This window comes from Cololabis saira, chromosome 24 (genome assembly GCF_033807715.1).
Source record: "Cololabis saira isolate AMF1-May2022 chromosome 24, fColSai1.1, whole genome shotgun sequence".
In the NCBI taxonomy this organism is placed as follows: domain Eukaryota; kingdom Metazoa; phylum Chordata; class Actinopteri; order Beloniformes; family Belonidae; genus Cololabis; species Cololabis saira.
The window spans coordinates 15192424-15480781 of record NC_084610.1 but is presented as its reverse complement, the minus strand read 5'-3'; the positions used below and the strand labels follow the sequence as shown (position 1 = coordinate 15480781).

At 42.3% G+C, this 288358-nt stretch overlaps 4 protein-coding genes across 12 annotated transcripts; 1 reads left to right on the top strand and 3 right to left on the bottom strand.

Moving 5' to 3' along the window:
- Positions 1-5766: 5766 nt before the first annotated feature.
- Positions 5767-19878, bottom strand: rnd3a (Rho family GTPase 3a). Its single transcript, XM_061715493.1, has 5 exons — positions 19619-19878; positions 19438-19525; positions 10771-10880; positions 7490-7624; positions 5767-6679 (listed from the first exon to the last, which is right to left on the bottom strand). The coding sequence occupies exons 1-5, from the start codon at positions 19763-19765 to the stop codon at positions 6431-6433; spliced, it is 729 nt and encodes a 242-aa protein (XP_061571477.1). The 5' UTR covers positions 19766-19878; the 3' UTR covers positions 5767-6430.
- A 38391-nt stretch (positions 19879-58269) lies between these two features.
- Positions 58270-62477, bottom strand: LOC133424992 (uncharacterized). The gene is made up of 3 exons (XM_061715621.1): positions 62277-62477; positions 59952-60046; positions 58270-59196 (listed from the first exon to the last, which is right to left on the bottom strand). The coding sequence occupies exons 1-3, from the start codon at positions 62455-62457 to the stop codon at positions 58270-58272; spliced, it is 1203 nt and encodes a 400-aa protein (XP_061571605.1). The 5' UTR covers positions 62458-62477.
- Positions 62478-63937: 1460 nt separating this feature from the next.
- Positions 63938-118212, bottom strand: LOC133424895 (R3H domain-containing protein 1-like). 9 transcript variants are annotated; one of them, XM_061715466.1, is made up of 27 exons: positions 118103-118212; positions 110740-110884; positions 106788-106989; positions 102790-102807; positions 102182-102271; positions 95967-96090; positions 94047-94125; positions 93343-93402; positions 92894-93034; positions 91966-92074; positions 91677-91772; positions 91333-91358; positions 90370-90423; positions 89473-89705; positions 85851-86123; positions 85324-85478; positions 84508-84633; positions 83123-83452; positions 82196-82319; positions 77653-77810; positions 77254-77387; positions 74428-74531; positions 71987-72168; positions 69166-69310; positions 68991-69085; positions 67094-67178; positions 63938-65231 (listed from the first exon to the last, which is right to left on the bottom strand). In XM_061715466.1, the coding sequence occupies exons 3-27, from the start codon at positions 106947-106949 to the stop codon at positions 65209-65211; spliced, it is 3126 nt and encodes a 1041-aa protein (XP_061571450.1). In that variant the 5' UTR covers positions 106950-106989; positions 110740-110884; positions 118103-118212; the 3' UTR covers positions 63938-65208. The 9 variants fall into 9 exon arrangements, 8 of the variants coding, with proteins under 8 accessions (XP_061571450.1, XP_061571448.1, XP_061571451.1 ...); XM_061715464.1 differs by lacking the exon at positions 118103-118212 and adding an exon at positions 114988-115166; XM_061715467.1 differs by lacking the exon at positions 118103-118212 and adding an exon at positions 114988-115166 and having other exon boundaries at positions 77254-77384.
- An 815-nt stretch (positions 118213-119027) lies between these two features.
- On the top strand, positions 119028-260904 carry zranb3 (zinc finger, RAN-binding domain containing 3). The gene is made up of 23 exons (XM_061715461.1): positions 119028-119079; positions 123439-123557; positions 144815-144833; positions 145098-145276; positions 150632-150863; positions 157347-157432; positions 162030-162201; positions 170917-171051; positions 176010-176129; positions 181455-181574; positions 181984-182163; positions 185315-185488; positions 186907-187369; positions 205216-205437; positions 216557-216714; positions 225925-226029; positions 231374-231516; positions 243570-243710; positions 247570-247716; positions 249023-249215; positions 256849-256980; positions 258959-259080; positions 260490-260904. The coding sequence occupies exons 2-22, from the start codon at positions 123439-123441 to the stop codon at positions 259055-259057; spliced, it is 3339 nt and encodes a 1112-aa protein (XP_061571445.1). The 5' UTR covers positions 119028-119079; the 3' UTR covers positions 259058-259080; positions 260490-260904.
- The last annotated feature ends 27454 nt before the right edge of the window (positions 260905-288358 follow it).

The window sequence follows — 288358 nt, the reverse complement described above, 5'->3', positions numbered from 1 at the left end:
TAAACTTGAATCATTTTCTAACGTTTACTATCTGAAGGAAAAAAATCAGTCCGACAGCGAGGAGGAGAACATTTGTGCGTCTCTCATCGCTGGCGTTTATTTCTCACCTGACGAGCCTGTTTTTCCCGCGACTGACAGCCTAATACGTCTGGGTTCTGCTGCGTGTGATGAAGTCACCGGGTGATTTATGGGCTTGCTGTGTGAGGAAAAGCAGTTTCCATGCCGGGCGGCCCCCGGGGGATCCGGCGCGGCCTCCGCGGCGGAGGCTGCCTCGAGTGATGCTGCAGCTCTACGAGCAGGCAGACTCACAAAGAGCTTCTTGTTACAGTCAGCCACTACAAAACCTACTTTTCACTGAGATGTCAGCAAAGTCAAGGACCCCCGTTCAGCTCGGTTCTCTGAAGGAGATGTTGTGGCACTGAGGCGCTGGAGAAACCCATGTTGACATTGATGAGTAAATGCCGGGCTTTTTGCTGGGCTGTTTACTGAAGCATACTCTTAAATTAAATACTTAACTGCTGTACTCTACTGCCCTTATTTTTTAACAACTTCTGATTTTTATTATTTTATCTCTTTTCTTATCATTTTATTTCATTTTATTTGTTATTTAAGCGTACTCTTAAATTAAATACTTAAGTTAATAAGACGTGTACCTGCTGTACTCTTAACAAGGCAAGACAAGTTTATTTGTAAAGCACAATTCAACACAAGGTAATTCAAATTGCTTTACATCAACATTAAAAGCAGCAAGACACAATTAAACAGTAAATAACAAATAAAATGAAATAAAATGATAAGAAAAGAGGTAAAATAATAAAAAGCACAAGTTGTTAAAAAGTAAGGGCAGTAGAGTACAGCAGGTACATCTCATTCTTACAATGGCAAGAATTACGTTTCTATGCGGTCAAAACGTAAAAGACTGGGTCAAATAAAGTATTACAAAAGTAATCTGTGCCGATTCGTGCGGTGAATTAAACCAATTTGACAATTCTACATCACAAGACTGCATTCAGGGCTTATCCATCCATCCATCCATCATCTATACCCGCTTTATCCTTTGCAGGGTCACGGGGGTCTGGGCTTATCCATAACTCTATAACAAAAAGTAATTAATTTAAGAGTACGCTTAAAAAACAAATAAAATTAAAGCTGCAAGCAGCGATGAACGGGCCATCGCACCCTTGTGCACGTTCAGGCTGCAGTGGAAGCTTGTATGACTTTGCATGTAGATTCTTCAGGCCTGGACATTTAGCGGATGACACCACCCACGACTCTCTATATCAAACCATTCAAAAGTTATGGTAGAAAGTAGGAACTATCAGATATCGACCAATCAGATGAAGGGGCGGGGCTAATTTGCACCAATTATGCTTAAGTACTCAATACCGAGTCCGATGACACCACCCACGACTTTATATCAAACCATTCAAAAGTTATGGCAGAAAGTAGGAACTATGAAATATGGACCAATCAGATGAAGGGGGGGAGCGCTTTTTTGCATCTATCGTCACCACGGTTACGCTTTTGACTGAGAAAAGTAATGCCCATCGTTGCAGGATCGAGACGCACATTTTGACGTATAACACACCTGGGTGCACGTTACGGTTCGGGCGAAGAAGCGGCCGAAGAAATTGCATAAATTGTGCCAAAATTACACGATTAATTCAAAATGGCCGACTTCCTGTTCGGTTTCGGCCATGGCGCCAAGAGACTTTTCTTTAAGTTGCGACACGATACAGGTGTGTACCGATTTTCGTGCATGTACGTCAAACTGTATTGTGGGGCTTGAGGCACAAAGTTTTCTAGGGGGCGCTGTTGAGCCATTAGGCCACGCCCATTAATGCAAACCATTAAATATCAAATTTTTCGCCAGGCCTAGCTTGCGTGCAAAATTTGGTGACTTTTTGGGCACGTAAAGGGGGGCAAAAAGGCCCTCATTTCGTCAGAAGAGGGAAAAAAAAGTTAAGGAAAATTCCTACAGATACAATACGGCCTTCGCAGTCAGTGCTTGGGCCCTAATGAAATAAAATAAGAAAAGAGATAAAATAATAAAAAGCACAACTTGTACTCTTTATTATTTTACCTCTTTATTTTACCTCTTTTATCATTTTATTTGTTATTTGCTGTTTAATTGTGTCTTGCCGCTTTTAATGTTGATGTAAAGCACTTTGAATTAGCTTGTGTTGAATTGTGCTATACAAATAAACTTGCCTTGACTTTTTATAACCCATTTAAGTATTTTCCTTCTTTTTCTTCCAGATGTTAGCTGATGTTCCTCGAGCGAGCTGAATGAAACGCGTTGATTGATGCTATGACATCAGTTTGTATTAAGTCACTTTGAATGCTTTGTAGCAGCAGCCGGGGTGAGACCCCACACCAGGACCCACAGGAAACCCCAACACCCAGCACCCCATTCCCAGACACACCCAGGGCCCCGGGGCCCCCCAGGGCCCCCACAGCAAAAGGGGACTGAAAGGTGTCCTTTAGTGGCAAATTAGATTTTTATGATCCATTTCTTCTCTTTTAAACTGATTGTTTTCATATGAAAATAAGAGCCTATAATTATGTATTTCTAGTTTAACAGAAATCAGACCTTGTGTTTTGATTTAACTGAATTCCTGACGGTAAGCAGCGTTTTTATTTCTAATTTATAATGCATTCTTTTCTTTGAAATCATTTTTCCGTTAAGCTGATGTAATTTGCCAGGAATCTCCAGTTTTTTTTCCCCCGTCATCACCCAAAGGACATTATCCAATAAACTTTGCGGTTCTGTCGACATTCATTTGGGCAGATTGGAGGTTGTTTATTTTTACGGTTTTCTGCTAATAGCAGGGTCCTCCTGGGTCTTTGAGAGCTCAGAAAAGGCAACAGATGGTGAAACCAGGAACATACCTCGACCCTGGAATCCAGTCTGGGGATGTTTTCCTCGACCATCACCGTCCCTCAGATCAGCGGGGTCGTGTTTTATCTTTCAAGAGCTTCACGGACGGCGGACTTCTTAATGATGCTTCAAACTGTCGCCCCACATTCACATCCATCAGACAGATACAAGCATCAAAAACACGTCTGATACTATAAATAACGTCAAAAGCTGTGATTTATCGGCCCTTTTAAGGGCGCCGACAAAACCTGTCGCTATTTTGGAATATTGTAAAGTAACTTGCTCCGTGACAGAGCGAGATGCATGCTGGGACATGGAGTTTTTGTGGTGTGAAAACTTTGGTTCAACGCTTATGCTGCGTTCCATTTACCTCGGAAGTCGGAACTGGGAACTGGGAATGACGTCAAAGCCGAGTTATCAGCGTTCCAGTTAAAAAGTAGGAAAACAAGATTATAGTTCGCATATACCATATGTAAAATGTAAATTACACTATAGCAGCATATATATGCCGAACAATACTTGTATACGACTGATTTAGTGTGACCAAAACTAGAATGAAGTGCTACGCATTTTTACAGAGCTCTCTTCTACTGTTTACAACCGGGGCAGCCATCTTGGAATGTGAACTCGGAGGTGGTGAAGACTCTCCCACTTTCCCAGTGGGAAATCCCTCTTCAAAGGGCGTTCCAGTTGAAAAATCCAACTGGGAACTGGGAAATCCCCACTTCCTAGGACAAATGGAACGCGGCATTATTGTGCACTTTGAGAAAAAAGTCAAAAATGTCTAAATGTCGAGAATAATGTTGAAATACAGTTTCGAGAAAAAAGGCGAAATGTCTTGAATAAAGTCGAAATTTCACCTTTTTCTTCAACATTTCAACTTTCACGAAATGTTGACTTTTTTACCTCAACGTTGACTCAAAATTTTTACTTTATTCTGGAAATTTTATTAACATTAATCTTGACATTTCGACTTTTTCTTCAAAATGTCAAGATTAATGTTGAAATACAATTTCAAGAATAAAGTCGAAATTCCGTGAATACATTTTTTTTTTCAACATTTCAACTTCACGAAATTTTGACTTTTCCTCAACATTTCGACTTTTTTCTCGAAATTGTACTTCAACATTAATCGACATTTTGAATTTTTTCTCGATGTGCATAATGGAAAAAAAAAAGAGTCTTCTATCCTCTAAAATATTTTTATTTTTCTCCTGCCTGGCCCCAATACTGTTCCTTAGCAGCCTGATCACGTCGACCCCCGATAATATAACTGTAAAACAATCAAATGTCATGTTGGGGGTTGTAAGGGATTGTGGGACAGACCCCCACCCCCACTTCAGCTAAAGGAGACGCCTGAGGAAGCTGTGAATCTCCTTTCCTCAGCATTTAGAAAATTTAACCAGCTCTCATCACTGCTGTCACTTAAATACTTCCAGGTCATTTCACTCCCTTTATTTACCTCTGAACAAATAAAAAGACCATTTTCATGGGCTTCTGGCGTGCAGGGGTGGTGCTCTAATGGTCTGTAAATGTAAAGCGAGAGCAGCCACTGCCACTATAAGTAAACCTTTATACCAAAGATTTAACTCCAGCATTTACACCTCATTGATTTTCTTTTTGGTTTTACTGAAACACCCTGAAAAAGATTGGATGAAAACCGTCGCCAGCATCTTCCTCCCTCAACCCCAAACAGAAAACAACCCAAAAGCTTTGATTTCATTTGCTTTTATTCTAAAGGGAAAATATATATAACTCAATAAATATTTGGGGAACACCATTGGCAAAGACATTTTGAAGATGACATCAACATTCAAAAAGACATGAGCGTACACACAAAAGGGTCAAGGGATCAGAAACTTGGGGAGGAGCCGGGGCGGCGCGTCCTGCCAAATGCGGCGCCTCCGGCGCGGGAACGAGCTAATCGATAAAAGTGCATCGATGATTTTGAAATCTGAACAGCTTAATTGCACCATCGTTGGAAGCTAATCCAAAACAATAATAAAAAAGCAACAGTTTTTTCAAGACTTCATAAAAAGTCAATTTTCTTTCGCTTATTTTTTTAAATCAACACCCATTTTTTTTTGTTTTACATCGTGACATTACAGGCGTCGCTGCGTTTTAGAGATGAGCCCAAAAAGGTGACGAGACTCCAACACTGAAAGAACCCAAAACACATTTCAAACCATGTAGAAAAGAAGACAAACTAAAATACAATCATCCTTTTTCAGTCCGGGGCGAGTGGAGGCGGGAGTCGGCACGGCGGGACTCAAGTGTGCGTTTGAAAGAAGCGGTGAGGGCGGACCGCAGCCCCCCCTACTCGTTTAGTTCCTGACAGATGTGGGAAGAAGCTCCCAGCTCTAATCTCCGTCGGGGTTCGGTAGAACCAGCTCCCCGCGGGTCGAGCCTGGAGTTCAACCGCGGTCCAAACCCCCCCGAGAGCAGCAGCTCCACTTCCACGGCCCGGTTTTTTGCTGAGCGTCTCCCAAACCAGTCCTGGTGCCGCTGCCTTAATGAGGACTTTCACCCGACAGCAACGGGACTTTCGTGGCAAGGGAAAGAAAAAAAAAAACAAAACAGGAGTACAAAGGTAAATCGCAGCCCGAGAGCAAAGACGCTGCTGTTCAGGATGTCCCAGTTTCACAGTTAGTCAAGTTCTCACTTCCTGAGAAGCGGAAACTTAAGCTCATTTACAAGATTCCTTCACAGAAACACGTGAGCTGAAAGAACCCGACTAATAAGCCTCGTAGGCCCCGCGTTTGTTATCGGCTTCATGGATTAATTACTCCAAGATGCTGCCTCAATCGCTGTTCGGGCTGCAGTGCATTATGGGTAACGGGTCACTGCGGCTGGAATATAGTCGGACTACAGGGCTGCTATGAGGGCTGCCATTGAGAAACGGACGGGGAAGTAACAGCATTTATTTTAAAACGACGTATTTCAGCAGAGTAGAAGGTGGGCGGAGCCTAGCGGCCAGCAGGACTCATTGGTCGGGTTCTTTAAGAGGACGTGTTGGGAAGGATCTGGGTGCAGACTGAAGACCTGGACCGTCTCCAGGCTGCAGCCAGGTTGCATCATGAACCACCTTCAGAGAAACCACCCCCCTCCCCGTCAGATGCTACGATGAAACGAGGACGTTAGCGACGCCCTCCTCTGCAGACGGACAGTTACGGGAGCGATGCTCAAGCAGTCCCACAGTGATGAGTCTTCAACAAGTCCCCTGGACAGGAAGTGTGTGATCCAATCCCCCCCGTGTCCCCTCCATCACCACCGGCATGTCCGGCGATGCCGTCACTCCCGCCGGCTTCCTGCCGGGGAGGAAAGCCTCGAGTGCATCCGCCGCGTAGCTTCCCGGAGCGGAGGCCCCGCCCACCGACGGCTTCCTCCGGCGGGGCTCGGGCAGGGGGGGCCACATCCAGAATATTCCAGTAACAAGTACATCAAGTGAAGCTTCCACCCGTCCTCCAGAGGGAGGAGGGCTCTCCTGCACGCGGGCGTCGCCCCGCGGCGCCCCGCCCGCTCCGTCCTCGGTCTCCCCGGCCTGACCAGTCACATGACCGAGCAGCTCTTGGCTTTGTCCTTGCGCAGGTCCGAGGCCACGGCCGCCAGGTCGGGCCGGCCCGGCATGTGTGAGATCCGCTTGTTGGCGCGCGTCGTCTTGCTGCGCTTCACGTTCTTGCTGCTCTTGTTGATGCAGGCCAGCGTGGCCACGTGGAAGATGTCCCGGACGCTGTTCTCCGACTGCTGGGCCGAGCACTCGATGTACGGAGCCGAGATCTGCTTGGCCATGCTGGAGCCCTGGGGGGAGGAGAGGTCCGACATGTTAACGATGATTCACTCGTACGGATCAGTTCATCATTCACGTAGGGTTGTTGTTGGTAGCCTGTTTCAATTTTAGTTTTAGTCTAGTCTTTGAGTCAAGCTATCATTTTAGTTTTTATTAGTTACATTCATTCTCCTTTTAGTCGTGTCAAGTTTCAGTTTCAACTAAAAGTCTGAGCATTTTAGTCTTTTTTTAGTCAGAATTTAGTCTCGTTTTAGTCAAAGATTGTATTTAGCCGAACCCATTTTACAATTCAAACAAGTAGGCCTGTGTTGGGGAAAAAAAAAAAAAAAATTGATTTTCCTCAATCGATTCTCATTAATTCCTAAAAATCGATAAATGTGTCTAAAAGATTGATTTTTATTTTCGTTACGTTACAACTTTTGATATTTTTTGTTTATGCCCAAAAAAGGAATGTTTTGTTGGATACGAGAATAAGTTGTCCCATGGTTTTGCCTTTAAATACGTTTAAACGGTATGAAAATATAAAAGTTTTTACTTATAATTGCATAAATTGGTAAATTGGGAATGTGGGAAAAAATAAAAAGGATTTCACACGTCTGTTTGCTGTCCTGGAGTTTTTATTTTGTAATCTACATTTTAGTCTCGCTTTTATTCGTCAACGATATTGCATTATATATTTAATTATCGCTATCGTCACATGACCAGCATTTTCGTCTCTTTTTGCTCAGGTGATAAAGGTTTGTTGATGACGACATTTAGTCCCCGTTAGTCCTCAGACTGAACTTTCCTTCACGGCCTCACTGAGCACCACAGATAAATACCTGGTCATAGGAGACGGGCGTCTGCCGGTGGTTGGAGAGCTCCACCAGCGTGCTGAGGTCGGTGCGCAGGTCGGACTTGCAGCCGACCAGCAGCATCTTGGTGTTGGGACAGAACTCCTGGATCTCCCCTTTCCACTGAAAACAAACAAAGAAACAAAGTTAACGTGAGCCTCATCTGCTGCTTCTTGTAAATGACCTTCACCTTCAGGTTGTTTCACTGATCAAATCAGTGATGAATGCACTGATGCAGAGCAGAGCCCCCCCCCCCACCCCTGACCTCAGTACCAGAGGTTGGAGCTGGCACTTCCTGCAGCCCCGAGTGCTTTGAACCCTGGAAAGGAGCTGCAATAATCCCGCGTTTCCTGCCTGACAACAATAACCGCTCTGTGATCGACGGCGTTTCTCCCGGGGCTTTAAACTCAGGCTAATGTTCTCCGGGGTCGGCCGGCTGGCCGGGGATCAAGTTCATTCACGTGCTGGCGTGGCGGAGGGGGTTGCTCAATGTGTCTGCAAAGAACACATCGGCTCACCTGCAGCGTGCAGTGGGAGGAGCCGGCTCACCCGCCTGTTGCACCGGTTGTTTACCCAGCTGTACCTGCAGACCTGAGTTACAGCTGCCAGATGAGTCACCGCCGAGGTTCAGTATCAGTCACGTTCTCGGGGGGGTAGTTTTACATCCGGCTTTCTCATTTCGAGCCGGAGAAATAGCGGTGCACCGGCGGACCTTGACGCCTGACCTCAATTATCCAAAGTGAGCGTGCTGGCAGGAGAAGCCACCCGTGTACTCCGGACCTGCTCGTCACTCCAGGAGCATCAGATCGTGTCTGATCGCCTCTGCAGCAAATGGGGGTGTTGCTGCACCGGAACTCAAGTTTATCAGGCGTTCCTTCTGCCAAGATGTAAAAATTGGAATGCAGGCGAGAGATAAAATTGCTGCAAATGCTCCTAGTGGCAAGTAAAAAAGCAATTACCAGGAGACGGTCAACTCCGACCCCACCTACTCTAGATGACTGGATTGGTATTACCGTAGATATTTAAGGATGGAAAAGCTGACCTTCCAACTAAAAACACAATGGGACATATTTTACAAAATTTGGAATAACTGCATCGTATTTATCACCCCCATGAGAGCAGATTTTATTTGATTTCACTGATATTATGTTGCAACTCAGTGATTTAACCCTTGACTGGGTTTTATGATTAATTCCACAACAGCAGCAGCAGCAGGTGACCCTCTGATATCTGTTCATAGTTCATGTAAACAGTCAAACTAAGTTGTATTGTATCAGAGTCCTTTCCAAGTGAATGTGGGAGCCCTAGCCGGCTCTGCTTATTCAAAACGTCTTTCTGATGCCAAAGGAGGAGGATTCACCTCCCATTGTTGTTTTCCCTCCACAAGTGCTGTGAAACTGGGTTCTATAAAAGCTCAGAGGAAAAAACCTGCAAACTTAGTCTATACCAGGGGTCGGCAACCCAAAATGTTGAAAGAGCCATATTGGACCAAAAACCCAAAAAAACAAATATGTTTGGAGCCGCAAAAAATGAAAAGTCTTGTATAAGCCTTAGAATGACGGCAACACATGCTGCATGTATCTATATTAGTTAGAACTGGGGGAAGATTTTTTTTTTTTATTATGCACTCGAAATGTCGACAAAAAAGTCGAAATGTCGACAAAAAAGTCGAAATGTCAAAATTAATGTTGAAGTACAATCTCGAGAAAAAAGTTGAGAAAAAAGTCGAAATGTTGAGGAAAAAAAGTCAAAATGTCGAGAAAAAAAGTCAAAATGTCGAGAAAAAAAGTCAAAATGTCGAGATTAAAAAGGAAAGGCAAAAAGGAGAAAAAAAGAAAAAAAGGAAAAAAAGGGGAAAAAAGAAAAAAAAAAGTAAAAAAGGAAGAAAAACGTCAAACATTTTTGAAAAAGCTCCAGGGAGCCACTAGGGCGGGGCTAAAGAGCCGCGGGTTGCCGACCCCTGGTCTATACTACTCTTGGACCAGTATACCTTGATGTCTAGTAATGTTCATTTTCAGGACTTAAACAAAACTGGAAGGACACTCATTTTCATTTACTTGAATATTGCTGTACCGTTTTATCTACTTGTCCTGTCCAAATAACGAAACAATTATGAAAAAATCAAATAAAAAAATGTAAAATTAATTTTAGATAATGGCACTTTTCCCACTAGTACCTACCAGAGTTATTATCGTTCACGAAAACGAACGAAATAACGAAAACTAAAATTGAAAAAACAATTTCGTTAACTGAACTAAATGAAAACGAAAATTAAAAGACAAAAACGATAACTGAAACTATATTGCGTGTTTAGAAAACTGACTAAAACGAACTGAAATTATAGATATAATTTCCTCCGTTTTCATCCCTGTCAATATAAGCCTCTTGGTATGATCAATTTATTCCGCTCTGGCTGTTCATCTCCAACTGGCAGCTACGGCACCTTAACGCCTCACGGTCCGTGACATCAAAACTAAAACTAAAACTAATAAAAACTAAACTAAAACTAAGCATTTTTGAAAATATAAAAAATAAAAACTAGCAAACCCACACTAAAAACAAATTAAAACTAACTGAATTGAAGGAGAAAAAGTCAAAACGAAATAAAACTAAAAAGAAAAATTCAAAACTATTATAACCCTGGTACCTACTCAGCTCGCCTCCACTCGGTTTGGCGCTTTCCCACTAGGGGTCTAACGTACCGAGGCGAGTAGTTACTTTTTCTGTATTTATTCTGCCAAGGTTCTAAGCGGCTGCATCTGACGTCATCACACTACTCCCGCCCCAGCGGCCGGACTGTTATGGAAAAGAAACCAGGCCAAGTTGAGTCGACCGAGCTGAGACTAGTAGAGCCGAGTAGTTACCAGTGGAAAAGTACCATAACAGAGCGGGAGCAGCTTCCCAGAGGAGCACGTACTGGGTGTGTCGCGTTGCAGCAGAACAATGAGCTACACGTCTCCATTATCCCCGTTTCCAGCACCGTCAGAGGAATGCACCGGGGTTGGATGTGGGATGTGGGAGCCGGCCAGCGCCGCCACAGCCATCCCGACGCGACCGCCGCGCAGCTCCGTGTGAGCTCCTGCTGACTCGGCAACATTTCCAGACCTCTAAAACGCGTCAACGCCAACCACCTTGCAGGCGCGCCGCAGCTTCAAAAGCCCTGCACGCTCCGTTGGGACCGAGACCGCAGGAGCGTCGGAGCAAGAGACTCTCGGCCTTTTTAAAAGTCGGAGACAGTAACTGCATGGGTGGGAAAGAACAGAACAAACCTTTTTCAGCACGCTGTCGAGGGTTTCGGGCCGGCTGATGTCGAAGCAGATGAGGACGGCGTCCGAGTCGGGGTAGGAGAGGGGCCTGACGTTGTCGTAGTACGGAGAGCCTGCAGGAAGAGGACAGACTTCATCAGTGACACTAGAGCATTGTAACCATGGCAACCAGACTTTGGAAACAAATGCTGCATTAGTAGAAAAAAAGAAAATGTGCTGACTTCAACAAGATGATCTGCAGAGGGGAAAAAATAAGAAAAAAAAAAGGAATCTCAAGAAACAGAACTTCAGAGCGAGGAAATGCCTCCCTCCTCAAATTGAAACCATGTGCGAGGGAGACGCCCTCCTCTCCGCCGGGTTGAGACATCTCCGGAGAGGAAGGGGGGAGGAAGGAGGAGAGGAGGCAAGCCAGGGGTGACCACACACACAACCAGCGGCCTAGAAATCTGGAGAATGTCATCTGCGGTAACTGAAAGGTCCCGGTGGGAGGTCCTCTCCTCTCCAAACACCGGCGCAGAGAGGACGCAGGAATGCACCGTCTCTCCCAGACACCGTTACGTTTCCTTGTCTAAACAGTCTGCGCTGGAAACGACGCAGCGTTCAACAAAAGCTCCCCGGGCCGGGCCTGGACGCAGAGCGGCACAGGCCCGGGTCCGCCTGCAGGACATCTGCACCGGCACGCAGCTCCAGTTTCTGACAGTTTTTGTTTGTTCTGGCTCCACTGTTAAGTTATGCAGGGGGGGAAGAGAGAGAAAACGGTCTTAAAACACACCAAAACTCCAGTAACACGTTAATTTGATTCTGTAAAACATTTGTGCATCAGCTTGTGGCGTTCATCTGGGTCAAAACAAACAAAACCACCCACAAAAGATGCAGTATGACGATACACATCAAGCTATTTCTGCAGCCGTGGACGAGCGTCACATCTAATTCAATTCAATCTTATCTATATAGCGTCTATTACAACAGAAGTTGTCTCTAGGCGCTTTCCAGAGACCAGAACATAAACCCCTGAGCAATTATCTCACAGCAGAACCTGGATCTGCCTGATCTGGGGCAAAACCTCCACACCAGCGAGCACTCGTAGGCTATGACCCGGTACCGAGACGCAGGACGGCGTCATAGGCGTAAACATTCATGCAAACTACTGGCTTTTAAGTCAACAGACGAACAGAGTTCATGTGAACCACATCTTTATTCCAATGGCAGATACTGCTGAAACGGTGGAAGCAGAGTGCTCTGTAGTATTTAACGGTCGTACGATCAATACCTGCGCTAACTCGCAACACCTTTGTAGCCACAACTCCAAATTAGATCACGTTTTTTTCTTTGTTTTTTTAAAAAGGAGTCACTAGGAGACTGGCCATCTTGACGTGGGACAGCTGATCTATACACAGGATCAAAGACGTCTCCAAGATTCTCATGTTCTGCTGCGTTTCATTTGCAAAAGCAGCGTTTAAACATTCCTGTGGTTTCTTTAGCAGAAAGCGACGTGTCATTAATCATCCCCCGTAGTCCTCAGGACCTCGTGCCGAGGTCTCTTAAACGTGTAAACCAGCTCAAACATCTGCTTCAGGAGAATCCAGGTACATCGGTGACAGAACATCTGCTGGTTCCAGGATATTTTTAGTCTGGTGTCGTGCTCGGCTCCAGCGCTGCATTCCCTTCAGGGTGGAGCAAATCTGTGTGTCTAAACAGTTATTACAGTTTCTTTCAGGCAGGGCTTTAATTTTCCACTTTTTCCCCTCGAGATTATTGTGCAAAGTTTCTAGGTAGATGATTTGTGCACCCCCCCCGGGGTGGAGGAACACCAGTCCTCTGATATTATTTACCATTATTCCTGGCCGGCTTGCCATAAATCAAACATTACTGCGTTGTTTCAAAGGGTTTCTGGCCTTTTACGCTCTTACTGCTGGAATAAATGTCATTTAACGACAGACATATCCGAGCTGCTGGGGGCAGAGTGTGGAGTCATGCTGGTTAGTCTGCACATCTCAGTGAAACTACACCAAGACCGGACGTTAAGTGCATATTCAGACCATTACCGAGGGAAACATGCAAATGCTTTTCAGGGGACTTTTAATGGGGAACATCTTCTTGGTCTGCAGTTTCTAGCAGAGCCGTGACTCCGTAGCAGCTGCGCCCGAGACCAGCCGCTGCGTCGAGGTCATCTTCCTGCCAAGCGGAAAGATAAGAGGAAATCCCTGCGCTAAAACACACAAAGACCTGGCGACCGTCATCTAATTAGTTCCTGTCATTGTTCTCCCACAGGATCTCTAAATCTGGAGAGAAGACACAACCCCGTCCCGCGTCCTTTAGCACGCCGCCAGCTCCCGCTGTCTTACATTTCCATCCGCCGGCAGCAGAGCGGCACTGATGAAATGCAAGCGAGCATCCACCGCTGTCCTGATTAGGCGTCTGGGATAAAAATCACCGCGACGGATTTACATGAAACGACTCGGAAAATACACCCCGGTCTGTTCCTGCCGTGACTCGCGCCGGCTGAATCTCCAGATGTTTCCAAACTGCCAAAAATGTGATGCTCGCCTTTCTGGAATACAGTTCTTCCCATTTTCCAGGATGTTTCAGGCATCTGCAAACGTCACGGATGGAAAAAACTAAAATAAATTCACCTCGTCTCGGCACATGAGTGGAATGTGGCTCAGTTTGAAGATACTGCAACAGGTCTGCCGCTGTAATGCATAGCAAACATGGCTGAGCAGAGCAGAGGGGAAGGTACGGGGGAGGGGGGGGCAATCCAGCCTTCGGGGGCTCTGTGGAAACAACAAACGTAGCAGGCGTGCACAGCCGTGCACAGCCGTCCTGCGGCATGAGCGCAAACACAACTTCTGTCGTACAAACAGAGTCAAGGCCGGGAAGCAATTTCTACTAAAGTCAACTCATATCTGCAGCTGTTGCTGTGGCAACGCAGACATCCGTGGAGGTAAACACTGCTGCCATTGTGCTGATACCGTGCTAAACGTACGATATGAAGGAGTACGAGTTCATCACCAGAACAAGACGTATCTAAAATAAAGAAAGTCTGGAGAGGTTTGCAGGATACTGCAACACCATGAACTCAGATTAGAGGACAATTACCCAGCATTCCCCATCGGTGCATTTGCTGCACCTCTGAAGGGGGTCGTATGAAGTAACACCAGTTTCAAAAGAGGCCCCTCCTGCAGAAGTCATTTGTCATAATTCAGCTGTGGGAATGCAACATTTAATTGCTGCCATCTGTCTCTAATCATTTCCCTTCGGATTCGTGGAAACGCAACGTCTCAATATTGGTTTCTGACAAATAGGAGGAAAAGACAAACATCCTTCATGGAGGGGAATGTGCCAAGCTTCACTCCAACGACACCGGGAGGCGTTGGTGACGGCCCTGCAATCACATTAACGGCAATGTGTGAAGTGCGTCCACGAGGAAAAACACGTGGACGCACTAAAGGACGGTCACATGCTTCTCACCGGCCAAGTGGCTGGAGGGAGCACGGAGTGTGATGTGCAACATTACAGGCTCCTTCCATGACATTAGCAGACAGGAAGCCTGGTAATCTCTCCCAGGATTCCCTCGTCCTTCACTCGACGCGCCGCATCCCCCGCCCCGCTGCCGGCCGGCAAATTCCTCTGTGATTTAATTTCCCCCCTGGAAACGAGGTGAGGGCTTTGGTGATCCGTGCCACTCCTTTCAGTGGCTGAGGATCGCGGCCTGCTGGGTACAATAGGGGTCTTTGTGGAGGAGGAAGTAGAAACCTTTAGTCTGAGGAATGCCAGACATGCGGCTCCAATTCACTGAGCCCAGAAATGTGATCCGACGCAACAATGGCTGCCGAGAGAGGGCTGGAGGAGGCAGAGCGTGTGAGCAGTTTAGGAGCTTACCGAGGGGCAGGGGGAAGAAAAAGGTCCTGCAGCTAAGCTGTCGCACGCAGGGCAGCAGATGCAACGTCCCAGAAACTTTAGGGGAAACCGATCCGAGCCGCTCCACCTCAACTGTCGTTGGGTCGTCTGTTAAAACTGGTTTAGGTGACGGAGTGGGGTCCAGCAGCTGTTTGGGGGGAGGAAAGGTTCCCAGGGACAAATATTCCCACAAGAAATCCAGCAGGTCTTCCACCAGAGTCCAGCCCTCGGTGATGAATCCATGCGTTGATTGACGGGATGTTACACGCAGCTCTCTCAAAGCCGTCGTCATCAGTGCTTTCAAACAAACGATGGATCATGTGTTTTACCTCAAACAACCACAGGTTAGCTCATTGTTGGTCAGGTTTTACCGTTTCTGCCAGATGTAACGAGAGGTTTTCAAAATAAAGAGTCATGCTAACATGCCGCATGGCACAGCCGGCCAAATTAGCAACCAGATGACTAACAGGGGGTGGGTCACATGATCAATAGTCATTTCAACAGAGACCAACACCCCCCAAGTTGATGATTTCCTGAGGTTTTATTGTGCAAAATCACCACAGATACTTAGTACAACAGCTCCTCCTTCAACCACCAACCTACAAATCTGTTCATAGCAGCCGTTTGAGTTCAAAGTGAGGAGTTGAGTTAACACCCCGAAAAACAAAAGGTGATGTCCTTTTTTAGGATATTAAGCAACACCACCTTCCTTCTACGGTTAGAGCCGTTTGTGGGTTCTTTGTGCATTTAGTCCCAGCAGGTTCAGACTTCCCAAGTGCAGGCTGGACCGGGAGGTTCTTATTGTCCATTAGGAATGGGTGATATTTTACCGTTCACGATATACCGTCAAAAAAATTCCTCACGATAAGAATTTGTATCTCTTGGTAAAAACGATAAATTCCCATTGATGAAGTTTTTGTGTAAAGCTGATTTATGGTTCTGTGGTTAAATCCACGCACAACGTACGTGAAGGAAGGAAGGAAGGGAAAACAAGGAAAGAAGAAAGGAAGGGAAAACAAGGAAAGAAGAAAGGAAGGGAAAACAAGGAAAGAAGAAAGGAAGGGAAAACAAGGAAAGAAGAAAGGAAGGGAAAACAAGGAAAGAAGAAAGGAAGGGAAAACAAGGAAAGGGAGAAAAGAGGAAAGAAATGAGAAAGAAATGAGAAAGAAAGAAATGAGAAAGAAAGAAAGAAATGAGAAAGAAAGAAAGAAAGAAAGAAAGAAAGAAAGAAAGAAAGAAAGAAAGAAAGAAAGAAAGAAAGAAAGAAAGAAAGAAAGAAAGAAAGAAAGAAAGAAAGAAAGAAAGAAAGAAAGAAAGAAAGAAAGAAAGAAAGAAAGAAAGAAAGAAAGAAAGAAAGAAAGAAAGAAAAAATAATAAATTCCCGTTGATGACATTTTTGTGTAACAAACATGGCGGATCTGAGAGCGAGATAGATTTATAGTTGAAAAGGTGGAGTTGAATTGGTATTTTTTTTTATCGTTATCGGGATAAATGCCAGAAGTTATCGTGATACATTTTTTAGTCCATACCGCCCATCCCTATTGTCCATCAACAAAAGCCTCCAGGACCTGAAAGTTCTGGGACATTTACCTCTACTACGATGAGAACGGCCTGGGCGCGGGACAGGTGGCACCTCACCGCGCTCCCGTCCTGTTTGCCGTTCAAACAAACTCCTCCGCGCCTCATTCAGCCGCCCAGACAGACGGAGACAGACGGACTAACCGCTTCCTGCGCCGGTGAAAGGAGCGGGACGCATCAAAGACCGCCGAGCCCCGGCAGGCCCGCCGCCGTCGCCAAGAAAGGCCAGCTCAGACGAGCAGGGCGGGGGCTGGGCAGAACCGGCAGGCGTTTACCTTAATGATCCTAATTACCCCCCCCTTGCACCGGCAACCCCCCCCCCAGGCTGCTCATTACCACTCATCACTGCAGAACAAAGACCACCTCCACACGTAGGTGCGTTTGGTGAGCAGTCTTCACCACCGCCACCGGCCTTTGTCTGAGCACATGCTTGATCCCCCCCCCCAACTCGGGGGATCAGGGATCGATCCGATCGGCCCTGGCCGAGGGGGGGTCTACAAAGAGACCAGCCGAGCTGAAAGCCGTATCAATCAGTCCCTGGGTGTGTGCAGGGTGGGGGTTTAGGGCCGAGGGTGGGGGGTGGGGATCCGAGCCTCCATCTGAATATCCACCGATCTAATGGGAAACAACCCCCCCCTTTTACGAAGCAGATAGAGAAAGGAAAACGGCTCGCTGCAGCCGGCCGACAACAAACCTCACCCTGGTTTTCATTTCTTCTCACTTCAACAAACATGAACCTAAAGCTGCCCCCCACCCTTCATGTTCATCTGCTAACAGCGGTCAGGGGAGTCTAGGACGACACCCGGCCTGGAACACGGTTCTGTTCTGCCCCCACCACCACCACCAGATAAACGGTTCAGGCTGGTCCCAACGTTTGAGAAAGTTATTCAGACATCGCTCAGGAATTCCAGGCCGGAGACCCACAACAGCTGGCAGCCGGCTTATCCCCGCCCCCCCCGCCTCAATCACACCTCACTGCTCTGCTATTCACTGCTCCTTTGGCCCGGGCCAGAGGAGGATGAGGAGGGGGGGGGGGTCCTCCTATACGGGCCTACATCGTTGCCTGGCAATGGAACGGGCCTGTTGCGTCTGTATGGACCATATGGTGGCGGTGGGCCTGTGCAGAGGCTGATACGCTGCTGACACTGACCCCCCCTCTCCCTCCTCCTCGGACTGGGTTTGTTTACACACGTAAAGCACAAAAACACATAAAAAAGCAGCTGCTTTGGACCTGAAGTCCAACAAGCAGCGCCAGAACAGCCTCGGTTGCACAACCGGCCAGAGAAAACACAGGCAGCCGGTTTCACAATGTGAGGAGTGTGGAGCACGAGCACAGAACCAGGTTCTGGTCCCGGCCTGCCTTGGTTATGCTAGTTCAGAGGTACAAGTTCTGGTTCTAGTGGGGGTTTTTTCTTGTGAAAAGGGTTGGCGTCATAAGCTGAGAACCCATTTACACAGAGCAAAAACGGTGGTGTTTTAATGCGTTTTGGCCGTTCGTTTACACGAAAACGAAGCTCAAAGTCACCAAAAACAACCATTTCTGAAAACTCCGGCCAAAGTGGAGATTTGCAAAACCTCCGTCTTCACGTTTGCTTGTAAACAGGGAAACAGACATTTAGACTTTAGAACGTCACATTATGCGACAGAAACGTCACCAGCGTCATGAGTGCGACCTGTGTTTACAATTTGTTTGGCCACCGTCAATATTTTCTTGTATTTTACCTGTTTTATATTCTAAAGTCACACATAAAAGTAACTCCACTTCTCTGTGACTCCAAACGAAAGACTCTTGTTCATCTTGGAAGTAACTGGAAGTTACTCGTGTCATTTGTTGACGTTTTTTTCCAGGATTCTGATTGGCTAGCATGACTTTATGCTTCTCGTTACACTGCCCCCTGTAGGTCTGGCTGCTCATAGCACCTTAACAGCGTATTTATGCGGGTTCGTGTAAATGATGGTATTTTTCAAAACGTAGAGGGGGAAATATCTGTTTTTGTAAATACCTGGCTATGTGTAAACGTGGCCTTAGGCTTCAGTCTACACCTTTTGGTCCTTGGTTTTTAGTTAAAGGAGCTTGAGGCAAGAATAAGAAATGAGACTCATTAGCGCCACGACGGCCGTTGGGGGTACTGCAGCCAACCGTGAAGCTGGCACGGGAGAACGCACATGCAGCGTCATGTGACGTCACATCCACAGGACAGCGCGGGAAATTCGGGCCCGAATTGCAGCACATTTTGCAGCACACAGCCTGTTCAAGGCAACGGAGAGATACACTAGAGGTAGGGCTGTGCGATTAATCGATTTTAAATCTAAATCGGATTTATTAATCAAGACGATGTTAAAAAAAGGAAAATCGATTTTCCTTTTTTGCAGCTGCATTACAGACAGAGCTCGTCTAGTCATCTTTGTTTGGTCAAGAAAACTGTAAATGTTGTCACTTTACTAAACTCGAGGATTTACAGTATCTTTCAATTGCACTTCATTCCCAATAGGGAAATTTGTTTACTATTTTTTTTTTAAATAAAAGATAAAATATTTGAAACAATTTATTCCATTGTCTTTTGTAGTTTTACCAAAAAAGTCAAAATCGAAAATCGGGTTTTCGGAGGAAAAAAAAAAAAAAAATCTGGATTTTATTTTTGTCCAAAATCACCCAGCCCTAACTAGAGGGATCATTCTTTTTGGTTTGGAACACTTCATCTGACATGATTACTAGAAAACTTAAAATGTATACGCATTTTTTTAATAAATCCTGCCTCAAGCTCCTTTAAAAATGTGTGTGTAATTATATATATATATATTTTATATTACACTGATGATTTACGCCTGTACTTTGGGTAATTTGTGTTGTGGAAATTGAAAGGACCAATAAACTAAACAGGTTCTAGTCTGGAAGGTTAGGAGTGGTAGGAGCAACCAACTTTAGAGCGCGCACACACACACACACACACACACACACACACACACACACACACACACACACACACACACACACACACACACACACACACACACACACACACACACACACACACACACACACACACACACACACACACACACACACACACACACACACACACACACACACACACACACACACACACACACACATGACCAGCTCAGAGACATGTCCACACATGTCCCCACTCACACACTCACACTAACATGTCCACACACACTCACACCTACCCGAGGTGTCCCACAGACTGAGCTCGATCCTCTGCGTGTCGATCTCAAAACTGGCCGTGTAGTTCTCGAACACCGTGGGCACGTAGCTCTGCAAGACACGGACAGGACAGGGTCAGGGGTCAGCGGGTCACCATCACTGGGTCAGGGGGGGTCTGGTCCCGGTCCAGGTCCAGGGTCTCACCTCGGGGAAGCAGTCCTTGGCGAACACGTGCAGCAGCGCGGTCTTGCCCACCTGGCTGTCCCCCACCACCACGATCTTGCACGTCACGCTGGTGCTGGGCTCCATGCCGGCGTCCGCGGGCTTCGGGACCGCTCGTCGGTCCTTCATGGGCGTGTCCGTGGGTCCGGGTCCGGGGCGTCTCCTCAGCAGCGCGGAGAGACACGAGCACGAGGGGGTCCGGGGCTCCGTGTGTCCGTGCTGGCTGCTCGTCGTCCCCGCCAGCTCTAGCAGCTCTGAGCCGCCGCGGCCAACGCAGAGTATTTATACCGCGGAGCCAGCCAATCAGCGACGCCGCTGCGCTGCGTAAGGCTGCGTGCGCGCCCCCGCGGCAGCGGGGTCGGCGCCGTCCAGCCCCGGGCAGGGCGCCCCCTTCAGGTTAAACACTGGCAGGTACACAGGCAACTACATACACTAACATCTGGGAGGTGAAAATACATCTCTTTAAAAATGTATATTAGTGAGAGGACTTTATATCGGAGACAAATCTTGCTTAAAGCTTGCCATAACTGCTAGTTATAGTTTGCATTTTGCTTACAAATTTCAGTATCTAAGCTGCCTTTGATTTATGGAGCTAGAACAGTCTCATAATTCGCAAATGCACACACCGTTTCACAAATGCACAGGACAAAATTCACAAATGCACACACTGATTCTTTATTCCACCAACTAGAAATATTAATCACTTTTCTAAGCAAACGGCGCTAACACAGTTCAAACAGCAGGTGTATCCGCCCCTTTAATCTGATTGGTTTACGAATAAGTCGTGTTTTATTCACTGCTCTGCGTCCCCCACATGGGGTGCGCTCATATGATTGGCTGAAACAAAGGAAGATATCTGATTGGTTGCAGATCCTTCCGTGTTAAAAAAAACGTATTTGTGGATTGAGTCACATCAGGGGGGTCTCAAAAATCACACGCAAATCCAGCGCAGCTCACAGACAAAAACACGTTTGTAAATTAGGTTTTACTTGTGTGTGCATCAAAAATACATTTGTAGCCTATATCTTGTCCTACGCACGTGTAAATTGTTCTGTGCATTTGTGAAATTTGTCCTGTGCATGTGTGAAACGGTGTGTGCATTTGCGAATTATGAGACTGTTCTAGCTCCATATTGATTGGCTGTAATTTTATATATATAGGGGGGGGGTTCCACCGGACTAGCCATGTGGCAATAATGGCGCTTTTAAATTAGTCCCTACTCAGTGCGACTCGACTCGCCACGCCTCACCTTGTCCTCGTTTCTTTTTAGACACCCAGATGAGAAGTAGGAGGTTGGAGTGAAGCTGCTGTGACGTATTTGATTGTGTGATCTAAACGAAGAAGACAACAACACTAAAGATGTAGAACCTGGAGGAGATGATAGATGTGCTGCTGGGTCTGTGGCTTTTGTTCGATATCAAGTTAAAAAATGAGAGAGAGAGAGAAGCTTCAAGCGGCAACGCTTTTTAATTTTTTTTAGTTTGTCTTGGTGCTGCTGAAAAGTCAGCTGGAGCCGCGAGCAGCTATGAAGAGACAGAGCTCCTGGTGGATCTGGTCGTTCCTTATCGCTGTCTAGATCCCTTTTTGATTCTCTCCTAAGCCACCAGGTTTATGAACATCTGCACCTCAGACTTGGATCACCAAACAGATGTTTGCGCTGCCATTGCCTGTTGAATAAAATCGCTGCAAGCCGCTATTGCGCTGATTCCCGATTCCTGACTCAGGCGTCTGACTCCAACCCCCCGACCAATCGGTGACGTGTAGTGTGATGACGTCAGATCCAGGGCCGACTCAGGGGCTTAAAACCTCGGCAGAATAGATACAGAAAAAGTATCTACTCGGCACACCTCCACCCGCCTCCACCCGTACTGTAAAAGCGCAAAACGGGGGCGAGGCGAGTCGAGTCGCGCTGAGTAGGTACTAGTGGAAAAGCGCCAATAAAAGGAACTTGACATGTTAGTAATGGGAATTTATACAGTATATTGGAAAAACTGGCCGAAAAGTTTAACCTCTAACTTTGTTAATATCTATGCTAGTTATCATTAGCATTTATTTTAATTTAAAAAAATATATATTTTTGAGTAAAACAGCTATGTTAAAGCTGCTTTCATCAGTATTTTACAATGAACAATGGATCGTGTGAATAGTTTAAACTCAAAAGTGACCAAACCCACATGGGAATATCTCTCCCCATTCCATTTAATTGCTTTACGTTATTGATTTAGTTTAAACGTTTTGTTCAGGTTCACCTTTTCTGCCAAATGTAACAATGTTTTCAAAATAAGAGTCACGATAAGCTCACCAAATTCTTTCAGTTTCAGATTATAGCTTCATTCAGAGTAAATGTAATAATCTTAACAAGTGCACTTCCCTCTTCTTATCAGAGTTTCCAAACACGTTTTAACCGTTTTATATAACTGTTCATATTTGGACTATTTTATTCAATATTTCATCAGCATTTCATGTTGGATCTGATTCCGTGGAAGTTAATTTTGACATATTAATTTAGTTAAAATGTATATTTTTGCTAACTGTATACTGTAGTTAAGGTAAAAAAAAAAGTATTAAACACTTTAATAAAATCAAATGAACTGTTAACCGTATGACCATAGCACGACCACAAACATCAGTGTTCATACTTTACTTTGGTCCAAAACCACACGGACGATTACGCCAAGGACAAACCAAGGACAAACAGGCCCACAGCATCAAACTCCCACCTCCGTGCTCCCCTGTGGGACTGAAGGCTTCTTCCTGTCTTTGGCAAAGAAGAGCAGCACCTTTGTGCCCAAACAGCCCTGAACTTTGCAGAGATGCTACGCACATCTGCTTTAGACGCGATGAAATGTTCGGAAATCAACATTACTTCTCCCCAACCCTTCAAGTGGATCTCTCCACAAATGCATTTATAGAAACATGGCACTGCCTCTGCCGTTCAGATGGAAGAAGAGGTGGAGGAGAGCTGTGACGGATGCTGATTAAAGTTGGCTGCTCACATTCGTCCTCCGCTCATTCCTTTCCAGGAAAAAACTGCTGATTTATCTTTCCACTCTCTGGAACCCGTCCCTTTCAAGTCGTGAGGAGGGGAAACGAGGTGACGTGTGACCCGCAGGAAGAGTCCTGGAGAAACAGAATCTCTAAAACCATTTATCACCCTCACTTTAATGAGCATTGTGGCAGTTTGGCTAACTTTAAAAAGCTTGGGTTCCCCAGCGCTGTGTTTAATGCATTTTTTAACATTATTATAACATTTTTTTCATCTTTTTCATCCATAGTTTCTGCAGTTTTTTTAACCAGTCCAACCAAGAAAATACATCTACGTATTCAGCTGGAATAAGATTTAATTAGCGGTGCCAACGGTGACATAATAAATCCTGTGTATCTCGCCTTCTAGCTGTAGCGTTGGTTGCGAACGTGAAGCACTAAACGATTGCGCTGATTTAGCAGAGAGGGAAACGAACTTGTAAACCATATCCTCTTTACCCTACACAATTAGCTTGCAGCGGATTTACATAAAACAATAAAACCCCCAGTGAACAGACGACGATAATCTCCGGTGTGCATTTTAGTTCCCAGCCAGGCTTCCCCTCGTTATCTGCGCCCCACACAGACATCACATAACTCATGACAGGGAGACGGTGGGGGAAATGGCCAAAACGAGACCCAAGTTTCCAAATGGGAGCCATAATGCGCTGCATTTGCATTTTGCAGTCTTCTCCAGAGTGTGAATAGGAACCCTTCTGGTCTGCAGGCCTCACGTTGCTGCCTTCAAGCGATTTTCTCCGACATGAAATCACTAGATTTTCACAAAAATGGGGAAAAGCAGCAGCGGCCTGCATCAGGTCTGCCTTCTGCGGCAGTGATTGGACTTTCAGAGTCGCTGGCAGCGTTTTTACAGTGAGACAGCTCCACCCTGCAGGCTGTATGGTGGGAGTCCCGTCTGTTGTGTGGGAGCTTTGCCTCCAGGCTGAAGCTCTGCCGGGGAGGGAAGGGGCGAGGGCGGTGGTGGTGGTGGTGGTGGGGGGTTACTCTCTGCAGCTCCACTACTTGGCTGCTACCTCTGTACCATATGCATTTGACCTCATTAAAATTCTGTCAGAACTAAAAGATCGCAGAGATTGTACCTGCATACGCTGCAAAATAGTCCTTTCCATATTCAGAAAGCGCCTTTGAAGTTTTTCTGTTTCCTTTCCTCACCAAAAGCGCCTGAAATGAGTTGTTTACATCGGGCCCCGGTGCCGTCTGAGATGATGCTCAGTCTGAATGGGAGTGTGAAGCGTGTTGACAGTTTCACTTGGCTGCTTTCATGCGTTCGGTCCAAAGAGAGGGAGAGAGAGAGAAAGAGAGAGAGCGAGAAACAAGAGCTGTCAGTCTGCAACATTGAAAAGTTTCTTTATCCATTTGAACATTTCTTTGTAATCTATTAAATCAATCATGATAACATAAGCAAACCACACAGAAAATGAGTTCCCATGCACTGGAGTGTTTGTTGTAGAGTTAAATGTAAATGTAAATGTAAATGTAAATGTACTTTATTTATATAGCCCTTTACAGCCACATCTAGGTGAGCCAAAGTGCTTTACAGAATAAAACATACAGAAATACAATATACAATCGTAAGACAGAGCAAAAAAATAAATATGATAAAAGATAAAGAGTAAAAATTGTCACCATAATACTGAGTATTAAAAGCCATTTTAAATAAATAGGTTTTAAGGCTTGATTTAAAAAGGCCCAGGTCAGAAAACTGTGGTTGTGGAGCTTAACATCCTAAATAAACTCCTCTGACAATCAACTGCAAAGCACCAACCAAAGACACACACGCAGCCGTAAAGTAGGTCCGCTGTTAACGGGGCTCACGGCTGAAAACTGAACTCCCCAGAATAGAAATGAGGGTGCCACCTGTTTCCAGTCACATGCTGCCGTCAGGCATCCTGCAGATCCTGTACATTTCCATTCCTTATAACACATCCGTGCACTGATTTTCATGCAGTCCGGTCGCATTGACGTGAACCCCAACCTGAGGAGCCAAGCAAGCCCGTATCATGACGCTACCTCCGCCGTGCTCCACCACTGATCCCCTCCTAGTCTGATTGTAACTCTTAAAAGTTCCTCTTTTACCAAATTCTTTATTTCAAATAAACGGTAACCTTAAAATGTCAATCAAAGTAGCTCTAAACCCCGCCTCCAAACTCCCCCCGTTAACTGGACTCCCACCCAGCACACTGCATTCAACAAAGGCACGAGACGTTGCGTCTTAAGTATCATGTGTTTGTTTTATTTTTGTGACTTAGATAAAGATCAGATCACATTTTATGGGAAATGAATACAGAAAACAAAGGATTTCCGGAGGGTTTGTAGATAAACATAATACTGAGTGCTTCAGGGAGGATCTTGAGGTATCCTTGGATGAAACTGCAGTCAGGTCTTCCTCCCCGTGGGAGTGTCTGCTGCTGGTGGACGGCCACCTAGAACCTTCCTCATGTGTCACATGTCATAACACCTAACGGAGAGACTCTTCCTTTCTATAAACACACTTGACTAATGATGTTTTTATGGAGCTACGACGGAGTATTAGGGCCAAACCAAGACAAAAAAATATTAGAGAATATTATAATAATATAATTATAATATCATAATATTATGAGAATAAAGTCGTAACATTACGAGAATAAAGTCGTAATATTATGAGAATAAAGTCGTAATATTATGAGAATAAAGTCGTAATATTACGAGAATAAAGTTGTAATATTATGAGAATAAAGCCGTAATATTACGAGAATAAAGTCGTAATATTGCGAGAATAAAGTCGTAACATTACGAGAATAAAGTCGTAATTTATGAGAATAAAGTCGTAATTTATGAGAATAAAGTCGTAATATTATGAGAATAAAGTCGTAACATTACGAGAATAAAGTCGTAACATTACGAGAATAAAGTCGTAATTTATGAGAATAAAGTCGTAATTTATGAGAATAAAATCGTAATATTATGAGAATAAAGTTGTAATATTATGAGAATATAATTTATGAGAACTCTAACAGGAAGAGCATCTTCTCCCTGTGTTAAAATGAGGAATATTGAGCATCTTGTGAAGTTCTATTTATATATTTATAATATATTTAATATTACGACTTTATTCTCGTAATATTATGACTTTATTCTCATATTATTATGACTTTATTTTTTATTTTTTGTCTTAGTTTGGCCCTAATACTCCGTCATATGCAGCAAACATGCACAGCAAGTGAATCTTTGAGCAAAGAAACAGTTTTACATTAAATCTGAGTTCAACAGTGCTGTAGTGCACGACGAGGTGGACACCAACCCACCTGGAGTCTTCTGCTAAAACACGACAACAACAGCTGCTAAATGAGCAGCCAGGTTTTACTGCCATTAATCATCTGAATTATTCATGCTGTGAATCCCCGGAGAAGCAACACTGTAGTTTCCCCCAATAAAACTCTTATCAGGCGAGCACATATCTTGGTGCCTGGAGAAGGCTGGATCTGTCCCACGCACCCGTGCACATCATCCCTCCTGTTGTTGCTTTCAACCAAGCGGATTTTCCATCTCGCCGCGATCATTACCGATCACCATGACCGTCCTGGAAATCAGGATTCAGGCAAGGCAAGGCAAGTTTATTTGTATAGCACAATTCAACACAAGGTAATTCAAAGTGCTTTACATCAACATTAAAAGAGGCAAGACACAATTAAACAGTCAATAAATAAAATGATAAGAAAAGAGGTCAAATAATAAAAAGCACAAGTTGTTAAAAAGTAAGGACAGCAAGAATTACGTTTCTATACGGTCAAAACGTACAAAGACCGGGTCAAATACAGTATTACAAAAGTAATCTGTAACAATTCGTACGGTGAATTAAACCAATTTGACAATTCTATGCCACAATGTCTGTTTCCAGGTCTTATTTCACACAACTGATGAGAATTACGTTTCTATACGGTCAAAACCTACAAAGACCGGTCAAATACAGTTACCAGTTACAAGTTACAAGTTGACTTTATTAATACCCGTAGGTAGATTTGTTTTGCAGTAGTAGTAGAAAGCATCTCACACACAATGCTCACTGAACAGGATAAAAGTAAATGTTGCCCACAAGGCAAAGAACAATGAATACACTGTAAGAAAAGCCTGTAGAAATTACCGTAAAAAACTGTGAAATAGCAACAGTGAAGGACCGTAAATGTTACAGATGAAAATCTTTGTTGACATTGTGTCAGACTTTGTCTGTCTAACTTGTAATAACTCATTTAAGGAAGACAATACTCAAAGAATTCAATGATAGTATGTAGATGTTTATTTCACAACAAAACACCGCTATTAATACTACAAAATATATTACACAACACACAATCTTTTAATAAAATAAGCAGAAAAAATCTGTCAAATTACTGTCTTATAATGAGGCTTTTACCAATTAATAATACCTTTATTTTGATGTTTTCCAGTGAAATTTAATGGGATTAGATGTAAAATAAGCAATGGCTGCACATAAATTGTACAGGAGAAAATAGCTTTAATGAAGGTATAGTCATGCTAATTTGGCTGAAAATGGATGTTGAATTGACCAGTTTTGTACGTAAATTGTATGATGTTATTTTGTAAAGGATTACAGTTTAAAATTGTAAAATTTACAGGTTGTTCTGTAATGTGTTTTACAATCTGCTGTATCTTTTACAGTATTAGTCTGGCAACCACAGCTGCCAGTTTTTTTCCGTAAAAACAACGTTTTTTTTCTTACAGTGTAGAGGTAAAAACCAAGGTCAGGGTTTCTAATAAATTGAAATAAATAAGTTAAAAGCAGGATAGTAGTAGGACAGTAGCCTATTACAAAAGTAATCTGTAACAATTCGTATGGTGAATTAAACCAATTTGACAATTCTAGGCCACAATTTCTGTTTCCAGGTCTTATTTCACACAACTGACGAGAATTACGTTTCTATACGATCAAAACGTACAAAGACTGGGTCAAATACAGTATAATACATTCAAAAAGAGAAAAAGAGATGGTCACAAAAAGAGCTGGTCCCAGAGTGAGTGAGAGTGAGTCACGGATGAGTGTGACCCGGGTGCCAGCAGGTCGGCGGTGCTGGAGGTGTGGGAGCAGCGCGGGTCACCGGTTCTGACCCCGTCCCCCCCTGGCGGCGAGCCGCCCCACGGTAATCCCTGTCTGTGTGCATCCAGTCAGCGGAGCGCTGACATTTACCGCCGGGGCCAACGCAGCCCACGTCCGGGGTTTCCTCGACGGTCGGTCCCCGTGACCGGGACACGGAGGGCAGAGCCCTCGCAGCAGCAGATGTGGCTTCGCTATTCATCCAATATGTGTCTCTTACAAGTCAGAATCTGATGGAAAAACAGCTAATAATACAACATAACAAAACAAGAAACAAAACAATATAATCATCCTTCAAATCCATTATTCCTTCAGTTAAAACTGTTGACATTTCTTGAATTCGTGGACCACAGAATTCTGCAAATTATGTGGAAAGCTCATAAGAAAATTTTGCCAATCAATATACAGAAAAAAAATGAAAAAAGAGAAAATAAGTATAACTTAAAAGGAACAGAGATCTTAAACATTTTTTAAAAAAAATTCGGGACAAAATTAATGGAACGTTGTGTTTCTGTAAAAGGTATCAGATTATTAGTCCATGGGCCGCTCCAGATATCAGAACCATTTAAGGTGACAAAACTTGCTTATAATTTTTGAAAATATCTGTCTGTAGATGATATTTTGGTTTGGCTTAGATTCATGTACAGGATATCTGTCAATGTTTTACAATATTGTGTTTGGTATCATTTTAAAGGGGACCTTTTAAGCGTTCATTCGAGCTAAGATGTGAATCTTTCTGACAAACATAGAGTTCACTGCAGCTCTTTAAACTATAAACAACACTCATTTTTACACAGGTTTTACACAAATCTTTTATCCCTGTGTCATCTTGGAACAACAGAGACACAAAATACAAAAACTGGAATACTCACAAGAGCATAAAGATTCAGAAAATGTATAATATACCCCTACTATATCATTGTTACAGGTCATTGTGAGCCTTAAACTAGAAGAGCATCATTAGGCTCCTATGAAACTATAACTAGGCTGATGTCATAAACTGGTCTTTATCATGCAAATACAGGACATAAAGGACAATGAGATAAGGAACCAGCTTAGTTTTATAAACAACATTATAAACGTAAAAATATTGTAAACAAAATTAACATCGTTATTAATGGGAATATGTCAAGATCTGATTATAGTTAGGCTATCAAGTTCTGTGTGTACTTAAGATAGTGTCAAGAAGGGAGTACAGAATGATCACATAATGTCACTCAAACTATGATACAGCTGCCACTCAGGAAGGTTATCATACCAAAATATAATCTACAGACATAGATATTTTCAAAAATCATAAGCAAGTTTTGTCACCTTGGGTGGTTCTGACAGTGACAAGTGACATTTTGGGCTCTGGCCCATGGACTATGGAACAATCTGGATACAGAAGATAAAGAATGCAAATCAAACATTACATTTAAAAGAATAATAAAAGCCAGTTTGATGAAGAAATATCATGATAATTGTTAAGTTGGGTGGATTTTCTCTTTTTTTTCTCTCTCTCTTTTTAGCACCACTGTCATATTATTTTTCTTTGAATCAAAAAAGAATACGACTATCTGTGTTTGACGACAGCTATTTGTGTTCTTTTATAACTTTGTTGTAGTTTTTTTTTTGTTTTAGTTTATTGGAAAATAACAGTGTTTGTACAGACTCACCTGGCACTTTAAAACCTCAATTTGTACATTTCCGGTCTACATTTTATTTTACTGTTTATACTTTTTATTGTTTATACATTTCATTTCATTTTATCTCGTACATATTGCTTTTATAATTGTATTGTATTGCACCAATCACCATAACAAATTCCTTGTGTGAAAACTTGGCAATAAACCCTTTTCTGATTCGGATTCTGATTCTGATTCTGAAAGTGTTTTCTTTTAAAATAGCGTAATTTGTATTAATTTGTATAATTACATTAATTGAAATTACATTTCTTAGGAAAAAGGGACAGATAAAATAAGCTTAGTCTTCTTTCTGTTCCCTTTCATTCAAGGAAAGAGAAATTATATTTAACTGTTTTGTTTTTCTTGAATGAATGAATGAAATAAAGAATAAAAATGAAAAATGAAATGAAGAGCCTGACCCAGTTTGTAAACTGCTGTCTACTTCCCCTCATCTCTGATGAAACTCTGCAGAATAAAAGACATTTTGTTAAATTCAGGATGTCACTGCATCGTGCCTGGGCTCCAGGCCTGATCTCAGGCGGGGGGGGGGGGGTGTTATTTCACACCAGCTGAGCGGTGACTGACCCTGGATGGCATGTGCGTGCGCGACTGTTGCCGTCTATGAGCTCATGTGAATAATTGTCATTCTTGTGTGAGATTATTTTTCCTGTGTGAAGAACAAATGGTCGGAGCACAAACCTAACGTAATCCAGGTCACCAAGACACCGCCCTCCGTCAGGCTCCAGCCTCGGCACTTACAGGAGTATTAATGTCCACTTCTTCTCTCCTTTAAGGTTTTCAGCTGTTCACAAGGCAGATCCATTAGCCGCCACAAAGCCACAGCCATTTAAACTGGTTTCATATGAACATCCTAGAAAGCAGATTAGAGAGATAAATCATTAAAACACCAGGAAAACACTCCACCGGTTAATAAAAGAAAATAAAAAACAAGCAAGCTAGTTGGAACACCCCCTCCTAAACTCGGTTAGTTAGCACAAGCTGGCTACCTTAGCGTAGCTCATGCTAACCCAGTATGTTTACTACGGTTATATCAGACTCATCCTGACCAACTTTGGCCAGTCGTCTCAAATCCAGATGTTGTTTTGGTAGCGGCAACTGAGAGCTAGATCGGCGAGGACTTGACCTGTGGTCTGGCTACGTAATCGCTCTTTCACATCCTGACTCAGACGTCTGACTCCAACCCCCCGACCAATCGGTGGCCTGTAGTTTGATGACGTCAGATACAGCCGACTCAGCCGCTTAGAACCTCGGCAGAGTAGTTACAGAATATATTTACTCGGCACCCTAGTGAAAAAGAACCAAACCGAGTGGAGGCGAGTCGAGTTGGGCTGAGTAGGTACTAGTGGAAAAGTGCCATAAATGAGCGGGAAAGTTTATAGCAACACTGCTCTGACGTGTTTCAGAAAGGTCATAGCAGATTAGCATCGTCCCGGTCCGAGCTCTCCGGGCCAACCCTCAGCTCGTCACAGTCATGACCCTGCACTAGAATACGGAGGGAGGTGACCCAGGACGGCCCCTAGTGGTCATGGGAGGAACTTCATGTTTTCAAAACTGGTACCAGACTGGATGTAGCCTCGTGATATTCCAGACCAGTCAAGTCTCCCGTTTTAGCCGGGAAACTACCGCATTTTACCCCTCTTTCCCGCCGTCCTGCCGTATTAGTATTTTCCCGTAAATTTCCAGTTTAATAATATAATCATTTTTTAAATTGCAAACTGAATTGTCAGTAACCTCACGAGAACTGCCCCTAGCTGTAGCCTGGGTGGCAGTTCTCGCGAGGCTAGTAGCGACAACAGGAGCAAACTCGGGACAACAAATCAGAGAGATGGATGGATGTAACCAGAGACAAGACATTTCTGCCCAAAAAAAGCAGAGACTTCGTGTAAATATCTCTAAAAATGGAAAACCGAATTTACTTTCCTAAAGAGGAGCAGGATGGGGCTCAGTTACCCGTTCTGAAATATGTAACTAACATGTTAGCGTCTCTCACGAGGGAAGGAACGTGCGTCTGTGTCATCACTCATTAATGCCAGAGAGACACGTGTGAAAATGACAAATTAAAAGAAAATGTAAATGTTTCACTTGAAGACAATTAATGTGTATATAAACTGCAAATATTTAAAATAAATAAGTGTGGTTTAATTCCCCCTTGTGTGTTCATTAAGGCTCTGTTAGAGCCATTTGTCATGTATAGAAGGTGATTAATAATTTAGATTGTATTGTAGAATATTTGAGTGTGGAGTGTGAAGTGTATTTCATAAATATGCAGTTTAATATCAGTTCGCAAGGTGTTTGCCTAATAATATTAATAACTGCAGCTTTCTCATTGGTTGCATATATCTCACGTGATGTACGTGTATTATTGTTTTTTTTTGTGAAGCTATGTAACCGAGAGAGCACACTAGTTTTTGACCGTGCTTACACAAGAATATTGTTTTTCATATTATCCCAGTTTTTTGTTTTTGTTGTTGAAAGAAAAGTTTTTTCACTAAACTTTTGAAAGAAGAACACGGACTGTGACTTTTATTTGAAGTACGCGTCAACTACATGCTCGGAACCATAGCTTAGTGTGCTTTTACCGGGAATTAGACGGAGCCACACTAACAGGCTCTATTATAGGAATTACAGACATAGGAATGTCCACAGCATTTCAGTGTCAACAAAGGTCGGCCATAATTAGGGCCCGAGCACTGAAAGTGCGAGGACCCTATTGTATCTGTGATGTTTATTATTATTATTATTATTCTCGCCGTAAATAAATTGCCTTTTTGGAGGCCTTAAAATGCTGGAAAACTCACCAAATTTTGCACACGCTTCCAGAGTCGCGTAAAATTACGTATTTTATGGGCGACAGGCATGGGTCCACAAGAATGGGCTCTATAGCGCCACCTATTTTATGTTTTTTGACGAGCCCCACAATATGGTTTGACTTACAGCAATGACCTTTATGTGAGTATTATATTAGACAAAGAGCTACAAAAAAGTCTTTTGGACCCATGGTCTAAGTTACACAGGAAGTCCGGCATTTTGAACAGAAAATGTCATTTTTCATGAATTCTGATCATTTCCAGGCCTCGTACTTTAACGAACTCCTCCTAGAGATTTTATCGAATTGGCTCACAACTTGGTTTGTACAATCTAGACACATGGCCGACGCTAAATTGCGAAGCTTTTAAGTTTGTACCAGAGGGCGTGACCGTAGTGATTCGGCGAAGTTTGAGGTCATTTTTAAGCTTCGCCATCAAACATCAATTGGCTGTAATTCAGCAATACATGATTTGATGTGGTCGAAAACGTATGTGCATGATTGTAGGCTGAGCCTGAAGACATCTATGGTGGAATATTCAGGATCGGTTGTAGCGCCACCTGTTGGCACCAGGAATTGTCATGTCTTCTAGTTTGCATCTGTGCTCCAAACAGTGGCGAAACTACCATATATGCAGACAATGCAACTGCATAGGGGCCTGCACGTGTCCAGGGCCCGCACGCGCAGGACCTGGGGACGTGCAGACTTTTTTTTTTTTTTTTTTTTTTTTTTTTTTTTTTTTTTTTACATCAATGTTATGGGCTGGTTATAAAGATATATCTACTTTAAATAAAAATTTTAATTCATAGATGATCTCGGATGATGCAGTGTGTAGTGCGCATGTGTAACCCATATTTGCGTAGAGGAAGAGTTGGCGAGTGAGGAGAGGAAAGGAGTTAAGGCTGATTTATGGTTCCGCGTTACACCAACGCAGATTACGGCGTAGGGTACGCGGCGACGCGCACCGTGCGGCGCGCGTCGCCGCGTACCCTACGCCGCGGAACCATAATTCAGGCTTGAGAGTTGAACTGTTGTCAGGAATTAATTAATGACTTTGCCCAGCGGAAGGCCCGGAAAGTCAAACTCTAATTGTAAGTAATGACCCATTATTATTAATTTTTGTTATAGTGATAGTGTATCACTAGTTTGTTTGTGTTTATGCGTGTTTATGATGTTTTTATTTGTGGTGTGCCGCCGTGCCACCAAATTTCAATCTGTGCGCTGTGTGGGTTTATTCTCAGCTGTTGGCACTGCCGGTGTTCCGTCTCACACCGGCGCACTGTGTGCGTTATGCTGTTGGTTATATGTGCTATACATATGGGATTTTTTTAAAACATATCTATCTGCGCTGTGGTTGTGTTAAGGGTTAAAGCTGTCAGTAGTGCCCGTTGTCATTTGAATGGTGATGCATCTGCTGTGAGATTGCGTCAATCACAGCGTGTCTGTTTTGCATTGTGATGGGCAGGGCCCGGTTTAATGATCTTGCATCGGGGCCCGGTGCTGAGTTGTTTCGCCACTGGCTCCAAACGAGATCAGTTTCTTGATCTCAAAGTTGGTGAGATAATAGGTAAGGCATTGACGATGAGTGACAGAGAAAACTGTAAGTTTGTGTCAAAGGGCGTTGCCGTTAGAGGTTGTCAAATTTCGGGGTCTCGCCATGAACATAAAAGTTGTTGTAACTTAAACATAATTGGTCAGAATCAACCCAAAATCAATTCATGTAATCAGGCTTCCATTCTGAACAAGTGGATATGACAATCTTGGATGAACTCCATAGCGCCACCTTTTGGTCAGGTATACATTTTTCATCAAATTATGTGCTATAATTGCTGTTTCGTTCATCCAATCTTAATGTAATCGACACATATGATTGTCAGTAGGTCCCTTGTTGACCGTGTCGCGTATCGTGGTCGTAATTTGAAAGGAATTGGCATTTTTATGTCACTCTGTATTTCTGGTAAAATATTAATTAAAAATCAGAGATTTTGTGTAAGGAAAATTAAATGGCAGTTTCAGATAGCTTACAACAGGACTAAAAAATCATACACTGGAACATATTATTTTTGAAGAACTCCGTCACTCTAAAAATTAAAAAAATGAACTAATAACATAAAAAGCTATGTCTTTGTCACAAAATGTCAAAATTGACATCCGACTTCATAGATATGTTGTTTACTATAATGAGAAAAATATCATGTTAATTCCATAAGTCAAAGATACATGAGTGATTTTTAAATAATATTTATGTGTGATCAGGCTGCCTGACATGTTGATCTCTCAGTCTCTCAGCTCCAGCAGCTCCAGCAGAGTGGAGAGGGGAGGGGCTGAGCTCCCGCCGGGCGAAGGTGTTTGGAATGCGTGCGCAGCTCCCCCGGGGGCGGGGGGATGGGGGTGGGGGTGGGTGGAGGGGGTTGGGGGGGTGGAGTTTGGAATGCGCGCGCAGCTCCCGCGGGGGGAGGGGCTGGTGTTCAGCGCGGCCGCCATCTTGGTCAAGGCGCCGCATTGACTGCCCATCCATGTGACTGCCTGAGAACATCGGGCGTGGCCGCCATCTTGGATCGGTTTTTTTTTTTTTTTACTTTATTTAAAAGAATTATCACAAAACAGTATACACGAACAGTATACAAATAAAAAACAGAACATGTGCCAGGGGTGATGTTTGTTATTCAAGAAGATTAAACATATAACACAAGTCTACGGTTTTAAAAGCCTTTTCATTTGTTGATTTTAGGATTAATTTCAAGTAAAGTTCCATTTCTTTCTGGAAAACAAAAAAACAAGGGGTTTTCTTTGAAAATGTACTCTTATGAATATGGAATTTGGCAAGAAATAAAAACAGATTTATCAAAAAGTAACATTTTCCTTCTTTTTTAGAGAAACAATGGAAACCAAAAACAACATTTTCCCAATATAAATTAAAATCTATACCAAAGGAGTCAATAATAAATTTGCTAATATCTGCCCATAGTTTTTTCGAATGAGAGCAAAGCCAAAATAAATGGACAACTGTTTCTGGATGTAAATTACAGAAGGAACCATTTGTATTAATGTCCTTTTTAAATTTCTGCATGTAATGGTTAGCAGGATCATATTTATGTATGATTTTGTAAGAGACCTCCTTAACCTTATTTGTGATTAAAAACTTGTTAGGAAGCATCCAAGTTTTTTTCCAATCAATATGATCTGTGAAACGATTCCAATAAACAGTAATATTAGGGGTAGCAACAATATCTTTTTTAAATAAGGCACGTACCCTTTTATTATTATTCTTTTGGGTCAGTGAAAAACATATTTTACCTATTGGGGAGTCAGTTGAGAATGGGACAGACACATTTCTAGACGAGGAAGTACAACTGTTTTTAAAAAGCATTAAGGTGCCTGATGGAATAGCATTGGCGACAACTGAGAATTCTTCAGGAGTTACTTGAAGACTATGTCGTGATGAAAAGTCTCCGTAAGACAGCACAACTCCTTCCTCATTTAGCAGCGGACTCACCAGCCAGATCCGGTTCTGAAACCAGGTTTAAAAAAAAAGGGATTTATTTCTAACTAGGATATCTCTATTGTTCCAAATAATATAACGGTGGGGTGAAAAGTTATGCTTATAGATAAGAGTCCATGCAAGGAGGACCTGTTTATGAAATACAGATAACTTAACTGGAATTTTTTCTACATTATAATTACAAGACAGTATGAAATGAAGGCCTCCAAAACGAGAGAAAATATGGTGGGGTATAAAATTCCAGATTGAGGTGGGATTCTTCATAAAATTTTTCGCCCAATTAATTTTAAATGTATTGTTTAAAGTTTTAAAATCCAGGAAATTAAGCCCTCCAGATTCATAAGTATTCATGACTATACTTTTTCTAATGTAATGTATATGATTTTTCCATAGGAAATTAAAAAGCATCTGGTTAACAGTTTTACTAATTTTATTATCTAAATGTAGTGATAAGCAGCATAAGTTAGTCGAGAAATTCCTTGGATCGGTATCGCTTTGACTCCAGTGCGTTCACTTCTATTGTGGAAGGAGGTGTCTGCATAAGTAAAATAACTATAACTTGCTTAATTTTCAACCGATTTTCACGCAGTTTTCTTTGTTACAAACGGCAGACATGTAGCTACGATACAGGATGCTTGATGTACGTTAAATATGCAGGCTTTCATGCTAAAATACGTTCTGCAGGTAGTCACACTACTGGTTATGCTATTCAGGTATACACACACACACACGCACACGCACACATATATATATATATATATATATATATATATATATATATATATATGTATATATATATATACATACACAAACACACACACACAATATACACAAAACAAAATACAGTATAGCATATTAATGAATGTATTAATATATTTGAATAACAGACATAACAAACTTAAAAACAAAAAACATAATGGATGACAGCATACAATTGTCATAATGGAGCAAAAAGAAGAAACATTTGGAAGGAGTGTGTGTGTGAGGAATTGTATTTTAGTGTTATAAATGAAATTATATAATAATGCAATCGCTATGATATATAATTTTACAATATAATACAGTCAAAAATATATGAAATGAAGCAACATACAATATAATAATACAATATGCTATATTACTGGGTACGCTAATATGATATAAAAACATGTAATATAATATGGTATAATAGATTAATATAATATCATACATTCTGGACCATGAGATACAGCTGTACTGTATGATCGTCGTTCATTTGAGTGATCTGATTTTAACTACTATCCTCTCATCTGTACCGCCATGATTTTCTCTGTATGTGTGTCTCTGTCTTTCTGTCTTTCTTTCTTTCTTTCTTTCTTTCTTTCTTTCTTTCTTTCTTTCTTTCTTTCTTTCTTTCTTTCTTTCTTTCTTTCTTTCTTTCTTTCTTTCTTTCTTTCTTTCTTTCTTTCTTATTCTTCTGACGAAAGGAGGTCCTTTTTTCCCCCTAAACGGCCCAAAAAGTCATCAAATTTTGCACCAAGCCAGGCCTGGCGATAAATTTGATTTTTATGGTTTGCATTAATGGGCGTGGCCTAATGGCTCAACAGCGCCCCCTAGAAAACCTTTCTCTGCCATAACTTTTGAAAGGTTTGACATAAAGAGTTTTGGGTGGTGTCATGGGACTCGGCATTGAGTCCTTGACCATAATTGGTGAAAATTAGCCCAGTCCCTTTTTCTGATTGGTTGTCCCTATTTCCTGCTATAACTTTTGAATGTTTTGACATAGAGTCGTGGGTGGTGTCATGGGGCTCTGTAATGAGTCCTTGAGCTTCTTTGGCCTTAATTAGCCCCGCCCCTTCTTCTGATTGGTCGTCCCTTTTTACTGCTATAACTTTTGAATGGTTTGACATAGGAAGTCGTAAGTGTCATTTCTGATATGCTCATGGGGGGCGGTGGCCGTGAGTGCGAGGGCCCGTTCATCGCTGCTTGCAGCTTTAATTGTAGTCTGTAATTGGTTGACAGGTAGTTATTTTAGATTTCTCGTAAATCTTTCTTAAAATGTAAGATACTGGACTTCGGTTGGACTCGTGGGACAGCGGCGGAAAATTTCCCGTAATTTTAAATCCAAAACTTGACAGGTACATGATTTACACACACATCACCATACAAACATGATCAAACCCAGTGGAGCGTTAACCTCTGACACAGATTCTTTCAAAATTAGTTTAATAAACTTTAAACATTGTTTGAGATGACCACCGCCTACAACGGGCTGCGTCTTGGACGGGAAACTGGATGAGCTCAGGAACATTTCCCAAATTCCTTTTGATATTAAAGATGTCTCCAGAAATGGTTTTCCTCCTCCGTCAGCGTTCCTTTTGCTCGTCAACTCCCCTCCGACGATCATCCAGCATCACTCACCGCTGCTTATCGATCGTTGGGTAATTACAGCGACTCTGTCACGTCTCCCGTGTTGAGTGTGTGAGTTGGGGAGATTTACGGGTGTAATTTGTGGTTCTTGTTGAACCGTCCGGGGGACTTCTCCGAACGCTGTTGTCGCTGATTACATCATATTGAATGAAACACAAGCTAAAATCTCTCATCAAACAGGTGAACCAGGGGTCGGCAACCCAAAATGTTTAAAGAGCCATATTGGACCAAAAACACAAAAAACAAATATGTCTGGAGCCGCAAAAAATGAAAAGTCTTGTATAAGCCTTAGAATGAAGGCAACACATGCTGCATGTTTCTATATTAGTTATAACTGGGGGAAGATTTTTTTTTCATTATGCATTTCGAGAAAAAAGTCGAAATGTTGAGAAAAAAGTCGAAATTTCGAGAAAAAAAAGTCGAAATGTCGAGAAAAAAGTCGAAATTTCGAGAAAAAAAAGTCGAAATGTCGAGATTAATGTTGAAGTACAATTTTGAGAAAAAAGTCAAAATGCTGAGAAAAAAGTCAAAATGTCGAGGAAAAAGTCGAAATTAAAAAGGAAAGGAAAAGGGAAGAAAAAAAGAGAAAAAAGAAGAAAAAATAAAAAAAGAAGAAAAAAAGGAAAAAAAGAAGAAAAAAAGAGAAAAAAAGGAAAAAAAGAGAAAAAAAGGAAAAAAAAGAGAAAAAAGGAAAAAAAGAAGAAAAAAAAGAAGAAAAAAAGGAAAAAAAAAGGTCAAACATTTCTAAAAAAGCTCCAAGGAGCCACTAGGGCGGCGCTAAAGAGCCGCATGCGGCTCTAAAGTCGCGGGTTGCCGACCCCTGAGGTGAACTAGCGGTGAAGAAATGCTCGGGCGGGAAGTTTCCTGTCAATGAAGCGATCATAACTGACTGGAATTAAGCCAACATGTAAATGTCCATGCCCCACCCCCCTTTTGGCTTCACAACACATGGCATTTTCCTCCAATAAACAATTAGCTTCATATCCTGAATTCTGAATGCAGCGTGGAGCAGTGAGGGTACGCCGCACACACTGGGACGGGCTGTCAAACAGATGGGCGCACAAACACACACACGCACGCACGCACGCACGCACGCACGCACGCACACACACACACACACACGCGGTACAGTAGTGTCCCCTCAGTCATTACGTCTGTTCAGCTCGGATTCCCGCGCTGATGTAATGAGGCGGCGAGCGCTAGTCGGCCCGCGCATGTGCTTCACTTCCGTCCAGGGATGACCTGATTCTTCAGGGAAGTTGGAGCGTCGTGCACGTGTGCGGGGGTTAATGGTGCGTGATATCATGTCTTCATTAGCATAAACCTCATGATGAGTAAATAATCATATCTGTCACACGCGACTGGAAGGAAGGATGAGTTTGTCGAACGATGACAGCGACTAAATCATTCAGAGAAGAGAACATATCTATAAATGAGGGCTGGAGGTAGAGTTGTTTCTGTCAGCCTGTTTCAATTCTAGTTTTAGTCTAGTCTTTGGGTCAAGCTATCATTTTAGTTTTTATTAGTTTTAGTCACGTTCATTCTCCTTTTAGTCGTGTCAAGTTTCAGTCAACTAAAAGTCTGAGCATTTTAATCTTATTTTAGTCAGAATTGTCCATTTTAGTCTCGTTTTTGTCAAAGATTGTATTTAGCCAAACATTATTTTACAATTCAAACAAGGTTATCTTATTATTATATTATTGTTATAGACTTATAGACTCAAGAATACATTCATTCCAGATACAGAAGACTCTCATTTGAGTTTACAACATATTTATTTTTCCGCATTTCTCGCCATCTTTTTCTTTTTCCACGACACATTGGGTTTTCTTTTCCACGTCTATGTAGGAAAGTGTATCCAAAGATTGTCGCTTCTTCTTCTCCAGCCCCAGAGAAGATCCCCGCGTTTCTCTATGTAACTTTGTTTTTAATGGACGTGAACCTAGAGCTCTGCGTTAAGGCTGAGGTATGGTTCTGCGTCACACCGACGCAGAGCACACGCCGCAGCCGTGACGCCGTGCTGAACCCTTCTGACTTCTCCGTCTCTCCATTTGGTCGCGGTGCAGTACCCCCCGCGGCCACTAGTTAGCGATCTTTTTCTGAATGGTTTATCCGACTTTTTCCGGTCACAGTAAATCAAAGAAATAAGGACAACTATTGTGCAAAAAACAAAAACAAAAAAAATCACACATAAACGAAGAAAAGAGCCCTGGAAGTTCACTACTGATTCAAACCGGAAACTGGAAATGCTTCGCTTTCAAACGAACCAATCACAGCCCTCTCCGTCTGCGAGTGGACGGCGTCTCCTCGACGCGTAGTTACAATTTTCGGGAGGTGCACGTCAGTGACGGCGCAGGTGACGGCGTGTCCTCTGCGTCGATCCAAACCACACGCCGTAGGCACGGCGCCATTTTGACGCAGAAGCATAACTGAGCCTTTAACGGCATCAGCCTCTAACTCTGCAGCTGCATCTTCTGGATCTGATTCCCCGCTGCAGCCACTGGGATTGAGGACGTGACGTCACCCAGCAGCAGAACTAAACCAGAGAAACTACTGAAAACATTAACGATCTTCGGTAGAACATTTCGTCTCGTTTTGGAAGATGAAGACACATTTAAGCATTTTAGAGTTTTTATTTTGTAATCTACATTTTAGTCTCGTTTTTATTCCTCAACAATATTGCATTATATATTTAATTATCGTTATCGTCACATGACCAGCATTTTCGTTGCGTCTCGTCTCGTTTTCCTCAGGTGATAAAGGTTCGTTGACGACAATATTTAGTCATAATTTTCGTTGACGAAAGCAACTTTAGCTGGAGGTGCATGTGTGGACCTTACCTTGGGCGGTATTAATGCTCGCCCCATCCCTGTACACCAGCTGCTATGAACAACGCTGAAAAGACTGGATTGGAAAGGGTGCTTTGGTCGTTTATCCCCGGGATACCTTGACCAAAATATGCTTCAGACCCTTTATGAAGACCCCAGGAAACTTTAGAGAGCAGGTAGAGACGAGGAGGGAAGCTGACCTGCACACGCAGCATCTCATCACGGACCTGAACAGCATGTGGAAGGCAAGGCAAGGAAAGTTTATTCGTATAGCACAATTCAACACAAGGTCATTCAAAGTGCTTTACATCAACATCAAAGTGAAGTTCATAATTACATGACATATTTAGGGAGAGAGTTACAGTATGTTTCACTCAGATTTAGCTGGCTGGTCCCTTTTACCGCCCGTGAAGCGAGCCACAGGAACCCGTTATGTCTTCAGATGTTTTATTATTTTACTGTTAGATCAAATGCTGACAACATTACATCACAACAAAGCAGTTCACACTAAAAAAATACTTTTTTTTTTGTGTCACTTTCAATTTAGTGAGATGTTTGGAGAAGCGTTCACACAAGGGGACCTATGTTCTGGCAGCCAGCGGGTCTGGATCCCCACCAGCGGCGTAGCTCTCCTTGATCCCCGGAAATGTGCGGCTCTGCTGGGATGTGGCTTCCTTTATGGTGCAGGACCCACCGCAGCGACGGGGGGGGGGCAGTCCAGAGGGTTCAGCATCCGTGTGAGGGGCAGATGAGGCGGAGAGGGAAGCAGCCGCTGGTGTCGGAGAGCTTTTCATCACCGGAGGGAGATGAGAGGATCCATGTGTGTGGCGGCGATTGGAATGATGGGACGGAAACTTCCCCTGAGATCTGAAACGACAAGAGACTGAAGACAGGAAGAAGAGACGAAGAAGAGAGACTGAAGGGAGGAAGAAGAGACGAAGAAGAGAGACTGAAGGGAGGAAGAAGAGACGAAGAAGAGAGACTGAAGGGAGGAAGAAGAGAGGCGTTAATATTAATCAGCGGTGGCTCATTTTGACATGGGGGTTTAAAGGAGCTTGAGGCTCCTTTTAAGAAATGAGACTCTCTAGCGCCACCCTTCACCACGACGGCCGTCGGGGGTACTGCAGCCAACAGTGAAGCCGGCACGGGAGAACGGGGAGAACGTGCATGCAGCGTCATGTGACGTCACATCCGCAGCCCAGCGCGGGAAATTCGGGCCCACAATTGCAGCACATTTTGCAGCACACAGCCTGTTCAAGGCAAAGGAGCGATACGCTAGAGGGCTCATTCTTTTGAGTTTGGAACGCTTCACCTGACCTTATTACTAGAAAACTTAAAACGTATACAAATTTTTTTCATAAATCCTGCCTCAAGCTCCTTTAAGTCTAGTTTTACAACTAAACACACTTCCAGTTACAGGCTTCAAAATAAAATACCTACAAATGTATTTTGTGGTTAAAAATATTCCTTGATACATAAATTATCAGATTTCCTAATTTTACATATTAAAATATGTGGTATATATCTGAGAATGTTTATACATCCTTGTCTCTTGAATTTATTCATAAAACGTTTTTACACCGTTTCCGGTAGCTAATGTAACGATGCAGTCTTGACGCGGAAAAAAACTTAAAACGTATACGAATTTCTTTCATAAATCCTGCCTCAATCCTGCCTCATGCTCCTTTAAGGGGCTTTTAGGTGGTAGAATGTGTCCTCAGGGTGGCACATGGAGGGTCGTCAGCTGGCACCATCCTGCTGTTACACCACATACATGTAGGTTACCAGGGTAACACATTAGGATGGAGGTACTGGTTGTATTTGTGGTGGGAGGAGTGTCACGGTTTTGTCACTTCCTGTTTTATTTTGAAACCTGTGTCTTTGTGTTTGAGTTCTGTCTTGACTTCCCTTGTTCCCGTCTGCCCTGATTGTCTGCACCTGTGTCTTGTTAACCCTTGTGTATATCTGGTCTTGTCTTTCTCTTACTCCCTGCTGGTCCGTACTGTTTTGTTCCTCCATGTTTCAGCTCAGGTTTTTGTACTTTGTCACGTTCATTTTCTGGTTTTTGTATCCTGCTCAGCTTTTGTTTGTTTAACGTAATAAATCACTGTTTTTGGAACTCCTGCCTCCTGGTCTCTTGCATCTGGGTCCTACTCCACCATTTCCTGACAAGGAGAACAACGAACACGGGAATAAACACCCGTTTAGAAGATAAAAAGGAGAAAGTCCCTGGACAACACGCTAGCTATTTTAGCTCGAAAATGGCGGCATTGCCAGTGTCACACAGTGAGCTAACCTCACTTTAGCTACGTAGCGCTTTCAGCTGCTCGACTTCTGAGCCGTGAATAAGGAACAGCGTTATTTTAAAGATCACAGACGGCTGCGACCGAATCTGAGTCTGAGCAGCCGCCAACCAGCTAGCTAGACCGATCCAGCAGGGAACTGCCAATCCGCCAGCTAGCAGATTCACGGCAGCAGCAGCGGGATGTAACACCTGCATGCTGCGAGCAGGAGCGGCGCTGGAAGGCCGAGCCCTCGACTCATTACAGGCCCAACAGAAACAGGTTTCCAGTGTCACACAACTGCTAGATTTCTCCCTGACCACATGTTCAGGGATCTGTCCCCTGCACCGCACATTACAGTTACTCATGAATTATGAATGGGTGCAGCAACAAGCTTTTCCGAGTGCAGGTAGATGTACAGTAGTCCTCATGCCCTCTTTCTCCCTCCACACCATCTCATCACAGAGACGTGTGTCTCAGCGACCCGTTGAACCCCGACGACTTCCAGAGGTCCCAACTAGGCCTGTGTTGAAAGGATTGATTTTCCGATTCTCATATTAATCATTTTCACTCATATTCATCATTTTCATAAAATGCTAAAAACCAAATTCTCATAAATGGGAAAAAATCAAACCGATTTCCTATGTCCTCTGTTTGCTGCCCTGGATCTGTTTGGTAATTCTGACCCACACGATGTTTCTAAAAGCAGTTCTATCAGCATTCTGGGAGGTGATTGGTCCTTACAGCATCATTAGCTGCCAATACTTGCTGTTGAATCTCAATATAATACTAGTATTAATATGTTGCATAACTACAGTCATATAATTCATGCAACAGCTCAAAAAACAGTTTTAATAACAACAACCCAAATCAATATCCGAATCGAATCGAATCAAATCATGATAATCGATTTTGAATCTTAGAAATCGGAATCGAATTGATTCTTACCATTTGAATCAATCCTCAGCCCTATTTCAGGGGTCGTTGTCTGACCATGGAAGGATTGCATGCAGCCGCCGACGTCTGGACATCCCAGATAGCAGTGAGCCGTTGGGTGTGAGCTGATGCTGGTCGGGTCTGGGGGGGTCGGGGGGAGCAGTCTGGGAAATAGTTGAGAGGGTTACGCCGAGGCTCTGGGACGGTGGGGTTTAAGGTTTTCTGGAGACGGGGGTTCACGCCAACATTTCTTTGATGTGCTGAGGTTCCATCCGGCCTCCGCGGCCCGCCGTTATGGGGGGGGGCTGGTTGGTGGAGCAGGGTGTGTTTGATTTAGGACATAAAACTGAGGTTACACATGGAGCCTGCACCGGCTAATGTACAAGGCGGTTCAGTGCCTAAATCATGTGAACACACACCTTTGTTGATACCGCCCCAGGAAATCCCGGTTCAGGTCCCAGAACAACCATGAATCATGATGTTGGCCAGGGGAGGGTCCTCATTAGTTCCCATGAAGCTAAGCAGCAATGTTTCTCTCGTTTGGCATCTACCTGCAGACCCAGACCCGGAGCTCGATGCTCCGAGGTTCATCACATGCACCTGCAGATGGTTTAAACGAGACCCCGGGGGGTCGGAGCATGGCAGGACCGCTGGCAGCTAAATTACATGAGAGGTTTGAAGATAAAGGGTCAAATCAAAGCGGGGTACGGTGACATATGGGTAAAGTTGCTTTCGAAAATTATGACTAAATATAGTCGTCAACGAACCTTTATCACCCGAGGAAAATGAGGCGAGACGCAACTAAAATGCTAGTCACGTGACGATAACGATAATTAAATATATAATACAATATCGTAGAAGAATTAAAAACGAGACTAAAATGTAGATTACAAAATAAAACTCTGCTAAAATGTGTCTTCATTTTCGTTGACCAAAATGGGACGAAATGTTCTACCAAAGATCCTTAATGTCCATGTTTTCAGTAATTTCCTCTGGTTTAGTTTTGCTGCTGGGTGACGTTAGTCCTCAATAAAAAGATAAAAATAAATATGTTGTAAACTCAAATTAGAGTCTTCTGTATCTGGAATGAATGTATTCTTGAGTCTATAGGTTAATAATAATATAATAATAAGATAACCTTGTTTGAATTGTAAAATGGGTTTGGCTGAATACAATCTTTGCTCAGACTTTTAGTCGACTGAAACTTGACACGACTAAAAAGAGAATGAACGTGACATAAACTAATAAAAACTAAAATGATTGTTTGACCCAAAGACTAAAATTAAAATTGAAAACAGGCTGAAAACAACTCTCCATATGGCTGGTCTCTCTACGACTGGATCATTTCCACAGAACATAACGGATCCAATCATCGGTACATTTAAAACCTAATTGTTAATTAGGGTCAGTCAACACAACAACGCAACAGAAGGTCAACAGCACAACTGTGTGCAAAGTGTCGTCCCACCCTCCGCTGCAGCAATTACTGCAATCAAACGGCTTCTGCCAACCAATTTGTCTGCTGCATCTGCTTCGGGGGGTTTTGGCTCCTGCTTGCCGATCTGAGCGGGTCAGGGAGGCGTTTGGCAGGAACTGGCTATCGGGGCTTCGTAGCTCCGTATTCAGGTCCACTCCTCCACTCGGCCAATCCAGGATGTGAATCCCCTCCTTTCCTCCCTCCTGCCATCCTTTCTTTGTTTTGCTACAGTGCTTCAGGTCACCGTTGTGCTCAGTGACCCATTTTTTGGGGGGGTTTTGGGACGAATCGTGACATAAAGTGTGACTGAAAAGCGTGCAAACAAGACTCAAATGTTTCCTCGAACACAGGATTGAAAAACCAGCAGAAATGCCATCCGTTTTACTCCACATGGCAAAGCTCTCCATCATCTTTCAAACACACCTGAAACGTAATATGAGGGAGGCCGTCAGGAATTCCTTGTAAAACTATAAGACATCCCACTGAGCACATGTGACATATTTGCAGAGCGCGGAGAGAGTTGGTGGGCCGAGGGTGCAGCTCCGAGGGGGAAATGTCACTTGTCTACCCGGTTTTTCAGTCTGTTTCCACTTATAACGCTCCCATAAAAGCCAATAATGCTGTGCAGATGTAGACGTTTTGCCGTGAGCCAATAATATAGAAGGCCCAGAATGCCGGGAATGCCTTTGATCTCGGCTTTATAACACAGGCGGCCGCTTTGATGATTCTGCTGACATTTCCAGGAGACTTTAAAGACTCGAACGGGGCTAATCAAATCAGCGTGCTCTCGTACGGCTCAAGGTTAGGTAGCTGGATCCGGTCGGCCTCACGGGTTGCTATAGAGCAGAGATGGAGGGACACTTTATCTGAACACGTGCATGTGAATAAAACGCTCTCTTCTAATTGTTAGAGACTAAGACGTGGTGAGATTACAGCACATGTTTTCTAATTCATTTGCTTCGAATCCTTCTGCAGGCGCTGATTAACCCCCTAATAAGCCAATCTCATTTGAATTACTTATTTTGTTACTTTAAAATAATCCCTTTGTGCCTTAAAATTGCTTAGATGTAAGTCTACCTTCGCCTCAGTTAACATTTTGGGATCTGTGATTATGCATGCCCACCCCCCCCCTCATGCCTCGCCTGCAGCCATCCCAGATATTCCTCTGCAGACGCGCCGAGGCCAGCCTTCTCATTTAAAACTGTTGCATACGCACAAAGATGCCACCTGGGGAATTGGTGGGGTGCGTGAAGTCGGTTTGCAGCCTGTTCTGATAGACGTTGCTATTCCTTCACTGGTGTCCATCTTTGCAGGAACAAGTCCATTCTCATCTGCAGCTTAGCCGTCATGTGCTCCGTAACATAGATTTGTTTCAGTCTCATCTTCCACTGACTTGACCGTATAAAAATGTAATTCTCGTCAGTTGTGTGAAATAAGACCTGGAAACAGACATTGTGGCATAGATTTGTCAAATTGGTTTAATTCACCGTACGAATTGTTACAGATTACTTTTGTAATACTGTATTTGACCCGGTCTTTGTACGTTTTGACCGTATAGAAACGTAATTCTTGCCATTTTAAGAATGAGATGTACCTGCTGTACTCTACTGCCCTTACTTTTTAACAACTTGTGGTTTTTATTATTTTACCTGTTTTCTTATCATTTTATTTGTTATTTACTGTTTAATTGTGTCTTGCCGCTTTTAATGTTGATGTAAAGCACTTTGAATTACCTTGTGTTGAATTGTGCTATACCAGGGATCAGCAACCCGCGGCTCTAGAGTCGCATGCGGCTCTTTAGCGCTGCCCTAGCGGCTCCTGGAGCTTTTTCAAAAAGGTTTGACCTTTTTTTTTCTTCTTTTTTTTCTTTTTTCCCTTTTTTTCTTCTTTTTTTCCTTTTTCTTCTTCTTTTTTTCCTTTTTTTTCTCTTTTTTTCTTGCTTTTTCCTTTCCTTTTTAATCTCGACATTTCAACTTTTTTCTCGACATTTTGACTTTTTTCTCGACATTTCGACTTTTTTCTCAAGATTGTATTTCAACATTAATCTCGACATTTCGACTTTCCTCTCGAAATTATGAATTTTTGCTTGACATTTCAACTTTTTTCTCGAAATTTCGACTTTTTTCTCAAGAGTGTATTTCAACATTAATCTCAACATTTCAACTTTTTTCTCGAAATTATGACTTTTTTCTTGAAGTGCATAATAAAAAAAAAAATCTCCCCCAGTTATAACTAATATAGATACATGCAGCATGTTTTGTCTTCATTCTAAGGCTTATACAAGACTTTTCATTTTTTGCGGCTCCAGACATATTTGTTTTTTGTGTTTTTGGTCCAATACGGCTCTTTCAACATTTTGGGTTGCCGACCCCTGTGCTATACAAATAAACTTTCCTTGCCTTGAGTTCTTGTTGGTGAGAGTGTCTTCTTCCAATTTACAGTTAGTCTTTCGTGCAATCATCAAAAGTATACGTAGCATATATCTCCCTGCTTGTTACATTGCCCGGGAATACTCCCAGTACAAATAGCATAGGATCCATAGGGATTACAGTGTTCAATATCTATTCAACCTCCTCCTTTACATCTCTCCAAAACCTTTCCAGTACTGGACAGTCCCAGAAGACGTGAATGATCACCAATCAACCCACAGTTCCCCCAACAAAGTGGAGATACTGGATGTTTATAAAATGTTGAGACGACTAGTGGGGTCCTAAAAAAATCTGACTTTTGTTTTCCAGTCGAATTCTTTCCATTATGTTGATACCTGAATGGTAATTCAAACACATGTCCTCCCAGATTCCGTCCTCTATTATCACATTAATTTCAAGCTCCCATTTCTCCTTTACATCAAGTGTATTATTAGACATATCACAGGATATATTACCATAAATATGTGAGACATGATTCTTAGTTGGTAGGCGTTTCTCAATATTTGTGGGGTCTCTTCTAATCTGATGTTGCTGAGTTCTGCACGTACCATGTGTACAACCCTGCTGGGCGGGTCCACTGGGGTTCTGAAGGCTCCTTCTCTCTCAGTTGTTGCCACAACGCACCATAAAGAGCTCAACCCCTCCGCTGTGCCTCCTCCCATCCAACTTTCCTCCGGTCGTCCCTCTTCCTCGTCTTGCAGGTCAGCAGACCGACGAGGCTCTGCCAGGTTCCAGCTTCCTTCAACGAGTCGGCGCCAACACTTTCTTCACTTCTTTCAATAAAACTGTTCCATTGCACAACTTTTCTTTCTAGTTAAACACATTTGAACTTCTCTTTTTTTTAAGCTGGCTTTAGCCATTTTTTTCATGAGTTTTTCCATGTTTTTAGTTGTTATAATCTAAACCTTTGCTACTGAGGCTACACTCACAACCTCCTCATCATTACTGGAGATAATAAAGTAAAGGAAGTGTGTAGATTAAGAAAATGCACCTCTATAAATGAGGACGAGGGCTTGTGTTCTGGAGCCGTGTGCGTTTCATACCGCTGGAAAAGCGGTTGACATTTCTCCAGGGATCCTTTTAATGCCAGACAGTCTCTGTTTTTGCCGTGCACATTCCCGTGGGGGCAGGGTTTTGTCTGATGGCAGGCATGCACGACTCAAATAATCAATCTTCTCATCCTTGATCTTCTCATATATAGCAGGCAAGTCTTTTCAATCTCGGGGAGCTGAATGTCAGCAGTAAATGCTGCGATTGCTGTGTGTGTCCTGCTTTAGTGGGTTGATCTGCTTCAATACGGTGTTTTCTGTTGTTGATAGAAGTGACGCATGCTAACAGCTTTCTGCTGCAAATGCATGCTGTCATTTTCACATTAAAGTGTGATGAAAGACACTTTACTGAACATACGGCAGCTTCCATAGTTCAATTCACATGCAGCTTCTACATGCTAGCCTTTTATTTGGACTTCTTTCGTTGTCTCAATTTATATATATATATATATATATATATATATATATATATATGCAGGCAAAGTGGGTAGACTGACTGAACAATTGTCAGTAAATGTCAGACGGCCACAACAGGCGGTGCGCCTGCTTTTAGCGTGTTTGTGTTGGGCTTTTCTGGCTGATCTGCGACGCCACATGTGTGTGAATGTCTGAGTGATGGGTACAGGGCTGTAATTTCAAGACGTCTGCAATGACATAAAAAGCTTTGTCTGTCTATGTTTTGTCTAGTTTATAATTTAACCAGAAATTCAAGACAATGGTGATCCGAGCAGCTTCCTCTTCTGCATTTGTTGGTGATGGTGAAGTCACTTGACGGCCGACGCTGGCTTAATAACGATGGCTGCTTTGCAAATTACGGATGTGGAAGTGATAACGGCTACCGATAGGCCGGGACAATCAATTGTATTAGAAATACATGTATCGCTTTATATAAAGTTGTCTGATGCGGTACAAAAAAATGACATCCCCCTCTCTCTTTTTTATTTTTGCTCTAAAGTTGGACCCACCTTAGTCCAGTTACCAAACATTAGCTATTTAGCTTGGCTTTACCTTTAGGAACTGTTTACAAACTCCCCCAGGGGTCAACTTTCTGGTATGCACGACTCTAACAAGGCAGATGTAGATTAACTGTGTTTACACAACAACTCACCTATTAAGACTTTACAAATGTAAATGTATATTTAGCTCAGTTTGCCATTTACGCATAACGGATCTTTTCTGACGTTTTGTCAGCTTCGTCTTTGCCATCTGGCTCAACTACCGACTGACCCAGACAAACCTAAAACAGTTAGATAACAGAGGTGGGTAGAAGGAGCAGAGGAATTCACATAATCAATTATACAGAGATTCATTTTACGTAATGTCCTCTCTGGAAAGTTATGTAAATCTTTCAATTATAAAAGGGGATTTCTTGGATTTTCATTTTGACGGTTGCAAATGGTAAAAAGTTATTTTTTGGGGGTTCAATTCATTGCAAATGTAATTTGACTCTCCGTAATGATAACATCCAGTGACCCTTCACAATGTCGTAAATTTGATCCTCCCCAGGCCTATAATGGTCAATGCAGCGTGAGTAATGGCACACGTGATAAGATGATGGAGCTGCTTCAATTTTAAAAATGTCCCTGCTATTAAATCACACAAGCGCTTCATCAGCCCTATTTTGGGACACTTCCTCATACATCCATGTGCCGTTTAAAACGAGACGGGGCCTAACAAACATCTGACGCCGTGCGTTGCCACCTGAGAAATGAGCCTCTCTCTGATGCCTGACATCTTTTGTCAAGTTAATGGAGCTGAAAGATGAGGGAAGGCACTGAGAAGCTCTCCCACCAGCAATCCTGATGTTTCAGACCAGCTGCAGATGATCATAACGGATAATGAACCGGTTCGCCATCAAAACTGAGTCATTTCAAGATCAAGTTAACAGTTTTTGTTTTGTTTCCTGAATGGTGCATTACTGAATGGGACTGATGCTGACTGGCTCTGTCCTGTGAGGAGTTATTGATAGTTACCATCTGCTGCTAAAATGACCTACCGGTACTTTGTATCCATAGTGTCCATCAGTGTTCAAGTTTTTGTCCTTTATGCTCTTCCAGATTAGGTTAAATACATGTGGGAACTATTATCTACTGTAGCTATTATCAGTACTCGAGTTGTAAAAAGAAATCAGGGGGGATGGTGGATTTTATCATATGGGGACAGATAATTTGTGCTGATTACAAATAATATAATATATTACAAATAATAGCACTGACCAAAACACCTGCAGAAATACTGCAGGAATGACATAGCAGCAGTTAAATGCAGCCTTCTGTAAGCTTTAAATATCCACTGGGCTTACATCAAATAATATGTAAAAATAAAAATAAAAAACAGTTTTCTGAACTTATCAATATGCCTCTTTCCTTCACAGGATAAGTAAAATGGATCACTGCAAAAACTCAAAATCTTAACAAGACTATTTGTCTTATTTCTAGTTAAAATGTGTCATTTTAGTAAAAAAATCTCATTACACTTAAAACAAGACTCATCATTGGAAAAAACAACAATTTTCACCTGTTTCAAGTAGATTTTCACTTAAAATTAGCTAAGGAAAAAAAAGGGGGTCTCCCGCACACTGTAAGGTCAAATGCAAAAAACTTTATAGGGTAAACAAAAAAGCAACGTTTCGGTCCACAGGACCTTTCTCAAGCAGAGATTTTTACTTAGATTTTTACTTTTCACTTAAAATTAGCTGACAAATCTGCCAGTGGAAGATTTTTTTGATTGTAATAAGAAGATAAATCTTGTTCCACTGGCAGATTTTTCTACTTACCGTATTTCAAGTGAAAATTTACTTGAAACAGGTGAAAATTGTCAAATAAGTTATTTTTGATGACTCTAAATGTTGAAATAGCAGTAAAACCATATTGATTGATGAAATGACATAAGGGATGGAAAGGGGGGATGGAAGTTTTACAGTTGGGATGATTTTGACCGTTTTTATTTCAAGGAGGGGATGATTTTGACCGTTTTTATTTCAAGAGGGGGATGATTTTGACCGTTTTTATTTCAAGGGGGGGATGATTTTGACCGTTTTTATTTCAGGGGGGGATGCCATCCCCCCTCATCCCCCCTCAACTCGAGTACTGGCTATTATGCTATCAGACAAGTGTAATGTAAATCCACTGACAACAGTCATTTCTTTGGAATTAACTACGGACCTGTTTACACCTGGGGTTAACACCCGTCCTAGTTGCGTTGTGTTTTCTTTTAGGAGTTGTTTACACCTGGTATTAACATCTGTCCTAATTGTGTTGTGTTTACACTGCTTAAAGAAACGTGGCCACATGTAGCCAAGACAACCTCAGATGCAGCTTGAACGATCAGATCTCAACGCTTCCTTAAATGCATCCTGCGTTCACATCTGCTCTGAAGGTCGTTCTCACATATGCAGTACGAAATATTTGTGTATATTTTGGCTTGAGTCCGCAGGTGCACAAAAGGCCACGAGACAAAAGTCAGTGCTGCGATTCGTCAGTTTGTTGGAATTTTGTCGTAATTGTTTCATCGTTTTAAAAATATGTCTCCGTTAAACCAACTGGAAGGTTAAGAACAAAAGGGAAATGACAACGTTGAACCTAATAGTATGTCATCCAGCTGAAAAGCAGTTGTTTTCTGTTTTTCTCCATGTGAGTCCGCCAGAGGCCTTCCGGCATAAGCCTGCGCTGTTCCTCGTCTTCAAATGAGAGTAAAATCATCGTTCTAAATTGAGAAAGGTTCTCAGGGGGCATCTGTGTGTTGAGCATTGCAGCCCGCGGTGACAAGGTCTAACAGGCAATCAAGTATCCTCTTCACACCCCACTAACTGCAAGCCTTTGAAAACAGTCAGATGAGACACTGATAATTATACAGACGCATCCGGGATGAGATCGTCAGTGAGACTAAGCAGTGGGGGAGTTGAGGTGGTGTGCAGTAGCCGAAGGACAATTCCGTGCATTTCTTTTTCCAAAATCAAATCTATCAACCTGTTGAGTAATTGTAGTGTTTACACTTTACATGGGTACCAACTGAAAGTCTGGCCGTGACGCTAATAGGGTGATAAGGGGCAGGTGTGCAGGAAGGAGCCGTATCAGTTGACTATCAGGAAGAGGAAACTTGCTGGGAGAAATGAGGCGTGAACAATATGCGGTGAGAATTGTGAAAAGTGTGCAGCATGTGTGAAGGATTGAACCAAAACAAAACCTAATATAGGATTTCTGCACTGGATAACTACAGTAACAAAAACATGTCCTCAGTGAGCGGGTCAGACTCGCAGGGTAGATAACCATCTTTGTTGCAGCCATTATATACAGGACTGTCTCAGAAAATTAGAATATTGTGATTTTCTGTAATGCAATTACAAAAACAAAAATGTCATACATTCTGGATTCATTACAAATCAACTGAAATATTTAAAGCCTTTTATTATTTTAATATTGCTGATCATGGCTTACAGTTTAAGAAAACTCAAATATCCTATCTCAAAAAATGTGAATATTCTGGGAATCTTAATCTTAAACTGTAAACCATAATCAGCAATATTAAAATAATAAAAGGCTTGCAATATTTCAGTTGATTTGTAATGAATCCAGAATGTATGACATTTTTGTTTTTTTAATTGCATTACAGAAAATAAAGAACTTTATCACAATATTCTAATTTTCTGAGACAGTCCTGTATATATGTTTGATTATTGATTGTTTGTCGTTTATTTGTTGTTGTCGTTTGTTGAACGCTAGGTGGTGTACGGGTGCAAGAGGGAATTAAGGTGAGCTCACGGGTGCAGGTGAGATTGATTGCAGGTGATTGAGACCGGGATGAGCCCACAGTTTGTGACAGTGTAGCCATGCACACGTTTTTTGATTTTATTTTGGAATAAACACTGTTAAAATGAGACGGAAGTCGTGTGTATTTAGTTCACGCGTCCAGCTTTTATGTCCCAGTATAGCAATCCCTTAGGGAGTTTTTGAGTAGCAATAGTCATCACAATCTTTATTTCCACTGAAGTCCAGATTTGCAGGTCTGCAGGAAAGAGAGGTGGCTGCCACCTAGTGTTTGGTAGTGTAATTACAGCGCGACATAAACAACAACAGACAAGTATAAACTACAGCGTAGGTCCCATATGTGCGTAGTCGCTCTGTAGAACCATAAATCGCTGTGTCGGGTTCCAGCAGACTATGTTGTTAGTTAGATGTAGGAGCCTAAACTCCACTTTGATTGACAGTCGTGACTAGGCCTGTGTTGACAAAAAAACGATTTTCCGATTCTAAATTGATTCTCATATTAATTCCTAAAAATCGATTCATATGTCTAAAGATCGATTTTTTTTCATCATTACATTACAACTTTTGGTATTTTTTTGTTTATGCCCAGAAAAGGAATCCCTTTTTGAACATAAGAATAACTATAAATATATTTTAAAGGTATTAAAACATTAAAGTTTTCAGTTATAATTGCATAAATTCTCTGTATTTCATTACTTTATATACTGTCTTGGGGTTACATTTGCATAAAATGCTAAAAACTACATTCTCAAAAATTAAAACCAAAATAAACCAAAAATGGAAAACATTTTAACGGAATGTGGGAAAAATTAAAAGCGATTTCATACATCTGTTTGCTGCTCTGGATCTGTTTGGTAATTCTGCCACATGATATTTCTGAAAGCAGTTCTATCAGCATTCTTGGAGGTGATTGGTCCTTACAGCATCATTAGCTGCCAATACCTGCTGTTGAATCTTAATATAATACTAATATTAATATGTTGCATAACTACAGTCATATAATTCATGCAACAGCTCAAAAAACTGTTTTAAAAACACTAACCCAAATTGATATCGGAATCGAATCAAATCAAATCTTAATAAATTCTGAATCCTAAGAATTGGAATCGATTCTTGACATTTGAATCGATCCCCAACCCTACTTGAAACCCAAAGTGCACAGACTTGAGTTGAGGCGGTGCTAGTTGTTGATCTGACTCGTCACGGAGAAATAGAAATGCACCATTTGGTCAGCTGGTGACTGGAATCAGCTGATTTCTGTCGGATCCCTTCTGACTGGAATCAGCCCATATTGGTTGTTGTTGATATCTGTATGTCCCTCACATATATATTTCCTTTATTTCTTAATTAATTCTTTGGTGGGGAAAGAGGCTTCGCCTACAGACACTTCACATCCTTAAGCATACATATTTGACTACAAAACTAGCTTCATGCTGGATTTGAAAAGGCTTGAAAACAGTGATTGCAGGAATAAGCTCGATTCTGAATCTTAAGAATCAGAATCAAATCGATTCTTGACATTTGAATCGATACCCAGCCCTGGTCGTGACATTTGCTTACGTCTGTGTGAGACTACTAGCCAGTTAGCTTCAACAGGGGTTGGGAAGACGGAAGTTTTATTTTCAGTTTCAATTGAAACTAGAATATTTTCATCACTGATGTTTTTACAATCTGATTCTAGTCCGGATTTAACGGGCCTCTCCCCGTTTTCCACTACGTTTAGAGGCTCTGAGGGGAAGGTGTCGGTATTTTAATCCAACACATTCCTTTCATGCAAAACTAAACAAAAGGCCAACTAAGCTAATCAATTCGGAACGACGACACAATCGTGTGTAATTGGGGTAAAGTGCACTTTGTCGCGTCTACTGAAGCCAATCAAACACCAGTCCTCATCCCGTCGGCTTCGGCACTGAAACCATTTTCTCGGTCGGTTGCCCCGCTCTCTCCAGCTTGATTTTTCCATCAAAGCCCCCTAACAAACGCAGCATTTACACGCGCCGCACCCAGAGTGTGTTTGGAGGGGGTGCAGCTCATATCCTGCTCCACTTTCCTCCTCCCGGCAGGGTGATGATCTGTAAAGGGAATCATTAGGACTTAATTTGTGACGGCGACGCGCGTCCACACATGGCCCGGAGAAGGCTATCCATCAGCGGCAGCCCCATTCATCACCGGGGAGGAGGCTTCCTCCTCTGACCTCTGACCTCCAGACCTCCACACACACACACACACACACACACACACACACACACACACACACACACACACACTACACTATTGGTTTTGTTGCGATACAGCATTCACAGATAGGTTGGAAGACAGTACTCCCAAGGTACACCACTCTCACGTCACATCTCTCTCTGTTCTTTCTTGCTTTTTTGCAGAATTTATCATTTGTTTTATAGTTTTTTGACATGTTTTCTTTCTCTCTTTGAAACTGTCTCCAGTTATTTTGCATGTTTGTGGGTGTTCCTCATATTTTTCCATGTTTCCACTAGTGTTGTGTCATTTGTGAAGTGTATTGTGACTTCTCTTGTCCCTGTTGTCGTGTATCTGAGCTACTAATAAGGCAGCCCCCCCACCCGAGGGTGCAGGCCAGGGATCCACTCATGGGATCCAATTACAGCTTGATCCTCGCTGGATCTGGTCCCCGACGGACACCTTGATGAGCGTCCTTGGGAAAGATGCCTCCAGTTCTGGCACGCTGCCGTGTTCAAAGATGCTGTTAGCTAATTCCTCCTCGTGCACGATGAGGGGGGTGAAGAGAGCCGGCGTGATGGACGTTGGGATATTCCCCCTCACTGCTCGTTGACCCTCCTCTATAACCCACCGCGGTAACGGCGGCCCCCGCCCAGGTGATGGGTGCCCCCCTCCTCGTCTTTGATGGAGGGTTTGGCTGCTGAAGCAATCTCACCGTCCTTGGAGATGTTTTTATTGTATGTGAGAGCTTCCCCTCACAATGCCCCTTCGCTGCTGCGGTGCAGCCTCCCGGCTACGTTCCTATGGTAACGAGTCAGACCGTGTGTGTCTGGGAGATGCACGATTGTGTCCGTGTTTATTGTGATTTTCTTTTTACATCATGAATCAATTACGGCGGACAGAGAGCCAGCTCATCTGAATATTAAAACCAGCTTCAGCACAACTCCACTGAACATCCGCTACGGACCAGATGCAACCCAAAGGGGGGGGGGCGGTGGTTGGGGGGGGACGGGACATCCATCTGAGATCATTTGTCTTCAATCTGCACCCTGCTCGCCCAGAACCCGGCATCATAATTGCTTCACTGGGCGGAGTCATGGCAACGAGTTCCCACGTGGAGGGAAGGGCTATACTGCCCCCTGCTGGCCACCGCTGGTACAATCTGATGGCTGCAGCCGTGTTTCCATGTTTATATCCACAGATTCCTTCACATTCTTCTGCACAGACCTCCATTTATCAAATTAAAACCTGAGCAAAGCATTCCATGAGAGGCTCTGCTTAAACCTTTTCTAGATTGTGGAATCCTTTCCTGAAACACATTAAAGATAATATCCAATTGTCTGCGGTCCCATAATCATTGAATCCTGCCTACCAATTTAGAAAAACCACCATGCTTCATTTCTTCTGATCTCCATGCATCATGTGGGACAGTGCCTACTTTTATTAGTAACTAAGTGTCTTTTCTTTTCTTTTTCTTGTTCGTTTTGTTGTTATCATACTCTGACTTTACATTTTGCTGAGGGTATCACTTCCTTTATTGTACATACCATGTTTTATATTGTAGTTCTGCCTCTACCTAGATGACCATAGTCTTGATTTTTGTCTTTGTACCTGTCTTTATGAAAAATTGAAAATCTTAATAAACAAAGTAAAAAAAAAAAAAAATTTAAACCTGAGCAGCAGAAACGTGACAAGAATCAGATGAGACTGGGTGGCAGCTGGGATGTTTTTCATCTTAATTAAGCCAATCCTCTATAATAAATGTGTGTGTGTGTGTGTGTGTGGACACAAAAAAAAGCAAAAGTACACAAGGATCATAATAATTTGCAGGTGTATTTCTGGAGAGAAATATATGAAACAAATACATTTAAATTATTAACTTATCAGGTATAAAATAACAATGTGAATGTTCTCCAGCTCCAACTGTAACTGTAATTAAACACTTTAAACACTAATAAACTACATTAATAACAGATTAAGTGCAACGTCAGGACAGGGAAGGGTTTCCGGCACTAGTGCGCCCCCATGTGGTCAGAGATTGTAAATGACTTCTATCATCTATACACGTATTAACCAGCACTTCACCCCCAGAGGGCCGAGCCCCCGTCTGCTTCTCCTTCTGGGGGAATACAGGCCTGGATCTGCAGCTTCAACAGGACTTTCCCCTCATGTTTTCTTCCACCATCATGGTGAACAGGAGACTGGCCCCCGAGGGGCCGACCACCTGGATGCAGGAGTCCTCCAGCACGTAGAGCACGTTGTCGTAGCGCAGCTCGGCCTCTTCGCAGATCTGCACCAGTTCCTGCCGGCTGGGCCACGCCGCCGGGTCGTAGGAGACCCGGTGACACCGGAGCTGCGACTGCCAGTCGGCCATCAGAGTCTTCAGCTTCTCCCCGCGGCGGGTCCCCGACTCCGACACCGTTAACAGCATCAGGTCGCCTCCCTCGGGGACCTCACCCTCCAGGACCCCGTCCAGGTCCCGCTGGTGGAACCGCTGGACGTACCTGAAGGTGTTCAGGTCCACCCAGATGTCCTCGGAGTCAGGGGGACGCTGCCGCGCACCGGTCCTGGAGCTGCTCCTGCTGGGGCGGGAACTCGACCGGCCCAGACCAGAAAGACTCCCTCCTGATGTGTCTTCCAGCAGGACCGGGTCCAGACGTGAGGAGACCAATGCAGCCCCGGCTTCTCCCTCCACCTCCCTGTGACGCGGCTCTGACGGCACAGTTCTGTGTTTTGTGGGCGGTTCAAGTCTGCGTGGAGCTTTCAGCGCCGCCTCTTCGTCCCGGCTGTCCTTCTGGCACCGGGCCGTGTTTGGACTTGTCCGCGACAGCGAACCGGCCCGGGAACGAGGGCGACCCGGGGTCTCTCCGCGCTCGGCGGTCTGGGCCCTGCGGACCAGGTCCTCCCTCAGGGCCTGGACGGCAGCGAACGGGCCCTCGATGGTGGCCGTCCTCCGCTGGGGCGACCACTGGAAGCGGATGGACCTGTGAGACGACTGCAGGGCCCGGATCAGGGAGTCGGGGTCGCCGCCCAGCGCCGAGAGATCCAGGGTGGCGCGGGGGACGTACAAGAACACCTGCAGAACAAGGAGGGACAGAAACAAGACGTGCAGCCTCCGTCACGTAAAGGTGCTTTCATCAACGAAAATTAGGACTAAATGTCGTCGTCAACGAACCTTTATCACCTGAGGAAAACGAGACGCAACAAAAATGCTGGTCATGTGACGATAACGATAATTAAATATATAATGCAATATCGTACATGAATAAAAACGAGACTAAAATGTAGATTACAAAATAAAAACTCTGCTAAAATGTGTCTTCATTTTCGTTGACCAAAACGAGACGAAATGTTCTAACAAAGATCCTTAATGTCCATGTTTTCAGTAGTTTCCTCTGGTTTAGTCTTTAAACCAGTTTAGTCTTTCGGTCTTTGGATACACTTTCCTACATAGACATGGAAAAGAAAACCGAATGTGTCATCGAAAAAGAAAAAGATGGGGAGAAATGCAGAAAAATAAATATGATGTAAACTCAAATTAGAGTGTTCTGTATCTGGAATGAATGTATTCTTGAGTTTATAAAGTAACAATAATATAATAATAAGATAACCTTGTTTGAATTGTAAAATGGGTTTGGATAAATACAATCTTTGACTAAAACTAGATTAAAATGGATAATTCTGACTAAAATAAGACTAAAATGCTCAGACTTTTAGTCGACTGAAACTTGACACGACTAAAAGGAGAATGAACGTGACTAAACTAATAAAAACTAAAATGATAGCTTGACCCAAAGACTAGACTAAAAGTAAACACACAAAAACACTCACCTCCCTCCCGAAGGGGAACACGGTGAGACTGTAGCTCTGAGGAAACTCCTCGTCCTGCAGGACCTGCCGCTCCGCCTTCACCACCCGGGCTGCATCTGCCAAGAGTTTGCACTGTTCTCCACCCGGGTCACCATGAGCATGCCCCCCCGAACCCACAACCCCCCCGACAGAGCCGAGCTCTGCTGACCATCCACCCTCCGGCTGCCGGCCTTTCCATGACAACACATGATGGATGATGGTGTGCGAGTGGTTCCCATGGGAACCAATTACGGAGCGGAGCAGGAAATGTGGGTGACAGTGACAGAACATGTGGCGCCGGGCCTTCAAGTCATTTCATTTCCATCTGCGCGAGCTGGCCTCCGTTTGTACCTCATGTATTACCGGTGCAGAGAAAATTAACGGGGTGCTCCGCGCAGGAGAGCCATGAATAATGTATGACGGCCGCGCCGAGCTACAAGAAATTAGAATATTAACAGCATTACGTTGTAGAATTAAGTCAAAGTGCTCAACAGACAAAATGTGGTATGACGAACATTTAAATATGTTTCCAGATGTTCTCTTCCCTCATTCAGGACAAAAACCTCAGAATTATGCCAGGATATAACTTGAGCAGGGGCTAGCAAGGCCAGCTGTAGCCACTTCTACAACTTCATGCTTTACTGACATCTGATTATCTTTTTGGTTGTGATACTTGGAATGAAGATATTTGCACAGATTTGATCAGAATGACTAAAGTATTAATAATAATAATTAGCATCATAGGTTAGCATGAGCAAAGCTGAAATAACTAACTTTGACTGACACAATGTGGGCGTGTCCCTGCAGGACCTATTCGTTCTGTCCATTTGCAAAACAGAACCAAGCAGACTACGTGGACTGAACTAAAAACAGTTAAAATCATCCCCCCTGTAAAACTGCCATCCCTTTCCATCCCTTATGTCATTTCATCAATGAATGTGGTTTTACTGCTATTTCAACATTTAGAGTCATCACCAGAAAAATAACTTATTTGACAATTTTCACCTGTTTCAAGTAAATTTTCACTTGAAATAAGTAGGAAAATCTGCCAGTGGGACAAGATTTATCTTCTCATTACAAGCAAAAAAATCTTGTTCCACTGGCAGATTTTTCTACTTATTATTATGAAAATCTACTTGAAACAGGTGAAAATTGTTGTTTTTTCCAGTGATGAGTCTTGTTTTAAATGTAATGAGATTTTTTTTTACTAAAATGAGACATTTTAACTAGAAATAAGACAAATACTCTTGTTAAGATTTTGAGTTTTTGCAGTGATCCATGTTACTTATCCTGTGAAGGACAGAGTCATATTGATAAGTTCAGAAAACTGTTTTTTATTGTTGTGTTTTGATGTATTTGATGTAAGCCCAGTGGATATTTAAAGCTTACAAAAGGCTGCATTTAACTGCTGCTATGTCATTCCTGCAGTATTTCTGCAGGTGTTTTGGTCACTGATATTATTGTTAATATATTATATTATTTGTAATCAGAACAAATTAAATGTCCCTATATGATAAAATCCACCATCCCCCCTGATTTCTTTTTTTTTACAACTCGAGTAGGCTACTGGTTTTAACCCCCAAACCAGCCTAACTTTCTGTATTATGGTACATGTTATTGATTGGACGCTGCAGCTGATCGGACTGTCACAACATCACTGCAGTTTCATGACGGAGTGAAGACAGATTTACAGATTAAACTCATGTTTCACTCCCAGGTTTCATATTTGATTTATTTTCCGTTTCAACATTTAAAAAAATCTAAATTATTTTGTTAATTTTCAATCTGATGAATAAAAGAACCAGAAACAACTTTCTTCATTTATTACTGCGCATGTGCAATCCCCCCATTTGTCCAATCCTTGTTTTCAGTATCCTTGGAAACGAATAGGAAATAGAGAAAAGAGTTTTCCACTCGCTGTTTTAATTCCCAATTTCGATTTTCAAACACATCAATGAAATCGGATAGCGGATAATGGATAACAATCCGTTTTCCGTAATTTATTATCAAAACAAAACTCGGAAATTCCAACTTCCGAGGACAAATGGAACGCGGCATTATGCCGCGTTCCATTTGTCCGCAGAAGTCGGAATTTCCCAGTTCCCAGTCGGAATTTTCAACTGGAACGCCCCACGAAGTGGGATTTCCTACTGGGAAAGTGGGAGAAGCTTCACCACCCCCGAGTTACCATTCAAAGATGGCTGCCATTCCCAGTTCCCAGTTCCGATTTCCAAGGTAAATGGAACGCGGCAAAGGGCGGGAAACACCGCCCCCCGTTACTCCGTTAGCTCCTAGCCCCGTCTTTACCTTCCTCCCGGGTGAACGTGACGAAGGCGACCCCGCTCACATCGGTGGGGAACGTGACGGCGTCCACGTCCCCGCCGCGGCTCCGCCGGCCGCTCTGGAAGTGGATGGTGAGCTTGTCGGCCATCCTGCCGGGCAGCACGTCGGGCACGCCGGACACCACCACCGTCCTGCGGCCGTCCATCCCGGTGTGGCCGCTACTCACAACCCCCTGCTCAAAACTGACCCAACTTTCACTTTCCCCACAGGCAGCCGCGTGGTTCAGGTGCAGTGGCGGCGGCCGACCGCCGGGTGTCGCTGTTTCCCCGCTACCCGACACGGCCAGGTCATGGATGTATTATAGAACGGTCCAGGTCCATTAGTTTGCAACTATAATAAAATAAAGTATAAATAAATATAAAGCCTGAATAATAATAATAATAAATGTATATATATATATATATATATATATATATATATATATATATATATATATATATATATATATATATATATATATATATATATATAATAATAAAGTATAAATAAATATAAAGCCTGATTTATTTCTGGAAAAAAATTGAAGAATTTTTGACACACAAACTAATAATGTAATTAAATTAGAAGCTAAAGATATCTTACTATATTACGAAAACCAAAATCACAAAATTCAACAACTGGTCTTCTTGTTGCTAAGTTTCACATTCATAAGGCAAAATTCTCCAAATCCTGTCCATCCTTAGTTCCCTTTAAAGTTGATTTCAAAATGTATTTTGAGACAATACAATTGGTTAATAACAAAACATGTAATACCACTGTCAACTTCATAAAATAAATGTTTACGGATATCTGAATGTATTGCCTTCCTTTTATTATTTAGTGTAATTGTTGATGTCAAAAACTACTTGCACTTTATTGTAGTTTTTTTTGTGAAGAGAACAATTTTATATTTTTTGGACTATAATGATGCCTATGTATGTTTGTTTTTTATATTATTGAATGATGCCTGCCATTTATTTTATTATCGTCGTATTTTCTGGAATTGAAATAAAGATTCATAAAAAAAAAGCCTGACTTATGGTTCCGCGTTAAATCGACGCAGCCTACGCAGTACGGTACGGCGTAGGGTACGTGGCGACGCGCACGGTGTAACGCGGAACCATAAATCAGCCTTAAATTTTTATCAGAGGTGTATAATCCAGGTGCCATAAAGTAAAAATTCAGTCAAGCAGTTGTTCCAACCATCACTAAACCAGCTCCTCTGCAGGTAGATGGTAGGTTATTAGTGAAAACCACTGTTCTAAATGTACAGGCTGATCCAGAAACATGGCAGGGTTTTTACTTTATGGCACCTGGATTATACACCTCTTGAATGTGCTTTAATTTATTAATTTTTTTTACAAAATCAAAAATAGTTTTGAATCAATCTTAAATTAAAACCAATTTTGAAATGGGGTCAGTCTCCAAGTCATAATTTTCTTTACATTAAGCTGATATTTGCTCATTAAAACATATCTGTGGATCAGCAAGTACATTTGAAACAGGTGTTTTCACGAACCACCTACCATCTACCTGCAGAGGAGCTGGTTTAGTGATGGTTGGAACAACTGCTGGACAGGATTTTTACTTTATGGCACCTGGATTACACACCTCTGGTTTTTATTTGGCAAAAAGTTGTCAACACGTGTGGTGCAAACATTTATTAGTCAAACAACCAAACAAAAAGAAATAAAAAGTAAAGAGGGGAAAAAGCCACACCATACACAGAACACCTCTCATGATTCACACAGAAATCCAAACAAATGAAGCCAAGAGTGATAAACTCGATTGCATTTTTCTTGTGCATATAAACATTTTAATTTAATATATAAAACAAAGTGGCCTGGCCGAGTGCAACAAACAGGTATGAGGGGTAAATAAAAGAAAATCCAGGCCCTGTCTGACACCAAATCTCCACCTTGATCATTATTTTCAGTGCAAATGCAACATTCACTGTGTTTGACGGTGACTTAAATAATTCAGGTAGTATTTCCGTTATTCAGTGTTTCTTATTGTACAGGCTCATATTGTACAAGTGCAGCTGCGGTTGTTATTGAGAGTTGTACGACAGGAGAACACTTGTTACCCAACATGATGTAAATGCTACCCAGGTTCATGAGCCCGTCACCCAAGCTGATGCACGTCTCCATCAGTTGTAGGAACTTAAAACACTTTATTTAGATGAACGCTCAACTTAAATGTTAACTTTTCAAAAGAGGGCAAAAAAAAAAACCAACAAACAAACATCGTAGAGCCAGAGAGGAGTACGTGATGAGTACATTTTGCTGGATGTGGTGGAGATACGAGTCTACAACCTGCTATCACGACGACCACGGTGGACCTTCTCGGCTGGAACAAAAACCCCAGAAGCCTTCAGAACTCACTTTAGAGCCAAAAAAATTGTAGGACTGAGCAGGGTCTTGAAGTGATCTCAAAAAGCCTGCATTTCACAAATGACGAGTTCGTGCTCAGTTCTTCTCCCCGCACAAACCTGGTGGCCAGAAAAAAAAAAAAAAGTACAACAAAATAAAAGTAAACATTCATTCTTCATAGATTTGATAGTTTAATTTGGACAGAATCTGGGAGACAGTCCAGAGTGAGGCAGCAGAGGCAGGTGCTTGGGTGTGTTCGTGCGGCGCTCCTCAGACGCCGTCGTCTTAGCAGCTTTGAGCTGGTCTCGTCCGGGTCACACAGCTCTCCCTAGCTAGTTCGGAGGGGGCGGGGCCTGCGGTGGGAGGGGTGTCTGGAGGGGGTGGGGCAACGATGGGCCGTGATGGAGCCAGTGATGGAGCCAGTGATGGAGCCAGGTGTCCGGCGGAGGCGTCTCTGATACACCACCGGGGACGATCAAGCCGCCCTGTCTGCAGAACCGTGGTGGGAGCTGGTGGGAGCCGAGCCGCTGATCCCCTCCGGAGGATTAGACGTGTCCAGAACCGCTCACTGCAGACAGACAGACAGATCTGAGCCGTGGAGCCGCTACATCAACACCTGTCACGGGTGAGAACAGTCAGACCTGTGCCGTTGGGAGGCTGAGATAAACCGCTGTCAGCATCACAGCTCTGAGCTGGAAGGGCGCTGAAACCCGTCTCAAACTAAAGGCAGCGTTCAGTTATTCTGCTCCTCACCGGTGGAACAAACTTCCTGTAGACCTGAGGTCTGCTCCAACTGTCAGCTCCTTTAAATCAGGGTTAAAAACATTACTGTTTACTCTAAATTGCTGTACTTTCCTGCCCTTACTTTTTAAAAACTTGTGCTTTTTATTATTTTACCTCTTTTCTTATCATTTTATTTGTTATTTAAGCGTACTCCTACATTCTTATGATTTCTGAAATCCGCGCAAAGTTACACTAGTGATGGATAAGCCCTGAATGCAGGCATTGTGATGTGGAATTGTCAAATTGGTTTAATTCACCGCACGAATCGGCACAGATTACTTTTATAATACTGTATTTGACCCAGTCTTTGTATGTTTTGACCGTATAGAAACGTAATTCTTGCCGTTTTGTCCGTATAGAAACGTAATTCTTGCCATTGTAAGAATGAGATGCGTACCTGCTGTACTTTACTCTTACTTTTTAACAACTTGTGCTTTTTATTATTTTACCTCTTTTCTTATCATTTTATTTCATTTTATTTGTTATTTACTGTTTAATTGTGTCTTGCCGCTTTTAATGTTGATGTAAATCACTTTGAATTACCTTGTGTTGAATTGTGCTATACAAATAAACTTGCCTAGAGTCTAACTTGGCGTTTTGTCACATTTCCATACAGGCAGTGAAAGAGACACACCAGCCGACTGTCCTGCTGGAGTTGGTGAACAAACACCTGAATTATGCAGAAACCTCAGCAAGTGCAGAAAGAAATGAGAAATACGGCAGGATATTTGAGATAATCAGCACATTCCCGCCGACGCGATACTGCCGGGGCGGCAGGTTCCACTGCCAGGTGTGAAATCTGCCTCGTCTGTTGTTTATTCTGCTTACTTTCACAGGCAGATGCTTGTTCCACAACAACAGAGCGCCGCGAGGAATATCTGACAGCTAATGGGCGATGCTCCTCCACTTAATCTGCTACACCGGCTATCCAGCACCTGGGTTCAGCGCGAGCCGACACTCCTGACTAGGGATGGGAATTGATACGATTTTTAGGATTCCAATTCCATTTTCGATTCTGCTTAATGATTCGGTTCTTTATCGATCCCCTTATTGATTTTTCATTTGGGGAAAAAAAGGACAACAATGAGGCAAATGGCACTGATATGATGGCAGTGTTTGTTGGTTAACTAGTTAGCTGCAGTATTGTTAGTGGAGGACATGCTAACGTTGCTGCTGGGTTGAGAATTACTGACGTTGGTCCGGAGCGGATCGAAAACGTGACATTTATTGATTGTTAATGGTTGCTGTTTGCACAAATGTTTTAGGATGTTGATAGTATTTTTTTTCCCTTCGACGATATAACCACTTGGCAGGTATTGCAAGTCTCCCTGTTGTCCTCTTTTTTACTGAAATGTAACCAGACTTTTGAGCGTTTGTATTGCTTGGGCTCCATGTTTACAATTGACTGCTGGCTTACGCACGTTGCTTAGCAACGTGTGTGCTGACGTCACTCATGCCCCACTGGAATCGAAAAGGTAATCGTTTGCAAAATTTACAAACGATTCCAAGGAATTGGAACACTGGGGACCGGTTCTGAACAAGAACCGGTTCTTGATTCCCATCCCTGCTCCTGACTGACATGTAGTTCCTGGCGCCCGTCACTTAGGACGCGCCGCTATGCCCCAGCCCCCCCCGACACCCCGTTACCTGCTTCACCTACACTGAGATCTGAAGACAAGGGTTTCCTGCTGGCCTTCTTCCCGTGGCCGCTTCGCCAAACTCCCAGTGGACCCTGTGGAGAGGGGGGGGGGGCGGTCAGGCCAGAAGCTGGGATGGATTCAGAAACAGAGGAGATCCAGTGGCGGCTGGTGCTAAACATTTTTTTTTACCGTGGCATACAACGGGGTATAACGTAGGGCTGGGCGATATATCGAGATTTTTATATATATCGATATATTTTCAAACACGATATGGTTCGACACAATATCGTTTATATCGATTATTTAAAAAAAACCTTTTTTCTTTCTTTTTTTTTTTTTTTTTAGGATTTTGATACTTATTTTGTGACAAATTGAATTCAATTTTTTATTTGTTATTTGCACAACTGTCAACCTCAGTGGAAAAGTCTGCCTGTTACTGTCTACATTGTATTAATTGCACAGTGTATTTTAATTTAATTGTTATGCAGGAAAGGGATATTTGTTTTATTTTATTCAAGAAGCATTTTTATTCTATATATGCAGGCAGTTTATTTTTATTTCATTTGTTTTATACATTTTGATATTGTGCAGACCTCTGTTAATAAAGGTACCTGTGTGACATTTGGCACGAGGCTTTGTATTAAAACTGACTGTTTTTTTAAGGGTTTGCCTCAGAAAAAAATGAAGCTAACAGAGATGCTAACAGAGATGCTAACAGAGATGCTATGCTATAATGCTTTGGGGGAAACCCCAATTATGGCACAGAAAAAATATCGATATATATCGAGTATCGCCATTCAGCTAGAAAATATCGAGATATGACTTTTGGTCCATATCGCCCAGCCCTAGTATAACGGTACACTGAAGTCACTGTTAGGTACAATCTTGGTACAATGGGGAAAAAAAGAAAGGTAGAAATAATATTTTGGTCCTTTAATTCTGAAAAATCCAACAATGGCTTATTGGTGATAAGTTTTAGTGAAGTAGTTCGGTTCTGCTGCAGTGGAAAAAGAAAACTGAACATAAAGTAGGGTTTTATCATTTAAACACTGTTATTTTGTATTGTTTTATTCTTCCTGGTTTGGGTTCAGTTTATTTTTACACATTAGAGAGAAGAAAAACATTAACATTTCCATTGTTCTGACTGGAATTTATATTATTTGAAAAGATAACGTTCCTTTCTTTCAGATATTTGATCAACAAATATTTCAAAAGCAAGATAAAAGATAAAAACAACATATGAGTACGTCACGATACTGATTGCGGATTCGTTACTGTTAACTGAGTTTCTTTGTGGCATAGAATTGTCAAATTGGTTTAATTCACCGTACGAATTGTTACAGATTATTTTTGTAATACTGTACTTGACCGTAAAGAAACGTAATTCTTGCCTTTGTAAGAAGGCGATGTACCTGCTGTACTCTACTGCCCTTACTCTTTAACAACTTGTGCTTTTCATTATTTTACCTCTTTTCTTATCATTTTATTTCATTTTATTTGTTATTTACTGTTTAATTGTGTCTTGCCACTTTTAATGTCGATGTAAAGCACTTTGAATTACCTTGTGTTGAATTGTGCTATACAAATAAACTTGCCTTGCCTTATTTTACGAATCTAATTCAAACCAATTAAAAGTGCTTATCACATGTTGGAGAGCTTACACTGGATTCTGTTTGACCGGCGCCCCTTACTTCCGGAAGTAAATAAAATAAAATACATTTTCGAACCAAATAAATATTTAAACAACATATAATTACTATTGACAGTCACCCACAAACTGAAATAACACCTTCTTTTAATAATGATATGCATCTTACAGCATGTTTTTTATTTTATTCTTCTTCTCTTGACTTGATGGGGGCTGACCAGCCGCCACTGCTGAGATCTCTGAGTGCGGCCCGTACCTGGTGTTTGGCGAGGCCCACGGTCTGGATCAGTGGAGGTCTGATGGAGGGTTTGTACTGAAGAGGCTGGCCGAGTAGAGAGTAGTGTGGTTCACCTGAACACCAGCGAAACAAGCCGTCAGTGACATCAAACACAAACCCGGAAGTGCTAATGGCGGCGCGGCGCGGTTCTGACCTGGTCCACTGTGGTAGAAGGCTGTAGGGAGCTGTGGGTGATGGGACAACACAGGGATGGGCAGGCCTGATGGGAGGCCCTTGATGCTGGGAGGGCACGGCTGGCAGGGCCCGGGGGTGAGCGCAGGAGACAAGGGCAGGCTGCTCTACACACAACATGCCAGCGGTGCAGGGCGGCGGGAACACGGGGAACACAAACACTTTCATTCAATAAGGAAACAAGAAAAAGTGCCGACTACTAGAGCCCAGTGGGACTGGTTTCTTCATCCCGCTGCATTTCTGACCATCACCGCCCGCACCCAAAGAGTTTGTATCCACTCCCTCCCTCTGAGAATTCATGCCCGCACAATAATAGAGATGCATTGTAGGGCTGGGGATCGATTCAAACGTCAAGAATCAATTCGATTCCGAAGATTCAGAATCGATTATCAAGATTTGATTTGATCCGATTCCGACATTGATTTGGGTTAGTGTTATTAAAACTGTTTTTTGAGCTGTTGCATGAATTATATGACTGTAGTTATGCAACATATTAATACTAGTATTATATTGAGATTAAACAGCAAGTATTGGCAGCTAATGATGCTGTAAGGACCAATCACCTCCCAGAATGCTGATAGAACTGCTTTCAGAAACATCATGTGTCAAAATTATCAAACAGATCCAGGGCAGCAAAAAGTGGACGTATGAAATCTGTTTTATTTCGTCCCACATTCCGTCTTAATTATTTCCATTTTCGGTCTATTTGGTTTTTAAATTTTTGAGAATTTGGTTTTTAGCATTTCATGCCAAGACAGTATATAAAGTAATGAAATATAGACAATTTATGCAATTTATTAACTGAAAACGTTAATGTTTTCATACATTTAAACATATTTAAACGCAAAAACATGGCACCAGTTATTCTCGTGTCCGTTGTAATGTAATGATGGGGAAAAAAAAAAAGAAAAATCAATCTAGACATGATTGATTTTTAGGAATCAGAGAATCGATTTAGAATTGGAAAATCATTTTTTTTTAACACAGGCCTAGTCACGACTGTCAATCAGTTTTTAGGCTCCTACATCTAACTTACACCATTGCTGTGGAGGAAGAGGATACTGCTGACCGACTGCGTCCCAATCCCGCGTCTTTCTTCCAAGATGCGCCACAGACACTAAACGCAGTTTCTCCAAAAATCTGACTTGTCTTGCTTTGCCTTTGTTTTGTAAAGACCTTGTTTGAGATTCTTTTCCACTTCATTGATTTCCATCTTGTCGCTAGGCTACATCCCGATCCCGCCGTTTTTTTTAGCCGGCCGCAGCAAAGTTCAAACCACCCGCTCCCGCCAGATTTGTGTTGGGTCCCAATGCAGCCCTCTACCGACTACTTCCACAGAGCCATTCTGCCGCTCGAGTCAGCGCTCTAATGTAGCGTCTCATCCACATTAGTCCCACTAATGTACCATTACGCCCTGACGCCAAGGACTATTCTCTCCTCATTTCCAGGTTTGGGCTGCGCCGGCTTCATTTGCAGAGCCTATTTACGGCGACATTTAACCTGCAGAGCGGCGGAGAGGCTGAGTCTGGCTCAAGGCAGCAATTCTCCAATCAATGTCAGACTCACACAGCCCCACTAAATTAGCTTTTAAATTGCTTTCTTGTGAGCGTCGTCACTTTCACACATGTAGCTCATCGTCCTAAGAGGCAGACATCAGCTTCAATAAATTACATCTGAAAATTGTTTGGAAGCTGCTCTTGTCAGGTGGAGCCAGCAGGGCAACGCAGCCAATTAAAGGTGGTCAGAAGGTTTGAATAGGCCTGTGTTGAAAAAAAATGGATTTTCCCGATTCTAAATCGATTCACATATTAATTCCTAAAAATCGATTTGTATGTCTAAAGATCGATATTTTTTTTCATCATTACATTACTTTTGTTTATGCCTAAAAAAGGAATGTTTTGTTGGACAAGAATAACTACTGCCATGTTTTTGCCTTTAAATATGTTTAAAGGTATGAAAACATTAAAGTTTTCAGTTATAATTGCATAAATTGTCTATATTTCATTACTTTATTTACTGTCTTGGGGTTACATTTGCATAAAATGCTAAAAACCAAAATCTCAAAAATTAAAAACCGAAATAGAAATAAAATGGAAAAAATAAAACCGATTTCATATGGAAGAGTATCAGGGCCATGCAGGAGAAAAATAAAAATATTTTAGAGGAAGAAGATTTTTTTTTTTCATTATGCACTTTGAGGAAAAAAGTCGAAATGTCGAGAATAATGTTGAAGTACAATTTCGAGAAAAAAGTAGAAATGTTGAGAAAAAAGTCAAAATTTTGTGAATAAAGAGGCGACATTTTGACTTTATTCTTGAAATTATATTTCAACATTAATCTCGATATTTCGACTTGAAACGACTGTCTTGAAGTGCACAATAACAAAAAATCTTCTCTAATACTCTTCTGTAGTTTGCTGCCCTGGATCTGTTTGATAATTCTGCCACACGATGTTTCTGAAAGCAGTTCTATCAGCATTCTAGGAGGTGATTGGTCCTTACAGCATCATTAGCTGCCAATACTTGCTGTTGAATCTCAATATAATACTAGTATTAATATGTTGCATAACTACAGTCATATCATTCATGCAACAGCTCAAAAAACTGTTTTAAAAACACTAACCCAAATCAATATCGGAATCAAATCTTGATAATCGATTCTGGATCTTAAGAATCAAATCGATTCTTGACGTTTGAATGGATGCCCAGCCCTGGGTTTGAAGGTGATAAATATCCTCCCGTCCCAGTTCTTGTGCTGACGGCTGCAGCGGCGAGTGTTTGTACCTGGCTGCTGTCTGCAGGCGCGGGCAGCTCTGCGTGCCTGCGGCCCCGCGGGGGGTCGGGGCCCGGCTGCTTGTGGCCGGGGTTCTTCCTCTGGCAGGGGGAGGGGGCGCGGGGCTGCTGGCAGGGGGGCGCCGTCATCTGGAGCATCACCATGCCGCCGCCGGGCGCCGTGGGTAACAACCCTGCGCGCAACACAAATGGGTTCATGCAACACTGTTGTTGACAAGAGGCAGAGCGGCGCGGCACCAAATGTGGGGAAATTATTTATTTAAATCATCACGGCGTCTCATTATTCATGTAGCGCAGTGAATGTTTGGCCCCCGAGCTTCTTCTGCACTCGTTCAGCTGCACACCTCATCAGTCCACTCCATAACGGGACGATCTTATCACTCATCAACGCCACGAATGGAACATATTTTACTTTAATTAACCTCTGTTTACTTCCAGCTTAAACAAAACCATTTAGTAAACTTTGCCCATTGTTGACTTGTAAAATAATTCCTCACAAATGTAACAAGGACGATGGATATTTGGGCTTAATCTGCAGATTATTTTCAGCCCCAGTTCAGCCAATTAAAAGTGTTTACTGGTCACGCTGTAGGTGAGGACGTAGCGAGACCTTCAGCTGACCTCATTACCGCCGGGCTGCCGATGATGCCTCCCGCCACTGCGCTCCCACAGTAATCAGACATGAATAATAAAAGTCATTAGTGGGGAGGCTGCTCCACCTGGGCCTCGGCAGCCCATCACACCCAAGATGCAAGAAGAGATGGAATATGGAGAGCCGTTTTTAACCAGAGGTCCTTTCTTCTTCCCATCTAATCAAGCATGCCCAGCTTAAACGGAAAAGAAATAAATCTGCTACAGCACACACTAAAAGATTATTTTTCTTTTTAAATAGAAAAACACTGTCAGCCCCTCTGTGCAGCAGTACCACTTCTGACCACACGGGGGAAAATAGATCTGTGTTGACAAAGGACCACGATGCTCCAAGACATCTTGTAATACCGTATTGGCCCGAATATAAGAAGGTGTTTTTTGCATTGAAAATAAGACTGAAAAAGTGGGGGTCGTCGGGGTCTAGACATTATACCCATTCACAACGCTAGATATCTTTAAAGCGAATGCTGAACTTAACTCCCCAGGCCAAAGCGAACCCCTGTCATGAAGAAGAAAAATAGCAGTAGCACAAAGAAGAAAAATAGCGGTAAGAAAGAAAAGAGAAGAAAATAAGAGAAGAGATAACAGAAAATGGAGAAACGTAGCGACAATCTGGAGAAAAATGGGTGGAAGATCGGCCAGGACAACCGGCAGCTGAGGAGAAGTTATGATGCAAACTAAATGATTTGAATGAGGCAAAATAACATGCCTTTTCTCTCAAATATGTTGTTATAATCATTTGTTTCAGATGTACTGTAATTATTTTCTGTATAAAAATATAATTTGGTGTTCAAAGTATTTTTTCAAACTTGAGTCTTGAAAAAGAGGGGGTCGTCTTATATTCAGGGTCGTCTTATATCCGGGCCATGACGGTACTGCTTTGTCCCACTAGGTGATCCACCTCTGATTTCTGCCCCCATGTGGTCAGAAGTGGTATTGCTGCAGTGACTAGCAGTTGATATGAAAGGACCTCTTGACAAGACAAAACCAAAAATCTCCCTTTCGTTAAGTAATTACTCTTCGTTTAAAAAGCTGCTGCACTTTTTGCTCGTTTAAAAAAAAAAAAAAAAAAAAGAAGCTGGTTACGGTTTAGAAAAGTTAGCAACAGCGTATAGTGAGGAGCATCTGGATGGTTTATTTATCTGGTCATGTGAGAGAAGAGGGCCAGTAAGTTGAACCTATGTGGTGCTCTGCAGTCAGATTCATTATTTAGGACAATAATACTACAAATATACAAGTGGGCTGCAAAATATTTACTTAATACACTTAAGTGAACCATATCAATGCAACTCTACACAGAGCCCATATTTCTGCTGAAACAACCTTTAATATCATCCACCCCCGACCATGAACCAGTCAATCATGTAAGATATATTTCTACTAAAGTAGGAGTAATTTACTTGGAGCGTTTCTAACTGAAGAAAACTGATTTCAGTTCACCCTGCATCTGCGTGCATCGCTCCCCACCCTCCAGCCGCTCCTGTCATCAGCCTGCCTCGCTCTTTCATTTCTAAATTAGCAGGTAAACATCTGAATACAGGCTGCTGCTGCGGAAAGGCAAAGTAAACTCATGTCATTATGGGATGTTGTGGTCATGGAGGAATGCCTCCTCCTGCTGCTGACAGTGAGAGATGGGAGAGGTAAAGCCTGTCAGCGCTGGCAGTGACGGGGCATCTCCAGGGCACCTGATGTCAGGAGGAGAGGATTCTCACTCCGCTGCCTGATCCGGCTGCAGAAAGCTCAGAGTTTGAAGGCTTTGACTGCCGGCTGGGGCTGCGTACCTGTATACTGCTGGCCCGGGTGCTGCTGGGAGACGCAGGGGGGGGAAGTCTGAGGGAACTGGAGCTGCTCCATCATATGGGCGGGCAGGAAACTTACTGTTGAACTGTGAAGACACAGAATGCACAAATCAAACCCTTGAAGCTCAGTGGATTCCAGCTGAAGCTAAACTCAGACGAGCGTCTGCAGACGAACACTTTAGGCAAGACAAGTTTATTCGTATAGCACAATTCAACACAAGGTAATTCAAAGTGCTTTACATCAACATTAAAAGCGGCAAGACACAATTAAACAGTAAATAACAAATAAAATGATAAGAGGTAAAATAATAAAAAGCACAAGTTGTTAAAAAGTAAGGGCAGTAGAGTACAGCAGGTTCACATCTCATTCTTACAATGTCAAGAATTACGTTTCTATACGGTCAAAACGTACAAAGACCGGGTCAAATACAGTATTACAAAAGTAATCTGTGCCGATTTGTGCGGTGATTCGTGCAGACCAATTTGACAATTCTACATCACAATGCCTGCATTCAGGGCTTATCCATCACTAGTGTAACTTTGCGCGGTTTTCAAAAATCACAAGTATTTAATTTAAGAGTACGCTTTTAAACCAGTGATTCTCAACTGATGGGTTGGGACCCAGAAGTGAGAGTTTTCACTGGGCCCCTGACTCAGATGGTCAAGTTCTCAGGTAAACCTACATCATTTTCAGCCTTTTTGGATCTACTTCCCTATTTTTTCCATGTATTTGCAGGAAAACATCACCTGAGTCTGTTAAAAGTGGCTGTTGAGATATTTTGATGTCACATCAGCTTCCTGTTTGAAGCTTGATTAATGACTGAATAACTTCACTCTTACTGTATTTGTGCATTTTATTAGTGGATGCTAAGCTAAAGCCATATATTTTGGGAAATATTTTTCAGTTGCACTTTTTTATTTCACGTTTGTACGTGAAAACACTGTTATTTCTCTACAATCTGAGGCTTAAGCTACACTACCTTTTATGGAAGAGTATTAGGGCCAGGCAGGAGAAAAATAAAAATAATATTTTAGAAGAAGATTTTTTTTCATTATGCACCCTAGAAAAGTGTCGAAATGTCGAGAAAAAAGTCGAAATGTTGAGAAAAATGTCAAAATTTTGTGAATAAAGTTGAAATGTTGAGAAAAAAGTTGAAATGTAGAGAATGTTGAAGTACTATTTCGGGAAAAAAGTTGAAATGTTGAGAAAAGGTGAAATTTCGACTTCATTGTCGAAATTGTATTTGAAGATTAATCTAGACATTTCTACTTTTATCTCAACATTTCGATTTTTTTCCCGAAGTGCACAATAAAAAAAAATCTTCCCCTCAAATATTTTTTCTCCTGCATGGCCCTAATACTCTTCCGTAATCTTTTCAATGAATTTGAGGACTAGAAACTTGTCTTGGGCCCCAAAGCCGGACTAGTTGTTGAACCACTGCTTTAAACAATCAAAAATAAACCTTTTATAGACAGATGCGCCCAGACAGGAGCTGAGAGATCTAGGTGGGTATGAAACTTCAAGTCCACCTGGGAAGTGGTTGCCGTGAGCAACCGCCTGCGGGACTCGTCTCCAGCTGGTGGAAAAGCGGCTGCAGGTGGACGGTTGGCCCTTGTGGGAGAAGACCGAGCCGTTCCGGCGCTGCGGCATAAATCAGCTCTGCGACTAAAGCAGCCTGGTTTTCCAGCTGGGACGACGGCAAAGTGACCTCTCTTCTCACGCGGGACTCTGCATTGTTCTTCTGCAGGTGATCACGGCGGTTTTTCACCTCTGCTTGTCAGGAACACGCGCAGCGGTCCCAGCGGCGCTCTGCTCACCGTTATCCAGACTGATTGGGTCGGTGCAGGTAAAAACTAATTACATGTTTTGTTTTCTGTGAACTAGTTCTATCAATCAGTTGTAATGAGAGGTGCTCTGATGACGGGAGGCAGCTCAGGCCCCGGTGAGGGGGGTGTTGGCCTCGACATTCATCAGCTCCACAAGCATCGGGGGTAAGAACCCACCGGTGATCAAACATGACCTCAGCTCTGAACGGACCGGCGCATCGGAAGTGTCGAGAGGCGCTTTGAGGAGCCAGAAACGACATCCAGCACTCGCAAAGAGGATTCTTTTACATCTCCAGCTAGGATAATCATTTAATCGATACGTAATAAAAGCTACGATAAGATTGGAAAAGAACATTAGTACAGGATCAACACAAATGAGAGTGAGGAAACCTCAGATATAATAAATAAATATATATTTAATTAGATTTCTTTCTTCTCTTTTACAAACAATTCTTATTAAAGATATCAATGCTAACTTAATGCTTCTCATCCACATGAGTGTTTATCTTCTGTGTGGAAAACAAACTTTAATAGACGGTTTATTAGATGAAGAAAAATCAGCTTTGGTTTTAAAATATCCACAAATGCAAAAAAAGGAAACCCAAGACGTGAGAAACTCAATCGTCTCCTCGCCAGGCCCATAAATCCGGCGGGGGCGGGGCCATAATTGTGATCATTACGGAGGAAACTGCCTGGATAATGGTCTCACTTTTTACGCACATATTGGACACGACTCATAAATTAAAGGTCAAAATTGAATTTCTGCACAGATACAAATGGTTTCTGCTCCGTCAGACGGAGAGCCGTTATTCAGTTGACTTTTCCACGTCTCCTCCTGCATCAACCCCCCCACCCCTCCTCTACACTCATCTATACAGAGCAATTTCCCTGAATGGTTTGAAATGTAAATATCTAGGAAGGGAGCTAGAATGAGCTAATAGATCAGAGCGAGTGTAACGGGGGAGGACGGAGGGGTCCTACCTCATGGTGGTGTGTTGGTTGGGGGGCAGCAGGCTGTAGCAGGGCTGCATGCCAGCCACAGCCATCGGGCCCTGGCCCGGCTGGCAGGACACCAGCAGCGGCTGCTGGTACGTCTGCTGCGGAACAGAAACCTGCTGCAGAGAAAACAGAGCCGCACAGATAAACACATTTAGCATTTTCCACAAGTCCTGAGTCAACACTGCTGTTTTTCATTACCGTCATGAATCTTTTATTTTTTTCCCTGCACCACAGCATGAATAAAAAGCCACATCGGCCTCCTCCGAGGGCGACATTTCATTCACAACCAGCACTCAAAGCTGCTTTTTCATTTTGGCAGCGCTAATATTAATCTGCCGGTCGTGGGGAGAGGCTCGCAGAGGCGTCCCGCCGTCAAAGTACCTGATAAGACTGCATCGGAGGGTACTGGACCATCATGCCTTGCATCTGGTTGGCCATATTGCTTTGCTGGTTGCCAGAGAGAGCGAGGCTGGGTCCTGGCTGCACGCCCACTACGGTCTGGTAGCTGGACGCGGGGTTTGGCATCACGGCTTGGTGCACTGAGGCGAGAGGAGAGAGGCACAAGGCTGTGACTGACTGAGCAGCGAGTCCTGACTCAAAAACGCCTCACGTCGCTCACAAAAAACCATCAGTGTAGGCCTGTGTTTAAAAAATATCGATTTTCCAATTCTAAATCAATTCTCATATTCATTCCTAAAAATCGATTTATATGTCTAAAGATTTTTTCATCATTACAACTTTTGGTATTTTTCTTTTTTTTTATGCCCAAAAAAGGAATGTTTTGTTGGACACGAGAATAACTGGTGCCATGTTTTTGCCTTTAAATATGTTTAAAAGTATGAAAACATGAACGTTTTCAGTTATAATTGCATAAATTGTCTATATTTCATTACTTTATATACTGTCTTGGGGTCACATTTGCTTAAAATGCTAAAAACCTAATTCTCAAAAATTAAAAACCGAAAAAGTTGCATAACTACAGTCATATAATTCATGCAACAGCTGAAAAAACGGTTTTAATAACACTAACCCAAATCAATATCGGAATCGAATCGATTCTTGACATTTGAATGGATCCCCACCCCTGAATCAGTGCTGGTAACTTTATTTATTTCATCATTTTAACAAACATTCCACAGAGAAATGGAAAAACGTCACAATTAACTCCTCATATCTGATTTAGCCAACAGTTACGTGAACCTGCAAAAGAGAGAAACTTGTACAAGACCTCTCATTTCAATCATACTTATTAAAAACCCATTTGAACGGCAGCACAAAAGTCATACACATTTCCCAAATTGCCTAAAATGGCGGCGGCTGTCGGGTAAATCAGACTTAAATGTCAAGGTGACAAAAAGAGACATTTGAAAGTACTTTCCCTTGTGACACACACACACACACAGACACACACACATACACACACACAGAAATCCAAGGGACAAAGGGAGAGGACGTCCTTTTGTGAAGGTGTCTCCACAGTCTGCCGCTCGGAGAGAAAAGTACAAGCAGACAATGAAGGCGCTCGGCGAGGAACCAGCAGGCTGAACTATTTTTATCCTCCTCCGCCCCCCACCTTCACTCACAACCCGAGCATGAAATGACCGCCGCACCCAACGCGGCAGGTGAGGGGAGGCTTTGGCTTCTTTGCATTCGCCGCAGCGAAGTAACGACCGGCGTGTTTGAGAGACCACCGCGAGTCCCGGGCGTCCTGACGCCATCAGCAATCAGAGGCTGGTTCCTCGTCAGTGATTGGCCTCGTACTGATTTGTGCTGTTTTTTTTTCTCCGTGGGTGGTGAGTAAGGGGCTGAAAAAGAGACCGGTTCACTGTGAGATTCATAGAGGCCTCTCAGACAGCGTCCCGGCCCCGCATCCCGCCTCTCAGGCTCCTGGCCGTTCAGTTCCTCTGCTGCAGAAATCACAGCAAATATTCAAGCTGGAGACAACAATCAGACTGCAGCTGGTTGGAGTTCGACTGATGGTGGAGTTAGTCACATGTTCCTTCCGGCGGTGGTCAAGTTTCTACGTGCTTCCTTTTAAAAAAGTACAGTGAAACTTACGGAAGAGTATTAGGGCCATGCAGGAGAAAAATATTTGAGAGGGGAATATTTTTTTTTCTTGTGCACTTCGAGAAAAAAGTCTAAATGTTGAGAAAAAAGTTGAAATTAATGTTGAAATACAATTTTGTGAATAAAGTGGAAATGTCTCCTCTGGCCCATCAAATCCAGTTAGGAGAGCGACTGACAGCTCTGCAGCAGAAGCCGTAACTAATTAACTAACTTACATCCTTGGAGTGCAACGTTAAGGGTACGTTTCTGAAGTTATGCAACTGTATATGTGTGATATGTGTATTCTGAACCTTGTTGTTACCAACCTATCATAATTCAAGTAGTCAACAATAAAGCATATGAGGCTCTTTTACTTTTTTCTCAACATTTCGACTTTTGTCTCGACATTTCAACTTTTTTCTCGACATTTCAACATTTCTCGTTTTCTCCAAGTGCATATTGAAAAAAAAATCTTCCTCCTCTAAAATATTTTTATTTTTCTCCTGCCTGGCCCTAATACTCTTCCGTAGAACCTAGAAGACAAATATCCTCCGAGATGTTTCCCAGGAAGCCCGTGACTGAAGAGGTGACTGACGCAACCGGCTGGAAACTCGACACGTTCTTCGGTGGAGACTGGCGACGCTTTTCATTGTTAACGTATTTATCACCTTCACAGGACTTTATTTCCACATTTCGTTAGTTAATACAAAAGCACAGAGGAAATTAGGCTCTGCAGCCACTTTTTTGCAGCTTCTGTTAGAAATAATTGCTGTTCTTCGCCTTTGTAGGTCAGCTTCATTTGTCCGCTGCGTATTCCCCCGTTCCCCAGCAGGGAAGCCACATTTGCAGGCTTCAGATGACAGAATAGTGCCGCGGCCGCTTCCAGAGACATATGTGCAGCCGTGTGTGTTGCCTGCTCCAGTACAAGTCACAACTGGCGATATTCCATCCCGTTAAGCCACAAGAGTTTCGGCACAGTGAGAGAAAACGGCATGCAGGAGCTAACAATCTCAGCTCCTGTGGTGATGGAGGGACGAGAGAAGAAGAAAAAGAAAGAATAATCTGCTGGAAAACTCCCGGGGAGACGCTTGAACCCGTGAAAACAAACAGACGCTGAAGAAAGGAGAAAGCGAGGGAGGGATCTCCGTCCTTCACTGGTGCCGTCGGACGGCTCCCGCGTGAAGAAACAAAGACGAGGCCAACGAGCGAATGTGAGCCGAGAGCTCGGAGTGAGGGTCTGCTCAGACTCCTGACGGAGCAGACAGGCTGAGCGTCTCCCTTTACGGCGGGAAGCGAGTGACATGGAGCAGCTTACTCATTAAAAGCATCCTTTGATTTGTCTTTAGATCTGCGCCACCGTTTCAGAGCTCGACTCGAATAATTAGCAGCTTCGCTTTAGAGCAGAAAACTGGAGGAGAAGAGGAACCTGCTGTGCTCTGGCTTCCAACTGTGCAACCTTAAACTGCACGTCAAATACACCATTTTAAAATGAGATGCTTTGTGCACCTGCATTCAAAATAAATAAATAAGTCGGAGCTGAAAAGTCTTTTCCAACTGCTGGGGATACAAATAAATACACAGGTAAGAAATCTGTCACAAGAAGAGGTTAAAAGTAGAACCACCCACTATTGAAGAATGGATTGATACTGTCCGTGAAATTGACATCATGGAAAAGTTGTCATTTTCCCTCAGAATACAAAAAGAAAAGTTCTATCGGATTTGGTGTAAATGGACTGAGTACATGAAGCCTGTAAGATGTGACTTCACTTGAATCTGTTTTTTGTGATGACCTGCTCTCTACACCTGATACCAATCTAATACTGGACTTTATTTCTTTTTCATCTTACAAAGCTGTGACGATAACAAGAAAAGAGCTCCCCCAGTTCTGTTGTTCCTGTTACACAAACTTATTTAAAATCTTCAGTTTCAAAGTTTATTTAGACGGGACAATGCATATTAATGTACACTACATTAAGCAGTGTAAATACACCGGGTTTAGCAGAAATGCTAGTTTCCACCCGCAGTCGCCACAAACAGCCAGACACACTCACACTCACACCTACGGGCAATTTAGAATGATCAATTTACCTAGCATGCATGTTTTTGGACTGTGTTCCAAATTCCAAATCTTGGAAAAGCATCATGATCAAAGACACAGACTTTTGTTTTTTTCATTTTGGATCCACCAGGTGGTTGAACTTTGGAGAAAGACATTGCAATGGTCCAAAGAGTGAAAAAAAATTAAAAAAAATAAATAGTGTAATCCCTCGCTATAACGCGGTTCACCTTTCACGTCTCGCTGCTTCACGGATTTGCATTGTGCATCGTGTTCTGCATTCTGATCGGCTAAACAGTCTCGCCGCTTCTTTACTTCCTTTGTCAATAATGTTGGTTGCTTAGCAACAAGCTGAGAACGGCCAATGAGTTTTCAGCAGCAGCTCGAGAACGGGACCCTTTGATGAATCGTTCTGTTCTCAGATATAATCCATGGTGGTATGTCGGTTTATAAGAATCTTTTTGGCCCAGAAGAAAACAGAGAACTACGACCCATAACTATGTTCTTCTCTGAAAAAACACACCTGCACCGCGGGCTTTAGAAGAAAAAGACGCTACAGAGCGAGTCAGGATGCAGCATCAGTCAGAAGAGCAGTCACAATTTGTCCGACTGTACTTATTGTATTTTATTTCATAATCATTTTTCATTTTCTCCCATTCAAATCCAATAACTCGGTCGCGGTGGGGCGGGGCTGATCTACGCAATTTGAAGCCTTGTATAATAATTGTAAAAAAAAAAAAAAAGGTTGCTACTTCGCGGATTTCACCTATCAAGGGTTCTTTTTGGAACGTAACCCCTGCGAAAAATGACTGTTTACTGTACCTTGTTGCTGGGGCAGGTTTTGGCTCTGCGGGCAGTTGTATGGCAGTGGGTTGACGGGCCGGTAGTGCTGCTGCTGGCCGGAGCAGTGTGGATGATGGGCCGAGGAACAGTAGCATGCGGACATCTGTTGGGGACACAAACACCACCGTGAGACACAGTGAGACACCGGCCGGGACACGGCGTGATGGCAACAGCATTCATCTGCAGCCGGGCATCCCGGTAGAGCCCTGCGCGTTTGCTTCATCCCGCTCCTGCCGAATTTCTGACCATTACCACCCGCGCCCGCAAAACTCTGAGAATTCATGCTGCACAATAATAGAGATCCATTGATTTTGTGTCTTCTCCCGTCCCACAAGAGAAATATCCAGACAAATCTATTTGATTTAATGTTAACATGATCATTGTGGAGCTTGATGGATGATTGACAGTTCATAGGTCACCTGACAGAAAGTTAGATGCATCCTTGTCATCATCGCACAAGCTATTTCACCTTTCGCACGCATCAATTATGTGATTGAGGTTATAGCAACGAGAGAAGCTGTGAGTGGCTCAAATAACACTAATAAATAACACAAAATAAACAAATTTAATGAATGAAACTAATTAATTTAACAAATGAATCGCTTGGCCATTACAATGCTGTGGAGGAAGAGAATGCTGCTGACCGACTGCGTCCCAATCCCGCGTCTTTCTTCCAAGATGCTCCACAGACACTAAATGCAGTTTCTCCAAATATCTGACTTCTTTGCTTTGTCTTTGTTTTGTAAAGACCTTGTTTAAGGTTCTTTTCCACGTCATTGATTTCCATCTTGTCGCTAGGCTACATCCCCACCTGCAGTGTTTTTTTTTAGCCGCCCGCAGCAAAGTTCAAACCGCCCGCTCCCGCCAGATTTAATCCCAATGCCTCCCTCTACACGGGGCCCCTACCTGCTGGACAGGCTGCTGGATGTACGTGTGCTGCTGCAGAAGGGGCTGGTTGAGGCTGTGTCCGGGGTAAGCAGCGGCGCCCGTGTTGGGGCTGTGGTACGCGTGGGTGGGGCCCGGCGCGGGCCCCTGCAGCAGCCCCTGGGGTCCCGACGGCCCTGCTACCACGTAGCTGGCGACCTGATGTGGGGGGCCCCCGTGCATGACCATGGGGGAATGGTGGTGGTTGTACACGGAGGGGTAATGGCGGCCGTCTGGAGCCGGGGCTCCGCTGTCGTTGGGGGGCTGCTGCGCCAGAGTCATGTGACTGAACTGGGCGTTGAGGGCTTCAGGCTGCAGAGAGAATCGAGTTGGATTCTTAGAAAGGAGGTAAATATAATGCAGGGACCAGCACACATACAAATATAGAGCACGGGGACATCAACCATCAGAACCTGGGTCACGTCATTTAAATAACTCAATCTGCTCAATTTTGACCACCAGAGACAGATTCTAAACCAACTTCTAAATCTCAGACCTCAACTGAACACATCTGTCTGGTCAGAAGTTAATTATTCATCCGGATAACCATTCCTCACCAGTCCAGGTCATTTCTGACATGTTGTTGGAAAAGTTGTGTTTTTAGTCATAGATTATTCAGCGCTAACATCTGGTGATGAATTAAATATTAATGGAACTTTCCACAAGCATAATTAGTCACAGAGGCATGTCTTTCACTAAAACCAGGTCAGAAATGAGGTTAAGCGAATGCATGATCCACATATGTGGGGAAGGGCTCCTGCTGGATTTGGATGCACCTTTCTACCACAGAACCAGAACAGTTATTGGGGGAATAAGATCTATTTTGAAGTTTCGAAAGGTGAGACGATAATGTGCTTGAAGCTATGCTAGTGACCATAAAAAAAAAAAAGGACAACCTGGTAAAGTGATTCTTGCAAAACAAAAAAATCCTAGAAAAGAATCACAAACTGAAGAGTATTAGGGCCAGGCAGGAGAAAAATAAAAATAATATTTTAGAGTGAATTAAGTTGAAATGTTGAGAAAAAAGGCGAAACTTTGACTTTATTCACAAAATTTCGACTTTTTTCTTGGAATTGTATTTCAACATTAATCTCGACATTTCGACTTTTTTCTTGACATTGACTTTTTTTCTCGAAGTGCACAATAAAAAAAATCTTCCCCTCAAATATTTTTTCTCCTGCATGGCTCTAATACTCTTCCCTACAAACTGACCTGGTTTACCTTTTGTCTGCAAATTGAATGAATCTACTTAAAGGTGTTATGACTGAGCACATGAACAAACTTTGTGTGATCCAGGTCTGACAGGAGACGGAGAGAGAGGGTAGAAGAATGCATTTATTTTAAAAAGGAAGAAAGGAGTTCTGTACCACTGCGTATTGTTGGTTAGGACAGACGGGCAGGAACTGAGAAGGAGGGAGAGGAGGAGGAAGAGAGTAAGAAACCGTTTGGTTGTGGACAGGCTCAGAGGACGCCTGGAGAGGAGGGCAGATCGGCTGAGAAGGAAGGGAAGGGAAGAAGAGAAGGACAGAAGATGAGACTGGACAAAGGAGGATGGTAGGATCGCAGGAGCTGTGATTGACCGCTCACTAAGCCACGCCCTATTTACTTTCAGATGCTGTATAGTAAACCTTCTCATTGAAATCCTGTCAATGATCACGCTTTTATTTCTGAGAATCACATCGTTCAGTCCAGTTCTTCAACTTTTGTTTAGTTTTGACCCGGTCTTTGTACGTTTTGACCATATAGAAACGTAATTCTTGCCATTGTAAGAATGAGATGTACCTGCTGTACTCTACTGCCCTTACTTTTTAACAACTTGTGCTTTTTATTATTTTACCTCTTTTCTTATCATTTTATTTGTTATTTACTGTTTAATTGTGTCTTGCTGCTTTTAATGTTGATGTAAAGCACTTTGAATTACCTTGTGTTGAATTGTGCTATACAAATAAACTTGCCTTGCCTTAGTTTTGTAACTAGCTTTTGAAAACTCTGCTCCTGTGCTGTGATTGGACAATCTCTGTCAGGGGAGGGGCCTAGTGTTGACAGTCAATCAAATCAGCTCCCACAAGAAAACTGTTAAACAAAACATTAGGAAATGTACTGTATCGATTATATTCATTTATTAGTAATGTTTTTAATAGTTAGACATCAGTTAATAGACTTGGAAAAAGCCGTCCACTGACCTGGGAGTGAAGGTGACTGGATGGCTGTTGCTGGGACGCAGCAGGGATGGGCTGTGGTGGGGTTTTCCCCTGCTGCTGGATCCTGCCGAGAGGCGGTCCGATGCTGCCTGGGTTATAAACTACTGTGCTGCCATCGGGATGGATGAAAGGCTTTCCTGTCAAAATTCAAGTCGCGAGAGATTTAATGAGTCGCGTGCAAATACGGAGCTTCATGTGAAAAAGGAGACGTGTGAACGATGCTCCACCTGACAGCAGGGGACACATCCAGCTCTGATCTATGTGAGCCGAGTCAACATGAACTAACCGCCTTGGCAGCCTCCGACACTCAGTTTGCAGCCTAAAAGCGCACCACTGTAGGGCTCATGATGCATATTTACACATCGCTCCCATCTGTTCTCTGAATTTTGATCAGCCGGTTTTAGTCTGACAGAGTGCATCCGCAGGCCAAACGCATTTCTGCCCCCAAGTCATGAATTTTAACTGAAATCCAAAAGATGGCAACACGTACCATGCTGACATTGACCCACCTGTGTGTGGATTGACCAGAACGCTGCCAGGTGGAATCCCTGAGGCTTCTAGCGGCAACACATAATAGTTTGTCGCGTCTGTAGCTGAAGCTGGCGGCTGTGAGGGGACACTCTTGGTCATCTCGGGGTGGCCGGGCCCCCGGGGGTCGCTGGCCGGGTGGAGTAGCGGTGCGCCGTGGATGTTGGGCCGGGAGGAGGCTGAAACTGAAAGGGGCAGCTGAGGGCGGGAGAGCGAGCTGGACGAGGAGCCGACACTGCTGCACGATTCTGAACCTGAGGAGAGATTCAAATCCTAGATCACATCAATATCATAAAGACTGTTGGCACTTTTCCACTAGTACCTACTCAGCCAGACTCGCCTCGGTTTGGTTCTTTTCCACCAGGGCTCTAACGTGCCGAGTAGATACTTTTCTGTAACTACTCTGCCGAGGTTCTAATGGCGCTTTTCGACTAGTACCTACTCAACCCAACTCGCCTCGGTACGGCTCGTCCCGGCTCCACCTGCTTTGGCCTCGTTTGTTTTTCCATAGCCAGGTGAGAAGTGGGCGGGTTGGGGTGAAGCTGCTGTGACGTACTCGATTACGCAACCCCTTTGTTTGTGTCGGTGCAGATGAGAAAGAGCTCCTGATGGATCTGGTGGTTCTTTATCGCCCGTCTAGATCCCTTTTTAATTCTCTCCTCAGCCACCAGGTTTATGAACATCTGCACCTCAGAGTTGGATCATGAAACAGACGTTTGCGCTGTATAATAAAATCGCCGCGAGCCGCTCTCGCGCCGACTCCGCGCTTCCTGATTCAAACGTCTGACGGCCCCGCCCCCCAACCAATCGGTTGCCTGTAGTGTGATGACGTCAGATCCAGGGCCGACTCAGCACGCTTAAAACCTCGGCAGAATAGATACAGAAAAAGTATCTGCTTGGCACGGCTCCACCGGCCTCGGCCCCTAGTGGAAAAGCGTAAGACGGGGGCGTGGCGAGTAGAAGCGCGCTGAGTAGGTACTAGTGGGAAAGCGCCATAAGCGGCTGAGTCGGCTGTATCTGACGTCATCACACTACAGACCACCCGATTGGTCGGGGAGTTGGAGTCAGACGTCTGAGTCAGGATGTGGAAATCAGAGAAAGCTACTTCTTGTTCAGTTTATTCGACCAGCAATGGCAGCGCAAAAGTCTGTTTCATGATCCAACTCTGAGGTACAGATGTTCATAAACCTGGTGGCTGAGGAGAGAATTAAAAAGGGATCTAGACGGGCGATAAGGAACGACCAGATCTACCAGGAGCTCTGTCACTTCATAGCTGCTCACGGCTCCAGCTGACTTTTCAGCAGTGCCGAGACAAACTAAATAAAATTAAAAAGCGTCGCCGCTTGAATCTTCTCTCTCTCTCATTTTTTAACTTGGTATCGAACACAAGCCACAGATCCAGCAGCACATCTATCATCTCCTCCAGGTTCTACATCTTTAGTGTTGTTGTCTTCTTCATTTAGATCACACAATCAAATACGTCACAGCAGCTTCGCTCCTACTTCTGCTCCAGGTGCTGAATTGTTATGGAAAAGAAACCAGGCCGAGCTGAGATGAGTAGAGGCGAGTAGGTGCTGGTGGAAAAGCGCCATATCACCTACATTCTGATGTTCCCTGGAAACCCGTAGGACTATTCCTCATTTAAAATATTCCTTCCTGCTTGTCAGGTTCACGTGGGTACAAAGAGCTCAAGATGATAAAGCAGTAGACTCCTTGTAGCTGTGCAGGAGGCAGCAGCAACTGCTACATCTGAGCTGTCACATCTCTGTGTATAATTAATGCATCTCGTGCAGAATTGTAGGCGTGCAAAGAAAGCCTCGCTTTTTGTGGAAGGAACTGATGATGCAATCTCTTACTCTCTTGCATCAATATTTAAGTGTTCAGATAAAGCAGAGGGTGGAATTCTAAGAGCCATTATTCTCAGAGTATTTGTATGCTGTTGAAATATTTCTGAAGGGGGTTATCGGTGAATAAAGCAACAACCAAACATAACGTGGAAGTTAAGCTCTTGACTCCGTTCTTTGTTTTCCACCACTGTTTTCAGAAGAAAACAAAAACGGGAAAATCCTGTAATAATTATATCAAACAAGCTCAAAGATAAATCTTCCATTTCAAGAGACGCAAAGGAATTTAGCCTTCAACATAAATCAAATCCTGTTTTCTCTCAAAGGTTGCGTTGCAGCTGAAGCTCGTGTCTGGCTGAGGAGAACAAAAGCAGGAGAAGCCAGTTTTATTTTTACTCCTGAAATCTAACAGGAGAGGCAGCAGCCTGCTTGTTCCTACTCAGACTTCTGCAACCTTTCTGGAAGAACAGAAAAGGAAGACTTTGACAGGCTTCACGGTTCAACGTTCGACGACGGTGAGGAAAACAAGCCCGGAATGCGGCACATTAAATCGTAGCCAATCGAGTTACAGATGTATTGTGGAGTAAGCACTCGCAGCTGAGGAGTGGCCCTAACTTCATCTCTGAGACATGCGTGGCACTTCCCAGCGCTCAGATTTATACATTATTCAGGAACTCCTCACCGCTGGCTTTTATTCTTCTGCTGCTGCAACACTTTTTTAGAGCTTCTTCCATTACTAGGTTGCTGTACATCAATTCATTTTGACAGTTGTCCAGCTGTAAGGACACACACACCCATAAACAACTGCAGAACATCAAACGGGAGCTGAGAGGACCCCTGACCTCCCATTTCTTCCTAATCATTTTCCCTCCTTGAGGTTTGAGTGTTTATTTTTCCTTTTAAAGAGCGCGTAGATGGATCTTTTTAATATGAGTTTTATTATGGCGCTTTTCCACTAGTACCTACTCAGCCCGACTCAGCCCGCCTCGGTTCTGCGCTTTTCCACTAGGGGTTTAACGTGCAGAGTAGATACTTTTCTGTATCTATTCTGCAGAGGTTCTAAGCGGCTGAGTCGGCTGTATCTGACCTCATCACACTACAGGCCACTGATTGGTCGGGGGGTTGGAGTCAGACGTCTGAGTCAGGATGTGACATCAGTGAAAGAGCAACTGACGGCGGCTTCTTGTTAATTTTATTCGACAAGCGCAAAAGTCTGTTTCATGATCCAACTCTGAGGTGCAGATGTTCATAAACCTGGTGGCTGAAGAGAGAATTAAAAAGGGATCTACACGGGCGATAAGGAACGACCAGATCCACCAGGAGATCTGTCACTTCATAGCTGCTCGCGGCTCCAGCTGACTTTTCAGCAGCGCAGAGACAAACTAAAGAAATTAAAAAGCGTTGCCGCTTGAAGCTTCTCTCACTCTCATTTTTTAACTTGGTATCGAACACAAGCCACAGACCCAGCAGCACATCTATCATCTCCTCCAGGTTCTACATCTTTAGTGTTCTGGTCTTCTTCGTTTAGATCATACAATCAAATACGTCACAGCAGCTTCACTCCAACCCGCCTACTTCTGCTCCAGGTGCTGAATTGTAGTGGAAAAGAAACCAGACCAAGTTGAGTCGAGCCGAGTAGGTGCTAGTGGAAAAGTGGACACACTGAGGACGGTGTCTCGGGCGCCGACATCAACCAGCAACCCGACGTGGACTGCAGATGTTGGTACAGCTACTGGCTGGTATGTTGCCCCCTGCTTGCCTGTCTTGGAGAGTCTCCCGGTGCTCTTGCTGCTGGCCGTGCTGTCCCCTCGGATGAGGCCGGGCGAGATGCCGCTGAAGCTGCTGGCCTTGGTGATGGGGGGCCGCGGGGCCAGCCGGTTGGAGCTGTCCGAGCTGTCGGTGCTGCTCCACGGCCGGGGCTCGCCGTGGCGCGCCAGCGTTTCCGTCTCAGAGCTACTCTGCCGGCTGGCGCCAGACTGACCTGCCCGTAACCTGAGAACATTGATTATTTTACTATAGAACGCAAAATTCAAGGCAAGGCAAGTTTATTTGTATAGCACATTCAACACAAGGTAATTCAAAGTGCTTTACATCAACATTAAAAGCGGCAAGACACAATTAAACAGTAAATAACATGAAAAGAAAAGTAAAATAATTAAAAAGCACAAGTTGTTAAAAAGTAAGGGCAGTAGAGTACAGCAGGTACATCTCATTCTTAAAATGGCAAGAATTACGTTTCTATACGGTCAAAACATACAAAGACCGGGTCAAATACAGTATTACAAAAGTAATCTGTAACAATTCGTACGGTGAATTAAACCAATTTGACAATTCAAGAAGATTTTTTTGCTGTGGAACAGGAAAAGAGCCAGTGAGTGTTTACACATGTTGGCTTTAAAGGGAAAAATGCTTCCTCAGTCACATGAAGAGTTCAAACATCAGACAGCAACACTGATAATCTCTCTTTTTGGTGAAAGGGAGGAAGACTTCTCCGTGGTCTAATTGACCATCCCATGAGGAAGCCTCGGCAGAACATCCCATTTACCAGGAGCAAAAACAAGCCCTCCCATCAGCCCTGCTGTTCCCGGGCGGCTGATTTGGAAAGACTGTGGTTGCAGATGAATAAAATGTGACGGGGGGGAGGGGTTGGACCCACCTGAACATTTGCCGCCTCTGTTGAGTGCTCATGCATGCATCTTCATCCTGCACACTGAAAGGAGGGGAGAGGTTTAACAGAACTGGAGGAGGCTAAATAAGATGTCACCTCTGACTGATGACAGAAACACAACAAGAGTGAGTTTTTATTTGCAGGGAACACTTTCTAGAGAACTTTAGTGACAAATCGGCTGCTTCACTTTGCTTTAATCAGCCAACAGTATAATTTGTGTGTGATGCTGTAGGCCTGTGTTGAAAAAAAAAAGAAGATTTTTCCGATTCTAAATCGATTCTCATTAATTCTTAAGAATCGATTTGTATGTCTAAAGATCGATTTTTTTTTCATCATTACATTACAACTTTTGGTATTTTTGTGTTTAAGCCCAAAAAAGGATGTTTTGTTGGACACAATGTTTTTGCCTTTAAATATGTCTAAAGGTATGAAAACATTCAAGTTTTCAGTTATAATTACATAAATTGTCTATATTTCATTACTTTATATACTGTCTTGGGGTTACATTTGCATAAAATGCTAAATACCAAATTCTAAAAAATTTAAAACACGAAAAAGACCGAAAATGGAAAAAATAGAAACGGAATGTGGGAAAAAATAAAAGCGATTTCATCCATCTCTGTTTGCTGCCCTGGATCTGTTTGATAATTCTGACCCACACGATGTTTCTGAAAGCAGTTCTATCAGCATTCTGGGAGGTGATTGGTCCTTACAGCATCATTAGCTGCCAATACTTGCTGTTGAATCTTAATATAGTACTAGTATTAATATGTTGCAGAACTACATAGTCATATAATTCATGCAACAGCTCAAAAAACTTTTAATAACACTAACCCAAATCGATATCGGAATCGAATCTTGATAATCGATTCTGATTCTTGACATTTGAATCGATCCCCAGCCCTGTGACGCTGATATTAAGAAAAAGCTTAGTGGCCGTGTGTCTCTCACCTCCTATCCAGTATGAAGTGATCTCCCTGTGGATGAAACAACAAATTATACTTTATTATAGGGCTTATTGTTCAGTTTGAAGGTTTTAGAGATTGTAGAAAAATCATTGACGTGCTTCGAAATGAACGTTTTGGTGAATTTGTCAATTAACGTTAAATGTTAAGATGCATCAGATTCAGCGATGATGGAGCTCCACATCAGAGATTCATAAAGCCAACATTACTAATTGGAAGCGAGAAATCTACCGAATTTGCACATGAATAGACATGACACAAAGATTTGTCAAACATTATTGCCCCCACACCCCCCCCCACCACCACTACGCCTACACAAGAAGCTCTCACATCATGTGCAAAAATCCTTTCTCTGGCTCGCTGATACTCCTCCTCCCTCTCCTCCATCGATTTGCTCCTCTTGTCAGCTTTCAAACGCATTCGAATCTGGCAAGGACACACACACACACGAAAACACACACACACTTCTTTAGCAGCTATGTCAGGGACGCCAGATTGTCCCACTCTTACAAAACACGTCAGAAATGAAAGCGACAGATTGGTGAAGAGAAAAAAAAAAGAAAAATGAAGAGGGGGGAAGGGTCTTTAGAAAAAAAGAAAAAGAAAAGAAAAACCCTACCGTGCTGTCGTCGCGATCAAAGCTGGAGTTGTCTCGTTTGAGAATGTAACGTTTCTGAAAATCGTCCGCCCTGTCATCCTTGATGTGCTCGGAGAATTTCTGATCGGGTCTGCCGGAGGGGGGGGCACAGGACTTTAGTGGCAGCTTCATTTAATGCAGATGTTCACAGCAACATATGTTTATTAAACCATCCCCTCTTTCAAGTGATCGAAACTGTACTGCAAAAGCTCAGTGTGAATGTTGTTAAGGGGGGTCAAATAGTCATGAGACCATCGTCCCTCGTAGGCCTGTGTTGAAAAACAATTGATTGTCCGATTCTCAAATGAATTCTTAAAAATCAATTTGTATGGCTAAAGATCGATTATTTATTTATTTTTATTCATCATTGCATTACAACTTTTGGTATTTTTTTTGTTTATGCCCAAAAAAGGAACGTTTTGTTGGACACGAGAATAACTGGTGCCATGTTTTGGCCTCTAAATATGTTTAAAGGTATGAAAACAGTAAAGTTTTCAGTTATAATTGCATAAATTGTCTATATTTCATTACTTTATATACTGTCTTGGGGTTACATTTGCATAAAATGCTAAAAACCAAATTCTCAAAAATTAAAAACCGAAAAAACGGAATGAGGGAAAAAATAAAAGCGATTTCATCCGGCCTCTGTTTGCTGCCCTGGATCTGTTTGATAATTCTGACCCACACAATGTTTCTGAAAGCAGTTCTATCAGCATTCTGGGAGGTGATTGGTCCTTACTGCATCATTATATAACATCATCATTTTATAACACTAAACCAAATCGATATAGGGATCGAATAGAATCAAATCTTGATAATCGATTCTGAATCTTAAGAATCCTTCTTGACATTTGAATCGATCCCCAACCCTGGTCCCTCGGACGTCTGGAAACAAAGAAAACAGACTCACATTCTAGTGTTGGTGGTCTTGTTGATCACCACCGACTTCCCACTGGGGTCCACGTTGTGGTCCATGCCAAAGTAGGCCGCCACTCGGTGTAGCAGCATCCGATGGTAGGACGTCATGGGGGGGAACTTTCTCTTTTGGCTTCTTCAAGGAGACGCAGAAAAAGCAGAGAGAGAGGTGAGGATAACAGTTTGGTCATCCCTCACTGTAGCCGTTTAACTCCTGCCTCCTTGTATTTGTCAGCAGCAGATGAACAGATGGCTCGTCTTAATTATGTTGCATCAAATTCACCTCTTATTCCTTGGAGCTCAGATTATTTTACAGAATACGACAGACCTGTATTTGAACCTAGCGAGGACTTGTGAATCAATCAAGTCTTCCATATCTGATCAAATGTGTTTAATTGAAAGCAGGCATGTGAATGCAGGACAGCGTCCTCATGAATGTCTTACTCATTATTGCTGATAAAATCCAAGATGTCTTGTTCCAACTTGAGCAGCATGATTCGATCCCTGAAGAAAGAAAGAAAAAAAAAAAGAAAAGCCGATGATCAATGTTCATGTTATATTTACCCCTTTTCTAAAAAAAAAAAAAAAATCGCCTCCCTCTTGGCAGAAGACAGTATCTTCTTACACCGAATCTGAATAAAATGGGTCTGTGATCAACAGATCTCATGATCATGAAAGTGCAATCGTTCCTGTCGGCACGGACCATGAAGTGTGCAGTGGTGCGTTTCTGTTCAGGCACCGTCCTCTGGAAACATTTCCCCCATCTATTCTCATTGTGATGAACACATTTTAGGCCAAAGTGTGTGTGTGTGTGTGTGTGTGTGTGTGTGTGTGTGTGTGTGTGTGTGTGTGCCCCAGACAATTAATATAAATACATTAAAAAGTAGCTATTAGCTCAAAATGACTCTGGACTCGCTGAACTAACTCTACATGTCTCTGCTAAAGACTATGACCAAAACCTAAGATCTAATTTAATGTGCTTTGAACAACTGATGAATTAGATTTTGTTTCGGATGTCTTGCTTTCTTCCACTGCCAGCCATCTGCTGCACATCTCTGGCTTCATGTCAGTCAAGTTGAGCGAGGGAGGAAAAGAAAAACAGTCTGTCTGAGCAAAGCCCCCCAGGCAGGAGGAGGCGTGGAGCTCACCTGGGATTGCTCTTCAGTGTGTTGACCAGGAATTCGTGGAGGTCTATGCCAGTTGAGTCCGTGTAGTCTTGACTGGAATCTAACCAAGGAGAACAAACATTACAGATCATGTTTCAGCCTCCACACTTAGAACATATAAAAATAATAAAGTGGCCAGAACGCTGCAAGGTCATTGTACCCTATTGGGGGGAAATTCACAAACATTAATAATATATTTGGAGTCAAAATTCCATACCGGTTTGATACTCTATATATGGGTGACATCCACCTTTACTCATTCTGCTTTGTGTGTAATTTTCTGTATGTAATATTTAAGATGTTCCATGTAAATATTTTACAAAGAAATTCTGGGAAGAGCCAGGAGGCAAATTGGACATCAAGTAAGTTAACATAACATTGGCATGACATTTTGTAGTACTTCTGAAGTGACTTTGTAATACTGTATTTGACCCGGTCTTTGTACGTTTTGACCGTATAGAAACGTAATTCTCCTCAGTTGTGTGAAATAAGACCTGGAAACAGGCATTGTGGCATAGAATTGTCAAATTGTTTTAATTCACCGTACGAATTGTTACAGATTACTTTTGTAATACTGTATTTGACCTGGTCTTTGTACGTTTTGACCGTATAGAAATGTAATTCGTACCATTGTAAGAATGAGATGTACCCGTGTACTCTACTGCCCTTACTTTTGAACAACTTGTGCTTTTTATTATTTTACCTCTTTTTTTAATCATTTTATTTCATTTTATTTGTTATTTATGTTTTAATTAAGTCTTGCCGCTTTTAATGTTGATGTAAAGCACTTTGAATTACCTTGTGTTGAATTGTGCTATACAAATAAACTTGCCTTGCCTTTGACGCTATGTAAATCTGCATCTGTGAAATAAAGGCTTTTCCAAATAAAAGATAAAAAAAATAAATAAATAAAAAGTGGCCAGAACGCAGAGTTTGCAGAGAAGAAGCGTGTTCCTGTGCGGCGTCGGCGTGACGGCACCCGCCTGTGCGAGTCGGGGGACGCCAGAGCTGCCTCCCCACTGTGGATGTCTGATTTCTATAATTGGAGGCCGCTTCATCAGTGGTGTTGCTCCACAGAGGAAAGCAGACACCTTTATACGCCGTCGGGAATCCGTGTAATTGCTTCGCACCTTGAGCTTTTGGCAATTAACTGAATCACGCCAATTATCAGCCCATAATGAGATATCATTTAAAATGGAGAAGTGCTTTTGGACAAACTCGGGGACAGGCGAGCTGGAAAAGAAATGTTTAGGACCGGATGTCCCTTGTGACGCTGTAAAGGACGTAATTGTTAGACGGCGGTAATTTTCTTCAATGACACGGACCGTGTGACAAGTACCATTAACGCCTTTGGCTTCATTTCAGCTCTTAGCTTTCGTCACCACGCATGCTAATGTGTTCTTTACTTGGTCCCTATAAATAAAATCCAATTTCTTAGATTGCAAAAGCACGTGAATATCTGCAGCTTATTTGTGAAGGTAAGCAATGTTTATAAATGAGGCCTCAGGTGTTCATGATGTAAAGAAAGCTGAGGTGTTTTCAGAAATATTTCAGTGCGAGAGAGAAGTGATGGAAAGCCTTTCTCTGACATCCATCTCATCACGTCTTCATGTAAGTTCACGTCAGGCCGATGCTCCATGCTGTGATTTTATGCAAAGTGATCTAAATCTGGTCCTCCGTCTGTGGCCCCCTCCATCTCATTTCAAGAAATTTGATTTATTCCCTGTGCAATCTCCCTGATAAACATAAATATACCACCGCGTCAAGCACCGTCTTAGCTGAGGAACTTTACAAGACGATGAAATATATAAGACTGATAGAGTCATGACCAAATTTCATATTCAAATCTGTAAACAAACCTTTTGAAATTGCATTTCACGCAGGTCGGATTTCATTCCTCACCTCTTGATAACATTTTTCTGGGAGCTTTCTCCGGTTTGTCCACCTTGTCGCAGCTGCTCTCCTTCTCAGCTTGGTCCTTTGCTCCACGTTCTTCATTTTCCAAAGCTGGGGGAAGGAATCCATCCTGACCGGGGAGGGGGGAAGAAAAACAAGACTGAAGAGCTGACGTTCCCAGGAGCTGTGCGTTAGAAATAATTCTAGCTGATGTTACAAGATGGATTAGGTGTGCTGACAAATTTGATTTAACCCTCCACGGAGAAACTGGGTAACATCAACATTTTACAAGCGTGGAACGGCGGAGCTGAACTGTGACCCGACTTCTGCGTGACAGACAGACGAGACTAATTTAAAAAGGAGGTATTAAATATGAGGCATTTAAGTCCACAATCTTGCCTCAGGTCCTGGGTTAATTAGACAATGTGCATGTGCAATAGAGGCCACTGCAAGACACTTAATAAACTCTCTTGGTTTATCACCGAGGCCCGTTTTCTTGCCAGTGATAATGCGCCTGCGTCCATGAATTCCAAATCACTATGGCAATTAATCTTCCAGATTAGCTTGTTTTTATTAAACCATCTGAATAAAACATGAATCCCAGCCTAAAATTAAACAACACAGCACATTTAATTCCATAAAACTCAACAGAATGAGGGGTTAGCTGTAATCCCCTGCCAACTGTAGGAACTTTTAAACCTGGCCGTGTTGCAGGTTGGCAGGAAAAGGGAGGATCTCTGGGTGAAATCTATTTAAGATGGTATCAGTTGTGCTTCCTGGACGCTGAACTCGGAGCGGCTCCATGTTGAAAGAAAAGCCGAGTCGCGGTAAGGGGATGCCACTGCACTCCGGCTGGATATTGATTCAAATGTCAAGAATCGATTCGATTCCGATTCTTAATATTCAGAATCGATTAACACCTTTTGATTCGATCTGATTCAATTTGATCCAATATTGATGTGGGTTAGTGTTATTAAAAATGTTTTTTGAGCTGTTGCCTGAATGACTGTAAAATAACTAGTGAAATAATAATTTCACAATAATTATTGTGAAATAACTAAGAAATAAATAACTCAAATAAATAGATCTTTCAATATCCATTTAAAGTGCAAAAAAAGAAATCCCAACAGCTCATTCAGTAAACAAATCATTTTAGCTTGTCTAATTCATTCTGTCACCAGACACAGCTTGCCATGATGCACCCGGCATTTTTCAGGAGTGTCATGACAAACTGTGTCCGATAACAGAGAAACCAAAGAAGCTATAGTAAATATAGATAATATGAACTTCATTGAACTAATATAACATTTAGACATTTAAGCTGAAATATCCAGCAGTTTTCAAAACCAGCACTTTGTTAACGCTGCAGCTGCTCTTCGTCGCCATGTTCATTGTTTGATAGTTTCACACCATGTGCATGTGTGAATTAAATGACGTGACTACTGGGATTAAAGTTCACCGGGCGAAAATGTAATGTAGGGAAAAAAAAAAAAAAAAAAAAGATCTTTAGACATACAAATCGATTTTTAGGAATTAATATGAGAATCGATTTAGAATCGGAAAATCGATTTTTTTCAACACAGGCCTACACTGCACTGTCAGTGGATTACGCAGAAGTCTGGGAAGCTAACATCAGAGTTTGTGAGGAAGGGGAAAACAGAAAAAGAGAAAGTGACCTAGCGATAGGAGGGCAGCTGAAATCCAGAAAAAAAAAATCATGGGTTTGATCTGTGTAACAGCTGTGGAGCAAGATAATGATACGCTGCGCCTTCCCTGGTTTTAAGATGTTCAGAAAGTGTGTGAAAATGTAAAATGCAAATGAGAAACGTGACTGACTAATTGCCACTGCGAGACTGCGAGAGAGGAAAATGAGTCAAGGACTGAGCTGCGTAAGTGACAGCAAGTCGGTGTGCGTGATCGTCAAAGCAAAGGATTTTTCTTTCTCCTTCAGGCGAGAAGCGCTGATGTTTGCTACTTAATGCCACCCTCGGCATCGCGTGGAAACCGCCCCGCTTGATGTGCAGCTGTTGCGAGCTGCCTCATTTGTTTCCTGACATCCATTTACCTCAAGATAAAGGAAAAACAGTGTGAAAATGATGGTCTTGTGAATATGTAATGAACATGCTGTCAGTCTAAAACAAAAACGGTAGGGCGAGCATTCAGAGCGCCCCGACTACGGGCCATAGATTGAATTGACAGCCAGGCCTACAATGCGACGGCAGATGTAGTTTCTCAGGACGGCAGCCTATAGGTCCACGCAGCCCTTTGTTAATCCTTAATATCCGACAGTGGAAATGTGAAATGGTGAACAATAAGCAGGTTTAGATGTGATGATCATAAAAGGCTCGACTGAGCATCAGTGTGTATGCAGCTGGGACCGTGTACTCCACTAATGTGCCCGCCCCCTCTTCTTTTATTGTGTTACCCCTCCCCTCCTCGGTTAGTTTGCCGCAGAAGGAGTTTCGACTCCGGGGCCAATAAAAGGAGCAGGGGGAAATATCAGGAGTATTCAATTAGAGCGCTCCACAGCTCTCTGTAGCTGACGTGTGGAAATTGTAATTTCCCCGACATGATTGATGGCAGTAATACAGGACGTCGTGTGAGTGCCGACGACGGGGGACCGTTGTGGGAATAACACTGCCCTCTGGTTATGGTGCTGACTGGCTGAAACGCCTGGAACAGATTCACCTGAGTGTGTGTGTGCGTGTGTGTGAAAGCATGCCAAGAGTTGTGCCGAGTGGCATATAATAGAGAAAGTTTGATGGGGGGGGGCTTTGCCCAGAGACACAGAATAAAAGAAGCGTCGATCTAGCAAGGAAGTGCTCTGCACTTTCTGTTTTGATGATGAAATGTTTTCATCTGGCAGCCATGGCCAGGTATTTAATCACAGCTGTCAAACAACTGCCGCTAATCGAGCATCGTAGCTTTATCTGCTCGGTGTAATGAGTTGAAGTGCTTTAAGGTCAGGACAAGTGCCGGTGGCCTAACGAATTACAGGCATGACGGAACCACCTCCATCATATCGGGTTTTGATGACATTGGATCAGTTGATTATTATGGTCTTTAAAAAGAAAACTATTACATTATTACGTTAGCCAACTGGCGCAAAGATACGATAAAAACATTAGCATAATCTTCAGAAAACATAGTACCATTAAAAGGGATACAATTCTAAATGCTTCTCCATCCTCTTTGACTGCAAGTACATCTAACGAAGAGCTTTTCAGTGCGGGTCTACTGGCTTTAGATCAAACTATATGCAAAACAGAAATACACTACTTGTTTACAAGGACACAGGAAGGTTTCAAGGACATGACAGACACACTTTCCCGACCTATAGAGGGAATGCACATGACGTCACAGATGCGACTTCACAGCGGGTTACGCCCACCGAGTGGCAGAAAGACTGAGTGGCAGCGAAACTTTCAGTTTGAGCAACTGGAAAACATCTAAAATGGGAAAGAGCTGTTGTGGGATCGACTGTACTCACAGATTTAGCAAGAAATCTGAGTTATCGTTTTACAGGCTGCCAAAAAATAAGCTTAAGAGAGACAAATGGATCGCTGCAATTCGCAGAAACAACTGGATTCCAAGCACCGAAACGTGGATTTGCGGTTCCCATTTTGTATCAGAGAATGTTGGATTTTCGGGTAGCTAACTGTAAAAGGGTCAAATCATAAAGTTCGGTGTCCTCATCACTTTAACTTCGCCAACAAATCCTGCCTTGAAGTAGGACCAAGCATCAAGACTTTTGTATGCCTTCAAGCTTTGCTTCGTGTATTTCCCCGGCATTTAAATTAAGTACATATAAATATCAGGAGACTGGATTCATATTAATGTCCATGGACCACTGGTTCTTGGGGTAACTGTACGGGTCACTGTCAAGTCCAACTTCCCTTAATTTAAGCCCATAATCGGCTGTTATCCCGTCTTCTCCACTAGTTGCAGCCATTTTTGCTGATATTTTGCCACTCAGTGTGAGTAATAGGGCTGGGGATCGATTCAAATATCAAGAACCGATTTGATTCTGATTCTTGATTCAGAATCGATTATCACGATCTGATTCGATATTGATTTGGGTTACTGTTAATAAAACTGTTTTTTCAGCTGTTGCATGAATTATATGACTGTCTAGTTATGCAACATATTAATACTAGTATTATATTGAGATTCAACAGCAAGTATTGCAGCTAATGATGCTGTAAGGACCAATCACCTCCCAGAATGCTGATAGAACTGCTTTCAGAAACATCATGTGGCAGAATTATCAAACAGATCCAGGGCAGCAAACAGAGGACGAAAGAAATCGCTTTTATTTTTTCCCCATTTATGAGAATTTGTTTTTTAACATTTATGCAAATGTAACCCCAAGACAAAGAAATATAGACAATTTATGCAATTATAACTGAAAACTTTAATGTTTTCATACCTTTAAACATATTTAAAGGCAAAAACATGGCACCAGTTATTCTCGTGTCCAACAAAATATTCCTTTTTTGGGCATAAACAAAAAAGTACCAAAAGTTGTAATGTAATGATGAAAAAAATAAAAAATAAATAAAAAAATAAAAATTTACATCGATCTTTAGACATATGAATCGATTTTTAGGAATTAATATGAGAATCGATTTAAAATCGGAGAATCGATTTTTTCAACACAGGCCTAGTGAGTAAGGGTCCAGTGGGAAAGTGACGTCAATGCATACCCTCTATTGAGATGTCTGTCATGTCCCTGGCTGGAATACCGCAGGAGCACCCGTCTCTGCCATGTCTTTACGCTTCTTTCATTACATCCGGTTTAAAAAGGGGTGGAGTCAGCCATTTTGCTCCACCCTCCTCCTGTGATGGGTGTTCCCATTTTGAAATTGGTGTTGCAGCTTGATGTTAAGATGGGCAGCAACACAAAGCTACATGTGCTGTGGATCCGGGCGACCGAAATGGAAAAGCTGGATAATGTCCCGGTATCATTAAAATGTTAAAATCATCAGCATTCGGTGGCTACAAACGCGTAGACGAGGTTCTAATTTGGTCACTTCAGATTCACAAATACAGGCTCTCAAGCAATGAAATAAGTATATAGAAAAAACAGCGCGCTAATGCTTCCATGCGCAACGCTAACCACCAACAGTTAGAGTGTTGGTTGTGCTGTGAGCATATAGACCTTTGGAAGATTGTATCTACGAACTGGTTTGCGTGCAGATAGCCGTGCCAGCCATCCTAATATTTCTTTACGTCAACACGTACAACGATATTATTGGTGTGGTTCCTTTGGGGGCGGTATCAATGCATGAAATACACACCTATGGACGCCATTGGATAGTACAGAAGAGTATTAGGGCCAGTCGAAATGTCGAGAAAAAAGTTCAAATGTCGAGAAATACAATTTCGAGAAAAAAGGCAAAATTTCGACTTTTTTCTCGAAATTGTATTTTCAACATTAATCTCGACATTTCGACTTTTTTCTCGAAGTGCACAATAAAAAAAAAATCTTCCCCTTCCAAATATTTTTTCTCCTGCATGGCCCTAATACTCTTCCGTAGGATAGAAATACAACCAATCAGAGAAACAACATATGACATGTGCAGAGCGGTGACCAGACTAGAATCAACAGGACATCGTAATGGTGTGAGGTGAAAAAGAAACACTGATGAAGAACTGTTCTGGAGAAAAAACGTGTTGATCCAAGGGCGTTATTAGCAATTTTGCATCTATCTTCATTGTTTTGACAACTGGATCGTGAATGGGTATGGATTACCAGGCTAGGGTTTGGTCCCCACTCGAGCTGGAAGGAGTTGCAGGTTTATGCAGGCTGGGCAGGGTAAGGGCAGTATGGACGAGGGCTATTCTGATAGTCGATTAGCTTGGATTCTGAAGCTCATAATTATTAAATTGCTCTTATTTAAGTCCAAGCTTTTAAATTTTGCCAAGGTTGTTTAAATGATGTTCTAATTAAAAATAAGATTCAAATCCAATGCCTGGTAACATTAGTAGGCCAGGTAATATTTGACCAGTCAACAAACATTACATTAATTGCTGTTGATCAAAATGTTAATTAAGATAGGAAAAAGGAGCCTTTGTTAATGCTCCGCCTCTGACCATAACAACCTTTACTGTATTAATGGTAATATTCTGGCCTTTAATAAACGATGTTCAACACAGCAGAGAATGACAAAGGGCACATCTCACACACACATTTACTCGGGTGGTACAGGGAGATTTACCTGAGGTGCTGCTGAAGGCTCGGGACTAGGACAGGGAAAGGATTCTTCACACACTGCCAGGCTCCGTACGAGCTTTAGCCTAGTGTTGGACTATGGGGTGGGAGGAGGATGCAGGCAGGTGGGCAGTTAGAAACCATGCACACATAAACGCATCAATATCACGCATTGCAGTGACAAGCCAAAATAAAACAAGAGTATGATCCATACTTGCAGGCAAACCATACAGACTCAATAATCCCTCCTCAACAAGCATTTATTTTTCTCATTTCCACTAAAAATTGTAGATACCAAGCTTATTTTTTTTTTTTAATAACTTGATCATTAAAAACTAAATTAAAAAGAATCCTGGAGGGAACATCAACGCAGTAATCTCAAAGGAAATATTCTACGTAGTCACGGTTTCAGGCATCAGTCTCTGCTGTCACTCCTGACATGGGAAAACGTTGCAGTGAATTTATTTCAGACATCTGCAGCGGCGCGTACAGTGACGTCTTGTTTGATAAGAAACACGGGTACGACTTCCAATTCGGTAGGAAAACGGCGGCATCCCAGTGCACATGAGACAGGTTGAGCATGTGTGTACGACATGCAAGTCGAGCGGCCCATACCTTGGAGTACTTCACAGGCTGTCCAGGGGTCGGAGAGGTGCGAGGGGGGAAGTGCAAAAGAAAAAAAGAAATAAATATATGGAAAAAAGATCAAAGCAGACCACGATGTCTGAGGGGGAAAAGGGTCTGTACTTTTTAAAAGTGGAGAATTGTGAATTTTAAATGGTCTAGCCTACATGTTGTGCATGTGCGTTACGTGCTCTGTAAAAAAGAGACAAGCAAAATAAATAACCTTGGGTAACGCCAGCCTGTTTGGCTTTGCCTGAACTGAACAAGATTCAGAGAACAAAGTCAGATTTGATGGTGTTGCTCTCCTTTGAGAGGAAAAAAAAAAGAGAACATTTCCTGTCTTTTTAAATCTAAAATCCTCAAGTAAACATTCACCGCTTCCCCGGAGCATCAATTCATTTTTGCGGAGCATATGCTACTGAGCCAGTTGCACTGTGGGGACCCTTCCTCTCACAAACACACCCTGAATTACACGCAGTGGAGGGAAGAAAAAAGAAAAAGGGAATAAAAGGCCAGACGTTTGGCTGAGAGAGATTCGGGTCAGTTCTGCGCGTTGTTCCCAGGTCCATTTAGCTGTCATCTGAAGCACACACTGAAGGTGAAATGCAGGAAAAACGGGGAGAGGCCGGCCACCCAGCAGTGTGCGAGAGACTGCTGTGTCTCTGAGCTTTATGCACCAGTGGCTCCGTGTGTGCGTGTGTGTGTGTGTGTGTGTGTGTGTATAAACAGAAGGTCTCACAGTAGCATCCAGCAGCAGAGGAGGGGAAGGCAGGGAGGGGGAGACCTGGCAGGAACCATTTCAGTCTAAATTGTAACAGAGCCCAGTGCTCTGCTTCCTAATCCCAACATGCGAGCACACAAACACGTGCACACGGAGAGCTCTGTCCTTCCAACCTGTCCTCTAAAATTCAAAAGGACAACCCCTCCCCTTCATCACCGAGCTTCAGGGCCAAATAACACTTACAAAAAAAGTGAAATGGGCTGCGGTTTGCCCATCGCCGATGCCTGTGACCCGCCGCGCCCCTTTCTATATCAGGTAATATAGATGTGGCGGAGAGCTGGGGAGGGCTGGGAATATGAACGCACCGCCACACCAGCTAATTGAGCAGTGTGGGGCCGGAGGGGAATGAACAATGCCGGCAGGAGATAAAGGAATGGGAAAAGGGGAGAGGAAAGGGCTGAAGTCAGCAGAAGTAGGGCGGCCACCAGCCACCTGTCCTGCCGCAGAGGACAGAGCAGGAGAGCTGGAGGCAGATGGCGGCAAAGTCACCCGCTCCTTCCTCCTCTCCTTACCCTCTACTGGAATGCTTGTCTCCCTTACCTCCATCTCCGTCCAGGTTCCTATCTCCTCTATTTGTCCCAGTGTTGACGGCGAACACGCCGTGACAGAATCAGACTCACCTCTGCTACAGAAAATTACGCGCTGTAAGGTCAGAGGAGTCATTGCCGACGGCATATCTTGGTATTCACGCGACTAGAAAATAATTATGTCAGGATGAGTTTTTATAGAAAGCGCTGGAATGAGATGTAACCCAAATTTGTTCCGGTCACAGAGAACACGCGGGCTGTTAAATGGAGGTGAGAGATGAGGGTCTTCATGAAAGCCCCCCCAATCACAAACACTCGGCGGAGCGCTTGATATTTTATCAGCAGCAAACTATCCAGGCATCACAGTGGAAGACGGGACTCTGTGGCCTGATTTCCCTTCAAGACACAAGTCATTGGCAACGTTTACATGATGTTTTTTAAATTCGGAATTAATTATTCCGAATTAAATAATTCAAAATTATAACTATTTTCCTTCGAGTTTACATGGAAATAGTAATTCCGAATTGAGGTTTACATGGAAAACACATTTGATCGGCTTTATCCAATTCCGCTTAAGGTCTGGGGGTTGGGAAGGTTCTGATTGGATAGGGGGGGCGGACCGGAAGTTACGTCTACCGGAAATTACGACTACCGGAAGAAAAAACAAACTTAGCCGCTACAACTTTGAAAAGCTCAAATTTTTACGTTTCTTGCCATCTGTTCTTTTAATTATTTCCAGGTCCTCCAAGCTATTTATTAAATAAATGGTCTCTGCTCTTGACCACCGTTTACTGCGTGCTGCCATCTTGAAACTTTGTTTGGAAAACAAGCCCAGCTCGGAATATAAGCGTCATGGCGACAGACGGGCGAGAGAACGAGCAGCACAGAAAGACCAGAATTAATTTAAAGCGGAATGAGTGTAAACATGATCGCTGAATTATTCCATTTCGGATTTAAAATCGGAATAAACCAGCCACTTACTTCGGAATTAAGTTTAATTCGGAATGGCCATTTTCATTCGGAATTAGGTGTTTACATGGTCATTTTTACTAATTTTAAATTGGATTTAATTTTAATTCTGAATTAAAGAAGAATTAAACTTCCCATGTAAACACACTGATTCTGTTCTGTTAAATACAAAGAAGCCTGATTAGTTTAGCCTGAGATAGAAATTAAAAAGCAGCCTGTGGTTTCCACCTCATTGCCAGGCTACCAGAGAAACATCCAGCAACACTTCCCTTGAACCTGCCACTTGTTTTGCCCCACCCCCCCCCCCCCACTTTGATCTGCGCACGGACAGGAAAACACTCGTTAACCCTTGACGCTACTAATATATACACCAGCAGGGCTGCAAACTTCCAGACATTTCAAAAGGTGGAAACTCTTCACGGGGAGATTCATTACAATATACAATCTACAAAAATTGATGAGAATAAACAGGAGGTTTATTAAAATGCAGGCAAGCCAACGCCAGGGAACTTCAATGCAGTTGAAAAAAACACTGTTTAGCATAATCTTGCTTTAAACAATCAGATTTTATGCTAATTTATTTTAATTTCTATCTTCATGATGCACAGATCATTTCTGGATTTCTGCACAAAACTTTTTTTCAGTTTTCAGTGAATATAATTAATCGCTGATATCAAATTTTAAGCAAGTCACCAGTAAATCATTCTGTTGACGAGTCCTCAAATTCTTCATAATTTGCGTTCTGCATTTGACTTCCGTGTGTTTCTTTGTGCTCATACTCCACTTCATGTTCCTTCCTGCTCTCTAATCCATCCCTTTTGAACTACCGTTCCACCCAAGTCTCCCTCCCTGCTCCACCTGCGTCTTCTCCGCGCCGCCCCGCTGCTCCGCGCCATGCTGGTGTCATTCTGTTCCTCAGGGTAACACACATTCAGGAAGTCGGTAGATAAGCCAGGATTTGAGGTCCGATTATCTGCCTGCCTGACTCCCTCGCTTGCCTCCAACCACGAGGCCAGATTGGCCTGAATCCTATTTTTAGGCTGCGGCCGAAAGAATACAATCCCTCTTTCCATTCCTGAATTCTTCTTTGAGATTGTTTTCGATATTTATCGTCCTTTTCCCAGAGCGCTAATCAGTCGGACCAGTTTCTCCAAGGAAACCAAATTAACGAGTGCAAGTTTCCTGCAGTCCCAAAAGCACAATGTTCCAGCGACACACACCTAATTAATTAGCAGTTTATCTGAAAGTAATCTAAGCTGTTCTTGATCCCATATTTTTAATTGCTTTAATGTCTTTTATTGAAACTAGAAAAGGTCTGGGAGAGAATCCCTGCAAATCCATATCGCATGAATGTCATTGCAATCGACCTCAGAGTCAAGTTCAACATACCGTTTCAGACCGTGCAGATAACGTTTCTTAAAAGAACAGCTTTTCCTGCTGAAGCAGCACTGAGAACCATTTTAAACGGTGCACGTGACAAGAGACCCCCGGGGCGGTTGGTGTTTGACATTGACTGCTTCTCCATTTTCATGGAAATGAGTGCAGAGACGGAGCTGAAATGTTTGGTGAGCCTGTCAAGCGTCCTCAGCTTTCTTGAGGTCCCAGCAGACACTGCAGAGCAGTCATTTAATTTATGAAACCCCAGTCAGTGTCACACATCCAAGAGGTGTTAGTGAGTAAAAACCTCCTGAAACTCGGGTGCAGCTCTTTACCTGTATGTCCTTCTTATTGTTGCCGCCGTGTTCGTCTCTGCTGCTCTGGCTCTGGTGGTCAGAGTCTTCGGACTTGGTGGCGTTGTCTTTTGCAGGTGACACTGTGTCGGCAGCTTCGGAAACTTTCATTGTTTCAGTGTCCACGATATCGGACATTCTCATTGCAAAGTCTTACAGGGAGGTGGTGGCAAATACAGAGAACCTGAAAGACAGGAAGGTGCCCGTTAGCACTTTATTTCTGCAGACGGATTCCTTATTACCCGCGCTGAGATGTACCATATACTGGAGAAAGAAAGCCCTTAATTGACCTGCAAAGTATTCAAGACTTTTGTGAGCTTGCAGTCAGTTAGAGAATCAGTCCTGAACATCTCCAAACTATGCCTTTGCAGCAGAAGCACAGTGCTCCGGGTGAATTAGTGTGCTATAATGTCAGCTATATGCAACCTGTAAGTGCATCTAAAGTGCAGCGCTTGAGGCTCCAGAACAGGCTGGCAAAGCTGCAGGTAGACGATCAAAACGGGAGAGAAAAATGCCAGTGAAGGCTTCGCTTGATTGAGCTTAATTTCACCAAATAGGTCCACTCTGGAGGGAAAATAAATAAAATAGAAGATGATTTCAATTTTACCCCAATCAAAACACTCTGATCGAAAAATCGACTTTCCAGAGACTTCTCTGAAATTAGTTGTTTTGGCTTGCCAGGTTACCATAGCAGCTCTTCAACAACAACCAGAGGTCAAAAATGGTCAGAACTGACTAATTTAAAACCAATATAGATGTGAAACAAGCCAATAATACATCTTCAAGAGAATTTATTTTCCCCAACAAAAATTACAAATATATTTGTGCATAGGTGAAAAAAATAACCTACGAGCAAGCAAGCACTAACATTCGTTATAAGACATAAAGTACATTTAAAAAAAGATATGACATTTTAGCAGTGCCATCCAAACTGCATGCTTAAATTTGAAAGTAAAATACTCAAAGTACCACCATAACTAAATCCATCCATTAGGTACATTTATCAGAAAAGTTCAGGAACAGTAACATGATTAATAATAACTGTGCTAGAGCAAATGGCGTGTCTCTCTAATGAAATAGAATAATATAACCTATAAAGTGATAAATAAAACTTACTTGTTCACACTGGACCAGGCTCGTTCTCCAGACTCACTGAGGTCTGTATCTTTGTTCTAGAGGTACTTACCTTCTACAGTAGGAAGTGTTTACTTTGGTTCTAAGAGAGTGACAGCATGAAGGTGCGCGTTTATCAAGCATGGCTTTCCCACAACCCTGACAAATGCTCATCATTGTCGGAGGTTGGGCCTGTTAGTGCAGGATAAACATGCGCTGCTAACATTATTTATGGCTTGAGGTCTGAATGGACTTCTGACATAATTAGAGACGCCTGTGTTTGACAACCAGGAACGTCTCTGGTGACAAAGGTCCGTCCATTCAACGGCGGGAACAAAGAGGAGAGGAGGCAGTTGGTGGCACCAACTCGGTCTGTGGTCATCAGTCACTACGTTTTTCTGCGCTGCCTCGCAGCTCTGCAGCTGTTCGAATTGAGACAATGGACATGACTGGGTCGTGAGAGAAAAATGGATTTAGGTCGTTTATCTTGGCTGCAGAATGTGTGAAGGAGGTGGAACAACTGGGAACTCCTCAGAAAGAAACCATTTATTTGGCATGAAACTTGTTAAGTGTTAAATCTTTAATTCAATATCAGCCAAATTGCTGGAATGATTAAACCATTTTAGATCATATTAATATATAACAAATAGCTTAGTTTTTGTTCCCTTCTTGTGCAGTCATCCAAGAACTACAGCCACCGGCACAGTTGTCTGAACAGCATGCAGATTCTCTCCAAAGAGAGGAAGGGAAAAGAAAAAGAAAGGATGGATTCCAATAATTTTCTAATTTGAAATCTTTTGCTGAATTCGGCAGCGATTTTATCCAACGGCCTCTGACTGGAGCAGGGGACGCCTCGCACCTACGGTCCACTGCCGGACATATCTGTGTAATGCCGTGACCTCCCTTTGTTGAAGTCATGGTGCGAGTTCATCCTGCTGATACATTCTTATTATGCAGGCCCCATGCAGGGCAACATCCACACACAGATGCACAAGAAGGGAGGGCCGACATCTGCTACATGAGAGCCAGGATTAATAGGTTAATTAGAAATAGGCTCTTCAAATTCACTTTGCACATCAGAACTGAATCCGCACATGACAGCACTTACTCCTTGACTGGCCATGTGTGTTCCCGCCTTCAACCAATCAGCGGGGCCGCAACCCATTTGGCTGTCAGTGATCAGAGCCATTTTCCTATCTGATTGCTGAGCAGCAAAGCGGCTGGCAAAGATTTGATTGTTTATCTCTGTCCCAAAAGAGCTGAGACTGCAAGCGGTGGCCACCGTCTTCAAAAAAGGTGGCACCCAATTTCTCCGTGTTAGCGGCAGCACGACAAGCGCGGCTCTGCGGAGCTTCCCTGCCAGGCAAATGGACTGGAACCAAGTGCAGGCAACGCGAGGAGGTTAGCCAGAGTTGACCGAGCACTTGTAAGTCAGACCCTGATTTTCAACAACCTGTCAGAGGTTTGATAAAAGCAACACCAGCTGCTGCAAAGGAAAACAGCTTAATACTCCAGAGTGCTGAGCATGTCTTTGAATATTTAGTGCCCGTTGTTGACATTTTGATGAGTGAAGTCTCTTGAGTTGCTCTATTGAAGACTTTGCAATATTTCGACAGATATTTTCAAGAGCTAGCCTTGTGATGGATAACAATTTTGTTTCTCGCCAAATCATTCACTCTTTCAAATGCATTTTATCATGGGACCAGAGCCTTGCACTAAATTTGGCCTCAGGACTTTGATGTGTTCGCATTTCCCCGTCTCGTCTCTCACGGCTGAGGTAATTGCAGTGTGAGCCTGTTCCGAATCCCTGATGTTCTGACTGCATAAGTAATATGGATCATCATTTGGTCCTTGGTGTTACATTAAGGAGTTTAGTGGGCAGAGCACTGGTTTCCTACACTGAAAACAGACATCATTTATGGTTCGGACTTATAACAGATGGTGTAGATGCAGCTGATTTCTACCTTCAGCCAATCAAGCGATGCAGAATAGCTGCTGAACTGTTTTTCCCTCCTATATCTTTACTTGTTTCAGGTCAACGCTGTGCTTTCGCATATCATTAAACCTGCCAATATCATTAGTATTCAAATAAAATTCAGCAATTTGTTGAGTTTGAATGTGAAAAAGATTTACATCTGAAAACTGAATATAAATAGGGGGAAAGGCTTAATGTGGTTATTTGGATGTCCATTATTTATTTAATTAATTTATGTGGGAAAATGGCAGCGTGTCCACCGAGCACCTCAAGCGCAACCACAACCATCCTCTATTAGTACTTTACTGATGACATTTTGCTGTTATTTAAAGTGCTTTTGTGCAGAATAAGTTTGGGTTTTATGAGAATCAAAACTGAATAAAAGGAACCGTCATTTTCTTTATTTTTGTGAGGCGATATTACACTACCGTAAATCCTGCCATTGTCATGTCGTTCCTTTAAGACGTTATCATTTTTTATCTTAAAGGGATGTACATTTTATTTGAAATATAATCATCATATGGATAGCTAATACCAGAATAATCAGTAATAATGTTAATGTTACTGCAGTCAATCAATGTGGGACTTTTCCTAGTTTGGGTGGAAGGCAAAAAAATTCCTTGTGGGAAATTATGAAAATGTAAATTTAGGTTGTGCATCTATGATAAATGTTCATAAATAACTAAAAATAATGTACATTCAGTGATAAGAGTACACTCATGATACCAGCTTTCGTGCAAGAGTGATAAACCGACCACATTTTCTGGAATGGTAGCTTAACGTTCATCTTCCTAACGCGCCCTCTGGCTGACTAGCCTCGTGAAACAGAAAAAAACAAAGTCGTACTTGCTGCGTAGCCAGTGGTGGTTGTGGCTGGTGACGTCAAAGAGGAGGAGCCAACCGATGCCATCCAAGACTTCTTTGCCCATGTCTGCTTCAGCTGCTCTGCACAGGGAGCGGGGCCTCCGACACCCTCATGACCCCTGCCGACCTGCAACAGAGGGCACGCGGGGTTAGCGCTCGGCTGTTGGGAGCCAAGCGGGTTAGAGGTCGGCAGCAGCGCTGTCACGGAGTTCGCGTGGACTGACAGGATGTCAGCAACTCTGACATATTTCTGTGTCTTTGGCAGAGCGAAAAAGTAAAAAAGTGTGGTGAGTATTTATTTCTGGGTCTATGCGTGCCTTTGCACCATAAATAATGGATGAGCACAGAGACTAGGAGTGCGGCTGAGGCAACAGGAGAAGGCACCCCTGCCAACCTCGTAAAAACCAAGCATTAGGTATTCAGAGAGCAGCGGGGAAGACAGCATTTCTCAACTCAAAACCCTCTGCCATTTGGTGGCATATAAATTTTATATCGTCTCGCAGATATACTGGATTTTCTGGCAAATTCCTTTTTAGCTGAACTACGGGGTGACAGTGGCAGGGCAGCGGAGACATCTGAAAGCTCCAACAGCAGCTTCTGCTGGCTTAATGAGCTCCGTTTCTCCTTTATATAGCGAAAATGTTACATTATTGTTCGCTTCTAGCCGCTGCAGATGGTGCAGCTTTCAGATAAAGCTACTTAATGTCACAGTAGGGTACCACCGAAAATGAAGCTTGCAGTTCTTTTACACTATCACTCCATTGATCATTTGGCTTATAAAATATAGTGGAACAAAAAAAAGGTAAATTCCCCAAAGCGTGTCTTTAAATGTTTTACTCTGACTAGCCATCTACAACTCAAACATAGTCAGCTGAAAATGAGGTAATAGAGCCATAGAAATAATTGATCAGTCCAGCTGTTTATCAGATCACCTGATGCAGCCCACTCTGCTACACCTGGCCTTTGTCCAGGTTTCCATACCAACTCATTTTTCATCCTCCTCGCCTCCACTGATCTTCTCAGCGTGATCCAAATCTGCTTTTGTTGAAGCCCCACACCCAAATTTCTTTATAATACAGCCTCTGCCTGAAGCCTGAGCCGTAGCCTGACATGGAACGATCATCGCTTTGCCGCATTTGGTCAGCGCTGTTCTTTCTTGTCCCCTTCTGCGCTCACTCAGCACTTGTTAAATGGTACTTTATGTGTGACAGAAGGATCATCTTCATGCTGTGCTTCAGGATTCTGTCCTCATTGCTCCAAGTTGAAAGACAAGAGCCTTCAGTTCCTGGAAATATCTGAAATTGGGAAGAAGGAAAAAAGATAGAGGGACCTGCTCTGTATTTCAACGCCAGGTTGAAGTCCCAGGGCTATTGCGCACAAACACACAGAAATGCTGAGTTTGAAAGTTGGTCCGACAGCGGCTGATTCTGGCGCTGGGCGCTCCAGGTTTTATGACCAAAGCCGCTGAGCGGGCAGTGCAGCCGTGGCTGCAGCCGGTCCTGCCTGCCGGGTGGCTGCGGGACTTCACCCTGCCTTTGTGAGCGTGGCTGTGTAGTAAACAATACACCCTACCAAAAAATGTCCCGATGCACTGACCGGGAAGCATCCCCGTTTGACAGGAGATCAACAGCTTCCAACAAGCCCTAGCAATTCAAAAGACACACAGACACACACAGACACGCGCGCGCGCACTTGTGGAGATGCTCCGCCTGCCAGTGCACCGTCTAGTATTGTGCTGTCGCTGACAGGGAGTGGTTCATTGCGATTAAAAATCACTGCAGAGTGCAGCAACCTTAAAGAGGCTCCCCTTAGGCATCATTCGGTGTCACGCGACCATTATCACCAAAACTGACAGAATATCGGCAAGCGTGCACAGCCAGAGCGAACCCGTGCACGAGCACACAATACAAATTCATGAATGGATGAAAATGGAGATGAGTTTTTGTCAGAAGGATCACCGGACAGCCAGCGCTGAAATTCATTTAAAATATATCTACAAAAATCTGATTATTTCAAAAAGATCAACATCATTAGTGACAAAAACCACACACATTTTTGATGGAAATTAACTCTTGAAAATGCCTACTCAAAGGGTCATAAGTGTGGCTATCAACTGAGCTGGGTTAATCAAACACCGGGTCTCTTGACGGACTACTCACAGAGGGATCAACGGGAAACTAATGACAATTTTCAATCACTGTGAACCATATAGAAGCCTGCAACGATAACAAGTACACCCCCAGAGGAGTAGGAAAGCAATCTCATTTTCTTTTGATTTTTATTCCCCATCCCGCAAGTGCAAACACAGCGCACTCACCTGCTTCTCCCTACCACAGGCTGACCTTTCCCTCCCACACCTCTGCTCTGTTGTGCTCAGCTATGCGTAGATCAGAGCTCTTGTCTGAGCAATAACCCGCTCAACTACAGCTAAAGGACCCTCAATCCTCTACCTCTATCTGCTGCTCCATCCCCGGTTCTATTCTCGGTAGAGCGTGGAGAGATAAGTCAAAGAAGGTGTGGAAAAGAACAAGCCATTATCTTTGCGAGGTTCTGCGTGATCCCACAGAGAAATTCAGCAATGACTGATGGGAGAGGGGGAAAAAAGGGTACAGGATTTTTCTGCATGCAGTCAGAGCTTAATGCACTGAAAAAAATATAAATTAAAGCTTTATTACTGCTGATGAGCTCCTGCAAGTGTCATGTAAAAAAAGACAACAGCGAAAGCGGTGCCAAGCAGATGGGATATTGTGTGGAGAGACAGAATACTAAACAGAGACCTATTCTGTGAATCACTTGGAGACACAAGCTGAGACACAGTTACAAAGGTAATGCCATGTCTGCTCTGTGTCACCGTTTCTAGATAATAATTACCTCTGATGTTGGGATGATTTTTCAAAATGTACGTTTGAACAAAAGGAAACGCAGCAAAAGCTGCTGAACATTCCCTGGCAGTGGCAATTAACTGCCGACTTCAAAACAAAGCCACAACGAGGAAGATTTAGAATAAGTCGGCTGTACTGACTGCATGACGTGCACCCTGACTAATAAAATCAGGCATCAAACAAACAGTTAATTAGGTTACTAATGCCGGTTCACACTGCAATAAAATTGATTTCAGTGTTTTGCTTAACTGAGTAACTAATATCCCATTTTCAAACCATTTCTGCTAATTACAAAGCCAGGAAAAGCACAGACTGGGGAGCTGCATAATTGGACCAGAGAACTATTAGGGTAAAGCCTATGAAATGATATCACTTTCATACACTGCTTGCCTCAATTTCAGGGCAACCGATGCAGTGTGAGTATAAGAAACTGCTTGTAATAGCCCAGACTGAATTAGAAGAAGAAGAAAAAAACCACCCCCGCCCCCCTAAAAAATAAAAAGACCAAACAGGCACAAATGAGCCCCTAATTGTGCTACTCACTCTGCCTTCAGGTTGCATAAGGCGGTGCGGCGCAGCAGAGGTGCAGCCAGCCTTAATAAATTAAATCCACAGCAGATCATGTAGGTAATCCATTACCTATCCCATAAGAGCGCTTCCGGGGAATATCAATCGAGGCAATTAGGGCAGAAACAATAAACAGAGAAAACTGGAAAACCTAGTAAAGTAGTTTTCATTTATAAAACCTTTGGAGAAAGAAATAAAAAAATGTAATTACATTTTTTTTTTTAAAGAGAAAAAGTCTTTGAGAGTCATTAAAAGACCATTTGCAGACAACACCTGCAGAACAAACGGAGAGACACCAGAGAGGATGAGCCTGGCTGGACAACGCTGCACAGAGAAGCAGCTTATTGGCTGATCTTGGTTAATTATCCTCGTAATGAAAAGCACAAGCAGCGCTGACGAACTAGCCAGGAGATTTTGAAAGCTCTGGCTCGGCTCAGCGTGCAACACGGCACAGACGGCACACCGCATTTTGATTTGCGCCTGGTTTAACAAGCCACAGCAAACGGCACCAAACTTGCTTACTGACTTGACACAACGAACTGATAACAGACGATAAAAGAACAGATATTGATTATTCCCATCCAACTGCATCTTTAAGCAACAATAAGTGCAGCAGAACTTAGTCATATAGTGAGGAAAAAAAAAAATTAAGAGCCTCAAAGTTTGATAAAAAAAAAAAAAGTATATATTGAAAAAGCACAACAGAAAATCATAAATCAGACAAGACTTTAGTGAATGTTGTCTGCTCAGTCTGAGAGCGACTGGAAGCTGCAGGACATACCTGTGCGCCCGGCAGCTCTGCCCTCCATCCCTTCTGCTCTGCCACCGTTTAGTTTCCATTGTACAGGAGGCACAATCTGCTGGAGAGGAGGCTGGAGTCGCCTCACAGCTCGCTCCTCGGCAGCTGCCTGCTGCCTCCTGTACTCTTGCTCGACTGAGTGAGAGTGGAAGACGGGAAGAGGGGAATGTAAAAGGAGAGGGCGAGGGGAGTGGGTGTCACAGAGAGAGGGGGGGGGAGAGAGAGAGAGAGAGCAGGATGGAAGGAGCGAGAGCGCTCTTGCGAACACAAGTCTACCTGCCACAAACCATCAAGCCAGCCAGCCTTGGAGACAGCGCCAAATCAACAGCTGGCCCCTGTGTGATGTCAGAGCCTCAACAGCCAGTCGCTGCAGCGGAGGCCGGCTGGCACTCCGGAGCACTGACTGAACCAAAGTCACCGGCTAAATGGGGCTCTTCATTAGCTACTCTGCTTTAGGATGGAGGTGGGGGGGGCGGAGGCGGAGGAAGGGGCAGCCAGGGACATGCAATAGATTGAAGGATACTGAGAGGAAGAGGAGAAAAATGGGAGGGTGGGAGGTAGAGCGGCTAGAGTGACACGCAAGGAAAAGGAGCACAGAGGGAAGGGAAAAGAAAGCGAAAGAGTGGCGACAAACAGGGAGGAGGACAGCAGCAACATGTCTGCAGCCAGCTAGGTACTCAAAGACCAGGTGGAGAGTCGATGGGGATGCGCTGGACGCTGTGCGGCCGAGCTGTTCACTGGGCTACCTTCCCATTAAATCTGGCACCCTGCTTTTCACACAAGACGACGACTCTACAGCAAATCCCACTGACAGAGAGCCACCACCTGACATTACCCAAACAAAGTAAAAATACTGCTACAAAGGACATCTTTGATGAGCTTAATGATGGATCAAGTAGAACATAAACCAGACTGCATATAGAAAACAGGAGGGGGCTTGAGTATGATCTCACCACACCACACCACACCACGCTCCATGTCAACTAAATCTGCATTTCATGACTTTAATGGATGTTAATGGAAATCAATACAGATTCAGAGCCTCGTCAAGTTTTCACTCGGCTCCTTAATTTCATAGAAAGGTAGAGAACGCTGCCTTTTCAGCGCATGTAGTGAAGATGCGGGATAAGCGCGCTGTGGAAATGATCCACTTCATGCCGCACTTTCATCACTAAATTGGTGACGAGCTGTCAAAGACAAAGCAAGACACAAACAGGTCCTGTACGCAGCCCCAAGTCTAGACAGCCATAATGTGATTGTTTTTGTCCTTTCAGTCACTCAGACTTTAACCGCAAACACAGTGGGCGGAAAAGTTCCTGCTGTCACTTAGCAACCAACACCAGACTGCGACAAACGATCCGATCCAATCCTGCCTCATAATTGTACCATTCGTTATGCCAGGTCTCTGAAGAATTTATTTTTGTGCTTTCTTAATCCCATGAAAAGGTCACCAATTGAACAAACAATTTATGGATAGGCGGATGAATTATTTAATGGCCCCGACCAAATATTATAGGAATGAGAGACCCCCCCCCCCCCCCCCCCCCCCCCTCCTCGGTAGGCAATGAATAATTTAGTCATCGGGCCACAGCCTTGGTGAAAGCTATTACACAGCAACCTCAACCTCGATATGTGATAATGTCATCAGCTGTAAATACGCCCTAACCTGGGTAATGAACGGTCAACAGAGCGGTGGCTGCAGCGGGCTGTGCAGCCGCCGGGTGAGACGGCTGGGGCAAACAATTATTAGCATTTATTTTAAGCTTTTGGAGGGGACGCTACAAAATACAGACAAACACAGGACAGCATTTGAACTATGATTTATTATATTTTAATGTGACAAGCACTTCCTATCGCACTACACCTCACCCAGCAGTAGGTAGGATTAAATGCAATATTCACAATGGAATCTCACTTTAACGGTTGTGGAGAGAGAAGCATGTATTTACACAGAATAAACTGTAGGGTATGTTGCTGGAGAGCAGCGCTGCCAGGGCTGTAAGATCATCATATGATCTGCAGCAGTAGCTGCAGGGACCTAACCAGGATCCTCTCTCCTCCTCCCCAAATGAAAAAGATACCATCATGATGCTTCGTCTTGAGAGTGGCAACTCGTAGGCTCTCACTGTCATTGTTAATTTCTACAAATATAATGAGACAATAATTATCTGGACTGGTGCGTCAATACTGGTGATCTATGGCCAACTTATTAGGCAAGTATGAAATCCGGGGATTGGATGTTTGACTTGTTGCCTCTGACACGGACAAATTCTCATTCAAGTCTGCCTTTTATTGCTTAGTTTGAAAAATGACATTAGCAATGGAGTTGTGAGGAGGTATTCAATAAGAAAATATATACTTCACACTCTCTCATGCATCATTTTGACTTCATATTCAATTGAAAATAATAAGATATGACCAACATCTATAGTGATATTGGAAAAGACAGCGTTGGTCTCCAGGGACTGAGTTCTTGAGTCCTAATACAACATTAACTCTGTGTGACCCTGTGGTGAATTGCCTTATTTTATTAATTTATTATTTATTTATAAATGATTTATGAATACGATGATGCCATTTAATTAAACAGTGCGTCATATAACTAAAACAAATTTAAAAACACAAGTTGGAGGTGTAAATCTAAATATGTCATCCAAAGCGTTAGAATAGTGTTGGATAGTGTTGGTTCTGCTCTGCAACAACGAAGCCGTGACACCAGACTCCATTACAATTTTGACAATTAAAAGATTTCCCCTTTGTGTGTGAAATATGACAAACCCCAGTCAGCGAATAGAATTTAATCTGATCAATAGACGTATGAATCAGAACATCGGCGGCCAGAGCTCATATCCAAGCGGCGCAGAAATGTGAATTTGCCAGTTAAATAGCAGCTGCTGCAGCCGCTAGCCGTTAGCCACCGTTAGCAGCCACGGCTAGCGGCTAGCTGCTAACGGTGGCTAACGGCTAGCGGCCGGACACCGGCGCCCTGAGCTGTCACACACACCGAAAACAGACGCCCCCCTCACCCGTCATTTACAACCACCCGGTTTATATCTCCGTTTCTCTCGCTCACTGCAGGTGTGTCACGTCGCCTTACCGCCGTGGTTCACCACCGTTGAACAGCCGTGGATCCTTCCCGAGTGAAGGAGCTGCTGCTCGAGGCGGACTGAGGGGGGAGACGGCGGACAGCGAGACCCCGCCCCTCCGGCACGCAGGGGTGTTCAAAATATGTCACGTCTCGTCGGAACAGATTTCCTTTTTTTGGTTACAGGACTGTCTCAGAAAATTAGAATATTGTGATAATGTCCTTTATTTTCTGTAATGCAGAAATGTCTTACATTCTGGATTCATTACAAATCAACTGAAATATTGCAAGCCTTTTATTATTTTAATATTGCTGATCATGGTTTACAGTGTAAGAAAACTCAAATACCCTATCTCAAAAAAATAGAATATTCTGGGAATCTTAATCTTAAACTGTAAACCATAATCAGCAATAATAAAATACTTGCAATATTTCAGTTGATTTGTAATAAATCCAGAATGTATGACATTTTTTTTTTTTTTAATTGCATTACAGAAAATAAAGAACTTTATCACAATATTCTAATTTTCTGAGACAGTCCTGTAATTAGCGGTACTACTGCCCTTAGTTTTCAGCAACTTGTGCTTTTTATTATTTTACCTTCTTTTCTCATAATTTTATTTCATTTTATTTGTTATTTACTGTCTAATCATGTCTTGCCGCTTTTAATGTTGATGTAAAGCACTTTGAAATGTGTTGAATTGTGCTATATAAATAAACTTGCCTTTCCTTAATTAATTATTTAGGTCGTGGTCCGACGATGTTGTCGACTTTTCAAACAATGATGTAATTATTTAAAATACTTAGTTGCACTGCAAACACATGAGACCGGGGTGTCCCGGGGAATAAACCGAGCGCACCTCGCAGTAGCAGGGGAAGCGTCCCGGAGTCCTGCGGTGGCGGGAGTTTGCTGCTGGACCTGCTGGAGACAGCTCTATTTCAGCTCTATTTCAGCTCTATTTCAGCTCCTCGTTCAGCTCCTGCAGAGGGTAGGAAAACCTCACACAACAGGAACATTGGTGGTTTCTTTTTAAGCTGGAGCAGCTGAGCTCACATGGTAAAGTTCCTCACTCAAACCTCGCAGTCACGCTGTCCACCATGCCCATAAACGGTCTCTGTTCGCACCATTAACAGTAAAGTAGACTACTAATATTGAAGTGCTTCTTTTTGTCTCTTAAGTCACCCCAAATATGCTCTAGTTGCTCATGTATGCGGGTAATTATAAATACTACCTTTTTAAATAAGTGCTTTTATTTCTGTAAGCAGGACATTTCCGCTTCCTGTTTCATTTAAACCCAGGGAATAGCACATCTGTGCTGGTTCAACGTTTTTACTTGTTTATTCACATTTTGCTGACTTCTGTCTGCAGTTTTTCTCCTTTTATAAAGTTAACTTTATTGAGTTAACTTCTTTTTTTTATTTGCATTTTTTAGAAAATAAAAGGACAACAACAGAATAAAATAAACAAACCACACACACAAAAAAAAAAAATTCAAACAAAATTAAAAACATTATACATATATAATCAGTACTCAAGTTGTAAAAAAAAATCATGGCGGATGGTGTATTTTATCATATGGGGACAGATAATTTGTGCTGATTACAAATAATATAATATATTACAAATAATAGCAGTGACCAAAACACCAACAGAAATACTGCAGGAATGACATAGCAGCAGTTAAATGCAGCCTTCTGTAAGCTTTAAATATCCACTGGGCTTACATCATAAACATCAAAACACAACAATAAAAAACAGTTTTCTGAACTTATCAATATGCGTCTGTCCTTCACAGGATAAGTAAAATGGATCACTGCAAAAACTCAAAATCTTAACAAGAATATTTGTCTTATTTCTAGTTAAAATGTCTAATTTTAGTAAAAAAATGTAATTACACTTAAAACAAGACTCATCACTGGAAAAAACAACAATTTTCACCTGTTTCAAGTAGATTTTCACTTAAAATAAGTAAAAAAATCTGCCAGTGGAACAAGATTTTATTGCTTGTAATGAGAAGATAAATCTTGTCCCACTGGCAGATTTTTCTACTTATTTCAAGTGAAAATTTACTTGAAACAGGTGAAAATTGTCAAATAAGTTATTTTTCTGGTGATGACTCTAAATGTTGAAATAGCAGTAAAACCACATTCATTGATGAAATGACATAAGGGATGGAAAGGGGGGATGGTAGTTTTACAGGGGGGATGATTTGGACCGTTTTTATTTCAGGGGGGATGCCATCTCCCCTCATACCCCCTCAACTCCAGTACTGCATCTAATATAGACATATTCGGAGACAAAACATACACAACAATCATGTTATTGGTCATTAGGGCTATTGTTTGTTGTGTACCTCACCCATTTTTCCTATCTTTCTTCAAAAATATAAACTTGATTTCTAAGTCTCATTTACAAGATCCTTCCAGATCCTAAAATTTAATTTTAGAATTAATTAAATTATCATCCTTTAACCAATTTCTTGTAATTTGTTTAATTAATGCTACTCTTAAAACAAGCAAGTATCTTTCCTCTTAATTTCCTCTGGTGTTTTTCCAAGTAATAACACCAGTGGATTTTTATCAAAAGAAACACCAAAAATATTCTCAAATTCTCTGACAGAGTTTTCCCAAAATTCACTTATAACAAAACTATTGAGTTAACTTTAATAACTCAATAGTTTTGGAAACTGGATATGTAGCCATAGAGGGATTGATACAGTATTAATAAAGTGGAATATTTTGGTTGTCCATCTGTGCTCGTTACACTCACATCATTGTTGTTGTTGCCTTTCTGTCATATCAGACCAGTATGGCCATTCTCCGACCTCTGACCTCTGACATCAACAAAACATTGACATCCAGACGACTCCCGCTCACTGGATGTCTTCTCTTTTTCAGACCATTCCCTGTAAACCCTAGAGATGGTTGAGTGTGAAAATCCCAGTAGATCAGCAGTTCCTGAAATTCTCAGACCAGCCCATCTGACACTGACAACCAATGCCACATTCATTTCAGACTCTCTTAAATCCCCTTTCTTCCCTGTCCTGATGCTCTGTTTGAACATCAGCAAATCCTCTTGACCATGTCTACGTGCGTAAATACACTGCTGTTTGATTGACTGGTTCATCTCCATGATTACATTTAATGTAATTATGGAGCTGAACCAGTTAGTCTCTGTTCTTTAGTTTCAAAATTCTCCATATATTCTCTTTTTTAGGGAGAAATCAGACTGCAGACGAGGCACCCCAGTACCCATATCATGGGTTCATAATGTCGTTTTCTCTGGTTGAAAAATAAAAAAAACAAAAACACATGGGTATTCTTGGAAACATGTGATCTTGAAGGTAGCATGTGTTGCTCTAAACTCTATGTATACTTTTCAGCATTAATGCAACCATCACAGAAACGTAAACGAGCTTTGCCAAGGGCATTGGTGTATCTCCATACTATCACAGAGCCACAGTGTGGATGGTCCTTGGCTTTCTTCAAGAGCAAATAATAATAATAATGATAATAATACACTTTATTTATATAGCACCTTTCTTAACAAAGTTACAAAGTGCTTCCCAAGAACAATAAAATACATCAAGATAAAAATACAGTTCATAGTGGATAAGAACATAACACAGCAATAACCAAGTCTAAAATTAATAACAATATTACACCACAATAAAAGCTCTTCTAAAAAGGACTGTTTTTAGTAAAGATTTAAAAGCAGTAGGGGATTTAGCGGACCTGATCTCAGCAGGTAAAAAGTTCCAAAGTTTTGGGGCCCGGACTGCAAAAGCTCCATCACCTTTGGTCACAAGCCGGCGCTGAGAATGATCAGAAGGCCTTGCTGATCTGAGGGAGCGCCCTGACAGGTAGGGGGTTAAAAGTTCTTTAAAATAACTAGGGGCTTGGTTATTAAGGGCCTAAAAAGTCAGCGATAAACTTTTAAAATCAATGCGATATTGAACAGGAAAATGACACCTATTTGTTTCAAAAGAGATCTTGAATAGTGATTGGTCAGGCCAAAAACATGGCTCTACTACGTGATGGACCTTCCCAGATGCCTCTGAACCCTGTGGGTCTGTGGTTAGGGTTTAAGTCTCCTCAAAGACTCATTGACTGCGTTTACATGCACTCAATAACCCTTTTAAAACCCGAATATTGGCAATAACCCGAATTTGCACGGCCATGTAAACACCAATAACCCCTTTGAATATCCAGAATTTGCTCATATTCCGGTTTTTAAAAACCCGAATATGAGCCCTGGGTTACTCCTTTTAAAACCTGAATATTCGGTCACGTAAATGCCAAACGGGATATCCCCATCAAACGGAACATGAATTTGTTTTCTGTGCATGTTCTGTTCGCAAGGAATCCTGGTCTTTTGAGTCCAGGAAGTTCTTATAAACACGGGGAAACGCAAGACCACGCCACACTTTTGGAGTGAGGAGGAGACTAATCACTTCATAAATGTAATGAAGGATATGAACATTTTGGTATTTGTAGACTGTAGAAAGTACGGGGATAGCGAGATTTACAAGAAGGTGAGCGAAAAGTTGCGCGAAGCAGCATTTGTTTTGAATTTGGATACAGGAAGAAGAAGCGGAAATGACGGTAATTGCGTCATCACGTTCTCCGCGCGTCGCTGGTTTGATCCAGATATCCCAAATGATTAATTACCATGTAAACAGGGATAACTGTTTGCTCACGCATGGAAACGGAATATTCCGAATGTTTCAGTAAACGGAATATTAGCAATAACCCGAATTTTGACTGCATGTAACCGTAGTCACTGTAGAGGTTTATCGCCGTGGGCAGGAAAGATGTCCCGTAGCGGTCTATGTTGGATCTGAAGACACTCTGCTGAATCACTGTCGTGAAGACGATGACTTATATTAGTATTGATGCAGTGCTGTCTGAGGAGCTGGAGAGCTGTCCTACATAGGCTGGTGCCTTCACCTGTTATTAACTGAAACTGCTGCAGATTCTCTGAGTGATCAAATATTATCAGCTTTGGAAAGAGAAATGTGAAAGTTATTTTCCATTTTTCTTTGAGGACCATTGTTTTAAAACATTTCAATGATTTTCTCACACATTTCTTGACAAAGTGGAGCTCCTCTTCCCACATTTGCTCGTCAAAGATCCAGTCTTTCATGGGTACTGCTCTGATACGGAATAATCTTCACTGTCACATGTTGGCGTCACGTTTCATTCAGTGTGGTAAAACAAAGTGCGATCTAATAAATGCTATTTCACTCGAAGCCTTGTTTCCACATGTAATTTCTCTTAGCTTTTTTTTTCTTATTGTCATTTGATAACCGATCTTTCTGAAGGAATCGGTGGACGGCGGCCCACAGATGTCTGGCTGTGATGAAAGATGGTCGCAGCAACTGTCAGGACTTCCCAAGAAGCTCGTCCAGCGTCTGATGCCGTTCCAGAGGGAGGGAGTGGAGTTCGTGTTGTCTAGAAATGGACGGTGAGTGTCACTTCCCCCCCAGTTTAGGTTGAATCACGTTTCATACTAGAACAGCACTGAAAGGATGGTATGCAACTAGGCCTGTGTTGAAAAGATCGATTTTCCGATTCCAAATCGAAATTTTTTTTTTTTTTCTTCATCATTACATTACAACTTTTGGTATTTTTTTGTTTATACCCAAAAAGGAATGTTTTGTTGGACACAAGAATAACTGGTGCCATGTTTTTGCCTTTAAATATGTTTAAAGGTATGAAAACATTAAAGTTTTCAGTTATAATTGCATAAATTGTCTATATTTCTTTGCTTTATATACTGTCTTGGGGTTACATTTGCATAAAATGCTAAAAACCAAATTCTCATAAATGGGAAAAAATAAAAGCGATTTCATACGTCTCTGTTTGCTGCCCTGGATCTGTTTGATCATTCTGACCCACACAATGTTTCTGAAAGCAGTTTTATCAGCATTCTGGGAGGTGATTGGTCCTTACAGCATCATTAGCTGCCAATACTTGCTGTTGAATCTCAATATAACACTAGTATTAATATGTTGCAGAACTACAGTCATATCATTCATGCAACAGATGAAAAAACAGTTTTAATTACCCTAACCCAAATCAATAACGCAATCGAATCGAATCAAACCGTGATAATCGATTCTGAATGTTAAGAATTGGAATCGAATTGATTCTTGACATTTGAATCAATCCCCAGCCCTATATGCAACTGTAAAAGTGTCAGTTTTAGCAATTGGTTCCCTGTTATATCATTATCTCATGTACTCATGCAAGAACACTCTTGAAGAAGAGAACCAAAAAAGGTTCCAGTTGCTCTTGAAAATGACCTGCAGAATTCAAGGCCTCACCAGTGACGTGTTTCACGAGGAAAACTAAACAATATCATTAAATATCCATTGCTGGTAAAAGGTAGAATTAGGCAAGTACATGTAATGTCCAAACATTTCCACAATTAGATGCAGAGCCGAAAGACATCACAGAGAAACGAACATCAAATGATCCTTTGAGTTTTCAAATTAGGACGCTGATGCTCAGAATTAGCTTTGGCCTTACCGAACAGAACTGCAATATAACACCGTCTGCCGTGCAGCATTAGTGTTATTCCTTCTAATATGATGGCACTTGGACAAAGGTGATTTGCTTAATGGAGGTTTAAAGTGTGGCAGCTTCACCTCACTTCTACAGTGAAATGAAAACTGCAAGTAAACAGCGCTGGAGTCCGGGTCGCTTTTATGAAAAAAAAAAATGTCATTCGTTGGGGAGATTTGGGGAACTGCTGGTAACCGCACATGTTGCCCTCCAGGGCCTGTCGGTTCGCGCTCAGAAGCAGAAAGGATTCCTCTTTTGATGTTTGAAGTTGAGTCTCGATACATAGAAATTCATGTCAAAAAGGGAATCCTTCAGTTTTATGATTTTACTTAGAAGAAAAACCCATCTGGTTCTTATCCGGTGTAAAAAAAGAACGACGGCATGTGACATTTAATGACAACTAAACCAAAATGCAGTATACGTTTGTCAAATTAGTGCGAACCATAATTAGATCTTGAGCAGCACTTATTTGAAATTATGTTTTTCTGTAAAATGTTACAAGTCCCTCTGCTGTTTTGGAAGAAGTTAGATCAACTCTTCTTTATAAAATTTGACTCTGGTTAGGAGGCATTCATTTATACGCAGCTCTATTAAAAGTAGGGTCAGTGATTCTGGCCAATTTCTAACTGAAAACACTTTTTGGTCCCCAAGATGCACATATTGTGTATATACTGTAAGGCACAAAGGGTTTGGACCAGCCACCACCCAAAAAAGTATAACAAGCCAATAGAGTGTATGCATTGACGTCACTTCCCCACTGGACCAGCCCCCTTACTCGCACTGAGTGGAAAAAATGGCTGCAACTAGTGGAGAAGACGAGATAACAGACGATTATGGGCTTAAATTAAAGTCAGTTGGACTTGACAGTGACCCGTACAGTTACCCCAAGAACCAGTGGTCCATGGACATTAATATTTGGCTACGAATCGAGTTTCCTTATATTTCTATGTACTTAATTTCTACACTGGGGAAATACACGAAGCAAAGCTTGAAGGCTTACAGAAGTCTTGACGCTTGGTCCTATTTCAAGGCAGGATTTGTTGTAGAAATTAAAGTGATGAGGACACCGAACTTTATGATTTGACCGTTTAACGTTAGCTACCCAAAAATCCAACATTACCTGATACAAAATGGGAACCGCAAATCCACGTTTCGGTGCCTGGAATCCAGTTGTTGCTGTGAATTGCAGCGATCCATTTGTCTCTCTTACGCTTATTTTTCGGCAGTCTGTAAAATGATTTCTTGCTAAATCTGAGTACAGTCGATCCCACAACAGCTCTTTCCCAGCTCTTTGCTCAAACTGAAAGTTTACACTCCTAGTCAGTCTTTCGGCCACTCAGTGGGCGTAACCCGCTGTGAAGTCGCATCTGTGACGTCATGCGCATTCCCTCTATAACCAAAGGGGTGGGGGTTGTTTATGATATGTTAGAATTTCAGCAGATGTGACATCATCCAGAAATGGCTTACCCTACCTTTAAGGTGTCACCACAGCGTTTCAGTGGGGTTCAGGTCTGGACTTTGAGCCATTTCGGCACTTTATCTTCCTTTTCAGCCCTTTGATTCAGATTTTCTCATGTGTTTGGGATCATTTGCTGTTTTTAAAAACCACCTATGATACACTAAGTTCACACTTTTACCAAACAGTGGAAGTGAAAATAATACCCTGATGGTGTGTCCTTCTTAAAAGTAAAATGAAAAGCAGGACCAGTCCACATGGGAAACTGTATCCCATAATGCAATGGGATATACTGATATAGGTTTTCGTCTAAAATGATCAATCCCAGATCATCAACTCTCCACCGCCGTCGTGTGTTGTGAGGAAACATCAACATTCTGGGCTCGTCTGTGGAGATGATGTTGTTCCCGAGGTCTTGTCGTTCGACAAATTAAACTTTACAAACCTAAACCGTAATGAGGGTTTCTCCTGGCAGCCCTCGGTTGTATCTAATGTTTCGGGGGAGTACAGAGTGAACTCCCCCAAGATCAATGAAAATGAGGACAGAGCTGCCAACTGCAGCCACACTTCTCCGTTTTATTCATGAGGAATGCAAATCGTACCTGAGCCGTTCTGTCCCCTATAAAACTGACACCCCTCAGCCTCCCCCTCCAGTTATGTATCTATTTTTTCCAATATCCGACAGTAAAAAGCACAGCAGTGCATTCAAGCTGGCGTTGTTCTTGTCCTTTGTAAGGAGGCTGCGGACCGTGGAGGAGAGAAGCCGAGACATTTTGCTGCTTTCAGCTTTCAGCAGTTTGCTCATGAATGTAGCGAAAAACTGTCACCGTAACTGTGTATCAAAAACATCACGTGACTATGTGAAAAGGTTAAAAACTCCATTTTGTGACAGAAGTAGATGAAAAGAGGCTCCCTCCTGCGCCGCAAAGTCCGTGGAGAGCAGTCTTTTTTTTTTTTTTTTTTTCTTTGCGCGGGCGGAAATAAATTGTGCCATGTCTCCGTAAAAACATTTGAGAAAATTATCTCTTTGAACTGATTTCTGTGAACCAAAAGGCAAGTGACAAGGTTTTATTCATGAATCCTTTTGATTCATGGTTTGGGTCTGAGTAGTGCTGGCAGGTTATGTACTACGCTGCCTCGCTTTCATGCAGGTAGTATGTTGTATGTGGCCCAAAAGATACAGTCCAGGCCAAGACCAAGAAACCCTCATCTATCGGCAGAAGATGGGAACTTTTGTTAGATGTTAAGCTGGCAGATCAGGTTCCTTGACTGATACGGAGGCGACGTTGTTTCACGTTGGGGTTATAAACACTTATTCCTGCAATCACTGTTTTCAAGCCCTTTCAAATCCAGCATGAAGCTAGTTTTGTAGTCAAATATGTAATTCATGCTTAAGGATGTGAAGTGTCTGTATCGAAAGCCTCTTTCCCCACCAAAGAATGAATTAAGAAATAAAGGAAATATATATGTGAGGGACATACAGATATCAACAACAACCAATATGGGCTGATTCCATTCAGAAGGGATCCGACAGAAATCAGCTGATTCCAGTCACCAGCCGACCAAATGGTGCATTTCTATTTCTCCGTGACGAGTCAGATCAACAACTAGCGTCGCCTCAGCTCAGGTCTTTGCACTTTGGGTTTCAAGTAGGGTTAGGATTCAGAATTTATTAAGATTTGATTCGATCCGATTTGGGTTAGTGTTATTAAAACTGTTTTTTGAGCTTTTGCATGAATTATATGACTGTAGTTATGCAACATATTAATACTAGTATTATATTGAGATTCAACAGCAAGTATTGGCAGCTAATGATGCTGTAAGGACCAATCACCTCCCAGAATGCTGATAGAACTGCTTTCAGAAACATCGTGTGGCAGAATTATCAAACAGATCCAGGGCAGCAAACGGAAGCCGTATGAAATCGGTTTTAGTTTTTCCCACATTCTGTGTTTATTTTTTTCCATTTTTGGTCTATTTCGATTTTTAATTTTTGAGAATTTGGTTTTTAAGTGAGGGCCTCAAGTGCCCCGAAGTGAAAACCTCAGGTGCCCCTAGTTTCCTCAGGACCCGCTGCCTCAAGTCAGTGGGTCCTTTTTTGCCTATCTGGCTAGATTTAAGAATTCTAGCCAAGAAAATGTTTCTTACCCTATTGGCAAAGATATTTCTTCTTAAAATCAGACAATCTTGATGAGATTTAAGGGCTATGTTTATTCCCAGGGAGTCTGTTTTTGCGGTGTAGCCAGGAATGGTGATATTTCTACATTACCAACGGATCATATTTCAGCTGTAAACTTCCTGGATTTTTAGGATAGGGTATAACGTTTCTAGAAAACACAGGATATCACGACCTAAAATAGAATTACAGTAGAAATGACAGGCTGACAGCCAAAAGTAAATGGCAGCCTGTCGTTATAAAATAACTGCTGAAATGCGCCGCACAAGATAGACCGATGTCAGATACCTACCGACGTAGGAGGACCCGTGGGTGGATTTTTCCGCAGTCATTGTGCCTTTCCACATCTAGAGCACCACGAGTACCGAACCTAAACATCAAATGCTGCGATTCAAATACTTGTGCAGCCTGCTGTAGCAGCCTGTGTGGGAGGGGGAGTGAATTTTATGGAGGAAAAGGGAGAATGATGTGTGAGAGCGATGCACCGAACGACAATAAAAGCTGTAAGATGAGGTTGATTGAAGAAAGTTGAACGGAAGTTTGTCATTTAAGGGATGTGATCTATGTACACTAATCTATTTTGTTAATCTGTAGAAAGAAACTTTGAGGGAACTAGATACTAAACAAACTATGATTGATAAAGTCCTTCTATGAAGCCTGCAGCGAAGTGATGCAACGTGTCTAACCTCCTCCTTTATTCAATAAAGTTTGCTTGGCTGCACAAAAGGCTTTCTTTCAAGTTAAGATATCAGCTTCAGTTTCATCTGAAGGAATATTTCCTTACTTTGGGAAGGGTCATCTAGTCCTTCTTACATCTCCCACCTCTACTAGCAGCCAAAGTCACTGTCGTCCTGGTCGTCTCTTGAGACGATTGCGTATCACTTGGCGCTGCTGTGTCCCATTATTAACAACGGTGAAATCAGGTCACAGGACATAATGGCAGCGGTGGTTAATACCAGTGTTGTGCATGAACGAGTTCAAATGAACACGTTCATTTCTGTGAGAACGTTGAACTGAACGCAACATATTTGCAAATAAAGAACTTGAACGTGAACTTGTTCAGATCTGCAGATCACGAACTGGAATTTGAACTGTTCAGATTATGTGACTTGACTTGACTCCTTCTCATTTCACAAGCGGGCGGCGCACATTTAAAATACTCGACGAGACGACTTCACACTACATTACCCACAATGCAGTGCACACTAGCATAGCAACGGGCACCAGCTCCATGGCAACAGCGGTCCAAGCCCGGTGCAGTCTTTACATGAGCAGTGAAGAGAGAGACGATGCAGACGCAGCGTCAGCGAGCCGTCAGATGATGATCCCTATCATTATCTGCAGGAATTTTACACATCGTCTCCCAAAGAGTCCGACAGTAAAAATCGAACCTTTCTGTTCAAATTATGTCCACCTGCGCCGAGAAAACAAGTCCGAGTGTCTGCCTCGTCAACTTCAAATTTGAAACGTCATGGGGAGTTAAAGCATCCGTCCAGTGTGAGAAAATATCTGCAAGTCCTTGACAATCAAACAAAGTCATCAGGAAAGAGCAAGAAGACCCAACAGCCCCAAACGACCCCACTCCCACTGCTGCACCTTCAGGGGGGTGATTTACCCAGGCCCGCCGCAAGGGGTGTGCGAACGGTGCGACTGCACGGGGCCTCGCGCTCCAAGGGGCCTCGCACTATGGGCCTCGCACTATGGGCCTTTTTTTTTTTTTTTTTTTTTTTTCCAATTTTTATTTTTTATTTTTTTTTATTTTTTTCCCTTATAAATATGAACAGTCACGTTCCATTACAGACCTAAATGTGTACTAGTCTGTGCATATCAATAAATATATGTGCAATGATGCGCCTGTCTGTTGTTCAATACAACTGATCAGACCAAGCGCAGACACAAGCTGCTCTGATCCAGACAGGTGGAGTTGGAACAAACTGTCACACAATGTCGAGAGAACGAGACAGATTCAGGAAATTTCCATCAGGGAATGAAAAAAGAAAAAAAACTAAAGAAAATGATAGAGTTTAATGGGGAAGGTATCCAGTATTTTGCTAATTGGAGAGTTAAAATTGCGCATATAGACACCCAATCCGACCCGAAAAACCCAAAAAATCTCGCGAGGGCCCCCCCCGGCCATTTCGCACAGGGCCTCGCAAATCTGCCAGGCGGCTCTGGATTTACCCGCAGCAGGTAGACACACTGATAATGGACTACATTGTTGGAGATTTACAGCCTCTGAGTAAAGTTGAAAATCACTAGGACATGATTGTATACAGTGAACAGTTTTAGGATAGGGGGGCGATTCATTCGTTCTTCTTAACTAAAAATATTGAAATGAACTGAATTTGAACTAGTTCAAAGTGAAAATGGTGAACAATGAATGTGAATTATTCATTTTTAAACTATGTGAACTGAACTTTGAACTAGTTCTTGAGAAGTAGGAACTTGCACAACACTGGTTAATGCGTAGGGTGTACAGAGCTAAGTAACACACAGGTTTTTGGACTAAATGGGATCGACAAACATCGATGTTGAAGGCGGTGCGGGATGTGTACACACCCCTGCTTCCAATCTGGACTCTGCTAAGATTTTGGTTTACTTTTCTTGTCACGTCTTCAAGGGAAGGAGCACTGGAGGGACCCTCTCTGTGTTTGTTGATGTTTGCTTTCTAATATCAGCAGACATGACCTCATCCAGAGAGCACTTACCCTACCTTTATCAATTATTAACAAATCAAAAAATGCCATTTTAGATAGAAAAACCAACCATCTTGCCTTGTAGCTTCGGGTTTTCAGGGCAAATACTTTACTGCATATGTTCTCATCTTGAAAAACCTTTTTGTGGCCTTTTACACTTTTTTTTTTATACAATTTAATGAGATTAAATGGAAATTGGATATTCGTTCTTACATTACTGTCCATACCCATTATTATTTATCTCGTACATCATCGGCAGCACGTGTACTTCCCCTAACGGGTGTCTTATCAAGTCTGAATCTCCCATAGTGAGAGTTCTCTGTGATGGAGGGGAGGAGAACGGGCCGGTTCTTGATCATAGTCCCTAACTGGTGTGAGCGAACAAACCTTGTTCTCAACACTTCAGTGACTAAGAAAATGGCTATTGATTTTTAGGAGGAAAACAAATATATTTGTCCATTTTTATTTGTACAGATACTAGATCACAGATTCTTGGATAACCGAGGCCAAAGAGAACGTAACTTTCAGAGACACTTTTCTCTTCCAATGTGGATCCTAAAACTGCATGCTTTTTTGTCCTTTTCATTGAAAGTTTTGTGACATTTGACATAGGGCTGGGCGATTAAACGATCTCGATTTGTGATCGCGATCAAATTAAGTTCGATCACGGTGATCAGCTGTGGGTCTACTTTCTCGATCACGTGCAAAACATGCTGCAGCAAAGTGCACGACAACCAATCACAACCCGCTTTCCTGGCACCGCGCTGTCTGCATTAATTGATCATGCATGACATGCCGCGGCAAGTTGCATGACCATAGGCAGTAAACTAGTCACATCTGCCTCCCCTGCACTGGTGGGAGCAAGCGTGACCAGAGAGAATAAAACTACAAGACAACAACCGCAGGCTAGCGTTAGCTTAGCTTCGAGCCGACCGCGACTCACGGTTTGCGGTTATTTATTTATTTATTTCGCCGGACAACTTCTTCCGAGCGTACAGGAGGAGGGTGTGATGGATTCACAAAATGCCCCTTCGTGATGGATGTATTATGTATTCGAACCGCACTCATTAAAGTTGTGATTCGCTCTGCTTGTACCACAAATTACTCATCACCGCCGACTTCAGAAACTCTGCGGCCCCGACATGGGTGTGTGTGTGCGTGCGTGCGTGTGTGCGTGTGTGTGTGTGTGCGCGCTCAGCGGAGTGAATGTGTCGGAGCGCGGAGGCAACAAGCAGAGCTCAGCAGATGACGCCGTAGGCTCTGCGTTGGTGTAACGCGTGACCATAAATCAGCCTTAAGTCCCTTTAGGTTAATACTGTGAGAAATAACCTCTCATAATAGCGGTACTACAGTTAATAAATGTAATAAAACTGCCGTTTCTGCTGGTTACCGAGTCCCGTAAGTGGCGAGTGAGTTTTAACTCTTTAATTACCAACCAGCGTCAGAGTCACGCACAGTAAACAATCTGTGATGTTAGAGAGCCACCTGTTGGTCAATTTAAGCAACCGCATCGCCAGCTGCTTGACAGTGGCTCAACTCATATTAGTTTACTGTTTTTGTTGTTAATAATGTCATTGCAATTTTATCTATGCAATTGTGAAAAAAATGGCAAAATAAATGAAAAACTGTGAACAACCGCATTCCGTAGGCTATTCGGTACTCAGTATTCAGCCAAGTCTTTAAATTTTATTCCGCTTCAGTTTCGGCCTCAAATTTTCATTTCGGTGCATCCCTAGTTTTTTCGGTGGGTACCACTGGTAGCATTCTGGATTCTTGTTAAAACATGCTATTTGCTTTATTTGTTAATAAAAAAAAAACTAATCTCTGGTTTCTTTCTATTTTATTCCAGAAGGGAGGGGGGGATCTTCTGATTTAAAAAAATCGTGATTAAAAATCGAGATCATTCAATATGGGAAAAAAAAATCGTGATCACTTTTTTTGCCATATCGCCCAGCCCTAATTTGACATCATTTGTTGGTTCTGAAATGCTTCTGAGGCTCAGAAAAACGTCGTTAGAGACTCTGTAAACTGCAGGGGTCGACATCACTAAGTTTAGATTTTATTTATAAGGATCGTGTTACGACTAGATGCCAGTGTTTGTGCTTGGGTAGGGTTAGCAGATGGCAGACGGAGAACCCACAAAACAAGGATGAATTCTTTTGATGCTTTCAGCTGTTCTGGACACGATTAGTACATTTATCAAAATGTGCCTTTCTCAAAGTTTTAGTTGTTCTGGCTGCAAATTGTTGAGTTGGATGTGAGGAACACTTGCCAACCTGCAGAATATTCAGTGCATTTAATGAGGAAAAAAGAAATTACAAATGCTTTTGGAAGGCGTGACATTGAATCTTGATGGCTTTGTAATATATTCTTTACATTGTGCTGAGTCGGATGGTTTAGCTGCATCTCTTATCCCGGTTGTCCGACACGCCCCGTTCAAATCCTCCAGCTTCAAGTTCAGGCAAGTTCGTTGGCTTAAGCAGTCAGATTCTGATATCACGTGATGTGACCTAAGAGTGAGTTATGTCCAGCTTCCCTGGAAAACCGAAGAATTCACAAACGAGACTCACTGTGTCCCGATTTGAAGTCCTCAGTGCTCCGTATTCATGTCCAACTGTATGAGTGAGGTCCTTTACACACCAACCAACAACCTGTACTTGGCAGCATTTGTTAGTTCAGCTCTCTGCACGTCTTTGGTGGTATTAATTTAGTATTTTTATGCAGAAGAATAAGTGAAATTGAGCAGACCTGTAGTGAAAAGTAAAATGTTTGAAGTTTAGATCTTAATACTTCAATATTTGTGCAGTTAACTTGTTTGAAATTCACTGTGCTTGTAGTGAGTGTAATTGTGAAGAGGTATGTGAGGTATTAGGTGAAATTATGGAAGAATTAATTTTTACAGTCTCTGCAATACAGAACCTGAAGTGAAAAAGACGAGTGACTTTTGTAGAAAAGTAAAATGTTTGAAGTTTACACCTTTTAATATTTCAATATTTGTACAGTTAAATATGGGCTCAAATTAAAGCCATAAATATTTTGTATCTGTAAATAAACTTTGTACTTGTAGAAATATTTTGTGGGTGTGCAAAAAATATTTGTACTTGCAAAAAATATTTGTACTTGTAGAAATATTTTTGTGCATGTGCAAAAAATATTTGTACTTGCACAAAATATTTGTACTTGTAGAAATATTTTTGTGCATGTGCAAAAAATATTTGTACTTCCAAAACATATTTGTACTTGTAGAAATATTTTGTGCGTGTGCAAAAAATATTTGTACTTGCACAAAATATTTCTACAAGTACAAGGTATATTTACAGATACAAAATATTTATGGCTTTAATTTGAGCCCATAGTTAAATTGTTGAAAGTTGAAAAATTTCGTTAGATGTGAGGTTTTTCCTCTCCCACGGCAACAAGCTCCTCCCCCTCCCGTGTTGAGTGACAGGCAGAGAGCTGTAGTGGGCGTGTCCTTTACTGAATTGGATGCATCTCTGACTTCAGCAGAGCGGGAGCTAATTACAGGTAACAGGTCATCTTCAAGCTGCACTTTATCCAGTATCTCACACTTGTTTTATTGTCTGACAATAGAAAGTAAGTGGAAAAAAAGACTTTAGGAGGTCTGTTGTATTAAAATACTGTGTCTGTGCACAGATAAGTGGGGGAGGAAACTAGAAAGATTAATGACTTTTCATGTCGACTTAACCTCATTAATTTCCAATAAACGTAGCCGTCAACAGAGTGAGATGCTCACAGAGACCACAGGTAAGAGGAGCACCCTTAATTAAAATGTTGGCTTAAAATGTGCTGGAAAAATCCTGGAAAATAATTTCAGGGAAAGAGTAGGAACCCTGTTGAATCTTTATAGGGACTCGAGCTTTGGCACCGCTGGGAATAAATTCCCCGATTCAGCCGTGTCCCAGTTGTTGGTTGTTCTTAAAGCTAGTTCTACAATACTGTCTAGCATCTTCCTGTTTTGAAGCAGATGAGGTTGTGAGTTTTAGGATTGAGCTACTACTGCACTGGGGCGTTATTTTGTGCTACATGTACGCAAGGCCATGGTTTCTGGAGATGGTGTGAATGTTGCTACAGGCAACCTTATTAAGTACTGAAGTAGCCATCACCAGGACTTTGAGTCAAAGGTGAAGACAGGAGAAGCGTGGCAGAAAACCGTGGAGTTTGCTCTTCGTAAATGATAGAAATTCCCAAATTAAAGCCATAAATCCACAATAACGGACAAAAGTGTTGAATTTGTTATCTAGTGTGACCAGTACTCGAGTTGTAAAAAAAAATCAGGGGGGATGGTGGATTTTATCATATGGGGACAGATAATTTGTGCTGATTACAAATAATATAATATATTACAAATAATAGCACTGACCAAAACACCTGCAGAAATACTGCAGGAATGACATAGCAGCAGTTAAATGCAGCCTTCTGTAAGCTTTAAATATCCACTGGGCTTACATCAAATACATCAAAACACAACAATAAAAACAGTTTTCTGAACTTATCAATATGACTCTGTCCTTCACAGGATAAGTAAAATGGATCACTGCAAAAACTCAAAATCTTAACAAGAATATTTGTCTTATTTCTAGTTAAAATGTCTCATTTTAGTAAAAAAAAATCTCATTACCGGTACACTTAAAACAAGACTCATCACTGGAAAAAAACAACAATTTTCACCTGTTTTGAGTAGATTTTCACTTGAAATAAGTAGAAAAATCTGCCAGTGGAACAAGATTGTTTTGCTAGTAATGAGAAGATAAATCCTGTCCCACTGGTAGATTTTCCTACTTATTTCAAGTGAAAATGTACTTGAAACAGGTAAAAATTGTCAAATAAGTTATTTTTCTGGTGTTATTTTTCTGGTGACGACTCTAAATGTTGAAATAGCAGTAAAACTACATTCATTGATGAAATGACATAAGGGATGGAAAGGGGGGATGGCAGTTTTACAGGGGGGGGTGATTTGGACTGTTTTTATTTCAGGGGGGATGCCATCCCCCCTCATTCCCCCTAAACTCCAGTACTGAGTGTGACCAACGCCGGTGCATCTTGGCTGTAATCCTAAAATAGATGAAGCAGTTTCTCCTATATCATAAAGGTGACTCCGTTTTCCTTTTAAGGTGAACTAAGAAACTTGTGAACAGTTTTTAAGTATAAAAACGTTTAGAATAATAAGATTGTTGTTGTGTATTTTGTAGCTAGCAGGAAGTGCTTTCTATTAAACCGAATGAAAGATGACAGCCAACGTTGGTTACCAGCTTTCACAGGCATCTCTGCTTTGTTTGGGCGGGTCCACCCTGGTTTATGGAGAAGCCACGTTGGGAGGCGACAATTCATAAGTGCCGGCTGGCTCTGTTTGGTGTCTTAGAGGGGACGATGGTTTTCTTGAGGACACTTGGTGTGCATCACAACACAAAAATATGTTTAATTCATCACCTTTTATGAGACAAAGAACAGCCTCATTTCTCATTTCTGACATAGTCCTGCAGTGTGTTTGGCTCAGTCCGGGACGTCATTTTCCCATCAGCCAATGGTCCTGAGGCAGCAAAGTGAATCAAAATGATGATGCTCCCTCTACCGTACTTCATAGTTGAGATGATATTTCGATTTTTTTCCCCAGTCCACAGAAGTAAGTTAGCCATGCAGCGATGTCTGCCTGTTCAGTGACTATAGCAGACTCGCACAAAGATGTTTACCAGTTCCAGTGACGCCTTCAGGCCTTAAGCTGTCACTCGAGGGTTCTTCTTCACTACATTAAGGATTCTGCGATGTGACTTTGGAGTATTGGCGGCCAGTTGCTCTCCCAAGAAACCCAACAGTTGCCCAACCGTTATACTGGCGGCTGAAACGCCCAAACATCCGGTCTTAGCAGGTCAGCTGATCTCGCTGGTCTTCAGACCTCTCATTTTCTCGAGGCATGTTTCTCTCCAGTTAGGGAAAAGGTCTAAGGTTTCACTTACTTTTTCCCTCCAGCGCTGTTTACGTTTCATAGGTTCAATAGGGATGAGAGAGGTTATAATTGTGCCATCAGGGTAAGCACTGATTTAACAGATGGCTTCTCTATCATGGAGGTTTCACCGTCTTTTCGTCGTAATAATAAGTTCAGGGCTCATAGAGGTTTATGTCAGACCTCTGTTGGGTGCGTTTCGTTGTGTATTTGGGTAGGCCTGTGTTGAAAAAATCGATTTCCCAATTCTTTTATTTATTTATGTATTTTTTTTCCCTCATCATTAGATTACAACTTTTGGTTATTTTTTTGTTTATCCCCAAAAAAGGAATGTTTTGTTGGACACGAGAATAACTGGTGCCATGTTTTTGCCTTTAAATATGTTTAAAGGTATGAAAACATTCAAGTTTTCTGTTATAATTGCATAAATTGTCTATATTTCATTACTTTATATACTGTCTTGGGGTTATATTTGCAAAAAATGCTAAAAACCAAATTCTCAAAAATGAAAAACCGAAATAGACCGAACATGGAACAAATAAAAACGGAATGTGGGAAAAAATAAAACCGATTTTCATATGTCTCTGTTTGTTGCCCTGGATCTGTTTGATAATTCTGCCCCACGATGTTTCTGAAAGCAGTTCTATCAGCATTCTGGGAGCTGATTGGTCTTTACAGCATCATTAGCTGCCAATACTTGCTGTTGAATCTCAATATAATACTAGTATTAATAATATGTTGCATAACTACAGTCATAAAATTCATGCAACAGTTTAAAAAAACGTTTTAATAACACTAACCCAAATCAATATCGGAATCTTAAGAATCGGGTCGAATCAAATCTTGATAATCGATTCTGAATCTTAAGAATTGGAATCAAATCGAATCGATTCTTGACATTTGAATCGATCCCCAGCCCTATATTTGGGTCATTATCCTGTTGGAGGGCCTGTGATCGAGGCTGAGCTTCCTGACACAGGACAGTACGCTTCACTCCAGGATCCTTGACTGTCTTCAGACGTCATTATGCCCTGCAAAGATTCAAGGCCCTTCACAGCAGATGCATTAACTACACCAAGCCCCCCCCTCCTGTACTTCTCAGCGGGGATGGCGTTCTTTCTTCTGTTAATCTGCGAATGTACAGCCATTTGGTCTCATCTGTCCAAAAAACATTTCCCCAGAAAGTCTGCGGCTCCTCAACATGCGTCTTCAGTAAATTGGAGCTTGGTTGTTTTAATGTTTATTTTAATCGTGGCGTCCCAAGTCTTCTCCCATGGAGATTTTTGTTCTTCAAAAGGTGACAGATGGTGTGAACAGACATCCACACACCTTGGCCTTGGTTGTATTTCCTGTTGGCAGCCACGTCTTGGGAGGTCAGATACCGTCCCATGGACTTCACACTCCTTGAAGATATTTGTTAGTATTAATTTGATCGCCAACAAACGAGTCCACCTTTCCCTCTAAACTTCTAACTCTCATTGTTTCTTCTCATCTCTTTCCAAAGTCTCAGTATTCTTTTTATCCTTTCCATATCCGACCGGCAGCCACGAGCTCCCGTCCCCACCGCCACACACCTCCGTATTTAACAGCCCGCCGCCGTATTAATGTGATAACCATGCCTGCTCCCTTTTCCAGAGTGAATAAGCTCGAAAATCTCATTTTAAAAATGTAGTCAATGTAAATGTCAAGCAGAGGTGAAACATTATTAAAAAATACCCCCCGAAAAGGCAATAAATTACTTGAGCAAATACTGCTTCATAGTTGTGAGGAGAAGCGGAGGGAAGTTTCCTCGTCTGAAGAACCAAAGAAGAAATGAAGTGCTGAGCAAGTGCAAAAGTTTTTTTGAAAATTCATTTTAAGCCCTATTGTGGGGGTGGATGGGGGGGATCTAATGGTCCCATTTGGTTTTTAAGAAGAAGCTTTCTTTTTCTACAGCTCTGGATATTTCACTTTTTTTTTTTTTTTTTAACAAGTTGAAGACATAAACTGTACTCTGAGCCCATCAGGAGGTCCAAGCTAGAGCACCCTTCAGGTCAGCCTCTTAGGCCACGTTTACACATAGTATGTACAAAAATTGGATATTTCCCCCTCTACATTTTGAATACCATCATTTACATCAGGTCGTTTTCAAAATCTCTTCATTTACACCAGGGGTGTCAAATGCGCGGCCTGCGGGCCGCATGCGGCCCGAGAGAGATTTTCATGCGGCCCGCAAGAAGTATCCAACGCAAAAAAACGAAATGTTAATTTGCTAAAAAGGAAGGCATAAATAATTGCCATGAATCGCAGCATATCCGATAATATATTTCTTCTACAAATCCATCGTTATTCCACAAAGAGAGCAGTTTGACATTTTTTTATTTTTCCAGAATGCATTTGCCGATGTTATTTCTTTGTAGACGGTCGTTTATTTTTATTAACTGACTACTATTATATATTTTCGCAGGAAAAATATCATTGCTAAAAAAAGATTATAGAAGACATTTATTCAGAGAATTTCAGTTTTGAATACGAGGATAGTGACAAAGTAAAACACTTAATTGTACAGGAAAAATCTCGAAATCACAAAGAAACATTCTCGGATGTAATAAAGATTTAGCTTTTAATTACATTTCCTATAAAAAAGCGAAATATAAAAAAAAAAATACTTGTTTCTGTTTATCTTTTGTAAAATTATATTAAAAGTATCTTACATCCATCTATCCATCTTCTTTCGCTTATCCGTTCCCGAGTCGCGGGGGCAGTATCTTACATAATTTGAAAAAAGAAAATGAGAAATTTCAAGAAAAGATCCTGAAGAAATATATTTTACATAATTAGAGTGTAAACAAAGTGCATATTTCCTTTAAAATTAACTAAACTGATATTGGATTAGATAACAATAGTAAAAAAAAAAAAGAATTGGAGAAAACATTTTCCGCACCGTTTTTGTTATTTTGAGTGTGCGGCCCGTGAGAAAGAAATTTGTTAAATCCGGCCCGCCAAGCAAAATGAGTTTGACACCCCTGATTTACACAAACCCGCATAAATACGCTGTAACGGTGCTATGAGCAGCCAAACCTATAGGCGGCGGTGTAACGAGAAGCATCAAGTCATGCTAGCCAATCGGAATCCTGGAAAACCGTCAACAAATGACACGAGTAACTTCCAAGATGGAACGAGAGTCTTTCGTTCGGAGTGACAGAGAAGTGGAGTTACTTTTAAGTGCGACTTTACAATATAAAACAAGTAAAATACAAGAAAATATTGACGGTGGCCAAACAAATTGTAAACACATGATGCTGGTGACGTTTCTGTCGCATAATGTGACGTTCTGAAGCCTAAATCTCCGTTTCCCTCTGTTTACAAGCAAATGTGAAGACTGAGTTTTTACAAATCTCCACTTTGGCCAGAGTTTTCAGAAATTATCGTTTTTGGTGACTTGGAGCTTCGTTTTCGTGTAAACGAACGGCCAAAACGCATTAAAACCACACAGTTTTTGCTACGTGTAAACGCAGAGCCTACGCCGTTGCCGTGACGCCGTCGTGAAGCCTTCGGACTTCTCCGTCACTCCATTTCACCGCGGTGCAGTACCCCCCCAGAGCGCTAGTTGATACTTTGTTTAGCTTCCTGTTTTTCCGGTCACAGTGAATCAAAGAGGTAAGGACAACTATTGTGCAAAAAACCAAAACAACCCAAAAAGAAAAAAAAATCACGCACACACACACGAAGAAAAGAGCGCTGAAAGTTCACTACTGCTTTACGAACCGGAACTGGAAATGCGTTGCTACCAAGCAAACCAATCACAGCCCTCTCGATCTGCGTTGGGTCTGCGTCGCCGCGACACGTAGTAAAATTTTTTGGGAGGTGCAGGTCAGGCTACGGCGTAGGCTACGGAGAGACTCCCGCGTAGCCGCGTACCCTACGGCGTAGGTTTAACGCAGAACCATAATTCAGCCTTTATTCCGACATCCCACACCGGGCGGGCGGAACCCCAGGTCCAGTCCTCAGAAGAGAGGCTTTAACCCAGCGGGGAGCTCGGGGGGGGGGGGGGGGGGGGGGGTTAGACCCGGGTCTTGGCAACACACCGGCGTGCGGAGGTCAAAGCCATCAGCTCGGGAGGCACTGGAGCCCATTTCCTGACACTTTGGGGCTTGTGGGTTTGGGAGATAACATTAGGAAGATGCGGCGGCGGCGAGGGAGCGTGCCGTCGTCAGGCAACAGCACTGCAGCATGCTCGCAGTCTCAAACCGTCAAGACGACACTCAGGTTATTTAAAGGAGGATGATTAATGTGTTGAGAAATGGCAAGCACCTGCCCCTGCACTCCCCTCCGGGGCCGTGCGTGGGCGTGTGTGTGGGCTGGTGCATGTGCACGTATAGGTGCCTATGGAGGTTCTGCATGTGTTTGCACTTATGTGTGCACTTCATTTCCTTGATGTGTAATTTGTACTTTTTTTGCATGCCTTTTTTTTTTTTTTGTGCATATCCTCACACATGGATGTGGCCGTGCGTGTGCATGTTTGTGCATCGCGCTGACTGGGCCGGTGTGCTGGCAATTAAAAAAAACCACCGGTGGCAAGGTGCACATTAATCATGTTCCTCCGCTGAAAGAGAGAAATGGGGCGGGGATGGGGGGAGGAGGGGAGGAGGGAGAATAATGAGAGGCCGTGTCTGAGGTATTCAGAGCCGCTCGGCTGCACCGCTCGCTTTGACACGCTGTTGGAAGTTTTTCTGAATAAGCAAGGTCATGACAATAGGCCCGGGCCTGCTGGACGGAGCGGGGGGGGGGCGTTCCCGTGCACACACTCCAGCGGGGAAACTTCAGATTAGGGCCGCGTCGCACTTTCATTGTTCCTACCAGAGGAAAAGGGGACGAGTGAAGCGTCCACGCCGGGGCGAGGGACAGTCTCAGGCCCCGTTTACACGTAACAAAAACGGTGGTGTTTTCATGCTTTTCCACGAAAACGAAGCTCAGAGTCACCAAAAACGATAATTTCTGAAAACTCCGGCCAAAGTGGATATTTGCAAAAACTCTGTCTTCACGTTTGCTTGTAAACTGAGGGAAACAGACATTTAGGCTTCAGAACGTCACATTATGCGACAGAAACGTCACCAGCGTCATGTGTGCGACCTGTGTTTACAATTTGTTTGGCCACCGTCAATATTTTCTTGTATTTTACTTCCAAACGAAAGACTCTCGTTCCATCTTGGAAGTAACTGGAAGTTACTCGTGTCATTTGTTGATGTTTTTTTCCAGGATTCCGATTGGCTAGCATGACTTTATGCTTCTCGTTACACTGCCGCCTGTAGGTTTGGCTGCTCATAGCACCTTAACAGCGTATTTATGCAGGTTTGTGTAAATGATGGTATTTTTCAAAACGTAGAGGGGGAAATATCTGTTTTCGTAAATGTGTAAACGTGGCCTCAGGCTAATCCTGCTCCAGTAGGAGAGAGCAGCATCAAGATTCCTCCAGCTGCTGATATTTCTGCTCATTTAGCTTCAATCAGATGATCTCAGAGGAAGTCATTACTTCTTCCTTTCTGATTCTAGAGGATTTAATTCCTTCAAAAACCACCCGCTCATATATGAAACTGATATGTTCGCCCCTGTGGGTCTTCAGTTTACCGCCCTTTCAGGTGGTTCAGGTGACTTTCCGTCGAGGATAAAAGAAGTCTCATTGACTTTTAATTTCACAACTTTTACACACTATAATCAACCGTTCTGTAACGTCAGGGTTAATTTTGGAGAAAAATAGTCAAATCTTGAATGTTTCATGTTAACCATGAGATTGCAGCATTTCCTTTAAAGACCCATGCATGAAAACCTGTACTTCTAAATATCAAAATACTAAACAATGCATCAAAATCAATCTTGATACGAATCTTTTGGATGTAAACTAATTTTATGATGGGTTTTCTTCTATAAAAATGGTGACATCTTGTAATTAAATTTGAATCTAAAGGGTTAAAATAATTAAAATGATCCAATAATTTGTAGTTTTGTTAAGGACCGAAGTGGAATGAAAGATTTGAGCAAAAAAAGTGGAAAAAAAATAATGAATTTGTAATGTTTTGATGGCAATTTATGGGAAATTACCTTTTTTTTTTTTTTGTTCTCTATTGACTTGAAAGTGTTGACTATGTTCCCAGTGTAAAGTTGACTTCTGAAGAACGAGGGTTAAGAGCAGTTTTAAGTGTTACATCTTCCAGTTTCTGCAGTTAACAGCGTACATTCATGGATGAAAGCAGAGGCTGCAGATCTTGAGCTGGACCAGCCACATTTTTAGGCTCTAGCGTCACAACATCGTGCATGTGCAGCAGGGGATAACACTGACTACAGTTTCTTAGCCAAAGGAAATGTTCCAGATAAAGAGAGTGCAGTTTTAAAGTGTTGGGTTAACTTTATTGTAACTGCATTGAAAATATCTCCACAACAATCTAACAACATTCTAATAACTTCATGACATCTTTGCTGATGGGGAAGAATTATTTTGGGAAAGAAAAGTTTGAGGAAACGATTTAGGACTCAACGTTTGATGCATATACTGACTAAAAAATAAAAACTGGCTTTTTTATTTTGTTTGTTTTACTTTGTCACCAACAAGGTTTTTGTGTTTTTTAATGTCATTGATAGGAAACAAGGATGATCTATTCATCATCATTTGTTGAAAATGTCAAACGAATGAAACTGGATCCCTTGAAATGAAAGAAGCTAACATTTGAAGTTAATTAGATGAAAGTAATCTGTAGAACTTCTCAGAACGAAACATTACACACTATGTAGTGTTGAAGTAGAGGGGCGGGTCATCTTTGGGCGCCGTCCTCACACTTCACTTTCCTTTGTTCAGTGTCATCTTCACAAAGGTCCTGATGTGTCCCAGCCATGGACGCTGGCCTTTAGTGCACGTTGCTGGAGTCATGTGACCCGTGTCTTTATTAGAAATATACATGAACACATAAAAACATAACAGGATTAAAGAGAACTACTGAAATGAGGTCAACTATGTTCTGGTTGTTGTCTCTGATCCGTTCTCAGCCCTACAACTGCTGCTTCTCCAGTATTAAACAAACTCTCGTTTTATTAAACCTATCAATTTGTTATCGCATCTAAAACCCATCAATACTCAACATGGCTATGCAACCAGATCTGCTACTGTTGTTCACTTTCCTCTTCCTCTACCAAGAACCAATGCACTAAAGAGGCTACAATGTATAGAGCTGTAACATATTGGAATAAACTTCCACCACATTTAACCATAATAAACAATAAAGCTAGATTCAAGCAGTACTTAGCAAGGAAGTCAGTTTTAGTTGGTTGGTTTATTCTGAAATTCATGGTTTATTCTGAAATTCTGAGTGTTTAAAATTGAATATTTTTTGTAGTTTGGTTCTGGCTGGTTTCAACAATTTAAGGGTTGAATTCCATCACATCTCAGATCATTTTTGTTTAGATTTAGTTATGTTTTAATTGTAAGGATTGTATTTTATTGTTTTATGTGTGCAATGTTGGACACCAGTGCAGTGCAGTGAGGACTAATGGGGATCTGTAATAAATAAATAAATGAATAAATGATCACAACGAGGGAAGCCGACCACGTTTGGGTTCATGACGGCGTAAAAGCATCTTCTCTTTTCTTTTCCCACCCGTGAAAAGCCTCTGCTGTTACTGGACTCTAGCAGATGGAGCTTCTGCATCAGCAGTTTTGCTTGTTTCCACCAGTGTTGTGTTTTGAGCGTTACACCCAGAGCAGCCCCTTGACATGTTTTGAACCCCAAAATAAGAGGAAACATTGAACTAGACAGACTTTTGTCTTCATCTGTAGATGTGAAAACGTCTGGCTCCTCTCGTTCGTCTGACGACTGTCTCTCTTTCCTTTGTCTTCCAGGTGCATGATCGCTGATGAGGTAAGCGCACGCGACACTCACTCTGGAAATCTATTTCCCAAAAACACGAACTTGAGACGTCGCCGCACGCCTTCCAAATTAATTTGTCAGCCCGGCGCGGCGCTCCCACGTGCCTAATTGGTTCTGACACCAGAATCATTCGCAGACCTTATTACTCCCGGGCTCGGCGACAGCTCGCCCGTCATGTGCAATTTGCCGGCGAGTCGCCGCGCTATTGACTTGTTTTTCTCCCCCGCCGCCATGTGTTGCTCTCCGTGGCCCCAGATGGGCCTGGGGAAGACGGTGCAGGCCATCGCGGCGGCGTACGCGTACAGGCAGGAGTGGCCCCTCCTGGTGGTGGTGCCGTCATCGCTCAAGTACCCCTGGATCGAGGAGCTGGAGAGGTGGATCCCCGAGCTGCAGCCCGGAGACATCAATCTGGTGGAGAACAAGAGCCAGACCATGTAGGTCATCCCAACATAACCCTCCCTGCTCACGCCGCCTGCGCTTGGCCAAATATCTGTTTTCATAATGAAAAGCTAATATTGATGCTGATGGAGCATCACGGTGAGGCAGCGGGTTATTAAAGCTGTCGTTTGAGGAAAAATGCTGAATTTTTCTCCCAGGTTTGGTGTTTTGTTATTTGTCGGAGATTTAATTACCCCTGAGGTGCTGTTTTTAGTTGTTTGTGTCATTCAAGAGTTAAATTAATGGTGCTTTTGGTGCAGAAGTCCACGTGATTGTAAGTGAAAGGTCGCTGCCATAATTTGAGCTAATGGGGAAATTGCCCTCGTAACCAGGTGTGTGGCGGTGTCTGATAGCTTCTGCGTCTGTTCGGGCCGGCGGAGATAATTTTTCCTAAAGAGATGCAATAAAAACAGGAACGCGGGGGGTCGTGGCGCGAGGCTGAGCCGACGTGATAGACGGTGGGAGTGGGAGCCGATGAATTACTCCTGAAGTGTCCCCGTGTGTCGGGTGTAGGCCTGTGTTGAAAAAAATCGATTTTCCGATTCTAAATCGATTTCTCATATTAACTCCTAAAAATCGATTCGTATGTCTAAAGATCGATTTAAAAAATATTTTTTTTTTCATCATTACATTGCAACTTTTGGTATTTTTTTTGTTTATGCCCAAAAAAAGGAATGTTTTGTTGGACAAGAATAACTGGTGCCATGTTTTTGCCTTTTTAAATATGTTTAAAGGTATGAAAACATTAAGGTTTTCAGTTGTAATTGCATAAACCGTCTATATATCATTACTTTATATACCGGCTTGGGGTTACATTTGCATAAAATGCTAAAAAATCAAATTCTCAAAAATTAAAAACAGAAAATTAAAACGGAAAGTGGTTTCAAAGCGATTTCATACTCCTCTGTTTGCTGCCCTGGATCTGTTTGGTAATTTTGACCCACACGATGTTTCTGAAAGCAGTTCTATCAGCATTCTGGGAGGTGATTGGTCCTTACAGAATCATTAGCTGCCAATACTTGCTGTTGAATCTCAATATAATACTAGTATTAATATGTTGCATAACTACAGTCATATAATTCATGCAACAGCTCAAAAAACTGTTTTAATAACACTAACCCAAATCAATATCTGACTTGAATTGGATCGAATCAAATCTTGATTCTGAATCTTAAGAATGATGGGGAAGAATTATTTGGGGAAACTAAATTTTGGGTAAAATGATTTAGGACTCAACATTTGATGCATATACTGACTGGGCTGGGTGATATGACCTCCATCACTATTCATTTTATTTTGTTTGTTTTATTTTGTCACCAACAAGGTTTTTGGTATAAATAATGGAAGAGTTTTTGTGATTTTTAACGTCATTGATAGGAAACAAGGATGATCTATTCATCATCATTCGTTGAAAATGTCAAACGAATGAAACTGGATCCCTTGAAATGAAAGAAGCTAACATTTGAAGTTAATTAGATGAAAGTAATTTGTAGAACTTCTCACAACTAAACATTATACACTATGTAGTGTTGAAGTAGAGGGGCGGGTCAAAAACAGAAATAGACCGAAAATGGAAAAAATTAAAACAGAAAGTGGGAGAAAATAAAAGCGATTTCATACGTCTCTGTTTGCTGCTCTGGATCTGTTTGATAATTCTGACCCACGATGTTTCTGAAAGCAGTTCTATCAGCATTCTGGGAGCTGATTGGTCCTTACAGCATCATTAGCTGCCAATACTTGCTGTTGAATCTCAATATAATGCTAGTTTTCATATGGTGCATAACTACTAGTATTCATATGTTGCATAACTACAGTCACATAATTCAGGCAACAGCTCAAAAAACTGTTTTAATAACACTAACCCAAATCAATATCGGAATCGAATTGAACAGGATCGAATCAAATCTTGATTCTGAATCTTAAGAATCGAATCGATTCTTTTCTTTATTTGAATGGATCCCCCGCTCTAGTTGGGAGGCCAGCAGCCACATGTGTGGCATCACGCCGGCGTCTGCCACGTTGGACGTAAACTGAAAGAGAAAAGACGATGCGTCGCCGCCCTGCATCCCAACTTTTCCTCACTTCTCCTGCGTTTCCGTCCTCGCATGAGACGAACTTCTATATCTGTGACTTAAAGCGGAGGGAGGGGCTCTCCGGCTCACATCACAGACGAGGTGCAAAGAGGTTGCGAATGCCTTCTGGGGAAAACGTGTCCTTGAACTGGATGTGTTAATGACTGAACACGGTGGAAGGAGAAGAAAGTCACGCCGCTCTTCCTCTCAGCAGTTCTGTGCGTCTGCTTTTGTAGAACATGAATAGCATCTTATTTTTGCATTTCGGCTCAGAAACGTCTGTTTTCATGTGAAGGCGAAAGCATTGAAGCCTCACAGATGCTGGCAGTGTTTTCGCCAGTGTGTGTTTGTCTGTGACCTGTTTCTGGAGCCCAAGGGTTCCGTTTTTTGCAACTTAATGTTGAGCTAAGGCTTTTTCTTCCCCCAGTTTGATTTGCTTTAACTTGTGAACTTAGATGCTCAGCCAGTCAACACTCGACACCCGAACAAACTGTGGTCAGGGTTAACTTTTTTACCTTTTCAGTAGGGGTGTAACAATATATCGTGCCACGAAATTTCGCGATACAAAAACGTCACAATACGTGTCGTGGAGGTGACAAAGTGTATCGCGATATTGGGTTATTAATATGAATCTATTGTGTTGACTAGAAACGTGCATCCGACCGCGGCCGCGACCGCATCTCGACCCGCGGACCAAAATCTTACTCCGCTCAGAATAAACTAGTCCCATTTTTTGGTCCCGTTTTGAGCTCTGAACTTTTACTGATGTAAGGCTGGTGTAGAGTTAAGCCTTACCTTATTAAATTAAACCTTTTTGGGGTGGTGAGTAGGATAAACACGCGGGCAACTTCTGCTGAGCTCCAGTGTACTTCAATGTCCGCTCAACAGTGTAGGATTTTAGAACATCAACACACCACCTAGTGCCGTATCACTCCGCCCCCAATCTAAAACAGACTAATCACTACAGATAAACTGACTAGTGTCATTATAGTCCCTGATTTACAGAATATATAGAATATATTTATAAAATAATGAACCCTGAATTACCAAAATAAATTTCTTAACAAAAATAAATCTCCTCTTACACTTATAAGGTGAGCATGAATCAGTCTTTTTTATGATGTAAAATTGTATGTATTTATTTACTTTTATTTATTTATTTAATTTTAGTTGTTAAATTAGAAAGAAAAAAGTCAAATCATACATGAGAGAAACTATTCAGTTTGTGGCAAAATATTTGTACTTGTATGAAAGTGAAGATGCATAATGCAAACCTGACATTTACTTTTAGTTCAGTTTGTGGAAAATGGTTGGCCTGGCTTTCTCTTTAAAACTTAAACAGTTATAAAGCATTACAAACTGTAACAATAGGGCAAACGTACAGTATTGTTTTGTATTTTGTGTCTTTCAAATAAAATACAATTTTTCCAGTCATATGTTCCTCATTCAAGGTTGTTAAAAAAATACTGCTATAATATCGTATCGTATCGTTATCGTGACCTCAATATCGTGTATCGTACCGTATCGTGAGATTAGTGTATCGTTACACCCCTACTTTTCAGTCACATTCTAGGTTTTTCTTAAAGGACAAGTCTTATGAAAACAAAAAGGTCTGTGTCTCTGACGTGACTACTAAATCAAGCTCCTACATGATAGCACTGTGCCCTAAGTCTGTAAATAAGTCTCAATAAGTGGTACTGTGACATCACAGACCAAGTTTACCCATTTTTATTTCCACCCAGCTTCACATCATGTCGCCTTCGCTGCACAAATCTCAAAGAGGCGCCTTCTCTAGAAAAGAGAGGTGGAGCAAAGTCAAGTGTCTGACTCCGCCCCCTAGAAACCAGCTGCTATGAACACAGCTTTTAAGAAATGATAGATTATGGAGACCTTTGCTCAGGACATTGAATTAGCTTGTTTGAAATGAAACTGCGTTTCAGCAGCTGATGGAGATCAAGGTTTCAGGATCTTGTATCGATCTAAACTGATAATTTCCTCCACTTCTCCAAATAACTGCTTCCTTCCATCAGTTGAACCTCTCCACAGTAAGATGATTTCATTCACCGCTTTTGTTCCTATATCTCTTTGTTTGGCCTCTTAGTTGTTGGTCATTAAAATCTACTACCTACATGGCCACCATATCCCACAATGCAACAGGTGTTTCCAAGCTATATGATTAGGAGAAAAAAAGAAATCTTACTGAAATGATCCTCAATAAAATATACACGCTTAAAACATCTTAGTTATTAGTGAGATAAGTAAGTATTTGTATTTCTGAAGTATTTCCTGAAGTACTTCCATATATATATACACACATTATATATATATATATATATATATATATATATATATATATATATATATATATATATATTAGGGATGGGCGGTATGGACTAAAAAACGTATCACGATAATTTCGGGCATTTATCCCGATAACGATAAAAATGACGATTAAAAAAAATTAAAAATAAATCTATCTCACTCTCAGATCCGCCATGTTTGTTACACAAAAACGTCATCAATGGGAATTTATCCTTTTTCCTTCCTTCCTTCCTTCCTTCCTTCCTTCCTTCCTTCCTTCCTTCCTTCCTTCCTTCCTTCCTTCCTTCCTTCCTTCCTTCCTTCCTTCCTTCCTTCCTTCCTTCCTTCCTTCCTTCCTTCGTTGTGCGTGGATTTAACGCAGAACCGTAAATCAGCTTTACACAAAAACGTCAACGGGAATTTATCGTTTACCGCGAGATGACAAATTCTTATCGTGGGGAATTTTTTTTGACGTTTATCGTGAACGGTAAAATATCGCCCATCCCAAATAAATAAATAAATAAATAAATAAATATATATATATGTATATGTATGTGTGTGTGTGTGTGTGTGTGTGTGTGTGTATATAAATACATTTGTTACTGTAAAATAAAGAGATTTGACCAAACCAGCTTTTGTTGCCAGTATCTTTGTAGTATAAACATGCTGCAATGGCTGCAAATATGTGCCATGTTTTGATTTCAGAGTATTAATTATAATCCGAGAAGCAGGTTTAAGAAACCACCGATGGAAGTCCTTTCTGCCGCTAGCATATGATTTAATGAATGCATTGTTTTAGTTTAAATCAAACTTTTCTTTGTTCATTGCTGCCCACATTTTCAGCTATATCATTTCTCTCCTTCAGGGATTGAAGAAATATTATTCAGTATGTTTCAGAGAGTGGAAATTTGCAATAGCTACTAAATATATGCGTTTTCAGCTGATCCTGATCACAGTGATCCGTTCTCGTCCCTCCAGGGGCATCGGCAGCAGCAAGGTGACGGTGCTGGGCTACGGCCTGCTCACCAGCGACGCGCGGGCCCTGGTGGAGGCGCTGACCCGGCAGCGCTTCGCCGTGGTGGTGGTGGACGAGTCGCACTACCTCAAGTCCAGGAACGCAGCGCGCACCAAGATCCTGGTTCCTCTCATCCAGAGCGCGGCGCGGGCCATCCTGCTCACCGGCACGCCCGCCCTGGGACGGCCTGAAGAGGTAATAAAATCTGATTAAAAGGAAGTTTAATGAATCCTCGTGGAAAAAGAATCCCCATTTGAAGATGGCAGTGGGCGGTTTTGTTTTGTTTACTGAAGCCTACTCTTAAATTAAATACTTACTTGCTGTACTCTACTGCCCTTATTTTTTAACAACTTGTGCTTTTTATTATTTTACCTCTTATCATTTTATTTCATTTTAGTTGTTATTTAAGCGTACTCTTAAATTAAATATGATTTTTGAAAGCCGCGCAAAGTTATGGATAAAGCCCTGATTGCAGGCATTGTGACGTAGAATTGTCACATTGGTTTGATTCACTGCACGAATCGGCACAGATTACTTTTGTAATACTGTAATTGACCCGGTCTTTGTACGTTTTGACCGTATAGAAACGTAATTCTTGTCATTTGAAGAATGAGATGTGTATCTGCTAGGGATGGGCGGTATGGACTATAAAATGTATCACGATAATTTCTGGCATTTATCCCGATAACGATAAAAATTTCTTTCTTTCTTTCTTTCTTTCTTTCTTTCTTTCTTTCTTTCTTTCTTTCTTTCTTTCTTTCTTTCTTTCTTTCTTTCTTTCTTTCTTTCTTTCTTTCTTTCTTTCTTTCTTTCTTTCTTTCTTTCTTTCTTTCTTTCTTTCTTTCTTTCTTCCTGGCTCATTTCCTTCCTTCCTTCCATCTTTTTTCCCTTCCTTCCTTCCTTCCTTCCTTCCTTCCTTCCTTCCTTCCTTCCTTCCTTCCTTCCTTCCTTCCTTCCTTCCTTCCTTCCTTCCTTCCTTCCTTCCTTCCTTCCATCTTTTTTTCCTTCCTTCCATCTTTTTTTCCTTCCTCCCTTCCATCTTTTTTTCCTTCCTTCCTTCCTTCCTTCCTTCCTTCCTTCCTTCCTTCCTTCCTTCCTTCCTTCCTTCCTTCCTTCCTTCCTTCCTTCCTTCCTTCCTTCCTTCCTTCCTTCCTTCCTTCCTTCCTTCCATCTTTTCTTCCTTCCTTCCTTCCTTCCTTCCTTCCTTCCTTCCTTCCTTCCTTCCTTCCTTCCTTCCTTCCTTCCTTCCTTCCATCTTTTTTTCCTTCCTCCCTTCCTTCCTTCCTTCCTTCCTTCCTTCCTTCCTTCCTTCCTTCCTTCCTTCCTTCCCGTACGTTGTGTGTGGATTTAACGCAGAACCATAAATCAGTTTTACACAAAAACTTCATCAAGGGGAATTTATCGTTTTTACCGCGAGATGACAAATTCTTATCGTGAGGAATTTTTTTGACGGTTTATCGTGAACGGTAAAATATCACCCATTCCTAGTATCTGCTGTATTCTACTGCCCTTACTTTTTAACTTGTGCTTTTTATTATTTTACCTCCTTTCTTATCATTTTATTTCATTTTATTGGTTATTTACTGTTTAATTGTGTCTTGCCGCTTTTAATGTTGATGTAAAGCACTTTGAATGACCTTGTGTTGAATTGTGCTATACAAATAAACTTAGGATTTCTTTCTTAGGATTTCTTGCCTTCTAACCAGACTGACTCAGACCTTGCAGGATGAGAAACTCCTTCAAATCCTGCTTCAGATTTTTAATAAATCAAAGGTTGGAGTCGGAGAGCGACGGGGACACGCTGCATTCAGTAGATTATAATGCAAGTGTTTAGAAAGGGATCCCGAAGCCACACCAGAGAGCAGAGATTATCGTCCGAGTCGGGGCTCGGCTCTCACAAAGGTGTTCCACTCTGCGGCGCAGGTAGATCTCCATGGTAACCTGCTCCGGAGAGGGGGGCATTCAGATCCGACGCTCAAAAAGCCAATTAACTCTCTCTGGCGTCACTTTTCCTGGTGGATCCCGTGGTCTTATTTCAATAACCTTTGTTGCAAAAACTTCATTTGCAAAGCCCGATATGAAGAGACACGGCGCTGCAATAAATGAGACAAGTAATATAAAGAACCACGGGAGGAGGACGGGCGGGGAGAGGGGGGGGGGGACTATTGAATTTAGAAACAATAAGAGGAGCTATTCACAGGACAACGGTGTTTGGAGACGGCCGAGCCGCTTCCCCCTCCCCGTAATGATTTATTACAGCATTGTTATATATGTTTGGTTGCAGGTGTCGTTCCATCCCTGCAGCTCAGGAACAGAGGAAGACTTTATGAATAGAAAATCTTCTATTGATCCGATGTAAAAGCACAATACGCTAAAAATAACAATCACTGCACGCACACTTAACCCCACACAAAGGTGCTGATGTGGAGCCGCACATTTGAAGTAAAACTTGTTTTATGCGTGGTTAAATTATGTGTACGATGGCTTTGTGGATAATTACGGTCATTGAACAAATCATTGAATTCCTCCTTTTTTGCAGCGTACCGTTGTAAACATCCCTAGTGCAGCAACTTATTTATTTATTTATTACGGATCCCCATTAGCCCTCACTGCAGTGAAGAATATTCTTCCTGGGGTCCAACATTGCACACATAAAACAAAAAAATACAATCCTAACAATTAAACATAACTAAATCTAAACACAATGATCTGACATGTGATGGAATTCAACCCTTAAATTGTTGAAACCAGCCAGAACCAAACAACAAAACATATTCCATTTTACACACTCAGCATTTTGAGATAAATATTTATCAGATTATCAAATTATTATCAAATCAGATCCTTGATGAGGGGAAAAGCCCCCAAAATGACACATTTTCAGACTGGACCTTGGTCTATACATCACACGTTCCCCACTAAGGCCCCGTTATATTTCACATTTCTATTTACTTTAGTTTTAGAGAAGCACCAGCTGATTGGGCAATGATCAGAGGCCCTGGCTTTTTTATCAGTAGTAAGTAAAGGGTTAGATGATGATGCACATGGGAAGCATGTTGTAGATTTGTTTAGTTTTCCACTGTGAAGCAAGTGACATTTAAAACTGCAGTCAATGTTGCAGCTTCTGCTTGTTGTTTTTGACACCATTTTTTTTGTGCATATTTTTATACGTGTTGAAAATAATATCTTGCATTAACTCTTTTTGTTAAAAACTCATTCTTGTATCCTGGTTGGTGCACAAACATTTGGTTCATCAGATTTTCCCAACCAAATCCAGACATTTGTGCAAGTTAGTTAAATCCCCAACTTCCCTACAAGTTTATAAAGCTTCAAAATGTCAATTTTAAACCAAGGAAGAGACATCGAAGTGGCTATTTTTATTCTCTATTTTTATTCTTTATTATATATTATATATAATGCTGCAAAAACAAAGGTGTTTGCCAAGTAAATGCCAAAAATCCCGAAAAAGAAAGGTCTCTGTGTTTTAAAACACTAAACTAATGCCACATCTGCTCTTCGGTGAGGTTGTTTCCAGCTGCAGATTCATGAATGTTTGTTCGCCTCAGAAGCAGAACACTTTACGTGGGATTGACTCAACTAGGGTTTGTTTGTTCGTGTTAATGAAGAAAAACAGAGAGAGTTGAGGTGTATCCGGGTGCGTATGCGCACCCTGAGTGGGATTTGTTGTCAGTGTGAAGAATGATTGATATTTTAGGCTTTATCTGTTATAATAAGCTTAACAAGCCGTCAAAATATCAATACCAGGACGGAGAGCTTGTGCAGTTGGGGAAGTTGGGTCGGTAGATTGAGCTGATAATTAACCGCCTGACCGGTTAACCTCGATTAAGATCAAGAACGTTGGTGGTCTCTGTCGAGCCGTTCATGCCGTCTGGAGGAAAAGCGATGACATCATGAAGAGAGTGTGTGTTTGTCTAGACGTGGCTCTCTGCGCCGCGAGGATGTGGATGTGAGAGCTGATGATTTCATGTGGCGCAGAATAAAGAATAAAGCCCGGCCCCCGCCTCGGTGCCGTCGTCACCCCCCCTCCACCCCTCCACTAGTGTTGTTTCAGTTTTAGTCTAGTCTTTGGGTCAAGCTATCATTTTAGTTTTATTAATTGTAGTCACGTTCATTCTCCTTTTAGTCGTGTCAAGTTTCAGTCAACTACAAGTCTGAGCATTTTAGTCTTGTTTTAGTCATTCTCCATTTTAGTCTAGTTTTAGTCAAAGATTGTATTTAGCCAAACCAATTTTACAATTCATACAAGGTTATCTTATTATTATATTATTGTTACCTTATAGACTCAAGAATTACGGAAGAGTATTAGGGCCATGCAGGAGAAAAAATATTTGAGGGGAAGACTTTTTTTTATTATGCACTTCGAGGAAAAAAGTCAATGTCAAGAAAAAAGTTGAAATGTTGAGATTAATGTTGAAATACAATTTCAAGAATAAAGTTGAAATACATTTAGACTTTTTTCTCGATATTGTACTTCAGCATTATTCTCGACATTTCAACTTTTTTCTCGAAGTGCATAATGAAAAAAAAATCTTCCTCTTCTAAAATATTATTTAAATTTTTCTCCTACCTGGCCCTAATACTCTTCTGTACAAGAATACATTCATTCCAGATAGAGAAGACTCTAATTTGAGTTTACAACATATTTATTTTTCCACATTTCTCCCCATCTTTTTCTTTTACGACGACACATTGGGTTTTCTTTTCCACGTCTATGTAGGAAAGTGTATCCAAAGATGGTTCTTCTTCTTCTCCCAGCCCCAGAGAAGATCCCTGTATTTATCTATTTAACTTTAATACTTTGTTTTTATTTTGTAATCTACATTTTAGTCTCGTCTTTATTCCTCTACGATATTGCATTATATATTTAATCATCGTTCTCATCACATGACCAGCATTTTCGTTGCGTCTTGTCTCGTTTTCCTCAGGTGATAAAGGTTCGTTGGCGACGATATTTAGTCATAATTTTCGTTGACGAAAGCAGCTTTACCCTCCGCCCCTCCCTTATCAAGGCTCGTCTCCTCCATGGCCGCTTACTCTGATCACCAAACTATTTCAAAACTTAAATACACATCAAGGAGGAGAAAGTGTGTTACTTTGATGCATCCTGCGATGTATATTTATTACAATTACACAAGATTACCTTGATTCAATGAAGACTTGCATGATGAATAGTTGCAAATATGTTTTTGATGAAGTGTAATCTTTATGCTCTTAATTACATCTGATCAATATATTTTTCCCTCATTAGTCCTGCACATGCTCTGACCTGGATGATTGTTGATTAGTGAAACGGGGCGAAGGACGACAGGACCTTGATTAAACTCCAACTCAGTACAGTAATCACAGGTTCTGTGCAGCTCCTCGAAGAAAACCGCTTCGTGTCATTTCAAGCTGTCAGAAAAGTAGAAGTGAGAGTTCTGGGAACTAGAATGCGTTGCTTTCTCGACAGGCTTTTTTTTTTTTTTTTTTTTTTTTTTTGCACTTGTCAGAGCAGAAAATAGCACAAGTGAAGAAATTTGGTGAACGATGACTCAAATCCAAGTTTTCTAGGAAGTCGGGGAACAAAGCAGGATCACACAATATGAGGTTCATTAAACTATGTTTATGGCAGCATTTTAAGGTCTTTTCAATTAAAAGCCGCTTTTTTGTTTTCACACCCTTGCTCTTCCTCCAAACTTGTGGCCTCCAGCTCAAGAGGTCCATGCTTGCGGGCAGATAACGCGTTCTGCCTCAGCTGGAGGTCGTTTTTCTGCGCCCGGACTCACCGTAGTGCAGAAATCTCTGTTGCCGACGTCCCCGCTTCCTTCTGGGTTTGTTTATGTTGCTCCACAGCGTCCCGCTCCGGACCGTCAACGGTTAACTGGGACGGGCAGATCAACCACCACTAATTATACGCTGAAAATACCAGTTCTGCTGGGATTTTATTCATATGGTTGTTTCACAGGAATCCAAGAGCCAAAAGCAAAAATCCATAAGTTTCAGGAGTGTGCAGAAAAAAAAAACCTGAGTGCAGGGAGAAGGGTTTAAACCGCTAGTGAAAGAATACTTTTTGAGATTTTAAAGGAAAAATCTTTTTATTTGAAGAAGAAAATAGTGAGGAGTGTGAATACAATCTAGTATGCAGTATACATACTGCATACTAATCAGACATTGGTTTTGAATTTTAGTTTAACAGAAACATTTAAAAAATCTAACTCATAAACTGACCTGAATAAATTAGTTGGAACCTCTAGAAAATGATTTGACCATGGTGTTAAACGTAAGTAATAATAATTACATCACGGGTGTCTTTTAATCTTCCGTCAGTTTGACTGATTAAAGGATTAAAAGTGGTCCATTAAGTCCGCCACACTGGGCCGATGAGGCAGAACTGGAGCTTTTAGGCGAGTCGCATCAGCTGTATGTTCAAAAACGAAGCCTTGAAAGAAAAACCACTGTAGCTGATATGAAACACGGAGGAGCCTTGGTTATGTTCTGGAGATGTTTTGCTGCATCTGGATCAGGTTCTGTGCAGGTACAATTAAAATACCCTACATGCTACATTCATCTACCGTTAATAAGAGCTTTAAATACATATCTCCCGAAATTCACAGTCAAATGCCTCTGGCTTTGTATTTTTCTTTCTTAAAGTCCATTAATTTGTTTATTTCTCCACAGCTTTTCATGCAGGTTGATGCTCTCCATCCCAGGAGGTTCGGAACCTGGACAGACTACGCCAAGAAATACTGCAACGCCCATTACAGGTGACATTTTCCAAATGTCTTCATACTTTCTAACTGTTACAGTTTACAGTTATTATTTATTAAACCCTCCAGGCATTTCAAACCCTTCGAAAGTTATTTTTTTCCTTGAAAATAAGCCTTTCGTGCTTTAAAACGTCTTAGACTTGCAAGGCCAAGAGGAGGTTTTTTTAATTTAATCACATTTACTTCAGTAATACTTTATTATAATCACCTTTGAAGATAAATAATGCCATTGCGTTGTAAAGTATTGATGATAATGAGGAGAACAAATAAGCAAAAAGAAGAAATGGTAATTAAAAAGAGAGGTGGTGAAGGTTGTGGATGTGTACAGGTCTGTACCGTCTTACTGCAGCGATCCTGAACAAGCTCTCATGAGCAGCGTCGTCTCCGGCGCCGAGCCGGGCTTCTCCAGTCTTTGTTTGGATTCCTCAAGTTCCTGGCTCAGATGCTGCTACCCCAACAGATGGCTGCGAATAAAATCGCACCCCCCACCACAGATGTAAAGGAGATATAACACATTTCGTTCCAGACTTCCTGTAAGAGTACTTTCTTGTACTCAGACTCTGTTTTGCAAGTCAAGATAAGTCTTTTACCCAAGTGAGCGGCCAGATCTTGGTAGCCCTCCAATACCTTCGCCTCTTCTCTTCAGTTATCTTACAAGCATTGATGCCACTTCATTCTTTAGCCCCTTCGCTCTTCTCATGAAAGGGGAAAATCCTGGAAAAAAACTGGAAATGAAGTGTGGATAATCTGTTTCTTGATTTTAGGATTTCCATCCATACATCTCTCTTGGTTTATTATATTGTACTTACCATGTTTATAGTACATTTATTATTCGTTTTTTATTTTTCATACTTTATTTACTTTATAATTTATCTTATCATTCATTTAGTCTGAGTTCATGTTGTCCTGAACATAAGATAAGATTATCCTTTATTTCTCCCTCAATGGGGAAATTCACTTTGTGCAGCAGCAGTACACTCAACACACACATGCAGGGAAAGGGTAAAAAAGTAAAAAATATATAATTACAAAATATAAACAGTATATACATTGGAATGAAAAGTAAAAAGTAGTGCAGTACTAGAAAGAAAGAAAAACACGTATCCGAATTTGAGCTACTGTAACACCCGAATTTCCCCTCTGGGGATCAATAAAGGAATATCTTATCTTATCTTACATATGAGTATTCCTGGAGATGAAGGACTCTGAGGTGTCCAGGGTGGTGTTTTGTGATGCTGCTGTTCCACCACCCACCCAAACGCACGTTCAGCATCACAAACTTATATATATGTATGATGCCCAATCCCAACACACACCATCTCAAGCGGCTTCAACATTACAGATCAGCTCCAATTAGTCCAATGAACACAAAGCCAACAGATTGCATCCAAACTTTTCCTTGATAAAATCCCCCGGCTGACGACTGAGGGAGAAAAAACTCCCCTCACCAGGAAGAAACCTCCGACAGAACCAGGAAGCATCTGCCTCCACTGGTTTGGGGGTCAAAAGGACGAGAAAGAGGAGAGAAGAACAGTAGATCAGGAACAACATCAATAGTGTCCTTAATAGAGTTGGAGGAGAAGTGTGAGAGGTGCATCATGGGCCTATAGCAGCATAATTGAGGGGTGTGTCAGGGCAAGTTTTATAGAAAAATTAATGTTTTAAGCTCAGTGTTGGAGTTGTAAAGGGAGTCTGCTTCCAGCTGGTCCCAGAGGAGAAGAACCTGATACCTGAAGGTTCTACCTTCGATTATAGGAACCCTAGGAACCACAAGTAAACCTGCGGTCTGAGAGACGAGGGAAGCCTGGTCATTGAGAGTTTTATATGTGAAGAAGACGTGAGCCCTGATTCAGTCCCATCTGCACAGGTTCATGGACGGTCCTCTCGTCCCAGCTTCACATAGACATATCTGTGTGTTGTTATGATGTCAAGGCTATTAAACCAGACACAGGTGCACTTTTATCCGACTGGAGAAACATCTAGAGGATCAGAACTAGAGTGTCTTAACGAGGCAAGGCAAGTTTATTTGTATAGCACGATTCAACACAAGGTAATTCAAAGGTACATTAAGAGCGTCAAGACACAATTAAACAGTCAATAACAAATAAAATGATAAGCAAAGAGGTAAAACATACAAAGACCGAGTCAAATACAGTATTACAAAAGTAATCTGTGCCGATTTGTGCGGTGAATTAAACCAATTTGATAATTTTACACACAATGCCTGCATTCAGGGCTTATCCATAACTTTGCACGGTTTTCAAAAATCATAAGTATTTAATTTAAGAGTACGCTTAAATAACAGATAAAATGAAATAAAGTGATAATGAATGAGCCTGAGGACTTATTTTTTTAAATAAATTACTCAAATAGATGTTTTTGCTTTGTCATAATGAAGCATTTTGTCAAGACTTGGGTGTAAAATACTCCAGATGAAGTTATTTTAACATAGCTCTGCACCTTTGACCTCCACTTTTCTGGAGTGCTCTCTCTTCCAGGTAAAAGTGGCTCAGTTTTCTGGGTTCTAATTGTGTCTGCTGGGATCGGGCCGGCGGTACCTGCGACTGCAGCGCCGCGTCGAGCTGAGGGTTTGTTGACGGAGCCAGATCCCAGCTTAAGCCAAGCGTTAAATGCCAGCTGGCTGCCGGTTGCCGCCGCCGATCAGTTCCACGTGTGAACAGACACATCAAATGCATTGTTTTGGACGTCCATGAAAGTCAGCTGCTCGGTCGGGGACGGGACGGCCGCCATCACTTGACAGGACTTTGAAAACACGGCTGTGGCTTGGGAATGCCGTGCTGAGACTCCACCAGGCGGCACCGCTCGGCCCGTACTTCCCCTTTCATAAAAGTGAAGTTGCTGTGCTGCGGCAACATTTCTTAAGGAGAGGCCGGTCCAAAGTACAGTTTTAAAATAAGTGGTGGTTTTGGATCTTTAATCGGATAAAACCTTGAAGCACAAAAGTGTGGAACAACAGATTTTGGCGGCACAAAGTTTGTCCACACCTTCAGCCAACATGGCAGATAACCAGCCTTTGTGTGGAGGCCCAGTTTATTTCTAATAATCCATCTGGTTGATGAGTTTTTAAAAGTTCCTGGTGAACCTAATTAATGATGTAAAGTTATCTGAACATCCCCTGTATGAGCTAATAGACAAGTTAAAAACAAGGGGCGTGGTCACAACTATATATCAATATATTTCAAAAATGTCATATAAACCTTTAGCCCTACTGTAGATGCGATATGGAGAAGGGATCCAAATGACTGGGATCCAAATTTAACTGGAATGATGTATGGACCTATATAATATCATCTTCCAGGAACCCAGATCATCAGCTTATTCATTATCAATTTGTACATAGAACTTATTTAAAACCTTGCCAGGTTTACCATATGAAGATCCTGGTTAGCTCTTTATGTACATGATGTTCTCAGAATAAACCAGGAACCTTCATGCACATGGTCTGGGAATGCCAACCTGTTGCAAACTTCTGGCAACAGGTTGCAACTGCATTATCCTCGATAGCATTTCAGGATATTCCAGTAAACCCTCAAACGCCTATTTTAAATAATCTATCCACAATTAATGCTTCACTATGTCAAAAAACGAATCTTGCTTGCTGGCCTAACAGCAGCAAAAAAGATAATTGCAGTAAGATGGAAACCACCACACACGCTTAACATCTCCTATTTGGGAATATCTACTGTCCAAATCCATAATGCAAAACAACAAAATATTTTATTTTGGTTTATGGCAGCAGATCAAATGAAGGCCAAACTTGAAAGATGTTTTTAAAATTGATATAGACTACCTTGTTGCAGCTATCCTGTCCAGTTTTTGATATTATTATGTTTTGCCTTTGTTTTATTTTGTCCTTTTTTTGTTTGTTTGTTTTTTTTATTGTTGTATTATCTTTTTTTCTATTTTCCTTATTAAAGGAGCATGAGGCTCCTTTTAAGAAATGAGACTCTCTAGCGCCACCCTTCACCACGACGGCCGTCGGGGGTACTGCAGCCAACAGGGAAGCCGGCACGGGAGAACGGGGAGAAAGTGCATGCAGCGTCATGTGACGTCACATCCGCAGGACAGCGCGGGAAATTCGGCCTCCGAATTCCCGCACATTTTGCAGCACACAGCCTGTTCAAGGCAACGGAGAGATACACTAGAGGGCTCATTCTTTTTGGTTTGGAACGCTTCATCTGACATTATTACTAGAAAACTTAAAACGTATACGGATTTTTTTCATAAATCCTGCCTCAATCCTGCCTCAAGCTCCTTTAATTGTTTTCATCGAATGCTTAGGTCCGAGGGGTGGGTTTGGAAGGAGGTGAAAATATGTGTACAATGTTTGTTTGACATCATTATAGTTAAAAAAAAAAGAAAAAAAAAGAAATATAAATAAAAACATTTGATCACCAAAAAAAAAGTTCCCAGTGAGTGTTGGGATGAACTTGCCACCTTTAAATAAGCTAGTTGTCCTGCTTCAGCAGGGAACGGGATCCACCGGATGCTGCACAGCGGGAACTAATCCAGAGCCGCCGAGGGCCGGTCCGATGTCTGCTCATGTAAACTAACAGCGTCGGTTTCTTGGCAGGTACTTCGGCTCCCGCAGACAGTGGGACTGCCGCGGGGCGTCCAACCTGACGGAGCTGCACCAGCAGCTGAGCCAGGTCATGATCCGTCGCCTCAAAGCCGAGGTGCTCACCCAGCTGCCCCCGAAGGTCCGCCAGCGCATCCCCTTCGACCTGCCCAAAGACGCTGCAAAGGTACAGGAGGCAGCTTTGGTCACATCCACTGTACACACAAACCTGTGCTTCCACCTGCTCCGGGCCTCGTTTTACTGAAATACAACTGTACCAGGACAGAAAGAACCACAATTAGGCACAAATGACTAAAGTTGCTTTCGTCAACGAAGATTAAGACTAAATATTGTCGTCAACGAACCTTTATCACCTGAGGAAAATGAGACAAGACGAAAATGCAGGTGACGATAACGATAATTACATATATAATGCAATATTTTAGAGGAATAAAAATGAGACTAAAATGTAGATTACAAAATAAAAACTCTGCTAGAATGTGTCTTCATTTCTGTTGACCAAAATGAGACAATGTTCTAAGAAAGATCCTTAACATCCATTTTTTAAGTACGGTAGTTTCCTCTGGTTTAGTCTTTAAACCAGTTTAGTTCTTAGATCTTTGGATATACTTTCCTACATAGACGTGGAAAAGAAAACTGAATGTGTCGTCAAAAAAGAAAAAGATGGGGAGAAATGCGGAAAAATAAATATGTTGTAAACTCAAATTAGAGTCTTCTGTATCTGGAATTAATGTATTCTTGAGTCTATAAGGTAACAATAATATAATAATAAGATAAGCTTGTTTGAATTGTAAAATGGGTTTGGCTAAATACAATCTTTGACTAAAACTAGACTAAAATGGATAATTCTGACTAAAATAAGACTAAAATGCTCAGACTTTTAGTCGACTGAAACTTGACACGACTAAAAGGAGAATGAACGTGACTAAAACTAATAAAAACTAAAATGATAGCTTGACCCAAAGACTAGACTCAAACTAAAATTGAAACAGGCTGACAAAAACAACTCTACAACCTGCTTCATCTTTATGCTGGACCTCTTGAAGGGTATCTTAGCAACGGTTAATCCGATGTTATTATTCCAACTACCAGCGCTGACAGTCTGACCACCTATTCTGGTGTCATGTCAGACTCTCCTCGCCCACAGGGGACGAACTCCTCGTTTAAAAAGAAAAAAACAAACAAAAAACTGACATTTTCAGAAAAACACTTCCGTGGGAACCGGCGCCGGCAATTTAGGAAACGTTCCTCGAAGGAATTATTGGCTTCTTCCTACAATCTTCCCCCCACCTATTTGAAAGTTTATTCTCATCAATCAGATGTGTTCATATTATTGGATGCTCTCCTTAGGCTCAAATACTTCAGTAATCCTGCTTGTGTGAAGGATTCTAGATGATCAATCACATAATGGGAATGCTGGGAGTAGAAACTCCACCTGAGTTTGCATCAGATCAGTTTATCCTCATTAACACCCTCCCCCTCTGCCCATATATTCCTGTTAATTCCCATGGGAAGCTTCCAGCTTTGACGGGTCCTGGAATGTTGCGGCCATAACTCTGAGGGTTTCAGTCCCAGCGGGAGCCGCCGGCGCAGAAACACACACTCACTCACAAGGCTTTGTTATATTTTGTGTCACATCAGCAGGTGTGGAGAACCAGCGGCGGCGCTGCCTCGGCGTTAATTACACGCTGATCCGCCGCACCAGGGATGAAACGACAATCAGGAAGATGCCCCGAAAAGCAATGATGCAGGATTTCAGCCCGTAAATGTTAAGGGGCACTGCGGTTGAGAGCTCGACCCGGTCTGTGGTTCTGTACACCAGTGGACGTTAGGCCTGTGTGGAAAAAATAGATTTTCCGATTCTAAATCGATTCTCATATTAATTCCTAAAAATCGATTCGTATGTCTAAAGATCAATTTTTTTCATCATTGCATTACAACTTTTGGTATTTTTTTGTTTATGCCCAAAAAAGGAATGTTTTGTTGGACACTAGTGCCATGTTTTTGCCTTTTAAATTTGTTTAAAGGTATGAAAACATTAAAGTTTTCAGTTGTAATTGCATAAATATTCTATATTTCATTACTTTATATACTGTCTTGAGGTTACATTTGCATAAAATGCTAAAAACCAAATTCTCAAAAATTAAAAACCGAAATAGACCAAAAATCTAAAAATTTTAAACGGAATGTGGGAAAAAATAAAAGCGATTTCTTACGTCTCTGTTTGCTGCCCTGGATCTGTTTGATAATTCTGACCCACACGATGTTTCTGAAAGCAGTTCTATCAGCATTCTGGGAGCTGATTGGTCCTTACAGCATCATTAGCTGCCAATACTTGCTGTTGAATCTCAATATAAGTACTAACTAGTAATAACTAGTATTAATATGTTGCATAACTACACAGTCATATAATTCATGCAACAGCTCAAAAAACAGTTTTATAACACTAACCCAAATCAATATCGGACCGGATCGAATCAAATCTTGATAATCGATTCTGAATCTTAAGAATCGTAATCGAATTGATTTGTGACATTTGAATTGATCTCCAGCCCTAGTGGACGTCAGGTGGCAGGGCTCACTTTTTTTTTTTTGACAAATATTTTTATTGACTTTTTTAATTACACTACAAACACAAAAAACAGAACAAGGCACATTAATACGTACAAATAGGCACTTGAAGATATTCCAGATATTCCTCCGTGCAATTTTCACCAATAAAGGACAAGGACTCAAAACTAAGTTCGATGACACCACCCACGACTCTTTATGTCAAACCATTCAAAAGTTATGGCAGAAAGTAGGAACTATCAAATATGGACCAATCAGATGAAGGGGGGGCGCGCTTTTTGGCGTCTATCGTCACCACGGTAACGCTTTTGACTGAGAGAAGTAATGCCCATCGCCGCAGGATCGAGACGCACCTTTTGACGTATAACACACCTTGGTGCATGTTACGGTTCGGGCGAAGAAGCGACTGAAGAAATGGCATAAATTGCGCCAAAATTACACAATTAATTCAAAATGGCCAAGAGACTTTTTTTTAAGTTGCGACATGATACAGGTGTGTACCGATTTTCATGCATGTACGTCAAACCGTATTGTGGGGCTTGAGGCACAAAGTTTTCCAGGGGGCGCTGTTGAGCCATTAGGCCACGCCCATTAATGCAAACCATGAAATATCACATTTTTCGCCAGGCCTGGCTTGTGTGCAAAATTTGGTGACTTTTGGGGCATGTTTAGGGGGAAAAAAGGCCCTCATTTTGTCGGAAAAAGAAAAACAATTCCTACAGATACAATGGGGCCTTCGCACTGTAAGTGCTCGGGCCCTAAAAACCCCAAATAATATGATGTCATCAATTGCATTGAAGAAGATATGATTTCATCAATTCTATTGAAGAAGATATGATGTCATCAAGTTATGATGTCATCAATTCCATTGAAGAAGATATGATGTCATCAAGTTATGATGTCATCAATTCCATTGAAGAATATATGATGTCATCAAGTTATGATGTCATCAATTCCATTAACCATTCCATTCCATCAACATGCTTGTAACAGAGTTTATAAATAGAACTCCTTACTAGTTCTCATCATATCTTTTGACAATGCCACGCAGACGCAGACAGAGCTCTCGCCCCGTCCGCAGGCGCCGGAGAGTCCGTAGGACCCGCGTCGCCCGCAGACGCAGGAGAGCTGTCCGACGCAGACGCTGAAGGTCAATAGATGATTAGATAAGCTGTGTGTGTGTGTGTGTGTGTGTGTGTGTGTGTGTGTGTGTGTGTGTGTGTGTGTGTGTGTGTGTGTGTGTGTGTGTGTGTGTGTGTGTGTGTGTGTGTGTGTGTGTGTGTGTGTGTGTGTGTGTGTGTGTGTGTGTGTGTGTGTGTGTGTGTGTGTGTGTGTGTGTGTGTGTGAGCCAAACAACGAAAGTTATTCATGAAACTTTTTTTTCCTAAACATTTCGACTTTTTTCTCAAAATTGTAATTCAACATTTTTCTCGACATTTCGACTTTTTTCTCAAATTGCATAATGAAAAAAAATATTTTTATTTTTCTCCTTCCTGGCCCTAATACTCTTCCGTAAACAGTAGACTACATAGCTGGAATAAAATCCTCCCCCTCCAGAAATTGCATAAAAGAGCCCTAAATCTTCTCAAATGTGTTATATTTCCCTTTAAAGGGGACATATTATGGCATTTAATGTATATTTTAAACAGGCCTTGAATGTCTTAAAAACAATCTAAAGCTTGTTTTTTCTACATAAATCAGAAATTCAGCCTGTGGGCCCTGTCTCTAGTTTTACCGCTTCCAAAGCCTTTTTCTGTGCTTCATTTTAAGGGCGGTGGGGGCTATGATAGTGAGGCTCTGCGCTGATTGGCTGCTTGAATGACGTGTAGGAGGGGAGGAGAATAAGCCTCGCTCCGGCCAGAGCAGCCGGCTGCGTCATACACAAAACGTGTCCCATGCGAGAAGCTTCTGCGACAAAATCAATTCCATGGCTTTATTTTTTTTGTATTAGACTGTCTTACATGTAACTGGCTGTGAGTTTAACAGTTTCAGTGTGGACAGAGAGCGTCCGATGTCACGCAGCTGGACGTGATAGTCGGACGCTCTCATTCAGTTACACGGTGGAAACGGATCTTAAAGCCTGATTTACGGTTCTGCGTTAAATCGACGCGTACCCTACGCCGTAGGCTCTGCGTTAGTTTAACGCGGAACCATAAATCAGCCTTTAGTCACCTCGTCTTCACACAGGAAGATTTCTCATCATTTCTTATGTTACAAGACAGATGAATCATGTTAACTGTAAATAAATCACAACACTGAATTTTCACAAATGGCAACTTTATTGTTAAAAAAATAAAATATGAGTTGTATATAAATAACATTTATGTACTATTGCTGGCTCAAGGAAGGACCGTGCGTTTTCTGAAGGTGTCGTTGAACAGCTTCAGGTGCTTGGAAGATCTGAAACCAGACAGAAAAAATGTATTACTAATTTACCTAACGAGTGAGTGGCTCCGTTAGGGAACACTGGAGCCGGGCCGGTCCGTGAGCAGCTCCGGCAGCTCCGTATGCGGCGCCGGTGCTCCGGAGCTAAGCTAAATACTTAGCCCATTCAAAGATCATACAAATATAAATAACATAAAAAAAAAAGGAACTTACCGCTGACTTGTGTGCAGTTGCCGGGTCCGTGCTGTGGGAACTGATCCTTTTATGAGGGTAAATGTCGATGCAAAACCTCATTTTAACTGTCCCTCACTGTTGAAACCGGTGGAAAACAGTCACCGCTGCTGAACAATGGCGGAAGCTCCAGCCGGCGGAGAGAGCTGGTTGTGTATGGAGCCAAATCAAGGCCAGATGTTTTGCTAATTTGAAAATAAAATTTGAACCTGAAAATTCTTTTTTATGATATTAGTGACACATTTCTGTTTAAAAAGCTGTTTTAGACCGAACTTGACACCAATCGCAGTATAAAAGCAATAAACTATGCCAGACTGTACAGTTCCACAGCCACACTTTAAAGTTTGACATTTCCCACTTCCACATACTACCAAGTACGGTCTAAAACAGCTTTTTAAACAGAAATGTGTCACTAATATCAGTTTTTTCCACTGCCAATCACGTGAATATGGTGTATATACAGTGTTGAATTATACTTCTACTGATAACTTCTGCAACCTACGTTTCCTGAAGGCAACATGACTGAGTAACGTCCCCCGCCTTCTCTGTTCTGATGTCACTCATGATGCCACGCCCCTCTCAGTTGATGCCACGCCCCCCACGCCAGATCGGGGCCAAAAGTCTGAACCTGAAAAAAAAATTTGAAACTGAAAAAAAAAGAAGTGAAACTGAAAAAAAAAGACGTGAAACTGAAAAAAAAAAGATTTGAAACTGAAAAAAAGATTTGAAACTGAAATAAAAAGATTTGAAACTGAAAAAAAGATCTGATACTGAAAAAAAATAAAATTGAAACTGTAAAAAAGAATTTTCAGGTTAAAATTTTATTTTCAAATTAGCAAAACTTTTGGCCTTGATTTGGCTCCATAGTTGTGGCCGTGGTTTCAGCAGCGGAGGCCGACCTATGGAAATCTGCTCCCGTCGTGACTCACGACGGGAGCAGATTCTAATCGGCTCAAAAAAATCCCGTGACACTGGGGGACTCTGTCGGGCGGGGGTCACAGACTTTGCAGAAATTCATGGGATTTCATCTCTCCTCTGCTGGCAGGGTGAGGGGAGACCACTTTATATATGTTAAAACAAGAAAAAACGTGTTTTTCATAATAGGTCCCCTTTAACAGCATATGTAAGTTTCTCTAAAGCAAGGCATTGCAGTGATCCCTCAACCCAACTCTGCCTACTTGGTCCATGAACAGATTTCCATGACAGTGCAATTTTATGTTTAGCTTCTAGGAGACAAAATACCACCATCCTCTTCCTGCTATCGTTCAAAGTAGGGCTCACTTTTAGGAGGAGTTGACGCCAGGTCCGGTAGCTGGAACTGCCGTCCTCTTAGTGCCGGCTGGAAGGAAAACTGCTTCCACTTTCCACTTTCTGCTTTTATTATGCTCACAAAACTATGAGGCGTTTGTGCTGCGAGGCGAGTGGACAGGTGATGCGTCCTCGCAGTTAAATGAGCCGAGCTTAGAGATGGAGGTCTGAAGTGGCCGGTTACCTGCTTCCACAAGCAGGAGTGTGGGAACAATATCCAGCATAAAAGACTGTATGGGCTTTATTTTCCTCAACACCAACGCTGCTTTGAAGCAGAGTTTAGCCTGCTGATGGTATACGGTGAAAAGCAGGACCATTCAATCCTCCCGTCTCATTTTACTCCCTAATGACGGCTTTTATCTCCCACCAGCAGACACTTTTTATGCCCCTTCTGCCCTTTCCCTTTTCAGCCCTGGCCTTTTCCCGGCGTTAGCCGGCTGAATACCGCGAGGGCGGAGTGCTTAGCCAGTCATCAAGCGCCCTCTTTTTTTGTTAGATCATAAAGACTATCTTAATGATTAAATGTACAATTTTTATATTTTTATTTTCCATTGAGTGCCAGCGTTGGCGCGTGTTTACGTCTGGGGGAAGCACACGCGACGGAAGAGCAGCGTAGCGCCCTTCAGTGCGATGCTGTTTATTCTCTCAGCCGTCCTTGACTTTGAGGAGGTTTGAAGCCACTGAAATGGAAATTCTGTCACTAAACGGTGCAGTGCTTTCATGTCTCACCCACAATCTCCCGCCATTGTGGGAACCGAGAAACACGGTGGCGAGATGCAGGTGGGAACCCGCGTTCGCAGTACGTGCGTCTGCTCAGATTAACAAAGGTTCTGGTTTCATCGCCCATTTTATCACCCCCTCTCTTACCCCCCCTCCCCCTTTTTATGTATGTGCTTAATCAGGCATATCCCACCTCCACCTCCCCTCGACTCGCCATATGGTTCACAGTTTTGCATCATTTGATATGCAGCGCTTTAAAAACGTGTGCATTCCTGTTGGATTTTTACATATTATTTCACGTTGCCAGGTGTTCCAGCACCGTTCCAGAGTGAAAAGGTGCAGAAAAGTGGTTTTATAAAGTCAAAGGGGTTCGAGGTTCTTCAGGAGAACTTGCTGCGTGGGACTTTAGCTCGTGTAGAGAGCGTCCCGTGTAGGAGATCGATTCAAATGTCACGATCAATTCCGATTCTTAAGATTCAGAATCAACTATCAAGATTTGATTCAATCTGATTCGATATTGATTTGGGTTAGTGTTATCAAAACTGTTTTTTGAGCTGTTGCATGAATTATATGACTGTAGTTATGCAACATATTAATACTAGTATTATATTGAGATTCAACAGCAAGTATTGGCAGCTAATGATGCTGTAAGGACCAATCACCTCCCAGAATGCTGATAGAACTGCTTTCAGAAACTCCGGGGTCAGAATTATCAAACAGATCCAGAGCAGCAAACGGAGGACATATGAAATCGGTTTTATTTTTTCCCACATTCCATTTAAATTTTTTTTCATTTTTGGCCTATTTCGGTTTTTAATGTTTGAGAATTTGGTTTTTAGCATTTTATGCAAATGTAACCCCAAGACAGTATATAAAGTAATGAAAAATAGACAATTTATGCAATTATAACTGAAAACTTTAATGTTTTCATACATTTAAACATATTTAAAGGCAAACACATGGCACTAGTGTCCAACAAAACATTCCTTTTTTGGGCATAAACAAAAAAATACCAAAAGTTGTAATGCAATGATGAAAAAAATTGATCTTTAGACATACAAATCGATTTTTAGGAATTAATATGAGAATCGATTTAGAGTCGGAAAATCTATTTTTCTCAACACAGGCCTAGCCCCGTGAGCTCTGCTTCTCCAAGCGACTGGGTTAACCTAGATAGGATGAGGATGAAGTTTTTTCTGCATGTCTTGTTTGTGAGGAAGCATCTGCTGCTCGTCACCGGCAGCCCGTCCCCACTGCGATCTCCCCTCCTGCCTTAAATACTTCTCGGCAATCACCTTGAGAGCGCGCGAGGCGCCTTTGATTTATCGCGCCGGCCGGGCTGCTTCTCCATCTTCGACCCCGGCTTGTCACCGAGCGGCTATAATTGGGAGTCGCTCATGACCCACCTAACACGGCAGCCCAGTCGGAGGGGGAAGCATCCTTGGGAATTCTCCATCTCTCGCTCTGCTGGGTCTTCGTTTCTCTCTCTTTTTCTAGTCACCCTCTTTCTTTCTTCCTCTTCCAGGAAAAAAAACTAGGACACCCAGCAGCACTATTAATTGTTTTGCCCTTTATATCTCAATAACAGGCGAGAACACAAGACGGAGAGGGGTGGATGAGGAATTATGGGATGTAGCGTCACCGTCTCTGCTCTTCTCGCTCGCAGGAGGCGTCGGCCAGCTTCGCGGAGTGGGAGAGTCTGATGAAGGGCTTGGGATCAGGGGCTGTCACAACAGACAACCCCTTCACCGAGGTCATGGGCCTGGTTACTCGCATGTACAAGCAAACAGCCATCGCCAAGGTAATGGGGAGCTTCCTTTACCCAGCATGCATCACACAGTTGAACTAGTTCATACGTTAGAGCATATGTGCTCATTACCACCAACATACGAGGCTAATCTGGTTAATCATGACTCCACCCTACATATGCAACCTTGCTGAGATGTCTTACTCATGAGCCCAGTTTTAGTAAATCAGGTTTTATTATTCACAGGTGAGGTCGCTTGTTTTTAAGCTCTTCAGTAGGGCATGAATTTGGTTTCTGGATCACAAATAAGGGGAGATCTTGGTGTTCTGCTAAGAGTTTTAGGCTAATTTGGGTGGATGTTTTGGGTCATTATCTTGTGAGAAGCCAAAACCAGAAGGGCAACAGATTTCTTGGCATTATTCTTCAGAATATCAACTTAATCCTCTGTTTTTTTTTATTTTTGCCATGATCTGTTGCACCAGAGCAAAGTTCCTTATGCCTGACGCATTACACACCATCTCCACTCCCTCCCTGAACAAAAACGATGACAGCAAAAGCTGAGCTTCATCCCAGTCTTCCAGAAGTCAGTTCATCCTCAGTCGAAGGATTCTGGCTGGTGTCTAAATATTCAAATCTTACTGTCTCTACGATACCCAGGTTTGCTTTTATAAGGAGTGAGCTCAGATAAGTTTTGAGGGGAAAATCCCGCAGGGGTCAATTTTTTTTTTTTTTTGTCATTAAAGTTTTTTTTATTTATTCATACATATAAGAACATGCATTCAAACTCAAAATACAACATTTATAACAGCATCAACATACAGTATACCCATCATACAACCATATATACAAAGGCCTCCTGTAAATCCACATTTTCTTTTTGAAACAATCAGAATGTACATCCAGCACCACGTCTACAAATTTCCCCTCTGCCCTACCTACAAAAAAATACGGTAGAATCTTCCTCTTCATTGTTCACTCTAGCCAGCATGCATTCATAAGATGCAACTTCTGACATCATTTCCATCCATTTTTTAACATCTGAGGCAACTGTACTTTCCATACTCTGAGAATCGTTTGAGCAGGTGTGACCATCCCGACTTTCACAACTATCCGATCATATTTAGATATATTTCTGTTTGATCCCCTAACAAACACAGTCTTGGTGATACAGGTACCGCCACACCCAGCCATTTACTCACATGTTCCAATACTTTCTCCCATAATGTGTACACTAGTTTACATCCCCAGATCACATGTAAAAATGTCCCTATATCATTCTGACATTTCCAACAGGTTATTTCCTATTAAACTCATTCTGTGCAGTTTTGAGGGGCTGAAATAAAATCTATGAGTTATCTTATACTGAATAAACTTCCCCTTTTGCTTCTCTCATGCGTTTCCCTGTATTTGATAAAATATTTAACCAGTCTTCTTCACTCCGGTCACATCCTAGGTCTTTCTGCTAAATGATCCGGGGGTCAATAATATAAGAGTAATAAATAGACTTTGACCAGTAGCAGATTGAGGGAGATGCTGTAAGAGGGCGGCGACGTCATCGCCATCACCTGCTGGCTGCCGATCTGAAAAGCAGCAGACGTGAAGGCAGAGCAGCACAATATCTGAGCCTGAACACGCAGAATCCTGCTTTCAAAGTTAAAAATAAAAGAAATAAAGTAGAATCCTGCACCTCGGTCAACATCCCACTCAGCCACAGACACCACAAAGGATTGGTTTGGTTCTTAAAGGTTCCTTCATCAAGTTACCCCAAATAAGTTCACATCATTTCACTAACAAAACACTGCACATCCCATCTACAAGTAATGACCTTCCCGTTTGAAAGCGTTTAAGTCACCTTTGAAGGACAGAGGATGAAATACCACACAGAAATGAACCAGCAACGCTTGAAATAGCTCTGAAATTGGCGAAATAGCGTTGTTTTTATTCATTTTAATGCTTTAGGAAATGGCCAATTGATTGTAAAGCATCATTCTCAGACTGTGATCTCTAGGGAAAGCATCACCATGGTAACAGAGCTTAATGGTCACCAGTGAAAGCACTTAGACAAAGTAGGGAGTTATAACAGAGGTATTATTTAGTTGCGTCCAGCCTGGCATGATTACACCTTATATCAAAGTTACACACCGAACTAAAATAGTATCTCTGTGATGGTGTTGCCATGGAAACTCAGCCTCAGTTTGAAGAGATGTTATATTTAATGAGGGAGGAATGAGCAGTGTGGGAAGGAGGCTGGAGGCATACAGTATGAAAAAGGCTGGGGTCAGAGCAGCGAGAATCCAACATTTACATTTCCAGGTCTTCACAGGAGGCATTTCTTACACGGATATAGTTTTCAGTATCTGATCTGCCTTCACCCTCACGTGTGGCGACGCTCAGAGCACACACATCTCCGCAGCCTCTTGTATGTGGAAGTGAGTGAACACTTCCTGTGGTTTAAGTATCCCCTTCCCATCATCCGCCGTGTTCAAGGGCTGGTCTTCCTCTCAATTAGCCGGACGCCCTGAGCCATGAGGAGCACGGCCCCGAGGTTAACAAAGACCGGAGATAACCACCAAATGCCTTCATTGACACGCTACTCGCTCAGCCTGCTCCTTTTTTTTTTTTTTAGCTTGATGTTGTTGCTGATTGGATTCCTGCTCAGTTTAGCCTAACACCGGACCTCCTTTCATTACAAAGCCCCTCCGCTGCCCCCTCACCCACCTTAAAGCCGATAATCTCATTTCCTCTATCGGTCCTTCCAGTGAGACACTTTTGTGACTTCGGAAGAAAAAAAAAAGAAGGGGGGTTGCTTTCTTCTTTTCTGGATCATGGGGAGGGGTGGACTGGTGTGATAGATTCTCACATCTATGTCACTCTGAAGAGCATCACGGGCCCTGCCTGCCTGACGGTCCGTCTGGTGACAGCGCTGCCAAACGCCTTTGGGGTATTTTTGTTGCTTTACCCGCCAAGCATCTGCTCCCAATTACCCAGAGAGGACAGCTCTGATGCTGGACTTTAAAGCAAGATAACGGGCCGCTTCAGACAGGCGAGAAGTTTGTGCACTAATTAAACTCAGCGGAAGGAAGCGGGCGCAGCCAAGCCGTCAGTAATGAGGACCCCTCAGATCAGAACAGGGTCGGCAGGCCTGGCGGACAGATTCATTATCAGGCACGCCGGCTAATTATCAGCGAGGCAAAGCAGAGGTTTTCCCTTCGGAGCAGGTGTGACGGCTGCAGAGGTTGTCAGGTTGCAGGGTGCGCGGAGATATTAGGCTGAATTCCCAGCGCAGACACGGACCTGCCTCCTGAACCGCCTTGTAAGGGGGTTGTGATCCACTCCAGTCAAACCTTGATATTGGCACCAGTCGGGGATGTTCCCGGCAGCCGGAGGAGACCGCACACGGAGAGAGGATAGGCACAGCTAGGTCACGCGCTTTTTTAATCTTCACACTGTCAATCAAGGTCAACGACTTCGGATGTTTTTAACACATTGGTAACACCTGACTTCATGAAACACACAAAGGTAAATGGAAACCATGAATTAAAAAAAAACACATTTGTGCCGCTGTCACCTGTACGGAAGAGTATTAGGGCCATGGAGGAGAAAAAATATTTGAGAGGGGAAGATTTTTTTTATTGTGCACTTGGAGAAAAAAGTCAAAATGTCGAGAAAAAAGTCGAAATGTCGAGATTAATGTTGAAATACAATTTCAAGAATAAAGTCGAAATTTCGTGAATAAATTCGAGATTTTGCCTTTTTTCTCAACATTTCTTTTTTCTCGAAATTGTACTTCAATATTATTCTCGACATTTCGACTTTTTTCTCAACATTTCGACTTTTTGTCGAAGTGCATAATGAAAAAGAAATCGAGAAATAAGTTGAAATGTCGAGATTAATGTTGAAATACAATTTCAAGAATAAAGTCGAAATGTCAATAATAATGTTGAAATACAATTTCGTGAAAAAAGTCGAAATGTTGAGAAAAAAGTCGAAATGTCGAGAATAATGTTGAAGTACAATTTCGAGAAAAAAGAAATGTTGAGAAAAAAGGCAAAATCTCGAATTTATTCACGAAATTTCGACTTTATTCTTGAAATTGTATTTCAACATTAATCTCGACATTTCGACTTTTTTCTCGACATTTTGACTTTTTTCTCAACATTTCTTTTTTCTCGAAATTGTACTTCAATATTATTCTCGACATTTCGACTTTTTTCTCAACATTTCGACTTTTTGTCGAAGTGCATAATGGAAAAAGAAATCGAGAAATAAGTTGAAATGTCGAGATTAATGTTGAAATACAATTTCAAGAATAAAGTCGAAATGTCAATAATAATGTTGAAATACAATTTCGTGAAAAAAGTCGAAATGTTGAGAAAAAAGTCGAAATGTCGAGAATAATGTTGAAGTACAATTTCGAGGAAAAAGGCGAAATGTTGAGAAAAAAGTCAAAATTTCTCTGGCCCACTCGACATTTCGACTTTTTTCTCGACATTTCGACTTTTTTCTTGAAGTGCATAATGGAAAAAAAAATCTTCCTCCATCTAAAATATTATTTTTATTTTTCTCCTCCCTGGCCCTAATACTCTTCCATACACCTGTCACATGTTTGCATAATAAATAAATAATATATTGTAGTCTAATACTCAAAAAATACAATATATTGTTTAAAGTGGCTTCTCTTGTATCTTGTGTCCCTGAAATCCCACGAGCACACACACCAATCATATCGCCAAGTTGCGAGTTATTGATTTCCTCTCACTATCTGCGAGCTGACAAATGCCCCCCAGCTGCTGTGTGTGCTCTCTCCTTTTAAAGTCTGGATCCCCGGCATTCAATAGCGATCGATCGCTCAGAAAGGATGCCGCGGTGATTAATTGACTTCTTCACTGATCTCGCTGGTTCCTCGGTGTGAGGTCGACCGGTGGAGTGATGGATTCACTGGCTCTGCTTTCATCTGTGTCTATTTTGGCACACGTGTGTGCGTCTGTGTTTGTGTGTTTGTGTGCGGGCAGGCGGGAGCTGTGAAGGACTACATTAAGATGATGCTGGAGGCAGAGCAGCTGAAGTTCCTGGTGTTCGCTCACCACCTCACCATGCTGCAAGCCTGCACCGAGGCCGTCGTGGAGGCCAAGGTAAGGTCGGGGGCATCGCAGGGCCGTCCTAGGGCCTGTAAGCAAGGCACTGCTGACACATGCATCAAACAAATGTATTAACAGTTTGTTTTTCAATTCCAAGCACACTAAAGCACACTAAGACCTACAGACTGAAATACTGGATGCTGAGACACGACACAGATGCTTAAAAAACAAACAAACCCCTAATTTAATAACCTAATAACTAGGCCTGTGGTATTTTTTTGTTTATGCTCAAAAAAGGAATGTTTTGTTGGGCATGAGAATAACTACTTCCATGTTTTTGCCTTTAAATATGTTTAAAGGTATGAAAACATTAAGGTTTTCAGTTATAATTGCATAAAATGTCTATATTTCATTACTTTATATAGTCTTGGGGTTACATTTGCATAAAATGCTAAAAACCAAATTCTCAAAAATTTAAAACCGAAATAGACCAAAAATCTAAAAATTTTAAACGGAATGTGGGAAAAAATAAAACTGATTTCATCCGTCTCTGTTTCCTCCCTGGATCTGTTTTGATAATTCTGACCCACATGATGTTTCTGAAAGCAGTTCTATCAGCATTCTGGGAGGTGATTGGTCCTTACAGCATCATTAGCTGCCAATACTTGCTGTTGAATCTCAATATAATACTAATATTAATATGTTGCATAACTACAGTTATTTTAATAACACTAACCCAAATCAATATCTGAATCGAATCAAATCTTGATCATCGATTCTGAATCTTAAGAATCGGAATCGAATCAATTCTTGACATTTGAATCGATCCCCAGCCCTACTAATAACTCATTAATTTAAAAAACAAAACATTTAGATTTGGAGGTGTAGCCACTTTGCCAAGATATAAAAAAAACAAAACAAAACAAAAACTGTCATGTTCAAGCAACTTGTGTTAAATGTAATAACATATTGGAAAAACTATGGCTGAAGAGTCTGGTGACGCTGCAGCCTGACCGGCGCGGCGGCTGCAGACTGGCCGTGAGCTGCACTTCACTCCCAGTTACAAAAGAAATACAAACACACACACTTAAAAGATGATTTTATAAAACAATATGACATTTGTAAAGTCCCTCCAGCTTCACGCGTTGTCCTCGGGTCGTATTTCAGTTGCTATGTCTGACTCAATGCGCTGCCTGATAATGTAGAAACAGAAAAACATGTATTAGAATAGCTTTATTTATTAGGAATTCAATTCTGATGAAAAATATCATCTATAAGAGGAGAGCAAGTAGGCGAGAAGCAAACTGATTACTAACACTGGTTGACAGCAGTAGCCATAGCATCCAACTGTCTCCATTTCTAGACATTTAGTCCAACTGGACTGATGACTGAATGCCTCATGCAGATGAAACCCCTTCAGAATTGCAAAACATGGTTTACATCAACTGATGCTTCTTATGAACTGCAACCTTAAACTGCTGTGTCTTTTATCAATCAAAATAGTTCAAAACAGCACCTCCAAAGTAGTGTCATCAGTTGGACTCGTGGTGTGCTAGAACTGGCCCCAGTTAGCACCTCATTGGAGTAATTGGTCTGTAGTCTTGCACATTTACTGCTCGTTTCACTAGCATAAGCACATAGTAGGCCCCGCCCCTCTTAGTCACTGTTGCTAACTCCAACACATGACATCACTTCCTGTGTGAAAGGCTTGGCAAGACGTTTTAGTCTAATTTTGGACACACGACGACTAATAACTTCACATCAACTACAAGCCATATGTCGCTAAATCCATAGTTTTGAGGACATGAAACCTCCCACACGACTAGATCTGAAGTTGCTCGGTAGTTCGGTTTATCCAACGCCAAGACTGTTGCGTCCAAAAAAGCAAACACAGACCTCCTTGTAGATCTTCTGGATGTTACATTGACGCTTCAGACCAAAGCAGACATCTGTATCGTTTAGGAAACGGGTATAAACTCAAGTACTGATCTTCTCACAATACCAGGATACAGTCAACAAGCACACCAGCGGCCTCGTTTAGACGGTTTTGGCTTAAACTTGGTAAAACGGACAAGAGCTCAGCGTTTTCAGAGGTTTTCCGTGGAGGTAAAAGCTCCAGATGAATAAACCAAATGCAAAAAAATATGTTTACTTCAGTTCCTTTGACAAATTGACAAGAAGCCATTCATAGAAAGCTGCTATCAAAGAGCTGAGTTTGTTTCAGCCTGACGCTAAAAATCACTTTGCAACAAGACTTATTTTATATGACTGCTATTTAAGACAAAACACCATCTACCTCCAGAGACTTTACTGCCGTTCACAACCAACCAGGAAAGACTAAATAAATGTAAGTGTATTCATATTTCACTCCTTTCTCCTGATAATTGCCCCCGTGTTGTACTTTTATTCCTCCACCAGCAGCCTGGTAGCAATTATGAGTCAGGCCCGCGTCCAGGCTGTGATCAGCTTTGACAGAGTGATTATCTCCACGCCCGCTAGTTGGCTTGCACTTAGAGCAGATGTTAATAGTCATGAATTACTATCCTCCTCTTGCTTTTGAGTAAAACTCAGACGTGCCGTCAAATACAGGTGCAATATTTAAATGATTAACCCACAACGTGGTTTTAATCGTTCTTGGATGATGTCAGCTCAGCAGAACTCGCAAAGTAAAGTTTTTCTCCAACTCGTTACAAGCAAATGTTTTTGGGGGGTTGTTGTTCTCCGCTTTGGCGCCAAGCAACACTTTCGAGTGTGTTTGTGTGCGCACGCGGCAGCGGTCGAGAAAGTTGTCATTCGAATTCGATGTGACGGCGCGACGTGTGATAACACGTTCCTCCTTGAGACGCTCCTCGCTCGCTGCTGCGTTGGCGCTCTCCAATTAACAGAGACGAGCTAAAAAAAGCAGCGACAGGCCGCGCGGTGTGATGAAGGCTCGGCTGAGGCAAATTAGTTCTCCAATCACGGCGGTATCGCCGTCTCCATGGTTCACGCGTTCCCCTACCTCACCTGGCTGACGGAGTTGTCCGCCGTAATGATGTTTGCAGTGTTTTAAAGTGATGCATTTGCAGCTATGAAACAAAATAAACAGTCGACCTCCAGATCTTGTCCCGAGCTCGACTCCCACAGAGCGACCGCGTTCGTCTGACCTTTTTATTTTTGCAGGAAAAATCAAACAAACCTCTCAGCTCTTTCAGAAAAATCAGTCATTCAGTCACACAGTGTGAACGCGCCGTCCCACCGCTGCCGCCGGGCCGCCCCGCAGGACCCATGGATCCAAACCAAAAGGGCTGATGTGCATTTAGATGCTCGCTGAATGTCGCGTTCAGGTTCAGGTTTAATGAACATCTTTGTAACAATAGCGTGTCATTTTATCCAGGACGCCCAATTCACCGCAGCTCGCCGCCTTTGGGTTTTTCTGTGGCTCATTCATTCAATTATTAACATCTAAAGTGGACAACAGATCTTCATAAAAGGATCTGTGCTGTGTCCTCCCAACAAATCTGTGACAGTGGCAGACAAAACCGTCTTTTATGATCCGAGCTTCATTTCTCCTCAGCGTGGGCTCAGACAGACGTATTTCATCACTCAGCTACAATCATCTGTGGAATAAACTTTTAAAGGTTTATGTTTGTACATATGTTTAAAAAACTGCTCTGATCACACCTCACGACATGCGTCCTGCTGTTACTCAGGAGAAACTAGATGTGACTAAATGAGCGTTTCCACGGGAACGGAGATGGTGAGTTTCAGCCAGCTGCTGCCAATCAAATGCAACGGATTAATTGATCGCTAGTAATCGTTAGCTTGCCCAGAAAAGCAGACTCTTTTTGTAGTTTCTTTGTTTGGAGCGTCTGTGTGTGTGGTAACATAGTGCCAGGAAAAAGACGTTAGCACGGGTCTTAGGGAAGGGATTTTTCTCCATATTCATCAACCTGAGTTTTCAATTTCAAGTTTTAGATTTAAAAGAAAAAATTGAGTTTCACAGAGATATTTACCTCATCTTTGTTCAAAGGGGTTTGCGCACCACTCCTGCAGGAACCCCAGTTTTGCTTTGGCTCCACTTATATTTGTTAATAATCAATTTAAATACATTTTATTACAAATACAAATGAATTATGACAAACTTGATTTAATTGGAATAAATCAATCAAACTTTTATCTAATTTCCCTGAGATGACCTTTGCTGTCTAATTCTCTGCCCCCGAGAAATAAAGTAAATGAACCTGAACTGAAGCGGTCCGGTACATCAGAGGGTTGATGTAGTTAGCTTAATGGAGTTAATTATTTTGGCTCTTATCTAATAACAATAACTTTTACAGTAGCTGGATAAGAAAGACATTGCTGAATAAATAGGTTGTTCATTCATCTCTTTATTTTTATGATGATTCTGTTATTAGCTGTTTTGATCTCCGTCGGCTTTTAAAGGGAAAGTTCGGTTTTTTACAACCTGGACCTTATTTCTGGCATTTTTTATGGTCGTATACTCACCCAGAGGGGTTTGGTGTCATTTGGAGTCCTTCGGAAGATATTAGGAGTTTTTTTGCGAGCCTCTTCTCCATATAATGGTAGTGAACGGGGCACCGCGGGACACAGACGATGCAGCGTCTAAATAACACATGATTGCCGCGAAACTCTTCATTTCTTTTATGAATCACTAGATCTGCTTCCAGGACCTGTTGTAACATTGTGGCGCTGTCTGTGTAATAAATAAAATAAATAAATCCGTTTGTAAACAAGACCTCTGAACTCATGACGTCATCTCTGTGCGCGCACTCTGTCCTCCGTTCAGTGAGCTCTTCAGCCGTATACTCCGGCTCAAAACGGTAAGGACGTCCATCATATTCAAAGTCGTCGTCCACAACCTCAGAATTTGACAAATATTCAGACATGTTTCAAATAACTAACAGTAAACTAACAGTAGTGAACTCCAGCCGTTATACGGAGCTGTGTCTGGGACGCGCGCACAGAGATGACGTCATGAGTTCAGAGGTCTTGTTTACAAACGGATTTATTTATTTTATTTATTACACAGACAGCGCCACAATGTTACAACAGGTCCTGGAAGCAGATCTAGTGATTCATAAAAGAAATGAAGAGTTTCGCGGCAATCATGTGTTATTTAGACGCTGCATCGTCTGTGTCCCGCGAGTGCCCTATGCGCTACCGTTATATGGAGAAGAGGCTCGCAAAAAACTCCTAATATCTTCCGAAGGACTCCAAATGACACCAAACCCCTCTGGGTGAGTATACAACCATAAAAAAATGCCAGAAATAAGGTCCAGGTTGTAAAAAACCGAACTTTCCCTTTAAGTGTAATATCTAACTGTTTTAGCTAATCTGGTAGTTAGACGCTGTGACGTGTGTCCTCTGGTCCGACAGGTCGCTTACATCCGGATCGACGGCAGCGTGCCGTCGTCGGAGCGGATCCAGCTGGTCCACCGGTTCCAGAACGACCCGGACACCCGGGTGGCCGTCCTCAGCATCCAAGCAGCCGGCCAGGTACAGACAGACGCCTCAGCTCACTTTGGTTGTAAAATGGGACCAATAAAAATAAAAAACAACAACCGATTGGCTTGATGGATGCCGCGTGGGCACATAACTAAAAAAAGATGGCTTTTATTGTCTATAAAAAGTCAATTATAGGTGAAAATGTTGAAAACATGTTAAACTTGCAAACTCACTGATATCAATTATTGTGAGTTGTCTGGCAGGTGCGGGAGTGTAATGTGTTCCCGTCAGGAGAAGTGGGTGCTCCACGCGCCCACGTGGCAATTAGGCAATAATAGTCCGTTATTAAAAAGGATTTCACCAAATGAGATTTTATTGAATGTGGGCTGAAGTGGTGAATCTGAGGAGGTTGAATTACAGGAGGTGTGCGTGCTCTGTATGTGTGTGTGTGTCGCTGCAGGGTCTGACCTTCACCGCCGCCAGCCACGTGGTCTTCGCCGAGCTCTACTGGAACCCCGGACACATCAAGCAGGCTGAAGACCGCGCCCACCGCATCGGGCAGACGGCCTCCGTCAACGTGCACTACCTCATCGCCAAGGGCACCTTCGACACGGTCATGTGGTCCATGCTCAACAGGAAGGTACTCCGGGTGACACCGACCGCACGCTGAGGCTAATTTATGCAAAGCAGCTTAGGCGTTCATCTTTAATGAGAGAAATCTAAACCCTAAAACGTGTTTGCTGTTAGTTTGGCTCTTGTCCTGCTCGAAGCGGTACGGAAGAGTATTAGGGCCAGGCAGGAGAAATGTAAAAATAATATTTTAGAGGAGGAAGATTTTTTTCATTATGCACTTTCGAGAAAAAAGTCAAAATGTCAAGAAAAAAGGCGAAATGTCGGGATTAATGTTGAAGTACAATTTCGAGAAAAAAGTCGAAATGTCGAGGAAAAAAGTCAAAATGTCGAGATTAACGTTGAAGTACAATTTCGAGAAAAAAGTCAAAATGTTGAGGAAAAAAGTTGAAATGTCGAGTCATAATGTTGAAGTACAATTTCAAAAAACCAAATCGCCAGCTTACGCATCATAGTGGAGCAGTCGCTGGAATGGAACTCTCCCCTTTACATCAACTTCATAGACTATGTAAAGGCCTTTGACAGCGTTGACAGAAGTACTTTGTGGAAGCTGCTCAGGCACTATGGACTTCCAGGAAAGATCATCACCCTGATCCAATGTATTTACAAAGACATGGACTGTGGAGTCATCCATACTGTCAGAAAGGATCAATGTAAACACCGGAGTCCGACAGGGTTGCCTATTGTCACCCTTTCTGTTTCTCCTGGTCATCGACTGGATCATGAAGACCAACAACAACAGGCAAAAACAATGGGAGACAGTGGACACTATGGAGTCAGCTAGGTCAGGGATCTTCAACCCGCGGCTCTAGAGCCGCATGCGGCTCTTTAGCGCCTCCCTAGTGGCTCCTGGAGCTTTTTCAAAAATGTTTGACCTTTTTTTTCTTCTTTTTTTTCCCTCTTTCTTTTTCTTTTTTTCTTATTTTTTCTTTTTTCTCCTTTTTTTCCTTTTTTTCTTCTTTTTTCCTTTCCTTTTTAATCTCGACATTTCAACTTTTTTCTCAGGATTGTACTTCAACATTAATCTCGACATTTTGACTTTTTTCTCGAAATCTTGACTTTTCTCGACATTTCGACTTTTTTCTCGACATTTTGACTTTTTTCTCGACATTTCGACTTTTTTCTTGAGATTGTACTTCAACATTAATCTCGACATTTCAACTTTTTTCTCGACATTTCAAATTTTTTCTCGACATTCTGACTTTTTTCTCGACATTTTGACTTTTTTCTCGACATTTTGACTTTTTTCTCAACATTTTGAATTTTTTCTCAACATTTTGAATTTTTTCTCGACATTCTGACTTTTTTCTCGACATTCTGACTTTTTTCTCGACATTTCGACTTTTTTCTTGAGATTGTACTTCAACATTAATCTCGACATTTCAACTTTTTTCTCAACATTTCAAATTTTTTCTCGACATTCTGACTTTTTTCTCAACATTTTGAATTTTTTCTCAACATTTTGAATTTTTTCTCGACATTCTGACTTTTTTCTCGACATTTCACATCCGCCATTTGCCTTCGTTCTAATACAAGATTTTTTGCGGCTCCAGACATATTTGTTTTTTGTGTTTTTTGTCCAATATGGTTCTTTCAACATTTTGGGTTGCCGACCCCTGAGCTAGATGATCTCGACTTTGCTGATGATCTGGCAATCTTGTCACACACCCACACCCAGATGCAGGACAAGACTACTAACCTAGAGATCACGTCAGCAGCAACCGGTCTAAAGATTAACAGGAAAAAGACAGAACTGATGAAGATCAACACCACTGCCAACGCACCGGTCATTGTCAGCGGTGAGCCCATCAAGGAGGTGGAATCCTTTGTGTACTTGGGAAGCATCATCGACCAGCAGGGGGGTACTGACAGGGATGTTACAGCTATAATTGGCAAAGCAAGAACTGCATTTATCATGTTGAAAAACATCTGGGCATCTAAGGAGATAAGTATAAAAACCAAACTTAGACTCTTCACAGCTAACGTGAAGACAGTACTACTCTATGGATGCGAAACATGGAGAACAACAAAGAAAATGTTGAAAAAGATCCAGACCTTCATCAACTCCTGCATAAGGCGACTCTACAACATAAATAGGCCAGACAAGATCAGGAATGAAGAGCTGTGGGAGAGGGCAGGACAGGACCCGGTGGACAAACAAATCCGTCAGAGGAAGTGGCGTTGGATAGGACACACTCTCAGGAAGCCAGAATCCAGCATCACGAGACCCACTCTGACTTGGAATCCACAAGGAAAGAGGAAGAGAGGTCGGCCTCGCAACAGCTGGAGGCTGGAAAAAGTCTGGACACGAACTGGAGTGGAGCAGCAAGATCAGCCCAGAACAGAGTGCAATGGCGGACTGTTGTGGTTGGCCTATGCTCAGTCATGAGCAATGGGCCGAAGTAAGTAAGTAAGTTTATTCACAAAATTGTATTTCAACTTTATTCTCGAAATTTCAACTTTATTCACGAAATTTTGACTTTCTTCACAAAATTGTATTTCAACTTTATTTTCGAAATTTCGACTTCATTCACGAAATTTCGACTATTCACGAAATTGTATTTCAACATTAATCTCGACATTTTGACTTTTTACTCAAAATTGTATTTCAACTTTGTTCTCGAAATTTCGACTTTATTCACGAAATTTTGACTACCGTATTCACGAAATTGTATTTCAACATTAATCTCAACATTTCGACTTTTTTCTCAAAATTGTATTTCGACTTTATTCTCGAAATTTCAACTTTATTCACGAAATTGTATTTCAACATTAATCTCAACATTTCGACTTTTTTCTCAAAATTGTATTTCAACTTTATTCTCGAAATTTCAACTATTCACAAAATTGTATTTCAACATTTATCTCAACATTTCGACTTTTTTCTCGACATTTCAACTTTTTTCTCGACATTTCGACTTTTTTCTCGAAATTGTATTTCAACATTTATCTCAACATTTTGACTTTTTTCTCGAAATTGTATTTCAACATTAATCTCGACATTTCGACTTTTTTCTCGACATTTCGACTTTTTTCTCGACGTGCACAATAAAAACAAATCTTCCCTCTCAAATGTTTTTTCTCCTGCATGGCCCTAACACTCTTCCGTAAAGGGGAGCATGTGCACGTGCAGGGTGCAAATCATGTCCCTCTCCCTGCAGGAGGGAGTGACTGGCAGCACCCTGAACGGCAGGACGGCGCGCCTGAAGGCCGATGAGGGCGACAGGGAGAAGTGGGAGTTCCTGAGCTTCGCCAACGCGTGGACACCCAGTGAGATGGCGTTACCGCTGCAGGGAGACGCGGGGACCGTGGAAGACGACGTGTTCTTCACCCATGTCAGTCGGCAGGATGATGAGTGTTTTCAGATGTAACACATGAGGGGAAGTGCAGTGATGGGAGGGTGATGTGAGAGGTCTGAGACCAGCAGAAACCCCAGAATCCCCTCTGTTTCCAGCTGGTTTATAGTTTTATTTGGATCCCCATTAGCTACAGCAAAACTGCAACTATTCTACCTGGGGTCCGACACATAATACACAGTACGTTACAACAAAAATGAAAAGCAAACCTAAAGAGGTAGCATATAAAAAAAAAGAAAGGAAAAACAGAAAATAAAGAAAAAGTAAAAAGTCATTCCGTTTAACATTTAGATATAAATAAAAACAATACATATTCATACATTTTATAACATCAACAAATTCAAACAATGTATAGTTATCATAGTTTGCACCAATAGCCATTTTAATAAATATTCATTTATTTATATTATATATATATATATATATATATATATATATATATATATATATATATATATATATATATATACATATATATATATATATGTACCCATATACTATCTACATTATTTATTTATTTATTTGTTTAATAATTAAGTTTTATATGTATCTATTCAAGAGTTGTTTCTTTACTAACAATTTGAATTATTTTATGTTAATAGTTTGCTTAAAGTGTTTGAGCTGGTGTCTGGGTTTCAGTGAGCATCTGATGACATGAAACTGTGGAGTTTCCTAGATTGGCATAAAAATCCCAAATTAATACTAGATTAATACTTTGATAATTAAATAATTAAAATGTAGAAAACCTAGAGCTGGTATGTCCTGGTGACACGGAGCTTTTACCAGTAAGAAAAATAACAAGATAGAAGCATTTTACAACAATAATGACTATAATCTCATGTCAAATACTATCTTTCAAACTTCATCTTTGAGGGTGTTTTTTAGTCTAAAAGAGAGGATTTATTGCTGTTTTACATTCACATTATGACCTGATTATTTAGTTATGTTAATGAGCTCATTCAAGATTCCTGAAGCAGGTTCTTTATTTTTATTTTTGAGCTAAAGTTTGGTTGCATGGTTGGATCTGTGATCTGTGCAAGAATCAGAATAAGATTTTGGAGCTACTTATTGCAGTCGTGAGGTCAGATTTGGGGGTTTAATGTGAATAATGAACGTGTAAAAACCAGGAAGGTGAATGATGTTTTATTTGAACGATGATCTTTTGATATGAAACTGTTTTCATCTCTCTGATACTCAGATTTAGCAACAGGTCTGCGTGAGGTGGCGTTTGATGTTATGAGGAGAGAAACTGTGATCTTTGTAGTTCTTTCTTTAATTAAGTTACTATCAGAAGTTTTGGAGAAAAGAGCGTGAGCAGGAGAGGGTGTTTGTGGTGGAGGCTTTGCCTCTTCGCAGGTACTGTAGACCCAGAACTAACTGGAAGTTGTTTTTCCCAGTTTGAGAAAGAGAAGCAGCACGACATCCGTTCCTTCTTCTCCCCGAGCGGCAGCAAAGAGAAGAAGAGGAAGAGAACGGGAGACGGAGCAGCATCCTCAGAGACGAAGGCAGACCTTGAAAACAGCGAGGAGAGGGAAGAAGGTTCCCAGGGCCGGGCTCCCGACTCGCCCGACCAGGACTTCTCCCCCAAGTCCAAGAGGCTGCGCACGCCGCGGGCCAGCCCGGCTCCCAGGGCCAGTCCGGCTCCCAGGGCCAGCCCGGCTCCCAGGGCTCCCAGTCGGGGGAGGAGGAGGTCGGTGGCGGGGAGCAGCGGCCCCGCCGGCCCCGCCGGCCCCGCCGGCCCCGCCGGCCCCGCCGGCCCCCCGACCTGGAGCTGCAGGGCCTGCACCTACTGCAACAGCAGCCTGCTGCCCTACTGCGAGATGTGTGAGTTTCCTCGGTCGTCCTCGGCACCCAAGCCAGGTAAGGTCAAAGCACAACCTGACCCCACACACACACACACACACACACACACACACACACACACACACACTATTGTACTGGCTGCTTTTGTTCTTTTGTTTTTTTTTTTCCAAGTATTTTTATTGAATTTTTGGCACGACAAACATTAACAGTATAAATCAGGGCTGGGGATCGATTCAAATGTCAAAACTTGATTTGATTCCGATATTGATTTGGGTTAGTGTTATTAAAACTGTTTTTTGAGCTGTTGCATGAATTATATGACTGTGTAGTTCTGCAACATATTAATACTAGTATTATATTGAGATTCAGCAGCAAGTATCGGCAGCTAATGATGCTGTAAGGACCAATCACCTCCCAGAATGCTGATAGAACTGCTTTCAGAAACATCGTGGGTCAGAATTATCAAACAGATCCAGGGCAGCAAACAGAGACAGATGAAATCTGTTTTATTTTTTCCCACATTCCGTTTTAATTTTTTCCATTTTCGGTTTTTAATTTTTGAGAATTTGGTTTTTAGCATTTTCTGCAAATGTAACCCCAAGACAGTATATAAAGCAATGCAATATAGACAATTTATGCAATTATAACTGAAAAGTTTAATGTTTTCATACCTTTAAACATATTTAAAGGTAAAAACATGGCACCAGTTATTCTCGTGTCCAACAAAACATTCCTTTTTTGGGCATAAACAAAAAAATGTAATGATGAAAAAAAATCGATCTTTAGACATACGAATCGATTTTTAGGAATTAATAACATTTTGCTCACACGAAATCTTTTTTAACACAGGCCTAGTATAAATGCACTCATGAATTATAATGCATAGGTAAAGGACATTAACAAAGATAGTACTGAAACAAAGAAACACACACAAAAAACAACAACACATCAACAGTACGCCTTGACTAAGTTACATACAGATGGACCAGATAATACAGTGACTATTCACCATATAGACGCTCCTCATGTTTCTAACTAGACTGTGTCTTATCTTCACATCCATCCTGCAGGGTGAAAGCAAGTAAAACATACATACGGTACATATATACATACATATATATATATATATATATATATATATATATATATATATATATATATATATATATATATATGTATAAAATTACATTCTCTGGAACCACCGGGAAATCAAGCCTCTTAATATACGAGAAAAAAGTGGCCCATGTAGTGTAAAATGTGTCTGTGCACCTTATTTTTTCCAACTTTATACAGTTTGAAATAGATTTGATCCAAGAGACATGAGTAGGAGCTGCAGAAGATTTCCATCCAAGTAAAATGAATCGTCTTCTTAATAAAGTAACAAAGGCAATTACATCTTTACTGGCTTTGGTGGCTGCTTTCGTTTTTGTAAAAGTGCAAAACTGCCACCGTGACACGGTTGAAAACGAAGCTCCTGAAGCTAAAATCCATTCATTGCTTTATTTCCCTTCCTGTCAGTATCAGTCGGCGGCGCGTGCTGCTGACATAATACTTGTGAGCAGCGTCACAGATTTCACCAGATGAAGTCGGAAGATAGCGGAAGATGGAGGCAAGCTTGCCAGAGTCTGAAATAGCAACTGCTGGGAGAATATCGTCTCTCTCTCTCGCTCTGCAGATGACAAGGACACAGTATAATTCTCACCTGTCAAGCTGAGAGAGAGAGGGAGAAGGAGAGAGAGCGGGAGCGCAGCCACCTACTGTTGCTGCACAACGTCGCTTACAAAGTTGGGAAAAGTTGAGCTGGCTTTAGGTGATATCTCTGACAGCCGAGATCGTATCTCGCAAGAGTCTGGGAGGGAAGTCGTAATGACCCGGCAGACTGCGGGTCCGTGCTCCTTAAATGTCTGCGATGCATCAAATCGCTTGAGAGATGACTTTTTGAGGGAAAGGAGAAAAAAAAACAACTCGGATGCGAGGCTATTTTTAATGTGGGTTAGGATGCTTTCTTCATTTTGCAGTTTATCCAGTATGACAACACCAAAAAATCTGGGGAGAGACATTACAGCAACAGGAGGGATGGTGGGATGCGGTGAAGCACTCGTGAATTAATGACTGGCTCAGATGGAATAAGTACCAACACATCAAGGTGACTTCTAACTAAACTACCAGGTGAATAGACTGTTTTGGTTTTTTTTTAGGCCTGGAATATGCAGCAATTACACCCCCGTCATGCTCATCCAAATCCTCTGTGATGAGCGTCAGTTTCAGTGGTGTTTTTTTCTGAGATGCATCCCTCCCCTCCAGTCAGGTATTAGTGCAAGGGAAGCTTGTATCATCCTGCCAGTCAGTGCAGCGTCGTTGTTGCCTTCATTAGAGACGTTGCTGAGGGTCAGGGACGAGGCGGTGCCTCGGTGGGAGGAGTAGGGCGTCCTCAGACTGCAGATGGAACCGTGATGAACCCAATGAACCAATGTTCCTCTGGTTATCCGAGGTCGGGTCGCGGGGGCAGGAACCTAAACAGAGAAGCCCAGACCTCCCTCTCCACAACCACTTCATCCAGATCCTCTGGGGGATCCCCAGGTGTTCCCAAGCCAGCCGGGAGACTTATGGTGCTTTTCCACTAGTACCTACTCAGCCCGACTCGACTCTCCTCCACTCTTTCCCACTAGGGGTCTAACGTGCAGAGTAGATACTTTTCTGTAACTCTGCCGAGGTTCTAAGCGGCTGAGTCGGCTGTATCTAACGTCATCACACTACAGGCCACCGATTGGTCGGGGGGTTGGAGTCAGACGTCTGAGTCAGGATGTGACATCAGCGAAAGAACGACTTGCAGCTTCTTGTTCATTTTATTCGACAGGCGATGGTAGCTCAAAAGTCTGTTTCATGATCCAACTCTGAGGTGCAGATGTTCATAAACCTGGTGCTGAGGAGAGAATTAAAAAGGGATGTAGACGGGCGATAAGGATCTACCAGGAGCTCTGTCACTTCATAGCTGCTCGCGGCTCCAGCTGACTTTTCAGCAGCGCCGAGACAAACTAAAAAAAATTAAAAAGCGTTGCTGCTTGAAGCTTCTCTCACTCTCATTTTTTAACTTGATATCGAACACAAACCACAGACCCAGCAGCACATCTATCATCTCCTCCAGGCTCTACATCTTTAGTGTTGTTGTCTTCTTCATTTAGATCACACAATCAAATACGTCACAGCAGCTTCACTCCAACCTCCTACTTCTGCTCCAGGTGCTGAATTGTTATGGAAAAGAAACCAGGCCGAGCCAAGATGAGTAGAGCCGAGTAGGTGCTAGTGGAAAAGTGCCAATAGTCCCTCCAGTGTGTCCTGTGTGTCCTGCCTAGGGCTGTTCGATTAATCGATTTTAAATCGTAATCGCGATTATGTAATTAGAACGATGTTAAAACGTGAAAATCGTAAAATCGATTTTTCACTTTTTTTTTTTTTTTTTTTTTTTTTAACCTTGTCTGCACACATATTGATACCATATTATTGATTGATACCATATTCATGATTGATGGAAATACCTCTCAATACCTGCGACAAGTGCCCCATCGGAGAGGCTCTTTAGTGTAGGAGGGGGCGTTGTAACATGCCACCGGGCATCCCTCAAGCCAGATGTGGTAGACCGGCTCGTGTTCCTTGCAAAAAACTTGCAAATGTGAATAGCAAATGTAATGACTGACATTACACACCTCTACCTCCTTCATGGGTTGCATTATTATTTAGCATGCAAAGACCCAGTTTAGTTTAATTAGAAAATGTCTTGTTTTATTTAATTGGAAATATAAATTACTTTATGTTTGCAAGTGCTGATTTGCTGATTTTTTTTTTCCAGAGATAAAACTTTTTATTTTATCATATTTTTTAAAACTTTTTTTCCACTTATTTTACAGAGTTTTGCACTTTATTCATAAATTTTTTGTTTAATAACAGCAAAGTTTGCACTTAACGCCAAATGGGGCAAATTTTCAATAAAAAAACAGCATATTTGAAATCATTTCTTTGCCTTTTGTCAATTCACAAAATAATTGTAATCGTAATCGAAAATCGGATTTTGAGAGAAAAAAATCGAGATTTTATTTTTGGGCAAAATCGAACAGCCCTAGTCCTGCCCTGAGGTCTCCTCCCCAAAGACCTCACCAGGGAAGCATCCAGGAGGCGTCCTCACCGGATGACCGAGCCAGGAGGAGCAGCGGGATTTAGAGGTTCTGATTATATAGAGTTCATATATAACAAGTGTCTTAATCACATAACCTGAAGTGGAGACCACCTGGGTGATCAAGTCACTGTCAGATCTTGTAATGTGAAACCCCACAGTCAGTCACAGTCAACTCACAGTTGTGGGCTCTGAACAACACAGCAACAGGTGACCTCTCCACTGCAAAGCAAACTGGGTGATTCAGCCCACCGAGGATGAACCTGAACATCTTCAATTCTTCATTCGTTCTCAATTCCTCAGCAGTGTCAGTAGCTCGACCCAGTTCTGCATGTTTCTGCACCCAGGAGGAAGTGTTTTCATGCTAAAGGCAGATCAGCCGGAGGACTAGTGTTCAGATACACAGCGAGATGCCATGATCGGGTTACAAGGTGCGGTTGTTGGGTCAGGGCTTTCCTTAGCTTGATGCCCCAGCTCATCTCAGATTTGAAGGATTCGAGCAACTGTGTTGTGTAACACGGAGGCCACATTTCCATTGTGAGCATTGAATTTGCTTCGGTAACGGATCCAGGTTTTCCCTCGTCTGTTGGCGCTTCATTAACGGCTCTGAAGTGTCTCCAGCGTAAGTTTGCAGCAAACACCAGAGCCGGTGAAAGTCTGTACAGCTCGTTCCCCTGCAGGTGAAGCTAATGCACTTGAAGACGCACAATAAAAACAACCAGTACAAAGGATTTTAAGCAGCACAAGAACACACACCCACACACTTTTCTTCTTCTTCTTTTTTAACCCTCCTCCCCCCGTTCTCAGCTGCAGCAGTCGCCTTATGACTATTCAGCAATCCCACACTTTTCTTTGTCACAAGCGCCACTCTGCATCCACGGCAGCGGGCTGTGTCAGCTCGCTAAACCGGGAATTTAACAACCTGCTAAATCTGTAAATGACTGAGAAATAACAACTGTATTTATGGAGGCATCTCACAGCTCTGCACCGCTATCGTCAGCCCAGAGAAATCCAGGAAAACAGTCGGGTGGAAGGCTGTAAGACAGGAGAAACGTTATTGCTTCAAGGGCAACGATCTTGCAGAACGACTGCACAGAAATTGCGACGCTGTCTGTGAATAACGATCCGTGGATATTATGGCATCATGTTAAAGGTGTGGGAAGAGAAAGATCCCACTCGTTGCAGTGTCCGCATTATGCAAAATATGATGAACCACGATGCAGCATTCAAAAATAAAAAAACAATTGGTTTGCTTTAACATAAAGGATGCACCAGAGATAATAGTGATGCTTCATGTATACGCTGCAAGTACAGCTGCCATTATCTCCTTTACTATTAGATTTGCAACTCAAATTAATCATTTTTCAGATAGTAAGTACCGAAAGTACACAAAGAACTTCCTGAGCTATGTTTTCCGGTCACTTCTCTGCATGTTTTAAATGTGCCGCTGCTTTAGGACAATCAATCCAGATGATTGGATTGCCACATCAAGTTGTCATCAAGCTTGTTTATGAGCCGTTTATTTGAGCCTGTGTGTTGGTTCAAGAGGGCCAGGACCGGGAAACACACCCGTCTGTGAAGGTCTGACATGTTGAAACATTGTCAGAAATAGAGCCAGTACCTTAAAAGCAGAAACATCAACATCAATGTACATCTACTCTGGATCTGCATCTTTTCTGGCTTCAGAAAGAGAAAACTGGTCCGTTTCTCATGAATCATTATCGTGTGACATCATCGTTTAGTTTCACTGTTTCTGGTCAATAGGTCATTGGTCTTTTCTTTAATCTTTTTTTTTTTTTTTTCCAAATTCAATTTTTCTCTCAAATAACCAACATACAAAACATTCATAACAACAAGCCCACATATATACATACATATAAATATATATATAAATACATATATACATACAACACAATACATTTGTCAATTGCAATAACAATTGGCCCATTTCCTGTATAAGAACAGCAAAGTCACAAGAAAAGGGGCATTGAAAATAAACAGCAATTAACATTGGGCAGATTGTCCATAAAATGTAAAAAGGGTGAACATGTCATTAAATTCTTCAACTTTACCTCTTAGAATGTATGTTATTTTTTCTATTACTAGTTGTGAAGTCATCTCTTTTAACCACTGAGTGAAATTAGGACTTTGAACATCCTTCCACAACAAAAATCTATGAGCTTTCTTTTCTTTGCATTTGCACCAAAGTCTTCAGGGTAGTCTTTTCTTTAATTTAATAATATGATCAAATTATGCTAAACTGGAAGCTTGAAAACACCACGATGGAGGGCTTTTTTTTTAAACGTGAGAGCAGGTGGTGTCATTGTTTCACAGTATACTATCACTCCTCAAAAGTTTGCACAAATATGCTCAGCTTCTCCTGTAAAAGTGTTTTCTGCACTGCGCTGCTTGAGTCCTATTTGTGTGAATCCTCAAAACGACTGCCCTTGGATTTTTGCTTCATGCTGCCTGGTAGCTGTGATACAACGCTGTCAAGAATCTCAGCCGACTGAGTGCCACCTGTGACAGTGATGTTCAGTCAGTCAGTAAAGGTGGATATGTACAGCAGTTTTCATGCAGCTTGTGCAACACAATGTTTCTATTGGTACTTTAATGTGGGTGCACTAGTTTTATTTAATTTTCTATTATAGAATAAAATAAGGCATGATCTGTTGTACTAATTTCACCTGTAATTGTCTGTAGGAGATGCTTTATAGGGCTGGGGATGTCGATTCGTTTCCGATTCTTAGAATTTATCAAGATTTGATTCAATTCGATTCCGATATTGATTTGGGTTAGTGTTATTAAAACAGTTTTTTGAGCTGTTGCATGAATTATATGACTGTGTAGTTATGCAACATATTAATACTAGTATTATATTGAGATTCAAGAGCAAGTATTGGCAGCTAATGATGCTGTAAGGACCAATCACCTCCCAGAATGCTGATAGAACTGCTTTCAGAAACATTGTGTTGCAGAATTATCAAACAGATCCAGGACAGCAAACAGAGATGTATGAAATTAGTTTTATTTTTTCCCACATTCCATTTAAATTTTTTCCATTTTCAGTCTATTTCGATTTTTCATTTTTGAGAATTTGTTTTTTTAGCATTTTATGCAAATGTACCCCATGATAGTATATAAACCAATTATAACTGAAAACTTTAATATTTTCATACCTTTAAACATATTTAAAGGCAAAAACATGGCACCAGTTATTCTCTTGTCCTACAAAACATTCCTTTTTTGGGCATAAACAAAAAAATACCAAAGTTGTAATGTAATGATGAAAAAATAAAAAAATTGATCTTTAGATATACAAATCGATTTTTAGGAATTAATATGAGAATTGATTTAGAAACGGAAGATCGATTTTTTTCAACACAGGCCTAATGCTTTAAACTAAAATTTGGGCACACACAAAAAGGCATATCATCGTATCTCACACGGTTGTTTCACAGTATTCCAACAGCAAAAGCTTCACAATGAAGAACCCTGAGTTCAAGAGAAGGTGCTCACACAAGAAATGTGTACATGCAACAGTATGATCTGATTTCAGAGACAACGTTTTGGTGAGCAGGAGAGCATGCATGCAAACACTTCTTCATTGTGAGGACTGAGTTTTGAATGAGAAGTATGTCTGAGTGTGAAAACATGGAATTTCTCAGTTGGAAAAAAATAATTGATAAAAGATAACACTGTGAAGCTCATACCACAATGAGGCACCATGTCCTTCAGATTTATTTTTCCATTTTTATATCACAAAAGTCATTTTAAGGCACTTTACACACAAGACAAGTCCAATCAGTCATATCAATGGACAAATCCTAGTAACAAAAATAACTCAAGACTCCACAGTAGTGCTAGATGCAAATGTTATGGCATCTATAGTTGATAAATGATTAGACAATTTTTGTCTTAAGTATTCAGGTCCAAAAACAACAACCTTAGTCCTGTTTAAGAGCAGGAAATTAGCAGTCATCCAGGTTACCTTATTTCACTAAGACATGTTTTTAATCCAACTTTGTTTTTGGTCTCATCTAAATGTGTGGATAAATACTGTATATTATACTCCCTAATAACACCTATGGATGGAAAAATGATGGGCCCAAGTAAAGAACTTTGTGGAACACCATGAACAAAGCTGGTTGACATTACCAACCTATTCATGTGAACCTATTTGATAAATATAACTTGAACCAAGGTAATTTGGTCCCGTTATCAATAACATGCTCAAGTCTGTTATAGAATGTTGTGATCAATTGTCGATTATTTTTATAGCTTTTATTACAACAGAAGTCGTCTCTAGGATCTTTCCAGAGACCCAGAACATGACCCCCGGGCAATTATTACATAAACAATGGAGACAATGGAGGGGGGCAGACCAGCACAACAAGCTACAAGAACACTGGAGAACAATGATGGTGATAAGATACTTCTAATTAATAACTGAGAAAGGAAAGAGAAGGAGGGGTGATGGGCACTGTTCAGTGGATCATGGTGGAGTCCCCCTGCAGCGTAGCTCTATAGCAGCATATCTAGGATGAAGCTGTTTCAGACCAGCTGCTCTAGTCTGGTCCTGCAGCTGCAGCTACGACTACTGGCCCTAACACACTAGAGTTACACTAACTAGAGGTTTACTAATACTAACTAGAGGTTTACTGAACACTAACTAGAGGTTTACTAACACTAACTAGAGGTTTACTAAACACTAACTAGAGGTTTACTAAACACTAACTAGAGGTTTACTGAACACTAACTAGAGGTTTACTGAACACTAACTAGAGGTTTACTAACACTAACTAGAGGTTTACTAACACTAACTAGAGGTTTACTAAACACTAACTAGAGGTTTACTAAACACTAACTAGAGGTTTACTCACACTAACTAGAGGTTTACTAACACTAACTAGAGGTTTACTGAACACTAACTACAGGTTTACTAACACTAACTACAGGTTTACTAACACTAACTAGAGGTTTACTAACACTAACTACAGGTTTACTAAACACTAACTAGAGGTTTACTAACACTAACTAGAGGTTTACTAAACACTAACTAGAGGTTTACTAACACTAACTAGAGGTTTACTAACACTAACTAGAGGTTTACTAACACTAACTAGAGGTTTACTAACACTAACTAGAGGTTTACTAACACTAACTAGAGGTTTACTGACACTTACTAGAGGTTTATTAACACTATCTAGAGGTTTACTAACACTAACTAGAGGTTTACTAAACACTAACTAGAGGTTTACTTAAAACTAACTAGAGGTTTATTAACACTAACTAGAGGTTTACTAAACACTAACTAGAGGTTTACTAAACACTAACTAGAGGTTTACTAAACACTAACTAGAGGTTTACTAAACACTAACTAGAGGTTTACTAAACACTAACTAGAGGTTTACTAACACTAACTAGAGGTTTACTAACACTAGCTAGGGGTTTACTAAACACTAACTAGGGGTTTACTAACACTAACTAGAGGTTTACTAACACTAACTAGAGGTTAACTGAACACTAACTACAGGTTTACTAAACATTAACTAGAGGTTTACTAACACTAACTAGAGGTTTACTAAACACTAACTACACGTTTACTAAACACTAACCAGAGGTTTACTAAACAGAAAGGTTTTAAGTTTAGTTTTAAAGGTGGAGGTGGTGTCAGCCTCCTTAACCCAGATTGGAAGTTGTTTCCATAGTAACGGTTCCTGATAGCAGAAGACCGTCCTCCAAATCTACATTTGGATCCTCTAGGAACTACGAGTAAACCTGCACTCTGAGAACGGAGAACTCTGTTAGGAACATACGGTACTATCAGGTCTTGTAGATATCGTGGAGATAGGCTGTTTTGGGTTTTATATAAACAATATATCCTGATCGAAAATAACACCAAGGCTTCTCACAGTTGCACTGGAGGACATTGCAACACCATCTGTTCGGGACCAACAACAATAATCTTTGTTATATCTGAATTTAGAACCAAAAAATTTCCCGACATCCAGTCCTTGACATCCCTAAGACATGCCTGAAGTTTAACCAATGGTTCTGTCTCATCCGGCTTCATAGAAAAATAGAGCTGCGTATCATCAGCATAACAATGAAGGTGTATGCCGTAATTCTGGATTATACTTGTATGTATAAACTGAACAAGATTGGCCCTAGCACTGAACCCTGCGGAACACCATAACAGACCTTCAACTGTTCTGAAGGAACCTCATGTACATGAACAAACTGGAATCTGTCAGATCAATATGATTTAAACTAATGTAGAGCTGTCCCTTTAATCCCAGCAACATGCTCTAACCTGTGCAGTAAGATGCTGATCTACAGTGTCAAAATCAGCACTGAGGTCCAGTAGAACCAGTATGGAAACTAATCCTTTATCTGAGGCCATAAGGAGGTCATTTGTGACTCGAACCAGTGCTGTCTCTGTGCTAAGATGCATTCTGAACCCTGACTGAAAAACTTCAAACATATAATTTCTATACAAATGGTCACATAACTGGCTGCAACTACTTTTTCCAGAATTTTAGATACAAATGGAAGGTTGGAAATTGGTCTATAATTAGCTAAGGTGTCTGGGTCAAGAGAAGGTTTTTTAAGTAAAGGTTTAATTACTACCACTTTGAAAACCTGTGGTACATATCCATATAAGTTTAGGGATAAGTTGATCTGGTCCAGTATTGTCGTGGCAAAAAGAGAAAAAACATTTTTGAATAGTTGAGTCGGGATGGGGTCTAACATACATGTGGTTGATTTAGCTCTATTGACGAGTGAGGTCAGCTCAGGGAGGTCTATAGGATCAAAACAGTCTAGAGTCAAGTCAGAGCCTAGGGAAGTCGCTAAAGCTGAAGAAACGCCCACAACCGATACCGGGTGGTTCTGGTTGATTTCTTCTCCAATTTTGATGATTTTACTGTTAAAGAAACTCATAAAGTCTTCACAACTGAGAGCTGCATGAATGCACGGCTCAACAGAGTTGTGACTCTTTGTCAGCCTGGCAGGACAAGCATAGACACGAGTCCACAGTGTGAGTCCAGTGATCAGAGGATTGTTGATGACTTTAATCAGTGCTGTTTCTGTAATATCATGTAATACAGACTCCTGACTGAAGCTCTTCAAACAACCAATTCATATGCAAATGGTCAATTAGCAGATTTTCCAGCCGTTTTCATTTTGGAAAACATGAGAGATATTGAATATAGGTCTAACATTAGCAAGAACTCCTGGATCAAGACTAAGGTTTAATTACTGCAACCGCAAAGGCCTGAGGCGTATAGCCTGTTGATAAAGATAGAGGGATAACATCTAACATGTAAATATTAATCAGTTTGTTTGGAACTGTCTGCTTAGGATAGGCTCTAAGAGACAAATTGATTATTTGGCTCAGAGAAACAGTTCAGACATAAATCGGCTCACTAGTCGCTTTCAAAAGTGCTCCATCCAAAGATGCATCACAAGTTAGCTCTTGTTAGGTCCTAAAAATGTTAAACGTTATGAGAACTCAGTGCTAAACCTACCACTGTCATTCACAGATTTCACTGAGTTTGAGTTTTGGCTGGTTTGAGTTTTGGCCCAAAATGCCAAAATGTGCTGTCAGTCATCACTGGCAATGTCCTGGGTGACTTTGTGGAGGAGTTAGATAAGCTCCTGTGACTCCGACATTAGTTTGATGAGCAGTGATCTGTCTCTGACCCTGTTGCCCCGGTGTCCTAGTCATGCTGCTTTGCTCTCTCCAACATTCAGACTATAAGACCTGACTCAATATCCGGCTTGATTACTGTAACGCCCCTCGGCCTTCAAACTTGCACCATCGTACCACTGCAAAAGGTCCAGAAAGCAGCTTCTGGTCCTTAACCCCTTCCCCCCGACGGCAGCAGCTGCATGCACCAGTTCATGTGTGGAAAAAGTTACTCAAGTGCTGTCAGGGTATTTTCTTTCAACTGTTTCTCAAACAAGAAGCCCCAAAGCCAATATGTCAAAACTCCAAGTACGTTTTGTCAACAAAGTATTTAATTTATAACAACTTAAAAATTGTTACCGTTTCGTTGTCATTTTCAGTCTATCCACACTGTCTTTGACCAAAATTCACGATTTAATCCTTCATACAAGTGAAACTGCTTGATCCGCCGTCATTTCATATCCTGCCGGTCGCGTCCATTTTGTTGACTTTACGTAAACTGCGTTGGCATTATAAATGTCGCGAGCTGTAAAGCCGTAAAGCGCGGCAGCCATCTTGGAGCGCAGAGAGCGAGATGCACAGAGCGCAGTGATTTTTGGATTGAGATTTTACATTTGCGAAATCATGTATCATCAAATCATCAAAGTATTTTATAGCCATATTCCCTTCATAAAGGGTAAAAAACACTTTTGGCACAGTACAGATATCCAAGTGGCCAAATAAAGAGTCTGCCTGGTACTATCCACACTAAAACCTTTATAAAATGTATGTGCTTTAAGCTATTTTCATGTAACTTGGTACAGTTGTAGTCAAGGAGTTGCTGAATCCAGGCAGTGGTGTCTTTATAATTATATGCATTGCTATCATGGTGTTTTCCAGAGTGAAAACAAAAAAAAATTAGACGAGAATAAAAATTTCCTTTTTTTTCTTTGGTTTATCACAATTTGCTCAGGCATGTGAACATTCACAATTTTTCTGACACTGGAAATGTAAGCTGTGAGGTCTTAGCTATCCATTGAGACCAAGTTTATGCATATTGTCCTTATAATTGTGGAGATATTGTTGATTTAATTTGGATAGGCCTGTTCAGGCAAAATTCACCTACAAAATACCTCGGGGTGAACAGGTTAACCAACCCAGGTGGGCACCGGTCACAGCTCTGTTCATGGCTACCTGTGGTTGCTCAGATAAAACACCTGTCACTTCCCTAAACGGTGAACTCGGGGTCCGCCAGCGGCGTCGACGCTCGCTTGGCGACTGGCCTTGCTCTCTCTCTCTCCCCTCACAAGGAGAACTCAGAGTCCCGTTCACCCGCGTCGCTCCTCAATGGTGGAACAAGTTACGTTCAAGGTGTTGAAAACCGTCCTCTTCAAAGAACAGGCCTTGCTTCTTCTGTGAAGGCTCCCAACATCCGGTACGTGTCTGATTTGACGCTTTTCCATTAGTACCTACTCAGCCCGACTCGCCTCGCCTCGGTTTGGTTCTTTTCCACTAGGGGGTTGGAGTCAGACGTCTGAGTCATGATGTGGAAATCGGCGAAGGCGACTCGCGGCTTATTGTTAATTTTATTCGACAGTTAAAAGCAGCGCCGCTTGAAGCTTCTCTCACTCTCATTTTTTAACTTGATATCGAACACAAGCCACAGACCCAGCAGCACATCTATCATCTCCTCCAGGTTCTACATCTTTATTGTTGTCTTCTTCGTTCAGATACACAATCAAATACGTCACAGCAGCTTCGCTCCAACCTCCTACTTCTGCTCCAGGTGCTGGATTGTAGTGAAAAAGAAACCAGGCCAAGTTGAAATGAGTAGAGCTGAGATGAGTCGAGCCGATTAGGTACCAGTGGAAAAGCATATATTGCTGAGATTGGGCACATCTACAGGTTTCAGTCTCCGGCTCAAATGTGTCGGGATCAATTACCAGGGGACGGGAAGTGGCTATTAATTCAGATTAGCCCCGGCAGGTTAGCGCCGTGTACTTAGCATATTCATAAAGGCCCATCCACCCAACCAGGAACAAGGTTCCTCGTTCCTCGTATTTATGGCTAAGATATTGTAAAGCCATGAGAGGTTTTGTCACGGACAATTTTCACAAACTGGGATGACTTCTTAGCAGATTAATAACTCCAGGGGGGGGTGGCGGGGGCATCATATGGCAACTACATCCAAATTGAATTACTGTAGGGATATACTGTCAGTCATCCAGGGCTGTTTTTAATCTAACTGTCGTGGGCTGTTAGCGTAACCTCCTCCGTGTGACGGGGCTCCGTGTCCCAGTCCAGCCCATTCCAACCATCTCTGCAGTCCATTTCACCAGATAACGCCAGCAGAACCATTTTCCTTTAAATTCAGTGGATTTCCTAGTGTTGCAGCTTTTTTTTTCCAGCCAGGAGCGTGGGCATGTTTCAGTCCTTCAGCTTTCACCAGCAATTAGTCTCTCAGCACCCACTGTGAGAGATGGATGGAGGAAGAGGGTAATTTGGTTATCTGCTCGCTCTTTCCATCTCTCAGCGAGCGCTCCGGTTCGGTCTGGGCTTTTTTATGCTGACTTTGATGTTAAACAACATAATCCATTCAAGTCTTTAACTAGGCCTGTGTTGAATGAATCGATTTTCCAATTCTAAATCGATTCTCATATTAATTCCTAAAAATCGATACATATGTCTAAAGATTTAATTTTTTTTCATCATTACATTACAACTTTTGGTATTTTTTTGTTTATGCCCAAGAAAGGAATGTTTTGTTGGACATGAGAATAACTGGTGCCATGTTTTTGCCTTTAAATATGTTTAAAAGTATGAAAACATTAACGTTTTTTAGTTATATATTTTAGTTATAAAAAGTAATTAAATTGTCTATATTTCATTATTTTATATACTGCCTTGGGGTTACATTTGCATAAAATGCTAAAAACCAAATTCTCAAAAATTTAAAAGCTGAAAAAAACTTAAAAAAAACGGAATGTGGGAAAAAATAAAAACCAATTTCATACGTCCTCTGTTTGCTGCCCTGGATCTGTTTGATAATTCTGACCCACATGATGTTTCTGAAAGCAGTTATATATAACTAAGTTAGTTACATAACTACAGTCATATAATTCATGCAACAGCTCAAAAAACTGTTTTATTAACACTAACCCAAATCAATATCGGAATCGAATCAAATCTTGATAATCGATTCTGAATCTTAAGAATCGGAATCGAATAGATTCTTGACATTTGAATCGATCCCCAGCTGTGTTTTTAACAGTTTTATCCTGGGGAGTGTCATCTACCGTCCTTTTCTTTCCTACTTCTTCATTGCAGGCAGCTGTTTCACTGTTACGAGGCTTTCGTGATCTTAAACGCCTCGCTCGCCTGTAGGATTACATGCTCTTTGAGTGAAGCCGGCGTAGCTGCGTCCATCGCTTCTTATCGAGCCGCGGCAGACATAATGGGGCTCTGACGGGCGGGAAAACAAGGGGGCTGATGGGTAAAGTCCAGACACGGCCCTGCAGGATTCCCCACGTTAACATCTTCCTCGGCGGGGACCACTTAACACAAATTGAGCCGTCTCTCTGCGGCCCGGCTGGGCTTGTTAGCGGGAGGGGGGGGCAGCGGCGGGCCAGGAGCCCCGAGACTCGCGTGACATTTGAGGAAGCCGACCAGCACTGGCCTTTTGAAGGAACAAGCCACACGGAGGCAGGATCGCTAATTAGCCCTCCGCGTCGCGGAGGCTCACAAGTTACTGTCTTGTTAGATTTGGCAACTCGGGTTCGACAAATATTGTGAGAGTATGTGATCGGGGTACCAACGGGAGAGAATGGAAGAGCTTTTTTGGGCCGACGCGTGACATTTGCAGACAGATATAACCACCAGCGCTCCTTCCTTAAGCAGCTGATCCATCTCTTAATTCTACCTTGATATTAAACTTAAACAAAGAAAGGAAGATGGGACTGATTGTAATCCCCGCGTTCCTTTACATCCTTTGGTGGATTAGGTCTCTGACTTCATTACGGCAGTCGTCTCGGAGCCGTAATCAGCCGTGGCAACACTCTCGGCTGCACCTGCCAGCAATCGCTGACAATTACTCTGTTTAGGTTCGGCGGCACATGATGCAGGCGAGTAATTAAGCAGACGACGGGACGCCGGCATAATCCGACGTCGACTGTTTTCCTCGGCGCAGGTGTGTGCTCTGACCGCCGCGTCCCCGGCGCTGCAGACATGCAGTTATCACACGCTAAGACATGATTCATCCATGTGCTCTGTCAGAACATCCTTGTAAAACTGGACCACATTACACCGGTCATGAAATCACTACACTGGCTTCCAGTGAGTCAAAGGATAGAGTTTAAAATCTTACTGCTGGTCTACAAAGACCTGAATGGTTTTGGACCAAAATACTGTACATGCTTGATCTGTTAGTTCCTATGAAGCTCCCAGACCAGGTTCATCTGGATCTGGGCCCAGATTCACCAATATGTTCTTAAGAACGATCTTAAGAAATGTCTTAAGATCTAAAATTAAGAAGTTCATAAGAAAGTTCTTAAGTGCAATTCCTAAATATTTTCTTAAGAACCGTCTTAAGAACTGTCATTTCTTACGAATTTCTTATTTTTCCTACTTAAGAACTTCTTAAAATATGTAATTGCATTGCACGCACCAACAAACAACATACCGGTATATACAGGTAGTTTGCGTCTTAACCATCAGTTACTCACTAACATGGAGAAGGAGAAAAAGAGATGCAGGAACTTTTCAAGGTTATGGTGGATGAGATTAATGTGTTGAAAAAAATTACTATTGGGGAAAATTAACAATAATTAACTACCACACTAACTAACATGCTAACAAACAGTTAACAGGCTCTCTGTGTAATTAATTACAAAGTATATCCTCAAACTATGACCTACTAGTCTAAATTTGTTTAAAATGTGTTGAAAAAGGTGATATTAGAGGCTTACCTTTTCACAGAAGAAATTTTAAGACAGGTCAAGGTTGTCTTAAAGTTAAGAAAAAAGTTAAGAACAAATTTGAAAACTTTTATTTCAAGAATACCATTTATTCTTAAGTTTTTTCTTAAGAAAGTTGAGAAAATACAAGAACTTTTTTGGAGAATAAGACTTCTTCTCTTTTTTCTTCTTAAGACTGAACTTAAGAAAAAAATGACACTTAAGAAGATTTTTTTTCTTAAGAATGTTTTGTGAATCCGGCCCCAGGTTTGTTGTGGTTCCAGAACCAGATCCCAGCAAGGTGAGGCAGCGTTCAGTTATTCTGCTCCTCACCGGTGGAACAAACTTCCTGTAGACCTGAGGTCTGCTCCAACTGTCAGCTTCTTTAAATCAGGCCTAAAAACATTACTGTTTACTCAAGCGTACTCTTAAATTAAATACTTACCTGCTGTACTCTACTGCCCTTACTTTTTAACAACTTGTGCTTTTTATTATTTTACCTCTTCTTATCATTTTATTTCATTTTATTTGTTATTTACTGTTTAATTGTGTCCTGCTGCTTTTAATGTTGATGTAAAGCACTTTGAATTACCTTGTGTTGAATTGTGCTGTACTAATAATCTTGCCTTGCCTAAAATAATAAAAAGCACAAGTTGTTAAAAAGTAAGGACAGTAGAGTACAGCAGGTACATCTCATTCTTACAATGGCAAGAATTACTTTTCTATAAGGTCAAAACGTACAAAGACCGGGTCAAATACAGTATTACAAAAGTTAACGTTGCCTTAATGTTGATGTAAAGCACTTTGAATTACCTTGTGTTGAATTGTGCTATACAAATAAACTTGCCTTGCCTAAAAGCCAAAGGTAAGCGTTCCTCCGTCTCCTCCTCCGAGCTGGCCGCTGGAAGACTTATGGTGCCTCCTGCAATAACATCATTAATGAGCCATATTGAGTTTTACTTTCATGTCAGCAGTCATTTTGTCACACTCTCCGGATGATGGATACCTCGCCGGGGAAAGAAACTCTCCACGTCCTGATTACACTGTGCATTTCAGCCAGCAGAGTTATCTTCATCTTTCTCTCTGTCTGTCTCTCTCTCTGCTGGCTCAGAGCCACCGGGGCCGGCTGAACCCCAGCACATCCACGGCGAGCCGGAGCTCAGCCCAGGAAGAGCCCGGCCCCCGAGATCACCCAAGGGCCAGGAGGAGGAGGAGGGGGAGGAGAAGGATGAGTCTTCAGGAGACAAACAGCAGCTAGCAGAAGTGGAGGAAGAGGACAAGCGCTGGTTGGAAGGCAAACATCCAGCAGGAGAGGGAGATGACGGTGTCGCCGGTAGGGATGGGAATTGATAAGATTTTTATGATTCCAATTCTTCTATTTTCGATTCTGCTTAACGATTCGGTTCTTTATCGATCCCCTTATCTACGGAAGAGTATTAGGGCCATGCAGGAGAAAAAATATTTTCTCCTGAAGTCGAAATGTCGAGCTTAATGTTGAAATACAATTTCAGGAATGAAGTCAAAATTTCGAGAATAAAGTTGAAATGTCTCCTCTGATAACTACACCGTCTTTTATGAGCTATAAGAGAAAGAATGTCTTTACTACTGAAGCGGATTCTAAAGTACAGTTTCACCAATTCATCTTTAGGCCTACGAGCATTTTGTAAAGACAGTCACATGCGCTGTTTGTTATAGTCTCAGTAGGTTGACTTTATTCTCGACATTTCGACTTTTTTCTCAAAGTGCATAATGAAAAAAAAATCTTCCTCCTCTAAAATATTATTTTTATTTTTCTCCTGCCTGGCCCTAATACTCTTCCGTTTCTCATTTGGAGAATAGAAGCACAACAACATGGTGCTAATATGATAGGCAGTGTTCACTAGTTAATTAGTTACCTGCAGTATTATTAGCCGAGGACATGCTAACGTTGCTGCTGCTGGGTTGAGAATTACTGACGTTGGTCCAGTGCAGATCTAAAACGCAACATTCATTGATCATTATTGCTGCTGTGTGCACAAATGTTTTTGCATATTGGTAGTATTTCCTCCCTTTGACTAAATATTCACTTGGCAAGTATTGCAAGTTTCCCTGTTGTCGTCTTTTTTACTGAAATGTAACCAGACTTTCGAGCGTTTGTATCACTTGGGCGCCATGTTTACTGTTGACTGCTGCCTTACGAACGACTGGAATTGAAAAGTGAATCGTTTGTAAAACTTGCAAACGATTCCAAGGAATTCAAACACTGGGAACCGGTTCTGAACAAGAACCGGTTCTCGATTCCCATCCCTAGTAGGACGATAAGGAGCGACCAGATCTACCAGGAGTTCTGTCACTTCATAGCTGCTCGCAGCGAGACAAACTAAAAAAAATTTAAAAGCGTCGCTGCTTGAAGTTTCTCTCACTCTCATTTTTAACCTGATATCGAACACAAGCCACAGACCCAGCAGCACATCTATCATCTCCTCCAGGTTCTACATCTTTAGTGTTGTTGTCTTCTTCGTTTAGATCACACAATCAAATACGTCACAGCAGCTTCACTCCAACCTCCTACTTCTGCTCCAGGTGAATTGTTATGGAAAAGAAACCAGGCCGAGTTGAGTAGAGCCGAGTAGGTGCTGGTGGAAAAGCGCCATAACACACGACCCTTTTCCCGCCGTCCACTCCGCTTATCCCCGTCTGAGACTCTCTGAGGGACGCCGGGAAACAAATCCCCAATTACGCGCCGCGTAATATTGCAAATTAAGACCTCTGTGTTTGACTGCTCGCATCTCGATGGGATACACAAAGCAATAAATTGTGCTAATTGCAAAGAACTAATTACAGCGTCTGCAATATGAAGACCTTTAAAAAGAAAATTGCCAGACTAGCAGAGTCTAAGAGAAGGCAAAAAGTAAAATAAGTAAGAACCTTGTGACCTGGATGCCGGCGGTGAGAGCGTGGCGCCGCTGCGGGTTCTGCCGCTGATTTACACAGATTTCTGCACGGCTTGGGTGGAAATAAGTACGGCGCAAGTCGTTTAGGCTTTAATAGCCAAACTATCAGCCTCCTTCCAGCCTTTATCTCCACACACACACACACTCTGACATCTATTAGTTCTCACATCATCCAGTGGTTAATTTCCCTCTCTGGAGCTACTTGTGCCCCCCGCCATGGTCTCCGATTGAATCCGAGAACAACTCCCCCCCGCGGGGCTTTCTACTCCCTGCCCCCACTCGGGCAAAAAAATACTTAAGGTGAGTGAAAGGGCTGCTTTAAGGAAGAAGGAAAAGGGAAAACACACCTATTCAGAGATAAAAGCCTCATTGTGGGTCAGAAATGGCAGCAGCAGAGAGACGCTGCAGGATATGAACCCGCGCCCCCCCGTATGCCCTTTTGGACTAGGCCTGTGTTGAAAAAATCGATTTTCCGATTCTAAATCGATTCTCATATTAATTCCTAAAAATCGATTTGTATGTCTAAAGATGGATTTTTAAAATTTTTACATTTTCACCTGGTGAACTTTAATCCCTGTAGCCCCGTCATTTAATTCACACATGCGCTGGAATGTGTGAATTAAACTTTTGGTATTTTCTTGTTTATGCCCAAAAAAGAAATGTTTTGTTGGACACGAGAATAACTACTTCCATGTTTTTGCCTTTAAATATGTCTAAAAGTATGAAAACATTCAAGTTTTCTGTTATAATTGCATAAATTGTCTATATTTCATTACTTTATATACTGTCTTGGGGTTAAATTTGCATAAAATGCTTAAAACCAAATTTTCAAAAATTAAAAACCCGAAAAAAACAGAAAATGGAAAAACTAAAAACGGAATGTGGGGAAAAAAATAAAACCGATTTCATTCGTCCTCTGTTTCCTCCCTGGATCTGTTTGGTAATTCTGACCCACGATGTTTCTGAAAGCAGTTCTATCAGCATTCTGGGTGGTGATTGGTCCTTACAGCATCATTAGCTGCCAATACTTGCTGTTGAATGTCAATATAATACTAGTATTAATGTTGCATAACTACAGTCATATCATTTAGGCAACAGCTCAAAAAAATGTTTTAATAACACTAACCCAAATCAATATCGGATTGAATCCGATAGAATCAAATCCTGATAATCGATTCTGAATCTTAAGAATCGAATTGATTCTTGACATTTGAATCGATCCCCAGCCCTATTTTGGACATGTACTTTTCTTTCTTTCCCGGTATTTATCTGGAGTCCTGCGCAGGAGAAGCGTCTTCAGCGTTGCCACAGAGCTGCGAGTCGGGGAGTCGGGGAGTCGGGGGGGTTAACCGAGGACGCGCTCGGACCACCTGAGAGGCTGAGATGAGAGGAATATTTGTGGCGTTATTGGTCACCGGAGTGGTTAGTGGCAGGCCTGCGTCAGCCGTTTTCCAGCGGCGGGACGCTAAAATGAAACACGGCGGTTGTCCAATAAAAGTGACCTATGGGGTCAGGAGCGCCGCCTAATGATTTCTCTCCACCTGCCCGTTGTTTTGCGGCGGCGCGGCGCCGAGCAGAGCTGTCGGCCACCCCCGCCTCTTGATTGCTCTGAGATTACTTTCCACACAGCACAGACAGGCAATCACTCCTCCTCCACCTCCGTCTCCCTCTCTCCTTACTGTCTGTCGCTCCATCCATCTGCATGCTGCACCCATCACACATCAATACCGCTTTTCTTCTTCTTGTTTGTTTGCCGCGCGTGCACGTACGTGCGCACGCTGGAGCAGCGTTGGCTGCACCATATGTCTTCATCCTTGAAGAGTGGAGTTTCTCTCTTTCTTTCGTTCCGACGCTGCAGAAGATGAGATGACTCAGTCCAATTAGGGTTTTTTTTTCTTTTTTTTTTTTCTCCGTTTGTTTGGTTATTTTTTTGTCTCCCAGTAAAATAACAGATAAATCCCTCCGGGTGTTTTGAAGGCACTGTTCATACTGTGTAAGTGACAGTCTAATAAGACGACTTTGTAAGATGAATTGCCCCAATCGTATAAATGGCCCACTTAATGCAGCTGGCGCATACCGCTGCTGCAAACGGGGGGGGGGTTAAAAAAAAAACAAGAAAAGAAAACTGCTTACAACAAATATCAGTGGCACGTTGCAGAGCTGCTGGGTTCCATTAGGGATGGAGCTGGGCAGGAGGATGGATGGGGTTTGGCGAGGCGCTCGTGTCCTAAAAAATGTTTCAGTTCCACCTTCGCTGCTCTGCAAGTGTCTCTCTTATTATCTCCGTGTTTTCAGACCCAACGCGGCTCATGGCCGGAGCAGCCAGGGCGAGATCAGAACAATGTGTTCCAGACCTCGGAAGATTGCAGAGTATTAGGGCCATGCAGGAGAAAAAATCATTGAGAGGGGAAGATTTTTTTTTTTTTATTGTGCACTTCGAGAAAAAAGTCGAAATGTTGAGATTAATGTTGAAATACAATTTCAAGAATAAAGTCGAAATTTCGTGAATAAAGTCATTTAGACTTTTTTCTCGATGTAACGTGTCTGGCGATTCAATGATCTGCTAGTTTTGCCAGCACAGTTAACTAGACACGGAAGGATACGAGCGAGGATCGTTTACAGAGTGAATGTAATTCTGTATTACAGTACGAGGCGCTCACCTCGCATAGAGTGGGACGTAATTATGAAAACAAAAAAAAGATCTTTAGACGTACAAATCGATTTTTTTAGGAATTAAAATGAGAATCGATTTAGAATTGGAAAATCGTTTTTTTCAACACAGGCCTATCAAACACTGACTCGTGCAACACCGTCTTGTCTTTTCTCGCCGTACCTTTGTTTCCCTTTTACACCCTTTCCACTTCATCCTCGCTCCAAATCAACCCAGCTCGCTGCTCGCTTTACATCTCCTTCAACCAGGTTTTATGTCTTGTTAAGCTCTGGAGTTACTTTGTTTTAACTGCAGGTACATTTACAGGTTTAAACTCGTCTTACAAATATGTTTGTAGGTGATGAAAATACACTCATATACGCTGCCAAAACTCATTCATAAGAGAGTAAAAAAGAATTATTTTAAGACATTTTGAGGACGATTTTACACTATTTTGCTGATTTTAAGAATTTTAGTCAAGTAAATATAGGAGTATAGGAACATTTTGACTATATTTACAACTTGTTTCAACAAGGTCTGTTTTTACAGTGTAATTAACTTTATCAAGTTTCTTGATAAAAGTTCTATAAAAACACCAGGTTAGTAACATACGGAAGAGTATTAGGGCCATGCAGGAGAAAAAATATTTAAACAGGGAAGATTTTTTTTTTTATTGTGCACTTCGAGAAAAAAGTCGAAATGTCGAGATTAATGTTGAAATACAATTTCAAGAATAAAGTCGAAATTTTGCCTTTTTTCCTCAACATTTCAACTTTATTCATGAAATTTTGACTTTTTTCTCAACACGCTCTAAAATTTTATTTTTCTCCTGCATGGCCCTAATACTCTACCACACACCTGCAACGACGCTAAGCATAAAAGTGAAAGATGGAGATGTTGCTCGGGGGAGAAATGACTTGTTAGGAGAAATAAGGTGTTTTAACTTCAAGCTGCACCGTAAATTTTAGCTGCAGCAGCAACTGGATGCTGTGAATTCTCAAATAAATGATGTCTATTGCAGTTACATGGGAGAAGTTAGATAAAACCAGCGCATGGGAGAGATTAATGTAGGATATCATGTCATTCATATGGAGGTCGGTGAACTCAAGGCGGTGGGCGGACCGGCGGCTGAGCGGAGCGCCGCTCCACCTGCAGGGCCTCAAACTGTTTTATTTAGACCTAATTGACATTTATTTTACTTTTTAAATACAATTTTCCATTCTCTGTCACTTACATAGATGTTTCCATTAGGTTTGTCGCTCGGGTTTCTAGCATGAAGTCCTTTTCTGCGACTCGAGGAAAAGGAAAGCTGCAGCTCGAGGAGTACAACCTCACTTCCACTCGTTAATGTAAATAAATACAGAATGCAGTGGTTTCCAAATCTCAGCAGGATGTAAACATGTTGAAACTGAGACATTTTGTCATTTTGTGGAATATATTGTCTCATTTTGAGTGTGAAGGCGGCAACCCCTCAGAAAATGTTTGAACAGGGCACCAGATGCAGGTAGGAGCCAGGCAGTGTGTGCTTGTTTTGCTGAAATCTGCAAGGTCCCCGGGAGAGACAAGAGTATATGTCGCTCCATCGACTTTTCAGCACTGATGGAGCCTTTCCAGATGTGTTGTGCAAGTTCGTAATTCTCATGAACTAGTTCAAAGTTCAGTTCACTTAGTTTAAAAATGAACAGTTCACGTTCTTAGTTCACCATTTTCACTTTGAACTAGTTCGAATTCAGTTAATTTCAATATTTTTAGGTGAGAAGTACGAATGAAACGCCCCCCTATCCTAAAACTGTTCACTGTATACAATCATGATTGTCCTAGTGATTTTCAACTTTCCTCAGAGGCTGTAAATCTCCAACAATGCAGTCCAATATCAGTTTGTCTACCTGCTGCAGGTAAATCAACCCCCTGAAGGTGCAGCAGTGGGACTGGGGTTGTTTGGGGCTGTTGGGTCTTTTTGGTCTTTCCTGATCACTTTTTTTTTTTGATTATCAAGGACTCTCAGATATTTCCTCACACTGGACGGATGCTTTAACTCCACATGACGTTTCAAATGTGAAGTTGACGAGGCAGACGCTCGGACTTGTTTTCTCAGCGCAGGTGGACATCATTTGCACAGAAAGTTTAGATTTTTACCGTCGGACTCTTTAGGAGACGATGTGTAAAATTCCTGCAGATAATGATAAGCGGATCATCATCATCTGACGGCTCGCTGACGCTGTGTCCGCAACGTCTCTCTCTTCACTGGTCATGTAAAGATGCACCGGGCTCGGGCCACCGTTGCCATGGAGCTGGTGCCCGTTGTTATGCTAGTGTGCACTGCATTGTGGGTAATGTAGTGTGAAGTCGTCATCTCATCCAATATTTTAAATGTGCGCCGCCCGCTGCTGAAATGAGAAGGAGGATTATTCCGTAATAATTGGACCTAAACAGTGAAGCTGAAACTCACATAATCTGAACAGTTCAAATTCCAGTTCGTGATCTGCAGAATGAACAAGTTCACGTTCAAGTTCTTTATTTGCTAATATTTTGCGTTCAGTTCAACGTTCTCACAGAAATGAACGTGTTCAATGAACTTGTTCATGCACAACACTGCTTTCCAGATGTGCGAGTGGCCCACGCCGCAGCCGCTAGCTCGACCCCACACCCTCAGGTGTGATTAGCAGGTGTTGCAGCTCAGCACTTCTAAACTAGTCCGTGCAGCTTCTTCCACTAGACAATCATGCTTTTGTGTAATGCACTGACCTCCTAAAGGATCACAAGGATCCGGTATTGACCTTCGACCTGATTCTCTCAATCTTTTAATTACATCATACACTGCAGAAGGTGAGATTTTATACATTGAGGAACATTTGACTGAAATGATTGCACATTTTTTTGATGCCGTTCGACAGATTGGTAAACCTCTGCCCATCTTCACATCTTAGGCCTTGTTTACACGTAGCAAAAATGGTGGTGTTTTCATGCGTTTTGGCCCTTCGTTTACACGAAAAAGAAGCTCAAAGTCACCAAAAACGATAATTTATGAAAATTCTGGCCAAAGTAGAGATTTGCAGAAACTCCGTCTTCACGTTTGCTTGTAAACAGAGGGAAACTGACATTTAGGCTTCAGAACTTCACATTATGCGACATAAACGTCACCAGCCTCGTGTGTGCGACCTGTGTTTACAATTTGTTTGGCCACCGTCAATATTTTCTTGTATTTTACTTGTTTTATATTCTAAAGTCACACTTAAAAGTAACTCCACTTCTCTGTCACTCCAAACGAAAGACTCTCGTTCATCTTGGAAGTAACTGGAAGTTACTCGTGTCATTTCTTGACGTTTTTTTCCAGGATTCTGATTGGCTAGCATGACTTTATGCTTCTCGTTACACTGCCCCCTGTAGGTTTGGCTGCTCATAGCACCTTAACAGCGTATTCATGCGGGTTCGTGTAAATTATGGTATTTTTCAAAACGAGGGGGGGAAATATCAGTTTTTGTAAATACCCGGCTCTGTGTAAACGTGGCTCTGAAACGCTCCTTTTGTTCTCCGCCAGGTTACCCACTTGCTGCCAATGCAGCCTAATCAGCTGCCGAATGTTCCTCCAGTCGCTCGTGATCTGTGCCGATTGCTTCTCCATCCTTTTGTTGCCCCCGTTGCAACTTTTTTGTGTTGCTCCCGTCAAAACTGAGACTATAACCGGGGCTTTCTTGCAGGTCATGATGCAACACTTGGAAACCAGAAAGAGCTAACGGACGTCTTCATTCCCGTTAGGTAGGGTTGCCAACCGTCCCTTGAAAAACGGAATCGTCCCGTATTTATAAACTAAAGCACGCGTCCCGTATTGAGCTGAAAAGGGACGCACTTTGTCCCGTATTACTGTGAGTCAAAATAGTCAGAAAATGCCAATGGAAAATGGCATTGAGCTGTTGAGTTCATAAGTTATTTTATTCTGTTTTACTACAACTGTAGCTACAGTCATGGCCTTTGAGGCACAAATATGTTTAAGTTTTCTACAGACTTTCTGTTTGCACTTTTGTTATTGCCCTAAAAATGTGCACTATTACAGAATGGATGTTCTGCTTTCTTTATATCGTTTTATATTAATTTATACAATATACAATAAGTTAAGCAGGACAGGTTTCTGTTTAAGAAAGATACTTATTTTATTCAGTTCATTTTGTTATTTTGTATTAAAGTGAATTGCTGGATAATAATTAGTTTTCCATGTGTTCATGGCATTCAAAAATATGCATCTAATTCAATTCAGGTTCGAGTCAAATAGTTAAAAAAATCGTTTCACTCACAAAAAAAGGGGCAAAAAAAATGTACCACGCCAGGAAAGGTGAAGGCTGCCGATGAGGTGTCCCTTATTTATTTTACAGGGAGTTGGCAACCCTACCGTTAGGTCACTTAACCCTCTTAGTCGTTCAATCCCCGGGGTGATGTCGTCTCATCACCACCCGCGATCCGGCGCAGGCCAGCGCTTATTCCACGGAAAGTCTCTCACATACATCAGCCCATGGCGGCATTTTCAGCTATTAGCAAGGCAGATGACCACACACACACACACACACACACACACACATTCCCATGAACACACGACAGGGCAGACAACTGGCCACGCAAAGTGATTTAAGCCCAGTATTATCAGAGTGTTATAGGTCATTGTCTAAATGAAGCGTGGTCGAACAGCGGCGCTCTCATTTCCAGCGCCTGACCTTTCCTTGCTCGACGCTGGCAGGATGAGCGAGCTACATCGCTGACATTAATGACCTGCTCTCTTTCTTCTCTTCCTCGGTTTCTCTCCATCTGAGGCTGTCACTTTATCACTCATTTTTCACATCCAGCCGTGTTTTTTCATCCTTTTTGTTCAGGAAATTCTGAGGTGAACTTGTGAAGAAAAGAGTTTCTCCTTTGCAGCAACACATTATTACACAACATTAAAGGACGGGTTGCTTTGGTGAGATTAGAGGACGGATATCAAACCCTGCGTCTGAAGGTGCCAGACTGTTGTACGTCTGATTTGTTTTACATGTTTATTATAAACTGAACTAAAGAATACGACCCCTGAGGTCTGAGAGCGGCTACATCGTGAACATGCAGTATTATTATTCATCTTTGTCCCCAGCGCACAGAGATTCCTCCAGGTTCTGAGATGTTTTGATCACATTTGATGAAAATGCAGTTTTCTCAGACTGGCGGACCATTTTGGAGGTCGAGTTCATGCTTCTCATCTTTCAGCACCAGTTTATTGCTGTGCCGTTCAGACTACACAACTTGCTGTTATGTAATCAGGATTCTCAAAGTCACTGTGGTGTTTCACACTAGTGGCACTTGTGTTCGATACCAAGTTTAAAAATGAGAGTGAGAGAAGCTTCAAGCGGCGAGGCTTTTTAATTTTTTTAGTTTGTTTTGGTATTGCTGAAAAGTCCGTTGGGAGCCGCGAGCAGCTATGAAGAGACAGAGCTCCTGGTGGATCTGGTCGTTCCTTATCGCCCGTCTAGATCCCTTTTTAATTCTCTCCTCAGCCACCAGGTTTATGAACATCTGCACCTCAGAGTTGGATCATGAAACAGACTTTTGCTGCCGTTGCCTGTCGAATAAAATGAATAAGAAGCTGGTGTTGCGATGTGGCCTGTTCCCTCGCTTCCCTGTGGCTTTCCCTGTCTCCCCTCACCCCAAACCTTGGGAAGCTCCCACTGGTTCCAGATAGTTGTCATGCTTAATATCACTTGGCTGTCGGCGATGAGTCAGATAACATCTTTGATGGATCTCTGACTTGTTCACACATAATGATTAAGTGCTGATTGGGCTCTGAGCAGTCAAATCAGGCTTAAAGTCATTTGAAAATGACTTAAAGGGGACCTTAAAGTCATCGGCGTAGGGTACGCGCCGATTTAACGCAGAACTGTAATTCAGGCTTTAAGATCCGTTTACACCGTGTAACTGCATGCGAGCGTCCGACTATCGCGTCGAGCTGCGTGACATCGGACGCTCTCTGTCCACACTGAAACCGTTAAACTCGCGGCCAGTTAGGACAGTCCAATACAAAAAAAATAAAGCAATGGAATTGATTTTGTCGCAGAAGCTCTGTCGCATGGGACACGCTTTGTGTACGCAGCCGCTGCTCTTCTGCCCGGAGAGGCTTTGTTCCCTCCCCTGCTACACGTCATTCAGGCAGCCAATCAGCACAGAGCCTCATTATCAGCGGTAAAAATAGAGACATGGCCCACAGGCTGAACTTCTGTTTTATGTAGAAAAAACAAGCTTTTGATTGTTTTTAAGACATTCAAGGCCTGTTTAAAATATACATGAAATACCATAATAGGTCTCCTTTAAGATGTCATAAAGAGTCTAAAGTACATAAGTGTCTGGGACTTCTCTCTGAACACAATAACGGCTCCCGCTTTTACTATCAGCAATGACGTACTTATTCTAAATAATTAACTGTTATTTCAAACACTAACTTAAAAGTAAAGATGCCATTTGAGAACTCATTTTGGCTCATTTGAACTGAGACTTATTGATTCTGCTTTTGGTATCAAAACGCAGGAGAGCAGGGTGTTGAGGTGTCGGTTTGTTGTTGCATCTACGTCTGATGGGATGATGGTGTGTGTTCATATGCAAATACAACAGGTAATTAAATTAACATTTTCATTTCCAACTGTTTTCAAGCAATAAGCATTAATGTGCTGGATATTTCCCGTGCATCACCAGACAAGTGTCATGGTCTCTCAATATCGTGCTCTGTGTAATAAATATTCAGTTAAATGTTTCTGCTCTTCAAAGGAGCAAACAGTCTCCAATAAACCAGGAAAGTCAATAATGAAGCAATAATACATGCTCAGCCAGATATTAGTCAGCCTCTTCTTCTCTCCCTGCAGACCGCGATGCTGTGGCGTGTTTGTCTTCACATTCTGATGCTAATGGCGATGATGAGGGAGATGGTGGCGGCGACGACGCCGACACCAGCCAGCCGGTTTATCCAGGCCTGCAGTTCTGCGCCAGCCAGCACACCGACCGGATATATCTGTACTCCAAGGTACTGCCGTGTGTGTATGTGTGTATGTGTGTGTGATTGTGTGTGTGTGTGTGTGTGTGTGATTGTGTGATTGTGCACGTCGGCTGTTGCAGTTATGGGATGTTTTTACAAGCCGATATTCGACGGTGAAAGGCAAGGCAAGTTTATTCGTATAGCACAATTCAACACGAGGTAATTCAAAGTGCTTTACATCAACATTAAAAGCAGCAAGACACAATTAAACAGTAAATAACAAATAAAATGATAAAAAAGAGGTAAAATAATAAAAAGCACAAGTTGTTAAAAAGTAAGGGCAGTACAGTATAGCACAGGGGTGTCAAACATACGGCCCGCGGGCCGGAACTGGCCCCCAAGGAGGTTCTATCAGGCCCGCGGGATAATTTAAAAGTGAAAAAAATGCATAAAAGACATGGAATTCAAATTTTTAATAAGATGCAATTCATGTATTATCTGCTAGGGGGCGCACTGTTTTGCTCAGAGTAGAAGACAACAGCGGTATCAATGCGCCATCTGCTTCTTTATAAATCTCATTTAATCTTAAAGTACATTACTATATTTTTCAATACCAATTAATTGTTAAAGTTGTGTGCCTTTGCACAATCAGTGGGATCAGTGGCAATGATAAAATGTGAATGATAAAAGTAAATTGCACATTTGTCTAAGGAAATATGAGGTGTTCCATGAAATGTTTTGTAAAAGGAATGTTCATTGAATTTCAACATTTTCCTAATATATTTGCCCTTTTTTACACCAAAACAAAGGAAAGACATGATATTGTGAGTGCGACTTCCATACATGCTATATTATACCTTGTATGGTATAATTTTAATGGTCCGGCCCACTTGACATCTACCGAGGCCGGATGTGGCCCACGATGTGAAATGGGTTTGACACCCCTGGTATAGCAGGTACATCTCATTCTTACAATGGCAAGAATTACGTTTCTATACAGTCAAAACGTACAAAGACCGGGTCAAATACAGTATTACAAAAATAATAAAGAATAACTGAACGCTGCCTCACCTTGCTTGGTTCTGGTTCTTGGGAACCACAACAAACCAGATCCAGATTTCCTAAGAAAGTTTCCTCCAGGAATTTCTTTCCCAGAACGACTAATTTGCTCGGCAGGACACTTTTCATCTCTTTTATTAAAACGTAAACCATTTCCCCGGCCCGGCGTCCTCGTCCAGTTTCTTCGCTCTACATGTACATCTTAACATAAATCTTCTCTCGTCCTCACCATGATGTCGCCACCTCCGTGTTTTGCTGCAGGGATGCACTCGGTGCAGAGATTGCAGTAGGAAATTGTCGCCAAGAGGCTGAATATCATGGATATTGTTGACAGTCTCAAAGATTAAGGTTTTAAAATACTGCTGCACGTGATGAGGAAGAATATGATCTATGATGTCATAGCTGACATGATGATGGTATGATTGGTCATATATAAACAAATACCTTATTAGGTCTTTCTGCTGAGCAGCTAAAACTGACACCTAACACAAAATAGGCTTTGCAAACACCATGAAATAAAGTAGAATTCATGTATTTTTACTATTGGAGACATCTGGTTTTGTAGAAATATCTAAACAGACAACAGAATCCTGCAAGACTGCAGCTAATAACGTGTCCGGTGAGTTTAGATGCTCATTTCATGCAATTTTGGCTCTAAATTGGCGTCTCTGGCTGTAAAGTTTCATCTTTAATATATAAATATATTATTGACATTTATAGTGTGAATGGATGGCGTTTGAAAAGCAACAGGATACCTTCTTATTATTCTTATTTTTATATTGTGATCTTGGTGAATTTTCATTAATAGACTTGAAATAAGCAAAGTCTCCTGCTGTTTGATGACTTGATATCACTTTAAGGGCTTGCGAACGAGATTACAGCGAATTGTCTAAGCTTCGTTTTCAGGGGTTGAATGACTTAAAGATGCAGCAAAAGAGTGCACTGTAAAAAAACAAAAAAGGCTGCTCTAAAACTCTATTAAACATTGTTTTATTTTAAGAAAAACTTTAGAGAAACATTGTCTTGACTAAAATTCTTCAAAATAGTCTTAATTTTCTTGAAACAAGCCTTTTTTTGACTTTCTTAGAAATTATTTTTTGCAGCGCGGTAGGAGAAAAAAAATCCCTTTTTTAGGACCAACTGCGAAGTATTTCTGTAGGATGGCGTTTGTGGCGCCGGTGCGTTTGGAAAAAGTACCGAAATGAAAAACCAAATGAACAATCATCTGGGTACGTCTGTAATCACAACTGTTGTCGGGGTTTGAAACAATAAGAAGAAACGTTATGTAAATGTTGTGAAAAGGTAACATTTATTTGATTTAAATGGACATTTCCATTTGTTGTTTAGCATAAGTGACACTGAGATGAGCATTTGTTTTACTGGTGAACTGAGCGACAGCAGCGAAGCAATAACGGCGAGACCTGCCGCTCCTTCACAGGCCGCCGGTTACCCAACAGGGCAGTAAACACGGGGGGGAAACAGCCGCAGGCAACATCAACAAATTCATAGCTTCAGATGAAATGATTTGTCTTAGATAATCGTGATGGGATGAGGTGCGGCTACCGCGGCGTTGATGAGCTCAGGCTGGTGGAGAAACGCTCTAATGTGTCATTGCAAGTTTATCGCAGTTTAAAGAAAATGGATTTACCTTGATGGCCGACTCACTCACACAAACCAGAAATCCGTTTGTCACTTTAAGATCCGTTTTTATTTGCCTGAGATTGATTTCAAGCGGTGTGTTAAAAGATAAATTAAAATATGTACCACCTTAGGAACTACCAGTAAGAGCTTCAGATTAGTAGCTTAGCAAAGTCTTTTATGGTTCACCTCTGGTTTTACATCTGTTTCTTAAAAGTAGGGTAAGTAATCTCTATGTGACTATTGAATATCTCCTCTCCTTCAACTGGCTGCTTATCTCATGGGTACCCTGTGAAAGAACTCAAAACAGACACAGTGGAGTTAGCCAATAGAGGGAATGCGCATGACGTCACAGATGCGACTTCACAGCGGGTTACGCCCACTGAGTGGCAGAAAGACTGAGTGGCAGCGTAAACTTTCAGTTTGAGCAACAGGAAAACATCTAAAATGGGAAAGAGCTGTTGTGCGATCAACTGTACTCATAGATTTAGCAAGAAATCGGAGTTATCGTTTTAAAGACTGCCAAAAAATAAGCTTAAGAGAGACAAAAGGATCGCTGCGATTCGCAGAAACAACTGGATTCCAGGCACCGAAACGTGGATTTGCGGTTCCCATTTTGTATCAGATAATGTTGGATTTTTGGGTAGCTAACATTAAACGGTCAAATCATAAAGTCCGGTGTCTTCATCACTTTAATTTCTACAACAAATCCTGCCTTGAAGTCGGACCAAGCGTCAAGACTTTTGTATGCCTTCAAGCTTTGCTTCGTGTATTTCCCCGGCGTAGAAATTAAGTACATATAAATATCAGGAAACTGGATTCGTGGAAAAATATTAATGTCCATGGACCACTGGTTCTTCTGGTAACTGTACGGGTCACTGTCAAGTCCAACTGCCTTTAATTTAAGCCGATAATCGGATGTTATCACGTCTTCTCCACTAGTTGCAGCCATTTTTGCTGATGTTTTGCCACTCAGTGCGAGTAAGGGTCCAGTGGCAAAGTGACGTCAATTCAGACCCTCTATTACTGACAGGGGGCGGGGTTTGTGCTTGTGCTAATGAAGTAGTGAAGGCTTGGTAGAGTTCATGATGGGGCGTGTGGTGTTTGTTTTTCTCCCTCTGGGAGCACCAGAGTAAGGGGGAGGAGCTTGCTCTGAATATTGCTGATGTTTTGTATCAAATATCAACGAGAGGTGACATCATCCAAAAAATGCCTTACCCTACCTTTAAGATCAGTGCTCCTTGATGAAGACCAGAGGTTGGGATTTTATCTTTTTAAATGCTATTGTAAAAAAGAGTTTTGAGGAAATGAAAAACTGCAGGAGCAGAACTTTTAAGCCCCCCAAGACACTCAGAAATGAAGTGAAGATTTGTGTTTTCCAGTCTGTAATCAGATCAGATGTTCCTCTAACCGCCTTCCTCGCTGAACTAGCGGCTGCTTCCTGCATCCATCAGGTTAATGCCAGCTAAAGCTCCACCTCGCTGAGACTCGGATTGCACTCCTGAGCATTTTTCTGGCACTCTTTCTCGAGAGCCACTTGCCAACAGACCTCTTTATTGATCACAATGTGATGCTTAACACCCAGTTTGTTTCACCGGTGCGGGATCAAATTCCTCCCCGCTCCAGCGTTTAAGACACAAGAGGGTTTGCAACATCGCAAAAAGAACAAAAGCGCCCAAATGAATCAGCGATGGAACACGTCCCCGTCGGCAAGAGACGAGTGTCATGTACGCGCGGCTGAGATGATAAGCCGCGGAGATAAACGTCCCCCGTCGTCGTTTAAATGATAAACTGGGGGAATTCTGGCTGGAAAGCTGTCACATTGGGATAATCCGGGGCCGGGCTGAAGCGTTCACTCGGGGGGCCGCTCGCCGCACAATCAGATGGAGATTTGTCAACGGGGCTTGAATGAGAAATATTGAGAGTATTAGGAATTTTATGTCTTATTTTCTGCACATCACACCGTTTTATTCAAGGAGTCGTCTTTTTCCTGTAAACACGCCGGTGTGATTCAGACTTTCATCGAGCGTTGTGTTGAGATGACGCCGTGACTCTGGTCTGTGGCGCGTTTGTGTGACGAACCCCTAAAATGGAGTTAGGCAAGTTTATTTGTATAGCACAATTCAACAGAAGGTAATTCAAAGTGCTTTACATCGACATTAAAAGCGGCAAGACACAATTGAAACATAAATAACAAATAAAATGATAGGAAAAGAGGTAAGATTCACCCGGTCTTTGTACGTTTTGACCGTATAGAAACGTAATTTTCTTCAGTTGTGTGAAATAAGACCTGGAAACAGGCATTGTGGCATAGAATTGTTAAATTGCTTTAATTCACCGTACGAATTGTTACAGATTACTTTTGTAATACTGTATTTGACCCGGTCTTTGTACGTTTGTACTCTACTGCCCTGACTTTTTAACAACTTGTAATGGCAAGAATTACGTTTCTATACGGTCAAAACGTACAGAGACCAGGTAAAATACAGTATTACAAAAGTAATCTGTAACAATTCATATGGTGAATTAAACCAATTTGACAATTCTATGCCACAATGTCTGTTTCCAGGTCTTATTTCACACAACTGACGAGAATTACGTTTTTATACGGTCAAAACGTACAAAGACCAGGTCAAATACAGTATTACAAAAGTAATCTGTAACAATTCATATGCTGAATTAAACCAGTTTAACAATTCTATGCCACAATGCCTGTTTCCAGGTCTTCTAGTTGGAGGGGTGTTGATGACATGTCCATGCGTTTTTATCTCATGGTATTCATCGGTTTGTGATTGGTTGCAGACGGAGAGCCTCTCCTGCCACATCCGAGCGCCGCTCTAATCCGTCCTCATGCTGTTACGGCACAAACGGCCACACCTTCCCCCTCCCGACTCCCCGTCATGTTTATTTTAGCATAATCCAAATAAACAGGAGGAAGCCAGGATCCAGGACAGGGGGAACAACTTCCCCATGTTTATGTGGATCTCCACTTCCACGCCTCAGCTGTTTGCAGGTATTAACCCTTTAAGACCGGCTGGAGCGCCGGCGCTACCGTTTGCATATTGATTCTCAAAACGTACAGTTACAACCAAATAAAACAGAGCAATAATTCTTTTTGCATGTTAAACGGGAAAGGTTTCAGTTTCATATCCTGCATTTAGTGTTTCCCAGAGTTTTAATCCATTAAATTGTTTGGAAAAATCACATAATAATCCAGTAAAATTGTGCACACAGAAATCTTCATAACTGACATCACGGGTTATTTATAGATCTGGTACGTGTTCACAGCTCGTCCTACGCTGACACATACATCATCACGTTGTCAGCGTGTCATCAGGTTGGATTTTTCCACGCCACTTCCCGCAAAAAGGGAGGTGATGTCATTCTCCCGGGAAACTAGTCGGTTTGAATTGGCTTTTTATCAGAGATTTTCACGAAAGATTACTCAGTGACAACCCACACAAACCATACACAGATTCAGATTTAGATGTTTTATTGTCATTATACAAGGTATACAACGAAATTAAAAGCAGCACGGAGTGGTGTTTTCCTTCAAAAAGAAAGATTTTTAAGTAAAAAGTAGAATAAGTATAAAATAGTACAAAATAAAATAGAATAGACTCTGTAAACGGTATATATACTGTACAAGAAAATGTGCAACAGTGCAGCAGTGCAAACATATAGCGCACTACATACTCACTATACACACCCTCACACACATATTATGGATCCACCAAAGTCCGTGCGCGTGAAACGGTATAAACGGTTTACCGTGATCGAAGCTGAGTTCAGCATCGGATGAAGACGCGATTCTAAACGCGATACATAAAAGGATATATCTCAAAAACTAAAGTATGAATTCATTCCAAATACATTTCATTTGGTTTGAAAGGCTTCTGTGTTACTTTTTTCCATTGACAATTTTGAGGGATTTCTGGATTTAGGGAAATATGTGTAAAATTAAAAAACTATTAACATTTGTTTTGTAGTCATTTGCACTTTTTAGAATTTTTTTTAGTTAGTATGGACTTGTAACATACAGATTATTAAAGATTGGCTTATATAGGTTGTTTTGATGCATAGCAAATGAAAAATACTCCATAAAATGGCAGTATAGCATGTAGAAATGTAAAAATATGCTTAGGCAGACTTGTTCCATCTCTCTCCGTGCACATCCTCTCTTTGACCCCTGAAGGTTCACGTCATCTCACTGGCTAGTGACTTTAGCGAGTGGTCGTCTGTAGTCAGCACCAATGAAGCTGTAATTACTGGGGGGGGGTGATTACGCCGGTCCCCTCCGAACCACCGCAGGACGATTACCAATAATTGCACAAAGGTACAATCTTCTGGCCGCATGCATGCTCTTCTTCATATTCCTCATTAGCGTCGCTAATGCATGCAAAGTGTCACGAGAGGAGCAGCATCCATCGTGTATTAGAGGAAGCAGAGAAAACAAGACGGAGCGCTAATGAGCTCCTTGGTTACCAAAGGAATTACCATGGCAACCAATAAGGAATAAAGTGTGGCCAGATTAGAGGACTTTAATGTAATTGGATTCAAGTTCTCCACGTTGGTAATCAAGAATCTGATTGCCCAGCAGAAGATGCGTAAAGTTTTAGTGCACGTGGAAATACAGTACGAGACCAGACTAATTGCATGTGCGGAATTAGATATGTGGTTTGTAATTACAGAGCAGCCGCTTGGACGCTGCATTTGCATGAGGACGTCTATTGTTGCAGCCTCCTCGTGCAAGCTTTCTCCGGCCAGCGGGGGGTCCTGCCCTCGCTTCTGGTGGCCTTCTCCTGGCAGATCTGCTGCTCCTGGTGATACAGATCTGATTCTTCTGGTGATGCAGATCTGCTTCTTCTGGTGTATTCAGATCTGCTTCTTCTGGTTTATGCAGATCTGCTTCTTCTGGTGATGCAGATCTGCTTCTTCTGGTTTATGCAGATCTGCTTCTCCTGGTTTATGCAGATCTGCTTCTCCTGGTGATGCAGATCTGCTTCTTCTGGTTTATGCAGATCTGCTTCTTCTGGTTTATGCAGATCTGCTTCTTCCGGTTTATGCAGATCTGCTTCTTCTGGTTTAAGCAGATCTGCTTCTCCTGGTGATGCAGATCTGCTTCTTCTGGTTTATGCAGATCTGCTTCTTCTGGTTTATGCAGATCTGCTTCTTCTGGTGATGCAGATCTGCTTCTTCTGGTTTATGCAGATCTGCTTCTTCTGGTTTATGCAGATCTGCTTCTTCTGGTGATGCAGATCTGCTTCTTCTGGTGATGCAGATCTGCTTCTTCTGGTGATGCAGATCTGCTTCTTCTGGTGATGCAGATCTGCTTCTTCTGGTGATGCAGATCTGCTTCTTCTGGTTTATGCAGATCTGCTTCTTCTGGTTTATGCAGATCTGCTTCTCCTGTTTTTTTTTAGTTTTTGTTTTTTTTAATTACAGATCCCCATTAGTCCTCACTGCAGTGAATACTATTCTTCCTGGGCTCCAACATTGCACACATAAAACATAAAACAATAAAATACAATCCTTACAATTAAAACATAACTAAATCTAAACAAAAATGATCTGAGATGTGATGGAATTCAACCCTTAAATTGTTGAAACCAGCCAGAACCAAACAACAAAAAATATTCAATTTTACACACTCAGATTTTCAGAATAAACCAAGAATTTCCGATTAAACCAACCAACTAAAACTGACTTCCTTGCTAAGTACTGCTTGAATCTAGCTTTATTGTTTATCATGGTTAAATGTGGTGGAGGCGCTTATTCCAATATGTTACAGCTCTATACATTGTAGCCCTCTTTAGTGCATCGGTTCTTGGTAGAAGTGAACACCAGAAGCAGATCTGGTTGCATAGCCTTGTGGATGCAGATCTGCTTTTTCTGGTGATGCAGATCTGCTTCTTCTGGTGATGCAGATCTGCTTCCAACCCCGTGCTGCCGGAGCACATTAGAGAAAGGGAGTGTAAATGTCTCCTGCTTGTGGAGTGTACGCCCGGATGAAACGCCCACGCCTCAGCCTCAGCAGCCCTGCAGGAAGGTGCTGCGGTGATGATTTGTGTGACTGCAGGATTACATCCTCGTCTTCAGCTCAGACTCGCCCCTCAGACGGACGTCCGTCAGTAAATCTTTTAATCCCAGGAACTTTCACTCTCTGAGGTTGTTCTGCCGTTAAAAAAACAGCTGAAGAAGAGAAAAGAAACAGACAGCCAGCCTCCCGCACTCTGCCCACCTGTACCTGTTTGTTTAAGTCATATGAAAACAATTTATCTGCCCAGCAGGTGAGTGAAACAATAACTCAGCAGGACGGGCGGCGAGCAAACACGCGTGGTCGTATCTGTGTCTGGCTCGGTCGCCCCGGCGACTCAAGCTCTGCAAGCGGGAGTTTTAGCCAGAACCAGACACTTGCAATCAAACACAAACCAGGAGATCTCACGTGTGTCTGTGTCGACGTGCTCTCAGAGAGATGTTGGTGATTAATATCAGGAGCTGCTGCATGGCCATGACTTTGCTTCAGGCTGCCCTCTCCGTCTCTGTCTCCCCGTCTTTCAGGATGGAGCTGCGCTGAACCTGAGCTTCATCCCCCTGGACATCAGGCTAACCAACTGGGACGACCTGCCGGAGGCCTTCAGCCGGCGCCAGGAAAATCGAATGCAGGTCTGCCCTTCCCGCCAGGCTGGGGGAGAGAGAGAGAGTGTGTGTGTGTGTGTGTGTGTGTGTGTGCTTTGATATTCATGACTGTGTGTGGGTGTGTGCATCTGGACACCAGGGAGCTGGAGCTCCTTAATTTCTCATCACTGTAAAAACACTTTAAAGGGAAATTAAACTGGAGTTGACTTTTAGATTAGAAGTTGAGCAAATATTTTCTTCCTTTGATTCATCAGAACAGCGAGAAAATGCAACCAGACACCTAAACCAAACTCTGTAGTTAAACGCTGATTTGAGCCAAAGATCTTTTAGTTTGGTATCGCAGCCAGCGGGGGGGTGACTCCTCGTTCCTAGTGAAGATGAAGCACAGGGCATTGGGGGGGGGGGGTATTAAGGCAAGGCAAGACAAGGCAAGTTTATTTAATAAATACTTCTCTCCAAACAGGGCAGTTTCCCCAGTCCTTGAAAACTGCAGTAATAAAACCTCTTCTAAAAAAATAAAATCTGGAGCAAATTCAGGCTTTTATGATGCAAAAAAATCTTTTTAACGCATTTCAGTCTGGATTTCGGCCTCACCACAGCACTGAGACTGTACTCATCAAAGTCTTAAATGATATTCATCTGAATAATGATGCCTCTGTTCTGGTATTACTGGATCTGAGTGCTGCATTTGACACAGTTGATCATAACATTCTTCTCAGCAGATTGGAAAAGTGGGTGGGACTTACCGGCACTTTGCTTCAATGGTTTAAATCCTACTTGCAAGATAGGGGCCTTTTTTGTGTCAATTGGAAACTATGAGTCTGAGAGAACCAGGATCACATGTGGGGTTCCTCAAGGGTCCATTCTCGGACCGCTTCTATTCAACATCTATATGTTACCCCTAGCTCAGATTATGGAACATCACAACATTTCCTACCATACTTGCTGATGACACACAGCTCTATATAGTAAATACTTAGCTGCTGTACTCTACTGCCCTTAATTGTGCTATACAAATAAACTTGCCATGCCTATTTGTAAAGCACAATTCAACACAAGGTAAATCAAAGTGCTTTACGTCAACATTAAAAGCGGCAAGACATAATTAAACAGAAAATAACAAATAAAATGAAATAAAATGATGAGAAAAGAGGTAAAATAATCAAAAGCTTCTTAAAATGCCAAGAATTATGTTTCTATACGGTCAAAACGTACAAAGACCGGGTCAAATACAGTATTACAAAAGTAATCTGTAACAATTCGTCGGGTGAATCAAACCAATTTGACAATTCTACGTCACAATGCCTGCATTAAGGGCTTATCCATAACTTTGCGCGGTTTTCAAAAGTATATAATATTTAATTTAAGAGTACGTTTAAATAACAAATACAATGAAATAAAATGATAAGATAGAGGTAAAATGATAAAAAGCACAAGTTGTTATAAAAGGGCAGTAGAGTTAAATGGACCAGATGCATGTCGGTGCCATGGGGAAGTGGTGACACCAGCGAGACCTGAGGAGGGAGAACAAGGCAACGCTGGAGATGATGGAGCTGGTGGGAGGAGGGGGAGGGGGGGCGGATTAGACCAGCAGAGGAGAGAGTTCCATTTTATGAGGGTCGTTAAAGGAGACGGATCATCGCCTCAAACGACCCCCATGTATTAAATCCTGCGATCGGCCGCGGCTGCATCACGGCGGCTGACAGACGCCCCACCTGTCACGTTGTTTATGTCGGTTTGTAAAACCCAGGCGTGAGTTGCATCCATCCCCCGACCCATCATTTACGCCCCGTTACCCTCCAATTGTCCATCACAATCAATACCCAGTAAGCAGTTTAGCGTGCGCTGCGACGCGGCCGGGACAGGAAGCAGTGATGTGCAGGCTTTTCTTCACCCACGGCCTTGAGAGGAATAAACAGACTGCAGCTTTGAAACCATTCTGAGATCATCGTAAAAACAACCTCAGGATGAGCCTGTGTGTCGTGAGAACACGTTGTACAGAGTAACGCAGCTGCGGCAGCACATTTCATGACAGTAAATGTATCACAACCAGGAGGAGATGTTACTTACGGAAGAGTATTAGGGCCAGGCAGGAGAAAAATAAAAATCATATTTTAGGAAGATTTTTTTTCATTATGCACTTCGAGAAAAAAGTTGAAATGTCGAGAAAAAAGTCGAAATGTCGAGATTAATGTTGAAGTCCAATTTCAAGAAAAAAGTCGAAATGTTGAGAAAAAAGTCAAAATTTCGTGAATAAAGTTGAAATGTTGAGAAAAAAGGCAAAATTTCGACTTTTTTCTCGACATTTTGACTTTTTTCTCAAAGTGCACAATAAAAAAAAATCTTCCCTGCTCAAATATTTTTTCTCCTGCATGGCCCTAATTTTTATCAAGAAACTTGATAAAGTTAATTACACTGTAAAAACAGACCTTGTTGAAACAAGTTGGAAATATATTCAAAATGTTCCTATAATCCTACATTTACTTGACTAAAATTCTTAAAATCAGCAAAATAGTGTAAAATCGTCCTCAAAATGTCTTAAAAGAATCCTTTTTTACTCTGAGTTTTTGCAGTGTATATGAGTGTATTTTCATCACCTTCAAACATATTTGTAAGACGAGTTTAAACCTGTAAATGTACCTGCAGTTAAAACAAAGTACCTCCAGAGCTTAACAAGACATAAAACCTGGTTGAAGGAGATGTAAAGCGAGCAGCGAGCTGGGTTGATTCGGAGCGAGGATGAAGTGGAAAGGGTGTAAAAGGGAAACAAAGGTACGGCGAGACAAGACAAGACGGTGTTGCACGAGTCAGTGTTTGATAGGCCTGTGTTGAAAAAAACGATTTTCCAATTCTAAATCGATTCTCATTTTAATTCCTAAAAAATCGATTTTTACGTCTAAAGATCAATTTTTTTTTTCATAATTACATCCCACTCCATGCGAGGTGAGCGCCTCGTACTGTAATACAAAATTACATTCACTCTGAAAATGATCCTCGCTCGTATCCTTCTGTGTCTAGTTAACTGTGTTCTGGCAAAACTAGCAGATATTTGAATCGCCAGACACGTTACATATGACATACTCATACACACCCCCAACCGCGCACAACCAGTGTTCAATGCTTTGGATATTTCAGCTTACATTTCAAAATGTTATATTAGTTCAATGAAGTTCATAGTATCTATATTTACTATAGATTGTTTGGTTTCTTCTGTTATCAGATACGATTTGTCATGACATACCTGAAAAATGCCAGGTGCATCATGGCAAACTGTGTGTCTGGTGACAGAATAAATCTAAAGCTAAAATGATTTGTTTACTGCATGAGCTGTTGCAATTTCTTTCTTTTTTTGCACTTTAAATGGATATTGAAAGGCCTATTTGAGTTATTTATTTTTTAGTTATTTCACAATAATTATCGTGAAATTATTATTTCACTAGTTATTTTACAGTCATATAATTCAGGCAACAGATCAAAAAAATCCTGATAAACGATGCTGAATCTTAAGAATCGGAATCGCATCGATTCTTGACATTTGAATCGATCAAGAAATCTGCTGGAAGAAGCCAGATTCATGAACACCTAAACGGCCCTCAACTCTGCAGCAATAAACAGGTTTTTCAGTCATTCCATCAACCAAAAGCAGGTTTTATCATGACGTTAGTCTCATCTGAGCTGGTGCATGCTGGTTGTTTTAATCAAGTGACCCCTGCACTGCAGTTACACTCAAATCTGAATACTTTACTGTACTAAAATTTACTTTATACATATATTTATAGGCCTTTGTTTCCCTGTTACGTGTTTCAGTCAGTCAAAAAAAATGTTCAATGGGATGAAAGCGTCATCGCCAGTGTCGAGATGCACAGCAATAAAAGGAAGTGCTCCCGGCTCCCGCCCACACGGCGCCTCACCTCTCAACCCATCTGGCCCTGGATGAACGCAGCGTTCCTCCTCACCGAGGACGTGTGACACCGCGCTCTCACCTGCGACTTTGAAGTTGGAGTTTCACGGTGTCACACGCGTCTCCCGCCAGTCATCGCTGCGCCTCAATATGTAGAACAGGCTTTTGTGATCTGCAGCACGCGACATCTCCAGCTTGACTCCTGGATTCAGCTCAGCTTTTCCTTCCAGTCTTTCCAGGATAAATGACAGTTTATTACTCGCCCCTTTCAGTCTCGAGCAATAATTCAGTATTGTGTATTATCTTTTATTGGTTTATTTTTGTAATGATCGAAGCTTCCACTGCTGTTTTCTTCTAAATGCCCCAAATTATACTTGTGGCAGCGAATGTAGAAGTCCTGAATGTTTAATATTTATTCCTCAAGAAAAGGTTTTTTTTTTAATGTAACATTTTAGTTAATAAATCATTTCTGGAGTTAAATGTGTATTGTAGAATACACAACAAAGAGGAGTTCCTGGAGAACAGCTGGGATACTAACTGGGACACCAACTTTTCTGTTTCAGAATCATCTTTTTTCTTTAAAAGACAAAAACATGAACCCTAGAATCCCACGTGTGTCATATCTGCAGCAGTCGTGTCCGTGTCACTCTGCACCTCCCACATAATTAAAAAAAAATAGTAATAATTTTTTTATGCGGTTAAAAAATAGAAATTAAAAACAGAAAATGCCATATAAAATACAAAAATATTATGTTACTGAATTAAATGAACATATTTTTAGTGTATAACAAACATAATTTCTTATTTGTATCTAATTTCCGTTGTATAATTTCATAATAATGAGTATTTTACTATTGAGATCAATTTTTCAATGTATTCATGCGACTGAACAAGTAAATATCTCCAGCATTTATAAATGTTAAAGGCTTTAAAATAACCTTTGTATGCTATCCAGGCTTAATGCACTAAAGCTATTTGCCATAAAGTGCTATTTAAAAATGCCTGACTGCCTGTTTTCATCTTCAGCTGCGTAGCATTTGTTTTTAAGGTAGATTGAGGCTCATTTTTGATCAAATGCACCTGATCAAGTGCTGAAGCATCAACAGCAGAAGCCTGAAGCTATTGCTCAGGGTATTCAATTTCACCTTCAAGTCATCTGTTTGCACCAGTGGGTATCATTCATGAAAATAAGCACCTCTCAAGTGTAATATTTGTCGGCAAATTGCCCATCGGGCGTCGGTGTCTGGTGTGCTATTTGCTTTATTGCCGCCGAAGTCGTGACTTGGACTGAGAGCAGATGCTGTGATGGTATTTGCTTCAGCTGTCTGGAAAACCATCTCCTTCACAATTGTTTGCTTTCAAGTGTATTCTTTTTAGAAGAAAAAAACTGTTATTCAGTGTCCAAACTTATCAGTTTGTGATGAAGATGAAGGCTCTATCAGCTGAGTTGTGACCTCTCTCCCCCGGCAGGTGCTGAGGTTTGTGCAGGAGTGGAGCGGCCTGGCGGCCATGAAGCAGAAGCTGCTGCGGCGCGGCGGCCTGCTCTTCCACACGCCCTCGCTGGGGCTGCAGCAGCTGGCCGCCGCCCAGCGGCCGCACTCCAGCACCAAGAGGTCAGGCTCCGGCCGGGGGCGGGTTCTCCAGACTAACGTCCTCACCTTCTTTTTTTTTTCTTTTTTTTCTTTGTGTTTTGAATCACATGTCAACAATACGTGTAAGGGATAATGCCCGACTTCGCGGAGGCAAACCGGTTCACGCCCCCGTGTCGTCCATATATTTCTGATAATGTACACCTCGAAGGGCATTATCCCGCTTATACCACGGTTACTTACCAAAAAACATAAATATTAAATAAGTTATTCATACTTTAATGTGTTTCTGGTTGAAATCATTAGTTTTATAACAAGACACAGCAGTGCGGCTGAGCGACTATTTAATCTCTTGTTTGCAGCCGTTGTAACCTGGTAAGTTACAACGTTTTTTAACAAGCCATAACTCAGTTTCCTTTGTAACACCTGAGGGTCTGTCTAATACCAGAGACGTTCAATAAACAAGACAGCCCACTACGGTTCGGTTTCCTGTATCTGTGTCACGTGACTGCCACGCCCCTTTAGGAGACCGGAAGCAGGTCCTGAGGGACGACCAACGATTGGGTCGAAATCCGGCCCGATCCAAAAAATAGTCGCAGGACTGGAAAATCGGTTCAAAACGAGCCGATAATCGCACAGTGTATGCCCGGCTTTAGAGAGGAACTGGTTTCAGTCAGAGACGTTCAATAAACGAGACAGCCCACTACGGTTCGGTTTCCTGTATCTGTGTCACGTGACTGCCACGCCCCTTTAGGAGACAGGAAGTAGGTCCTGAGTCTATTGAGTCCTATGGGAAAAGTGAACGTGAGCACAGATTATTACCAATTCCTTCGCCCCATAGTAACCTAAGTAAATATGGGACCCATTTTTCAAAAGCCACAAACCTTCTGAACATTCTGACACCAAAATGGCAATTTTCAGACCGACAAATTAGGAGAAAATGAACTTTGTTTGAGACCTGTCTCTGTCTGAGCAACACACTCTCGTGAGATTTGGCTCTCATCGTTTTCCCATCGGATAAAATTAAGTTTAAAACTAAAATAAAACTTGTTTCTTTGCTTAATAATACTGTTATTTTTATTATTTAAGTCTTTTTGGAAGAAAGTTGTACTGTATCTAGTGTTGTATTTCCCAAAACGATGTGGGGAGAGGGGCGGCCACGCCCACTTAGGGGACAGGAAGTGTGTACCATTTCATACCATTGGCAGTAACGGTAATGCGCTATCTTCTGTATAGAGGATCTTTGCTAATACCTGGAACAATCACTACCTAAGGTAGTGATACCATAAGGTCCTTATGCAATGGACACAGTGTTGACTTCTCCAGTAACTAGGACGGACCTGAGATACGACTTAGCAACGGGAGATATTCTAGTCCGCTCAGCTCCACTCGGCTATGGTACAGTAACAAACAGTAAATATATTTGTTTCAAAGAATCAAAGTCCACAGATGGTTTCCTAAATTGTTTTATTAAGCTACCGTACATATATGATCAACCATTCAAAAAAATAAATGTTTCATTAAGCTACAAATATTAGGCTATGAATCATTCAAATAAATAAACGTTTCATTGCATCCCAGTCATCAAAATTGTTAAATTCACCAAATAAATTAAAATAAATTACAAAATCACTCAGGTCACCGTCCTGCGGTAGCCGGCTCTTCACTGAATCTCCGTTGCCGTGGTTACCTCCTGGCAGTTGATCCAGCACAATGATATTAAAGAGATCAGGTAATTTGACCGAACTTGTTTTCTAGGTGTCCATTAACACTTTTAATGGACACCTGCTCCAATTAGTTTTTTTTTCCATTCACAAACATGTTATAACAGAACACATGATTATGGGGTGTTTTCTATTATAGTAATACAAGAAAATAGATACAGGTTAAAGAAAAGAAAATTAAACAAAAGCAGGGCGTTTCAGGGAAATATACATTTTCCATTGCTCCCAGATGTCTTTGAATTTAGATTGCTGCAGCCTCATTGAGAAAGTAATTCTTTCCATCACAAATATATCATAAATTATATTATACCATTCATCTATAGATGGGATGTCTGGCTTTTTTATTGCTTTTCTTGCAGCTAAGCTCATTATTCCAAATAAGTGTTTATTTTCAGAACTTAGTGGTTGAACGTATAAGCTCAAGGAAGAGTTCGTCCCAATTAAATGCAATGTCCTCCCCAAAACGTCCTGACTTTCATATTCATGTGGTGGCATCTCCTCGCAAACACGTAAACCTCCTCACCAGCAAAGCGGCTTCCACCGCTCTAGATGGGGAGCGCTTCAAACTGGTGGAAAGCAGTGGAGAACCGTGAGCACTCCCGCTGGACCTTCACCTCATCACAGAGAAAAGAAATCACCGCGGAAAAAAGCAACAGTACAACGTCACTCTCGTCTTCCGCCATTTAACTCCGTCTCTCAACTGCTCTCACCACTCTGCAGAGATTTGATGTTGGGACTTCATGAAGGCCTACGATCTTTTGTTTTATTCCCGCCCACTTGAAATCAAACCATGATTGGACGATTTGCCCGTCACTCTCCACACCGAAACACGTAGCTTGAACTTCCCCAGGATTATTGAAGTCCTAACCAATGAATGAGCAGCTAACCGGGCCTTAATAGAGACGGACGATTCTGATTGGATAACAGGTTTTCAGGACATGAACTTGACAGTAAACTTAATTTTAGAACACAGATGAGAGAAAATCTGTTAAATATATTGTATTAAATTAAATGAGATAGAAATAAAAAATTTTTTTTTTTTTTATATTGAATACTTTATTATTATTATACGGAAGAGTATTAGGGCCAGGCAGAAGAAAAATAAAAATAATATTTTAGAGGAGGAAGATTTTTTTTTCATTATGCAATTCGGGGAAAAAAGTCCAACTGTCGAGAAAAAAGTCAAAATGTTGACAAAAAAGTCGAAATGTAATGATTAATGTTGAAGTACAATTTCGAGAAAAAAGTGGAAATGTTGAGGAAAAAAGTTTATTTTATTTACGAAATTTTGACTTTATTCTTGAAATTGTATTTCAACATTATTCTCGACATTTTGACTTTTTTATCGAAATTGTATTTCATTAATCCTGACTTTTTTCTCAACATTTCGACTTTTTTCTCGAAGTGCACAATAAAAAAAAGTCTTCCCTTCTCAAATATTTTTTCTCCTGCATGGAGAAAAATACTAATCCGTATCATTATCATTATTATTATTATTACATTTATTATTATTTCTTATTTTTTTTAGGCCTTCTCTGAAGGCGTAGGCCCTGAAGGTTCCCCACTGGTGGAAAGTGAGGGATGAATCAGTTCCTGGCGTCGTGTCAGAAAGCAAGAGGCACCGTGTAAGATTTCACAGAGATGGAGGCAGATTTGTTGAAACGAGCCGCTCCAGGCGCCGAGGAAGGCTGGGTCTTATCCGTGCATGTGTGGGTGCTCAAAAGGGTGTTAGCTGAGGCATAATAGGAGATGTTTTTCTTTTCTTTGACAAAACAAGCATTGTTGCCGGCACACTAATTACAGCTGGCTCGGACAGAGGCGGGGAGAGTTTGCCAATTACAGGGAGGACTCCTGAGTGCACGTGTGTGCAAGGGCGGGAGAGTGTTTCCTCGGCTGGGGAACACGTTTGGGTGCATGAACCTAATCAAGGTGCGAGTAGGAGGCAATTGGTCCGCCTTGATTTGATACCTGTTTGATTTATCCTCTAATCAGAACCAATCAGGCTCCGGCTCGGGCTCAGTGGGGCGATCGCGGCTCGGCTTTCCTGCACCCAGACGCTCAGTTTTCACATATTTCAAACTTAATGCGCCTCGCCCGGGTTTCCGGCACAGTGGTTTGTCAGGAGCCACTCGCGGTGATTTACACCGACCGCCGAAGAGTGCAGAGGATTTTTAACCCAGTTTGCCTCCTGCTTACTTTAAACCACCGTCTTTGTGGAAATTACTGCAACACTGGCAATAAATGCTTTATTGCTTCCTATAATATGCCATTACAGGCACTTTAATACAAGGATACTTGCAGTTTTTCATTTATACATGCAAATTCTTCACATAATTGGTAATTGTGAGCATCAAATATTAGTCTGTTACTGAGTTTGAGTGAATATTTTCGATATTAAGACTAATATGCATGCACATATTTATCGTCGGAAATGCACAATTTCTACTTGATGTAATATTTGTCCTCATACTAATTGATATTATGTGCTAGAGCACCTAAAAAGATAAACATCTACTATAAACGGCTCAGTATATGGATGGATTTTGGGTATAATCCCATAATTCAGTAATTGCAGATAGACATTTTTGTGGTCTAGATTGAGTAACACTGAAAGTGGAATCTACTTAATGCCATTCTTCCCTTTATGTAATCTGATGACATCTTCCACCCACGGAAAGACTCGCATCTCTCAGGCTCCACCCACCAGTTTAAAACACACACTTCCTGTTGTACACTTGAAATCTCCTGCTGAAACTTTGTGTTGTTTGCTCCAACTTAGCAAAGCTCTCAAACAACTGATGACCTTTTCACCCGGTGAAGTTCCTATTGTAAAGAAATGATGTATAAGACGATGATGCTGGAATCATTTCACATATTGTTGCCCTTTTTCCTCACAAGTTGACACAAAGTCTGAATGAAATCTGAGAAAAACCACAGAGATACAATGAAATAACGGTCAGTTTTAGGGTCAGGAGACATGGAGCAGACGTAAATAAATGACTACGTATCAACGGTCCAACCTGCCAACGGGGCAGTAAGAAAAGCTGATGCTCAACATTTAGCTAGCTCACGGGAACACGCCCACCACATGTCAATCAAAGTTAGCTTTGCTCCCGCCTCAGTGGTTCCCTACCAAAATATCTGCAGAGCCGGCATCAGACGTTTACAGCGGGATTGTTCCTCAACTGGCCACCAGAGGGAGCAAATCGAGTCAAGCTCCGTTGACTCGTATTAAAATTAGGGCTGTCCAAGTTAGTGCGTTAACGACGCGTTAACTTAACGTTTTCTTAACGCCGACAATTTTTTTAACGCACACGATTAAAAAAAAAAAAAAAGAAAAAAAAAAGGTGCATATCATTTCAGGCGCTTGACGGCACCCGTAGTTCGAGGAAAAGTCTGGTGAACTGAAAGATGAAGAATGAAAAGTGACTTTTGAACAGCAAGTTCACTTTCAAATAGATGCCAGATGGTTCGCTGGACAAGACTGAAGTTATTTACATGTACCATCGATTTGAAATGAATTACCACCGAAGTACGTCGAGTCTCAAATACCAGAGAGCGCCGCGCTGCTCCGCCCCCCCCCCCCCTCGTCAAAATCAGACAACGCTGGATAGCAGCTTGCAAAAAAGGACGAGTCAAATCAAATCAAACTGCATTTGTTAAGCGCTTTTCTTACAAAATAAGAAATGCAACGCAAAGCGCTTTACATAAAACATAAAACTCAACAATGCTGCCCCCCGCCGCCGCACACACACACACACACACACACACACACACACACACACACACACACGCGCACAGACGGGCGCACACTGCGATTCGCACTGAGGATTCAGGTGAGGAAATGGCTGAGTTACTCCCGTTCCGTTACATGTGCACTTTATTTGTTTGTAATTCAGTTTTTGTATCCCCCTGTTTTTAACCCACTTAGGAGAAGGGGATATTTTTTTAGCCTTTTATTTTCCTCCATATGAGAGACATAATTACAGGGAAAATTTAACTGACCAATGCACTTCTTGTACAATGTTTGTGATGCATATGGTTCATTGTTTTACACTGAGCTGCTTAAAACAGGAATCTTAAGTTAGTCTTTCCAAGTGTAAAGTTGGGGACTACATTGTGTTTGTATTTATGAAGGAATGTTACATTCAGGTCAAAAGATTTTTTTGTGGAAATTGAATAAACATTGGCATAAAGCAGCATATTTGCCCTTTCTCAGGTTGTTAACAGTATTAAAAACATTAAAAAAATACCTTGAGGTAATTTAGAACAGCACAAAATGTGTGAATAAATATGAAATAAATATGCGATTAATCGCAGTTAATTACAGAAATCATGGATTAATTAAGATTACAAATTTTAATCGTTGGCCAGCACTAATTAAAATGTTCAAATGTCCAACTTTAGAGCAGAAATAAACATGTTTACAGCCTGGTTGACAGTCGGCTCAGTTAGTGGCTAGCTGTTATTGCTGCCTCATCTGTAATCGGCGTTCTACCGTGCTTAGCGAACGACCACACACTTGCAGGAATCCGGCGTCGGCTAAACAAGACTGTCATTTTTAGTTTCACCGTCATGTCAACGTGTTAAACGTAAACGCCGTAAACGTCTGATGGCTGAAATGTTGAGCATCAGCTGCTTTTCTTACTGCCCCGTTGGCAGGTTGGACGGTTGATGCTTGCAGCACACCAGCTCAGATTGCCTCTGAAAAAGGCTCCTGCTTTTCTCTCAGAGGCTGTTGGAGGTGAGCAGCAATCAAATCAGCTTCATGTGGGTCGGTGCGGCTTGTTACTTTGATTTCCGGACCGGCCCCGGTGCTGGAGTACCGGGCAGCCCGGGTGGAGCCCGTTAGCCGCCCCTCGACACCCCCCCTCACCCCGCGGCGTGCCCAGGTTCTGCTGCAGCCTCGCAGGGCCTCACTTTTATAATGAAGACATTGTTCCTGGTGTCTGAACCGGAGAGGTTCTACTGAAACATCCCCCGACTCGGCGAATAGCCTGTCGTCTCTGCTCCGGCAGAGGAGCTGCGGGTAACGTCACGAACTATAATTCATCAGAAACGAGCAGCAGTCGTCTTAGTGTACAGAATTACTGTCCAGGCATCGGAGCTGCATTAAAAAAGATGCAAATATATTCATATCCACCCTCTCCCAGCGGCGCAGTTGGACTCCAGTTTAGTGTTAGGTATCTCGTTTCATCCAGCCTCTGTGCCGGCGCCGTTTGAAGCAGAGGAAGCTCGTGTGTTTGATGGAGACTTACCTTCTTCCTCATCTCCCCACAGCTTCCACCCAAACTTCTCATCTTTGATGTGTCTCCCACTTTCTGCCTCATGCCATCCATTTTTTTCCCTCCTCTGTTTATTTCCTTCTACCTTCCTCGCGTTGCTCACCCAAAGAAAGCGTCTGGCCAGATGGAGGGAGTTTAAATGCACACGAGCGTCACCGCCACGGCGCTGCCTTGCTGTTTCACCACGAGTCATCAAAAGGGTTCAGGTGGACCCGGTCCACTCGGGGTCGGTGTCCTCTCCGGCGGGGAGGCACCGCTTTGTTAATGAGCAGAAATAAATTACGTTTTCTTCCCGTCTTCGCGCAGATGTTCCATTTATTGATTTTTATTTCAAAGGTGACCAAAGTAAAGTCTCATCCAACTAAGTTCAGGAATTGACATAAGTGTCAGAAAAGATGCCCGGACGACGCGCTGATAATTGATCACCCGGCATTTAGTGAGCGTCCTCGTCGCCGGAGTTGATCGTCTGTAAAAAGCTCAGTTTCACCTTTTTAAAATGGTTTCTTTTGCTTTTCCACAAATAGACAGTTTTATCTGTTTGATTATTTATGTTTTTACTGTAGCTGCAGAGCTTCTCTGGTGATGTAACGTCCAGCTCGGTGGGTTTGGGTAGGAGGCGTTTAACGCCGGCTGCAGCGGCGTTCTCTCGTCTCATAGCAGGTCCTGAAGTCACTTCCTGTATGTAGCACAGACAAACAACGGAGGAAACAATGTATATCTGAGGTGAGTTGGAGCCGAGCCCCAACCACCATACTTGGAACTAGGTTTCCTTGCAGTTCCTCAACTGGCCACCAGAGGCCGCAAATCGAGTCAAGCTCTGTTGACTCGTGTTAAAATGTTCAAATGCTCTCGGGAACACGCCCACCACATGTCAATCAAAGTTATATTTGCTCCCACCTCAGTGGTTCCCTACCAAAATATCTGCAGACCCGCCATCAGACGCCAAGAAGAAGAGCCTTCAAAAGCACTCTGGGTAAACCAGCAGGTCACGTGACCTCCGCATCAGTTGTTTTCTGCAGAAAAGTATCGTTCTACCTGACGTAGAAAACGCAGAAGAAGAAATAGCGCCAGGAAATTCGAAACAAAGAATAACAATTTATTTTTTTTCTCACGTCATTATTAAAAATATCCGCTGCAACAAAGTTTCTAAGTGATGGAGTTCAGCCTGATGAAAATGGCGATTAGGCGTAGCTTTGACGTAGCTACGGCGTAGCTTTGATGAGCTTTGACGTAGCTACGGCGTAGCTTTGATGTGCTACGGCGTAGCTACGTCAAAGCTACACCGTAGCTACAACAAAGCTATGCCGTAGCTACATCGTGGTTACGGCATAGCTACGCCATATCTACGTTGAAGCTACACTAAAGCTATGCCGTAGCTACGTCAAAGCTACGCCGGTTCTACGTCGAAGCTACGCCTAATCGCCATTTTCATCAGGCTGAACTCTGTCACTTAGTAACTTCTAAGTGACAGCGTAGCTACGTGGCTTTGATGTAGCTTTGACGTAGTTATGGCTTGGCTTTGGCATAGCTACAGCGTTGCTTTGGCGTAGCTACGATGTAGCTACGGCATAGCTTTGTTGTAGCTACGGTGTAGCTTTGGCGTAGTTTTGACGTAGCTAGGTTTGCCCCGATTTCAGCAGCGCATGCACCAAAAAAAGGGACATCCCCTAAACTTCTAAAATGCATAGAAATGTATTTATTCTATATGAAAAAAAAAATGCCTTTATTTAAAGTTTAAAGTGCTTTAATAGCATTGAAATTGCATGACTGTACGGACAGCCAACCATACTAGCAACTGAAATAGCCTCTGCTCCTATGGTAAATATAAATATAGCTGCAGCTGAAGGTAAGGAAATTAGAATAAGGTGTAAAATTTAATTTATTTCAATAATTCAACTTAAAAGGTGAAACTAATATATTACATAGTCTCATTACATGCAAAGCAAGATATTCTAACCCTTTATTTGTTACAAATTTGATGATCGAATTGTTTATTGATTTCATAAAACATTAAAAAATTTTAAGATTTTTAATTTGGGGTTTGAGCCATATTCATCAAATTTATAACAAATAAAGGCTTGAAATATCTCAACATATTTGTTTCACCTTTAGTTGAATTTACTGAAACGAATGAAGTTTTGCAATATATTAAAATTTTCCAACCTTCACCTGTATATTACGACATCAATAAATAACTGAGAGCAAACCAACATATGTTGCTGTCTTTAATATATCCTGTCCTTTATTTTGTCCATTATTGTTAGTTCGTTGTTCATGTGTGTGTGCATGTGTGACTGACGTGCATGGGACAATTGTGAAATACAGAATCAACTGTGTTCCGTATTGGTTCAATACGGAACGCAACTTTTAATTCCCAATTAAATAACAATTCCATATTTCAAGGGACGGGTGGCAACCCTGGACGTAGCTATGGCGTTGCTTTGACGTAATTACGGCGTAGCTTTGACGCAGAAATCCAGTGTGTTGTGCTGAGACAAGAGTCTCCTCGGTCACATGGATGTGTGCTTGCTGGTTGAAGTAGGAAGCTGCGTCTCTGCAGGATTAATAGGTCAGTCTGACTTTTGACTCACCTGTGCAGACCGGAGGACCGATAATTGCTCTGCGGAGACCTTTGGAGTCTTAAATCATCCGTCTGTGGAAAGTCTCAGTGTTTCCTGAGGACATGCGGTGATTGGTCACTCTCTCTCTCCAGGCCACTAACATCCTTCTTCCCCCTCCAGCACAAACATCTGTTTTTGTTTGTTTATTTTGTTTTCCCGGTTAGATTGGCATGAATAATTCCGCGCAGCGCTCTGCTTTCATGCCCAGCGTCTGCATTACACGGACCGTAAAAGCCGGCGGCGGGCAGATGGATTAGATTAGAAGATTGACGACCCCTGTGAGGAAAATTAGATTGCAGCGACAGAAGTCACAGGATCCAGTTGGGGACGAAGACAAACAGGACGGAGGCATCCTGACAAGACTGGAGAGGAATAATAACACCAGCAATATTTACAGTTTGAGCAGCTCTGTGGGTGATGGGGTTTTTCCCGGCGGTCACTGCACATTACTGATATCTCCTCTCCAGCTGGAACCAGCCCTTGTCCTCCAAACCAGGGCTGGGGATCGATTAAAATGTCAAGAATCGATTCCGATTATTAAGATTCAGAATCGATTATCAGGATTTGATTCAATTCGATCCGATATTGATTTGGGTTAGTGTTATTGAAACAGTTTTTTGAGCTGTTGCATGAAGTATATGACTGTAGTTCTGCAACATATTAATAATAATATTATATTGAGATTCAACAGCAAGTATTGGCAGCTAATGATGCTGTAAGGACTAATCACCTCCCAGAATGCTGATAGAACTGCTTTCAGAAACACCGTGGGGCAGAATTATCAAACAGATCCAGGGCAGCAAACAGAGATGGATGAAATTGGTTTTATTTTTTCCCACATTCCGTTTTTAGTTTTTCCATTTTCTGTTTTTTTCAGGTTTTTAATTTTTGAGAATTTGGTTTTTAGCATTTTATGCAAATGTAACCCCAAGACAGTATATAAAGCAATGAAATATAGACAATTTATGCAATTATAACTGAAAACTTGAATGTTTTCATACTTTCAGACATATTTAAAGGCAAAAACATGGAAGTAGTTATTCTCTCTCTCTATTCACTTTTTTTTCAGATGTTGCATGAATTATATGACTGTAGTTATGCAACATATTAATACTAGTATTATATTGAGATTCAAGTATTAGCAGCTAATGATTCTGTAAGGACCAATCACCTCCCAGAATGCTGATAGAACTGCTTTCAGAAACATCGTGTGGAGCAGAATTATCAAACAGATCCAGTGCAGCAAACAGAGGAACTATGAAATCCGCTTTATTTTTTCCCACATTCCGTTTTTATTTTTTTCATTTTCGTTTTTTTAATTTTTGAGAATTTGGTTTTTAGCATTCTATGCAAATTTAAGAAGAACACTTACAGAGTGAAAAACATCAACGTTACAACACAAAGAGGCTGACGATCATGTACTTTAACAGCGACGTCTGTAATAGGTGGAATCGTAATTTTGTATAACAGTACGACCCACTCTCCTCGCGTGGAGCGCGAGCGAGGTCCGTTTCTTAACGCAGTTGGTTGTCTGCGCAAGCGGACGTTAACACAGGCTCAAACAGCCAGTATTTTCCAGCATTAACAGTCCTGAGAAGCTGCTCTGCCCCGTACCTGGAAGTAAACTGCTGGTTTTGTAGCTTCTGCGCTGGTTTCTCAGGCAGCCGCTTCAACTTGTTTGTTTTGTTCATGAGGGCACGGGGGTGGGAACGGCAGAGAAGTGCGCAGTGTCCCCAGCTTTTAGTGGATCCTCTTGCAGCATTTTCTCCAAAGAAAAGTTCATTAAGTCCAAGAAAGAAATAAAATAGTTTATGCAGCTACTCTTCGACGCCATGTTCATTGTTTGATAGTTTCACACCATGCACATGTGTGGATTAAATGACGTGACTACTGGGATTTTAAAAAAAATTACAAAAAAATTGGTCTTTCGACGATTTTTAGGAATTAATATGAGAATGGATTTAGAATCGGAAAATCGATTTTTTTTCAACACAGGCCAATTCAAACTAGGGCTGGGCGATTTTGGATGAAAATAAAATTCGATTTTTTTTTTTTCTCTGAAAACCCGATTTTCGATTTTGATTTCGATTTTTTTGGTAAAACTACAAAAGACAATGGAATGAATTGTTTCAAATATTTTATCTTTATTTTTAAAGAAAAATAGCAAACAAATTTCCCTATTGGGAATGAAGTGCAATTGAAAGATACTGTAAATCCTCCTTGATTTTATTTAAGTGACAACATTTACAGTTTTCTTGACCAAACAAAGATGACTAGACGATCTCTGTCTGTAATGCAGCCAGCTGCAAAAAAGGAAAATCGATTTTCCGATTTTCCTTTTTTCAACATCATCTTGATTAATAAATCCGATTTAGATTTAAAATCGATTAATCGCACAGCCCTAATTCAAACATGTGAAACTCGGCGCTCTCTGTCCCGCTCCGCAGGTACCTGGGCAGGGAGGACGTGGCTCTGGCCTCGGCCGCCAAGGCCCGGGAGGAGGACGGCAGCCTCCGGCTCGTCACCAAGGACAACTTCTTCGCTAAGAGGCGCTCGGCCTCCTCGCTGACGCCGCCTGCTGCAGAGAGGTTGGTGGAGAGGGAGGGACGTGGGCGGGTGTCGGGGGCAGGAGAGGTCACGCAGCCCTCGGGTCTCAAGTCTTCCACAGCATCCTTCTCTCTCACAGCTTTGTACCACTCTCACTTCTAAACCTCCTCCCTCTGCTCGCTGGCAGGCACAGACAGACGCTGCGGTACCGGCTGAGTGGGGATAACTCACAGGTCCGGTTCTGTTTGTGCTTAAAGATGAGGTTTTAAGGTCTGCATGGAGGTGCATCGCCTCATAACGCGGGTTCTAGTTTGGGATTCAGACTATTTTTATTTCCTTTTCCTCCGCTGTCTCCATGGAGATCTGGATGTGCCTTGTGGCTGAGGCACAAAGGCCTGCTGAGTGTGTTAGTACTGTAAATATAGACCATAATACAATCTACCAGTTCAGCTGCAGCCGCCAATTCCCCCCAGGGGGGGATATCGCTATGGAAACCTAAAGCAAACACACACACACACACAATACACAACAAGGGTAGCGCATACAAAGGGTCCTCGGAGTGCCTGAAGGATGCTGCTCAGGATTTGTGCTTTTGCTAAATGTTCGTCTTTGCTGCTGGAAGAAAACAAGCTGGAAACGAGGAGAAACGTCTGGCAGCAGCCGGCGTCGCCGTGTCAGCCGCTTCCACGGCAACAAAAGGGAAGATCTGACAGTGTGGGCAGGAAAGAGCTGGAAATGTGATGGTGTTCATGCTCTGCTCGTCGTTACAACATCAAACGAGACGAGCTCCTCACAGGTCTTCATTAATTTGGGATGGGGATTGATTTCAGGGCCAGTCTGAACACAGTTGGACATGCGGTCAGCAGTTCTGAAGAACCCGGTACATTTGACCTTATGGCGCTTTTCCACCAGCACCTACTCGGCTCTGCTCATCTCAGCTCGGCTCATCTCAACTCGGCCTGGTTTCTTTTCCATAACAATTCAGCACCTGCAGCAGAAGTAGGAGGTTGGAGTGAAGCTGCTGTGACGTATTTAATCGTGTGATCTAAACGAAGAAGACAACAACACTAAAGATGTAGAACCTGGAGGAGATGATAGATGTGCTGCTGGATCTGTGGCTTGTGTTCTATACCAAGTTAAAAAATAAGAGTGAGAGAAGCTTCAAGCGGTGACGCTTTTTAATGTTTTTAGTTTGTCTCTGCGCTGCTGAAAAGTCAGCTGGAGCCGTGAGCAGCTATGAAGTGACAAAGCTCCTGGTAGATCTGATCGTTTCTTATCGCCCGTCTACATCCCTTTTTAATTTTCTCCTCATCACCAGGTTTATGAACATCTGCACAGACTTTTGCTGCCATTACTGTTCGAATAAAATGAACAAGAAGCCGTCAGAGTCGCTCTTTCTCTGATGTCACATCCTGACTCAGACGTCTGACTCCAACCCCCCGACCAATCGGTGGCCTGTAGTGTGATGATGTCAGATACAGCCGACTCAGCCGCTTAGAACCTCGGCAGAGTAGAAACAGAAAAGTATCTACTCGGCACATTAGACCCCTAGTGGGAAAGAACCAAACCGAGTGGAGGAGAGCCGGGCTGAGTAGGTTCTAGTGGAAAAGCGCCATTAGAGTTTTTCCTCGACTTCTCCATCGCATGAGCGATGGGAAACCCAAAGCTCCTTCTCTGTTCAGCGCTCGACTCCCTGGCGGGCGTCTTCATGGCGCCGCGGTGTGGGACGTCTTTGGTTCCGCCGGTTTAAAACGTTTGTGTGATTCCAGGTTTGAACCGCGAGGTTTCAGCGAGTCGCAGAGCTGCATCTTCATTTCAACTTTAACTAACATTTTAAGGCGTGTTGCGATCTTTCTGGTGATTCCTCCAACTCCCAGTCACCGGAGGACGATACAGTTCTGGGCAAACTTTTCCAAACTATCATGTTCCCACCATTCTCCGTTTGGGCACACCAGTAAATAGTCTATTCCCGTCTCTCTTTCATCCTCTTGGCTGTGCTGGCGCAGCGTTTGTGTCGTTGTACTTCCAATTTCTGGTATCTTCTCAACTTTGAAGCACCGAGGTTCCTTTTTTTAGAAGGTCTTCCTCTCTCTCTCTCTCTCTCTCTCTCTCTGCCTGTTTGTTCCTCTTCCTGTCTGTCTGAATCGTAAGCCGCAGAGGGAAAGAAATGCTGTCCATCTGTCCCCTCCAACATGGCTCCAGCGTCCCGCTGGGATAGCGTGGCGGGTGCCCAGCTTTTTTTTTCGTCCTCTGCCAGAAGGACGAGCGTGCACGCGAGCGTACTTTAAATGTTGCGGAGACGCAGGAGCATCATGAATATGATGCCTCGTCTCCGAGCGCCGCGCTCACACAAGCAGGTTTACCCTTCCTGAATGAACGCATCTCCATACTGATGCCGTCCACCTGCTCTTCAATCACTCCGGTTTGCATTTAAACTCTGCAGTCTCGGTGAAGGAGAAATGGAAATCAGACTTTTAGTTACCAGGGTGGGAAGAAAAAAGTCTTTTCAGCATTAAAATCGTGTTTTCAAGAGAGGCGTGGCCAGGATAGACGTCAGCCTTTCACATAAACGCTAACATCATCATCAAAGAACATTAATGCCCAAAACTACAACTTCTTAACGTATCAGCGGTTGTAAAACAAGTTGTACACTATGAAAATAAAAGCTGCTGATGTCTGTTCCTGTGAGATGAATCGCAAAGATCCCGGTTGTTTCCATGACGATGTTTTAGAGGGAAGTATGCATGTCTTCCTGCGACGCCGATGGTTCTTCTGACTCGGACCAGACCATGGACGGGTCAGATGTTTCCCAGAGGTCTGGGGGAAGTTTCCAAATAAGTCAACTCCACTTGAGTGGAGTTGATCACCATGGCGATGCATCACTGAACTGTAACTCCAGTCCGGTACCTGAGAAAGGTGGAATGGTGCATTTGGTGGTTCTGACTGGATAGTTACTCATCACTTATTACTCTATTCATTTCTACCATCCCATGATGGTTTTCTGTCATTGTTTTTGTTTTTTTTCCACCATTGATGTTTTATTGAAGGTTTGCAATATACAAACAATGTACAACAATCAGTCATTTCAGTTCACAAGCTGTGCAGCATCAGCAGCACAGTGGACAGTCAAAAAGTTAAGGAAAGAGTTAGAAAAAAAGGAAAAAGTTAGAAAAATAAATAAATAAAATTAATAAATAAAAATAAAAAAAATAAATACATAAAAGAAACAAAACCTTGGTGTGACAGACTTCATAATATCTCGCATAAAATGAGAATTATATTTGTGACAGCTTAACGATTGAAAATCTCAGAATGGATATCCATCTTTGATATACATTTCTTATTTGTAATTAACTTAAAAGACTTGAGATATTAATCAACTTCAATCAAAAAAAACTTACATAATGGAGAAGAGTTTTGAAATTCACATTTATGGATGTGAAATTTTCCGAATAATTCTGTCGTTGGTTTTAGGTGTTCCAGGTGACGTTACTCTTACCTCACCTGTCTTGATCCTGTCACATCTGTAGGGAGCTAACATGTGTTAGCTGATGTTTGAGACCCACATTATGACTATCAGGACTTCAGGTAGCTTTGTGTGTTTGTTTATACTCTAATCAGCTGAGAAAATCAGGTTGTGACTATTTATAACCACAAAGAAGTTGTTTAAATTCTGTTTAGAAGAAAAAAAAGCTCATTGATTTGTCAGTTTATGGTCAGAACTTCTGACTTTCTCAAGTTCACATTTTTGACTCTAAAAACTCTCCAATTAGTTAGAAAACCCTTTCAGACCCCAACACGGACTCTGGTATCTGAGGCGTGATTAAGCTACAAGGAAATGCACTTAAAAAAGTGATTAGTGTCCTCACATGCACACGTCCTGTCCCACTGTCTCCACAGGCAGTCCTCTGTCGTGCCGGAGCGGCCGTCGTCAGATCCAGGCTACCTACAGGCTCTGGACAGCGAGGGCGTCCCGCTGTGTCTCTCCTGCCAGCAGGCCTGCTCCAGTGCCGGCGGGGCGTGGGACACGCGCTTCTGCAGCCACAGGTACGCCGGCGCTCAGCAGCTTCTCAGTCACCACAACGGTTGTTTTACTGAAGCTCTGTGGGTCTGTTCCATCACGCGGCATAAAGCCTCCGTTTAGTATGTGCTGCTGTGTGCACCGTGTTTGGCCTCCTCCCACTTTCACCCGCGTATCCTGCGTATGGAGGGAATGCGCCTGATGTCAGAGATGCGACTTCACAGCGGGTTTCGCCCACTGAGTGGCAGAAAGACTGAGTGGCAGAAAGACTGAGTTGCAGCGTAAACTTTGTTTGAGCAACTGGAAAACATCTAAAATGGGAAAGAGCTGTTGTGCGATCGACTGTACTCATAGATTTAGCAAGAAATCTGAGTTATTGTTTTACACACTGCCGAAAAATAAGCTTAAGAGAGACAAATGGATCGCTGCAATTCGCAGAAACAACTGGATTCCAGACACAGAAACGTGGATTTGTGGTTCCCATTTTGTATCAGGTAATGTTGGGTTTTTGGGTAGCTAACGTTAAACGGTTCAATCATAAAGTTCGGTGTCCTCATCACTTTAATTTCTACAACAAATACTGCCTTGAAGTAGGACCAAGCGTCAAGACTTTTGTAAGCCTTCAAGCTTTGCTTCATGTATTTCCCCGGCATAGAAATTAAGTACATATAAATATCAGGAAACTGGATTCGTGACCAAACATTAATGTCCATGGATCACTGGTTCTTCAGGTAACTGTACGGGTCACTGTCAAGTCCAACTGACGCTAATTTAAGCCCATAATCGGCTGTTATCCCGTCTTCTCCACTAGGTGCAGCCATTTTTACTGATGTTTTGCCACTCAGTGAGAGTAAGGGGGCGTGGTCCAGTGGGGAAGTGACGTCAATGCATACCCTCTATTGATTACTTTCTTGAAGCAATGAGACCGTGAGAGTGCAGGTGCTATGGTGACAGAGATACCTGGAGGATATTTCTGTTTGACTGCAGCTCTTATCCTACAACGTTGGGAAAAGCTGAACATGGGACATTTCATATAAATCTAGTTGTTCTCTGCCTGTTTCAACATCGCAACATGTTGTTGCTCATAAAGTAAATATACAGTAATCCCTCGCTATAACGCGGTTCACCTTTCACGTGTCGCTGCTTCACGGATTTGCATTGTGCATCGTGTTCTGCGTTCTGATTGGCTAAACAGTCTCCGCGCTTCTTCACTTCCTGTGTCAATAACGTTGGTTGCTTAGCAACAACCTGAGAAACCCCCGAGAAAAACCAGTGATTACTGTATATCAAAGTAAAGAAGACTTTGTGAGCTTCCAGATGTCTGACCCCCAGATGCCAGGAGGAGTTCCTGCTGCGGACCAGCCAGACCCACATGCGCTCGCGGGTCCTGGAGGTGGAGAGAGGCGTCTGCCAGCACTGCGGCCTCCAGGCCCACGACCTGTTCGTGAAGGTCCGCAACGCACCGCCCGGCCAGAGGAAGGAGATGCTGGAGAGCACGTGGCTCGCCCAGCTGCCAATCAAGCAGGTCAGGCACAGGGAACACTGGTACCAGTACCGGTACCAGTAGTCCTTTTTTTGGGTCAATGAAAATGTGAAGCCAAGGCAAGGCAAGTTTATTTGTATAGCATAATTCAACACAAGGTAATTAAATGCGGCAAGACACAATTGAACAGTAAATAACAAATAAAAGTAAAGCTGCAAGCAGTGATGAACGGGCCCTCGCGCGTGCAATTTTCACCAATAAAGGTCGAGGACTCAAAACTAAGTCCGATGCCACCACCCACGACTCTTTATGTCAAACCAATCAAACGTTATAGCAGAAAATAGGATCTATCAAATATCGACCAATCAGCTACTAGTATCACTTCCTGTTTGACCCGGCGCCACAGCCACGCCATTTCACGAAAACTCACGATTTTGATAACTTTTAATCGTTAATCTCTTTTGTCTCCTGAGCAAGTTTTATGTCGAACGGACAATCCTGCTAGGAGGAGTTTGTTAAAGTACGACGAGTGAAAATGGCATAAATTGCGCCAAAATTACACGATTAATTCAAAATCGCCGACTTCCTGTTCAGTTTCAGCCATGGCGCCAAGAGACTTTTGTGCTTGAGGCACGAAGTTTTCTAGGGGGCGCATTTTGTCACGCCCGTTAATGCAAACCATTAAATAACCAATTTTTCGCCAGGCCTGGCTTGGTGAAATATTTGGTGACTTTTGTGGCACGTTTATGGGGGCAAAAAGGCCTTCATTTCGTCGAAAGAAGGAGAAAAAAAAATGGCTACAGATACAGTAGGGCATTCGCTCGGGCCCTAATGATAAGAAAAGAGATAAAATAATAAAAAGCACAAGTTGTTAAAAAGTAAGGGCAGTAGAGTACAGCAGGTACATCTCATTCTTACAATGGCAAGAATTACGTTTCTATACGGTCAAAACGTACAAAGACCGGGTCAAATACAGTAAGCTAAGCTCAGAGGTTACAAGACAGTTGGTTTGGAGACCAGCGTTGGCCGGGGGGCGATTGGTGTCAACAATGATGGGAAGATTTCCCACGGTGCGATGGAAGCAGGTGATTTTCCCTCAAACAAAAAATTTGTGCACAAATTAGCGAGTTCTTCAGATGTGAGATAATCAAATAACAAAGGAAATTCTCCTCTTTCTTTTTCGAGTCTTCGTGTTTGTGTAACTTAAAAAAAAATAAATAAATGAATAAAGCTCTCCTTCTTCTCAGCTCCACCCACGCTCATATGCACACAAACATACATATGTACACACACACACACACACACACACACGAGCAGCTCCGGTGCAGGTTGATCTGCACTCCGAGGGGCTCCCAGTAAATAGATTGCTGGGCACATTGATTTCTTCCCTCGCGGTGCCGGGCCTCCACCAGTAAGCCTGTTTGATTTGGTTGGCTGTTATCCTGCAAAGCCAGCACCACACACACACACACACATGCACGCACACACGCACAGCGCACCTCTTCCCGATGCCGCCGGCAGCAGCATCAGCGCAGATCGATGCGCTGAGCTTTAGAGGAAACAAACTGAACCACATGATAAGACGCTGTAGTGGAGGAGAAGCTTCGAGATTAGAGCCTCGTTCTGTGGTTGGGACTGGGGGTGTGTGTGTGTGTGTGTGTGTGTGTGTGTGTGTAGTAGGAGGGTCAGGTGCAGGGAGGTGCACGGTTTGGACACAAAAGCAGGTTTAATTGACTGAGATGTGAGAGAGTGTGTGAGAGCGATGTGAACTCTGCCCCCGTGAGCAGGCTTGTTCTTTAAATCTCTTGGAATCACATCCAAGTCGTCGCCTGAATGTCGGCAGAGTCCGTCTCAAAACAGGGAAACAGATTTCTGGTCCTAGACTCTTCTCTTTCTCCTTCTTGGTCTCAGAACTACGGAAGAGTTTTAAGGCCATGCAGGAGAAAAAATATTTGAGAGGGGAAGATTTTGTTTTATTGTGCACTTCGAGAAAAAAGTCGAAATGTCGAGATTAATGTTGAAAAATAATTTCAAGAATAAAGTCGAAATTTCGAGAATAAAGTTGTAATACAATTTCGTGAATAAAGTGGAAGGAGTGGTTAGGTTAGGAGAGTGACTGACAACTTTGCAGCAGCAGCTGTAACTAACTAACTAACTTACATCCTTGGAGTGTCTATAGGCCTACGAGGCATTTTGTAAAGACAGTCATATGCGCTGTTTGTTATAGTCTCAGAAGGTTGACTTTTTTCTCGACATTTCGACTTTTTTCTCGAAATTGTATTTCAACATTAATCTCGACATTTCGACTTTTTTCTCAACATTTCGACTTTTTTCATTTTTTTCAAGTGCATAATGAAAAAACTGAAAAAAACTCTTCCTTCTCTAAAATATTATTTTTATTTTTCTCCTGCCTGGCCCTTATACTCTTCCGTAAAGAATTTCCCGACTTCAGAGTCTTTTTCTTTTAAAAATCACTTATTTCCACCTTAAATAAAGTGATGATAAAAAATCTTCTGTCAATAGAGAAAATAGCAATCAATCCAAATAATAATCGAAGAATAAAACTTAGTTGTTTTTTTTTTTTTTTTTCTCCTCACCCTTGTCTGCACACATTGATTGATACCATGACGGTAGAAACCAAAAGCATATATAAGTGCATTATTACTATAATTAATATATATACATATATATACGCATACATATGCGTACACATACATAAATATACCCATACAAACCCAATGATTTTCTTTTTTTTTTTTTTTTTGTGGGGGGGAGGGGGGGGGGGGGGGGTGACGGCATCCACTGCCAATCCAGGAAGCAGGAACACACGGAAACACACGTCAAGCACTGGAAATCTGCAACAAACCACCACAACCACAAACAAAACACGAAACCGGCACGGAGCCAACCAAAACAACAACAGCAATCGACCTAAATCTTGAGATCTGATCGCAGTCTGAGCTAAGCTACCGCTACCGCTACCTAACCCCAAAAACTAGAGAGCCAGCATGCAGGTGAACAAGGCAGTGTGTATGTCTATGTGTGTGTGTGTGTGTGTGTATGTATAATAAATAAAAACTAATAAGTTAGTTAAACTTAGTTAAACAAAAGAGATTAAGTCATATTTTAACTTTTAAGTATGTTGTCCTGAACTTTTAAAACTATATTCAATTAAAAATAAATTAAATCTGCCTTCAAACCCCAATTTCCTTTTTAGTACCAGCCTGGATGGAATGTAGTTTGGCTGCAGCAGCTTCAGTGAGCCAGTATTAACCTCCGAGTTACGGGGTGGAGGTTTAACGGCCGTTTCGGGTGAAATGGTGAAGTTGGTTGCTGGACCAAATGTCCTTATTGGTTGTTTGAAAAACTAAAGATGCACTTGTGCTGCCAGCACTTTAATGGGTGACGGCCCTGAGCTTTAAATACCTTCATACTCGCTAACTGCAGGCTCCAATCTGTCGGTTTCAAGGGAAATTTTAGAAAAGTACACTTGAAAAAGTCCAATCATGTCCATAACATCATCAGGCATCACGGCATCTTCGTCCTACTGCGTCCACTGATGAGTCCAAATAAAAAGCTTTTAGTACTTTATGGCTCAATCAGGACAAAGCAACATATTGATATTGGGTCAGAGAGAGAAATTCAGATTAGATTCCAAGACCTCGGACCTCGGAGTCGTCCTGGACCGTCATTTTACGGGTCGTATCAAGAAGACTGTCGGTAAAAATGCATTTCCCCACCTGAAAACCACCTCCAGGGTGGGACGTTTCTCTTCTGAGCAAACGCAGAGACACATGTAGGCGGGATTACTGTCAAGCTCTCCGCTCTGGTGTCTAAGACAAATATTTCACAATTACTGATACCTCAAAACTCCGCAGCGCGTATGATGATGAAAAGCAGGCAAGAGAGCACATATCACACCCTATCTGGAAGTCTTTGCTACCTGTTTCCTTCAGGATGGAGTTTACAATCTGTTTTACTAGTTATTAAAACTGTGGTTTTTGTCTTATTTGTCAGAGTTGTTGGAATTTGATGAATCTCATCGGACCTCAGGTCTTCTGGAGGCAGATCAATTATTCCCAAAGAGGAAAAAAAACAGATTCATTTATTTATTTAAATAGGTTTAGACAAAGAAACTGGTCAATTTGGTAAGTTACATTTTCTAGATGGATATTTATTATTAATTGTGGAACAAACTTTGCTTAATTGGAAGTTAGATGTAGTGCTATAAAGCCTGGTTTTGGTTTAACTTTGATTTGACCTCATCTTTAGATTTGATACATTTTTATTCACGTAGCCCGTCCCAAAAAACGTATTTCCAAAACAGTGGTTAAACTCAAGTGATCAGGGGTCGCAATAAAATGGTGTTTAGCAAATAACCATGGCAACTCATACGTTAATGTGGCAACATCTATGCTAACATCTATGCTAACATGCTAGAATGGCAACAGATATGCTAACATGCTAATGATATGCTGTCATGATACAGGTGTTTGAAAATGATAATATGATCATATTTAGGGATATTATGCTCGTATTAATTACCATATTACCATACGGTCAATCTGCCCTCCCACCCTCACCTATGGTGATGAACTCTGGGTAGTGACCGAAAGGACAAGATCATGGATACAAGCGGCCGAAATGAGTTTCCTCCGCACGTTTGCTGGATGTTCCATCAGAGATGAGAAGCTCCGTCACCCGGGAGGAGCTCGGAGTCCCTGCTCCTTCTCATTGAGAGGAGGTGGCTTGGGCATCTGTACAGGATCCTCCTGGTGGTCTTTGGTCTTCCCTGTCTTCTCTTCCCTTCTGGTGCCCAAGTCATTGCTATGTTGCAGTCGTTGTTGTGGTCCTGCCGCAGTATGTGCCCAATCATCTTCCATCTTCGCAACTTCTCCTCATTGCTGAGTGGTCTCATATCAGCTCTTTTAGTTGTATATTACTGATGTGATCCATCCTGCCAACTTATTCGGAGTATTCTTCGTAGGCATCTATTATGAAATACGTCGACAGCCTTGTTGTCTTCTTTGTTATCTCGGTATAAGTTTATGCTAACCTGATCACATTAACATGGTTTCTATTGACTTTATTGATTTATGCTGTGAAAGTGCCACATTAACGCACTCATGGTTTACTAATCGGGTGAATCACAAACTCCACCATCTGAAGCTCCTAACAGACAGGATTAGTTTTACATGCTAATATGTAACATCTCAATAATCATTACAATCAATGTGTATAAAAATAACTGTGACTTTACCTTCTGTAACAATCACCTGGGATAAAATAACGCTGTATGAACAGACGAGGACTAAAGTGTGTAACTGTATTGTGTTGTGTGTATAACATAGACCTAGTGGCTCCTGGAGCTTTTTCAAAAATGTTTGACCTTTTTTTTCCTTTTTTTTTCCTTTTTCTCTTTTTTTTCTTCTTTTTTTTTTATTTTTTTCCTTTTTTTTTCTTTTTTCCGTTTTTCCTTTTTCTTTTTAATCTCGACATTTCAACTTTTTTCTCGACATTTCGACTTTTTTCTCGAAATTTTGACTTTTTTCTCGACATTTCGACTTTTTTCTCGACATTTCGACTTTTTTCTCGAGATTTTGACTTTTTTCTCGACATTTCGACTTTTTTCTCGAGATTGTACTTCAACATTAATTTCGACATTTCGCATTTCGCCATTTGCCTTCATTCTAAGGCTTATACAAGACTTTTCATTTTTTGCAGCTCCAGACATATTTGTTTTTTGTGTTTTTGGTCCAATATGGCTCTAAAACATTTTGGGTTGCCGACCCCTGAAATAGACGGTTGTATATGAAGGTCATTACTCCTCCTTTTATCGCATTTTCTTATCCTCCGTTAAACCCTTAACCCCGCCTCCTCATGTAAAGCTAATCGTGCTGACTGGAACTTACGCCTCACTAACGTCGCTCGCGTGCTAATGCTAGCCACTCAAAGCTACTGAGACCACACTCCAAGCGGGAGCTCCAACCTTCCTGGGCAGATGGACCAGCCTTGGTTTCTCCGGGCGGCTCTCTCCGGCGGTGGCTGCCGTCTCCTCACAGCTGGAGGGTTCAGCTAGACGCTCGGGTCACAGGCTCAACGCCCACATCAGGTCACGCCCATCGCAGGTTACGCCCACTAACGGGGGATGAGAGGAAACAGCTGGAGGGAGGTTTGATCTTCCAACCTTCCAACCAGCAACTGCAGTGTTGCTTGAGCTACATTTTATGAGAAATATATCATAAATGTACCTCCATCTTAAGTCCTTGAGCAGAGCATATCTTTAAGAACTAGTCATAATTATATAATAACGCATACAAAAGCTTTCATTGCAGCGTCAACAACCTCTAAACATATTTAAAACTAAAGAAGACTTATAAAATCTTTGTGCAGGTTTTTACCCACTAATACTTTTTTTAGAAACCCCATCAGTGCGATCAGCATCATATTTTGAGCTTCTTATTGATTATGAGAAGATGATTGAGGGCTACTGGGAGAGGACTTCATCTTAGTGGACTTGAGACTATCTTTAGCTCATATTATACTTTGAGCACCATCCTCATCTGATATGGATATTTTATTTAGATTAGTCCCCATTCTGGGGTCAATCACAGTGATTGGTTAGGATCTTTTGTATCTAGAGTTTGTCTTTATTTCCAGATTAGTTAGTAATTCCTAATTTGCCTCGGATCTGTGTGCACATATGGCGACATGATACAGGTGTGTACCGATTTTCGTGCATGTATGTCAAACCGTATTGTGGGGCTTGAGGCACAAAGTTTTCCAGGGGGCGCTGTTGAGCCATTAGGCCACGGTCATTAATGCAAACCATGAAATATCAAATTTTTCGCCAGGCCTGGCTTCCGTGCAAAATTTGGTGACTTTTGGGACACGTTTAGGGGGGAAAAAAGGCCCTCCATTCGTCGGAAAAATAAAGAAAAAGAAGAAAAATTCCTACAGATACAATAGGGCCTTCGCACTGTAAGTGCTCGGGCCCTAATAATAATAATAATAATAATAACCACAATCATATGCTGTAACAATGCACCTTTCAAACACCATGTCTACCTCATACTGCTGCACCTTTCACTTCACTTTCACCAAATAAATCTGATTCTGATGTTCAGGGTTGATACATTTCAGCTAAACTAGATGATTCAGAAGTCCTCTCATTTGAGAAAACTCTTACCAACTCTGCTTGAAAAGTGCGGTAACCCTCCCAGAAGTTGTCAGGAGCAGGTTTGGGAGCGTGCATTGTACTGCAGCGCGGCGCTCCCCGGGGCAGTTTTAACCTAGTTCCTGTGTTGTTGGCGAGGCAGACCTGCGTGCTGGCGCTGCCTGATGGAGCCGGCCTACAGCTGCCCGTTATCTGGGTCATTTAGGTGATTTATTCGGCTGCACCTGAAGTGCGGCGCGGTGATGGATCACGGGGGGTCGGAGTTCACCGTCATTGATTTGACGCAGATATTGTTTTCAGCAGCTGCTCTTTGCTGCTCGTCCCAATCACGACGCTGTAAAACCCTAGAAATACCTTTCAGTATTTCTAGGGTTTGAGCATTTCTGGGCTTTGCTGGAAGTGGGTGAGTGGATGGATGGATGGATGGATGGATGGATGGATGGATGGATGGATGGATGGATGGATGGATGGAGGCTCATGTTCTGTCTCCCCTCTCAGCTGAACGAGATGATCCGAGCTCCGGTGGAGGGAGATTTCTGGCAGGTGGACCACATCCGTCCGGTCTACAGCGGCGGAGGACAGTGCTCCCTGGACAACCTGCAGACGCTCTGCACCGTCTGCCACCGAGCCGTGAGTCCCCCCACCCCCGCGCAGCCCCGCAGCAAACATAACAGTAAAGTTACTTTCGTCAACGGAAATTATGACTAAATATCGTCGTCAACGAACCTTTATCACCTGAGGAAAATGAGACGAGACGCAACGAAAATGCTGGTCATGTGACAATAACAATAATTAAATATTAGGGCTGTAACAATATATCGTGCCACGAAATTTCGCGATACAAAAACGTCACAATACGTGTCGTGGAGGTGACAAACTGTATCGCAATATTGGGTTATTAATATTAATCTATTGTGTTTACTCGTAACGCGCATCCGACCACGCGTGATGACCGCACCTCGACCCGCGGACCAAAATCTTACTCCGCTCAGAAGAAACTAGTACCGTTTTGCGGTCCCGATGCGGACCTGCTCTTGCAGGGTTTTGAGCTCTGAACTTTTACTTATGTAAGGCTGGTGTAGAGTTAAGCCTTACCTTATTAAATTAAACCTTTTTCTGGTCATGAGTAGGATAAACACGGGGACAACTTCTGAGTTCCAGTGTACTTTAATGTCTGCTCAACAGTGTAGGATTTTAGAACATCAACACAGCACCTAGTGCTGTATCACTCCGCCCAATCTAAAACGGACTAATCACTACAGATAAACTGACTAGTGTAATTATAGTCCCTGATTTACATCAGAATATAAAGAATATATTTATAAAATAACCCTGAATTACCAAATTGACCTTCTTAACAATGATGATTTATGATGTAAAATTGTATGTATTTATTTACTTTTATTTATTTATTTAATTTTAGTTGTTAAATTTCTGGAAAAGAAAAAACTTAAATCATACATGAGAGAAACTATTCAGTTTGTGGCAAAATATTTGTAATTGTATGAAACTGAAGATGCATAATGCAAACCTGACATTTACTTTTAGTTCAGTTTGTGGAAAATGGTTGGCCTGGCTTTCTCTTTAAAACTTAAACAGTTATAAAGAATTACAAACTGTAACAATAGGGCAAATGCACAGCATTGTTTTGTATTTTGTGTCTTTCAAAAAAAAAAAGAATGGGGAGAAATGCGGAAAAATAAATATGTCGTAAACTCAAATTAGAGTCTTCTGTATCTGGAATGAATGTATTCTTGAGTCTATAAGTCTATAACAATATTATAATAATAAGATAACCTTTTTTGAATTGTAAAATGAGTTTGGCTAAATACAATCTTTCACTAAAACTAGACTAAAATGGACAATTCTGACCAAAATAAGACTAAAATGCTCAGACTTTTAGTCGATTGAAACTTGACACGATTAAATGGAGGATGAACGTGACTAAAACTAATAAAAACTAAAATGATAGCTTGACCCAAAGACTAAAGCTAAAATGGAAACAGGCTGACAACAACAACACCACAGCTTGGGGGGGGGGGGGGCAATTTGTGTGACATTTCAGGTCCACCAGAAGATGGGCCTCTTCTTCATCCCTCACATTGAAGATCACGCGTGGCGGCAGTAATATGATCCATGATCAAACTCATTGATCAAAAGTCCCATCACTCCCTCAAAGCGATACAATTCTCTGTAATAAAATCAGCAGATTTGGTCGGTGACATGTTGATAGATGGCGTTTGCTGGAAAAGCTTGTGTGTCTATCCTGCGAACATTTTTCTTTCTCAAGCGTCTTCGCTCGATATTCCAGGAAAACAGAAAATCTCCCGCTCACAAAGAGAACCGATCTGAGCACAGAGGTTTATAAATAAAGCATAGGTTTCATTGTAGCGAAAATGTGCTTTTCCTTCACGCCAGCAGGCGTTTTATTGGGAGTGGGAGTCAGTTTGGAGGGAAAGGAACCTGCTGAGACGACTGGGCCCTCCGATAAGGAGATCCTCTCCCTTAAATGCACAGATGCTAAATACACTGATCTCACTTCTTTCTGCAGATTGAACCTCTTACATCGTTTGTTTGTGTCTTTTATTTGAAACATTTTTCTCCACAGCGGACGGCTCAGCAGGCCGGAGAGCGGCGCCGGATGAGGAAGAGCGCCGCCGCCTCCAAAGTTGCATCAGACATCAGCAGGTTCTTCGTGAAGAAATAAAGACACGGAGCAGTTTAGTCAAGGCAAGGAAAGTTTATTTGTATAGAACAATTCTACACGAGGTAATTCAAAGTGCTTTACATCAACATCAAAAGCGGCAAGACACAATTAAACAGTAAATAACAAATAAAATGATAAGAAAAGCACAAGTTGTTAAAAAGTAAGGGCAGTAGAGTACAGCAGGTACATCTCATTCTTACAAAGAATTACGTTTCTATACGGTCAAAACGTACAAAGACCGGGTCAAATACAGTATTACAAAAGTAATCTAACAATTCGTACGGTGAATTAAACCAATTTGACAATTCTGTGCCACGTTTAGTTTGTTTACATGGGAAGTTTAATTCCTCTTTAATTCAGAATTAAAATGAGTAAAAATTACCATGTAAACCCCTAATTCCGAATGAAAATGGCCATTCCGAATTAAACTTAATTCCAAAGTAAGTGGCTGGTTTATTCCGATTTTAAATCCGAATAGAATAATTCCGTGATCATGTTTACACTCATTCCTCTTTAAATTAATTCCGGTCTTTCTGCGCTGCTCGTTCCCTCGCCCGTCTGTCACCATGACGCTTATATTCCGCGCTGGGCTTGTTTAAGAAACAAAGTTTCAACATGGCAGCACGCAGTAAACGCTGGTCAAGAGCAGAGAACATTTATTTTTATTTTTTTTAAGCTTTTTATTTATGATTTTTTTTTTTTTTTTACATTAAAAAACATATTACAAAACAAATATGTGAGGTCATGGGATGATTAGTAACTCAAGTCAACTTTAACAACTTCACAGTGTAATGTCACACAGAAAATTTATGAGGTGCCTTTCTCATCGGCTAAATAAATACACCATTTTGCCCACCGATTTTCTCCCAGTTCTTTTTGGAGTCGTATGGAATAGGTAATCTGTTCTAAGAGATGTAGTTGTTTAACAATATTAATAAAGAGATCAGCAGTAGGACTGTTTTTTTGGAGCCAACATTTTGTAATGGCCTTTTTACTTGCTACCAGCAAGATCTTCAATAGATAAGTGTCTTCCTTGTTCAGTCCGTGAGGAAAAAGACCAAAATAGAGAGATATGAAGGTTGAGCTGATACTAAAACCCAGAGACCATTTATTTAATAAATAAAATCAAAACAAATCCAAAAAGGAAGCTAATAATGTGGTCCTGTTGTTGCTAATCGAGTAAGTTTGTTTTTCTTCCGGTAGACGTAAAGACGTCCGCCCCCCCTATCCAATCAGAACCTTCCCAACCCCCAGACCTTAAGCGGAATTGGATAAAGCCAATCAAACGTGTTTTCCATGTAAACCTCAATTCGGAATTACTATTTCCATGTAAACTCCAAGGAAAAAAGTTTAATTCTGAATGATTTAATTCTGAATAATTAATTCCGAATTAAAAAAACATCATGTAACTGTGGCCAATGCCTGTTTTTAGGAGAGCAGATTAGAGCTTGAGAAGGTGCCGCGGACCCGCCCCCCCCCTCTGGTTCTCCGGGGACGGAGCTGCTGGACCTCATTACAGCAGAGAAGATGCAGCAGAAGACGTTCCTACGGTAACGACTGCAGCGAATGCAGATCCAGCAACTCCCCGCGGCCCCCCAACAGTCCCGGGTGCCGCCGGTTTGATTTATGACGGCCCGTTTTCTGGCCCCGGGCTGAAGTGGAGCAGGTCGCTCGGAGAGATGCTGCTATTTTCAGATTTTGCAAACTTGGTGGAAAGAAAAGACGAAGGTGGGATGAAGGAAGGCGTCGCGGGAGGAAACCGGGCGTCCTCCACACGCGGCGCCTTGTTCATCTTAGTTTGGGATGGATGAGTGCTGCTGAGTGAAATAAAACCATGTTTCATCTTGGGTTGTTGTTGTGGTGGTATTGTCTTCCCGCGGTGCTTCAGCCGCAGTTTGGAGCGTAAACACACCACAAAGTCGGCTCTCTGACAAGCGGGCGCTTCGTCTCACCGCCCGGAGTCAGGAACATTACTGTCCATGCGCTGCATCCTCTTCAGCTGTGCTTGATGATCTGAGCAGAGGGAAAGTGTATGGGCTATGTTTAGAGGCACCCAGAGCAGCGTTACTATGGAAACAAGGCTCCAGGTTCAGCCATGTCGGGAATATTGAATGTGGTTTTTATTTTTTTTTTTCTGCTGTGAGAGTTACACAATGAGCCAGACATCAGAAACTCCAATCAATACCAGCACACTCCTGAGAAGATGAGGCCCTGGCGTTCACTTCCTCTCAGCGCCGAGGCTTCATCACGGACGATGTCGCCGCGGCTCGTCCGTCCGTCTGTCAGTCGACTCCTAACTCAGCAGTTTCCTCCGTCGCCGGAAAGTTTAACATTTTTCTGACATTCTCAACTTCTTCTCAGCCGGACTCACGCGTAGGTGTGTGTGTGTGCGTGTGTGTGCGTGTGTGTGTGTGTGTGTTCCCTACGGCGGCTCCAGGTCTCCACTTAATAAGACCGTTGTTCCTCTCCTGTCCAAACAGACAAGCTGGGTGAGTAATGAACATCTCCCATGCAGCAGGTTCCAGTGTCAGTCCTGTCAGTCGCCAATGACTCTGATCTGCTGTTTTATTGCCCTCACAAGGCGTAAAGGGTGTGTGTGAGTGTGTGTGCGGGAGAGGAAGTAGGCAGAAAAGTATATATTGGAGGAAGTTTTCTGTGTTTGTCAGGCGAAGCCGTAATGAGGCGGCGCCCTGATGAAGACCCCTGGCGCTCCTCCCCGACGGCCTTCTGGGTAAAGAGCAGCAGCGCCGACCACGTGACGCTGTTTGCGCTGAAAAACAGCCCAAAGGAAAAGCATAACTCTCCTCTGGTGGCGGCTGTAATAAAGACTGCAAACACCCCACCCCCCCCCTTTCCGAAGCCAGACTCCTCCGTCAGGTGCGAGCGCCACCTCTGCTCCAGAGCTGCTCCCACCGAGCCTCTTCTTCAGGTGTCATGGCAACAACACGCCTGCTGCACCGCACCAGGCTAAAATTAGCTGCTCAAATATCTGCTGGAAACAACGGTCTGTAATTACAGTCACAGAGATAAGACGCTCAGCGTTCCCGGAGAATGGAAGCAGATAGAGCCGGAGACGGACGCTCGGCCGCGAGCCGCTCCGCCAGCACCTCGTCCACCCGGAAGGATCATTCAGGTCACACACCACGACAGCTTTAGCAAGCTTCAGAAGCTCTGCTCTGGTCACATTCTGGCTCCTGACTGGCAGGAAGCCTGCTGGACTTTACAGTGTCACTATTTACTGAGCAGAACCTAAACAGAAAAGCAGAATCAAAGCGTGAAAGGTCAAAGGTCAGGACGAGCATCCTTCCCGCCGCCACAGGAATTAAAGAGGTAAGTAGCTGCTTCATTCTTTAGTTATCAATAAGTGTGATCACCTCTGTAAAACCATCATCTAAAGTATTCAGGTGTCTGCTTACACAATGCCAAACAGGAATGACAGCAGCAATGATTTTAGAGAAGCTATAGAAGGTTTGCATTGACGTCACTTCCCCACTGATCACGCCCCTTTACTCACACTGAGTGGCAAAAACAGCTGCAACTAGTGGAGAAGACGGCCGTAAATAAATTATAAAATAAAAATAACAGCCGATTATCGGCTTAAATTAAAGGCAGTTGGACTTGACAGTGACCCGTACAGTTACCCCAAGAACCAGTGGTCCATGGACATTAATATTTGACCACGAATCCAGTTTCCTGATATTTATATTTACTTAATTTCTACGCCGGGGAAATACACGAAGCAAAGCTTGAAGGCTTACAAAAGTCTTGACGCTTGGTCCTACTTCAAGGCAGGATTTGTTGTAGAAATTAAAGTGATGTGGACACCGAACTTTATGATTTGACCGTTTAACGTTAGCTACCCAAAAATCCAACATTACCTGATAAAAAATGGGAACCGCAAATCCACGTTTCGGTGCCTGGAATCCAGTTGTTGCTGCGATTGCAGCGATCCATTTGTCTCTCTTAAGCTTATTTTTTGGCAGTCTGTAAAACGATAACTCCGATTTCTTGCTAACTCTATGAGTACAGTCGATCGCACAACAGCTCTTTCTCATTTTAGATGTTTTCCAGTTGCTCAAACTGAAAGTTTACGCTGCCACTCAGTCTTTCTGTCACTCAGTCTTTCTGCCACTCAGTGGGCGTAACCCGCTGTGAATTGCATCTGTGACGTCATACGCATTCCCTCTATTGTCGCTGCAAGGATCAAAGGGGGCGTTTCTAAACGACTACAGAGATACCGGTGGTGATGGGAACAGTGATGCAGCCGCAGGGCCGCTCGCAGTCATGGAGTCCACCTCAAACTCTCCTGGGGTCCGTCTCTCCCACAGACGCAACTTTGCTCAGACTGTCCTGGAAGAAATCAAATGATCCCAAACAGAGCAGAAGTGTTAAGGTTTGGGTTGTACCGCAGGTCCCAACCAGAAATGAGCGGGAGGCGTATTAGCCAAGGCGTGAACCGGGTATGTGTCCAGAAACATGGAAGGTGAAGAGCAGCGCTGTTGGTATCCCGGGCTGGGATTCGGGGGCAGATTTGGTCCACAACAGTTTCTGAAGCGGTCCGGACCACTTGATCTGGCCATGAGGAGAAGAGAAGAAGACTGGAGCTCTAATAAAGACACTTTAAATCATAACTGACGAGTATACTTCCTGTTTTTATGTTATTATCTTCTTGTCATGGTTTGAGGTTTCTTTTCTTGTTATTTGTACTTCCTCTTTTATTTTAAATTCCTTTTCCTGGTATCTCAGGGCTCCAGACTAACTTTTTTCACTAGGAGCACAGTAGCCCCTAACTGAAAATTTTTAGGGGCACAATCAGAAATTTTAGGAGCGCACATCGTTTATCGACACGCTAACCAAATTTTTACATTTCTACTACATTTCAGTGTATTAGTAATACGTATTTCATAATAGATTAATGAATTACCACAATGTGCTGTTTCAAATGCAGTGTTACATTTTATTGTGCACTTTTAAAGATGCCGCAACATAAAGTAAACTGACAGCACCATTGCTGTCATTATATATAAAAAAAACATACATTCACATGATAAAAAAGTGCTTGGTAACAAAGTGCTTAGTAACCTTTCAGCCATGAATGTAACTGTTAAACACAGTACTTAACAAATGTACAAATATTGGGGGTACTGGCCAATAACATTTCCCTACTTGTGTCTTTACTAAAACCCTGAACTTACACCAGTTGACCAAATTCACTGCCTTCACTCAAATAACTAAGGATCTTACCAAGAAATATTCTTATTTCTAACCTAAAAATGCCATTACACCTGATATCACACATCACTTAAAAGGTTAGGTGTTTTTCCCACGTGTTAAAATTTAACTTTCATTTGTGTCAAGCAAATTTTAAGTTCTAGTTACGTTTTAAGTTAGAGTTTTGGCTGTGTTCAAAATAAAATGATGAGACCTGCTGTATTGGAGCACATTTTCTTTTAGTTAAAACTGTAGCGGGAACAGATGTTTAGAGAAACCTATGTATGTACCGGGTGAAGGCTGATTTATGGTTCCGCGTTACAACAACGCAGAACCTACGCCGTAGGCTACGGCGTAGGCTCTGCGTCGATTTAAGGCGGAACCATAATTCAGGCGGGGAACATATCGGAGAACAACCAGAAGAATATAGAGTGGATTAAAAATAAAAGTTAAGCACTGAGCTACATGTGTCTCCCGTCTGGGCCATTGCAGACTGTCTGAGCATGTTACTAAAACCAAACATATCCGGCGTCTCTTTCTTCTAACTTTACGTGCGCGGCGGCAGCGCGTTGTGTCGCATTAAATGTGGTCCGGGCGTAATACCTGCTTTGAGTTGGTGAAATTAAACGAAAAAAATAAATAAATAAATAGATCCCCCAACTCATTCCCTTTCACACTCATTGGCCTGCAAATATGCGGGTTCATTGACGCACCCCTTCCACGTTTAACGTGTAAAAAAAAAAACAAAAAAAAAAACACTGGCACATTTACTGGTCGCACGTGTGCGAGTGGACATGAAATTCAGTCGCACATACTCAAATTTTGGTTGCAAAATGCGAGCATTTGGTCGCAGTCTGGAGCCCTGTATCTTAAGTTCTAGTTGGACCTTCCTTGTTCCATTGATCCTGATTGTTTGCTCCTGCGTCTCATCAGCCCTGTCTCAGTAGATCGTCCTGTCCTCCTCTTCATCCCTGCTGATCCGTTTGTCTTTCATCTCATCTTTGTAGTCTCTATGTTCCCCCCACGCTTGCATGGGTTTTCTGCGGGTCCTCGGGTTCCCAACACAGTCCAAAAACATTCGGCTAAATGGCGTTTCTAAACTGCAAGCGTGTTGATTGATGTGTGGCCCTGCGATGGCTGCCGACCTGGGATACGTGTATTTCTGAAGCCACAACTGCTGAGGCACCCCAGTATTTCTGCAGGTGACAAGACTGTACTGGAAGTCTGAGGTAAGGCAAGTTTATTTGTATAGCACAATTAGACACAAGGTAATTCAAAGTGCTTTACATCAACATTAAAAGCAGCAAGATACAATTAACAAATAAAATGATAAGAAAAGAGGTCAAATAATAAAAAGCACAAGTTGTTAAAAAGTAAGGGCAGTAGAGTACAGCAGGTACACATCTAATTCTTAAAATGGCAAGAATTAAGTTTCTATACGGTCAAAAAGTACAAAGACCAGGTCAAATACAGTATTACAAAAGTAATCTGTGCCGATTCATGCAGTGAATTAAACCAATTTGACAATTCCATGTTACAATTACTGCATTCTGGGCTTATCCATAACTTGGCGCAGTTTTCAAAAATCCCAAGTATTTCATTTAAAAGTACAATTAAATAACAGATAAAATGAAATAAAAGGTGGTGTTGAACAATGAAGAGGAGTGGTGCGAGGACAGTACCCTGTGGTGCTCCTGTGCTGCTGATCAAACCCAAACTGTGGTCGGCATTCATGCCGGCGTCCACCTGTCTCCTGGAGTGTCTTACGGCTGCAGATGACTGGGTTCTTTGAAGCAGGTGTTGATGACGTCTTCTACCCCAGGACGGGTCCCGGTAGGTGCTTGATTCTTGTTCGGGTGGGCCAATAGAACCCTCTCCAGGACATTCATGATGTGTGATGAGTGTGGACCATCTGGACCTGCAGCTTTGTTCTGCTTCAGTCTCTCCAGCTACTTATGTACTTGACTGATAGAGAGAGGGGGGGGCAGCTTCTCCTGGTGCAGGTGAAATAACGAAGGAGCAGCACCGAGGTCCATGATGTAGGTGGGAGAGAATGTGCTTATTTGTTTATTTGCAAGGATCCCCATTAGCTATGCCCTTAAACACAGCTAGTCTTACTGGAGTCCACATTAAAAAACAATACATTTAAAACATCCGGAAGGAAGGAAGGAAGGAAGGAAGGAAGGAAGGAAGGAAGGAAGGAAGGAAGGAAGGAAGGAAGGAAGGAAGGAAGGAAGGAAGGAAGGAAGGAAGGAAGGAAGGAAGGAAGGAAGGAAGGAAGGAAGGAAGGAAGGAAGGAAGGAAGGAAGGAAGGAAGGAAGGAAGGAAGGAAGGAAGGAAGGAAGGAAGGAAGGAAGGAAGGAAGGAAGGAAGGAAGGAAGGAAGGAAGGAAGGAAGGAAGGAAGGAAGGAAGGAAGGAAGGAAGGAAGGAAGGAAGGAAGGAAGGAAGGAAGGAAGGAAGGAAGGAAGGAAGGAAGGAAGGAAGGAAGGAAGGAAGGAAGGAAGGAAGGAAGGAAGGAAGGAAGGAAGGAAGGAAGGAAGGAAGGAAGGAAGGAAGGAAGGAAGGAAGGAAGGAAGGAAGGAAGGAAGGAAGGAAGGAAGGAAGGAAGGAAGGAAGGAAGGAAGGAAGGAAGGAAGGAAGGAAGGAAGGAAGGAAGGAAGGAAGGAAGGAAGGAAGGAAGGAAGGAAGGAAGGAAGGAAGGAAGGAAGGAAGGAAGGAAGGAAGGAAGGAAGGAAGGAAGGAAGGAAGGAAGGAAGGAAGGAAGGAAGGAAGGAAGGAAGGAAGGAAGGAAGGAAGGAAGGAAGGAAGGAAGGAAGGAAGGAAGGAGGGAGCCTGAAAGAAAGAAAATGAAAAACAAAAACCTACATTAAACTTTACCGTACATGTAAATCATTATCTTAAAGCAAAAAAAAAAAATACATGAAACATTCAAATATACAGTAAAACATTATCTAGGCCATGAAAATCAGATCAAAAATACACCTTACCCTGTACAGTATGTAAAAAAAATATGGTCAATCCATATTTCGGCCCGTTTATACCTCAGACGTTGGCTGGATTTCCTCCCTTGTTTGTTGTACAGATTAAATATATGTTTTAAACGGTGCATCCTCTCCTTCAGGTGCATATGTTACGTCCTCTAGTTTAGTAACTTGCTGATGAGGTAGACTGTTGCCCCCCGGAACCAACCTCGTGTGATCAGAGAGAGGAGAAAAACAATTTTCACCTAATCAACACCTCCAGCCACATGGGTCGTGCCAGTGGAGACGGTGCCGAGAACAGACAGCGTTTCCTCCTACGGCTCCCTGTTCGCTCCAAACTACGGATGTTTACTTTTTATTCATTTCTGACGAGTTAAAGAATTCAAAATGTTCAGAAATGGACTCCAACGTTACTGGCTTTGTTCAAACGGCATCAACAATGAAGATAAAAATGTGAAAGAGCTATTGTTTCCTCTGCATACTAACACCAGAGTTAATGTAGGTCGGAGGACCTCCAAATCCCCCGACAGGGCTCCGGGGGGGGAAATAGATTAATGTTGTAACTTCATTCCACAGGAACATCATCAATTAGTTATTACACAAGTATTACACGGTTGTAATCTGTAGATCTCCTTCTCACATCTCTTCCACAGAGGCTGAGCTCTTTTAAGGGTTTTGCAACATGAAAACGTTTTAAAGCTCTTTATTATTTGAGCTAAAGCATCACAGCAAACCATAACCGGGTGTTTTAATCATGATTTGCATTTCTGCAAGCCAGGCCTCGTATCTGGCCCCGTTCCACTCGTATCCCATTTCAACCTTGCCTGCCCCCATAATCTACTTTGGCCTTTTCAGCTGAAGGAAACGCTCCCACAAACCCAATCTAGTGTGACAGGTGTGATGGAAAAGGGCCAATAAAAGCCGGCGCGGCGCGCCGCACGCCGCCGCCAGCTCTCCAATCCGTGGCCGAATCCTGCTGTGGTTTGATTCCTGGCTGCCACGGCGTCCGCTGTGATCCCTCTGTGTCTGTGACCCTCCCTGCCCTTCAGCGAGGAGGAGGAAGCAGACGCCAGGGAGGCCTCGCCCTGCTGCTCTCCGGCAGGAGCGGGAGGCAGCCCGAGTGCCCCTGGTACCCCGAGCTTTGGGGGCTTTTATTATTTCATCTCTTTTCTTATCATTTTATTTCATTTCATTTCATTTGTTATTTAAGCATACTCTTAAATTAAATACTAATGATTTTTGAAAACAATGCAGGCATTGTGACGTAGAATTGTCAAATTGGTTTGATTCACCGCACGAATCAGCACAGATTACTTTTGTAATACAGTTTTTAACCCGGTCTTTGTACGTTTTGACCCTATAGAAACATAATTCTCGTCAGTTGTGTCAAATAAGACCTGGAAAAGGGCATTGTGGCATAGAATTGTCAAATTGGTACGTTTTGACCGTCTAGAAACGTAATTCTTGCCATTGTAAGAATGAGATGTACCTGCTGTACTCTACTGCCTTTACTTTTTAACAACTTGTGCTTTTCTTATCATTTTATTTGTTATTGACTGTTTAATTGTGTTGCCGCTTTTAATGTTGATGTAAAGCACTTTGAATTACCTTGTGTTGAATTGTGCTATACAAATAAACTTGCCTTGCCTCCAGTCGGACCTCTGCAGGTCCAGAGCTCCTGCTGCACCTCTTAACAACCCTCCAGAGCCGCCGCTTAGGCTGCAACTCTTGGCTTTAAACAGCCCCAGCACACGAGAGGCGTGGGCCTTTATTGTCATATTATCTCCTGGGATGGTGATGAGATGATGAATCACTTCCTGCTGCAGCCGCGCGCCTGCAGAAGGCTGGCAGAGCTTTTCCAGCGCGACACCCGGGGTGGAGGAAAACAGTATTATGGCCCAGGTAATTGGTAGAGGACCATCACTCATCAGCAATTTAATTAATCTCATTAAAACATCCTCTCTGGCTGCACCTAGCCGCTTCTCGCGGCCCGCCGCCGCAGCAGAAGGCGTTTTCCAGAATGGGCTTATCCATCCTGATGAGTGTCATGTACACAGATGAGATCCCGGGAGAGAGTGCAGCTGCAGCGGCGGCGCAGAAATCAATGCAACAATTGCTTGAAAACCTTTTTGCTGGTTATTTTCAAATGTCGTCGTCGCCGGTAAAAGGATGCTTTCTCATTGCTCAGCTGGAGTCAGCTTTTGTCAAGTCCAAAATCTATTTATACAAGATGGCTCCCTGTTTGCCTCCCTGGATGCGTGGCATGCTGCGGATTAAGACCAAAAACGCAATCAATTCACCCAGCGGGAGATCCGGGGGAACAGATAAAATGCTCAGCATAATTCATACACTTCCCAATCTGGGCAGGATTAACGTTTGTCTTGGCAGCGGCGGCGTGGGAGCTGGTGTGGGGTTAAATCAGCGCTTCATGTGGCCCATTACAGCCCATTTTGTCTTGGAGGCCCTGGAGATCCTGCAGCCGCATTGTTCTGCAAGCCATTTAAGTTAATGCAATCTAGAAGTGATGTAACCCCGTCTGTATTTTATTCAGAATTTAAATGGTCTCGTTTAAGTTTCTTAATGTAATAGGTCATCGCAATGGATGGAGGCTCTTAAAACTAAATATTTATGGAGCCTGTGCAATCACACAAGACTCTTGACATCAGGGGAATAAAAAGCCTCGGTCGGCTGCAGAATGACTGTTTCCTCCTTCATTGGAGCCGTGTTTCATATGATTGGGGTTAAAAATAGGTAGCCGAACAAAACACCCTCCAACAAGTTCCCTTTTCATGAGCCTTAAAAGACATCTTTTCATCTCTCATTTCATTTGCCGGCCATTGATCAGCCATCTTTCACAGATTGCCTCCAGACATCCATTCAGCCGCTGCGCCGCGGCCCAGCACGCCTCCGCTTCATAGGTCTTAATGGCAAGGTCTTCCCGTTGTGCTTAGATTAAAACCTGAATTGCAATCACTTAAATCCCCGAGACGTTCCCGGGGAACCGTCTCCGTGGATGTGAGTGGAGAGTGAGGCGACCGGTCTTCAAATTTGGGGAGGAAGCGGGAGTCGTCTCGCCTCATCTCGTAATATTAGGGCTCTTCACTGTCAGCACATGAGCCAAAAAAAGGTCGTGTCAGTCTTGTGACGAGACTGACAGGTCTTGGGCATCATTACTGGGACTAGGAAGGTCTGTGTAAGCACCTTTGGTCACCTCGGGAGAGAGGATCCCCATCGCGCTGCCGCAGACCTAATGAGCACAGTCAGCCGCGGGGCTAATGAGGAGAGGGCGTCGCGACTGTCTTCCCTCAGCCCTCTGCTCCTCTCTACCACATCCCATAATACCCTGAGCAGATAGTATGAGCAGCTGAACAGCGGTGGATGTCTTGTCACACATCAATGCCGCAGCTCCCGACTCGGAGAAGCGATCTGCCAGCATGTCCCCGTCGCAGGACCGGAGCTGCAATCACTCTGGACGGGTCCCCGAAAGTTTCTGCTCCCCAGAAGTTGGGAGGCAAAACTTCACAAAACGAGACCGCAGGCCCGTAAAACCAGGGCCGGCCCAAGCCTGGGGCCCTCTATTACTGCCAATAACACTGATTATTGATCATTCACACACCCACTATAAACATATTTCATGTTCTTCCCTGTCATTACAAATACACTTGTAAAACTAGATGTAAGAACGTTTTGTTGTAGTTAGATTGTAATCCACAGTGATTAAGACCATGGAAGTAGACAACAGATTAACAAATTTGCAGAAAAAGCTTTCAATTAATATTGATCAAAGTCAGAAACTGCCCCTACTGGCCACACAGAGAATCAACAGGTCAAAGGTCAAAGAGCTGCACAGTTGCAGCAGTGTTGTTTCCATCATCCTATTGTTAGCGTGGCATGTTTTTACCCATCTATGGTTTTTAATCTGAAATGGAAGCAAATTCAGCTACAAGAGCGGCCTGGGGTTGATTTACACTTAATATTTGAAGTGATATAGTACTAAGTGAGATACTGAGTGTCATCTACAGTGTAGGCCTACTAAAAGGAACACAATAATCAAATAGATCATTTATAAACCATTTACTGTAAACATGTTATCTACTTTATTTTTTGTTTTAAATAAACTGCAACAGAAATGTGCAACAACAATTTGAAGTGGAACAACAAAGTATTACAAAAGCTATTGTGTTTTTGTACAACATTCCTTTTGATAATGTATGAATCATCACTCACACATAAAAAAAAATTGTATTTTATTTTTGTTTAACTCTTGGGGGCCCCCTAGTGGTCACGGGGCCCTAAGCAGCCGCTTAGTTCGCTTATGCCTTGGGCCGGCTCTGCGTACAACATTAAGGAACGTCATCTCATTCTCGTCTGAAAGTCTTCGTTGTAGTTTCAAGTCAACTTTTGTTATTTAAGTAACCGTGGTCCGGTTTTGCTCCGTCGTCAGAGTGACTCGTGCGCCGAAGGGAGCGTTTTAATGTCATTTCTCATCGGGACACTTCTGAATCGCTCTGCAGTGCGTCCTGCGTGACCACGAAAGCGGTGGCAATTCACTTTCAGGCCACTTCCTGTCCACTTCCTGGGTTTAGGGCCACGCTACGCTGCAGTGTGACCTCCAACCACCTGGGGGCAGCATATCACGAACACTCACCCCTGGTGTAAAACACAACTACGTGTCATTCTGGTGGGAAAAAGTGGTCGAACCAGATCTGCCGGCTCGTTTAATTATTGTCGGTAGCTCTTGTGTCTTGTACATGTGGTCAGAAGTGGAACTTTAGTAGCTTCAGTGTGGTTTCCAGAGTTTAACCCAGTTTACCAGCCGGTTTGTTTGCACCAAAGTGTAAAATCCTTTTTCTGCAGGTTTGCCACGTTTTAATGGAGCATTTCTCTGGATTCAGCTGCATGTTGGTATGTTTTCCAACAGTATAAATGTGATGTTTGGCAGATAGATTTGCAACAATTGAAAGCTGAGATCGGTGCCATAAACCATTAACACCTTCTAACCATTATCACAAAACTAGCAATAATATAAATAAAGACTTGTTTTTGAACATGTGGGATAGGTGTGAGAAGGAAAGTAGATCTGGCTCAGACCGGCAAGGAAAGTGGTGTCTTTTCTTAGCAGCAAACGCAATTAAAAGCATGATATTTACATTCCCGCGAACAGCCAGAGATGTGTCGCACTGCGAGACCTTCCCTCAGTTATTGCCACAAACAAAGACGGACTAATGTCATCAATGTTTTTTAAAAACACCTCCGTCACATCAGCATCGCGCAACGCTGCGACGGCTGATATGAGCGGCGTGCAACCGTGCAAATCTGGCTTCATCCTCACATAAAACCCAATTATACCTGTGTCACAAATGTCCGCAGGAATGCATTGATAAGTACTTCCACATTTAGCTGTTGGAGTGGGTTTGCATTTGGCCACTCAAGCGTGGACATCTTCACACCCACACACGGTTCTTTCTATGCTGCATCCGGTAATGCCAGCGACTGTGCGAGTGGGCCGGTGCAGAAAAGGGGGAAAGTTGGTCATAACAACATTCTCCATCAGCCCACACAGAATTACTCCGTGTGATGATATAAATCTTACTTAATTATGGGATAGCGGGCAGGTTTGCCAGGCGTGATGAAAGGAGTGAGGTGTTCAGAAATACCTGGAGACGTCCGGATGGGTTCGCGCTCGGGAGGAGCGTCAGAACGGGGAGGACGAGTGTTTATATAAGCCCACGCCGACCGATCATTTCACCTTTTTAAAGATAGTTTTGAGCACATGATGTCCTAGATTCCCATCTGCTGTATTCCTGACCGGGGGACGGCTCTGTTGGCGGCAAACACCACACAGAAAACCCGTCTCCCAGCCGCTGAGGGAGGACAGTCCACTCCGTCTTCTAACACATGTACCGTCCGGAGGAGGTTTGGACCAGACTTCACCATCCAGGTATAAGTGCAGATTTGAATGAACATCGTCTAAAGACACAACAATATGAGACAACTTTACTTCCTTATGGTACCGGCACACACAGACTTTTCCTTTTTTACTTATCCTTTCTTTTCTTTTCTTTCTTATTGTAGCTGAGCTGGTTGAGCAGGAGACCCGTGTCCGGAGGAGACCCGTGTCCCGAGGAGACCCGTGTCCCGAGGACACACGTGTCCTGAGGAGACCCGTGTCCGGAGGAGACCCGTGTCCGGAGGAGACCCGTGTCCGGAAGAGACCCGTGTCCAGAAGAGACCCGTGTCCGGAGGAGACCCGTGTCAAGAAGGCGACCCGTGTCCGGAGGAGACCCGTGACAAAAAGGCGACCCGTGTCAAGAAGCCGACCCGTGTCCGGAGGAGACCCGTGTCAAGAAGGCGACCCGTGTCCAGAGGCGACCCATGACAAAAAGGCGACCCGTGTCAAAAAGGCGACCCGTGTCAAGAAGCCGACCCGTGTCCAGAGGAGACCCGTGACAAGAAGGCGACCCGTGTCCCGACGCGACCCGTGACAAGAAGGCGACCCGTGTCCCGAGGAGACCCGTGTCCAGAGGCGACCTGTGTCCCGAGGAGACCCGTCTCAAAAAGGCAACCCGTGTCCCGCGGCGACCCGTGTCTCGCGGCAACCCGTGTCAAGAAGGCGACCCGTGTTTCTGGTGATGATTCAGGAGAAGAGACCAAATTTATGTTAGATGTTATTTTAAATAACTTATAATGTCGTCATACTGTTGACTTCTGTCACTGCAACTCCTCCAAATTAGATTCTCCATTAGAGTAGTTCCTTTTACGGTTCACTTTGTTTTTTAAGGAATTGCGTTGGGTTATATCAATACATAGTTTTAAATGACTAGTCCATAGGCGGAGTCTGAGGATTATGTCAGACCTTTCGTCTTTGCTCCCATCTCATTGTGAGATGTACGACCACCGATTTTGAGCCACCACGGCCAGTTTTTCCCACGATTGTTCATCTCTCGTCTGAGACTTTAGATGAACTCGACCCCGTCCCGTCCCCGCAACCCTGCTTCATGAGCACGAACCCTCCCCTCATTGGTGATTGGCTGGAGCCTTTTGGGCCAACGTCTGTCCACCTCTGGTTTGGGGTGGATTAGCACCCACTGGGAAGGGTTTAGTGCACTTACAGCGAGGTCTGACACAAGCACCTCGTTACCCTCACTAGTCACTGCATCCAAATACTCCTGAAAGTTGTTTCTCCTCAGCATCCATGAAGATATGATTCCATCTTGGGGCTAAATAATCAAATATAAGATGTTTCCGATCATACACGGTACTTGTTTTTGTGAAAAAGAGACTTGATCTTTATGGGGATGTTGTGCTTAAAAACTCCAGACAAGTAAGTTTACACCATATAGTGTTATATATTTATAAATATATATATAATCTAAATGTGCTGAAATGAGTGAGTGAATGTTTGTGAAATGAATGAGCAGCTGGTTGAAAGCAGAAATAAGATAATGCGGGACGGGCCAGAGAAATGATCCTGCAGCTGCTGCATCTTCTGGATATTTCTCTCAGACACACATGGAGGATTAAGTGTCTTACACCCACAAATGTGCACACAGAAGCTCGAATCGCTGCCTCTCACGCACGCACCTTTGTTGTTAAAGACATGTTGATGGACAATTATGGCCGTTTCAGCAGCTACACCTCCTCTCCTGATGCCAGTGTCAGCGCTGCGCTTGACTCAGCGTGCAGCGCGACGGGCGAGGGGAGCAGTGCCGGTCGTGCGTGGCAGGCGAAAAGCTAGTTGAGAGGTAGTTATGGAATCAAGATACTGTACTGTTATCGCATCTTAAAAAGCAGAGTCGCTATTTCCATCCGTGCTTCTGCACCTTGAAACATAAATAAAGCCTTGGCAGCCCCCCCACTGCTCCGCCGCACCGCTGCAAACAGATTTCTATGCTCTGTCGACCCAAATCCAGCTCTGGAAAGCCTCAACTCCCACCTTCCAGTTCAGCTTTCTCAATAACCAACTCATCCTCCTCTTCACACTCCCACTCAGCCTCATAATCCATAACGGGGGTTTTTTTTGTTTCCTCGCTGCTACGCCGATGACACCCCGCTTCATCTCCCACAGAAACTTGATGATGCAAATAGCTGTTAGCTCTGTCAAGCACAGGAAGTTCTAGGATGCCGAGCTGCTCCGCTTTTAACAGGCCGGCCGTCTCTTTACAGCATCGATGCACCGCGTGTCTTCGAGGTTTCAAGACGTTTATTGCTTTTATATAATCCTTTTTCTTTTGTTTGTTTTCAGTCTGCAGTTTGAGTGCCGCAAGAAACATCAAAGCTCCTTTGGAAGTTATTTTAACATTTGACCACTGCTCCTTTCTGATATCTGAAAGCTCTGACCTCAGTACATTTCTGCTCTGACTCAACGCCGAACTCATGGTTTAACAATCTCCAGACGGACATCGGAGCTTACGTACCGTGTCGTCTCCTGGCGTTTGACATTTACTAAGTGAGAAATGAAAATACTTTGGTCTGCTGAATAGTTCCCTCCATTTCTGGGCAGAATAGTTATTTTCATGGTATTAAAGGTAGGTTAAAGCTTTTTAACCCCCAAGAACTCTGTGTTACCACAGAGGCCCATCCAGGTCACACTAAACAGCGACTCCACTTTTATCCACTTAGTTGCAGTTTGCAATAGTGCCACTAGATGTCACCACATCTGGTGTTTCCTACATACACACTGACACACGGGTATTAATAGTTTATTATCTTTAGTATTTGTGACCTGACCTTCATGTACAGATGCAGAATGAAAGGCATCATGCACCACGAGGTAAAACTGTTGACAAGCTTTTATTAAAGCATTAAAGCAAAGTAGTTAATCGAGAGGCAGCTATACTGATTTTTCTTTCTTCTCATTTCCAACATTGTGTGTCGAAAATGAATTTCTACTTCTCACTTTCCAGTGTGCATCTAATTAAAGGGTGAAATAACCCAATCAAGGGTATGGCTCAAGCTTTGCTTCTGCAGGGACTGGGTTTATTTGTTAAATCCTAAATCCCAGTTTCACATTTAATGTAAATACAAAAACAATTTATTCATTGAACATCAATCAAAATCGAAGTCTACTGCAAGACTCAGCTTTTACTTTTTAATATCACTTTTTTTTTTTACTTTTTAATTGTTCGTCGAAACAAGGAAATGCATGTAATTATTTTCATTAACGTTATTACCAATTCTTTAAGTCGCGCTGATGACAAAAAGCCCTAGCCGAGTTAAAGCCGAGCCATTAGGAGGAAAATAATTATTAGGGGAAGTATTTTCTTGGTGCTGTGATTGCAGGGTCATTATGCTCTCCCTAATGAAACAAACCAGCGGAGAGCCTCCATCTCGGCTCGAGCCGTTATCATCACCCTTCAGAGAATATAAAAAGGAAAACACTTCAGCAGTGGGCTAATTAAAACCAGAGAGGTCTGGATGAGGAGGCCAAACAACCCACACAGGTGGCAACCACGTCGCTGCGCGCGTGTGTGTGTGTGTGAGTGTGTGTGTGAGTGTGAGAGGTGCTGCAGCATCATGTTTATGCATGTCTGTATAAGAGTGAGTGTGTGTGAGGAAGCAATTCATGTTCTGTTTTTATTGTTATTATTTGTGGGTGGGTGTGAGACAGTAAAGGACTTATGCTGAGTGTGTCTTTGAGTGTGTGTGTGTGTGTGTTGTTAGAAAAGGTCTCCATTCATTTTAATGGCTCCAGTGGCCTCCATCATCGACTTCATTTCGCTGCCTCCGCCGCTGTCGAGAAGGACGCGGCTTTCATCCGACAAGACCCCGCTCAAATAGGCCATCGCTGCTCCATAATTAGTTCAAATGTCGAAGCAGGTGAATTATTGATGACTGGGGACGAGTGGGGAGGAGGACATTTCACACCAGCTCTGTGTGTGCTTCTTTTTAAAGGACAGCTGTTGCTTTGAGGTTTCCACCGCCGACATGACTCTCTGGTGTCGGGGCCACGAGGGGATGCACTCGCAGAGATAAACTGGGGTAGTAAAGAAGAAATAATTACAGAGTTAAGCTGCAAAAACTGGAAACACCTGGATAAATAGATCCCCGGCGTATTGTTTTCGGAGAAAAACAGACACTTTAGCAGAGGCTGGACTGAAAAAGTAACCCACACCATGAAGACGGAGACTAATTCCTACTCCTGCCAATCATTGGATGTAATTGCACTTGCATGGTATAATAGCGGCTCGGCGAGTCATTTCCCCCCTCCGGCTCTACCGCAGGTACTTAGAGGGGGTTCCATCAGCTCCTGATTTTTCAAGAGAGACCTCTCAGACAGGGATGACAATGGACTTTCAATAGCTTATAATTATGCCACTTTCCTGCACAATTTCCCGGGCATCATTTGCATTAAGGCTCGTGTGCGCGTAAGTGCGCCTCATGCCGCTCTGCAAAGGCCCTGTGATCAACTCCGCGCCTGAAATTACCAAGTGCTGTGAAACTACCGGAAATGTGCCTGACCCCCTCTGCTCCCCCCGACGGTTATCTGGATCTGTTAATTGGATGGATCGGGTCCAAAGTTTTTGCACACGTGCGCGCTTGTTGGGATTGAGGATGACAAAGTGTGCGTCTCTTTTTTTTCCCCGAAGGTATTTCAGAGCTGCATCTTCTGCTCTTTATTTTTTCCGCCTCTTTTCTTGTTCTTTTTTCTTTCTTTTCTTAAACGCTGCTGAATTTGCTGCTGATCTTCTCCAGATTGAGCGTCTACGGCCCAAAGGTAACACTGCCACCTAGCGGCCCCCGCACGCAACAACACCATGACAGAAGACCGAGTTTTTCTTTCTTATTCTGTTTAATTGTCACCTCTGATTGAATTATTGTACCTTAACTATATGTGTATGCTTGTCTATGTGTCCCTGCAGCCATGAATAACACCTGGAGCAGCTGGATTACATCAAAACTGCTTTGCTTGAGTGAGAAAATATATTTAAGTACATTTTTGAGCTCTTTCCTCAGCTGCTGATCCTGATTTTAAATGTGTTTTTTGTGAGTGGGACCTGTCTCCGTGTGCAGCTACATACAATATGTCTAATTAGCAGCTTGGATGGCGTTTTCCTGTCAGATTGCTCTTAATTCAGGGATTTGTTGCTCACAAAGGCAGCTCTGGTAGCTCTTCTTCCCTGCAGATCTCCGAGCAGTGGGCGTCACTTATTCAGTCCGTGAGGTTGCTGAAAATAAATCATCACCCTCCCACCAGTACACAAGTATGTCCAGATGGTTGAATTCTCACTGACGTGCTCCTGCTGAATTTCCCCATTGTCTTCCACGCTAAAATTAGAAGGCAATACTTGGTATTAAAAAAGAAAAAAGGGAAAGAAAGTGCTGCGTGTGCTCAGATGGAGCTGGTTAATTATCAAGAGCAGGATTTATGTGCCACCCACAAATTAACCGTGGAGGCTGTGTGTGAGGAGGGGGGGCTCAGTGCAAAACGAACCCTCAAAAACGCATAAAAACGACATTTAACCATCAAACACAGACTTTTCTGCTTGTTGCTGAAAGCTGGTCAGTTAAGGTCAGCAGCGTCGTTTCCCAGCAGCCACTAACGACCAATTCATCAGCCACGAGCAGCAGAAACAACCATTTTGATGAGGATTTGTTTTGGCAGCATTTGACAAATGACTGTTTTATCTTCAAATGCAGTGAGGGCTTAAATTCAGCGGAGAATAAATCCTGTGTTATGAGACTCAGATTAAACCATCTGCATGATTTGGCAGTTCTTTTTTATTTCTGCTTGATATATGTGGGTTGAAAGCCTAAATTACAGGCTTGAACATTTTTCTCTCTGGTTCGTTGTGTTGTTTTTTTTCTTTTCTTTAAAACTTGACAGCGAATCAAAGGCCGTCCAAGTGTTCTGTTGGCGATTTCATAACAGCAGCCGAGGTTTCAAGACGGCTCTGATTTGGCTGCATAGGTGGCACACTGGAGATGGAGAATCAGGGCTGCCAGAGCGCCATCAAGAGCACAAAAAAATAAGCAGATGTCCAGAGATGCACACATAGAGGATTTTTTTTAATAGTAAATCTGTAATTATTTAACAAGACATGCAAATGAACAATTTAATACACTCTTGATGCCTGGAGCTGCACATTTGATACCTTTCTGAGACCTCGCACTATTCCCAGAATCAGGCTAATAAAAAGATTTTTGAAAATACAATAAATAGAAAATAAGTCAAAGAAATTAATCTATTCATGAAGATACAAAAAAATTATTGGAAAACTCTTAAAGACAAAAGTGGGAGTGTTTTCCATTTATTGACATAAACACTTTAAATTTAGAAATGTATCATTTTCGGTGTATTTTTGCTCGTCTGAGGCATTTAGGTGTGAGGTAACACAATGCCAAAGAAGCAAAACATCAGCAATAACCTCAGAGAAGCGGTTGTTACTAATCTGGACAGGTTTATAAGCTCATTAACAAAACTATGACCATGCAAACTGTAAAATCCCAGAAGTTCCACCTCCTTCAGACCTCACAGGCATCTGTTGGCATGTTCATTAGACATTTTTGCCCACCCAAGCAGAAATGCCCATCCATCCTGCACAACTGTGGAGAATCTTTGTGAGTTGAAGGATAAAAAAGCCTCCATGAGGACACTCACAAACATGGAACCAGTCAAAGAGCTGAACCACTGTGGTAAAGATTAATATTGGTAACTCATACGGAGTCTGTTAACATAGCAACATACTCCTCATCAACTCTCGTCCCCTTCGTGGAGTTTAAACGAGCTCGGTTTCATCAGACTGTGGGCAAGGCCGCTCCTCCCTAAACGCAGAACACGCTGAGTGTAGGGCCTCATCTTCCAACGGGGGCCACATTTTGCGTGAGGGGACGCTTTTGTTCGGCAACGCATATGCGAAATGGATGCGCATATGCGCTACCGTGAAGAGGAGGGGAGAAAAGAGATCTGAATGGTATGAGTAATCTGGCCGTGCATTGATTGGCAACACCGGAAATCTGACCAACCAGAAGGGTGCAGGCAGGCTCTTGCAGAGATTTCAACTTTTCATCCAAAAGATCACAAATCAGAAGCGAGCAAGAGAAGAAAAAAGGCAAAACATGATGAAACTCGTGCTTCACTTGAAGGTGGGAATGTTGTTGAAATAAAACTTGTAGCACAAACACCTGAGCTGCCACTCAATATACGAATCTGTCTCCATCTCTGTCTAGACCGGAGGATTGTGTTTTTCCAGCGGCCCTGATGAACATTTATTGAACACCTTGTTAACGACCTCTGCATTCACCTCTGTTGAAAAAGAGTGGTCACATGACCAGTTGGTCGTATATAAGCTACAAACTTTAGCCAATACCTAATAAATTGGCTATAGTTTTATATCAGTTTATATTGTTAAGAAGTTTGACAATTTTTAATGAGATAAATGTGCATCTGTAAAAGGCACATGTGTGTGTTTAGCTCTGATTTCCCACCTGCCAGATCTGCTTTCAGTTTTTTGTGGGGGATTGAGGTGGTGGAGGTAAGTTTCTTTTGATTTTGATTTGATTTTGATTTGAGTAATTGATCGCTATTTGTGACTTGTTTATTTCAGTTTTAAGTTTTTTATTTAATATTTATTTATTATTTCATGTTTGATTTTTTTTTTTTATTTTTTTTTTCTTATTTCATTTGACTCATACAGTCAAACTACTTTATCTACCGTACATTTGTCATTATTGACGGGTTGTCAAGTTGTCAATATTTTGTCATAAAAACTATTTCAACTTCTCCAGAGATCATTTGTCAGCATCCATATACTATTTATAATGTTATTTAGAAAGTATTTAAGTACCGGTACATGTGCGGTTAGGAAAATCTGCAAAGAAGCATCCTGTCTGTCTTATCTGGAATGGACAATGCACTTTGGTTGCTATAGCAACAGCCAACGCTCAGCTCACGCCCTTCCTGTCACTAGTGGGAAAGAACCAAACCGAGTAGAGTCGGGCTGAGTAGGTACTAGTGGAAAAGCGCCATAAAAACTCTCTCCATCCGGATCCTTTGGCATAATCTTCAAGCAGTGCCATCACATCCGTTGCGAAGCATTACGCATGAGTTTCACTGCAGTATTTATAGGTTTACTCAGTAATTACACTAATTGGAACACACCTGCGCACAATAATGTACCGGTAAGGGACATTGCCATGTACCTTAAGGATCACTGCAGCTGGGAGTCACAACTCAAGGTAAATCCATGCACACGTGGCACTGTAGCCAGGCGAGAGGCAGTCCTTTCTCCCCAACTCCTGATAAGAACTTATTGGTAATGGTTGCATGTTTGACGGTGCTGTAATGAAAGACACGTGAAGAGAAAAAAAGACTGTATGACATAACGGATGAAGGCAGGAGGCAGATGGCCCAGCCAGCAGGAGTCTGAGGAGTATCTGCCGAGGTCTGAGAGGTGAGGCTGGGACTAAGTCAGCAACAAATGGCCAAAAATAGCTTAAAAATATCAAAGTATAGTGTCAGCATGTGTTTGTTTTTCTGGAGAAGAGACAAAATAAAATATCTAAAATATAAACCTTAAAACAGGACAAACCACTTCTGTCGTTCCTCTCGGGGGATTTATTTGGAGCTTCAGAACAAACTTGTACAAGGACCAGTTCTGACAGAGGTGGGTGGAAAGGGACCAGTGCAGAAAGGCTTTACAGCAAGATGCACATTTGTATTGATTACAATAGAGGATATGCATTGACGTAGCTTCTCCACTGGACCAGCCCCCTTACTCGCACTGAGTGGCAAAACATCAGCAAAAATGGCTGCAACTATTGGAGAAGACGGGATAACAGTCGATTATGGGCTTAAATTAAAGGCAGTTGGACTTGACAGTGACCCGTACAGTTACCTGAAGAACCAGTTGTCCATGGACATTAATATTTGGCCACGAATTGAGTTTCCTGATATTTATATGTACTTAATTTCTACGCCGGGGAAATACACGAAGCAAAGCTTGAAGGCTTACAAAAGTCTTGACGCTTGGTCCAACTTCAAGGCAGGATTTGTTGTAGAAATTAAAGTGATGAGGACACCAAACTTTATGATTTGACCGTTTAACGTTAGCTACCCAAAAATCCAACATTACCTGATACAAAATGGGAACCGCAAATCCACGTTTCGGTGCCTGGAATCCAGTTGTTTCTGTGAATTGCAGCGATCCATTTGTCTCTCTTAAGCTTATTTTTCGGCAGTTTGTAAAACGATAACTCCGATTTCTTGCTAAATCTATGAGTACAGTCGAACGCACAACAGCTCTTTCCCATTTGAGATGTTTTCGAGTTGCTCAAACTGAAAGTCTACGCTGCCACTCAGTCTTTCTGCCACTCAGTGGACGTAACCTGCTGTGAAGTCGCATCTGTGACGTCATGCGCATTCCCTCAATTGGTTACAATAATTGGTTCAAAAGATGGGGAGTGGCCGTGGTTTAGACTTGCTCTCCCTTCTTCCTTAAAAAATATATTTTCATGTAAAGAAATTTGTTCATGAAATATGCTTTACTGATAAACCTGCCTTGCCTTGCTGGGAGCACCAGTTGGTTCCGGCCTCTCGGCTCTCTTCAACCTCTCTGCTGCATCCAATCTCTGGATACAACATCCTGAGAAAACCACCTAATCTGCCTCCCGTATTCCTCCTCTGACTCCTGGGATGTATTTCCCCAGTTTGACCTTGAGCTGATAAACCTTAGATGTGCTGTGTTTGTGTGTGCGTGTGCGTGTGTGTGCGTGCGTGTGTGTGCGTGTGTGCGTGTGTGTGTGTGTTTAAGCATGTAGCAGAAACCAACAGATGTCCTGGCTTTCCTCCTCGGTGTATTAGCTTTCGTGGCGCGGCGCCAAAGGTTTCTAACCTCATTTTTTCACAGGCCATCCCCCTTCTTGTTACAGCACAATGCAATATGTTCAATAAAACTAAATAGATTATATTACAACTCCTTTTACACTTACAAATCAAAATGACAAACAATGGTTAAAATGAAACATGGATGTTGATGCTGTGTGAGTGAGAAACCTGTCAGAGACTAACTGTGGGTTTTCAACCTTAATCATGCTTTCGGACAGGAAAACGTTCCCACGATCCCGCTGCCCCAGCAGTCCCCACAGGGGGATCACCACTCTACAAGGCCATCAATAAAGGAACCTTATCTAAAGTTACGACTTTAATAATCCGGGTGATAACTAGGGCTGGGTATCCATTCAAATGTCAAGAATCGATTCGATTCCGATTCTTAAGATTCAGAATCGATTATCAAGATTTGATTTGATCCGATATTGATTTGGGTTAGTGTTATTAAAACAGTTTTTTCAGCTGTTGCATGAATTATATGACTGTGTAGTTATGCAACATATTAATACTAGTATTATATGGAGATTCAACAGCAAGTATTGGCAGCTAATGATGCTGTAAGGACCAATCACCTCCCAGAATGCTGATAGAACTGCTTTCAGAAACATGTGGCAGAATGATCAAACAGATCCAGGGAAGTAAACAGAGGACGTATGAAATTGGTTTTATTTTTTCCCACATTCCATTTAAATTTTTTTCCATTTTCGGTCTATTTCGGTTTTTAATTTTTGAGGATTTGGTTTTTCAGCATTTTATGCAAATTTAACCCCAAGACAGTTTATAAAGTAATGAAATATAGACAATTTATGCAATTATAACTGAAAACATGAATGTTTTCATTCTTTTAAACATAATTAAAGGCAAAAACATGGCACAAGTTATTCTCGTGTCCAACAAAACATTCTTTTTTTGGGCATAAACAAAATTAATTTTTCAACACAGGCCTAGTGATAACATCAGCAAAGGGAATAACATTCGAGTAACACAAAGCATAACTGTACTATGAAGTTGAGCAAAAATATCATCACTTCAAAACATGAATACATGAATAAAACTGACAAAAACATCTTCACTTTTAGGCACCATTCAAATATAAAAATATTCATGGTGTTGAGGCGTGTGTAGGTTACCATCCATAGTGTACACACACCCGCCATCAAATTCTGTTTCCTCCTCTTCGTCCTCCTCAGCAGGCTCACCATCAGCGTCGCGAAGAGGGATCTGCTGGGGAGGGGGAGTCTGCTCTTTGGAGAGAGCGGGGGTCATCAAGCGGTTAATAAGCGTCTGTAGGCAGGGAATCAAACAGCAGCCACAGCAGGTAAGAATTGCAGCCAAGACAGCAACAAAAATCATAGCCGACTCAAAGAAGGTTTTATACTTCCCAAAGGTGTTTTAGAGCCAGTCTCGCAACGGATCCTCCACATCTAAGACCTTGACTATTTGGTTTGAGAGAGTCCTGACGGACCCATCAGGAGCTGTAGTGTTAGGGATGAGAGTCCAACAGAGAGACCCAAACATGTCCAGTTCTGCCATTAGGCTGCAGTGTCTTCAGGCAAGCTTCCCACAGCATCCTGAGTGAGGTTGGCCAATGTTTGGATGTTAGAATGTACATAATCAATGGGATTGACATTCTTGTTTGGAGTTATCCAAAATAAGATAGATTTAAAACCGTTAACACTTGGGTTGGCGAGTTTATACTCCTCAGGGACTCGCCTAGACACACCTACTGCATCTATAGAGGTAGGAGTGTTTATTGTTAGATCAATGGCATTAGATGCGTAGCTATCCTATATTGCACCTATTTTGCAGTATAGGACAACCATTCCAACCAGGTATCCTTATCGTGATAACCATTTTCTAACATTATACCTCCCTCAAGTGTTGTTACATTCAGGTATGTAATTAGGGAGGAGTATGTCACCTGGAGAGTGAGTCACAGTTTGTCTCTGGTACCCCTTTTCCACCAAACCGGTTCCAGGGCTGGTTCTGGGCCAGTGCTGAGTTTGGAACCAGGTTTTCTGTTTCCACTGACAAGGAACTGGCCCCGGACCAGAAAAAGCGGTTCCAAGGTAGTACCAACTCTTTGCCAGTCCCTTACTTCGATGGGCGAGGTGCCATCAAAGTAAGAGTAAATAAAGATATGGGTAAATTAAACAGTATGTATGGGCTTCTTTTCAGGATCAGGTTCTTGTGGCAAAGTGAAAGATTGGAAAGATGGAAAGCCCTTGATCAGTGAGATTGAGCAGTGAGATTTTATAAATCATATTTTTGCATTCTTTGGCAACACCTGTATCAAAGCATTGGGTTTTTGACAACGAGTTTGTCCATCTAAAGTCAATATCTACTTGTTAAGACACTCCTAATATCCGCAATCAATTAAATATGTATGAAGTATCTTTTCAAGTGGTCACCAAGGCTATGACCTTGAGTTTTTATACAAATAAAAGCTTGTTGCAACACACAATTTGACACTTGCCAATATGCAGACTTAGGGCCTCAAACCCTGTTGAGACAACTTTCGTTGTTTGGCTTAAACGTGTACACACACACACACACACACACACACACACACACACACACACACAAACACACAAACACAGCACATCTAAGATTTATCAGCTCAAGGTCAAACTGGGGAAATACATCCCAGGAGTCAGAGGAGGAATACGGGAGGCAGATTAGGTGGTTTTCTCAGGATGTTGTATCCAGAGATTGGATCCAGGAGAGAAGTTGAAGAGAGCCGAGAGGCTGGAACCAACTGGTGCTCCCAGCAAGGCAAGGCCAGGCAAGTTTACTTGTCAAGCACATTTCAGTGAGTAAACGTTTGACGTCAGTGTGATGTAAAACATTGACATACAAGGTTTGTAACTGACTGAGATCAGTGTTTGGGTGTATGGTAACTTGTTGTGTCTTGGCAATACCCTCAAACCCTTAGCGCTAGCTGTCCAACCAAACAATATGTTATACTGCTCTGGATAACGGGTTTGTTTTTTTTTTTTACATTTTTATTTATTTTGATGTATTTTTTTCCTTTTTTAAATCATTCATTCAGGATTCCCTCCATCATCTATTGACCTTCAGCGTCTGCGTCGGACAACTCTCCTGCGTCTGCGGGCGACGCGGGTCCTACGGACTCTCCGGCGCCTGCGGACGGGGCGAGAGCTCTGTCTGCGTCTGCGTGGCATTGTCAAAAGATATGATGAGAACTAGTAAGAAGGAGTTCTATTTATAAACTCTGTTACAAGCATGTTGATGGAATGGAATGGTTAATGGAATTGATGACATCATATCTTCTTCAATGGAATTGATGACATCATAACTTGATGACATCATATCTTCTTCAATGGAATTGATGACATCATAACTTGATGACATCATATCTTCTTCAATGGAATTGATGACATCATATTATTTGGGGTTTTTAGGGCCCGAGCACTTACAGTGCGAAGGCCCTATTGTATCTGTAGGAATTTTTCTCGTTCTCGTTTTTTTTTTTTTTTTTTCCTTCTTCCGGCGAAATTATGGCCTTTTTGCCCCTCTAAACGTGCCCCAAAAGTCACCAAATTATGCACCCAAGCCAGGCTTGGCGAAAAATGGGATATTTCATGGTTTGCATTAATGGGCGTGGCCTAATGGCTCAACAGCGCCCCCTGGAAAACTTTGTGCCTCAAGCCCCACAATACGGTTTGACATACATGCACGAAAATCGGTACACACCTGTTCATGTCGCAACGTAAAGAAAAGTCTCTTGACGCCATGGCCGTAACCGAACAGGAAGTCGGCCATTTTGAATTAATCGTGTAATTTTGCCGCAATTTATGCCATTTCTTCAGTCGCTTCTTCGCCCAAACCGTAACATGCACCCAGGTGTGTTATACATCAAAATGTGCGTCTCCATCTTGCGACTACGCGCATTACTTCTCTCAGTCAAAAGCGTTACCGTGGTGACGATAGACGCCAAAAAGCGCGCCCCCCCTTCATCTGATTGGTCCATATTTGATAGTTCCTACTTTCTGCCATAACTTTTGAATGGTTTGACATAAAGAGTCGTGGGTGGTGTCATCGGACTTAGTTTTGAGTCCTTGACCTTCATTGGCATGAATTAGCTCCGCCCCTTCTTCTAATTGGTCGATATGTGATAGTTCCTATTTTCTGCCATAACTTTTGATTGGTTTGATATAGAGAGCCATGGGTGGTGTCATCGGACTTAGTTTTAAGTCCTTGACCTTTATTGGTGAAAATTGCACGCGCGAGGGCCCGTTCATCACTGCTTGCAACTTTAATTTGCTTTAGTTTTTACTTCATAAAAGTGATGATGTCATAGAAAAAAAAGAAAGCAGACTTTTAATTACTTTAAATTACAAATTAGTGAATAAGAGAATGATGACTGTAATAAAACACATCTTACACGGTTACACCTGATAAGTTTGGAACCGGGGTAGCACCAACTCTTTGCCAGTGCGTTACTTCGATGGGCAAGGTGCCATTAAAGTAAGATTAAATAAAGATATGGGTAAATTAAACAGTATGTATGGGCTTCTTTTCAGGTTCAGGTTCGTCTGGCAAAGTGAAAGACTGGAAAGATGGAAAGCCCTCGATCATGTCTTCTAAATTCAGTGGCAGCCTTCAGGGTTCACTCGGTCATCAAAGGTAAAAATCAAATATCGAAATACGCGGTCACCGAGCAGTGAGATTTTATAAATTATATTTTTGCATTCTTTGGCAACACCTGTATCAAAGTATTAGGTTTTTGACAACGAGTTTGTCAATATCTACTTGTTAAGACACTCCTAATATCCGCAATCAATATGCCGATTTGGGGCCTCAAACCCTGTTGAGAAAACTTTCGTTGTTTGGCTTACACAGACAGACACACACACACACACACACACACACACACACACACACACACACACACACACACACACACACACACACACACACACACACACACACACACACACACACACACACACACACACACACACACCTAATCATCTATTGACCTTCAGCGTCTGCGTCGGACAACTCTCCTGCGTCTGCGGGCGACGCGGGTCCTACGGACTCTCCGGCGCCTGCGGACGGGGCGAGAGCTCTGTCTGCGTCTGCGTGGCATTGTCAAAAGATATGATGAGAACTAGTAAGAAGGAGTTCTATTTATAAACTCTGTTACAAGCATGTTGATGGAATGGAATGGTTAATGGAATTGATGACATCATATATTCTTCAATGGAATTGATGACATCATAACTTGATGACATCATATCTTCTTCAATGGA

Bases quoted from the DNA above. Each gene is read 5' to 3' on its own strand.
- rnd3a (XM_061715493.1), bottom strand. From the start codon at position 19,765: ATGAAGGACCGACGAGCGGTCCCGAAGCCCGCGGACGCCGGCATGGAG. The intron at 19,526-19,618 runs GTGAGACCCTGG...CGTGTCTTGCAG, and splicing joins CCAAGGACTGCTTCCCCGAG to AGCTACGTGCCCACGGTGTT. The intron at 7,625-10,770 runs GTTTGTTCTGTT...GTTTGTTTTCAG, and splicing joins TCGACAGCGTGCTGAAAAAG to TGGAAAGGGGAGATCCAGGA.
- LOC133424992 (XM_061715621.1), bottom strand. From the start codon at position 62,457: ATGGACGGCCGCAGGACGGTGGTGGTGTCCGGCGTGCCCGACGTGCTG. The intron at 60,047-62,276 runs GTAAAGACGGGG...AACTCTTGGCAG, and splicing joins CACGTTCACCCGGGAGGAAG to ATGCAGCCCGGGTGGTGAAG. The intron at 59,197-59,951 runs GTGAGTGTTTTT...CTTGTTCTGCAG, and splicing joins TGTTCCCCTTCGGGAGGGAG to GTGTTCTTGTACGTCCCCCG.
- LOC133424895 (XM_061715466.1), bottom strand. From the start codon at position 106,949: ATGAGAATGTCCGATATCGTGGACACTGAAACAATGAAAGTTTCCGAA. The intron at 93,035-93,342 runs GTAAGACATTCA...GTCTCCTTGAAG, and splicing joins GATTTTATCAGCAATAATGA to AAGCCAAAAGAGAAAGTTCC. The intron at 69,311-71,986 runs GTACAAACACTC...TGTTGTGTGTAG, and splicing joins CGCCTGCAGACAGCAGCCAG to AGCAGCCTGCCCTTGTCTCC.
- zranb3 (XM_061715461.1), top strand. From the start codon at position 123,439: ATGTCTGGCTGTGATGAAAGATGGTCGCAGCAACTGTCAGGACTTCCC. The intron at 205,438-216,556 runs GTAGGGATGGGA...CTCTCCCTGCAG, and splicing joins GGGAGATGACGGTGTCGCCG to ACCGCGATGCTGTGGCGTGT. The intron at 247,717-249,022 runs GTACGCCGGCGC...TCTGACCCCCAG, and splicing joins ACGCGCTTCTGCAGCCACAG to ATGCCAGGAGGAGTTCCTGC.